The 230,877-nt window shown below is 46.0% G+C and overlaps 6 protein-coding genes and 1 pseudogene across 12 annotated transcripts; 4 read left to right on the top strand and 3 right to left on the bottom strand.

Annotated features, from left to right (window-relative positions):
* Nucleotides 1–2,839: 2,839 nt before the first annotated feature.
* LOC119036273 (ferritin light chain 1-like) lies at nt 2,840–3,857 on the top strand. Its single transcript, XM_037127969.2, has 2 exons — nt 2,840–2,859; nt 3,428–3,857. Exons 1-2 carry the CDS (start codon nt 2,840–2,842, stop codon nt 3,855–3,857), a joined length of 450 nt encoding a protein of 149 aa, XP_036983864.2.
* Nucleotides 3,858–17,025: 13,168 nt separating this feature from the next.
* Nucleotides 17,026–48,759, top strand: WIPI1 (WD repeat domain, phosphoinositide interacting 1). Its single transcript, XM_037128097.2, has 13 exons — nt 17,026–17,203; nt 21,305–21,387; nt 22,718–22,887; nt 28,998–29,094; nt 37,086–37,183; nt 37,862–37,954; nt 38,565–38,635; nt 39,255–39,362; nt 43,386–43,550; nt 44,322–44,429; nt 45,082–45,197; nt 45,579–45,679; nt 48,401–48,759. The coding sequence occupies exons 1-13, from the start codon at nt 17,124–17,126 to the stop codon at nt 48,446–48,448; spliced, it is 1,338 nt and encodes a 445-aa protein (XP_036983992.1). The 5' UTR covers nt 17,026–17,123; the 3' UTR covers nt 48,449–48,759.
* On the bottom strand, nt 24,968–145,222 carry ARSG (arylsulfatase G). 5 transcript variants are annotated; one of them, XR_008389737.1, is made up of 13 exons: nt 145,011–145,222; nt 105,314–106,058; nt 91,041–91,228; nt 89,272–89,319; nt 88,063–88,174; nt 85,417–85,554; nt 79,821–80,017; nt 78,866–78,946; nt 68,698–68,806; nt 62,635–62,797; nt 58,398–58,488; nt 49,334–49,956; nt 24,968–25,342 (listed from the first exon to the last, which is right to left on the bottom strand). XR_008389737.1 is itself a non-coding variant. In XM_053655566.1 (12 exons), exons 2-12 carry the CDS (start codon nt 105,529–105,531, stop codon nt 49,622–49,624), a joined length of 1,680 nt encoding a protein of 559 aa, XP_053511541.1. In that variant the 5' UTR covers nt 105,532–106,058; nt 145,011–145,222; the 3' UTR covers nt 48,144–49,621. The 5 variants fall into 5 exon arrangements, 4 of the variants coding, with proteins under 4 accessions (XP_053511541.1, XP_053511558.1, XP_053511556.1 ...); XM_053655566.1 differs by lacking the exon at nt 24,968–25,342 and having other exon boundaries at nt 48,144–49,956; XM_053655583.1 differs by lacking the exon at nt 24,968–25,342 and having other exon boundaries at nt 48,144–49,956; nt 62,635–62,755.
* SLC16A6 (solute carrier family 16 member 6) lies at nt 123,305–138,977 on the top strand. The gene is made up of 6 exons (XM_037128095.2): nt 123,305–123,488; nt 130,217–130,455; nt 132,064–132,207; nt 132,754–132,882; nt 134,841–135,656; nt 136,763–138,977. Exons 2-6 carry the CDS (start codon nt 130,224–130,226, stop codon nt 137,011–137,013), a joined length of 1,572 nt encoding a protein of 523 aa, XP_036983990.1. The 5' UTR covers nt 123,305–123,488; nt 130,217–130,223; the 3' UTR covers nt 137,014–138,977.
* A 5,402-nt stretch (nt 145,223–150,624) lies between the features above and the next one.
* LOC119052912 (retinol dehydrogenase 14-like) lies at nt 150,625–151,343 on the top strand (annotated as a pseudogene).
* An 8,415-nt stretch (nt 151,344–159,758) lies between these two features.
* Nucleotides 159,759–167,323, bottom strand: AMZ2 (archaelysin family metallopeptidase 2). 3 transcript variants are annotated; one of them, XM_037128138.2, is made up of 7 exons: nt 167,234–167,323; nt 165,467–165,749; nt 165,008–165,181; nt 164,797–164,925; nt 162,710–162,873; nt 161,097–161,273; nt 159,759–160,161 (listed from the first exon to the last, which is right to left on the bottom strand). In XM_037128138.2, exons 2-7 carry the CDS (start codon nt 165,747–165,749, stop codon nt 160,006–160,008), a joined length of 1,083 nt encoding a protein of 360 aa, XP_036984033.2. In that variant the 5' UTR covers nt 167,234–167,323; the 3' UTR covers nt 159,759–160,005. The 3 variants fall into 3 exon arrangements, with proteins under 3 accessions (XP_036984033.2, XP_036984032.2, XP_036984034.2); XM_037128137.2 differs by having other exon boundaries at nt 167,105–167,311; XM_037128139.2 differs by lacking the exon at nt 167,234–167,323 and having other exon boundaries at nt 165,439–165,637.
* A 26,162-nt stretch (nt 167,324–193,485) lies between these two features.
* Nucleotides 193,486–225,395, bottom strand: GNA13 (G protein subunit alpha 13). Its single transcript, XM_037127962.2, has 4 exons — nt 224,879–225,395; nt 222,165–222,391; nt 206,241–206,291; nt 193,486–199,123 (listed from the first exon to the last, which is right to left on the bottom strand). The coding sequence occupies exons 1-4, from the start codon at nt 225,159–225,161 to the stop codon at nt 198,551–198,553; spliced, it is 1,134 nt and encodes a 377-aa protein (XP_036983857.1). The 5' UTR covers nt 225,162–225,395; the 3' UTR covers nt 193,486–198,550.
* Between the last annotated feature and the right edge of the window lie 5,482 nt (nt 225,396–230,877).

The following is a 230,877-nucleotide window of genomic DNA, read 5'->3' as shown; positions in this document are numbered from 1 at the left end:
ATACATTTATTTATTTATTTATTTATTTATTTATTTATTTATTTATTTTAGATTGTATTTACTTATTTATTTATCTTTAGAGAGAGAGAGAAACATCAATGTGTGGTTGCCCCTCGCATGCCCCCCACTGGGGACCTGGCCTGCAACCCAAGCACGTGTCCTCACTGGAAATCGAACCAGCGACCCCTTGCTTCGCAGTCCGGTGCTCAGTCCACTGAACCACACCAGCCAGGACGGGTAGAAAATACATTTAAAGTAAATGGAGCAAATATAACTCTGACTTGAACAATGAAAGTTAACACTGTCCAGTGAATCGCCACATTGATTTTCGTGACAAATACAGGAACATAGTCTTAATTCGGATGGTCCCCAGGACCTGAGACGTCCCCTGGGCTCTGCTCGCTTTCTGCATCATGAAGAAGGACACTGTTCTGTTTTATCAGCCCTTTCTGCCTAAGCTGATGGACCGTCACAACTGACCTCCATCTGATAAAGGGTATCTGTGAAAAACCTACAGCTGGTTCAGAGTAAATGTTCAATAAACATCAACCATGATTACTTTTATACAGAAGTTCTAAGTTAGATGCCACTAAAACTGTCAGCCTCTTTCCTTACGATGCCGTCTTGCTAACTTCCACTCATCTTTCAACATTCGACTCAGACTCACCTTCCTTGAAGACGTCTCTCTGTGCCCCGTGCAACCTGCTCCTCACCCACTGGAGCACACAGCCTCACCACAAACCACTCCCTAGTCTGTCTCTGCTCTCCCCACGGACTTGTAAACTCTAGAGGTAGCGTTTTCCTTCCACTTTGAGCCTTGGCATGCAGAGTGATGCCCAGAACATTTTTTTTAATATTTTATTATTTATTTATCTTTAGAGGGGAAGGGGGGGAAGGAGAGAGGGAGAGAAACATCAATGTATGGTTGCCTTTTGTGCGTCCCCTGCTGGGAACTGGCCTGCAGGGAACCGGCCTGCAACCCAGGCATGTGCCCTGACTGGGAATCGGACCGCGATCATGTGGTTCGCAGGCCCACGCTCAATCCACTGAGCTACACCAGCCAGGGCTGCCCAGAACATTCTTAGCACCCAATATACCTCACTCTCCTTTCCCTTCATCTTCATGGCTCAGCACAAGTTCTACCCCATCCAAGAAGTTTTTCTTGTTTTTTAAAAAATGTTTTAAAAGATTTTATTTATTTATCTTTAGAGGGGAAGGGAAGAAGAGAGGGAGACAAATATCAATGTATCGTTGCCTCCCATGTGTCCCCTGCTGGGAACTGGCCTGCAACCCAGGCATGTGCCCTGACCGGCAATCGAACCTCATACTGTGGTTCATAGGCCCGAGCTCAATCCACTGAGCTACACCAGCAAGGGCAGAAGTTTTTCTTGTCAACTCAACTTCCCACTGTCTCTCCTCACCCCAGCTTTATTGAGATATAATTGACAAATTAAAAATTGTATATATTTAGGGTGCACGGTGTGGCATTTTGATATAAGGACGCCTTAGGTAACGATTACCACAGTCAAGCGAATTAACATATCTGTCACCTCACAAAGCTACCATCCGTGTGTGCGTGCTAGCCCGGTACCACTGGTTTCTATATATTCCAGAAAAATTCCCGTCTCTCATCACCTAGAAGTTTTAGATTAAATATAAGGATGTTTTTAGTGCATATCTAAGCTCAAGGAGGACAGGGAAACCTCAGGAACCAAAAACACAGCACCGGTGCCCTGGCTGGGGGTGGGGAGGATGGGGGTGGGGGTGGGGCTCAGCACGCCAGAGGCAACCAATCGATGTTCGCTCTCTCTCTTTTACCCTCCCTTCCCCCTCTCTAAAATAATAGTAATAATAACAACAACTGCTACTGCGACAATAATGCCATAGGCAGATGCAGCAGATAGAAAGTGTTGAAGGAAGAGTGTTGAAGCTGAGCCTTTGCAAGCAGGTGAGCCGATGCTGTGACTGGCTAGGGAGCGATGCGGCCCTTAGCCCCCGTGAGTGGCAGGTTCCGGGTTCCCAGCCCACAGAGACGCTGGAGCTGAAGCCTTGGACCCACATGAGGCAGGGAGTTGAAAACAAGACCCCACATAAAATTGTGGTCTTTGAAACTCCACCACCACAGCAAAAGAGCAGGAAACTATTCAGTAACTCAGGAAGACAAAGACGCTTTTCTTCATCTTCTGAGTCCCGGGTAAAAGGAAAACTCTCCCCAGAGAAACTGCGGCCTGCAGCCTGCATTGCAAGTGGGTTTAGACTTCAGGTGTGTGGGAGCTGGGTCGTCTGGGAACCTTGAACCAATAAATTAACAGTTTTTTTTTTTTCAAAGCCCGGGATGATGGTATCTCTGGGGAATATGCTGGTGCAGCCACTGTGGGAAAAAGTGTTGAGGTTCCTTAAAAAATTAAAAATAAAACTGTCATGTAACCACTTCTGAGTATTTATCTAAAGAAAACAAAATCACTAACTCAAAAAAAGATACCCGCGTGTTTGTGTTTATTGCAACATTATGTACAATAGCCAGGGCATGAAAGCAAGTTTAGTGTCCGTCCATGGATGAGTAGATTAAAAAAAATGTCACACACACACACAACGGAATATTATTCAGCCATAAAAAGGAAATCCTGTCATTTGCAGCAATACAGATGGATCTTGAGAGCAGGATGCTAAGTGAAATAAGTCGGACAGCAAAAGACAAATACCACAAAAGCCTCACTTTTATATGGAATCTCACTTATATATGGAATCTTAAAAAAAAAGAAAGAAAAAACCCAACAATCTCATAAACACTGAGAAGAGATTGGGGGTTGCCAGAGGCAGAGGGTGGGGGCTGGGCAAAATGGGTGCAGGGGTCAAAAGGTACAAACTTCCAGGTATAAACTAATGAGTCCTGGGGGCTGATACACAGCATGGTGGCCACAGTTAGCAATGCTGTGTTGCATATTTGAGAGTAGCCTAGAGATTAGATCTTAAAAGTTCTCATCACACATGGATAGTGTAGGGTGTTAACTAGACTTATCGTGGTGGTCATTTTGCAATATACACAAATAACAAATCATTATATTGTTGTATACCCAAAACTAATGTAACATGATTTTCCCATTATATCTCAAGAAAATAAATAAGAGGTATACCCAAAATGACACTGGGAAGTTGAAAGCAAAAAATGGGAGATGTGTTGGGTAAAACCAGCGGAAAGCAAGCTCTAGCTGAGCAGCGCCCCCTGCAGTTCCCTCCGCAGGTCCCAGGCCGGTTATACATCAACAGTGCTTGGACGGAGCAGACCCGGGGACGCCCCTTTTCCAGCCTTCCACCTCCCTCCAGCCCCTTTTTCCACTGGCCGCCTTCAGAACCACTTCAGCCATCCTCAGCCTCTGAGCCCGCGGACACTGTTTTTGACCACAGGGTCTCATTGCCAAACACCCAGGAGCGCCCAGGCGCTTCAGAATGACTCCACCCTGGTGGAGGCTGCTAACCACCGCCTGGTCACCCTTCCTCTGGGGGCTTCCCACACCCACCTCTCTCTGGGCTTCTATTTCTCTTGCGACAATGTGGTTCTGGAGGGCGTGGGCCACAGCTTCCGTGAGCTGGCCCAGGAGAAGTGCGAGGGCGCTGAGCACCTGCAGGAAATGCAAAACCAGCGCGGTGGCCTCGTGCTCTTCCAGGAGGCATGGATGCCGGCCCACGGTGAGTGGGATGGAACTCAGGTCGCCATGGAGACCGCCAAGGCCGTGGAGAAGAACCCGACCCAGGCCCTTTTGGAGCTGCGTGCTCTGGGTTCACCTGGCACAGAGCCCCTTCTCGGTGACATCCTGCAGAACCACTTCCTGGAGGAGCAAGTGAAACTCATCAAGTGAAGGGCGACCACCTCTGAGGGCTGGCGGGCCCCAGGCCGGGCTGGGCAACGGTCTCTTCCAAACACTCACCCGCAAGCACGACTCTGAGCCTCAGGAGCCCAGAGGCCTTTGAGGGGTCTCTCGGGGTCCCCCTGGTGTCCTGCTTCTGCCTGAGCCTCTCCCGGCAGCCCTTGAACCACCCTAGAGCCCTTGCCCATGCACTGGACCAAATGCAAACAAACTATAAAGCTTTTTGCAGCAAAAAAAGAGAGAAAGCTAAAGCAGTATTAATATTGGAAATAAAACAGAACTGAAGATGAAAGAGTATTAGGAATAAAGAGTGACAATGTATAATGATAAAAGAGTAATATCCTGGGAAGAAGGACTGTACTGAAAATAGACGTAGCAGCGTGACAAAGACCCAAATAAATAGACTTAACAAGGAAAATGCCAGATTCACATCGAGAAACCAGAAACACCCTGAAGGACCCAAGACAAGACTGGAACAAACAGAAAGGCGTATCGTTATTCAGGGACACCCCAACAGTGCTGCCATCCCCTCAATAAATCTATACATTTAACTTGAAAAAGATGCAAAGGTTTATATATTTTTAGATTTGGTTGTGCGAGGAAGCAAAGTGTTTGCACCTATGCCTCCATCTTGGCGGAAGTCCTTCTGTCCTGGTTTATATTTTTGTTTTGTGCTTTGTCTGAGTTTGTTCTTGCCACATTTCTGTAATCAGTATGCTATTTGCTAGGAGTTTTGAGTAGATACCTCCAATCAGGTTAAGGAACTTCCTTTCTCTCTCCAGCTGGCTGAGGATTTTTATCATGAATGAATTTGAAATTCATCAGCCCATTAATATGTTAAAATTGCATTAAATGTATTAATTTGCAAATGTTAAACCATCCTTTCATTATGGAAATAAATCCAATTTAGATCTCATCATTTCTAAAAGACTTTTTAAAATGTTTTAGTTACTTACTTAAGCAATAGGAAAACGGGTGTTTGATTTCAAACGTTGCTGTTCTGTGGCTTTTATCTGATGAGCCGATTGAGAAACCCTGATGGGGCATTACCAGCGAGCAAGCAGCCACCTGACTTCCTGCCCCGCTGACCGCTCATCACAGGACCGGAGGCAGCCCTGCCCTCTGCCAGCCTTCTCGCTATGTGTGACATCAGGCAGCCAGAGATCAGGCCAGCGCCCGGGGCACTGCTGTCCTGGTGGCCGGCTCTGAGTCCTCCCTGCACTCACATGGGATGTCCAGCGCTGGAACTAACCTCCTGTCGGCACCCTCGTCACTCCTTAGGGAGCACACCTCATCTTTTTAAAAACAGCCACGGAAATGACAGCTGACACCCTGCCTTTCCAAAGGCTCAGCCCAGGAAAAAACAGAGCCGATCTGACTTCACACTCGAAGTCTGGAGATTTTCCAGGCTTAACATTTGGTGGCTGAGTTGAAGATGCTGGACTGTATAGAGCTATGTATCATATAAAATAAATGTAAAAATATGTTTAATGGCATTAGAAAGATGAGCAAGAATCAGAACATTATCAGTGGACAACTGACAGCTAAGATTTTCAGGCAGCAGGCGATTTTCTCCAAGTGGTCCTTTTCTTGTTAACACTTTTCTAAATTGAACAAGTAATACATGCCCGTGCTCCAAACACCAAACAGGGGCAAATTAGACAAATAAAGAGCAAGCTGCCTCCCACCCCCCCCCCTCATCTCCAAGTCTTTGTGAATGGCAGTGAACCTGGGAATGACTGTTTGCAGCTTCTCCCCATCATCCCAGAAATCAACAATGAACATTCAGAAGACACAGGGCACTTGATTGGTCGATCGGCAGGGAGGCTGGCAGCTAGATCAATAGTTCTGTCTCTTCATGCTAATCAGTTCTGTGTAAGTCTGAATTTAAGTTTAAATGTAAGTTTGTATAGTGGAATCTTCAAAATCATCCTTCTCAAAATTAAGAATGATTTACCACACCACGTTTGCCAAGAGCAGCTGACAGTTTCCATTACACTGATTAAATCCAAAGTTCCTAAGAGGATAAAATGAATGACTCCATAAATAAATTTACAGAAAGGTGAACCAGAAAAACCCAATGATCAGTCAAGATGTCACATTAACAAATTATTGTGTTATATAAAGTATGACCTCATAATGTTTTTTTTGTTTTTGTTTTTTGTAATGTGTAAATTTATGTTGGTACTTGTGGATCTCTCTTATCTCCATTAGGTTTTATAGTAATAAAATATTTTTAAATAAAATAGCTTTAAAAAAACTCACAGACACAGCCAACAATGATCACCAGGTGAAAGGGTAGGGGGAGGTTGAAGAGGGTAAAGGGGGAAAAATGGTGATGGAAGGACATTTGACTTGGGGTAGGGAACACACAGTACAATATATAGATAATGTATTATAGAATTGTACACCTGACACCTATATAATTTTATTAACCAATGTCACTCCAATAAATTCAATTTTTAGAAAATTAATAGAGACAAGGGAAAAATAGCTTTACATTTTTTAGTGCCTTTAACAGCACTTTTTCCTGCTTTTTTTTAATGAAGAGCCCTGCATTTCCAGTTTGCACCGGATCCTGCTTTTCCATTTTTACCTGCAAATTATGTCCCTGGCCCTGGTTGGAAGCTTGGCTGGGCTGTAAAGGGTTGCAGGCTCCCCGCAATGTGCCTGGACAGAGGCAGCTGGAAAGTTCTCGGGAGTTTGGCTGTGTCCCCTAGAAGGTGGGCCAGAAAGACATGAACTCAGAGCCTAGTGCCCTCTTACGGGACAGAGGCTGCAGGAGTCACCAGGTGAGTCTGGAGCCATCTTAAAGGAGCCACTGCCACCTCCAGTGACGCAGAAGACAGAGGCTGTGGAAGGGCGTGGGGGTGGGGTGGGGGAGAAGTTGGAAAGGAGCCCCAAGAGGTCACTCACCTCAGGTAGGCATGATGGAGGGTCTGGTGAGAGGCCTCTGAGTGGCCACAAATGGGACCCACGAGAGAGACGGACTTTGGGAGACATCTGGAGAGCTGCCCAGATGGAAAGTGTGAGGCAGGACAGAACCACATGGCCGTCGTGGTGGAGACGTCTCCCCTCTCCTGCTGATCCCATCTCCAGACTCCAACCCAGGAGAAGACGGAGGGAGAAAGAGGAGGTGGGGAAAGAGGAAAAGAAGAGCTCAGAGGGGTTGAATTCGCTTTGAGAGGGACATTTTCTCCTCTCCTGAAGGTCTTGAAAACAGGGGACCTGCCCACACCATAATTTCTGTAATTATGATTACAGAACAACAGTCTCCTTGAATCCCTGCACTGAGTTCATGTAAGAAACCAGTTACATGTGCACACCCATACACACATTTTCTAATAGAAATAGACCTTATGCTACCTTATTTCTTTCTATAGCAACACATGTCAGTGGTGGTTCTGTGCCGGTACCAGCAGGACGACTGTCTCATTCTTTCAGTGACTACACAGAATTGCACCTACAGGTGTGCCGCAATTAACGTGACCTGTCTTCTATCAACGGCATTTTGTTCTTCTTCAACCTTTTGCTGCAGGTGTGCAACTTTTCAAATCAGACAAAAATTCATTGACTTTTTTTAATATACACATCACTGAGAGAAAACAGAAAGGAACCCCATTTCTTGATTCCTTGATTTGTTTGTGAAAAATAACAAGGTTACTTTGCGTAGTGAACTCTTCACTGTTCCTAGTCTCTCCCCCTGCAACGTGTTGTGGTAATCTACCAACTGAGGGTAAGAGACACATGTCTTTGGGGTAACAGAGACTGGAGCCTGGTAGTCACCTCTCCATCACTGATTAACCTGGTGACCTTGGATACACCGTGTTAAGTTTCCTGAGCTTCCATTTCTTTGTCTATGAAATAAGGTTAATAATTCCTCCCTGGACGTGATCTAAAGAATAGAAATAATCTTTGGAGAATATGGAGCATGTAGTACATACTCAGGAACCACTTTTATTATCGATGGTTTCGTTTGCATTTGGATGCATCTGACTGCAACAAATTGTTAATTTGGGGGTTGCTTCTCTGTGGCTCATCACTCAGTATGCATCTTGGCTACCTTTGGCAATGACACAGTCATGAGGAATACAAATGTATTTTAATATTGAGCTAAGAAAGGATGTCGAAGAGGAAGATACAGTGTTTAAAGGCAATGTAGTTCAAAGGCAAGAAAGGTATTCTTCTCTATTACTATCGATCATTTGTTCTCAAATTGTGCTTCAAGGATGCCTGGGGCTACCCAAGAATCTCTTGGGGCATCGCTGAAGACAAAGCTATTTTCAAAATAATGCCAAGACGTTATTTGCCATTTTCACTCCCACTCACAGATGCACAGTGGGGATTTCTGAAGCCTGCGTGGCGTGTGATAGCAACACAGACTGAATGCACAACCAGCTGTGAGAATACAGCTGTTTTCTATTCAGCCAGACATTGAGCAGATTTGAAAAAGTGTAAAACAAACAGCCATTAGTACTGCATAGTTCATGGACACTTGGTGAGAATACTAATTCAGTTTGGACAACATTATTTGTGAAGCGAGGCAAAAGGAATAACACGTATGAGAAGTTAATGGAAAGATCATGGTGGTGCGATTTTTTTAAGTGATGGTTTCTGTGTGAGTCAATCAGTCGGCAAATATTTCCTGAGCCCCTGTTATGTGCCCGAGCACTGTGCTGGATGCTGGGAGAAGACACAGGAGACCTTGACCTTGTTGAGCTTACTTGCTGGATGGAGGAGACAGGCAGGGAACACACCGACAAGGAAAAGAACAAGGTGGTTTCAGGTGGGGGGAACTGCACTGAAGGAAATACACAGGCTACTGAGACAGGAATGTGGCTGTAGGATCACGGGAAATTGCATGCCCAGCTCGAGAGGCCCGAAGGGTCTATACTGCGCTCATGGATTCCAGTGAAAGAAGAATGGAGGGTAACCAACCTGCCACTCAAACAGTGAACGCATAAAACGGTGCAAAACAGGCGATTTCTGTCCTTGGTGGGGGACAAATCTCCTTCTCAAAAGCAACCTTTCCCACCATGCCCTGCGAGTTGCCCGGGCAGGATTCTTTCAAGAGCTCACGAAAAAGAGATTCCATCAGAACCGCCAGCAGAAGTGTTGACGTGCCCTGGGATGGAAGTCAGAGGCAGGCGGAACATTCCGGAGAGTGGGGTCAGGCTCAGGGCATCTGGAGATAGAGACTGACGGGAAGGCCCCCGTGTGGGGGGACAGATCCCCGGGCGGAAGGCGGAGGGAAGATACGTCTGGGCCTCTTGCTATCATCTTTCCTAAAGGCTCCAAAAGAGCTTCTGGAACCAAATTTCCATTAAAAACCAGAAACCCTCCAAAGGGCATCTGCGACCTCAGAGAAATAATGAAACGTCTAAAGCACGCCCGCTTCAGACGCGCAGCAGTGAAAACTCGCAGCTGCGTTTGGGGAAAACACGCGAGCTTTTTATCCCTCTCACGGGCTCGCGATGGGTGGGGAAGTCGGAGATGGCGGAGAGGAGGCGCCCTCTCCGGGATCACACAAAGGGGCGCCCTCAGTTTAACCCGTGAGCGATGGCCGGTTCACCTTTTGGGTTGTAACAGCTTTGCACTCGGGAGCTGCCTCGCACGGCCCGCTAGCACCCAGCCCGCACACACCCGCCTCCTTTCTGACCGCGTTCCTGAAATCATAGGAAAACTCCAAACGCCAAGCAAGACGTTTTGTTCCAGTTCTTCAGCAACTGACGCATCCCCTGTGACCCCTTGCCACGTCTCAGGGCTTCGGCTACTGCCTCTGCACAATGTCTTTCTCAACCCCACGTCCGCCTGCCCCCGGGATATAGATGTCTATCAACGCCCACGTTAGCACAGATGGGAGGAAACAAGAATGATCATTTCCACACAAGCAAGAAAAGCAGGGGACAAAAAACTTTGGTGTTGTCACAATGGGCCGCAGTCCTGAGAGTAGAGAGGCACCATCCTCAATGGCCTTTATCACCGGGACAAACCAGCACATGATCACACCCAATACAGCAGGTCCCTGTGTTTGAGACGTTTCCAGGGACTTCAGCAATCACTGGGGACGGCTTTGAAGGGAGAGGCAAGAGCTAGTGAGATATGAGTAACCCGTGGCACAACCTCATTTCATGCCAGAGAAAGCCCAGCTTACCCTGGCAGCCAGTCTACATGCTGACCCGTCTCTCCTTAATCTCGTGTCCAATAGGCCACCAAGGCCCATAGCCTCCACCTCCGCCCCCCAGCTGTCACTGGAGTTCAAGTCTAATTATCTCCAACCCGGGCGGAGGCACCAGCCTGCCGCCTGGTCTCTACCTCTGCTTCCCTGTCCTTTCTCTGCAGCCTGCACTTCCGCTGCTGAGTGAGCTTTCAAAGACGCAAGCCTGCCTTTGGGGTCGCCCTCGCTTACACATTCACACATCTTGGGTGTGACGAGGAAGAGTACACAGCTGAGCCTGCAACCAGTTTGGTCTCTCCCCGGTCATCTGTGTGTGGCCTAAGAAAGTCCAGGGAGGCCCAGGGCAGGAGGGAAGGGTATGGAGCCCTGTTCAAGCCAAGAGCACCCACAGCACAAGTGTTCAGCCAGAAATGTTAACATCAGGAGGCACCGGCCAGATGAGAGGCAACTTATAAAAATAACACACACTAACTATTTTTAAAAGATTTCACAATACAGTCCTCACCCCTTCCACTTATCACGCACTGTTTTCCAATTGGCGCACAAGACATTTTCAGCGGGGTGCAGCGTTGCCACTATAAACTGCCAGAATTTTGTAGCAGGGAGTGGTCGTGAAACCCTGGGAGCTGATTGCACCTGCTGGTAAAGACCACTAGGCTCACTCAGTCAGCATTGGTTTTATTAACTTACTGCAGCAAAGAACTGTGTACAGCAAACTAGGGGGCATTTCCGTAAGAGCCTGGGGGCAGGGGCTTTGCGTACAGTTTGGGTCCATGTCCAGTGATTCTAAGGAGGGTTGGGGAGGAGAAACAGAAATCAGGTCAGGTCAGATCTGGCCTGGAAGCAGGCGCTTCATGTCCCGAATCTTTGTTTAGGAGGTGGGAGGAATGCAGTGAGTTTGGGGAAGGCATCGATATGAAAGCACTAGTCATTCAGTGTTAGCCCTTCTGCAGCTGTGGTGTGGCCTCGAGAACAACACTGTTTTCTGGGCTTATTTGTGCCCGCCCATCGTCCGTCGGTGGCGTCACGGATTAAGCTGATTTCCACCTTCTCGGGTCCCACAAGAAGTTAGTGGGTGTTCCGGGAAGAAGGAGACTTAATTAAGCCTGGGAAGTGCTCATTAAACGATGTTAAACGAAGGCCATGCTGGGCCTTCTGGCACTTCTAACGTGCTAAAGTGAATTGGGAATTTCCCAGGACACCTGCCATTTACTTTCAACACAGCTGCCCGAGGGAGCCTGTTCCAATACAAGTCAAAATGTCCGGGGGGTTGGCAGCCCTCCCCGCCTCCCCCAGCATTATCATTCTGACCTCTTTTCCTATCCATCGTGCCTCCTCCTCCAGCCACCCTGGAGGCGGTAAAGGAGGCAGGCCTCTGGGTTTCCCATGTGTGGACAGCAAAGAAGTTGTGGAAGAACATGGGAGCCTCGAAGGCTCTTCTTCCAGGGTTTGTAATCAATCAGCCGCTTCTCACTCAAGCCAGTCCCTTCAAGGTCCGCCCACCAGCCTGGAACTGAACACTATAGGTCACTAGATGGCGCTGTTCACCAAGAATCCTGGGATTCTTAGCCCAGTCCCTGTCCCCCAGAGGCTTTTTCAGTCACCTCCTCCCTAGGGGTGAAGGGTTCTGAGAAACGGAAATTACGCTTCATCATTTCTATGGACTAAGAAGAAACCCAGAATCATACAGAACCACTTACCAAGTAGCCGAACCCGCTATGAGTGTAGGTTAACCCTTCTCTGGGGAACAAAAGATGTTTTGAAATACTAGTAATATCCCTGGCAAACGTAAGAAAAGCGTCAGTCGCCTTTGAAAGCTGCAGGACTCCATAGCCACCCCCTTGCACTTGACCTGTGGCTGGCCCTCTTAGCACAGTGCTCTCTCTTTCTCTCCACCCCTGGACTCTCTGTCCCAGTATAGGATGAAGTGCAAGATGCTGATTCTCCTTCTAGCCTTGAGCCACAGCAGTATGAGAGGCATCATGGAAGGGTGACGTGGGAGGCCAGTGAACGGGACTGGGTACAAACTACAGCTCCATCACAAACTGCCCCGGACCTTTACCAAATGCCCCAACATCTCTCAGACTTGGTGTATGCAGCTCTGTGGTGGGAATAAAATATGCAGAACAGGGCAGAGGTACCGAGCATTAAATGAAAGGTGTATGAGGCTTCAGGCCATGCTTTCTGTTTTCCATGTTCAGATATTTAAGTCACAGTGATGGGCTGACCTGATGAATCCTTTTCTGTAACCTCAGCTGGTATCCCCATGTCCCAGAGAACCAAAACTCCATGAGTGAGCCGCTCTGTGTTGTCTCAAATAATAAATAGATCCTTAGCGCAAGCTACGTCTGCAAATGCACAGGTCGAAAGCTACTGTCTTCACGAATACCAGCTGATCGGCAAGTATTTATGGAGAACTTATGACCTGCCTTGGGGGTTTAGGAAGATTGTTCTGGAAGCAAAAATAAGACAGATGTGGGAAGAAAATGCAGACAAATACACCAGCTCACTCTTCAATGAAATGCCATTTTCTTGCCCTTGAAAGGAAAAGTACTGGACGAGGAATATTTGAATGCTTGTTGGTTTGGCTCTGTGTCCCCCCACCCTCAAATCAGTGAGACCAGAAATAATGGTTCCATTCTTTGTACATAAGACTCTTCCTTCCCTGCAGCCACGCCCTCCCACAAGGACTGTGCCTGGGATTGGAAATGAAAAAGTTCCAAGGTGCCTGCTGCTTGGCCATTCTTCCGGCAGGGGACTTGCTGTTTGCCAACCCGACAGGATTGTGTCCTTTCCCAGAAATCACCCTACTGTCAACCTCCCCCTCTTACCCTGGAACGGTGTGACTGGCCCCTTAAGCTTCCCTCACCTGTCCCCCAGCCCCAACACCTGCCTGTTCTGTACTGTCCCCAGGCCCTTCCTCCCTGTGCTTTTCTCTCCAAGTCCTATGATACTTTTGTCCATTATGGTTTGCCTCTCTTTCAGCATGAGTTCTGAGTGCTGAAAGACAACAGAAAAGCAAAAGGAGATTATTTCCTGTGACCTGATTTTATAAAAATAGATGTCATAAAAAGAAGACCAGGCCAGGAGTGGTGTTTGCTCACCTAGTAGTTACTCTAATTATAGACAGTTGGGTGTGATGGGCAGCTGTACCGCGGGGCCTGAGGGTTGCGTCAGACAGGATGTCTCATTCCCTGCTTCCCCTGTGAAGGCCCTGCTTGCTCCCCAGTCAACATTTTAAAATTGCAACCTGAATGTATGCAAATAGGAAGTCTTCCCATTGGCTGAAGTGGGGCCTCTACAATTTCTTAGGCCAAGGGTGTTTGAGTCACAAAGCCCAGCTTTACTCTCCCAAGATTTTGCTGACTTACTGTTTCCTGGGGGGAAAATGGACATTTTTGTCTGGGAAAAGATAGACAGTTAGGAATTTTCTATTGGAAAAAAAAGGAAAAAGTCTTGTTCTCATTGCAGTAAAGTGTTGTGTTCACCTTCCCCTCCCCCAATATCTTTTGCTTTTGTTATTTAGCAGTGAAATTTCTGTTCCAAGAATGTGGAAGAATTAAGATACCATAAATATGCTCAACATTCAAATTAGGAGTTTCCACTCCCACGGAAGTTATAGAACAAGGACTAGGACTTAAAAAGTAAAACAAAACTCACCCGGACATTAACTGAATTCAGCACCTCTCAATTTATTTATAACTCTTTCCTTGGCTTTTTATGTGAATGGCCATCTGGGAATGTTTTGCAAAGGAGGAGTCCCTCAGAGAGCTTCTCACCTCTAACGGAGGTCACACCCTGGGCCTCCACAAACCACATCCAGCCAGCTGAGGTGTTCAGTTTGGCCACATGGTGCTGTTTTTCTTTTTTTAAATAAGAATTAGTTGTCAGCGTTTTAAATTTTTACATAAAACGATAGGCCTATATAAAGTAAACATAGATTTACATAAATATAGTCATATAAATTAAATATAGATTTATAGAAGTATACATTTACATTAAAATTCAGATTCCTGTTATTGTCTTGGGGAAAAAAAGCAAAGCAGACGAGGCGGCCCTGAGATGTTATTCCCACTCGGGTGGCGGTGCACGGAGGACCAGGAACCGCTGGGGCGGGACTCGTACAGGCGGATCATTCACAGGAAGGGTTGGGCTGGGAAGATGACCTGTTTTGTTCTGTATCTACATCTCTAGACCTGAACCTCAGTTCCAATGAACACTCAGTTCTGCTCCCTCAACACGTCTGAAACTAAATGTGTCTTCCCGACGCCCGCCCATGCACCTGAAAGCAGCACAGCGGGCTGCCCCTTTCCTAGCCACGGAATCGGCTGTAGCTCTTCCCTCTGCTTGCCCGCCACTCCCTCTTCCCCAGCGTCACCCTGCCCTGTGGTTTACGCTCTCCAAACTCCACTGAGCACTGAGACAGCTACTAGCCACGTGAGCACTTACAACCTTGCTAGTGTGAGTTGAGATAGGCTGCAATTGAAAAAGACACACTGGATTGTAAATACTTATACAGTCATAATAATTTAAACTGGCTGATTAATAATTTTATATTGATTACCTATTAAAATGATATTTTTGACATATTGGGTTAAATTTTGAGATATTAAATAAGTTGACTTGCCCATTTCTTTGTACCCTTAAAAAGATTTTATTTATTTATTTATTTTTACAGAGTAGGGAAGAGGCTGAGAAAGAGAGGGAGGGAAACATTGATGGGTTGCTCTCAGGGACCTGGTCCGCAACCTGGGCAAGTGCACTCAGCAGGAATGGAACTGGTGTCCTGTGATTTGCAGGATGGCACCCAACCCACTGAGCCACACCAGTCAGGGCCTTTTTAGCTTTTTTTTTAAAAGATTTTATTTATTTATTTTTACAGAAAGGGAAAGGGAAGGAGAAAGAGAGGGAGAGAAACATCAATGTATGGTTTCCTCTTGCATGCCCCCCTACCAGGGACCCAGCCTGCAATCCAGGAATGCGCCTTGACTGGGAATCAAACTGGTGACTCTTTGGTTGGCAGGCTGGCACTACACCAGCCAGGGCCCTTTTCACCCTTTGTACTGTAACTTCTAGAAAATGTAAAATTACATGTGAAGTTCACATCAGTGATTCACATTATCTTTCTATCGGACAGCACTATCTCAAAATATCTCTTGGTGTAGTGGTGCTAATTCTTGCTACACGGCAATCATATTACAATATAGAAATGTATCGAATCAACATGTAATATACCTTAAATTTATACAATGTTACATGTCATATATATTTCAATTAGAAAAGACTCTCAGGTTTGTCCTAACCTGTGTGACCTTGCTGCCGTCCAATAGCATAGTAGTCTCTCACATTCTTTCACTCCTAGAAGTTCACATTCATGTAGGCTCCTCCTCCCTCCCCCTCCCCTTCTAATCTGTTTTGCACACCCTGGCTGAGTTTATCTGCCTAAAACACTGCTTTTATCATGAAGCACTCCTGTTCAAAAACTAACACCAGCTCCCAATCCTACCCCATAAAGCCCAAACTCCTGGTAATAACTTCCACTTTAAAAGTCTACTGGGCACTTCCTGTAATTGTCCCAGCAACCTAGCACCTAACATGCCATACCCTTGGTATTCTAAATAGAATAGAAAGAACTGAAGCAGTTGACTGAGCTGGGAGAGAGGAGGAAAGCACCTTTGATCTGCGAGGTCACAAAGATGTTGCAGTTAAGACATCCAGACAGAGCTCTTTTCACTTAGGATGTTGTACGACACCTCACAACCAACTAAAGAGCAACCACACACATTGTGGATCTATGAGATGAACTATTTTTACATCATCTGAGAGAAGAAACTTATATTTGCATTTCAAACCAAAACCGAAAACCCAACCAGAAAATCTTAGGTCAAAACGGTGCTCTTCTCTCATTCTATGTCCAAATTTATATATGTCACAAAATAGATAAATTTGAATTATACCAATTTGAAGCGCTGTGATATAACAATAATGAAAATACCACTTCATCTTAAAAGTTGAAAAGCATGAATTAAAAATTCATCAGGAATTAAACCCAAAGCCAGTAGAACTAATAGAGCTAATGATTCATAAACTGCGCCAGTAATTCCACATGGTAACATGTATTTAGCTTATGAGTAGAGACCCTTTGTCATCTTGAATTACATGTTTTGAATTGTGTATTCAAGACATCATACCTTTCATAAAATACACCTATACACATAAAATCCTATACACATCTTCTTTCATTTTTTTCTTCAGCTACAGACCAAAAAGGTTTTGTCAAATACTGTCTAGCAGAGTTGTTTGGTGCATGGCTCTTGAAATCAGACAAACCCACATACTGATTGTTCAGCAGTTCCGGGCTTCAGTTGCCGCTTCTTTAAATTGGGCACAATTACCCTTTCCTCACAAAGTTTTCTCGAATTCAACGAGTTAATACAGTGTTGGCATGTAGTCATTCTCAACGGTAGTGCAATGGGTAAGATAACTTATCTGCCTGACCTTGGCATCCTCATTTTAGAAACATTTTCAAAGCAGCTTGATGACTCTACAAAAGGGTGGGGCTTTGGCGTCTAACGCTCTCTACTAAGCTCTGTACGTTTAATAGACGAAGAGTTACATACGACGGGGCATTGGGTGGGGTAGGATCCAGAGCGTCCGCATATCCACTGGACCCAGCTGGTCCCGCCCCAGCTGCACACGTTCGACTTTCTCCCTTCTTGCTAGAGGCTCTGGCAATGAAAACACCACCACGTGCCCTGCAAGCTCTGCATCACTACCCTTTGCCCAATGGCGAGCCGCGTCACGGATGGGGGGGCGGGTTTCAAACTAGGCGGGTCCGCCCACAACCATCGCCAATTGGTCAAGAGTGCTCCGCGGCGAGGACTCGTGGCCAATAGCAGCCGGAACCGCGGCAACACCAGGGGGGCCGGGCCGAAGCAAGGAGGGGCGGAGCGAAGCGGAATTGGGGTGGGGCTAGGGAGGAGAGGGGCTGGCCACCCGGCCCCTAGAGCCGGCGCCAGCGGGCTGCTGAGGTGGCTGTCCCCCGCTCGGACCTGCGGCTTACCCGGGTCGAGCCCCTGATGGAGGCCGAGGCCGCCGACGGCCCCCCGGGCGGGGTCGAAGCGGCGCTCAGCTGCTTCTCTTTCAACCAGGACTGCACGTAAGCGGCGGAGTCTGCCTGGCCGGGAAGTGGGGGACAGAAAGTGGCAGCCGGAGGTGTTGTCTTGTCCACAACTTGTAGCAACAGGCTCTGGCCTGTGCCCCAAGAGGCCGACAGCGGGACGGCGGCGGCTGTCCGCGTCTGGTTTGGGTCTAGGTATCCATCTCCTCCACTTTCCTCCGCCGCCAGCAGGGGATTTGGGTGCCCACGACCCTTCCTTGCTCAGGCCGAGAGCCAGGAGGGGCTGATCGAGATAAAAGGGGAAAGTTAGCGAGCGAAGTAGAGCTGAAGAAAACTAAGGAACAGGGGCTGTGGGTGGTGACCGATGTGGGGATCTGGGAAGGAGGGGCAGAGGCCAAAACAAAGAGATGGGAGGGGAGGGGCAGGTTGGAAGTTGACCCAAGGCGTGGTGGTTGGGGCCCAGGAAGCTGGGAGTCCAGGAAAAACTTTCCCATTTGTCCTTGAGCATCTCAACGTGGCATCTGGGCAGGGCCTCCGACCTAGAGGCAGCCTATCCCTGCGGGCAGGCCAGCCTCCGTCCCAGCCCCAGCGCTGGCATCTAGTCTGCTTCCTCTGGATGTCAGAAACCTTTCCGTTCATCTCCCTGTGTTTCCACGCAGCCCACTCGGCGGAGGCCGAACCGCTCTCTCCGAGCCCATGAGCCCAGTCTCGGCCCCGGGATGCTTTCCCCCAGGAACATGAACTCCTCTTGCTTTTTTAGTAGATTTTTAATGTTTCACCCTGATGGTCACGTTTGGACTGTGGCCAGAGAGCTGGGATTCCCTGGACTGGTTTTCAGGCATCTGGAGGGGTCCGTCCCTTGGACGCAGATGTCCTTTTCCTTCCCTTTTTTCACGGAATTGGACCCTCTGGAACATCTCTTTGGAATGTGCACTCAGTGCATCAGGCAGGAATGGCCTCTTCCCTGTTTCCCACTTCCTGCTGTACCAGTTTCTGCTATGTTCCTTGTTTGGAGTCTGCTTCGGGCTTGTGCTTTTGGCCTGTGACTGGGTTATGCTAATATTGATCATTCAGTGGGGGTAATTAAGGCTCCCAGTTACCGTCCTCAGCAACTCTGGCTTCCATTCCCTTTGCATTTCTGTTTAAATACACCCCATGCCAAACAGTATGCCTTTGTTCAAAAAAAACTATGAGTAATCGGGTAATCTGGTTATATCTTGGTTAGTTAGGTGCGTGACTTTGAAGCTTTCCTCCACCACAGCCCACAATAAGAAATATATATTACAACATCACCCAATCCCCATGTACAAATAATATCACCAAAAAGTGATTCACAGAATGGCATTTGCCCTTCTGATGGGTGATACCCTCTGGTATTTTCTATTTCCTTTTTTTAAAAGCCATTTGTGACTCACTGACTTGTTTTTAGGATTCACTCACAGTTGAGACCCACAGTTCACAAAAATGGCAGTCTAGATAAAATTCTGATGTTTCATAAGAAACATTTTGCAAGAGGGGATGGCTGTTGAAATGTCTGGGTATTTTCCTTCCCAAATGAACACAGGTTAAGGGAGGGAGTTAGTTTGCTTATTCGTGAATGTTCCAATTTCTGCTTTGTAGCCTTGTTTATTAGATTATTTTCATCTTTATTCTGGTTAAGCCCAAGCTTTCATAGCAGTTGGATAAGAATGTTATTTGCAAAACCGTAGGGTGCTGGGGAAATTAATTTCCTTGGTCCCTGCAGTTCATTCTATTTTGTTGGACGAAGGCTCTGCTGGGCAGCTCTGTCTCACCTATAAGTAAAAGTTTTTGTCACGGTCAGTTGTTTTGAGCCACACAGGGTATGACATTGAATTTTAAAACAAGTCAAGACCCTTACCAAATATATTCAGGAGTATCAGTGTGACTTTTTCTGTAAGTATAGTCTGTGTAGAAGATCTAGTATTTCTGGAGAAGGGGGGTGAAGATGACCCACCTTTACCAACCTCTTTTACTTACACATCATGCTTGCCACTGTGCTAGTCACTTTGGGTGCTTTTTTTTTTTCATTTGATTGGTGATGTATGTTTATCCCAAACACTGTGCCCATGAGAAATGAGGAGAATTTTCCTACAAAAAAAAAAAACTCTATGGATAAAATAAGGTTTTTGTCTGAATTCCTTGATTTGGAGTTAGGTAGCCATTGATTAACCATTGAAAACATACACAGTGACCACACCACCATTTTCTCATACATAAAATTCGTCTGTTCCAGGAGCAGGGCAGACGTTTGGAAATTATTTTAAATTGCCAGGTGTATTGGTTAATATTATAAGACTCTAGTTACAACATTTTTTTCATTACTCACAAGTTTTAGAAACCTCTGTTTACAACTAAGTGCGTCTGCATGTGGAAAAGTTTATATGAAAAGAATTTAAAACAGTAACTACAGAGTGTACTTGGGAGGTTTTAAGATGCGGCTAGCTTGTCTTTCCAGTTGCTGCTTGTCATCATTAAGGCAACTGTTTCTCCCAAGCCAAGGTCTAACACACCAGTTTAGACACTGGGCAGCCAGGAGACCTAAGGAACCCGAGCCACTGTCTCGCTGATTACAAGTTGACTGCAGTCACTCATCCGCATGTCCCAAGGAAGGACAAATGATTGGGTAGGAAAATAGTCCAGGGAAAATCACGTGACCTTCTCTTTTTTAGGCTAGTGAAACAAGACCTGTGGCATCAGGCTTGCTGCAGGAAGCTGCTTATTTTAGTACATGCTTCTCTGTGAAGAGCAAATCTCGCCTTTTCATGTATTTGTTTTCAATGAGGAAGGTGGACTCATTTGTAGGTCCACTGAGGACCACGGTAAGGTCCCTTGCGGTGGGACATCCCACTTCCCCAGGATGGAGGTGCCCGGGGTCAGACTGGTGTTCTCACCATCGTCTGTCTGTGTCAGGTTCGGGCCCTCACTCGGGGAAAAGCTGACGGGGATTCCCAGCTGCTGAACAAAACAGACTCATTTGCTTTCATCCTGAGGCCAAAAAAAAACAACCCAAAAACAAAAACCTGGGTTCACACTCTGTCGTTATCTGTGGATTGAGAAGTGAAAAATTTAAAAATCAGGGTTTGTTTTTTTTTAGTTCACATTGTCCCAAATAAGTGTTTAGTTTTTGTTTTGTTGGTTGGTATAAAGCAGTGTTCTCAATGCCTGGCTGCACGTTAGAGCTCTTGAACTAAAATATAAATAAATAGATTAGTTAAAAATTCAATGAATGAGCTCTGGCTGGTGTAGCTCAGGGGATTGAGCTCAGGCCTGCGAACCAGAGGATCGTGGTTCAAGTCCCAGTCAGGGCACATACCTGGGTTGCAGGCCATTTCCCAGCAGGGGACGCACAAGAGGCAACCATACCTTGATGTTTCTCTCCCTCTCTCCTTCTCTTCCCCTCTAAAGATAAATAAATAAACTCTTTTTAAAATTCAATGAATGAGAAAATATCAGGGTTGGGAGAATAGGGGCAGACAGTCATCAATATTTTTGTTCTTGTTGTGAATTTCCCAAGTGAGTTTGACGCCCACCCAGGGATGAGAGCTACTGGTATAAAGTGTCTGGGAATGTTTCATGGGAAAAAAATGAAAGAAAGCATCTATGAAGTTTTGCCTACTAATGACCTATATGACCTATTATGTCTACTAAGAACTTGTATTTCCTTTTTAAGCCAAAAAAAAAAAAAGGGTCATCAAGGGAATAAAAAATGATTTACCTCTTGGTAAAGTACCTCTCAAACAACTAGGAGCCCCCTCATTGTGTAGGGAGTGGGAACTATGGCGAATATCCTTCAACATTCCATTTTTCCTACTTCTGCTCAGCTGGGAAAACATGGTCTCTTGCAGGTTCGACATTTCACTTGATGTCACAGCCCATGGACTGTCTCTCAGCCACTGCGCATTTTCCTGTGTAGTCGTCTTTGACCTCGTCCTTTTACCTTGCCCGCCCACCTGACAAGGTGTGCCTTGTCGGTTAGAAAGTTGTCCAGTATCCAAGCACCTGAGGATGTGTGTTTATCTGTCCCCAGTGAAGTGAGAGGGAAAGGGGCCCTGTCTCCAGGCAGGTCTGAGTTGGAGCACAATACCTGTGGTCATTCCCGGCTGTCGTTCTCTCCCACAGATCCCTAGCAATTGGAACCAAAGCTGGGTATAAGCTGTTTTCTCTGAGTTCTGTGGAGCAACTGGACCAAGTCCACGGAAGCAGTAAGTGTGGTGTGGGTGTGTGTGTGTGTGTGTGTGTGAGAGAGAGAGAGAGAGAGAGAGAGAGACCCCAGGGCATCAGATCTTCCCTCCGGACTTTAACCCCTGGTGCCCCTGAGCTTTCTGCATTTCCCTCCCTTAGCCATCAAACTGGAGTCAGGATCTTTCAGATTGAAATACAAATCATTGTCGCCTCTTGCTTTGGAAAAAACCATGATGAAGCACTTAGATGTAGCAATAGCTTAGGTAATATTTTATATTAAGAAATCCTTTTTTTGAGCTATGTTGCTGATGGCTTTTCATGTACACATATTAACAGTCATCAGTTTCTATAGTTGTCACAATAAGAGATCAGTTTGGATTTTTCCCATTATATTGGCACTGTAGAATATTGGTGACATTCATTTGGTTGTGGAAGTGTGTTCTTTGCTCTAATAAAACAATACATCCCATTTACACAGTCCATATTGAAGGCATTAGAGTACTTCTAGTGAATATTTTTCAAAAGTTCACTTTAGAAATGTGACTCTAATTGTCCCAGAGTAAGCAATGGTCTATGTCATCAAAATAGGGAAGGATATACAGTCTTTGGATTTCTCAAAAAGTAAGTCATTTGGCAAATAATATATTGGGCTCCTCATTTGTTTATAGGATGTCACTTTTATTATGCCATTTTCATGAATATTTTGCTGTCTCTCTCCTGTCCCTGTGGGACTTGCCCAAGAACAAGAAAGGCATGAAAGAACATTCTCTCCCTGCGGGTGCTCAGGAGGCTTACTGATGTACTTTCTTCCAGCATGCAGAAGTACTTCCCTGGTCATAAAACGAAGTCCAGATTGTTTACATTGGGAAAGGGATTCCAGACCGCGTCCTGGAGGGCAGCACGATGGGGAAGGAGTCCAGACTTTTCTGTTACTGCCCCCCATGGCGGTCCCCATCTTAGCAGCAGAGACAAAAAAGAATCCTGAAAGCAGAGGCTGTGACAGAGTAGTCACTTCTTTGAAACCTCTTGATGAGAAAAGGGTAGATGGAGCTTGCTCGATCCCCTCAAATATGTTTCCTAGAGCAAACAGTGGCATCAGAGGGCCCTGGAATGGGAGCTCGGGAAGTCCTGACTTTGTGTCTGGTCACTGGTATTTTCTTTAGATATTTGATAGGGCTTTGGAACTGTTACACTTGGAAATGGTTAAAGCCTCACCATGAGGAAAAATCATTGCAAATGCGTGCTGATGGAGGGTGCCCGGAGACTCAGCAGGACCCAGGGACTGCTGGGAGCCTGGCCTAGTCAAGGGAGCACTGAAACCCAGGTAACTTCCACCGCCCTCCCTTCCAGATGAAATCCCAGATGTCTACATTGTGGAGCGCCTCTTCTCCAGCAGCCTGGTGGTGGTGGTCAGTCGCACAAAGCCACGGCAAATGAACGTCTATCACTTCAAGAAAGGCACGGAGATCTGTAATTACAGCTATTCCAACAACATCTTGTCCATAAGGCTGAACCGGCAGGTAAGTGGGGAGATCCATCCAGATTGCAAGGCTTCTGTTCATTGGGACCAAAGAGAAAGATGGATATCTTTCAAAATGAATGTTTCTAGAACAAGCATCAAATTCCAAAGGGGGTTTTCATACTCAGGCCTCACTTAATGAGGCTGCGGTAAAGAGAGTCGACTCCATGCATGTGTTTCAGTGGTGGGTCCTCCCTGGTTCTTCTGCCTCTTGTTCTTTCTCGGATGTCGGCCATTGGTTAGGAGAACCCTCCTGCGGATGCAGGCTGGCCACACCTCAGGCTCTGAAACTCTCCCCTGAGCTACTGCAGGGACACCTTCAGCAGAGGGATGCCTGTCTGATTCGGGTCCCTTTTGGTGGCACTCGCTGCAGATTGGTGGTAGTGCCGCTCAGAACACAGCTCCTGAGGATCGAGCGTGGTCCTCCTGCGTTGGTTCTGGAGCCAGTCAGTAAAAGTGCCCAGGGGACCAGGTGCTGGGTCTCAGGCTTCCACTGCCACCCAGAGAATACTTGAAGATTGTTCTTGTAGTGTTTTCTTTGTTGAAGGAAGGATTATTCTTATCTCAAATATGCTGCACCTTCTCTTGAAAAATATCAGACCTTGTGAAGTGAGTGTTTGAGTTATTAACAGAGTTTCCGTCGAATTACTAGATTTTAAATCCTATGAGGACAGCGGGGGTGTTTTGTTCACTGCTGTAAGACCTGGTAGAAAAATGCTCCATAAATATCTGTTTCCTGACCGCCTATTAAATAAACAAACCGACAGATCTCTGTATGGCCTTGCGGTTCTATCTATTCACGTAAACATTCCCAGGATGACGGAGGTCGTTTCATTCACTGAGGACAGTGTTTCCTTCTGTCTTTGTGCCTAAACTATTAAGTGATGATTAAATTTTTAAATAAGTAAGACAAAGTGCTTTCTTAAATTTATGGTAAGGAACAGATTATTTATTGGAGTTGATAAAATATTTTGACTGACTATCCAGTTAAGCCTGTGTAAAGCAGAGAATAGCCTGAGAAATAGGATATTGGGGGGGGAGCAGTAAGCAAAGAGGAGCCAGAGTAAAAAAAAGAAAATATACCCAGGTGCTTAGCAAGGGAGAAAAGACAGTTTGAGAGTTTTCAATTTGAACGATTCTAAGCACAATCCTTGGCGCAAAGGGCTCCCTCTGAATTCTGTTGGGAGCATGTGAAATCTCCTTACAGAACTGTATTTTTATTTTTGCATATAGCAGTAGCCAGTATAGGAATAGTAACTGTCCCTTCTGGTAGCTGATTGTATTTTTAAGATTGATCAGGCAAATTCCCTGTGGAGATCAGAGCCCTCACACAGTGCCCATGGTATTTATTTGTGTAACTTCTCTCTTACTTGCTCTCTGATGTTTTCTTTAGCAGATGGGACAAGACAGGATTATTCAAGTGTCCTGTTAGCCTTTAGCTGTCACTGTGACGTAACACTCATTAACACTCCTTGTAACGCTCGTTAACTTTAAGGCTCCCCGCCCCCCCACACCCCCGCCATCTTCCAAAGGACATTGATGCACCTGGGGCTCCTTGGCTGTTCACGGCCAAGCTCATAGGAACCCAGGTTGAACAGGTCTCTTCCTTTGACGCTTCTGTGCCTAGGAAGCTGATTCGGAACAGCTCTGGGAAATGTTTGGGGTTTGCTGGTCTTAACATTCACGTTTGGGTCTCAACAGCTTCTGCTTTAGGCAAGTCCTGCAGCCCCTCCCTGCCACATGGTGGAGGGCATCCCTCAGATACTCAGAGAGGAAGACTATTTAGTAATCGTGATATTTTGCCTTTTCCGTCGATGTGATTCCCCCGGTGCTTAATTGAGGAAATGTGTTCAGTGGAATAAAGACGGTCAACCAGAGGCTTTTCAATACGCAGCGTTTACAGGTCTCTGGTCCTCTGCTGTCACCGTCCACGTGGGTGACAGGGGCCCCTCAGAACAGATGTGGCATCCACAGCCAGCCTCTGAGGCTAAGTCTCCATCGGTGGTGCTTGAGGGCAGACACTGTAAATATTTTTTAACTGATAAAAGGAATTATTAAATGATAAAACTGAGGAAAGTCGGGGAGACCCACAGGGACAGGGCTGAGCTGAGTCGAAGGCCGGCAGCCCGTGGTGCTGCTGAGACTGAAGAGGGATTGTCAGACGGAGCAAGTGAGCAGGGCCCGGCCCAACCCAGAAGCGTGCTGTCATGTGAACCGAAGACAAAGTACCTCCTCTTTCCCTCTGAATGCTTTCTGTTTTCCTCCTGCTTAATTCTTGACTGCAGCCAACATGGGGGCGGCCTGAAATTTGGCCAAAGGGGCCCCAGAGCTGCAGGGAACGACGCGGACGAGGTCAGACAAGCTAGCAGTAGATGCTGATTCCGCAAGTGCTGAGGCTCCAGGAGGCTGGGGATTGGGTGTGGGGCTGGAGGGGGCTCTGAGAGAATATCAGAAACCTAAGAATATAACAAGCATAGAGTAATGAGAGTCCAAACCACAGTAAGTGCTGGCAAAGGGCAAAGGGATCGGGTTGACCAGAGAATGTGTGTTCTGTGGAGAAACACTAATTTGTCATCAGTTTTGAGACCCGGTTAGAATTTTGTTGCTCCTTAGCGCCCAGCCACAGAGCTGTGGCCACGGTGCTTTCATTAACATTAAGATATTTACATCTTATTTTTCTGCTTGGTTCAAGTGCCGGTCTCTGTTGTTCTGAGCTTTGGGGAGTCTTGCTGGGAAACAATGGAGCAGGCTTTTCCTAGGAGGAAAGCCTGCTGCTCTTTGCAGTGTTTTAGGTGCCTGCCTGTCCAAGTTTTGTTCCCTGGAATAAAAGGGTCTGGCCCAAGAACAGTGGTTCTTAAACACAGGTTGCGTCAGCATCACCTGGGGCACTTGGTGAACCACCTCCCAGACCAGAATCTCTGGGAGAGTCCAGCCCATGTTCCTTGGGTGCTCAGATTCGTGTCCAAGCCTGAGATCCACCAGCCTGGAGGGCAGTCAAGTAAGGCATGTGCCGGGGTAGGAGGCAGCTGCCCCAAGTGAGGTCGGAGATACTGGGCCCCAAATTCCTTCCCAACAGCTCCCCCAGCACCCGACATCTGTTTACCTGCCCTGAGCCATAGCTCCTGTTCCCTTACACACAACACGTTAACCCCGTGGCCTGCTCTACCTGGTAGAGCGCACCGCCATTGGGAAGGCCTCCAAACCCGACGAGTCTCATTAAAGAGGAAGAGAAGGGTCTCCCAGCACTGGGGAGGGGGACCCCCAGGGGGAGGAGCCGAGTGTGGGAGGGGGACCGGGTGTTCACGTGAGGGCTGAAGGGCTTCTCCATGTTTTCTACCAGGGATGGGGAAAGTGCTGGAGGAGACTTTAGTGAGATTAAAATCTGACCATTCATTGAGGGGTAAAACAGAAGGTTGGGACATCCAGGGAGAGCAATGAAACCCTCCTCTGTACAGGGGGGAGACTCGTTATGAACATTAAAAGGGAGACAGACTGTCTCTATATAGGACAAACCCACAGCCAGCATCCTACTCAATGGACAAAAACTACAAACATTTTCCTTAAGATCGGGAACAAGACAGGTGTGTCTGCTTTCACCACTCTTAAGCAACATAGTGCCAAAAGTTCTAGACAGAGCAATCAGACAAGAAGGAGTAACAGGCATCCAAATTGGAAAGGAAGAAGTAAAGCTATCATTATTTGCAGATGACGTGATACTATATAGAGAGAACCCTAAAGACTCCACCAAAAACTACTACAACTGATCGATAAATTCAGTAAAGTAGTAGGATACAAAGTAAATATCCAGAAACCAGTTGTATTTTTGTACGCCAATAGAACTATCAGGAAGTGAAACTAAGAAAACAATCCCATTTACAATCGCATCAAAAAATACCTAGGAATAAGTTGAACCAAGGATAAAAGACCTGTACTTAGAGAATTATAAGACACTGAAGAAAGAAATTGAAGAAGATACAAATATGTGGAAGCATATACCACTTCATAGATAGGAAGAATTAAGATTAAAATGTCCATAGTACCCAAAGCAAACTATAGATTCAATATCGTTCCTATTAAAATACCAATAAAATACCAATATATTTCACAGAACTAGAACAAACATTCCAAAAATGTATATGGAATCACAAAAGAACCCAAATAGCTATAAACAATTTTGAGAAAGACTAACAAAGTTGGGAGAATCACACTACCTGATATCAAACTATACTATAAGCCCATAGTAATCAAAGCAGCACAGTATTGGCATAAAAACAGACATATAGATCAATAGAACAAAATAGAGAACCCCAAAATAAATCCACGCCTTTATGGTCAATTAATATTTGACAAAGGAGACAAGGACATACATGGGGTAGAGAGAGTCTATTCAATAAGTGGTTTGGGGGAAACTGGGCAGACAGGTGCAAAACTAGACCACCTTCTTATGCTATACACAAGAATAAACTCAAAATGGATTAAAGACTTAAATGTTAGAATCAAAACCACAAAAGTCCTAGAAGAAAACATAGGTAGTAAAATCTCGGACATTTCTCATAGCACTATTTTTTCTGATATGTCTCCTCAGGGAAGAAAAACAAAAGAAAAAATAAACAAATAGGACATCAAACTAAAAAGATTTTTCAAACCAAAGGAAACCAACAAAATGAAAAGACAGTCCACTAAATGGGAGAACACATTCGCCAATGATACATCTGATAAGGAGTTAATATCTAAAATTTATAAAGAACTTATGAAACATCAAACAAATAAACAAACAATCCAATTAAAAAACAAGCAGAGGACCTGAATAGACACTTCTCCAAAGAGGACATACAAATGGCCAACAGACACATGAAGAGATGCTCATTGTCACTCATCATCAGAGAAATGCAAATTAAAACCACAGTGAGATGTCACCTCACACCTGTTAGAAGGGTCGTCACCAACAAACAACAAGTGTTGGCAAAGATGTGGAGAAAAGGGGACCCTCGTGCACTGTTGGTGGGAATGCAGCCTGGTGCAGCCACTGTGGAAACCAGTACGGTGTTACCTCAAAACAAAAAAATGAAACTGCCTTTCAACCCAGCAATTCCACTTCTAGGATTATATCTGAAGAGACCCGAGACACTAATTTGAAAGAATATACACACCCCTATGTTCATTGCAGCACTATTTACAATCGCCAAGATTTGAAGCAGCCAAAGTGTCCATCAGTAGATGAGTGGATAAAAAAGCCACGGGACATGTACACAGTGGAATACCACTTGGGTGCAAAAAAACAAGGAAATCTTCCCTTTTGCTACAGCACAGATGGACCTGCAAATATTATGCTGAGTGAAATAAGCCAGTCAGAGAAAGACAAATACCATATGATTTCACTCATGTGGAATATAATGAACAAAATAAACTGAAAAAAAAAAAAAAAAGAGACTCATAGATAGAGAACAGACAGCTGTCAGAGGGGAGGGTTGCGGGGCTGGGTGAAAAAGGTGAAGGGATTAAGCAAAAATTTAAAAAAGCAACCTCACAGACACAGACAACAGTGTGGTGATTACCAGATGGAAAGGGGGTGGGGGCGGAAGAGGGTAAAGGGGGGATAAACGGTGGTGAAGGAGACTTGACTTGGGGTGGTGAACACAATACAATATACAAACGATCTATTATAGAATTATATAGAACCAAAACCTATATAATATTATTAACCAATGTCACCCCAATAAATTCAATTTTAAAAAGAGGAGCCTGTCTGATGGACATAAGAATACAAAAACTTACCCAAAATTGCCTTAAACAGCAAAGGGAGTCTGGTCAGGAAGTGTTCAGACATCCTCATTTTAAGGAGAGGGGAAAGTACAAGGGAGGGAGGGAGGGAAATATCACTTAGAAATTTCTAAGTGTCTTGTATTTTAAGTTTCTGTTCAGGTGGCTGATGATGTACATGGGTGTGTGCGCGTGTGCGTACATAAACATCATCCTCAAATCCATCATCCAACTTCTTCCTCTCAGGCTTAGAATCCGGTTAGGACGTAGAGGAAAGATGAGTGATTTTGATCTGCTCAGTCCCTTTTGGCAGAACCCATCCAGTAGACTGATGAGTCTGTGTGGTTACAGAGGCTGCTGGTGTGCCTGGAGGAGTCCATTTACATTCACAACATTAAGGACATGAAGCTGTTGAAGACCATCCTGGACATCCCTGCAAACCCAACAGGTGAGCTTCCCGAACAAGGTCGGTGCCGCCCTCACCTCACGCCCGGGGGGCTCTTTTCATGAGCTGCATTTCCAGCTGTCTTGCAAACCCGCAGCACTGTTTCTGCTTTATAAGTCTTCGTGTTGTTTACTTCGAGGCTGTGTTTTAATGGTGGCAGGTTTAATAATGTTAAGGTCACATGTCCTGCAAGAGGCTGTGTGGCCACCATGGCCACCAGACAGAAACTCCTTTCATCTGGGACCCGTATTCAGCAAACGTGTCAAGGCATTTAAGGTAGATGCGTGGGAGGTTTCATGCCTCTGATACTGAAAGGTGTTTACTCCTAATTATTTTCTGTGGTTGCTCAGGATGGCGTAGGTGTAATAATTAAAAGCAGGTTTTGACTTGGTGTGTCTACGTGACTAGGAGAAAGACAAGCCGAACTGTAAAGAATACATTCTATTACACCTGGCTGGTATGGCTCAGTGGATTGAGTGCTGACCTGTAAACCAAAGGGTCGCTGGTTTGATTCCTAGTCAGGGCACATGCCTGGGTTGCATGTGGTCCCTCGTTGAAGTGTGCAAGAGGCAACCACACATTGATGTTTCTCTCCCTCTCTTTCTCCCTCCCTTCCCCTCTCTCTAAAAATAATTAAATAAATAAAATCTTTTTAAAAAAAGAATGCATTCTATTATACTACAAAAGAAACCTCTCCTTGGGTGACCTTCAGGGCTCATGGACTTCACAAACTTCTCCGGATGGAACACTGTTCAATAAGTTTCTCAGCTAAGAGTGGAAATAGTTTGGATTTGCTAGTTTGAAGCAGCAGATGATGACATTTTAGGAAGTCACTGAGCGAGGAGTCAACGAGAGAGAGGCCCTTTACGGGGCGGCAGGGCAGGGAGTCACCACGTGAGAACGATTTGTGTACCTAACGCTTCGGGTACGAGGTATAAATTATATTCCACTTTAGGGTCATGAAGTGGCTGCTTCAGTTCACTATAGTGTCCCAGCTCTGTGTCACTGAATTTCAAAGTCTGCTGGGACCAACCCAAGATACGTAGGCTCTGAGCCTCAGTTTCCTTCTCTGTAAAATGGGGTCATGATGCCCATCTCACAGTGTCAGCTGAGAACGAAGTGAGGCTGAGTTTGTGAAGGCGGCCAGCCCGCGGGCAGCACACACCTCTCCTGTGCCTTTGCTCCGCTCATCTCATCGCCACATCCGGCCCTTTACCGTTGACGTCAGTGCTGAAAAATCTTAGCCTTGACGAAATGTTTTTAAAAGACCGAAGCTGTGGAGGCCATCTAAAGTTCTGTGAAATGACTTTAAAGCCTATTTCACAAACTGGAGGGTGGTCAGTGCAAGAGCCGTGGGCGTTAAGTTTGATGTTTTAGGAATGAGAGGCTGAACTCATCTGCAAGAGTAATTCCTGAAGACATACTGTGTGCCTGGGACCGCACTAGGTCCTGTCAAGTACCTATAGGCCGATCACGGGAAGCCCACCTCCAGCCACATTGTTCCCAGAGCCCATCTGCTCTGCGTGACACACAGGCGCAGGACAAGTAGGCGTAGGACCCAGGGTATGATGAGTGCAGGCTGTCGATAAGATGTGCTCTCTGGTCCAGGAGGAGAGGTGGGCAGAATCTGAGCAGAACTCCCAGAAGGCGTGGGCCCGGGCTGGACCTTGGCAGATTTTGGCAGGGGACAGTTGGGGACAGAAAGCTCAAAGCATGCGTGGCTCTCTGTTCCTTAGAAGAGTGGGCCACTGGGCTCAGTGAGTGGCATCTCCAGCACAGGGGCCTGTGGGCCGCCCAGCAGTTGGCTTCCTTCCCCCACTGCACCCTCCACTCTCAGGCTGCATGGGCCAGGGGACCGTGCGGCCTGTCCTCGGGCCGGGCCTGTTCCTCTTGCAAAAGCAAAGTTCCTCCCCATCTACTCTTCAGTTTTAGCAACTACAGCTGTTTTTCTTAGCTCAAAAACTCATTGGTTACCTTGCTTTTTTTTCAGTTTAAACAAGGAGGAAAGAAGTTTTTGAAAGTGTGGGGCTATTTTAAAAGAATGTGTGTGTATTTGTAAAGGAACAATTCTGTCTCAAGAAAAATTAGAAGCAATGGTGGGTGTTTTCTCTGTTGCAGGGAAACATCGGGAGTAGATTCAGGGACAGATTTAGCATTTCCTTCTGAAAGACCAGGGTCAGGTCGAGAGACCGAAATGTGTCTTATCACACCTGAGCCATCCTTTGGAGAGAATGTCCGGGAGTTTTTCAGACCCTGAAATTTGTAATTATCATCTCCACAACCACTGAACTCCCTTTCTACTTCAGTAAAATGGAGATGGCTTCTTTTACCCCCCAGAACTGTGGGGAGGACTGAGGGCCTGGGGTGACCGCTAGGGCGTGTGGGCTCTGCACTTGCAGGTGGCCCGCCAGGGTCACAGACTGGCCCAGCGCCAGCCGGCGGGCAGCCCGACAGCGGCCAGAGTTGCACTCCAGTGACGTGACCAGCTCCTCACTCAAGAGCCCCCAGCTGCCTCTGCACTGTCAAAACCACAAACATAAAACCCTGAGGCCAGTGGTCTCCTTTATTTGGTCTCATTCTCTAATATGTTTTCTGAACAAGGATAAGGATGGAAACTCCGGCTTTGATTTAAAAGCCCTTAACGAGTACACGAGGGAGACAGAATCACTTGTCTCACTGTCTCGAGCACACAAACTCTGTACTCGCTTGGCCCGCGCGAACTACAAAGAAACGATATACACGGAGTCCTCCCGCTGCATTGCGCTCAGTATCCCACGTGGCTGTAAATTTCCTTCCTCTTTGTCTCTGTTTGTGCCATGCCTGTTCCTGTTGTGACAAAGATTGCAGGCCGTTTCCTCTGAAGAGTTTGGCCAGAGGGGACTCGAAGCTAATTTCCTGCCAGCGCAGCAGTCTGTGCGCTGAGCGGTGGAGGGTAGAAACTTCCGTGCGGCCACAGGCGCGCCACAGAGCTCGCAGCATTTTACGGAAGGCGGCGGGGGCGGTCTGTACCACACCTGAGCGTGCATCGCAGAACGAAGGAGCGGTTTATTGTGCGGTGAGGGCTCCCTGAGGACCGGCAGCACAGGTGGGGAAATGGCTCTCCCTTGCAGAGGCACAGTGCATTTGCAAGCACAGAGATTCCTTTCTATTTTTGAAAACTGGAGAGCACATTCTGAGCCATGAATCAGCCCGGAGGGAACAGCATATAATAAATCACCATTAACTTGCTTTAAGTTTGACATGTCGTACTCTGAATACCAAGATGACAATGACTTAGAATCACAAGACCTCCTTCTAATGCAGCTGCCAGTACCATCGGTTCTTTGGCAGATAGGAGGGCCACCTCTCCCAGCTGCAGGAGTTACAGCCAAACAATTTCAGTGAAGTTACGGTTGACAATGATTTATGAAAATGCGTGTCAAATCTCAGACACGTCCAAAAGCCACATCAAAACCAAGTTCCTACGGAAGGAAATGTGCTCAAATATTGAGAATAGTGAAAAGTCTCCAGGTTTTAAAATGATGGTGATTTTTTGTTCTCTTCATGTGTTCTGGACTCTTGAAATTATTTACATTATCACTTTTCTGTTATAAAATAATATCGAAGGACCCCAGCCAGTGTGGCTCAGTGGTTGGAGCATCGTCCTGTAAACCAGAAGGTTGCAGGTTCAGTTCCCAGTCAGGGCACGTGCCTGGGTTGCAGGTTTAGTCCCTATTAGGGGTGCATACAACAGGCCACCAGTTGATGTTTTTCTCTCACATAGGTGTTCTCTCCCCCTCTCTCCCTCCCTTCCCCTCTCTCTGAAATAACATGTCCTTGGGTGGAAATAAAAAATAAGATAATATCAAAGAAAAAGCTCGTTTTCTTCCTCAGAAGGCTTTGTGTGGCATCTGGGACAGAAACGAAGATTCTCCATGCTTTCCTTGGGGACTCAGCAAGAAGTAAAGGTGCATTCTTATCGCCGGTTGGATTTGTCTGAGAATTAGACCCTAGGAAATTGAAGGAACTCATGTTCAACGTGTCTTGGCACCTTTGTTAAGTCTGTGAGGGTCGGTGTGTAGGACCCCTTGGCTACATTCAAATGGCCAGCAGAGGTGCGAGCCCAAGGTCAAGGCTGCCAAGTAAGTGGTTGCATGTCAGAGTGCACCTGCCTAAGCCACTCCCCGCTGCCCCTTTCTTGTTAGAATCGAGGGTCATCTCATTCTCCACTAGTTCCATGTCAGCTGGAGAAGTGGGAGCCTTCCTTTCTGAGATATTTACATTTTAACATAAAACTCTGAAGGGCACCTCAGACCTGCTGGGAGGGGCTTTACCAAAAAGACAAGAAGTAGCAAGTGTGGTGGAGGACTCGGAGAAAGGGGGACGCTTGCACCCTGTTGGTGAGAATGTAAATTGGTGCAGCCACTATGAGAAAGAGTCAGAGGTTCCTCCAAAAACTAAAATTAAAATGACAGCATGATCCAGCTACTCCACTCCTGGGACTGTACCCGAAGAAAATGAAATCACTCTCCCAGAGAGATGGCTGTGCCCTCATGTCTATGCTAAGCATTCCCCAGGACGGTCGGGATACGGAGCCAGCCCGAGTGTCCCACGGTGGGGGGATGGGTAGAGAAAACTCGGGGTGTGTGCACAACGGAACCTGCTCAGCCATAAAAGGAATGAAATAGTACCCTGAAAACAACGCAGGTGGACCCGGAGGGCATTCTGCTGCTTGAAATATGTCAGAGGACAAATACCACAAATACCGTATGATGTCTTATATGTGGAATATTTTAAAAGTGTGATCACGGATACAAAGGACAGATGAGTGGTTGCCGGAGGAGGAAAGTGGGGGCTGGGCAGGACGGAGGAAGGCGGTCGAAAGGCACAGACTTCCGGCTGTAAGGCAGGTCTGTCCTGAGAAGGTCATGTGCAGCATGGTGATTACATGGCTTGCATAACTGGAAGTTGCTGAGATTAAGTCTTTCACGTTCTGCTCCCAAGAAAAAAATTCTAAGTAGGTATGGCGATAGATGTTAACTAGATTTACGTGTGATGGATACTTCACAATTCACACAAATATTGAATCGTTATGTGGTACAGGTGAAACTCATATGTCATGTGGCGATCATACCGCAGTTAAACAAAGAAACCTCTGCAAGGCAGCTGGAACTATCTGCTCAGACGTTCTGTTCCGAGACCTAGCATTCCCCTGCCACAGAAATGGGCCCTGCCGATGTTTCAGACGGAGGAAGTAAATAAAGACTTGGCATCTTGGAGTGTCAAGCTGGAAAGGACCCTAGATTACCGAAATCCCCTCATTTCACAGACGGGACACAGGCCTGAAAGGGCCACCAGGAACGCAGCCAGTTTCCCAGTAGGTGGCAGACCTGGGTCTTTGACTCAGGTCCTCAGCCTGGCTCTGCCACATCTTAAAACACTGCCCATTTTTTTTCCTACCAGCTTTACTGAGATATCATTGACATGCCATATGATTCCCCCATTTATAGTACACAATTCAACAGCTTTTGGTGTATTCAAGAGTTGTGGGACCACCACCACAGTCAGTTTTAGAACATTTCATCTCCCCCCCCAAAAATGCCATATATCTGAGTCACCACGCCCCCTGCCCCATAACTTCAGGCCTAAGCACCCTGATCTACTTCCTGTCTCTAGATTTATCCATTCTGGACCTGTCCTGTCAGTGGAATCATAGTACCGATGTATAATGCAGTATGGAGGAACACGGAAAATATTATTTAATATTGGATATCACATGGAACTTTCTGTGATACCTAGTGGAGAATGAGATGACCCTCGATGCTAACGAGAAAGGGGCAACAGGGAGTGGCTTAGGCAGGTGCACTCTGACGTGCAACCACTTACTTGGCAGCCTTGACCTTGGGCTCACACCTCTGTTGGAAACCCATTTAACAGACCATTAATGAAAATGTCAGTTCCCTATTTTATTTAAAAAGATGCCTCTCTTGCCTGATCTCAGAGTTCCTATTCCGATCGTGCTTCTGGTTCTGGCAATTTCCTGAACTCACAACCTGGTGTCTTTTGTGACAGCCCTCTCTCACTAAGCATAACATTTTCCCTGTTCTTCCACACTGCATTATACATCGGTACTTCGTTCCTCTTTAGTGTCTAATAATATTCCATTGTAAGGACAGACCATGTTGTATCTACCGTTCATTGGTTGGTAGATGTTTGGGTTCTTTCTACTTTTTGGCTATTATGAATAATGGTTCTGTGAACATTTACTATGAGTTTCCATGTGGCCGTATGCTTTAATTTCCTTGGGTGCGCATCTAGGAGTGGGGTTCGGGGTGACAGTGACTCTGTGTTGAGCCTTTGGAGGAACTGCCGGCTGCGCTCCCAGCAGCCGTGATCAGGGTTCCAATTACCTGCCTTCTTGATAATAGCTGTCCTAGAGGGTGTGAAGCAGAGTTAATCAAAACCTCATTGTAGTTTTGATTAACTCTGCTTTTTTTAAACTCAGAAAGCTTCAGTACTTCCTGGCCGCATTTACAAGAACTTAACACTTCGGTTTGGTACTCAAGTCCTTCTCTGGTCGCCACATTCGGTCTTAACCTCCTTTCCGCCGTCCACCACTGTGGGGACCCACCTGCCAGCCATCCTGACGTCCTGATTGACTTCCCTCCCCGGTTGCACAAGACCAGCATTCCTTCTGCTGGGCTAGCTGTTCTTCAAAATGCATTCTGGATCACAAAGCACCGGATGAGACAGGCATTTGGGATTCCCGGGGCAAAGCTGGGAAGGTACGAGTGGTGTCTTGTAAGGCTGGGACCAAGAGTGACCTTGTGCACAAGGAGTCTGCTGGCAGCCAGAGCGTGCAGGTGACGGTGCCAGGCGTGATCTCGGTCCTCCCACAGTTCCTGGCTGTGTCCTTGGCAAAGCCAGGGCAGGAGATAAGAGCCTTGGTTCCAGTTCTCCACATTGGATTTTTTCCCCCTCTGCTCTCTGCTGCAGCAGATTAGGCAGGGTACATTTGACCCTGATCTGAAGTTTCCCTTGTACTTGTATAGGAAACCCATTTAACAGACCAACCAGTAATGAAAATGTCAGTTACCTATTTTATTTAAAAAGATGCCTCTCTTGCCTGATCTCAGAGTTCCTATTCCAATCGTGCTTCTGGTTCTGGCAATTTCCTGAACTCACATTTATCACCTACACCTCTATCAGTCTCAACCCTTGTTGTGAAAAACCTGCCCTGAAATGCTATCGGAGTCAACTTTGTCATTGAAAAATAAAAGATTATTTAAAGTAAAAAATGCTATTAGGATTCCCCCACACACACATAGACCTTAACCCCCTTGAAAACAGAAATGGCTTATATTGGTTTGATGGTTCGGCTGGATGTTTACTCTTCCAGAATATTGTTGAAACATCGTAAGTACAAAATGCCCTTCCCTTAGCTTGTTTCAATGGCACACACACCACCTCCACCGCAGGTGCTGTCCTCAGATGAACTTCCACCTCTGGGGTGCCCAGTTCCCTTAGCAAGGCTGGACATTTGGTTCCAAAATGAGCCATTTCTAACTAGGTCCTGTCCCTCCACACCTCCCATTCTCCAACTTGAAATGACTGGCCAGGTGTATTTAATCACCTGCAGGAAAGCTAGCACATTCTGTGCTTTTGCAGTAGGAAGTCTTATTTCAGTTATGAGTAAGTTCTCTTGTAGACCTAGAGGGTAATGGGATAGGACGAGAAGTCGAAGCAGTTTCAGAGCCCTGGCGTAAAATGTGAAGAACAACATTTTAAGTCATCTAAATCCTGTAGCCAGGGAAGAGGACACGCCAGTGTCTAACTGGAGGTCTTCCCTTGGGAATTTACCATATTGGGTTAGATTAGAATCATCAACTGGAAAGTCAGTGTCTGCAGAGCCATTCCCTCCCTCACCAGTAGGCGGCGCTGTAGGCGCACTGTTTTCAGGTGCCCTGTCTGGGTTAGGTTCACTGGCTTTTCATCAGCTGTTTATTCTCTGTCAGGTCTGTGTGCCCTCTCTATCAACCATTCCAATTCTTACGTGGCCTATCCTGGAAGTCTGACAACAGGCGAGATCGTGCTTTATGATGGACACTCCTTGGTAAGTTGACAGTGACCTGGGCTGCCCCGGCTCACCTGCCTGGCTCTGTGGCCAGTGGCAGGTGTGAGCAGGCACTGCCGCAGTAGCTGAGGTGCAGGGGTGGAAGCACCGCTGGGGGAGTTTGTTCTGGCCACAGCGTTGGGTGTGGAAGAGAAGGTAATGTTATTTGCCCGCGTGCCATCAGTCAACACAGCCAGGGGGCAGCGTGCCAGGCCAAGGCAGACATCTGCAGCGTCACGGGGACCACGTGCCAGCTGGAGGCCCGCCGTGGGCTTGAAGCTGTCACACCGCAGTGTGGCACAGTCCGTGACAGTGTGTGGCTCTTTCACGTTTCCTGCCCGCTGCTCTCCAAGCTCCATGGGGAGGGGCGGGATTGCTGTGGGAAGCCCCCTGAAGAGGCACCCCAGGAGGGCCTGTGACTACGATGTCACTCGCAGCAGGCACCGTTGGTTGTCCATCTTCCTGAAGGCAGGAAAAGAGATAGAAGTGGAGTGGCCCCTGAAGCAGAATCTGGACACACCAGAAAATGATTGACGCCTTACATGTAAAAGTTCTGCTGGAAAGAGAGACAGGGAATCCAGCAAATGAGAGAGTGTCTCAGAAAAGAAAAGAGGAAGGAGAGGAGTGTGAAACCCCTCTTTGCCAGCATCGATGTCCATTTTTCCTTTTCACCGACAGAAAACGGTCGGCACTGTTGCTGCCCACGAGGGGACGCTGGCGGCCGTCGCCTTTAACGCCTCTGGCTCCAAACTGGCGAGCGCTTCTGAAAAGGTGAGTGCACGCTCGTCCTCACAGGCCCTCCTGCTGGGGGTTTGCTGGATGGCCTTCTGATGAGACTCGCCTGCTGACATGAAGACCGACTGGCTCTGGGCCCGCGCGGAATTCATTTCCGAAGAATAATGTCTGGCCTGCTGCAGTATATTGATGCATCTATTAACTCAACAGACCAAAGGCCTGTGCTGTGCAAGACGCAAGATAAAAACTTGCCATCTGTTGAGAAGTGTGCGTGCCCCTTGTGGCAGACACGGATAGGTGCGATGCTGCCTTTCCTCGATGTGGTTGTAAACAAAGTGCTGGAAGAGTGATTTTCAAATGCCATGAAAAACAGGTCCATTCTGACAGGCAGAGACTGACTTCTAGAAAGCCAGAGCCATTTGAGCAAACACACACAGAGCCGTGGGCCAGGGTGGGAGGGACAAGGGAGGCAGACGCCAGCCGAGAGTTACTTACAGGGCGCAGACACAAAAAAGCCTCCGTGCCCCACACGCGCTTCTTCTTCGGAGACAGATGTTCAGAGCCAACGAAACAAGTTCCTCTCTGAAGGGACCTGTCTGTGTGAAGCCATTAATGGTATGAAACGTCCCCCTGCTTTCTTTTCCAGGGCACGGTCATCCGGGTGTTCTCTGTACCTGAGGGGCAAAAGCTCTATGAGTTTCGGAGAGGAATGAAAAGGTGTGTGTTCACTGTAAAACCCAGTTTAAAGTACCCACAGAGGTTCTGCAGTGGACGGCTGGCAGCCATCTAGGGAGAGGCGGGAGGGCGGCTGTGTGCCCTCCCCTCTGAGCCCCAGAGTGGGTAGAGCTATACTTTCTCAGGTAACCTTCTAGAGGCACTGCTTGGTACACCTGAGAGTGGAGATGCCATTTTAACACAGTTCAGCCACAAGAGTCTTTTTTTTTTTTTTGACATGAATGGGTGGCCAGCAGAGGAGGAATGCAACAGCAAGGGAGTCCCAGTGCAAAAAATTCCGGGTCCCCTCTGTGGAAATGAGAGTGCAGTGGTATGGGATGCTTTTGGCTGCAGGGTTTGCAGCTGATCAGTGCACAGAGCAGCTGGAAAACCTCCAAGCTGACAGGAGGGAACAACGCCTTGTTTCTTCTTGCCTGAGACCGTGACCCTTTATGAAGCTTTTCACCATTAACTTCTAAGGAAGGACATGATGTGCAGGAGGTTCTGGAATACCCAGACTCTTCAGGGTACACATAGCTGTCTAATGAAGCAGGTTTTAGAACTCCCGGGCCGGAACCCTCGCTCGTTCCGGCTCACTGGTGCACGTGTTGCTGTGTCCTAGGTACGTGACAATCAGCTCCCTGGCCTTCAGCATGGACTCACAGTTCCTCTGTGCCTCCAGCAACACCGAGACCGTGCACATCTTCAAGCTGGAACACCCCACCAACAGGTAAGTATGGCGCCACATATAAAACACCCATTCGGCTGCAGGAGTCGGGCCCCGGTGACTCTGCTCTAGAGGCCACTGCCGGCACCATGGTTTCTTCTCTTCCTGAACGCCAGGCCTTGGCTTTCCTTGTCGGGCCTCCACCAGATGCCGAGTGCGTGTTAGCCAAGCCCTGCTAAAGAAATGCATGGAGGCACAAGTCTAGGGACACTCAGCTGGGGGCAGGTAACTCAATGTTTCTGGACTTACCTACAGACCAATCATAAACCCGCCTTTGACTTGTTGTAAGCATTAAAGGGGTCCTTTGACCTAATGCGTTGAGTGTAGTACCTGCATACAGTAGGCACTGATAGGATCAGCCAGTGTAGCTGTAAATGTAGGAATATAATCATCGCCACTACCCGACCACAGAGCGCTGGGCAAACACACTCAGTGCCCGTGAGCCTGGCTGTGGCAGGAGTCGGGCAGGCTCGCAGCACAAAGCCTGTGTTAAGAGTGCAGCCGGGGCCGTGCATATTTGTTTGCTGTTGTTGCTCTAACAAATTAGCACAGACTGAATGGCTTAAAACAGCAAACACGCATTATCTCATAGTTCTGTAGGTCAGTAGGCCAGGACAGCTGGATGCTCCTCCGCTCAGGGTCTCACGAGGCAGAAATGCCGGCGTCAGCCAGCTGCGTTTGCATCTGGAGCTTGAAGTCCTCTTCCAGCTCACGCACATGGATTCCCTCTCGTGCTTTGGATTTCTCCGGCTTTCCCTTCTGCTGTCCTTCTCTGCCTGCAGTCAGGGAGAACTCTCTGCTTTTAAGGGCTCACGTGACTGTATCAATCCCACCTGGATAATCTCCCTGCTACAGACAGCTGGGTCGTACAACAACAGTCACTGCTGTCTCCTCACCGTCATGTTCCAGGGGCTGGGGCATGAAATCTTGGGGCCCTTCTGAGAAATTCTGCCCACTGTCATGTGTAAGCATGAATTTACTGTGCTAAGTACATGTTACATGAGTGCCCATGTCCTCTCCTGAAAACACTTTACACTCAAAAGCTGTAAAGGCAGGATGAAGTCCCCTCCCACCCAGCCATCATTTGTGGCTGTGTCACTTTGCCCAGCCCTCCTCACAAGGTCAAGATCTCACCTGTAGTAGCACAGCAGATGGCTCACACCTTCCTCAGGGACTTCAGACACCCGGTGTCTCCTGCCACTTCTCTGTAGCGTCGTTATAGGAAGTTGAAACATGAAGAGTGGTGATTAGCCCAGTCCCGCTCAGTCCCACTCAGACAGCAGGTGGTGGGGCCAGCGATAACGATGCTCGTGCACTGAGAGCATCTCACGGTTTCTAGAGCCTTCTCACCCGCTCCTCCCTTGGTTCCCACAACCTTCCTAGAAGGCAGGCCAGGGAGTAGTTTCATAACTAAGGATACTGGGTCAGAGAAGCTCAATGTCTTGCTCAAAGTCTGCCTGTTTCCAAGTTCAGGGCCACGTAGAAGCACCACATTTCACATCCCTGCCAGGCTTCCAGGGCTTCTCCAGGGTGGGAACCCCCCACGTCTCGGACAAACGTCTCAAGTACATCATCCTGTGCTGGGTTTCGCGATGGTCCCGAGGGAGACCCGTCTTCTGAGATTGAAATTCTCCTCCTCACTTTGCAGTAGAACTTTCATGAGAAATGCACTCTCCCCGTAGCGAGTGCGATACCGTCCCTGGCCTCGGCGGTGTGCATATCCATCCGTGTGGGCCTTTGCAGCTCCAGCCAAGGGCGCCAGCAACCAAGCCACTGTGCTGTGGGTCAGTCCTGGTTCCCACTTCCATCTGCAGGCTGGCGTTCCACCCCTTCTCCAGAACCTTGTCCCCCACAGGTGTTCGAAACACTGGGGGCGGCTCCTTCTCACCCCCCAGACTTCCTGCGGCCTTGCAAATGTCCATCTGTTTATGTGCGTCCCAAGGCCCGCTGTTCGCCCTGTAGGTCTGACTCTGCACGTGTGTCACGAAGATTGCATCTATATTCTAGACTTCTCTCACTCTCTAAAATCCAAGCCCTGTTCTCTTCTGGAGGTGCAGCTCACTGCCCGCTGTAGCAGGCTGGAGCGCCAGAGTGCGGCGGAACAGTTAAGGTCCTCTTCAGTCCTGAGGGCCTGCGGATGAGTGACCCAGCCGCTGCTTTAGTCACGTCTTTACCTGAGGTCGTTACTGGTACTTAAGACGGGAAGTCACCATTGGAACTCAGCTCACTCTCCAGGCTCTTCTTGTTTCTGCCGCGACCTCAGGTCACGAGGACCAAAGCCCTCCCGTGGTGCCTGACTCCCCCCTCAGCCATCCATGTCCACGATGATGCGTTAACACGTCCTGTGTGCATGGCTCACACTCGCCCCCTCAGCCTCATTTCCCCAGCCGCTGCCCTCATCCACATCTTTAACATCTCGTCTGGGCCAGTTCATGACTCTTCTCTTTAGTCCCCCGCCTTCCAGGCTCTTCTGACCAGTCCCTCCCACGTGTCCTCAGAGGACTGACCTTCTGAGTGTGCTCCTGGGCACATGACCCTCCCCACAGACGCCTTCGTGACCCTTTGCCCTCGGGAACACAGTCCCAGCTCCTCCAGCTGGCACTCAAGGCTTCCCTTGGTGCTCCTTACCTGCTGCTGCAGCAGGGACAGCCTGGCTGGGACTCCCAGGTGCACTGCTCTGCGCCCACATCCAAGGGGCCCTCCTCTGGCCCCCACCCCACCCCACGCCACCCTGGGGTTCTGAGCCAGACCTGCCCCCCGAGCCAGGCCCAGAGGCCCCCACTGCCAGAAGCTCTTCAATCGCACCAGCCTCAAAGGAGCCGTCTTATAAAACAGCATTTGCCAGGTGCCAGGTGCTGTGTGAGGCCGGCCTGTGCGTATGCTACCTGGTTATCGTCACGGCGAGGTGACCATGACCATCCCTGTTTCGCAAAGGAGGAAAGTGGGGACTGACAGGGGAGGAACTCTATCCGCCTCTCTCCCCTGTGGTCCTGGAGTAGCTACCGCCTGTGCCTTTACGTGACATTAATTGTTCACGCCTTTTTCTTCTTTCTTTCCATGCACCATGGATGTAGGGCCTGGGTATTATCCCTCTTTGTGTGTTCCAACCCCGAGCACAGAGCTCCAGGACGAGCAGTGCAGGGATGTTCTGCGACGTGTGAGAGCGTCCTCGTAGAATGATAGCGGTGTGCCTAGGAGGGCCAGTCCCTTTCGAATGAGAACATGGAGGTCCGGGGGGTTTGTCCCAGAACCATCCAGCCAGAGGTGACAGAGTCAGAAATAAACTGCAGAGCGTCTGAGCCGCGCTGCGTGCGCCCACCAGACCTGGTGACACAGACCAGGACCTCTGAGCAGGTGTGGCCGCCCGGGTCCTCGGCGTGCTGCTCACTGTGCAGAGCAGAGGCGGGGCGTGCCTGTCCCCATGCCTGTCCCCATCCACACGCACAGCTCCCACCAACGGAGCAGTCGCCCCTTTGGCAGAGGCCCCGGGATGAAGTCTCATGACTGCAGGAGGTGCACCAGGTCTCTCTGAATTATCTCCACCCAGCAGTTGCTGGGTGCCTGGGTGCTTCAGGGCTGGAATCAGTGGGAGGCTTGCTTCCCACTCAGTCTGGCTCAGAGGCCTTGACGCTAAGATCTGACTGTTCTTTTCTGAAAACCGGAAAGGCGTGCGCTTCCTTTATAGAGTCCGGAGAGCGATGCCATCTCATTCTCCACCCCGACCCCCTTTTAGAAATTGAGAAACCAGACTGATCATCAGACACAACTTGGTTAATGTAGGAAAGCAGTAACATCGGGAACTTCTTAAGAGCTTCGCAGCGGCTCCCCTGAAGTGCAGACAGGCGCCTGCTGCCCTTCTGGCACTGCCAGAACAATGCGTCCTGAGCTGTGCTCGGTGGGTGGAACATCACGCCGAGGCAGGTCCTTCCTCCGGCGCTGAGTGCTGCTCAGAGCCTCTGGGCATGCGGGTTGCGGGGCGGGTGCCTGAAGCTCAGCCTCAGCCTCGCCTGTGCATTGCTCCCCCAGTCAACCCGAAGAGCCTTCGACCTGGAGTGGCTACATGGGAAAGATGTTCATGGCCGCTTCCAACTACCTCCCCGCCCAGGTGTCCGACATGATGAATCAGGACAGGGCGTTTGCCACCGGGCGTTTGAGTTTCTCTGGACAGAGGAACATCTGCACCCTCTCAACGTACGTATGGTGCTACCCACTCTCCATGCTGTTGTCACTAATTTATCTGCCCAAAGCACAAACTCCCCAAATGCATGCATAGACAAGAGGAAGGAAGAGAAGACGGCCAAGAGGGAGAGCGAGCAAAATCAAAACCCCACAGACTCCCGTCGGCTGCTGCTCCTGTCTGGTGACGTTCTCTCAGGTGGGAGGGGCAGCTGGACGCTGGCATGGGAATTCCCACCTCCAGTGGGAGCACAGTTGACAGTGACAATTGTCCAGTGACAGTGCCTTGAGCACAATTCTGGTTTTACGTCTTTATGTGGAAAGGCGCTCGTTCCCGTGCCTGTGTTCAGACATCTGTGGGGTTGGCAGATGTTTTAGCCAAGAGGCGAGAGGAGTTAAGACAGTTTTAAAATGTGTAACAGTAGCCAGCAGAGGTGGCGAGCCCAGTCTCCCACTTCTTCCCGTGCTGCCACTGTCGAAGGCAGGGGTGAGGCAGAAGCGACGTCCCGTTCAGGTAAGCTGATGTTTTTGTGGGCAGTAGCTTTTCAGGGAGTGTGTGGACGCATGTCATTTTGTCTCGTCAAAGACAAGAATTTGGTCCTCAAGGTAGATCACTAGGTCAGAATGCAAAGAAATAGCCAGAAGCCCAGAAGTTGGGGTCAGCGGGCTGAGGGTCTGTTGGTGGCAGAAGCTGGTGACGGGCAGGGTGAGCAAGGCTTTGTCACTTGAAGCTGGTCTGTGACCCATCTTTGTGGTAACCACGGCACCTGTTTCCCTGGCTCGTAGGATCCAGAAATTCCCGAGGCTGTTAGTTGCGTCATCCGATGGACACCTTTACATCTACAATTTGGACCCTCAGGACGGAGGAGAGTGTGTCTTAATAAAGACTCACAGGTGAAGTGACTAGTTTTCAAAAAGACAGCTTTGCAAGGGCCAGGTGTGTAGACCTGTCACCTGGCCGAGCGCGAGGACACGCCTCGGTGCTCTTGCTTTTCTTCTTTAGCCGTGACCCCGGTGGCAAGCCTCCAGCGGGCACCTGCTCTGGGTCGGGCTCACTGTCAGGCGTCCTCACCGTGCCATACGCTCCTGGGAAAGTGCCAGGATGAACCACCACCAAAGAGAAAGTCCACCTTGGCCTTTCCTCCTCAAACATAGCTCAGAAACGTTTACCGAGTTGAACTGAAAAGTTCTCTTCGCTACTGTGACCCAGCACTGTACGACCTCGTCTTGCTGTGCACAGGACACTGTGAGCTGCCTCTGCCCCTCACCCACAGAGCATCCTTTGCCTGTGTGTAGGGGTGCTTACCAGGATAAGCAAAGGGCCAATCTCCCTTTATTAAACGTACGAAAAAGGGGTCCCTGTGAAGTTGCGTGATTGACCCTGGCGATCTAAGGTCACCGCAGTTCACAGGGGCCCGGCAGGGCACTGAGAGGTCTGCCCTTGAAACCCAAGTGGCCGAGCGTGAGCTTCCTAGTGCCTGTTCTCTTGGAGGCGTCCTGGATACGTGATGATCTTTTTTCTTTTCCCTCTTATTGCTGCAATTAGGTTGCTTGGCTCAGGAACAGAAGAGAATAAAGAAAACGACCTCAGACCTCCATTACCTCAGTCTTACGCAGCAACTGTAGCCATACCGAGCACATCTTCCGCCTCCACGGTGCCAGGTGAGCAGATGTCGGGGCACATGTCCAGTGGTGACCCTCCCCCCACCCCGATTCACTGTTACCGGGGATGCGGGGGTCACGGGATGAGCCTGCAAACTCAGGTCCCTGAACCTGGCAGGCGTGGCGGCACATGCCCTGTTCCCTAACAAGGTGAGGACTGGCAAACTGGTGGGAAGCTTTAGGCGCCTGCGCGGAAGGTGGGTGCGCCCAGCCCTCCCATCTCTCAGAGGCCGAGAGACCACCGGTGCTGGGGACTGTGTCCTGGAAGGGAAAGTGGCCTCCGGCCTTTCCCAGAGTCTCTGTCTTCTGAGGCCCTGCCCCGGCGGCGTGGCACAGGAAGAGACCCTGCGGCTTCTCTCACGTCTCATTCTTGGTTTCCAGGTTACTCTGAGGACGGCGGGGCACTCCGAGGAGAGGTTATTCCTGAACACGAGTTTGCGACGGGACCAGTGTGTCTTGACGATGAGAATGAGTTTCCCCCTGTGAGCATTAGGAATCCTTAAAAGAACAGCACAGTCTAGACGCTTCGAGGGAAACCTGCTCGTGCACACAGGGCGCAGGCACTTCCCCTGTTAGCTAATCTAGAACAACTAACCCTCCTCTCTGACACTCGGAAAGCCATTGAGCGTTGGTTGTGCTGTGCGCTGCCAATTCCACAGACCAGCCATCAGGTCGTGCTCAACACGGCAGCGGTGGCATTGGAGTAACTGAATACTAGTCCCGGGGTCTCCGCAGCCTCACTTGCTACCTTTCAGGGCCTCAAATCCTTGACTTGGCTTCTTTAGCACTATCTCAGCCGCTCATAACGCAGGAACTTTTGTCTGTGTTCACTCTTATTTCTGTGAGGCTCCTGAGGGTGCTTTTGCAAACTGCTTTTGTCTTTGGACTAAAGATGAAAGTCTAACAACCCTAGGCCCTGTGCTCTGTGAACACGCCGCGCCCACCAGCTCTGGCCGGGCAGGCCCCAGCCTCTGCGTAGCTGCAGGCCCTCGTTCACTAACAAGCTGTGTGGAGAGCGCCTCTGGGCGGCAGCGTCTGGGTTTCCCAGCATCCTGCTTTGGCTGTGCTGGCAGCAAAGGCCCCAGGGTTGGCTGGACACGGGGCTTGGCTTCTTCCAGCATCCCTGTCGGAATGGAAGATTCTCTCCCTGGGTGGCTGCCACGGCCTCCTTAGCTTCTGACTCTTCAAGCTTCCATGTAGGGCACCATACGGATGCCCCTTGTGAGCTTCAGTTAGAGAACATCCCAGAGTCAACCTGAAGTCATTCAGAGACAGAAGCCGTGTTTGGGCTGGGACTTGGAGAGCCAACTGAGGGACCCTCCTGGAGGCAGAGACATAGCCATGTGGGCTTTGCTTCAATGCCCATTAGGTCTTGGTGTGTCCTGTTTTCCCCTGGTCCTTCCTTTGTATCCGTTGAGATCCCATTTGCCAAAGGACGGCGTGAAGGTCTGGTCTCTTGTACAAGACTGGAGGGCCATGTGGGTTCCCATGAGGGCCCTGCTGACTGCAGCTTGAGATTCACATTCTGGCTCTTAATAGGCAGATTGCCAAATGCTTTGCCAACGAGTAAAGTGTATGTTTTAGGGGTGGAGAGCAGTGGTTCTTAAAAGTACTGGTTATAAACTTAAAAACATCTGTCGGCTTGCTGGCTCCCAGAGTACCAGCTTGTTTCGCCTTTGGGTTCTCAGGCCCCAGCGAACCGTACAGGGGTTTTTTCTGTCACCCACAAGTTGGTGCTTATTGACCTAAAGGCGCATCTTCCAGAGGCCAGAAGAAGTCAGATGCAGTTGGGGATAAAAGAGACTATTAGGTTCCATCTCAGTAATTTTGGTAAAAGTCGGTGACTGCTCTAAAAGGTTATTATATTCTTAACTAGAATCAGAGCAGGCCTTACAACCTCTTATATTTATAGGATCTGGGTAGTTCAGACATCGGCATTCAGGAGGTAGTCTCTTGCCAAAGAAAACCTGCATAAAATGATAGGTAGGCTATGTAGAGCATTTGTCTGGAGTTTAAAAAAAAATGAAGATGCTTAAGACCAACTCCCACGGCCTGCTCGCCTGTGCACAGCCAGCAAGCTGCGCGCGAGCCAGCTGCCCTGTCTCCCTGTTGGACCAGAGGAGGGAAAGTTGGCTTAAATTATGTCAGGGGCTTTATTCACACACAAGGAAGGCTGCCTGCAGTGAGATCACCGAAAGTGGTTCCCTAGAACGACTGTCAGGCCCTGGTGAGTGTCGGGTAGCCCGTGTGCAGAGCCGGTGGTATGTGTCCCAGAGGTCACCAGACCCCAGCCTGAGCTCGAGCCTGCAGGTGACAGTGAGGAGGGGGCCGTGCCCCTGATACCGACACAGTAGCAGACAGGTTTCTCCATCTCGGCGTGCTGGGTTCAGAGACATGAGCGCTACTGGGATGTTCTCTCGCCCCAGTGGACCGTCTCGGTCACGCCCTTCCTGGCTATAATATCCAACTGGAGATGCTCGGCCAGCTTCCTCTCTGCCTTTGTTCTCCTGTACCTAGTATAGAAATATCTGTCCAGAATTCATGTCTCTGCCTGCATTCCTTAACAATGTCCAGCACTATGAGAATCTTGGAGCCTCAGCATGGTTAAAGTCACTTCTGCAGACACAAACGTGGGCTTCCCTGGGTCATCTGAGGGGCTCCAGGGGGCTTTACCTTAAGAACATGGGTCATCACTAGTGGTCTTTAAAAAAAAAAGGATACTGACACTTTCCATGGATACGGTCACTCTGACCTCCCTGGGATTTACTTTGCTCCGACAGCAATGAAAGGAAAGAGAACTAATCGTCTCTGGTATCTCAGAAAGATGCAGAATTCAGGAGGGTGGGCGACTTTTGTTTCAGTAATAAGCCAACCGTGACAAGTGGGTGTACTTTCTGACACTGGCCTTACTCTAGTGAGCAAGAGTAAGGGGACCGGGACCAGGGGTATTTACTGACTTTTTAATAGTGATTTAGTGGTCTGTGTTTACCAGACAAGCTTTTTTAAAAAATCCACACATACATATGAATACACACACAGATATTTTATATGTAGTCAGTGTCTTCTGAAACTCGGCCAGACTCGCCTACGCCTAAACAGGACGGGTGGATTTTCTGTGCCTGGGCGCAGGTCTGTTGATAATGCAGCCTGCGTAACAGCCTCTTCCTGGAAGGAGTAAGGCCATTCTGTTTTGATTTTGGTAGATAATCTTGTGCCGTGGAAGTCAGAAGGGCAAAACGAAGCAGTCATGATGAGAAGCACACCTCAGAAATCAGGACAGCCCCTGTGAGGTGCTTTTGGAGAAGACAAGGAAGGTGGAAGAATGGAGTGCGATTGTGGGCGCGGAAATGGGGGGCAGGAATCCCAGGTGCCGCCTACGTGAGCCACAGGACGTGGTTCACTGCTCAGCAAGCCCTCCTGAGCCCTGGCTGCCAGTGGGTACAGGAGACACGGCATACACATCCTGCTATTGAAAACATGTTACAGCCATTATGTCAATACTAACTAACCATATTGGTCTATATGGAATTTTATATTAAAAAGGGCATCCTTTTTAAATGTATGCTGTGTAAAAATGTACTTATAGGAAAATGTCTTCAGATTGTATTTCTTGTATATTATATACACAGAGGGAGAGACTGTTTTAGCCAAGCAAAGTATGGTTTGCAGTGACTGGGATAAATCACTTACTACCTTCGAGTCCCATTTAGGACACTAATAATAAAATCATGGCAATGCAGTTTCGAGGCTCTCAAAACGTATTTCTTTGTGGTTTTAGGAAGCAGGAAGAACTCCTAAGGCCTTTAAAATACAGCCATTTGGCCTTTAAAAGGGGGTGGGGGAGGTGGGGAGAGCCATGGACTTATCTGCTTAGAGACCTGGAAACATCTGACTTTGTCTAGTCAGCATCCACACTGCTCCTGCCCCCCCCCACGGGTGTCCTGGAAAGGGAGGCCCGCAGGCCGCAGCCCAGACCTACCAAGTCAGAAGATGTCCTTTCACAAGCTCCCAGGTGGTCTGTGTGCGTATTAAAGATGGAGAAGTGCCGCTCTAGGAGCCAGGTGAAACAAATCTCTGCTAAAATGACCAGTGAAACCAGATGCATTAAAAAAAGACTAAACATACTGAGTGCCTACCTCGAGGGTCAGGTAATAAACCAGAAATTTTCATGTGCCACCTGGTGGAATCCTCAAAAGCAGCTTGCAAGTGAGGTTAAGTAAGGGCCCAAGTTCAAAAGCTGGGCCTTGAACCTGGTCTGACTCAGAAGCCCGTGTGCTTCCCATTACAGCTCTTCGCAGTTGTCCTCTCAAGCTTTCAGCGCAGAAGGGAGGGTGGGGGATGCAAAGTGGTGGCTTCCAAACAAAATTCTGAAACTCATTTTTAAAGTGTAAATAACTGTAAAAAGGGTTACAGTTAGACTGAAGTTAGGGTGTGAACTTGCCCGTCTCACTCCTTACGTTTCTGCTTACAGCAACGTCGGTCCGGGAGGTGGTTCGGCAGCGGCAGGCAATTCGGTGGGGATTACAGCAGGGAGTTACCGAAGGGTCCTGCGTGTAGTCTGCTTTGGAGATGTGGTCATCAGCAATGTCCTGAAGGACGTCTGCAAGAACCTCTCTGACCCTGGGCAGCACGCTCTGGTATTCGGCACTGCCGGGTTCTAGAGGCACGGCTTCCGCACCGTCGTCTTCTAGATTAAAAATAAGCGGGGGCTCGTGCTGCTGCTCAGGCCCCACGCTCCCATCACAGGCTTTGGCTCCACCTGGAGAGAGGGCAACAACAAACCCCTGGTCAAACCCAACACTAGCCCTGCGCTGGAGAGGGCAGCCCTGCAACTGACTGGGAATGAATTCAAACACACCAGCACCGGACCGTCCTGGTGACTGCTCTGCCTGTCAGAGAAACCACCCTGAGAATCTAAGTGCCCGTTCCACGGGACCCCTGTTGTCCAGAGTCCTGTGGAACTTCTCCTTGGACTTGCCTTCAGAGCCAGCAGAACATTCATTCAAATACCCTTCACCTCTGCCCTTTGGCAGTAAGTGTTTGTTTGTTTTTTTTAATTGATTTCTTGGGTAGCAAATATATTCAATTTGGTGCACGAGGCAGGCAGACAAGTCAGCTGATTTCACTTTGGGTTGCAGTTGCGATTCTCGCACGAATCAGAGCCTGGCTGTTGAGGCAGTCCCGAGGAGGAGTGGCCGAGGTCTGGAGTGGGGGCAGCATCCCCCGTCCCTAATGATTCGGGTGACTCTCCTTTGTTGTTTGTTTGCCTTCTCCATGCAAAGGCGTAGTTAAGGTATCTGATGAAAACAAATATCATACAATTGAATCCACACAGGACAGCCCTTGGAAACACAGGACCTCCTAAAGACCTCCTCTGACTCTGAGCTCCTCAGCAGCCAAACATGAGTAAGTCAGAAACTGAAATGCAGTTGCTCAGGGCAAGCAGAGCGTTTTCTGGCACTGAGGTGGGGCAGGACTTTTTCCAACGGCTCCGCGTGCACTCTCATGAAAAGCACAGCTGTGCGGTTCGCAGGGTCCAGCGATGACTTCTTCCCATGCCCTTTAATAACAGGATGACAGCACCACATCAGATGCAGTTCAGGAAAAGCACATCCACAGGGCCAGAGCCCTGCTCCGGAGGATGCAGCTTTCATTCTGGTCCAGTCTGGGCAGGGGTAAAACGTTGAGTGACAAGAATGGGGAGATCCTTTCAGGACCGGGCCACAGTGGTTTTCCTCCCGTGATTGATTGAGATGCAGGTTGTTCAGCAGAGTGGGAAAGTTTATTGCCTTGGCCTAGCTGGGGGTCAAATTTAGCTCTTCTTCACTGACAACGAAGAGCAGTCATGTGAGGTCTGGCAGTCAGTCAAGCGAATGTTGGGAATGACTCCTCATAAAAGTCAAAGACCCAATTAAGGAAATAGTGGGGGTGGCTTGCATATAACTAACCCTATCAATAACGTTGCATATAACTAATCCTATCAATAACATTAACTATCGATAACGATTATGCATTCTAGGCAACATATTTAAAAAAAAAACTGAAGGCACTAGAAAGTAACCAACACAGGCGGAAACTGAAAGGCATTCAATCCTTGAAGGAAAGAAGCCACACTGGGTTGGGTCTGTCTTTTAAAGTTTTCTCCCCTGGTAAGGAGCCCCTGCTGCCCCTGCCCCCCCGAGTCTGCGTAGCACACAGAGCAGCTGCACCCCAGGAGGAAGCTGCCGTCTTTGTGACGTGAGGCGTCAGGGCTGCCACAACGGATGAAAACTGGTGAGCAAAATCCTAGGTAGGAGGGAGCCAGCAAGGGGTCGCGTCCCGATCTGCAAATAAACTCCTTCAAAATCCCTGGCCGAGCCCTGAACTCTGCATGCACGAGCTCTAGCAACAGCTACAAGTCTGAAGAGTTCAGCAGGCATTTCTGTGCTACCCACTACAGGGGAGACGGAGTTTGGAGTGTGAATCCTATGAAGTTAGAAAAGCTTCGTAAACATTTCGTATTTTCCACTGACGTCCCAAAAGGTCCATGCAAGGAATAAAAACCATGTCCCAGGACAGAGGCATTTACCTAAAGTTAGGGACCAAAGCTGGAAGAGCCAGTTCTAACAAAGCCTAAGGCCAAGCCTACACAAGTTTAAGGGGATCAGCTAGTAATTAACTGCCCATAACAACAAAAAAATAACACTCCTTAAATTACAGAAGTCAGAATCTCTGCCATCGGTTGCCCACAATGTCCAGTGTTGTTTTTTTTTAAACTACTAAGCAGGAAACTTCCAGTTTCTAGCCCAGCACATAAGGTACTTAGAAGTCATGACTCCACCTTAACAAGTGAAAATTACTGAAGGAACTAAAAAAAGCAACAACTCTTCTTAGACCTGTCAGAGAAGTGAGGTCACAGGGTAACTCAGCACCCTGAAAACTGCAGACACAGAGGAATAAGCAGGACTATAACACAACAGAGCAAACACCTCCAGGGACCAGTGCCCGGGGCAGGGAAACCTCAACTGTAACTGATGAACTGCTGGAGGCTTAGCTTGCACAATCTGAGAGTCAAACATGCCACGGGGCCCGTTATTTCTGAGATGGAAATTCTAAGGAAGAAGCAAAAAGAAATGCTAGTGATCAAAAACACTGGGACAGAAATTAGAATAAGAATGTCGTTGATGGCTCATCAGACTGAACACAGTTGAGAAAAAAAATCTCTGAGCTTGAGGATATCTCAAAAGAAGCTTCCAAAATAAATAGAAGCTTCCAAAGCAAAGAGAAAAAAAAAAAGACTGAAAAAAAAAAAACCCAGAACAGAATATCCGAGAACTGTGGGACAACTACAAAAATTATAACAAATGCATAATGGGAATACCAGAAGGGGGAGGAGATAAAGGAGCAAAAGAAATTTATGAAATAAGAATTACTGAGATTTTCTCCAAATCAGTGTCAGATACCAAACCTTGAATCAAGAAATCTCAGAGAACACCAAGCAGAATAAATTCCTGTAAAAGATAATGCCAACAGAATAAGATGACGAGCCATGGATGGGGAAAAAAATACTTGTAAAAGAACGAATCTGATAAAGGTCTGTTAAACAAAATGTACAAAGAACCCTTAAAAGTCAACAATGAGAACATTAACAACCCAATTAAAAAGTGTGCAAAAGACATGAATAGGCATCTCTCCAAAGTGGCTATATGATTCGTTAATAAGCCTGTGAAAGATCGTTCAACATTGTGTCCTTACGTAACTGCCAACTTAAACAACATTGAGATACCACTACATTCCTATGAGAATGGCCAAAATTGAAAACAGTAATAACACCAAATGCTGGTAAATATGCGGAGCAATAAAACATTCACTCACTGCTAATGGGAATCCAAAATCGTACAGTCACTTTGCAAGACAGTTTGGTGGTTTCTTACAAACTAAACAGATTCTTAACATATGACATAGCAATTGTATTCCTTGGTATTTACCCAAATGAGTTAAAAATGTATATCTACACAAAGATCTGCACACGGGTGTTTATAGCATAATTGTCAAAACAATTCATAATGGTGACAACTTGGAAGCAACCACGATGTCCTTTGGTAGGTGAATGGATAAATAAGCTGTAGAACATCCACACAATGGAATGTTATTTAGCACTAAAAACAAATGCTCTCAAGCCATGAAAAGACATGAAGAAGCCATAAATGCTGCATTAATCAGCATAGGTTGCCATAACAAAATATCATAGAAAACTACAAATCAATAGCCCTTATGGACACAGATGCTAAAAAATTAAAATTAAAAGAAAAATCTCAACAAATACTAACAAACTGAATCCAGCAGAATATTAAAAAAAAAAATTAAACACCATGATCAAGTGGGATTTATTCCTAGCATGCAAGGTTGTCTTAACATACAAAGATCAATGTAATACAGTGTATGATGCCCTCACTGGTGTGGCTCAGTGGGTTAAAACTGGCCCGTGAACCGAAGAAGAGTCATGGGTTCAATTCCCACTCAAGGCACATGCCTGGGTTGCAGGCTGGTTCCCCAGTCAGGGGTGCACAAGAGGCAGCCGATTCATCTCTCTCTCTCTCACATACTGATGTTTCTTTCTCTCTCTCTCTCTCTCTCTCTCTCTTTTTCCCTTCCTTCCTTTCTAAAAAAATAATTAAAATCTTTTAAAAAAACATTTAACAAAATCCAGCATCCTGTCACAATATAAACACTAGACAAACTAGGAATAGAAAGGAACTTCCTCAATCTAATAAAAGGTGTCTATGGAAACCCCACAGCTAACATCATACTAATTGGTAAAGAATGACAGCCCCCCGCCCAAGATCAGGAATAAGATAAAAATGTCCACTCTTAGCGCTTAAATTCAACATTGTGCTGAAGGTTGTAGCCAGAGAAATCAGACAAAAACAGAAAATAAAAGGGCATCCAGATTGAAAAGGAAAAAGGAAAACGATCTCTATTTGTATAAATGAATTATATAAGGAAAAGTAAATACACAAAAGTGTCCAATTAAAAAGCAGAGACTGTCAAACTGGATGAAACAAGAGTCTTCCCTATGCTTTCTACTACAGGTTTGTTCTAAGTATAAAGCAGATTAGTTGAATGTAAAAGGAGGAAAAGAGACACATCACAGAAACAGTAAGCACAAGAAACCAGAGTGGCTACGTTAGCATCAGACCAAATATACTCAAAACATGTAGTAATAAGATACACAGGGGCATTGCATTTTTAAGGAAGACAAAACTAAAGGAGAATGTAGACAAAGGAGAACTAAATCCAAATCCTTAATGGATATTTTAACACCCCTCTCTCAGTAACTGATAGTACTAGGCAAAAAAAAAAAAAATTAGAATACAGATGATCCGAACAACTACCACCTGCATTTCACTGACACTTATGAAACATGATACACAAGAACTACATTACTTGCTTCACTTTCACATGTTTACCCATGTTTACCCATGTGGAGCACATGCAAGGCCAGACTGGTCTCAGTAAATTTCCAAAGATTAAAACCTTCCCGGGTACTTTTTCTAACCATAATAGAACTAAATTAGAAAGCACAAAAATAAGATGGCTAGAATAGCCCCCAAATCTGGAAACTAGGCAACATACTTCCAAACGTGGGTTAAGGAAGAAATTAGGAAACACTTGCATCCAAACGATGATAAGAACAAAGCCCATCAGTGCCTGTGACGTACAGACAAGGTGGTGTTTAAAGGGAAGGGTGAGCCATGAACGCGTCTGTCTGAATCCAAGTTCGACATTAATTACCTATATATCCACTCTAGGAAACTAAAATATGGAGAGGAAATTAAACTCAAAATAAGCACAAGAAGAAATAATAGAAATAAAAGCAGAAATCATGACACAGAAGACAATAAAGGAAATTAACAAAGCCCAAAGCTGTTTTGTTTAAAAGGTTAACTTAAACAGATAAGGAGGAAATAATATGCAATTGTATGCTAATAAATTTTACAACTTAGATAAAATGAACAGATTATTTGAAAAACACAAGTTACCCAAGCTGATACAAAAAGTACAAAATCTGAATAGCCTTCTATCTTTAAAGACATTAACTTTATAACCAAGAACTTTTCCTTCAAGAAACCTCCAGGTACAAATAGACGGTGTAAATTTAATCAAACGTGAAAGAAATGCCTATCTTACACAGACTGTTCCAGAAAATAGAGAAGGGAACACTTCCCAACTGATTTTATGAGGTTAGCAAAACCCTGATACCAAACCCTGACACAGACATTATAAGAAAAATTACAGATAAAATCTTAGCAAATCAAACCCAAATATATATATATAACCATAAGTAAGTGGGGTCTACGCAGGAATTCCAAGTTAACATTTACAAAGTGGTGTGATTCAAAGCATTAAGAGGGCACTTACACAAGTGCACACATTATAAAAACTTAACAAATTGTACCATTGAGACCTGAGCCTTTCACTGTGTGTAACGTTGGCCTTGGTTACTTTTTACAACATGGAAGAACAGTGAGATACCTTAATTCTAGGTCACCCAGGCAGGTTGCCTTTTAAGGCCACTCCTAGTTCATGACCATAAACTCACAACCCCATCATAAAAGGACACACATCTTTCTCTAATCTAACGTTGTCGTTGATGTCACCCCATCTAGCTCAGCCAAAACCAGCAGTCGGTGACCGGTGACTGAGGGGCCGGTTTCCAGGGGCTGTGGCGGGGAGGAGTCAGAGCTTGTCCCTGTTTCCTGCTGTTCGGTGTCATCCCATCTGCTGAGACTTCGGCCCTCCCCACCCCGACTCTCCCGGGAGTTTGATGCTTCCCTCCTCTGAACAGATGTCTCCTGGGTGTTCTCATTCCTGTCTGATTGTGATCATTTTAAATGGTCCTATTACTTCACAGTAATGTTTATGATTCCAATACTGTGGTGCCAAAGGCTTTCTGGCAGGGATATTGCTTCTGAAATGAACTCAGCCTGGAGAAACCATACCTCTTAGATAATGTCATGTAAGGACTGTGATCTAGAAACTTTCCATCTGAAAGCATAACAGTTATCAGACTGGTTTGCGTTTTAGGGTTTGGAGAATCAAAGACTGTTGTGGCATTTTTAATATCCTCCAAGTTATGAACTCACAGGACTTGTTTTGTTTTTCTGCCACATTTTCTTTGGGGTCACTTCTTTACGCTCAGGGAAAATAATTTTCTGTTCTGTATTATATAATTCTTTTTGGCAAGCTCTCACATTAAATAACTGAATCAAATTGGAATCCGAAGCAGGTCCCAGATTCTGATGGGGTTAGGGGTTTTGTTTGTTTATCATTCATTAAAAAAAAAAAGTTGAAGTTCTTACTAGGTACAAGATATCATGCCATGCGCTTTGAGACAAAAAAAGATTAAACAGAGCTCTGAGTTTAGAGAGCTTAATAGAGGAAATAAAACATGGACCTTAATGACAGGCATGTATGTAAGAGAAGAGTGAAAATACAGAATATATAAAATGGAGTCACTTTAACCAAGCTGCTCAAATTAATGTTATGAAGGCTGAGCCACAAAGAAACAAGTCTACTCTTGTTGTCGGTAGCCTGGGAACGTAAATTTTTTGAACCTTCTGGTCCTGCACCAATCTGCCTGGCTGTGCATCTGGACATGTATGTTAGTCTTCCAGATAGCGATCACCCCCTGAAGGGCTCACGTATGTACCCACCAGACATCTGGCTGACTGCGCCCTTGGATGCATCCTAGGAATGTGGGATTGATGATTCTCAAGAATGTACTTTTCACTATAAGAGCTCCTAATTTTCCTTTCTTCTTTGGAACACTTCTCGGTTTAGACCTGTGTCCCTTCCCAGGATGCATGCAAACTCGAAGACCCTTAAGTAAATCTTTATCACGTATTTTGAACAAAGCCTCCAATTTCATTGAGTTCATTTGATTCCTGGCAGAATGTGATAAACATCAGATTTCTCCAGATCCTACAGAGCTGGGAAGGTGAGAGTTTTAGGATTGAGGACAATGACGAGGGCCTTGCTCTTGGAGAAAATGGAAAGGGAGAGGGACCCAGAGTGGAGGGAGCATGAACTCAGTTGGCAGAAAGGAGCCACCGGAAGATTCTAGTCCAGTTATCACCTTTCTAAAACGTACAGGTACATTTAAGATGGTCACTCAATGAACCCACAAGCAGAGGCTTCCGATGGTTTGCTAAATAGACCTCTCAACTCTGTTTTCTGAAACAGTTTATTGTCAAGTAAATTACACTTCCAACTATCTCTAAGCTTCCATTTAACATTCATCCAAGCTGGCATCTATAGCATAACAGTGAAATGTGTTCTAAAAAAAGAAAAGAAAACAGAAAAGAAAGATGGAAAGGAAGGAAGGAAGGAAGGAAGGAAGGAAGGAAGGAAGGAAGGAAGGAAGGAAGGAAGGAAGGAAGGAAGGAAGGAAGGAAGGAAGGAAGGAAGGAAGGAAGGAAGGAAGGAAGGAAGGAAGGAAGGAAGGAAGGAAGGGAGGAAAGAAACAACAAGCCAAAATGGAGTCACTTATGCTAAGCCAGATCACCAATCCAAAACCCACTAACCTAACTGCAGTTTCAGCCTCTCCCTGGAGTGGAATTTGAAGCCAATCAGTCTGTAATTCCCTGATCAATACTAGTGAGATTATCTGCAGGATTAAAGCCCTGCCACTTCTTTTCCCCCACAAGAAGATGACTACCCTAAAAATAATCCTTTCTTTTCTTTTGCTAATAACTCCCCTGCCACACCCTTCTGCCTATTAAAACATTCCATTCTGTACACCACTCCTGCAGAGCACCCTTCCAGTTGCTAGAGGGGTTGCTGCCCAGTCCATGAATCACTTAATAAAGCTGATTAGAGCTCCAAATTTACTCAGTTGCATTGTGTTAACAAATGAAATGTTCTTCAATTGAAACGGGACTGCACAAATGTGCTAAAGCAGTTCTGAGCTTGTTGGAAATTTAAGCAAACAGTAGGAAGGCCTTGCTGGCCGTGTATTGTGGGTGCGCAGGGCCTGTGCTGGGGCCTTGGGTGCTGGGACCTTCTGCTGGACCCAGGCTTTGGTGGGGAGCACTGTCAGAGGTGCCGAGGGCTCCCCAAAGAAGGGCCGCCCACGCTCATTCCTGCAGGTCTGAGTGAGAGTCCAGATGGGGCAGGGGCCCCTGTCCAGGCCTGCAGGCCTGCAGCTCACTAACTCACCAGTAACGAAGAAGGCCTTGTAACGCTCCAAGCGGACAGTCTGCAGGGCTCCATACTCTCCAGCTGCCCCACTGTTGGGGTGAAACAGCACCTGAGGAAGGGTGGCCGGGCTTACTAATAAGAAAACCGTGCTAGACGCCCCCGGGAAGCATCGCTTCCTTTGTCATGATCCCTTCTTCCCACCACCCCAACTATCCTCGCTCCCCCACCCTGCCCCCCACAACTCCAACCCTGCCGCAAACACAGACACACTCAGGAGTCCACCCCAGCCCACTCCTGGAAGCCTCTGTGAAGCAGCTGGAGAAGGCTACTGCTATGGTAAGACTCCTGGGCCCAGGATGAGCTACGTGATTTGCAGGGTCCTGTCCAGAGTAAGAATGAGAAGCCGGTCACAGGCCCAGGAGGCTGGCCCTGCCTGGGCTCCACCCTCCAGGTTCAAGAAGGGGCCTGGGAACCTGTGTGTTCCACAGGTTCCCAGGGATTCTGATGCAGGCGAACCTCAGATCTCCTTGCCAAATGGCTTCTTCAGCACCCAGTCGAGTTTTTAACCCTCACTTGAGCAAGGATGGCCTAGGGAGGGGGCAGGAGGAGAGGGCCTCTGAGTGTGACTTCTCCGGGAATGGGCACTGCCTAACCTCTGGGTGGGAAGTCCTGGCCTTTGACTCTGTCTCACCCCACTCAGACTGAGGGGCTCCTTCCTCAGCAAGTCACAGATGGAAGATGGAAGACCCCCTGCAGAATGGAAAGACCTAATTGGGGGTTCCCAAGGGCTGGATGTGGTACAAAATAAGTGACCAGTGTCCTTGCTAGGTTGGTGGGTTTGGGCTGGGAGCAGGAGACCGCCCTGGTATGAATCATGACCGATATATACCACTGGTAAGGCGCTTATGTGATTCACAGTTTCCATGGGGCTAAAACAAAAAAATGAGGAACGTCTGTTGGAGCAGTGAACAGCTGTCCCCTGAGTTTCCCAGCTCCGAGAGGACGCCAAGGGCAGGGCTCCTCACACACCTGCCTCTTCCGTGCTGTGCTCTCGTGACAGCCTCTGCAGTGCCCGGCCAGCAAGATGACAGCGGGCTCCTTCCAAACAGGAAAGGCAGGCGTAACTCAAAACCCTCACTTCTTCCAACCCTGCTTCAGGAAGCCAAGCCACTCACCGCAGGAGGCTGTTTGGTTTCCTTCTGGAGAACGCAGGAAGTGGAAGACTTGGAAAGCCTGTTGTCAACTGATCTATAATGCACTCGGGCATCCAGAAGATGGGGGTCAAGGTCTGCTGGTTCAAACCATTGACATAGCGTCTCAGTAACAGAAATTCCATAGTGTGGGCTGGAATATTTATGCAGCGTTACCAGAGGCAACTTCCACAGTCCAAGAGGAAGCTAATTGGGGGATGGCTCACTCTCGGAACAAGGATGGAGTGTGGAAAACTTGTATATGCCGTTCTCTTTCCTTTGCGCAGACTGATTACAGTGTTCGTGTTTATAACAACATAGGAAGGAGGCTGGCAAATTTACCATGAATCACAGCCGCAGATATTTCCTCCACAGGGGACGCCGGGTCCAAATGTCAAAGATGAAACTGTCTTCTGAAAACATGTTGCCCCTTCTTGGTTGCCTCTCTCACCTGTTTGCTTTCTTTGCATGCTATTTTGTGTTTCAGCACACAAGCATCTCCGTAACTTCGGTCCTAAAGGCTGGCACCTATGTCGCGTGCCCAGAAGGAGGCCCTCCCACCGCGCAGGGTGGGGGTGCACAGCTCCTCTTTTCCAGAAGTGGTCAGGCCTTCACCAGCCACGCGGGGCGGTGTCTTTCACCACTAGGGGCCTCCCTAAGAGAAGTGATGGGAGTTCAAGGAACCAAAATCCAGCTTCTGTCCCTTCCAACGTTGGTCTCCGGGGATGCGCCAAGCCTTTTAGGAGCCACGGCAGCCCCAGTCTGGTTTGGGCTGGGCAGTGGCAGAGCCATTAAACAAGCCTTCCCTTTTTGCACTTGTTCACAGCAACCTGGAGCTGAGATCTGACTTGACCAGTGGGGACGTTATGACCTCCCACTTCCATCTGGGAGATGGGTGAGTACAAAGTGGGAATTTGGTGCCAGGCTGCACCCCCTTTCCTGCCCCCCCCCCCACCGTGGTTGTCCTCTTTGCCAAGACACAGAGCTGTCAAGATCAGAAGCAGATGGGTCAGTAAATGCAAGAATATGCAGCATGACGTCGGCTGCTTTGGGTTTTGAATATCACATCACATGATGTCCCCAGCTGCCCAGGAAGCGACTACTGAGAAGACCATTCAGTAGGAAAGCCAGTAGCCCATTAATTTGCCTTTAAACCTCTCCACAAAAGACCTAAAAGGGTGCCAAAAAGCAAGTGCCTCTAGGTTACTTCATTTGCAAAATAGGGAAGAACCCACTTGCTGAAACATATTTGCATAGTGTATTGAGATGACTATCTGGGAGTTATTTTGAGCTTTCCAAAACCAAAATGGTTTCCTTCTAAGCCAAGCTATATCAGAATCCTTTTAAGCCCAGGATATAACTAAGGGTGACCACAGTTAAATTGTGTTTATTTAAAAACACGTGTACACATGTATATACATGTATGTATATGCATATAAATATATGTGTATACCTGTATAATCACTCAGTTTTACCTCTTGGCCTTCCTTCAGCAAATTACAGATGATTTAGTACGGCCTCTTTAGTAGTTGACCAGAAAAGTCCAAGGCCAAATTCAGACCAAGGCCAAATTCAGACCAAGGCCAACAGCTACCTATGTTGTCTTCAAGCTCCAAATAATCCTACAGCAACCGTCTTCGCTAACCCTGCCAGAACCTAGTGCTCTGGGAGGCTGGGAGGCCCACAGGTGGCTGCACCCACGTGCTTTTACTCTTGAACATCTCAGCAGTAGCTTCTAGCAAGAAGTAACCATGGGGACTTCCATCTGGGCTGTGGGGTGCGGCCGGCCCAACTCCAGCTGCATCACCACACATCATGCGTTCCCACGTCCCATAGGTTCCCACAAAAAGCCCAAACAGTGCTGCGGTTTGTATCGGGTCTTCATTCCTGACTCCTTGGCCGAGCCCCTCTGGGCACTAGACCAATAACTGCTGAGCCCTGCGGATGGGGGCTCCACGTGTCTGCAGACTTGAGAAGGAGCGAGCGGTCTCTACTCTGAGAATGGAAGTTGGTGCAGAGGAACTGGCTTCCACAAGCGACCAACAACAAGACCACAGTCATTGAATCACTTCCTGGTGACCCCGATTATTCTATCGTTAGCCATGGTGACAAACACTCAGGAGCACCTTCACTGATGTCCTGGATACCAACGTCACAGTCTGCAAACTTCCAGCCTGAAGGAGGAAACCCTCTTCCTGTGCTGCTGCCGCTCAGGAGGAGGGCCCGACCTGGGGGGTCTGCGGCTCTAGAGGACCAGATATTCCAGAGAGAAGCGTCCTTCTTCAGGGGACGTGCCAGGCATCATCTGACAACACCTAGAAACTAATGAGTGTTCAGAAGCATCGACGGCCTGCTCAGGCTTGCTGGGGTGGGCCGAGTGGGAAGGCCAGCTTCAGCGACTGCCCCGGTACATTTGAGTAGCATCTGAGTCACTTCCGTGTGAGCCCCTTGATAAAGACGTAAATATAAATAGACCCTTTGATGTGCGGGTCCCTGACGGAGGAGCCCTGTGCTCACAGAGCCTTACAAAGGGGGTTCCAGTTCCTCTGTCCTCCCTCCCTCCTCCCACTTCCTCTTCCCCTTTGTGCGAAAAGAGAACACGCAAAAATGGCAAGGAAAGGTCATCGGGTCTACCATTTCTCAGCTGGGCTTCAGAGCACCTGAAGAGAGGACACCGGGGAGCCGCGGGGGGGGGGGGGGGGGGGGGGGGGCACAGCCGAAAGCTAGTGTGGAGGCTGCAAGGCCTCATGCTGGGCTCTGCAGGGGCCCGTCCCAGCACCCAGAGGTCTCTCACAGGGAATAAGCACCATTGTGCACCGGCCCTCCACCAAGTAGCTAGACATAAATCTGGACTGGCAAACTGGGCTACTTATGGGGGAAGGAAAGGAAAGAGAGGTTCAGCTCCGCGGAGTCACCCTCGGGGCTCTGAAACTGGATCTTCGGCGGCCGCCTGCCTGCCTCTCCTGAGGATGACTCTGTCTGCACAAAGGCGAACAGGCCCCAGGCAAGAGGCGGCAGGCCCACCCCTCGACGAGCCCCGGACGGGACACAGGTCCTCCACTCACCCTGTGTCCAGTCTGCGAGCGGTCAAAGAGCACCTCAGAGGCATCCAGACCATCGAAGCGTCGGCCTCGGGGCAGGCGAGCCCCCGCCAGGGCGAGCACGGTGGGGAAGACGTCCAGCACACTGCGGGGAGAGCAGGACAGCCGTGGCCCGGGGTCCCAGGCTCTGCCCCGGACCACGCTGTGGTGAAGACCCACCCGAACCAGCCCAAACCCAGCCTCCACTGTGGCCCGCCCCCCAGCCTCCCTGCCCTTCCTTCAGGTCCCACCCTGATTTCTGCGCCTACAAGGGGCAGGATGGCCTGGGGGTCCGGCACCGGGCTCCCCGGCCAGGGTTGCCTGGGCTCACATCCCAGTGCCCCCACCTGTCTAGCTCCTCGGGGCTTCAGTTTTCTGTTCTCCGAAATGGGCACAATTATCTTAATAAAGGCACGGAGAAGAAGCTGGCACTCAGAAAGTGCTCTCTGAACGTCTGTCGTGACTGTTCACAGGGGCACCCCCGTGGACCCATCTAAGCCGTTCTGCCTGTCACCAACTGGGCCACAGCCACTCACTGAGAGGGAACAGTGTGTGACAGGTGTCTGCAAGGGAATGTGTACTTTGTTTTTCCTTCCCTGGGTCTCTGTGTCACACATCTCCAGTCTTTGTTCAGAAGCCCATGATGTGTGACACATTCCTTCTCCTTTACCTGAGCTCTTTTTCCGCATTACAAAACCTAAGTGTTTATGACGGACAAGGAGCACCTCCGGACACGAGCGGGACGAAACGATGCACACAGAGGCCACCCCTTGGGCAGCCGTGGGTAACACTTGGCTGGATTTTGTTAATCGGACTTTCTTTAACTCACATGGTACAATCTGACTCTACTCTAGGGCACGTCTCCGTCCAGCCTGCCGGAAAGAACTGACCGGCTGCCCTTTTGACAGAGCTGCTGATCTGAGGACTGGGCCAGCGAAGAGTCCGTGGGACTTGATGGAGCCCGGAGGGCAGGGCCTCCATGAGGGGGGACATCCCCAGGCAGGAAGCTCTGGTTGGGCCGGGGCTGGGCACCAGCAAACTTCAGACACACTCCCTGGGGCCCTGGAGGATCACACCTCCCCCTTTCCCCACTGGGCATCTGGCGGAGGGAGCGCTTCCCCCCACAAGGGGCTTCGGGTGGGACCTGCCACACACCTCCTCCTCCCTCCGCCAGCCTCCTTCTCCTCTCCAGGGCTCTACCTGCAGCCCCAGACGGAGGAGTCTCTCCTCTGACTACAGTACAGAGTGTTTCCAATTTGCCTTCCGCTTTCACAGTCTACGGAGCTGGCAACCTAGCCCTTGAGATACATGCTCCAGGAGCTGGCACCCCACACTGATGCAGCGGCGAGGAGTGCAAGGAAAGCAACTGCCAAGTGCAGCACAGGCCAGAAACCTGTCCAGAGTCCAAGGTTCCTGCCACAACTCGGGCAGCACGGAGGACTGCAGTGCAGTGGGAAAAGGCCCTGGCGTGTTTGGGGCAGTTCATCTGAGCTTTCTCTGATTCATGCCCCTCGGAGAGGTCTGTGTCCAGATGGGTCACATCAGTGAGCAAGAGAAACAGGGTCTGTGTTAGATTTTGGAAGGCATGGTGCACTTTCTTTTTCCGTCTTATTTTTTCCCCTGTGTCATGAGGCTTGGCCTCCTAATTATACGGCACTAAGTCTAATGTTCTCGGAATCCTGTGTCTCAGAGTTTACCGGGAAGCTTGTCCACCCAGAGCACACAGGAGACCTCTGGCCCACAAGAACAGCGCCAGTGCCTCCGGTGACTGGCTGGTCCCAGCACTGCTTGGCACGCTCAGGCTGTCCTGAGCCCTTGCTCATGTGAGGGAAGGAGCCAAGCCCCTGAGCCTCCCCTGCAAGAGGGAGATCCCCCTGGGCACAGACCAGTGCCTGCCCAGGCTGGGCGTGACCACGGAGAAACACCAGCCTACAAAGGCTACCAAACAACCCAGCGGTTCCAAACTTCAAACCGCACCTAAGAATTTGGTCCTGGGAGTCTTAAAACCTTGAAAAAAGACAAAGAGAGAGAGAGAGATCCAAACCTGACACTTTCAAGTGTCTGCAGTTCATTATGCTACTTGGGGTGGGGGCTCTGGACAGGGCCACAGCCTGACGTGCGCAGGGCCTGGCACCAGTGCCTTTGCCAGTCCTTCCCTCCACACAAAGTGCCAAAAGCACGTTTCGCAGCTGTGTGGACGTAAACACACATATACAGAGTGTGCGTAGAACCATTTTCTTCAACCTGAAAGGTTTTTTTCTCTTTCTTCTGGTAAAACTTTCATGTGCTCCCAAAGCCTCATTGGCCCCTGGCACTGGGCCTCCTGACCTGATGGAGAAATGTGCCCCAACTTTAGAAGGAAGAAAAGCCCATTTCCATGGTCCTTTGGTGGTGACAAGGGCAGCCAGGTGCCTGCCCACTGAAGGCGAGGCTGTGGTTGCTCTGCTCGATGACGTGAAAGGCTGCCATCAGAGTGGGCAGGGGCACCTTTGCAGGTTCACCTGCCCGTGTGAAAATATATTTCTTTTTTCTTACCATGGTTTCCACCAGCCCAAGGCACCGAAGGCTGTTCGGAGGAAGTGTGTGTATCAGTGTTCTTATCCAAGGAGCTGCCAAGGAGCCTGGGTGTGGAGACTGGGTGATAGAGAGAAGGATGTGGGAGGGCCCTGCCCCAGCAGACAGGGCGGGGAGGGGTGCCGCGGGGCTGCAGCGGAAGCACCTGGACCTCAGGACCCTCGCTGATGGGAACTGAGGCGCTGCGCTGTGTAGCCCTGGGTTGGAGTGCATCCTAGGGCAAAGGAGTGGGTGGGAAGGGACAGGGTTTCCTAGAGTATGGGGTCATTATATCTGGGAATCCGGGGGAAGATGGGAGGGGAGGACAGTGAGGGGCTGCTCGGGAAGGACTGGGGGTGTGTGGGACTGGACGTGGTAAGGGGGAGAGGGGAGGGCAGGACTTCCTCCAGGCCGTGGGACAGTGGGAAGAGTCCCTGGGACGTGAGGAGCAGTGTTTTTGGTGTTTAGTTTTAAGTTTCTTCCTGCACTGTAATGCCCTCTCGTTTCCCCTAGGAAAAACTAGGTACCCGCCCCTTCCTGGTGTAAGCTGGCTGCGGAGGTTTGAGGGGCCGCAGCTCCCCCAGAGCATCAGCAGAGCCGAACAGCAAAACGTGAACACTCGCTGCAGAGCCCACGCGGCTACATCCTTGCCTCCCCCACTGCTACTCGCTGCCCCGTAAGGGAGTGGGGGCGAGGGAGCCCTTTCTGGACATGTGGCTTGACCCTGCTCAGGGCTCACACTTCTCCTTGTAGCCCCTATTTCCGGACACGTTTCTGTAGCTCAAGACTGAACAGAGCCAGTCAAATCCTGCTCCCCATGACCGCCTTTCGGATGTCAGAGCAGAGCCGCAGGGTCCCCAGGGGATTATCCCATCTGCTGGCCAAACAGCAGCTTTCACTGTTTTTCGAATGAAATCGTTTCAGGTCTCATACCATGCTGGTCACCTTGTACTTGCCCCAGTAATCTCTGACAGAGAGGTCCTCAGCTCTGAACTGACGGGGGTCTCCCAGCTCGGATGCAGAGCAGACCCTTCACCTGTTTATGTGTAAAGATCTGGTTCTCAGCCAGCCTGAGCCTGTCCCGCCGGGGACGCTCGGAGCTGCCTGGAGACGTTCTGGTTGTCACAACTGGGGAGGGGATGTGACTGGCATCTAGTGGGCAGAGGCCAAGGATGCTACTAAACACCCTACAATGCACAGGGCAGACCCCACGACAGACAATGAGCCGGCCCCAAACACTGTGAGGTTGAGATACCCCGCCTTCAAGTTTCAGGTCCAGACCACCAGCAGGCCCGTCCACAGGTGCTGCCCGAAGCCGCCCCCCTGAAGGGGGGGGCCCGCTCCTCAGCGTCAGGAGCATCTGTCCCTGGAGCGGTGTCTGACCCACAGCTGGACACGGCAACAAACATTTGTTGAATAAACAAGTTCCCCCCCATCTCTACTTGTGTCACTGGGCTTTGGGGTCAGGGCACGTGCAGGCAGACCTCTCGTGGGTCTTACTGCATCACACGGGTGCACCCCCAGTGTGAGCACGGGTTATCTCCACAAGGACACCGATGCCTCCCTTCTCTCCTGCGTCCCCCTTCCAACACACTCTGTATTTTCCTGTATTCACATGAATACTTTTATCGACTCATCTGCTCTCTGGTGTTCATAATCCTTCAGGGCCAACAGAGTGCAGGCTAAGCGACACTGGCCGCATCTGGAAGGCCTGCGTCCTCGGAGCCGTGAAGCACTGGAACAGTGGTAAGAACGCCGGGTCAGGGAGCTGGGTCCCCAAGAGCAGGAAATGTTAGCAGAGGTTTCTCCTTGGAGCTGACCCCGAGGACCTCAGGGAAAAGGCAGCAGACATGCGGTGGCCTGTGCTGGCAGTGAGGACGCTCCACCCGAATCTGCATGGATTCACGTGGGAAAACAGCGAGAGGGTGGAGTCTACAGGGACAAACTGTCCTGCTGCAACCCAGGCTGATTTAACATCAGAAAATACCCTCGAAGGGGCTGATATACTATATTGGCACAGTCCTGGTAAAAATTCCAGGGGCCCTCCAGCAAATGTTACCCCGCACCAAGACTCACTTCCTCCGGTCCCCAAACTATCCCCTAAGTCCCCTCTGAGTCCCTAGGTGGCCAACGAGATGATGCAGCTTTATCACGCTGCCGTGGTTGACTCTCCGTGTAAACACTCTTCTCAGATGAGAAGCGCGTGCTTGGTTTCCAGTGATGTAACGTGAGAGGTGGCCGGGTTGTTTGTGTGTGTGCAGCCCAGCCTGGGAGCACTTGGCCTGCCTGCGTGCACCAAGTCAGCCCCACGAGAAGCAGCCCGCCTGGCCCTCTTCCCGGTCAGCCTGACATGACAAGACTCCAGCCCCTCCTGACTGCACAGGGCTGACCCAGTCCTGGGGCCCACGGGCTGCCAGGGCGGTGCCTTCCCACACCCTACTCTGTCCATCAGAGCTGTTTACCCTTCCTCTGCCCTGGGCTTCGGTTCCCCCCTCCCCGCACACCAGGTCTGGTGGTGCTCAAGGGAGCCCGTGAAGCTTGCTTTTTTCTATTAGGCTGTGTTCCTTAAGCCAGTACCCATTTGGTAGATGATGGAGATACGGTGGAAGTAGTAGATTTGCCTTTAAGCACACCAAAACCTCCAGGCACACGTGCAGACACCGACTTTTGCTAAGGGTCTGTGTCAGTGAACACAGGGCGGAACCAGGTTTGAATGAATAGAAAGTCCCCAATATGATTATGCAGCTACGTGGCACTACAGCACAGCTTTCGGAATGGCCCACCCACAGCCAAGTTCTGTGCCAAGGAGAGGGCCTCCTGGATCTGCCTAATGAGGAGTTGAGAGTGATGGGGAGGGGTCACACTTACAGGTGTCCTTCTGACACTGGGAGCACCCAGTGACCCGCCTCACTGCAGAGGCTTCACTGCCGGAGGCAGGAAGACTGTCCTCACCTAAGGGTTCATTCTCACCCCACCAGCCTGGTGGCGTCACCTTCTCCCTCCCCTACAGGGCAAGTGGGCATCACATTCCTCTCTTGGGGCCATGTGGTTACCCGTGAAATGCTGGCCTCACACAGCCACCCCCAGGACACCCGCCACCCCCCAAGGATGGAATCGTGATGGCTCAAGTGGTCTGTCCCTCCCGTCAGCTTGGGGCAGGGCAGAAGGAGAGGCCGCTACCCTCTCTGCTGCTGCCTTATCTTTGGCAGACACACCACTCAGCGCTGAAGGCCACAACACCCGCCCAGTCCCCTCTGCACCCAGACGTTAAGCCAGGTGGCTTGAAAAGATTCCACCGTGTATCGCTTTAACGAGCACACAGGATTGCCGACAGGCAGACCCATGCCGCCACCAGCTGAGCCTGGCACTGAGCAGACTCGGGAAAGGCAGGTGCTGGGCGAGGCGTCCCCTCCCCAGGTCTCTAACCACTCAGGCCTTCGTGATCTTTGTGCCGTCAGTAAACCCCAGCAAGTCCCGGTGGCTTGGGTCTCATACCTTAACAAAGCAGTGCTGGTGACATTGGTGGGGATTCTGCCAGGCCAGTACGCCACAGCCGGGACCCGGTGCCCTCCTTCCCAGGTGGTCTGCTTGGCTGGACTGCCCCCTGTGAAAGGAGGGGAGACGGTGGTTCTTTGACAGTGGTAACTCGGGTCTTCCCTTCATCTCAGAGCTCCATGTGGGACAACAGTCCCTCTCTAGGAGGACTCCCCGAGAGTGTCTGATCTTTACAACGAAGGAGTGACTTCTTTTAGTAACCAGCTACGTGCATTCAACTAGTTAGTTATCTTCAAATACGTGCATTTATTTTACTGGACTCAACATATGTAAGTAGTTGCCTCAGTCACTCGTAAAGTCACTTCACTGCCCTTTCTTCACCACACTTCACACTTCACTCTGTCTGGTTTACAGACTTGCTTCCCGCACGTCCCCACATCAAGAACAAGACTTCATCAGTCTTGGGTACCCAAGACACAGGTACTTAACAAATACTTGTTAAGTAAATGAATTTGTCTTCCTACCGATCATCATGTAATTTATCTCTTCAGGATGAAAACATACAATTGTTTGAAAAGAGAGAAAGGCAAAAAGTCCCCCGGCTATTTGATCTCCCTGAAGCCCAGAATCTGAGCTGGTGTGGGCTTTGTTGTTGTATTTTGCTTTGCTTTGTTTTTCCCTGAATTAAAGAGTTGTTCTGATGTTGTGGAGACAGCCTTAGTAATAGCTCCGACCTCTTGCCTCTCAGGGCGAGGCAAGAACAATCTATGTGCAATCTATGAATTTCCACTCTGGTAACTAGAGGAATTCCTTTCGTAACCACTAAGTCTCTTTGTGACCACCAGTATAATGATGACCAGCGGGCTGGAAGAGATGAGCTCATACTTGATGGAAACATCCTGAATACACGCTGCCTTGAATTAACCATGACCATCCCCACCACTCCCACACACACCCCACCCTCATCCCTGTTGAGCCAAGGATTCCACAAAGTTCGCGTGTAGAAAGCCCTGCCAAAGCAAACGTGTATGTGGCTCACACATACTGTGGTCATGCAACTCCCCAGCTTGGCTGGCGTGAATGTGAACGCGACAGAGATGGGGTGGGGGGGGCAACGTGCCTTCTGCGGTTCGGCTCTCACACTAAACCTTTGATGTCCCCGGCCGCACACCACACCGGAAATGCTCAGCATTCTTGCGATTTTCTCATGACCAGCTCTGGAGTCCCTCAAGTGTAGAAGTGGGAAACAAAACACAGAACAGCTCCCCTCCCAGGGACTGCTTGTGTTTAGGGGTGGGGGGCTCTCAAAACCAAGTGGAGTTGTGCCGGCTCAATGGGCAGCTCTTTGGCCGGGCCCCAGAGTTCTCAGACACAGTCTTCCCAGTGAGAGCCACACCTTCCACAAACACACGCAGTGCCCACTCCCCGGTACTGACGCACACGGAAAAGAGGACCCAGAACCACAGAAAGCACGAAAGGCGCTCCCACGCGGCTTCGGAGGGCATGACTTATGTCACGGCTTAAGGCCAAAGAGCAGGGAGACAGGAAGTGTCCACGCTTGTGCGTGCTAGGGGTCTGCAGATAATTCTACCCCCGTGAGGGGACTTTATGTGGAAGCCTGGGGTGGGGGTGGGGACAGGTGGGTGAAGTAAAGAACCTGCTTCTTTGCATGTCTATGGTGCACAAAATTCAATTGGTGTGCTTAGCCCTGGAGGCCAAGCTCTACAAAGTGAAGGCTTCCATCCCAAGAAATAAACCTTTAGTTCCGACAGTCAAACAGGAGGCAGGAGTGAGAGTCTGAGCAGTGGCAGGTGAGGGAGCACCAGAGTCAGCACCGGATGTGGTCTCTGCCTCCGGGATGTTTCCAGAACAGTACGCTGGCCCCTAATTAATGCATCTGCTAATTGGTCTTCACCATTGGAGGTTCTGCTGGTTTGCCACAAGCTTTTGCGTTGCTTCTTTTGGGCAATGGACTTCCCTAAGTTGTGTTTCAGAGAAAAACACTTCAATATGTTCGCCTTATTTCAGCGGAGGGCTGAAAGCTGGAGGGGTTAAAAGGAATTCAGCCAGTTATAAAACGTATATAATGTCAACCAAGTAAATTGTCCACAGGGCAAAGATTCAGGTTTAAGAGAAAGAGAGGAAGAGGTTGGCCGAGTAAAGCTCCTTGGTGTGTCCCGTGAGGGCCCATCCCCCTCTGTGTTGTGAACACCGGCCAGCAAGTGCTGCCTGCAGCTTGGGATCTGGCTGAGAGACAGATGGTATATCCCAGCCACACCCATAGACCTAGGACTGTAAAGCAACTTATCTGAAAGGTGTCCAGGGTGTGGGTAAGCAATTATAAAAATATACAACCCGCACAGTGTGGATAGTGTCTTACTTGGAACCCTAGTCTCTCAGTGGCCCTGCTGGGGACGAACAAACAAAAAATCTGACCAGCATTCCCTGTGGGTCCGTCTGCAGGGTGGTAGAGTCTGGTTATCTGAATACCAGTGCTCATTGTGGTTTATCTGCACTAGCAAAGGCTTGATCCCAGGAGAGCTGCCTCTGGTCCCCTGGTACTCTTCACTGATTATGTGTTCCTACAAATGGAAACTCATTTCCAGTTAAACACAATAATAACAGTGACAACATTCTCTCCTATTGACTGAGCCCTGGTTAAGCACCAAATTAAGCACTCCTAAGCATAATGCTGAGAGCTTCTCTGAATTATCTTGTATAATCCTTATCATGACCTTTGAGCCAGGTACTTATAAATCCATTTTTCAAATGAAGAAACTGAAGCTCAGAGAGGTTAAGTAATTTGCTCAAGGTCACACTGTGAGCAAAAGCTAAGAGCCAGGATTTGAATCCAGGTCTAACTACACGGCTGCACACTCACCCATTAAATCTTCTAGGACAGTAGCTCCCACCCACCCCTGAATGCATATTAGAATCACCAGGGGAACATAAAAAATACCCACGCCAAGGCCCCTTTCTGAGGAATAGTGATTTGATTGGCCTGGGATGTACTCTTGCTGATTTAAGATGAAGAACACCCATTCCAGAAGTAGGAGAGCAGGGGTAAGATCAGAGAGTGAACAGAATGTCTTTCAAAATTATATGTAGCCTACTGCCCACACCTTTATACTTTTAAGACACAGGATCATAAATACGAACCTATAAATCATAATAAGAACAATAGGTAAGAAGTCCACAGATTAACTTCCTATGCACTTTCTGATTCCAACAGCGGCTTTTCGGTTTGGATAAACCTCAATACTTCGATCAGCGGTACGGCACATAAGAAGCGTTAGCTGGATGTGGCTTTCTGTGGAGAACGCATTTCAAGGCACTTGTGGTTAGTTATGACTCTAATTAAGGCAGAACCTCTTACTTAAAGCAATAAATATTTAGCCTCAGCAACCAAAATATAAACAGAACCATGATTCATGAACTTGCTCCCTTGTTCTTCCCTGGCTGCGGAAGTGAAGCGGCGTCCCCTGATGCGTGGAGACAGTGCCAGCCAACGAAGACTCGCTTGGCCCATACTTGGGAATAGCAGTCTCTCCCAGAAAGGACAGAGTGCTGCGTGGCACTGACTCAGAGACACGGCGTTCACAACTTCTCAGTGAGGCAGAGCCACCAGCAGAATCCCGGAGATGCTGATTTACTAAGCGAGGTGGGACTCTGAGTCTAGGTAATTCTGTTCTCAGGGGTCCGAGGGCCAGAGTATGAAAAGTGTTAGCAAGACACTCAGGAGGCACCCTGGGAATCAGGCAGATGTCAGGTCTCGCTTCAGGGCCACCCCTCTTCATTGTGTGGCCTTGGACAGGGTTCTTAAGCTCCAGCGGACTTAATCCCCTCAGTCACGAAGGGAAGACGCCACGGTGCTTACTCTATGGGGTTGTGGGAAAAGTTACGTTGGAGAATGTGTGTAGAGTTCGAAGCAAGGTCCTTTGGCCTGGTGCCTGCTGTGGAAGGGCCAAACAGTCCCCACCCACCCACCCACCCAAACAAACAAACAAACAAGCAGAAAACTGCCTACAGACACAACATAGCAGAAGCTGCAACCTGGCAGCTCACACACTGAGCTTAGCCCTCTGACATTTGGTTTGGCGTGGATGGTTCTGTTGTCATTGTTGATGTTGTTGTTGTTTTTAATGAACTTTGAATGTCATTAGACCGGATCCTGTCTCCAGCCTCCTGCATCCCAGACACAGCCCACACTGATGAAGGAGGCGTGTTCCTTTCTATCACCTGCCCCGGGCCACAGAGGCATCTGTATTCGTGATTTGGGTGGAAGAACATGCCTGATCTGAGGAGTGCCCATTTTATAACCTTCTAAAGCAGCAGGCTTCATTTCTAAATATAAATATGAGCGCTTGCCAAGGATGCCTGTAGCATGCTGGTTTTCTAGAAACAAAAGGACATCAGGCCAATGACTCTGGCTGGCCTGGCGTGGACTTAAGTGTGATGAAGGGGACATTTTAAGCCTGGTGGCCAAAGGCCCGGAAGAACACACAATTCAACTTCCACTGGGTCCCTACCAGCTGGCTCTTTCCCCGACCAGGGCCAATAGCCAACATGCCTTGTCCCTTGCTCCCTCAGCCCTCCCCACCTCTGACCCTTCTGCACCCCTACCCGTACCCCATACTGGACAGAAGGCCCAGGATGCAGAGCCTGCTTCCCAGTGGGAAAGGTTATGCAACAACCTGATAGCATCAAATTACAAACAACCAAGGTCTCCTAGAAGCTGAGGATGCCAAATTCAACAGAATGTTTCCTCATCACCAAAGGGGAGGAAAAAACAATTCTGCTCTTCAAATAAAACACACACACACACATACACACGCACACACACAGTTTCCAGACAGAAGAGCAGCCTGTCAGGGACAAACAAGGTGCTGCTTCTGTCCTGGGTAGGAAGTAGGGCCGGGTGGGAAAGAGAGCAGTGGCTGCTCTGAGCCAGACCCAAGCTGGGGCCATGGGCTCAGGGTCAGCAGTCGGCAGGCACCTCGTGCCCTCTTTGGGAGAAGGCAGGGCCACCGTGGGTTGACCCCCACCCCCCAGTTTGGTTTCTCCTCACCCCTGCAGGGCGCAAGCCCAGGGGAGCACCCTCACTCCTGCACGGGGTGAAGAGATGACTCCAGGAGACGCTGCCTCATCCCATCAGCTGAGCACGGCAGCTGGGCCAGGAAAGGAAAGGGAAGACAAGGAGGGGGGCCCGGGAGCCTGAGAACAGGGACAAGGCAGCATGGGGCCTGACGTACGGGGCTGGCCGCAGGGCAGAAGACGCAGGGCTCCGGGTACTGTTTGTCCTGCTTCCCTGCAAAAACACTGACTGTCTTCTCGCTTTCATCTGCTCTGAAAACTGGCCCCCTTACAGCAGGATGTGCAGGCATCCCACTGACGAGGCTCCTGGGTGGGGAGGAGCAGGTGGTCAAGAAGGACCCCCAGCTAAGCTGACCTGAGCCCTGGGTAAATGCCCTTCCACACAGGGCTCTGCCTGCCTTCCCAGGCAGAGAGGAGGAGGAAGCCTGCAGAACAGTTGACAGAAAGCTGGTCTAGAGAATGGAGAAGACAGGGTTTTTACTACTAGGCAGTGTGCCTTCCGGATCCCCTGCGAAAAGAAGGAAATGGGCCCAGCCCCAGCCCCGCCACGAGCTCAGGTGCTGTGCCTGCTGCTTGGATACCACATGAAGCTAAAACATTTGGAAAGGCTCTTGCCCCAAAAGAGGGTTCTCCTGAGATAACTGAAAGCTGGCTTCTGAGAACAGTTTCCCAAGACAGAGACCCAGAACCCTTGGAAAAGTATCCATAAATTATTGACATAAATTATAGCTCAGTAGGAAATCTCTTTTAGGGCGCCTTTCCCTTTGTGGTTCCCCGCCCCCCAACACTTTGTTTCAGTTGGGAGTGAAGGAATTGAGTCTTGTGGGAGTTAGTGAAGGCAGAGCACAGAGGCTGAGTGCCCCCCGGGCAACAGTCCGGTGGACCCTCCAGTCACCCAGGGAGAAGGGTCTATCACCCGCAGCACGGAGGAAGAGATGGGCTGAAAGGGAACGGTGCGCCGCAGGCACCAGATCCTAAACTCAGTGGACAGTCAAGCCCAAGCTGGGCCTCCAAAGCCATTCATCCTCTCCACCCCTGCGGACTGCCTCCCAGGGGTTTAGAGAGACTCAGACTGCCACAGGGGCTCAACACATTGTCCTCGATTCCCACGGGGTCCAGGGAAGCAGGGCAGATTTTCCAGACAGCTGAGCCGTCAGTCCTGTAGAACAGGGCATGACTGTCCCCAGGACAATCACGGGGGTGTGGAATGAGCCACTGGGGCTAAACAATGTGACCTCCTTGATCAAAGGCCTTGGAAAGGGTCTCCACCTTGCTCAGCCTCAGTTTTCCTCATCTGGCCAACAGCGCCGCTGGAATAAAGATCACTGAGGTCTCCTCCGACCCTGGTGTTCTTCAAATGCAGGGATATTCCTGGAGACTGTCTCCTGCTTCTCTCATTTATCATATTGAGCTCAGTGGAAGCAAGTCAGTCCTTGCTGCTGTCTCTCGCTGACATTAGAGGGCTCTTTAAAAAACTGAGCGTGCCGGGAGGAATAGGAAACAAGGAGGTGTTTAATGTGCACGGGGTTTTCTCTGGGGATGATGGGAATGTTAGGGTCTCGGCAGAGGTGACAGTGGCACAGCCCTGTGAGCGTGCCAGATGCCACCGAATGCCATCAAATGGTACAGGTTAGAGTGGTTAATTTTATGTTACGTGAATTTCACCTCCATTTCAAAACTGAATGTCACTCTTGCTCTTAAAATCCTTGCATGATTCCTCATTTCTTTAGAAGGATGGCGAAGCGTTTGCATAAAAGGAAAGACCTTTGGACACTGGCCCCGGCCTTGTCTCTCTGCTCCCACGAGCTCCAGGCACAGACAGCTGGGCAGCTCCTACCACCTGGTCTTCCCGCCCCTGCCCAGGCAGCCCCGAGCCCCCTCCCTTGAAAATCCCTGGCCGTCTCCTACTTGTTCTTCAAAACTAACCACTCAGGGCAGCCTTCCTGTTCCCCGTCTGAGTCGGTGAGAGGCGCTGGTGCTCCCTGCCACCAAGGAGCTCTTACCCTGTAGCATAACGACCTGCTTATATGTTCACTCCCACACTGTCCAACAGAACTTCCTGCCACGGTGCAAATGTTTCATAGTCGCACTGCCTGGTATGGTAGCCACAGGCGGCTTCTGAGCTCTCCAAGTCCGGCCAAGGAACGTGTGGCCACTGCCTGGCGTGTGGGGCGGGGCGGCTCTAGACTGGTGGCTCTCAAACTTTAACCCACATCGCAATCATCTGAAGGACTTGTTAAGACACAGATTTCTGGGCCCATCCCAGAAGGTCTGGGGCGAGGCCCTAGAATTTCCGTGGCTAATGGTTTTCAGGTGCCACTAACGCTGCTGGTCCAGAGACCACCTTTGATAACTTCTGGCTCACGAGCGAAAGGTCCAGGCTTTGATGACTCTAGAATCAATAGGGTCTAGATGTAGATATTCTAGACTGGTTGTTCCCCCAGTGTGGTCCCTGGACTAGATGCATCAGCATCACTGAGGAGCTTACTGGGCAGGTAACATCTCCATCACCGTCCCAGATCCACTGAGTCAGTACGACATCTTAGCAGGATCCCAGGGGACTGTCTGCTCTTGAGAGTCCAAGAAACACTGCTCTAGACTGTCACTCCTTAAAGCCAGGGGCTTCGAGGGTCTTCGTGTTCCCAGCACTCAGTTCCTGGCTCATAGTCTGTGCTCCAGAAATGGAAGGAGGGAAGAGGTGGAGGTTGCCCGGGCCCAGCCAGCACACGTGTTTCTCCTAGGGCTAGATCCTTCCCTCAAAGAACAGACCCCAGTCCACACCCTTAAACTTGATTCGATATTTCCAAACTGCCCCATATGACGGGGAAGAGGCGAGATGCGGCAGGTCTTCAGATAGATCAGAGACCAACTTTGGGAAGACAGAGAGCTCCCCACACAGGCGCCACTTACTACAGGCCCTTCCCCCTCATCCTTGGTTTTCATGCCTTCTGGATTCTTACTGTCCAGAGACTTGTGACCCCAGGCTCTTCCAGGCTTTCCCACTGAACTGAAGTGGGCAGCCTGGCCTGAGGGTGTCCCGGGTACTAGAGGAAGAAATGTCACCAGCTAATGCAAATAACTACTCCCTACTTAACACTGTCTCCCCTGTGGTGTCTCTGGGCCACACTGGAGGAGTGGTCTTGGGCCACACATTAAATACACTAAAACACATAATCACACACAAAGAAAATCTGATAATGTTTTAAGCAAATTTACGATTTGGTGTTGGGCCGCATTCACAGCCAAGCTAGGATGCATGTGGCCCTCGGGCAGCATGTAGGACACCCCTGCCTAGGCTGCAGCTGTATGTATCGGACCTCCCTCCCACCTCCACTCCACTCCTGGAGTTCCACCCGCCTCCACTCCTGGGATCTTTTCCTGGCCCAGGTCTCCGGCAACCAGGACTGAATTACAGCACTCTGGAACTGGAGAGAACCAAAGAGCTCCACAGAGAGAGAGAGAAACAGCAGCAACTCCAACCCCGAACGATAAAGTGTCTGCTCACTGTGCAGAGGAAGGGAGGTGGTACCCCGTTCCCTGGCTCCTCACTCAGCTCCCCGACACAAGACGGGGCCACAGTCCTGGCAGCCACTCGATTGTAAAGTTCTCCAGGGATCTGAGCCAAGGAATACCACGTTAAAGACGAATAAAAAGGAATGATCAGCACGCCCATCTTGCCCCCAGCCATGAGGGACACAAGGATTCCAGTCCTAAGAAACTACAAATATTCTGCCAGACTAATAAGAAAGGGACTTTGTGTCATTTGACTTAGACAGCGGGGGCCACAGCTCAGGACTGAGCTGAACAGCAGGAAAACCCAGGCCCAGCGGGCAATGTCTCCAAGTCCACCTCCAAATCCCTCAGATACAAGCACCTTCTAAAGAACCTGATTTTTTCAGATATGTATTAATAATACCAGTTAATTGTGAGGGGAAAAAAAAATCACACTTAAACCCTCCCGCTGCTACCCATAAGTAATTACTGCTAATCTTTTGTTACCTTTTCTTGCCTCGTTTAATTTCCTGAGAATAACTGTCCTTATTTTTACATACTAAAATTATCTTTTACATATTGTTTTGTAACCTGCTTTATTCACTGAAAAGTATTTAATGTAACTGTGTCCAGGTCAATGATACGCAGCATTTCAGGGGATCCTTAGCATTTCTTTAAACGGATGTATCATAATTTCCTTAACACTCCCCTACTCCTGGATGCTTGGGTTACGTCCACTTGTTATTTAAAAAACCTACTGCAATAGCATCAGTTTACAAACCCCATTGGGTACTTGGCTATTTATTTCTTCAGGACAAATTCTTAGAGGAGGAACTGAAGCATCATCAGGCACGTGCCTTTTTCGGGGTTTGGCCCATACCACTGAGCTGTCCCCAGTATGGCTGCTCTCTCAGAAAAGTCAAAGCCTGGTGAGGAACATTTTCCAGAGCACGTGGCCGCTGAGCTGGGAGCCAAAGGATATTTCAATAGGGAAAGGAAGCGTGGTGTAGTGGGAAGATCACCAGCTTTAACTTGACAGCAAGCCTGGCCCCCTCCTCACATACTGTGTGACTATAGGCAGGTTGCCCGGCCTCTCTGAGCCTCTCTCTTTCTTCACCAATAAATGGTGATGAACCTACCACGATTGTGAGGTTTAGAGACAATGAGTACGGAAACCTTCAGTAGCTGTGCACTAAATATTTACTGAATGGATGAAATGAATTAATGGTTGGATAAATAGAGGGATGACTTTTTTAAAAAAAAAGAAAGAAAGAAGGGGAAGAGAACAAGGATGCACAGCAGGATGAAAGTAAAGGGAAAGCACAGTCGTGGGGAAGTCCATGGACCAGCTTGCAGGGAGCGGGCTGGCCCCCCAAGAGAGTCCCAGGGGAAAAGGAGGGAGAAGGATGCTCCAGGCTGAACAGAAACTCTCTCTGTCCCAGTTAGCTTCTTTTCTGGGACCTGGTGACTGGGGCGGACCTTGTTTCTGTTTCACAATGATGCCCTAAGGCCTGGCCCTTCCAGAGACGGAATCCCGTGCCCCACCCACAGTGGGACCCGCCAACTGCAGCTGACTCCCTACCTCGGCGAACTTGCCACGACCCAGTGAAGGGACCCACGCTGCCCGCCAGTTCACACTTCTGAGCCCACGGGCCGTTGTCTCCTAAAAAACAAAAGAAACAATATGTAAAGGTCCATAGGCTAGTGGACACTTCTGTCCATTCTCTCTCTCTCTTAGGCCCTACAGCCCTGGGCACAGCAGAGACCCGGACAGAAGGGAAACTTGTAAAATCTGCCTTATCCTTGAAGGGCTACCCTTCCAATGGAACTCTGTTGGGCTTTCAGAGAGCTGGGCTTTCCTTCCCCCAAGCTAGTCTGGTCTTGAGGGCCTTGCCTTGCAGACTTTTGCCTTTTCTATACTTTTAGCAATCTCATTACCATTGTCATCAGCCCAGCAACTACTTATTGAGCACCTGTGATGGGCCCTGTGCTTCACATACATTATCTCCCGATCCTCTCACATGCTATGGACTAGATTCCATTGGTAGCTTAATTTTGTAAATGAAGAAACAGAGGCTCAGGGATATGATGAATCTTCTCAACAGTAGCACAGAGACTCAGATCCAGGTGACACAGAGGCGGTGCTTTTAACCACTGCCCTCACGCAGACAGGGACCTGAGACCCACAAGTCCTGGCTGGTCCCTCTGACTGGCTCCCTAGTTCAACTCCTCTCAGCCAAAAGATGTGTGACCTGGTGATCTGGTGACCAGTAGCAACCAGAGTCTCTGAGGACTATATAGGTTCACAATATCAAAGTCATTCATTAACAGTTAAGAACAATATCCAGATGGCCCTGATCAATTCTTAACTGGCCAGCAGGTTACCTGCTCCTTCTGTGCAAACCCTTCCAGGGGCTCAGCCGTGGAGGCCCCAGTGGACGGGTGCTTAGCAGTCAAGCCAACAAACCCTAGTGACGGTGTGTGGGCAGAGTGAGCCATCAGCTCTCAGGGAGGCTGGCCGGGTTTTAGCACTTTACCTGTAAACCACACAAATGTATTTTCTTTTGCCGTGCGGTCAACTGTGTCTTTAATCTGGCCCATCAGGCTGTCCAGCTCCCGGAGGCCAGCAGCATACGGCCCGCGGCCCCGTGGGTCTGCTGACAGCTGGGTCTCGGGTAAGGGAACGTGCATGTGGGCCAGGCCCACGTAGAGCAGGAAAGGCCTTCCACTGGTGCTGGAAGGGAAAGCCGAGATGTCGCTCTCCAGAAGGCTCTCTGTTGTCTCTGCCTTGCCGCAGAGAAAACACTCAGAACACCTTCTGCCCCACGTGCACAAGACATACTTACCTGTCCGGAACCTTCCTAGAATATGTGGAGATACACGAGTTAGCCAATTAAAACCTGAAAGTCCTTGTAATAACAGTTACTGTCCTTTAAGATTTCCTGAGAGCTCATTAAATGGGACTCATGCTGTCTAAATTCATTCTCATAATCACCCCCGAGTTCCCTTTTTCAGATGAAGCATCAGAGGCTTAGGGAGACTAAAGAACTTGTCCGAATTCACGCATTAGTAAGTGGCAGAGTCTGGGTTCCAACTTACACCGGGCTGAGAGAAAAGCCCTTGCTCATAACTGCTGTACACTGAAGTCCAATGCAAACGTATTTTTAAATTTTATCTGTTTCTTGCAGCATCCAGGCCATCACATTCCTTCTCAGACTTGGCCCTGGCTAAGAAATGAATGGATAGCTCATGTTAGCCACAGGGAATGCTAAACAAAGCACATCACTACCCAGAGCCTCTAGATCAGGTTTTGTTACAGACCCAGGTGCCCAGCCGTCTCTATTCAAACCCTGAAGATTCCTACAAAAGGCATGTGGGGAGCCAGGATGGGCTCTTTCCCAGGCAAGGAGCAGGCAAGGGCAGCTGTAGGACCACAGCTCTGTTCCCAGGCAAGGGCAGCTATAGGACCACAACCCGTCCCCCTTGCTGCCGCAAAAACCGTCATGCAGCTCCCTGCCACCGGCCACACCTGCGGAGTAGTCTTTTAGAGGACACAGTGAAGGGAGGGTGCAGCTCAGTCAACTTCCCACCAAGTGCTGACAGACGCTGGCTCCTTTTACCCCAGTGCACCTAGAGATCTGACTTTCAAATTGGCCTCGGTGCTCTTAGTTTACCCTGATTTACATCACCCCACACCAAGTTCTCAAAGTACGCCCACCATCAGCTCCCCATCAGCTCAAGCCCTGCTTCTGACTCCAGGGGTCTCCTAACTGGGACTGTGCCTGCACTCAGTTCTCTTTTACAGACATAAAACCCAGCACACAAGCCCCGGTCATGGGCCTCTCCTTCCCCATTTTAATCAGCGATTTCTCTTCAACATTTCTAGAGTTGGGTTGTCCGATGCAGGAGTCCCAAGTCCCGTGTGGCCATTTAGATTTCCATTAATGAAAATGAAATGAAGCAGAATTCTGTGTCTCACTTGCTACAACACAGCAGACATCATGCCAACGGAAATAAGCCAGTCGCCAGAGGACAAATGTTGCATGATTTCACTGATATAGGTAGTACGTAGAGTGGTCAACTTCGTAGAGATGGAAAGTAGAAAGGTGCTGGGGGGGGGGGGGACAGGGACTAGAGGGAAGGGAAAATGGGAGGCTGGTGTTTGTTTGGTGAGTTTCGTGTGCAGAATTTCGTTTGGGATGGTGAAGAAAGTTCTGGAGATGGATGGTGGTGATGGGTGTAGAACATTGAGAATGTTCTTAAAGCCGCAGAACTGTACGCTTAAAAAGCTGAATTTGTATATGTATTTCACCACTATGTCTGTACAAATTCAGTGTCTCAGTTGCCCTACCCACATTTCAAATGCGCAGTAGCCACAGGTGGCTACCGACTGCCATCTTGGACAGCACAGATAGAGAACTTTTCATCCTCAGAGTTTTTCCTACTGGATAGTGCTGGCTTGGAGTATCTATTGCCTGCTCTCCCGAGGACCATCATGTGCAGCTCTGTACACTGTATCCTGCATGAGCACGTCCTGCTGGGTAAGTGAATGGGAGCTGAATACCAGCCCACGATCCACTGGTCCAGTAGGCCCTCGGACGCAGATCAACACCCACCCACAGGGGGCGCCTTTTTCTGATCTGCAGGTAGATGCCACATTGCAGTGGCGTGCTGGATACAGCTGGCTCAAATTTTAAAAATTTTGCAAGCCAGTGTTAAACATGACTGATGTGTAAAAGCAGATTAAATCAGCTTGCAATGAAATAAATTACATTATAAACGAAGGTGATAAATTTTCATGGTTTATCATGTCTGATTATTCTACTACATTTTACTACCATGCCCTTGAGGTTATTTTTCGTCCACTGTACCTGTGTGAGGGAAACACTGTACAATGGTGTGCCGGGCATGTCTTTTCAACGCCATAGTTGGCGACGGCGCATTGATAGCCTGAATTCAGCCAGGGTGAGAGTATGTGTAAGAGAGAAGTGGACAAATGCTGCAAATTAGGGCTTTTTCCTCCAAGTGCCAGGTGTTAAGTACCAGGGGGCTGGGAGGTTCCCACTGCCCGCTCTTTATCTCAGGCCTCATCATTATCCTCCAAACTGCCGCCCGTTATCGTCACCCTGTTAGCACCCTGGGCCAGAGACTGAAGGGGGCGTGCAATCATCAGGAGGCGGTGTGGACTGATGAAAAGAACAGGCTTTGGAGACCTGTATCCAAATTTCAAGAATTTTTATTTCATGGCTGTCTGACCCTGGGCGATTAGATTACCTTAACCTCTACGGTAGCCTTTTGACCATACACTGTGATTTTAAATATCCTTAGCTACTCCTCACACCTGTGCCCAATACCCTCATCCTTGTCACAACCTTACCCCTAATTAGCTTCAATGCCCAGTCCCAGCCCCTGTAAGGAGCAGAGTCCACACCATCTGCTTTCTCCGTCTTTTGTCAAGTCAGAGCTCTGCCTGCTGCTTTAAAAAAACCCAAAGCAAGGATTCGCTTTCAGCGCCGATGCTAGATGAAGGGCCTACATTCAAGTAAAGATCCGAGTAAAACTTTGAACAAATCCTAGGGCTGGCCCCGTGCTGAGGAGAGGAGGACCCCACGCCCTGGGGACCCGGTAGCTTTGACGCTCAGACCCAGGTGGAAGGAGACGAGGGGCGGGAGGAGGGACACAGAGAAGGAAGGAGCACAGGCCTGGGGGCCTTTTCTGCTGACTTTCTGAAAGTCAGGAATGAATTGGCAAGGCCGTCCTAAAGAAATCAGCATGCCTGAGGATTGTTTTCTGTTACATCGAAAACCAACAGGAGGCAGGTGACTTTTCCCTTCAGAGCTCATGAATAAATTAGCAAACTCTTTATCTTTTTCACATGATAAGTAGGGTGTTCATTGATTTGTTTATCTTTTAACTGATGAACGAACTGGTGAATGAACAGGATCACCGCTCTCTTCTGCTCTCTTCTCTTCCGAGCAAGTGCTAAACCATCTCTAGTCCCCAGCCGGTGGCCGCCCCTCCCTCTATGAAAGCTGTGCTATTTGGGGCTCCGGGAAAGCAGGAGAGGTCGTTCCCCAGCGCCCACGAAGCGCCCACTTGTCACACGCCTGAAACCACCTCAGAGCTCCAGGGAGCAGAGAAATGCTCAACCCTCCAGATGGAAGAGGGGTCTTTCCCCTTTTCCTATCAGCCATCTGAACAAAAGCCAGTGTTTCTCAAAAAGCCCGGAGAATCTGGTTTGAGGCAACCTCTGAATCACCAGTCTGGAGATTTAGGCCTGAGGTAGTTTTTATTATCAAGAAAACAAAATCGGATCTACTACGTTGCTGCCTCTACCCTCCCTCCTGCCCTTCTCTCAAGAAAAGTTCAATGTAGTTGAGTGAGGAGCTGGGGGGGGGGGTTCTCGCACATTCGGGGAGCTGGAGTCCTCAGTTTCCCTCAGGTGAAGTCCACTTTTAATTCTGCGCAAGTGCAGAGGCATGCAGCCCATTTTTCTTGCCCACTTAGCCTATGGCTGTTTGAAATACTAGAGAAGCTACTGGAAACCGCCCTAAGGGAGCTTGTAATCTGGGGTGACAGATGAGAGGAACACACATGGGGTCATCAGAGTTGTAGGGGGCAGCTGTAAGGTCAGGACACATGGGGAGGGGTGACTGTGTGTGCGCACACACACAGGCATGTGCTTGCACCCCTCTGGTCTACACGTGTGCACCCAAGGTGAGTGTGCGCTATTGGGAATCGTCTGTGGCTTCAGAATATCCACTCTCTGTGCTGCTCCGACAGGGGCTGCAAAGCAGCAGCCCTCACACATATACACAGCTCTTAGAGACACACTGTGGTGTGGCTCTGCTTTTTGCTCTCTGTTGTTTTTAATTAGTTGTTTCTAACATTCAAAGATCAGGAGATTTCACACAAGGGCCAGGTATCCCGTCTCTCTCGTGGAATGGAAAGCTCTGACCACCCAGGCTCCCATTCCCACAAAGAAGTGACGGGCGCCTGATCTGGGTAGTGACTGCCCCCTTAGATGGGGAATGTGCTTTCAAGGTCATGGCAGGCCCATCATTCCCCTAATGTCTCACAGTCAGCCTGCTTCCCTCTTGCAGTCTCCCTACCTGGGTCCTATAGTTGCTGAAATCTGTGAGTCCTGTGGGTTATACTGAATAGTGGCCCCAAAGATACCCAGGGTCTAATGGCACAAGGGACTTTGCAGAAGCAATTAAGTTAAAGATCTTGAGGCAGGGAGATTATCCTGGTAGACCCTAAACATAATCACAGGCATCCTTATAAAAGAGAGACAGATCCCTGACCAGTGTGGCTCAGTTCATTGGGCGTCACCCCACAAACGGAAAGGTCGCTGGTTTAATTCCTGGTCAGAATACATGCCTGGGTTGTGGGTTCAGGTTTGGTCCTTGGTCGGGTGCATGTGAGTGGCAACCAATCTGTATTTATCTCCCTCTCTTTCTCCCTCCCTTCCCCTCTCTAAAAATAAATAAATAAAATCTTTTTACAAAGAGAGAGAGCATTAGAGGGGTAGTTGACTACAGAGAAGGAGAAGGCAAAAACATGAGTGGAGATTAGGGTGCTGTGGCCACCAGCCGAGGAAGCCGGCAGCCACCAGCAGCTGCCAGAGGCCATCGACAATTCTGCCTTGGAGCCTCGAGAAGAAAACAGCAGGGCTGACGCCCTGATTTTAGCCCCTAGGACTTGTTTCAGATGTCTAGCCTCCAGATCTGTAGGAGAATAAACTGCTGTTATTTTAGCCATTACGTTGACGGTAAGTTTGCTACAGGAGCAACAAGAAAGGAACATACCCAAGAAAGGACTAACAGACTCATCGAATGCTTTGAGAGCCCAAACCACACTGGAGAGACACCGCCCTGGAAGGAGAGGACAAGTGAAACTTGTCCACAGGACAGCATGGTCTCAGCAGGAACATAAGGAAGCCCAGGAACTTCAAATCCAGGCGTGGGGACTCCAAGGAGGACTCCAGTTCTGTTCACAGGAGACAGGTGTGCATTCATCTCCGCTGGACAATGGGAGTAGGCCATGCGTGGCTTTGTGAGAGCTGCGTGGGGCCAGGGCCCTGGGTGGGCGGGAGCAGGGGGCAGGCGCCTGGACCACAGGACCCCTTACCTTGCGTGCTGGATGAACTGGGTGGCTTTCTCCGCGTACTCCCACGCCAGGCGGCTCAGGTTCACAGGCTGCTCCACGATGTTCAGGTTTTCATACAGGGGAAGGGCCACGTCAGTGTAACAGTCCCTGTCAGGGCTCCTGTGTGGGAACCACAGACAGCAGAGTACTCATTTCCATGACTTAAGTAGTTATAATGAGAACAAAATGCTTTGATGCAGCCATGTAGATAAATATAAAACACTTAACGGCCTGGTGATATAGAAGGCACTATAATGCCTTCTTCCATTCTGAGGAGATGCGTGTACTCGGACAAGCCCGGGCACTCAATAAAGCTCACAAAGACCTGTGTGAGCTGGAAACATTATTATTCCCATTTGGCCGGGAGAGCAACTGGCATCTCAACAGACTCCCTGACTCGAGCAGAGTCCCACAGCCCATCAGCAGCCCCATCCCTGGCTCTTTCCACCGTCCCCGCTAACCGATGACTTGTCCGTGAGATGCAACGCTTGTTGTTGACTTATTTTCCTACGTCATTAATTTCATGTGGCACAACATCTGACAGCAGAACAGTTGGCCAGGGGCAATTTTAAAATTTCAAACCATGTTTAGGGAATTTGGAGAAACTTTAGCAACTGGAAAAAATGGAGGTCGAACCAATCACTTCTCTCTCAGAAAAAAACAAACTCAGCCCTCTGTCATTCGGATCAAAATGAATCTGACACGGCAATGTTCCATCGCTGTGGCCGAGGAACCATCTGGCCATGACCTTGGGCAAGTTACCTAAGCTCTCAGAGCCTGACTTTGCTTCTCTGAAGCATGGGGTTGCCTGTGCCCTCTTACAGAGGTATTGGGAGGACTAAATGAAATAACGGATGGTTAGTGCTTTGCACACTGATTACCATTCCAGAAACTCGATAAAAACTCGAGTGCTCTGTCCTCATTACCACAAAGAACCAGGAGAGAAGCTGACAACAATGGAGAGAGAAGAGGGGAGCGTAGTACAGGGGAGCGGGGGGAGTAATGGGGGACTTCTCCAATACAGAAATGGTCCTGGTGGTACAGTAGAAGACTTGAGAAAAAAATAATTACATCTGCATGCAAACACACCCATGGAAGCTTAGCAGACAAGGTCAGACTCGGGTAGGTAATCTCCAAGGACCATAATTTTTTAAAAGGAGAAAAGAATTTATCATCATACCGGGCATCATAATGCTAATCTCAACATTTGTATTACAAATATGAGAGTGTATGACACTCTCACCCCCAGCCCCACCCCAATTCCGGTCTCCTTCCATCACCACTGATCCCTGCTTCACTCTCTTCCCCTCCTCCACCCCTCTCTGATTTAACATGGATTTAAAGGGGACTGGCTGGCATATGCCACGCCTCAATACGGCCACCTGGAGCCCCAGGCAGGGGGGGAGGCGAGCTGTTCTACAGCCTCACTTCTTGCACTGCAGTGAACACACGCATCCCCTGGCATCTTGTTAAAACGCGGGCCTCAGGGTGGGGTCTGAACTTCTGCATTCCTAACAGGTCCCCAGGTGACAGCCATGCTGCTGGTCCAGACAGCACAGTTTGAGGAGTAAGGACCAAGAAGAGGACGTGGGCTCAGCACTCAGAGACACCTGGACTGAGTCTCCGTCCTATAGCTCCAGGGTGACCTGGGCAACGAGGTTCACTGCCCTACCTGCAAAACCCAGGCAAATCCCTGCCTCACTCAGCAGACTGCGGATAAGTATACACAGTGTCTAGAGTGTAACGGTTTCTCAATAAGCACCCATTATTATATGATACTAACTATTGTGTTGTTAATGAGCCAGCTGAGACTGCTTTCCCCAAGCAGCTGCAACACCTGCAACCTTATAAACAACCCCAGTGCACATTCTGAACAAACGGACTACGTGGTTTGTGTTGCTTCATTACCTCAATGACGTTTACTACCTTTTCCTGCTAATTAATGTATTACATGCTATTACTGACTTCTGGAAAACAGCATGAGAAAGAAAAAAAAAATGAAAGCCCCTTAATCCCACAACTGGAGTGAATGGCCCATTGTTAATACTTGGGCATATTTCCTATGAGCCTCTCTTGACAGGGCCATAAAGGCATAAATACGGAGACAGTTAAAATCACACTGTTGATGATTTGTTTCTGCCTTGTTCACTTACTGTGATATCATGAGCATTTCCCCGTGTCGTTGAATATGTTTTTAAAGCTTCTTGTTTTGTGTCTGCGTGGCATTCCAATGGCAGAATGGCAGAAGGCTTCCTAGTAGGGGTGGGGAGTGGGGTGAAGCTCGTAAGGAGCCCTGAGCACTTTCTCTCTCTCTCTCTCTCTCTCTGTGTCCCTCCTTATGCCCGGTGACTGGCCCAGGTCAGTGGGCCAGGAGCAAAGCCAGCAGGCAGAGGAGAGAAGCCCCACCTGTGAGACCGTGGTGGTACCCAGCTCTACCCAGCAGAGCTCAACAGTCCAAGTAACCTGGCAAATGCCAATAAGGAAATGTCGTTGCCCTCGCCTTTGCAAAAAAGTTTTCTTTCACTCTTTTTGATGCCTTAACTGTGTGCCCTGTCAGCCTCTCTCATTTACTCCTCGTGGACCACACCCTCAGGGCTTCCCCTTGCTCTACATCCCATAGCCAGTTACCTTGATGGTCTGTCACCCCGTGGGCATGCGGGACAAGGAGGGTGGTTGTAGCCTGGGGTGTCTGTGCAGCCCATATCATGGCTGTATGGGATTCCAAAGTAGTAATCAAAGCCTGGAAGAGAAGCCGCCGGTTAGCACCCCCACTTGGCATCTGTTCTGTAAGCCTGCATTCTTACACCCAGGAAAAATTTAATTTTCCACCATTTAATACTGCAGTGCTGTGGAGTATGTAATTAAAAGAGGATTTGATGAATACCTTTTTGTAGCATGCAAAGAAAACACTTTGCTGGGTTCTGGCTAGAAGACCAGATTTGCAAACCATCTTGTGATTAGTTAGACCAAAGTGGGAGGAAGTAAAGAGAATTATTAAACACTGACCAACCCCAGTGCAATTACTGACACATTCGAAAGAATTTGAGGAAAATCTACCACATGCATGACACTTTAAGGGATAAAAGTATAAATTCTGCCCTCAGAAGACTTCTTGTCTGAAGAGAAAATAAGATACACAGATGAAGCTGTAGGAGGTGGATAATCAGTAAGCCAACAAGAGCCACCAGAGGAAGAAGTTAACCCCAGCTTCTGGGAGGGGGAAGGGACTGGGATGGAAGTCTCGGAGTGCTTCTAGGAAGAGATGGCCTTCCAGCTAGAATCCAGAAGGCTAGCGGGATTGGGGTACTGGGGCGAGGTGGGGGCGGGGGCGGAATGTGAGAGTTAAATTGAGACCTGAATACTGGGTGTTGACTTTTTTTCTGAGATCCGCCCTCATCCTGTCTCTTCTCCAACCCGAGCTTTAGTGAGAAGTTCCCCACAGCACTTCCCTACTCCTCCCCCAGGGCCCACACGGCCGAGATCCCGGCTTCGGGGAACCAATTGGATGGTTTTTGCTCCTTACCACACTAGATGTGTCTGGACCTCACAGCAGCCAAATGTTCCCCAAGATGGAGGAGTTTCTAGGTCACAGAGAACAATGGGGCTCACGGTGGGGAACTAAGGACAGGGAAGAGGAAAGGTGCTGGGAGGGAGAGATGTGAGATCAAGGGGAGCCCCAGACACCCCAAATGTGCCCAAGTGATGCTGTGAATGAAGATATTCTATCTTAGGAGAGATGTCCACAAGAGCAGGAAGGCTTAACATTACTGAAGTCTTTTTATATGGAGATCTTTATTTTCTATTTCCCAAGTAACAAATTCCCCAAAGAATTCTTACCACGGAAGTTGGGGTGATATGAGCTATGATGCCCAAGATGCCATTTGCCTGTAGAAAAACAAGAGGAAGAATTTTAGAGGAATCCCCATGGGGCTCCCAGCCCCTCTGGGCAGTTGATCATATACTCAAATCTCCATCAGTGTTGCCCTTTACTGAGGACAAGTAAAGAGAGGCTGTAAACACAGCATGAAAGCCAAGCCTTGCTCTGTGGGACCCCAAGGGAGTCCACAGGGAGACAGAAGGCAAGCAAGGATGACTCAGCAGCTACACAGGAGAATGCACAGGGAAAGGGGAAGACAAGCTACTACTGGGAGCCCAGAGAAGCTAGCGGGCTGAGCTTCTTCCCCTCCGGGAGGTTTCAGTGCCCACTGCACCCTCCCCACAGCACCCCCACTCTGCCTTCCTGGGCTGGGGCCCTGCAAAGGGCACAGGTGCACACCCCACCTAGTCTCAGAGATGCCCGGTTCCTGCCTGGTTTCATTGTCTTCTTCTCTGGCCAACGCAGCAGCCTGAAGACAATGAACAAGAAACTGCCTCCCCGCTGCAGCGCAAGTGCAGAGACACCCATCGGGCCACAAATGAGGAAGCTCAGACGCTCTGCCGCTCCTCACTCTGCAAATGCCCAGGGTTTGAGAGGAGTAACTGCTGATGTACACCAACAGCTTTGATAATGCTGGAACTCTCTGCCCTGTTGATTCCGCTCTGCATAAAGACCCCAGGGAAATGACCCACAAGGCAAAGGGGCAAAGAAATGGATATGGCACCGAGATCTGAAGAGTGGGACCCTCCCCTGCCTCCGCATGCACGGTGGCAGGAGGCTGGCCTCCCACAGGACCCAGCTCTTGCAGTCGGAATAACAAGCACAGGCAGCCTGAGGATTCCGTTCGGACGGCTGGGTTGCCATCTCCCCTGCAGGGAAGACCAGCAACGAGGCAAAGCATGAGAACATGTTGGGCCAGGCACACCTGTCGACGCCTATCAGCCCCAGGCCAGGTGACACTGAACAACTGTCTAAAACTCAGTTTTCGTGCTACCATGTCCTGGTGCAAATAAACACTCAGCCTGGCGCAAAACAAATACTAAGGAAGAGGTGCTGACTTAGAAAGAAAAGAAAGCCCTTGGGCCCTGTGGCAGATGCTGCTGTTTGCCTGCCCCTGCACCGGTGTGAGCACTCATTTTACTCACAGAACTGCGGTTCTGTTCGGGCAGCCGGAGACCTGTGCCTGAGGCCAAATAATCATGATCCTGGTTTCCCAGCCTTCCTTGCAACAAAGAGTGGCCGTGTGACCCAGCTCCCACCAATAAGACTTAAGTGCACTTCTGGGACAGAGAAAAGATTTGTTTTCCTGATAAAAGTCAACTGCCTTCCCTCCCTTTTTCCTTCCTTGAAGCCAAAATATGGTGAATGGTACCAAAGTGGCTCTACTACAGCCCGGGGGCAGCAAACGGAAGGATGAAAGCTAACACAGTACCGACAGCAGAGCAGAAAAGTACAATTTCTTTGAGTTGGCTGAGCCAGCGAAAGCAATCGCTAGCCTCTAAGTTTATTAGAATGAGAGGAAAACAGTTCATATCTGGTTTAGCCCACGGTTAAGTCTTAGCAATCACGTATAGCGGAATGCGTTTCTAACTTATATGGCAAGAAATCAGCAACGATGTAGACGTGAGCAGACCAGGCAGGAACATGTTAGGGGTACACAGACACGAAGCAGCCAGCCTAGGAAAAGCGGTGGCAGACGGGGGTCCGGGCTGCGGGGCGCCGGTGTTACCTATCATCCCAGTGACATAGCCGGCCTGCTGCAACACCTCGGCCAAGGTGGTCTCGTTGAGCGGAAGACCCCCCACAGAGGTGACCGCAAAGTTGTGTGTGACTCCATTGCGAAGGCCCAGACGGCCAGTGAGCAGCGAAGCCCGGGAGGGTGAGCAGGTGGAGGCAGCTGCGTGGAAATCCACAAACCTGCAGGGAAAAAGGAAAGCCGTCGAGATCTCTCCAACCACAGGAAGACAAACCAGGAGAAAAGTCCACTGTCACTCAGTTCCGGAGATTCCAGGGCTGGGAGAAAGCTCTCGCATGGTTCAGTAGCAAAACAGGTGAGCAGAATGAAGTCCAGAGAGGCAATGTGACGAACCCAAGGTCACACAGGTGATTCTCAGTGATATAATCCAACATATTCAATCAATCCTCATTATCCAAAGATTCCATATTTCCTAAGTTTATTGGTAACCCCCAAATCGATACTCAGTGGCTCTGAAGTGGTTATACAGACATACACGCAGATCTTTGAAAAAGGTGAGTCACCCAAGAACACGCGTGTTCTCAGCTGAGGTCGGCCCTCAAACGGTAAGAACGTGTCCTCCTCCTCACTGCCTGTTTACTGCCATGGTTTACATGTGTTATAGAAGCTTAACTCAGGAATGTGATATAGTGCTGTTGGCTGTGAGTTCAATGTTAATGAATCAAAAATGTGTAGTAAATAAGGTGCTTTTAAAAAGAAACATAAAACAAGGGTCTGTGCTGATTAGTTGATGAAAATGTGGCCAGAGGCTCACAGGAACCTAACCTTGTATTTCCCCTAGAAGCAGTGGCCCGGTCTTCCCTAATTCACTGTCCAGACACTTTATAGTGTGTAACTACTGCCAATAACAAGAACTGACTGTATCTGCTGCCCATTACCATAGACCCAGCTCTTTTTTCAGACACTATGGAGAAATATAAAAAAAGTTTAGCCATTTTCCTACCCTCGAGGAACATGATTGAACTTCATGTCACTAACAATGAGGCAACTTGACCTTGTGTGCCTCCTGATGGGATGCAATATGACGTTCATAACATCAGAGATTCTTGCCAGAAACTTTAACCTCAATGTAATCAGACCTCTGCACCTGATTTCCAGATTATAGAATATAGCTAAAAGAAGAACAAGCTGTTCGACACTACCAGGAAATAATTCACAAGCCAATCTCTAGACATTCTCAAGACAACTGGTCGATCTCTCTCAAAAGGTCACTATCTGAGGGAAAACTGGACAGAAAGGGGGATACCGTACATTCAAAAAGACTTAAGAGGCGTAACCAAATGGAATACATGATTCTGGACTGGATCCCAGTTCAAACAAGCTAACGTAACACATTCAGGGGTTAATTAGAAGAATTTAATATTGACTGAATATAAGATGCTGTTAGGGAATTACTGTTCATTTTCTTGATTATGGTCACGTGGAAAAATGTTTTTCTTCGTTTTCCATTTTTACTGAGATGTAATTGTATCCAGGTAAGGTACAGGATGTAATGATTTGACACGTGTCTATGTTGTGAAACGATCACAGTAAGTTAACATCCAGCCCCTCCCGTACAAATTTTTTTTCTCGTGATGAGAACTCTCAGATCCACTCTCTTTGCAAGTTTTAAATATAAAATACAGTGTTGTTAACTACAGTCTCCACGCTGTGCACTACACCCCCTTCACTCTCACACCCCCCTTCATGTCAGCCCGCTCACCAAGTTCTACTCGTTCTGCCTCCTTAAATGGCTCCCGGACCTGTCCCCTCTCTGTCACCCACTGTCACTGTCTTAATAGAGGTACTTAGGAACTAGAGTCAAAATTATTACAAGAGGTTGGTCTTCCTGCCACTGCAACCCCGTGCCCCACATGAATGCAGAGGTCTCTCTCCAGTGCAAATCTGACCACACAATTTCTTATTGTGGTCAGGGTCTCTGCCTGCCTGCTTCCTCGGGCTCATCTGCGTCCCCAGTCCTCCACACACTGTGCTCCCCTACCTCTGTGTCTGCGCCCATGGCGCTCCCCCTACTGGGAAGGCCTCCCTCATCCTGACTGACAAGTCCCAGCTGTCTTCATGACCTAACTGAAATGTCACCACCTCCACGTCCTCCACCCTGACTCTCTTCTCCCCCAAGCTATCTGTACTCCCTCTGCCCCCCACGCCTGCACAGAATCAGCACCCCTCTTCTCTATGTAATTATACTGCCTTTGGCAATAACCCTCTATAACGCTGACCCACAGTTCTTCATGTTGGTGTTCAGGGCAGTGTAGAGATGGCCACAGATTCTTCCGCAAGCCTCCCAATGACAGGTGAGGTGTGAGTCCCCTCCCCTTGGCTGGGTGACTGTTTTGACCACTAGGATAATGTAGAAGTGACACTGTGCTATTTTCTGGGCTCTGGCCTCACAGGATTGGCAGCTTCCACCTCTCCCCTTGAAATACTCTGTGAACTGCTATAGCGGGGAAGCTGGACTGCCCCAGACCGCCACGTTAGAGAGGACATCTGTAGGTGCTGTGGCCAATGACCCCATCTGGAGATCAGACACATGAGTGAAGCCACCTGGGACGCCCACCCATCTACTTGCTGAATTCCATGGACTGACCTTTGTCAAAACAATGAGAAAAAAAAAAGAATTGCCCAGCCAAGACATGCCTGCATTCCTCACCCACAAAATCGTGAGGTGTAATAAAATGGCTATTGATGGAAGCTACTAACGTTGGGAGGCGGTTTTGTAGTCTGTTACTTGGCAATACACAGCCGGAACGATGCCCCGCTCTGTTGTGGAGTGGGCACCACCCGGTGTGTGCTGAGTGGATAATGCCACTGTCCTCTTGGCTTCTGTACAACATCACAAGTCTTGCTAAACAGACCTGGGCCTCCGTCCCAGAACATGGTTATTTTCAAGGTGACAAATGGCAAGGAAGGGACAGCATCGGGAGCAATGACAGTGCACTGTGAGAGGCCAGCACTGCCTGTCTGGTTATGCTGGCCCCGAAGCCACGCTCCTGGAAGCAGGCTGCGTGATGTCTTCATCCGACAGAACGAGGACAGGGAAGGTGTGTGCGGCGATATGCACTGTTGACTTCACACGTGCCGGGCCGGGCCTCCCCCAGGCCTCAGGGGCACCCCGGCTCGCAGCTCTGGCCTTCTACCCCTGCCAGATGTGGGGTCACACAGGGAGGGCGGTGGTCAGACTCCTGGAACTGAAACCCAGGGCCCTCGCTGTTGCAGGTGGCTGGCAGCCGCCGCCCCGAGAGTTCCAAACCGAGCTCCCCCTCGGGGCTCACACTTTGCTCCCAGGAAAACGCCCGTCCCTGCCCTGCCTCTTCTGTTCTTTCCCTGAGATTAAAGCACAAGGCCCCTCCCACCTCCCGCTCCAAAATGGTCCTTATAATAACTCTTACTGCTCTCACAGCTGATGCTTGTAAAGCCCGTCTATCACCCAGGCACCTCTTGAAGCACTGTACATGCGTGAAGTCATGAACAACTACCGCCCCAGATTCACTCTGTGTGGAATCTGTCACTCTGTGTGAGCTCCCCAGGCTTGCTGCTGTCACCTCTCTACCCACCGCAGTCGGAGCGACTGCCCGATTTGCAGGGCCCAGTGCACAATGAAGACGTTCAGGCCTCTGTTCAAAAGTTACCAAGCATTTGAAGATGGCAACGGAAGAGCATTCAGCACCACTCACACTGCGGTCTGGAGCTAAACAGTGCCCATCTGTCCAGCTGGGTGCGCTGCCTCGCTCCCCACTTACAATTCCAATTCCCAGCTCCCCTTTCCCCTGCCACCTCCCATGGGTCACACAAAGTAACCTTAAGAACTCTTACCAGCTAACATTAATTCCTGGCTGGAAACCCTCTAATGGGTTCTCATGGCCATCTAAGTAAATCCAAATTCATTATTATCCTGATCTACAGGCCCTCCACCGGTGCCCTCCGGCCCAGGAGCTGGAACTCACAATGGGACCACGTGGGTTACAGGTGTATGGAGACCAGGTTCTTCTCAGCCTCAGGGAGGCCAGGTGGGGCCCTGGGCAATTGGCAGCTCCAGGGCAGTCTTGCCCTGGCTGTCTGTGCCCTGCATAACCCAAGGAAAGAGATCCCCTTAGGGCAGAATGTGCAGGGGGCCGTTGGGGAGGGGCACCAAGCATCCTGGTTGAAGCCCATGGCTGTCTACTTCCAACTGCCTCGGTGGAAAGGGGCACAGGTGTCATCATGGGACATGTGGGGACTCTCTGACCCAGGTGATTAGACCCCACCCAACACCTGCTGCCCACTCTCTCCCCCTAGCTACACTGTCCAGAATTGCTCTTCCTGGAACACCACAGGCTAGCTCCCGCCTCAGGCCCTTGTAATGTCCCATCTGCAAAGCTCTGCTCTAGTCTCCATGTGGCTGGCCCTTTTTGTCATCGGGGTCTCGGCTCTCCTTTCACCTTGGAAAGGCCTCTCCTGACCTGACCACTGTCTGCCACATCCCTGGCTCTGTTTTGTCCTTGGCCCTCATCATCTCTGACCTCTTCTTGTTCATGGACTTTGTCCCCGTGCTTGTTGCCCAGCCCCCCGTCTAGAAGGGAGTTCCGCAAGAGCACGGGTGTCTGCCTAGTCCCACCAACGACCCCGGGGTCCCGTTCCAGACCTCCGGAAGGCTGTTTCTCCACAGTCAGCAGTGGGGGTCCTGTGCTCTATTGGTGACACAGTTCTTCCTGTCTGGTGGGACAGCCTAGCCTGCGTGGACGCTGGCTTGCTCAGCCGGATTCTCAGCGGTCACCAAGATACTGTCTCTCCAGCGGCTGGTTATGCAGACACTGAAACCAGATTGGACATTCTTCCCTCACTCGTCTTTCTGCCTCCCAGCAGACAGATGTGCACGCCACCTGTCACCTCAAACCCGCCGCCTGTGAGCTGAGGCAGTCACCCACAGCAGAAGCAGCTACAGGAAAGAAGCCACAGCCTTTTGCATCAGGAAGCTAATACTTTGGCAAAAGTGTGAAGACATATCTGGATAAGGAAAAATAGGATGAGCCCTGTGCAAGAAATAGAAAGAAAGTGTTACAGGAAGCAGTTGCAGGGAGGCTGCAAGTGTGGGCAAAGAAGCTGGAGTCAAACCCAGCCCCAGCTCCCTGGAGTGTGAGACTAAACAGGTAACTTAACCTAAATCTCATTATCTCCCTCCACAAAGTGGGTATGACCATCACCAGGTTATTTCAGGGATTTAATGGGATGATGCATATGAAGCACTGAGCGGAGCTTGAGATACAGAGTAGGTTCTTTTAAAGTTCACAGTAGCCAACATGATTACTGCCATAACTAGCTACTGGGGAAAAGAAGAACATCCCAGGTACGGTAGGGGAGCAGTGGGCAGGGAATGAGTGGCTGGAATCCCAGGGGTGAGTTGCTATTGACATTACATGGGCATCAAATTCACTGCCACACCCACGCTGCAGGTTAACTTGGCCTTGACGTGCACGGAACCAAGCTGAGTCCTGCCTCCAAAAGCCTGCATCCACTCCCTTCCTGGTCACATGGGCTCAAGTCTGTCTTCTAGTGCCTGCGCCAGCCCCCGGAGTCCTTCAGATCCTGCCATTCCCAGGATGCCATCAACATGGTCATTGTCCCTCACCTAAATCACTTCTCGGGGACTTTCCATGACGCCAAGCTAACTCTCTCCAACCATGAGGGCACACTGATGAGGCATGCCATCCCTCAGCCCCGGTTTTCAGTGACTTCCTTCTGCTTGGCCACCACTACCTCCTCTGCTCTGGTGCACCCTGCCTCTCCAGCCTTCTGAGCCACTGCTGCCTGCTCTGAGCTGAACTGTGTCCCCCGAAAGGCTATGTTGCAGTCCTAACCCCCATATCTCAGAATGTGACCTTATCTAGAAATAGTCATTGCAGAGATGAGTGAGGCCGAGGTCATCCTGGAGCAGGGAGGGTCCTTAACCCAATGTAACTGGTGTGCTTACGAGAGAGACACAGAGAGGATGCCACGTGCAGACAGACACACAGAGGCAAGGACTGGAGTTACACTGCCTCGGACTGAGGAATGCCTGAGGCTGCTAGAGGCTGGAAGAGGCAGGGAAAAAGTCCACCAGAACTTCAGAGGGAGCACAACTCTGCCAACACCTTGATTTTTAACTTCTAGCCTCCAGAATCGTGAAAATAAACCTCTCACAGCCACTCGGTCTGTGGTCCTTTGTCACAGCAGCAGCAGGAAACTAATACAGCACCCTGTAGAGGCCCAGGGGTCAGCCCAACGGGACTCTTAATTCCAGGAAGATCTCACATCCCGCACCCAGCTCTCGGGCGCAACAGCTGGGCTCCGCCGGGCCTCGGCCCAGAGTGCTTGCCCCTCATCTTGCCCTTGTCCAAACTCCCCCATCCTTCAAACCCTACCACTGTCACGGAGCCTTTCCTCACCCTCTGGGAGGATGGGTCTTGACTTTGACTTCTAGAGCATGTGAATCTTCTGCAGCCTTTCTTTACATGCCTGAACGTAGCCGTCTGCCTGACAACATCGGAGCACTTACTAGAACCGTCCACCATCAGGGGTGTCTTCCTGTGGTGCCTCCGCCCATTCTCCCCGGCTCTTCCACGTGACTCCTGCGCCTGGTCCCTGCCCCACACTCACTGGTGTCACACTCACTTCCACGCAACCCTGTGAGCCAGACAGAGACACAAGGATGCCCATTTCCCAACCGACTTCCAGGGGCGGGCACAGGAACCAGTGTCAGTGGTCACAAATTACACAGGCAATCAGAATCTGAAGTTTGCCTTGGCGAGTGTGCAGTTAATTAAGACTAAGGGCACTGAAATGGAGCAAAGAAAAAGTCCTACAGTCGCTAAGCTTAAGAGACTTTTGTCCACTGTGGCTTGACTTTGCCAGTGGATCTGGGATGCTCAAAACTGATGACCATCATTTCCTCTCCCCGGTGCCACAGACCGAATGTTTGTGTCCCACAAAATTCGTATGCGGAAATACCAAAGGATGTATTAGGAGGCGGGGTCTTTGGGGTCATAGGTTTAGAGGAGGTCACGACAGTAAAGCTCCCACGATGAGATGAGTGACCTTTTAAGAAGGTGAGGAGACCAGAGCTCTCGCTCTACCCTCCACATGAGGACACAAGGAGAAGCTGGCCTTCCGCCATCCAGGAAGAAGGCCATTAGCAAAACCTGACCGTGGACTTCCCAGCCTCCTAAACTAAAAAAAATAAACGTATATTGTTCAAGCTACTACTCTGTTGTATTTGTTGCAGCAGCCCAAGCTAACACACCTAAGCAGTGCCCAAAATACGCGGCAACCCTGAGCCCACTGGCCCGCTTCTCCTGACTGTCCTGACTATGGTCTCTCCTTGGCCACGTCGGTGCCGTCACCCTGGAAACAGCTGCAGCACAATTCTACAGCGAGGTGTAGCTTTAAGCTCCTTCCCAGACTGGTGGTTCTGTGAGGATGGGGCTTGGAGTCGCAAAGCCAGTCCCAAGCACAGCGCCTTGCTGGGATGGAGCTGCTCCAGCAAAATCGGGTGGATGAACAAACCAAACTGGAAGAGAGAGAGGCCCATGTCGTTTGATTGGAAAAAACACGTTAGTCCACTTACCACATAATCGCTTGAGCCGATGTTTCTAGGGCTCGATTCATTCCCGGCTGTGTGATAAAGTTCATAGCTCAACTCTCAGAAACAATCTCACTTCCTTTATTCCCAAGTTTTTGGAGAGCTCTGACTGTACTCCTCTCAAAAAAAAAAAAACCACCCACCTGACCACATCCCACGCAGCCCTATGAACTGACCTGCATGTCACCTTTCCCCTGCACCCACCCCTGTCTCCATTTGGCAGGGACTAATTAATAAGTAATAAAATGGCCCTGCTATTTGGAAAGCGTCTTTTGTTTTTCTCCAGATCTATCTGGGCAGGCTCAGGCCAGTTCACCAACAGGGGTCCTAATTAAAGTCTGAAAATGCATTGTCAAGCAAAGCTGGAAACACACAGCCAGACATTACAGCAGCCTGTTAACAGGAAAATCAGCTTAAATTAAGACACAGCCAGACGGAAACCAAAGCAACTTGCCATTGCATAAATTACGTGTATTAGAATCAGGGAGCGTTAGCGCTGAAAACGCCACCCCGAGAGCCCTAGAGAGACATAACATTGCAAAGATAAGTGTGTCCAGCCTTCATTTATAAGGAATTTAAAATAGATGATGGGGCAACTCTCTAAATTGCTATGTGACTGGAATAAAAACTATCTTTGCTCCATTCATAATTTAAAGGGTTGGAGGTGGAACTAGGGTTTTAAAATCATTCGCTGTGGCCTTTGTGGATAGAAGAACAGGGGTGGGAAGTGAGAACTAGAAAAACGCTAACTTGGGGCTGAGACACACCAGCTCGACCCGAGCCCCCGTGTTTCCTTCTGTGAAATGGGAAGGCAGCCAAGGCCCCCCCTCGGGAGGTTATTAGGCAGGATAACTGAGGTATCCAGGATTAGGGCCCTTTGTGAATTACAAGCAAATGTGGCAACAAATAGCAAGGTTTGTGTGTTTTGTTTACTCATTCATTCATTTCATTCATTCATGCATCTACCCATACTCTTGATCTTGGCAAAGAAAAAAAAAAGATTCCTAACAGCTGACCTTGGCATGATGCTGGGCAATTTTTTCCTTTCCTCTTCACATTTTCCTTGTGAATATGTGCATGTTCACACTCTAGGAAGGACACACGCAAGGAACGTGAAAACGCGATGCACGCACAGGCATCTCAGTGCCTCCCGGATCGGACACTTCTCCCCACGGCCACAAGCCGGAGCCAAGCCACGCAGGAGGCACCTACGACATGCGCCTCCTGGCCTCCACGCCACCAGAGTGGACCACCCCGAGTAAGCTGGGACGATCTATCTCAAATGCAGCTGATGACGTCAGTGCTCAGGGGGCCCCACTGCCCTCAGGATCTAGTCCAAACACTTGAGTGCACATACGGTGCCCTTCGCCAGCTGCCTGTCTACGCGCTTAGTTTTACACTCCCTGTCCCAGCCACACCCGACCACCAGAATGCAAGCCAGCCCCAGGGGAGTGAGGGCTTTTTATTGTTTGGATCATATATATTCCCAGTACCTAAGACAGTACCTGGGGGGGGGCTCTAGGAGTACCTGCTGAGTGAATGGGTCACCGTTCAGTTCTGGGTCTTGGTTCATGCTTTTCCCTCTGCCTACAACACTCCTTCCCCCTCTGCATCTAGCCAATTCCTACTCATCTTTAAGGTCTCGGCATTCAGGTCCTAACAGATTAATTGGCTTCCCTCTGGAGAACTGGCCTTTCTTACTGTCCCACGGCACTATCTTTAACATGATTTTTACTCTGAGCTTTACCACCCAAAGGTGAGAAGCCCAGCGTGAAGCTTTCTTCATTCTTGACTGTGACCCATCTGTAAATAATGTGCTCATTCCAGCCCCTAGGATGTCGACTCAGGTTATTAAAGGTGGGACAAACGTCAGGAATCCCTACCCCGGCAGCCCATCGCCCTTCTGCATTCTAAATGCTTGTTTTCTGGTCTTTATTTGCCACCGGACTGTAAGCCTCTGAGGGGAAGAGCTGGCTGAGGTCTCGCGGCCTTAGCCTCATGATCTGCTCTTGGCAGAAATTCATTGTTGAATGAATGTAGTTGGGAGACTGGAACGGGGAATGAATGATATCCACTGGACAGGCTATTTTGAACATGCAGTTGTGAAGCAAGCTGGCACCAAGACCTCACTGGTTAATATTTCAGTTCCTTTTCTCTAAGATTAGCTGCCATCTAGATCATCGTGTTCCTCTGTGTCCCCATCTATTAAACAGAGCCACGAGGTGAAAGGCTGCAGTGCCATTTCTAAAGACTTCACCTTGGCCCAGGTGGGCATCACATGACGTTTATGTCTACCTGACCTCCTTACCCAAGAGCAAGGATGTAAAACTGTCCAGCCCATAATGCTGAGAGCCTACAAGGAAAAGATAGGCTGGGATCTCACAAATCACACATTTCAGAGTTAATGACAAAGGTCACAGGACAAGAGGATGTCTCCCTGATGAGGGCCCTCCACCCTGAATCTGAATTACTGTGGGGAGGGGGAGAAAGCTGGAAGGGGATTACATGGTGGGGGGCCTGCTCTCTCTCGCTCTCTCTCTCTCTCTTCCCCCCCCCAACATAAGTCTCTTTAAGAGGGTCCTTTCTGCTCTGACGCTCATGGCCTCCACCAGACTGCAAGACCGCATCACCGTTCCCTGCAGTTCCGAGTGCCAGCCTGGTTCTCACCTTCCTGTGGTTACTGTGGAATCCCAAGGGTAGCGGGATGGCTGAGGAAATCCTGAAAGGTGACAGGATGGGTGAATTTTTGCAAAAGCCAATGCCGAGAACAGAAATCAAATCAGGTGTTTGACCGAACTGACAGTTCAACTCCTTCCTTGCTGAGGCCCTTTTTAGAAACAGCCTCAAGTCCCTGAGAGCCTCTGACTTTCCAGTGTTCAATATTGAGCTTTGATTTCCAGCTAAGCCCCTGCCTATAACTCTTAGCAATAGCACTGACTTTACACAAAATTAAATTGCTGGCAGAGAAGAGGTGAAGCAGGAAGGAAGAGAATTCAAGGTGCAAAGTGAACACATTGCAAGCCAATTCACAAATCTGAGCCTCAGTTTCCCCTATGTGATATGCGAGGTGGATGCTCTAAGATACTGAGAATGAGCTCAAAGCCCTGAGGTCTTGGACCCCAATCCTATCCATCTCCACGTAGGTGGGGCTGAGGAACCCTGAGAGAGGACACCAAAACCGAGACAGTGGAAGTTCTCTTCTCCTCCCAAGGATTCCTTTGTTCTGCAACAGTGATGGCAGTGCTTGCGGTGTGAGCGGTACCTATGCGGTCCACACGTCTGGCAGATTGCATGGGTCATGGCCAGGTTGAAACAACAACAACGAAGAAACTAAGTATGCGTGATGGTGGGATCAAGCCGATTCTAAGAGGGCAGCCAAGTTCTACGGCCCAGTTTGAGAAGGGATGGGGATCAGGGCACAGAGAAGGGCCAGCGAGGGCAGGGGGACGTGGCGGAAAGCAGGGCAGCAGAGCCAGTGTCACGGGGGACGGTAAGAGTTAACAGCCACCAAGCACCGACATGTGCCGGGACTCTTCTACTGCCTTATATGACTTAACTCACTTCCTCCTCAAAATGACCCTATGAAGTAGGCCACTTTTGTCCCATTTTAAAGATGAGCAAACTGAGGCCCAGGAAAGTTCAGTATTATGTGTGAGCCAAGAGTCTCAGAGCTAGTGAGTGACAGAACTGGACAGACTGGTTCCAGACCCCATGCTGCAGTAAACTTATCTACGTATGTCCAGCAAGTTAGATCCAGGAGTCGAACAAACACGTTTGAGGTCCCACCAGAAGCCAGGCATTGTTTAAGCACTGGAGGCCATCGTTACCTCTGTCCCTAACCTAGCCTGCAGCATAGCAGGTGCCCAATAGATGTTTGCTGCTTTGAAGACTTTATAAAGTATATGTAGTATAGCTATTTGTACGGGGTTGAACAGTTCCTCTCTCCCCAAATTTCATGTTTATCCAGAACCTATGAATGTGACCTCATATGGAAAGAGGGTCTTTGCAGATGTAATCAAGTTGAGATGAGGTGGCAATGGATTAGGATGGGTCTTAAACCCAATGACTGGCATCCTTAAAAGAGAGAAGCTTAGACGTGCACATGCAGAGAGAATGCCATGTAACCACGGAGGCAGGCAATGGAGTGCTGTCTCTATACGCCAAGGCAGGCCAAAAATTGCCAGCAACCACCAGAAGACAGAGGAGAAGGGCAAGGAACGGATCCACCCTCAAAGCTTCCAGAAGGAATCAACCTGGCCAGACATCCTGATTTAGGACTTCCAGACTTTGGAATTCAGAGGGGATAAATTTGTGTCGCCTTAAGCCATCCAGTCCACAGCAATTTGTCGTGTGAGTCCTGCGACACGAAGATGCTCATTTTTTTTTAAAGACAAAAGATATGTTCCCAAGTCACCCTGTTTGGCAGGACGAGAGTTCTCTCTGAAGGTCACGATCCCCACTGGCTATGAGCAGGCAGGGGAGAAGCCAGGGAGAGATTAATCCGGGCCTCACAGGAAGTCCGCCTTCCTGTCAACAAAGTGCAGTGAGAAGCCTCAGGCCAGAGGGCTGTCTGCCGGGCTGTCACAAGGCTCACACGGAGAAAATATTCTCATTCATGGAAGAAAGAAATAGCAGAGCCCACCAGACTGTGTGTGGATCTGGTCCCTGAGAGGCCCCTTCTGCTCAGGGTGAGAGCACGCAGGTGGGACAGCTCCTAGAAAGGACAGGGCTTCCCAAAAGTCAGTGTAAATAATGGGCCTGCCATTTCCCCACTGACCCACTGGACACTGAAAGCAGAAGTTCCTAAGCACTTGGCAACCCATTTCCCTTTGACCATTTGGTAAGTGGTATGGGTTAACTTCTTCTCCAGTAAAAATCCCTATGTGTCAAATTGGAGGGGACATTTTGAGGCATCATGAACTCCTAAAACCCACTTATTGATGAACAAAGATCTACAAATTGCCTACTATGTGCAAGCGCTGTGCTATGGGCTGGGAAGAATAGAGAAGGCGTTTCTCTTCCTGAAGCCCAGAGCTAGAATTGAGGTGTATGAGTTTCCTGCAGCTGCAAACTAGGTATTTTAAAATGACAGAAATTGATTCTCTCCCAGTCCAGGAGGTGAGAATTCTGAAATCCAGATGTCTACAAGAGTGGTTCCTTCTGGAAGCTCAGATGGAGAACTGGGTCCATGTCTGTCTCCCAGCTTCCTGTGGTTGCCAGCCAGCCTTGGTACTCCTAGCGTGCCGACGCCTCCATCTCCATGTCACCTTCTCCTCTGTGTGTCTCCCTGTGTCCCCTCCTCTCCTTATAAGGAAACTAGTCATTATTTTGGGCCCACCCTAAATCCTATATGGCATTATCAAAATCCTTCAGGAATTACAGTTGCAAAGACCCTCTTATCAAATAAGGTCATGTTCTGAGGTTCTGGGTAAACATGAATTTGGGGAGGATGCTACTCAACCCAAGCCAGGTGGTCAGATGGTTAAATGATCACCATGGAGAGCAGCAAGGTGATGGGAGAGTCAACCTGAGACACCCGAGCAGGCCTTCCCGAGGACCTCATATGGAATCGGAACCCAAGGGCGAGTAGAAACGAATTAAATGGAGAAAGTGGACAGCGCTGGTACCAGGAAGGACTGATCACACGGGTGAGGCCCAGAAAGAGGAAGGCAAGCTGATTGATGGCAGCTGCAGGCCAGAGGGGCCGTGCAGAGACTGGTGTGGTGCACGGGCTGGTCTTGTGAGCTGCTGCTTGGAGTCTGGATTTTATCCTTAGGGACACAAAATGACTCTGAAGGCTTGGAAGCAGAGAAGCGTTTCTACAAAGTCTACCTTGGCTGAGATGAGGAGGACGGACTGGAAATTCAAGTGACCACATGCAGGGATCCCAAGGGCCTGCACCTCAGGGAAAAGCTCCAGGATACAAGATGCCCCAGCCTGGTCCTCCCTAGCCTGGAGTGACCCCACTGAGCCAGAAGGAGGAGTCAACCCAGGGCAGATGGGATCTGAGCCGGCCAGCGGGGTCAAGGTCAGCCCGAGAAGAAAACCCCAAGGGTTGAACACTGACACTTGTACTCTATTTATGTGGGGAGGGGGGCTATGCATTTGAACAAAAATTATTATGAACACTTCCATCCATTCACGTGCACACTCCTCACCTTTGCAGACCCTGTGTGGTAAGTGTGCCTCGTGAGTACTGTCACCTCAGTCACCTTGCCTTCTGTGCCTTCGTGATTCAGGTGTTCAAAGGTCTCCTTCTCCCCTGAACCCCCAGGCTGGGTTCCAAACCCTCCCAGGAACTCCAAAAATTCCTGATGCAGATCCTGTACTGGGTCCTAATCCTTACTTTCCACTGAACCTGTCTGCACACCAGACAGGACGTACCTGGAGGGCGAGGCTTTTTACCTCCTCGCTAACACATAGACTCTGAATGTTATCAGATGGCAGAACAAACGGATAGATGGATGGACCACAGACTCGTCCTGGATTTCTCTATAAGGCTGTACTGCCTTCACCCCAAACTAATCAATCATACAATTAAATCAACATGGACCAGTAAACTGCCTTTTAAATGCTCTGTGCCTCCCCCTCCCCTCAAAAGAGGCAGAGTAACACATCCAAAATGAAGGCGAGTTAGCATCCTCAGACTCACCTCATTCCCTCGGCAGCCATCTTATCAAGGTTGGCAGTGTCCTTCGTTTCTGCCCAGTTTGCTCCCAGGTCACCCCACCCCATGTCATCTGCCAAAATGATCATGAAATTTGGTTTCTGGCCTCTTGTTTCCTCATTGAAGCAAAAATTCACAAGAGGATAAAGACATCCCAAGAAAGTCACCCCCACCAATAAAACCTTTAGAAGCAGCCAGGCCATGGCGATATGGAATGATAGTGGGCCACCACTAGAGACTTCTCGTAGAGTCCCCTTCTGCTCACTTTCAATGCAGGGAGTTCCCGGAGATCAGTGTTTTTGCATGAAGATATTCCAACGCACTCACTGCAAAGATGAGCATGCTGAGGCCCAGGGTTCCGGAGGCGGTGGCGGTGCTGGGGGCTGTGGAAATGAGTCCCTGATCTAGAATCCTAAATTCAAGAGAGTCGGGAAACTTGCACCCCCGACTTTGACTTTCCCCACTACAGCTCCCTAAGATGACTGGCTGTGTGAAGCAAGCAGACATCAGTGTCAGCAACTGCCCTGTGGCCGATTAGAAAGTGACCCCTCGGTGCTCAGAGATGTCAGAGCCGAAGCACAAGCCTTGCATCTGGTCAGGACTCCAGCTGGTGAGTGCAGGGTCGGACCTCGCATCTGCAGAACACCTGGGCGTTCTCGACGCTGCAGTCAGCCCCCGATGAGTTTCTGAGTCCCAGGTGGTTGAGGGCTTCATGTTTCTGTAAGGTTTCCTGAAAGAACAAAAATTGACAAGAAAACAGAGTGAAAACTGCCAGTGCAGCTGTGTTGTACTCAGTAGCTTAGGAAATAAGCATTTTTCCGTGCCAGCACATGTTTTTCTAGTTATTCAACTATTTAACTGGTTCATCAGTTTCTCCACCTGAGAAATAGTGACGACAACAGCATTTGCAATGAGCCTATAATCGCAGGGTGGGAGCAACATCCCTCTCAAACCACTCGCTGGATACATGAGGATGCTGAGGCCCAGTGTTCTGGATGGGGCAAGGCCAGCACCCCACTCTGCCACCCACCATGCTCCCCTGCTTCACAAGAAGGTCTCCCACTGTGACATTATCAAACTCACTGAGGACGATCCTGATGGAATGACTCCTCCTCACTGAGGAGGGAGGGTGAGAACCCGATTACAAGATACGACCCTTTCGAACAGGCAGGCTGCAAACAAACATTTCTATACAAAATTTACAACCAAAACATGGGGGGGAGGGGAAATGTAAATAAATAAGTTCATGGTAGAATCTAAGTGGAGAGCCTATGGCGGCTCACTGTAGACTCTTCATTTTACCATGTCTTTGAACTGTTTCATAATAAAATGGTAGGAACCAATGTTTTATTTCTTGATGGAATTGTGTCCTTTTACATCTTGACAATGTAATTTTTAATAAGCAGATCTAAAGACACGCTCAGCCAGTGCCTCTCATGCTTTGAGGTACATAGAAATCAACCAGGGATTTTACCGAAATGCAGGCTCAGTGGGTGAGGCTGGTTTCTGGGCTCTGCATGTTTAACGAGCTCCCCAGAAAGTCCTACACTACTGGTCTCTGAATCACACTTTCATTACCAAGATGCTCAGAAAAGGAAAACATCCTGATTCTTGTTCCCGGACAAAACTAACCCAACTGGAGATGACAAACCTAACGGGTGCATAACCTAACCAGAGGTGACGCAGCTTCAGTGGGCAAGCCCAAAAGCAATAAATCAGGTTCGGATTTGAAAGGCAGAGTTGAAGGTTACGCTTTCAACACGGGTTGCAAATGGGAACCATACAATAAAATAAAATGATCACCTCAAGTTTACTTAAAAGCCCTAAATTTTCAGTTAGTAAGGAGAGAAAGGCTTGAAACTCTGGACCAGATAAAAAGCTCAGCTGAACACCCAAATGCTGGCGAAGGCTGGAGAACCAGGCTGTAACATGTGAAGGGGCAATGAGGGCTGGATTATGGCGGCTCTACCTCCAGTTGTGACCGCCACCTGGAGAAGGAGTACACGGCTGGCAAAGCCAGCCCCGTGGCTAATGTGCAAGGATGGGGCCCGTTGAGGGCATGTAAACTCGGGAAGACCTAGACACACTCAGAAAGATGGGCAGCTGCACACTTCACCATAAAAAGCAAGTCCAAGTAAACAGGCATGGTCATCTGGAGGCCAATGAATCAACTGTTCAGAAACGCAATTCTTTTTTTCTGTTTTCTAAAAGGAGAGGTACTATTTCAAAGTCAATTAGATTCAACTGGTATTTGTTGATCTTGAGGCCCCAGAGGCTCTTTCCTATCTGGAAGAAAGAGCTGGTGCACAAGGGGGGCGCCTCGCAAACCCTCGTGGGCCTGCTGGGTGAGTCCCAGCTTCATTCCACTGGCTTCTGACCACGAGCAACAACCACAGGAAGCTTCTCTTCTTACAGCTCCTTAGCTTGGAATACTGGATGGCCTCATTCTTGGTCACTAATCCATTTCCGAAAGATTCAACGCAGAAAAACCAAAAACCCAGTTCACTTAAGAAAGAAGCTAAAATTAAGGTGGAACGTCCAGGGTCCACTGAGTGTGGTGCATAGGGTACGTGAGTATCTCACATGAGATGGACATCAACTTGAACATGTCACCTAAAATGCCATATGGTGTGCTTGAGTGTGATATTGTTATGTTACAGAATGACATGCTTATGATCTTTATGTAGTAAAAAGGCGGTGTTATTTGTGCAGGACCCTGTAAATTGTTTTGCTTAAGGGTTCCATAATAAAACATTCCTTTGAGGATTTTTATTTTTATTTAATTTTTTATAAGATTTTATTTATTTTTAAAGAGAGGGGAAGGGAGGGAGAAAGAGAGGGAGAGAAACATCAATGTGTGGTTGCCTCTCACATACCCCACCCACACTGGGGACCTGGCCCGCAACCCAGGCATGTGCCCTGCCTGGGAATTGAACCAGTGACTCTTTGGTTCTCAGGTCTGTGCTCAATCCAATAAGCCACACCAGCCAGGGCCTTTTGAGGATTTTTAAAGTGAATTAAGTAGTGATATTTTCACAGAATAGAAATAAGCTAATTTATCCAGTGCTCCATTGCATTATCCTTCATGCCCACACTTCAAGAGAGACTTTTAATCCTTTCCCCATTTATTTTTTTAAAAACTACAACAAAAAGGCAAACCACACGTTCTCAGAATGAACTCCAAGCCTCAGACTTTGATTAAGATCCAGCTGGGAAAAAAAAAATAAAGATCCAAGCTGACATTATGGGAAACAGTATGGAGGTTCCTCAGAACATTAAAAATAGAATGGCCATATGATTCAGAAATCCCGCTTCTGAGCATTTAACCAAAGGACATGAAATAGTTACCCTGAAGAAGTACCTGCAGCCTGTGTTTATTGAAGCATTTTTTACAATAGCCAAGGTACAAAAATAACCTAAGTGTTCATCAGTAGATGAATGGATAAAGAAAATGTGCTGTATATATAATGCATGTAAACAATGGGATATTATTCAACTTTTAAAAAAAAAGAAATCCTGTCATTTACAACAACCTGGATGAACTTAGCAAACATTACGCCAAGTGAAATAAGCCAGGCGCACAAAGGCATGTGCCACCTGATTGCACTCATGTGTGGAACCTGAAAAGCTGAACTCACAGAAGCAGAGGGTAGAATGGTGCTTGCCAGGGGCGAGGGCCAGGGAGGAAATGGCGAGTGTTGATTGAAGGCACGAACTTTCAGTTACGCAGGATGAGTAACTTCTGGAGAGCTAATGTACAGCATGGCAACTGCAGTTAATAACACTGTACAGCAAACTTGAAATCTGCTCGGAGAGTAGACCTTAAAGGTTTCCACCACAAAAAAAATACAAATGGTAATACATGAGGGGACTGACGTGTGTGTTCATCAGCTTCATTGCAGTAATCATTTCGTAATCAAACCACCATAGTATACAGCATCAATACCTACACATTTTACTTGTCAACTATACCTCAGTGAAGATGGGGAGGGGGTTCTTTTTAACAGGTCCGAGAGACTTTGAGCTCAGAGCCTTATCTGGGGTGACTTCCCCAATTTTTTCTCTACCCACCACCTTCCCCCTCTCAGTAGAGAAAGTAGACACTAGCAAGGTATGCTCCTGTGAGCTAAGGAAAAAGGGGGGCACCTTTGGTAAAAGCATTCCCCCCTCCTCCCAGTGAGGTGGAAGGTGCTGGACCACCTGACTCCACAAACTCCATGAGGCAGGCCCATCTGCTCCATGGAGCAGAGCCGACTAGGACAGATCCTGGCTGAGCACAAATGAACCACTGCCCTCGTCCCATTGCTCCTCGGACAGCAGCACTGTGAACTTGAGCTGCCAATTAGCTTTGCAATGATCCCTGTTCTTTCTTATGACCCCCATCTTAAAGCAGAACTGCAGGGTCTGCTAAACTTTGGCTCCTCTTCAGGTTCCAGGCTTGTTTTTAGATAAAGGTGTTCACAGAAGTGGCATGAACGACACGCAGGCTGTTGCCCAGAAGGGCTGGGAAGCGAACAGGTTGAAGCAACCTGAAGATGTGCTTTACAGTGTCTGAACCAGAACCGGGAGTCCATCACCTGACCACCTGACCCTGGCTCCCTGGGGACCTCCCCGTAGCCAAGCCGCCTGCTAGAGAGCCTTGGAAACAGCTGAAATAACCAGAAGGTCCAGCCAACCTTTCTGGCATAGGGCTCTGTTAGTTTTCCAGTGACAAAGCTTCTGATGAGCCGAGGCCAAAAAAGACAAAGGCACTTGGGGAGTGTGTTCTCTGGGTGCGGAGCACTATTGTTTTGCCCATGGATCAAAACCTGGTCATTGTGCCTGCTGGGCCAGGAGTCACGTACGGGCTGGGGCACCAGCTGCCCAAGCGGAGTCTGAAATGGCTCCCCCATGCATTGTCACCTACCCCGCAAATGTCCAAATGTTGACTGAGTGACAGGTCTTGATCTAGGTGCTATGCATACAGCCTTGAATGAAACATGAAACCTGCTGCCCTCATGGCACTTCTTGGTTGGGGGCGGGGGGGGGAGGAAGTCAGTAAATAAATGGGGCAGGGAAAAAAATCAACGCAGAAGGAGGATCAAGAGTGTAGGGGTGAGCAGGTGCATAGTGAAAGAGGGGGGTCAGGGACAACCGCACTGAGAAGGTGATCTTTCTAAAAGGATCTGTAGAGGAGAAGGGAGGAAACTGTGATGCGGCGAGCACAAAGGGCTGGCACCTGTGAGGGGCAGCAAAGAAGCCACCGTTGAAACAGCAGCATGAGAATGGCAAGTGTTAGAGGAAGTCGGGAGGAAGACAGGCTTACTGAGCAGATGGCGAGGCTGGAAGGTTTGAGGCAGAGCAGCAAGTTCTGACTACATCCTAACAATAGACCACTGCCGGCTCCGCTGAGAGGGAGAGAATGTGTTGCAACAGGACAGGTGAGGGGAGAAGCTGAAGCGTCAGGAGTGTGCTGCCTCATCAAGGTGAGGCAGTGCTAGAAGCAAGCCGACTGCCCAGGGCACACAATTTAAGGGTGCAGTACTCCTTGTCCTTGCGTGACCCTTACAATGAGCTCCTGCTTAAGTCTGGCCTCACCCTAATCCAAGCGTAAGTGGAGTGGAAAATCTACTCGCCATGGTAGCCAGGACAAACAGTTAGTGAGGTGACTAATGCCTATATATAATCGACACCCTCGTGGCCCCTAACTGCCCTAGACCCTAACATGTCCTTTTGGGGCTGGCCCAACTCAGGAACATTGCTTTCTAAGAGAGTATCTGGGGGGCCTCAGTCTTAGATCAACAGAAAATACAAAGAAAATCTGTTTTTCCTGTTCTATTTTTTTCTTTCCATTTTACTGACATATGAGGTCTGTCTAGGAGGTATCCAGCCATGCAATATGAAAACCAGAGGCATTTATTGAAGAAGATACAAGATACAAGAAACACTGTACACAAGACAATGGTGCCTCAGTCCCCTTCAAAGTAGGCACATTGGGACCTCACATAGGTCTCCCAGTCACCATCAGCTGCCCTGTTGTATTTTCCTGAATCTCATCATGGTCTGAAATTCTTCTCTTTCAAAGGTGATTTTAGTTTTGGAAAAAGCCAGAAGTCACAGGGCACCAAATCTGGGCCATAAGAGGGATGAGTTACCTGGGTGAGCTGATGTTTTGCCAAAAAAATTCTGCACAAGACGTGATGTTTGAGTGGGCATGTTGTCCTGATGAAGCTGCCAATCACTGGCTGCCCATGGTTGCAGCCTTCTGAATCATCCAAACAGTTTTTGCAGAGGAACGTTCAAGCTTAATGCACAATTTGATGCAGATTCATCGCTCTAATCGCTCAGTCATTTTGAATGCAACAGCCACACAGTACACACGCTCACTCAATGACATCTACCACCCCCACTGACTAGTACAGTGAAGTCCTCATTGTTCACACATGTGCATTCCAGTCCACTCTCCTTGGCTGCCAGGTTACATTGATGGTTGTTGCATAAACCTTTCTCGTTATATTAACAATGGCTAGACTTTTTCTAGACAGACCTCATATAATTGACCCACAACACTGTCCAGGATAAGGGGTACAGTATAATGACTCAACTTACATATACTGTGAAATGAGTATCACAGTAAGTTTAATTAACATATATTATTTCATATAGATACAATTAAATTTTTTCCGCCTAATGAGAACATTTAGGATCTACTCTCTTATAAACTTTCAACTATACCCTATGGTAGTGTTAACTATAGCCATCATCTCCTACATTACATCCCCAGTACTTACTTATAACTAGACAAAGGAAATTAAAAGATTTTATTTATTTATTTTTAGAGAGAGAGGAAGGGAGAGAGAAAGAAAGGGAGAGAAACATCAATGTGTGGTTGCCTTTCAGGTACCCTCTACTGGGGACCTGGCCTGCAACCCAGGCATGTGCCCTGACTGGGAGTGGAACCAGCCACCCTTCGGTTTGCAGGCTGGCACTCATTCCACTGAACCACACCAGCCAAGGGCTGGGTGCTTTTTTTAAAGCTTGAAACTTCCAGACAGACCCTGTTGTTGGGAGTATCACTTCAGTGAACCCAAGGATGCAGGGAAACTCATCCACAGCGGGCATACGATGTACTGCCTGCCTCGATGCTAGAACCACCTGCTGGGACTGTCCCAGAAGGAAGCCATGTGGCAGGAACCAATTTGGGAAAGCAAAGGTGGCACCATACCATGCATCTACAAACCCAGTTGCCGTGCAGAAATTGTATCTGGGTCCTTGAAATCAGGTCACAAAAACAGAAAGAGCAGATGGGCCTCTGAACATCCTTTCTCTGAAATTCTATTCTCCCCTTGAGAAAGAACTCATGAGGTGTGGTCAAGAGGAAAGGGCTCAAGGTTAATTACCTGAAATCCATTCCCTGAAAGCCTGTTTCCGAAAATTTTAAGACTGTTAGCCCTGACTGCTATAGCTCAGTGGATTGAGCATTGGTCTGCAAACCAAAGGGTTGCTGGTTTGGTTCCCAGTCAGGGCTCATGCCTGGGTTTTGAGGGCCAGGTCCCCAATACAGGACGGGATGTTTGAGAGGCAACCACACATTGATGTTTCTTTCCCTCCCTCCTTCCCTTCCACTCTCTCTAAAAATAAACAAACAAAAATCTTTAAAAAAAACGACAAAATTTTAAGAATGTTTTACAAAGTAGTACTTACTTTTTATTAACATTCTATTATGGACAGCACCAAATATACAAAAGTTGAAAAACTCACACACACTCATCCAATACTGAGATTCGACAATGATCAACACATGGCCAGCCCGGTTGGTTTCTCTGTCTCCTCCCCTGCTTCTCCTTTCCCTCATCCTCCACAGGTACCTAAATTATTTTGAAGCGAACCCCAGATTATCATGTAATTTCATCTGTAAACATTTCTAAATGTCCTGTAAAAGACAAGGATTCTTTTAAAGTAGAACTACAATTCTATTAATAGTCCCTTTTGAAAATTAACAAAATTTTTAATATCAAAAGTCCAATCAGCGTTTCAAAGTCCTCCCTTGTCTCATCAATGATTATTTTAGTCGCTTTCTTTTAATCAGGATCCAAACAAAGCCCACCACACACTGCATTGGGTGCATGTGTCTCTTCTCTTTTAATTAATAAATTCCTCTTCTCTCATCCCTGCAATACACTTCTAAATAAATTTGTTTGCCCTATAAAATGTTTTAAAATATATTATATTGATTATACTATTACAGTTGTCCCATTTTTTTTCTCCCCTTTATTTCCTTCCACCCTGCACCCCACTTCCCACCCATATTCTCCCACTTTAGTTCATGTTCATGGGTCATACATATAAGTTCTTTGCCTTCTCCATTTCCCATACTATTCTTAACCTGCCCCTGTCTATTTTCTACCTACCATTTATGCTTCTTATTCCCTGTACCTTTCCCCCCCTTCTCCCCCCTCCCCATCCCTGCTGATAACCCTCCATGTGATCTCCATTTCTCTAGTTCTGTTCGTGTTCTAGTTGTTTGCTTAGTTTGTTTTTGTTTTTCTTAGGTTCAGCAGTTGATAGTTGTGAGTTTGTTGTCATTTCACTGTTCATATTTTTTATCTTCTTTTCCTTAGATAAGTTCCTTTAACATTTCATATGATAAGGGCTTGGTAATGATGAACTCCTTTAACTTGACCTTATCTGGGAAGCACTTTATCTGCCCTTCCATTCTAAATGAAAGCTTTGCTGGATAGAGCAATCTTGGATGTAGGTCTTTGGATTTCATAACTTGGAATACTTCTTTCCAGCCCCTTCTTGCCTGTAAGGTCTCTTTTGAGAAATCTGCTGACAGTCTTATGGGAACTCCTTGGTAGGTAACCCTCTCCTTTTTTCTTGCTGCTTTTAAGATTCTCTCATCTTTAATCTTGAGTAATGTAATTATGATGTGCCTTGATGTATGCTTCCTTGGGTCCAACTTTTTTGGGACTCTCTGAGCTTCCAGGACTTCCTTGAAATCTATTTTTTTTTTTTTTTGCCAGATTGGGGAAGTCCTCCATTATTTTTTGAAGTTTTGAACTTTTGCTCTTCTTCTTCTCCTTCTGGCACCCCATATGATTCAGATGTTGGAACGTTTCAAGTTGTCCCAAACATTCCAAAGCCTCCCATTTTTTTTGAATTCTTGTTTCTTCATTCTGTTCTGGTTGAATGTTTATTTCTTCCTTCTGCTCCAGATCATTGATTTCCTTCTGGTCACTGTTGCTTCCCCCAAAATTTTCCTTTATTTCACTTTTCATATCCTTCATTTTTTAATCTAATTTGCAACCAAATTCAACCGATTCTGACTGATGAATCCTGATTACCAGTGTTTTGAACAGTGCACCTCATAGGCTGGCTATCTCTTCATCGCTTATTTGTATTTTTCTGGAGCTTTGATATGTTCTTTCATTTGGGCCACATTTTTTCACCTCAGCTCACCTGTTACATAGTAAGGGGCAGAGCCTTAGGTGTTAACCAGGGTGGGACAACCCACATCACTGCAACGTGACACTGTAAGTGGGGGAGGGGTCAGAGAGGGAACAGTGCCGCTTGCTCAGCTCTCGGTCAGCTTTCAGTCACTTCCCTGGGTATCCACAAGCAAATTGGACCCTTCCAGTACTAATTCCCAGGTGGGTGGGTTTGTGTATGTTCTAGGACCCTGTGGGTCTCTCCCACGAACTCTTCTGGGAGGCTGGGAGTTTCTCCCGCCCCCCACAACCCCCACAGGTGTTTTCAGTCAAAGATTTGGACACTTTATTTCCTTGAGCTGGGACCCTGGGTTGTAGGGTCTGTCTCACTCCCGACTTGTTCCTCCCGGTTTATCTGCACACAAATGTGGGACCACACGGTCTGCCAGCTGCCGCCTTGTTGCACATCACCTCCACCCAGCTGCCTCTCTCCACCCTTCCTACCAGTCTGGATGTTTCTTTAATGCCTTGGTTGTTGGACTTCCATAGAGTTTGATTTTTTGACAGTTCTGGTTGTTTTTTGTTGTCCTTCTTTTGGTTGTGCGAGGAGGGACAATGTATCTACTTACACTTCCATCTTGGCCAGATGTCCTACAAAATTTCTTAAGTGTTGGATCTGGCTGACTGCACTTCAGATGTCATTTAAAATTTTCCCCATTCCTCTGTGTTTTTCTGTAAGCTAAGTTGAAAATCTAGAGGTAAGATCAGACTCAGGTTTGATTTTTTTTGGTCAGGTCCATCTTATATCTTTCTCCATGTCTTATTAACATTGATCAGTGGTTCACGTGCCAAAGTTTCATTTTTCATGAAGATGGGGAACTTACTCTTAAATGTTACATACGATCTCTTCTGTTTTTGCAGACTTACGCTTTCCCCAGATCTGTTCCACCTCTCCAATGAAGTATGTTGGATTCTGTTTTGGACTGAATGTCTGTGTACTCCTCAAGTGCATAAGTTCATTCCTAACCCCCAAAGTTATGGTGTCTGAGATGGAATCTCTGGGAGGTAATCACGGTTGGATGAGGTCATGAGGGTCAGGCCCTCACAATGGGATTAGTGCCCTTTTAAGAGACAGGAGAAAGCTTGCTGTCTCCAACAGGTGCGGACACAGTCAGAAGGCGGCTGTCTGAAGGCCAAAATGAGAGCTCTCGCCAGGATCCCAGCCAGCCAGCACCTTCACAGGAGACATCCAGAACCATGAGAAAGTAATGTCTGTTGTTTAATCCTGTTATGGTATTTTATCAGGCAGCCTTAGCAGACTAAGACAGATTCCAGGTAAGTTTTTATCTGAGAACACCTGAGGGTGAAGCAGGTGCAAACAGAGGGATGAGACCAAAAGGTGGAGAGGAAAATGCTCAATCCAATGAAGCAATTACTTGGAAAATCTGCCTTTTGGGGAAACTGATTTTTGTGGTGTGTTGGCCTGCCTGCAGAAGAACGTATGTCTAGGATTCAGCAGTCATTCATTAGCTGTGTGACCTGCGATAAGTTACTGAATCACTCTGAACCTCCGTTTCTCCCACTCACCCCAAAAACAAAGCCAAAGTAAATTCCCCCCCACGCGAAACAAAACACGAGAATGAAATTACCCAAGTGTCTGCTCTCAGCGAGTGCTCAGAAATGTTGGCTATATTCCATCTCTTGACTGTTTTCAGAATGAAGAGACAGCAAGTATGAGTTTGAAAAAGTACTATGCAAGCCCAAAGCATTAATAAAATTAATAATAAGTAAAATAACTGCTGAAATCTGGGCTCCCTGCAGCTATGGGCTGAGTCTTTTCCACAACTATTTGTCAGCATGCTCTGCTTGGGTTCTGAACCCAAAGAAGGTAGAAGCTCCAAACACCATGTGCATAAGCAAGTCCAAAGGGAAAGCAAAGAGTCATTCCAGTTTGCAGTCTCAAAGCTCCAAACTGTAGGTCCTTGCCACCCAATCCCACAGCTGGCCGTCCCAACTGGGGAAAACCTGAGCAGGGTCTCTATACCCAGGCAGACTCTGGGAATAGTGGGCATGGTCCTTAGGGCAGGCTGCCCACCAGCAAACCTGGTCTTGGACAATACAACAGGTCAAGTTGAGATGAAGGGCGAGCGTGATGAAAATCTCCCTTTGTTGAAGTGAACTGAAAATGGGTATTACATTTTAATATCAGAAACATGCAAAAGAACTATGTGTACATGATACCAGATGAAGTATTCTGGAAAAAAAAAAAAGTCCACAACTCTACAATGTAAATTCCCCTAAGGCAAGGATGTCTGGTTTATACACTGCATAAGACCGGCTCTGGGCACAGAGGCTGTTCAATCAAAATTTTCCAAATGAGAGCATCCACATGAACAACCATGGCCAAGGCCTGTTCCACCCCAACCTGAAAGCGCAGCTTCCTCTCATCACTTTCTAAACCTAAGGTGACCTTGCAAGTTCTCCTTTTTCTGAGATTCTCAGCTTGCAAAATTCACTTGCTGAAATGCTGTTTGGGGTCAGTATCACACACGTGTCCCGTCTTCTGGCCTAGACAGTCAACACTTCGAGAGGAGGGACCACATCTGCTGGGGTGTGGTTTTGTGGCCTGGGAGACGACGGAGTCCATCAGTCCAGCTCATGAGCAGACTCTGATGAGCAGACGCTGCCCGGATAGAGGAGCAATGGGGCAAGACAGAAGGATGGGCGCTTCCTATACCCAAGCCTGCCATCCACCCTTACTAAGCATTCACACTCACCTAGAGAGACCACAGCTTTCCATCAAGCATGGCAGGGCAGGGTCCCCCTGTGCCTCCCCTCCACACCACAGTCCTGGAACATCATCCTTCTAGCTTCTTCGTGTCATCATCCCCTACTCGTCTAGAAATGCCCAAGTGTACTGCTTCTGAAGAGTTAAAACAGAAACCTCACACTGCGTATTGTTCAGGGAACAGCAGGAGGAGCTGTTCATGTTTGGACAAGACGGGGGAAGCCAGCATCTCCCTTTAGGCAGGAAACATAGCAAGAGGGCAGGTTTTTATTCCTGGGGCCTTAAGGAGCTTGACGAGTGGGGCAACACCAAAAACGATCCAAAGAAAGCCTGGTTTAATCCGAGTGAAACCTACTGGTCCCAAACACAGCACTTTCCAATAGTTTCCAGTTAGATTTCATGACCCACAACTGTGACAGAAAAGTTTAAGACAGCTATTTATCCTAAAAGCAATGTAATTTAAACCCCTCGGTTTCGAGAATTTTGAGTTGTGTTGTTTTGAAGACTTCTGCCAAGAGGCTCGGGATGGCTTATGGCTGCCTCTTCAAGGCAGTGCTTTTTTTCTCTCTTTAGGCAGTGAGAGGAAGACAACACTACAACAGGAGCCGTAGGTGAACTCTGCATACCAAGGCGTCTGGGAACAAGCAGCAGTGTGGAAATCAAATAAAACTTACTCCGGAGATGCACCCAGAGATACGGCATCAACACTGCACCAAACGGCAAGGCGTGCTGGAAGTCAGACTGCCACCTCCCCCGTGCCATGGGCGAGGAGCTGACCTTGGCCTCAAACCCAGCATCTTCTCTCCTCCCTCCTGCCTGCCTCTCACACTAGTAGTTACCTCTCACCTCTCCCCCTTAGCACAATGCTAAGCTGCTAAACTCCGTAAACATACGAACACAGTTAACCAGCCACCCAGGGCTAAACTCCACCTGGCCCAGGAAGCAGGCATTATCCCTCACCACAGATGAGCAGACTGGGTTTAGAGAGGTGAACGGGTTTGCCCAAGGTGACATGGCCAGTGAGGGCAGAACTGGGATTCATGATCAGGTTCCAGAGCCTGTCCTCGCGTGCACCTTACATTTATAACACCTTACATGATAAATTACATAATTCCTACCTGGCCTCCCATGGTGCACTTTGGTGACTCTCAGGCTTATTTTATATTCCTGTGGAGAACCTACCCATGAAGGCGGGAAATATATCTTTCTTGTCCTAAAATTAATATGGACCACACTCAGTGATCTCCAAAGATTTTGCTCGAGTACCCTCTAAAACAGGGTGTTAAATTCATGTTCACTGGAAGCCACATTAGCCTGTGGTTGCCTTCGAAGGGCTGAAGGTAATTTTAGGACTGTATAAATGTAACTACTCCTTAACTGTCAAGGAGCTGAAATTACATTCAGCCCTTTGAAGGCAACCGAGGCTGATGTGGCCCCCAGTGCAAATAAGTTTGACACCCCTGCTCTAAAAGAACTGGAAAAACAATAAACGCTCTCTGTATTGGTCAGCTCAGGCTAACGTAATGAAGTAACACAGGCTAGGTGGCTTAAACAACAGAAATTTATTTTTTCACAGTTCTGAGGCTGGAAGTCTGAAATCAGGATGCCAGTATGGTTCGGTTCCAATGAGAACGCTCGGCCTGTGGACAGCTGTCTTCCCGCTCTATCCTCATATGACCTTTCCTGGGGGGTGTGTGAGGGGGGGTTCCAGAGAGAGATATTCTCTCTTCCTCTTCTGATAAAGGCACTAATCTAAGCCTGAGGGCCCCACCCTCATGACTTCATCTAACCTTCATTCCTCCCAAAGACCTCATTCCCAAATATTATCACATTGGCGGTTAGACTACTTAGTGATTTTGGAGATGGAGTGGGGGGAGGGGGCGGTTGTCACAAACATTCAGTCCACACCACTCAGTTTTACGTTATCTTCCATGTGTCATTGTAACTTTAAATAACTGCAAAAGATATCATTTCCGTTGTGTTTGTAAATGTTATTTTTATAGTAAAATTCTTAAACCACTCTTTTAAATGTATCAAGTGTAACATAAACACCAGAGCAATTTGAAAACCACCATCATTCATTTAGTAATTACATGAGCACATTTCCCACAGTGTGAAAATTTTATATAATTTTTTTCAAGACTGTATTTCCATTCTATCCCAATACACTTTTACACTCAAAAATATTTAATTACCTTATCCTATTTCTCTGAAAGAGATATTGTGAATAATTGAAATTTAATATTTTACACTTTACTCCAAGTATTTTAAAAATCCTTTCTGAATCATCACAATTATTGCTGTAATAATTTATACTAAAATATATTATAAAATTTGACAACAACTAAGAGTAATTTTATTGCAAATGCGTCTTTAAGAAGATGGACTGGAGGCGGGTACATATCGACTTGAGAGGCCATTTCCCTGACATGCTATTCCAACATTCCTCCCCCCCCCCCCCAGAGACCTTTGCGGATGGAACAGGTCACCCTAGTACATTCCTGGCTCTGGTTGAGCAGGGGAAGGCCGGCAGTGCAAGACTAATAGGGCACCAGGCCTGAGCCACAGTGGGTTCTCAGACAATCAAGTTTTGGAGGGATGATGTTCTGGGCAGTCAAGGACTCCTGCAGAAGGCCCCTCCAATGCTCCCCCTCTTCATTGGCTGCTCTGAAAACCGAGCCCTCAAAAGCAGGCTTGCTCCCCCTCTGCGCTCCAGACAAGATTCCTTTCAATATACTTACCCCAAGTTGAAGTTCTCACGGGCTGGTAAAAGCAGTGAGCTTATTTGCAAGCCAGGGTCATATCTGCCTGGCAACCCAACATGAAGACTAGAAGGACTATAAATGTTGACAGAGAACAGGCAGGCCAGCTTTGCACAAAAGAATCTGTTTTCATGCAAATGACCCTAAGCAAGATGCCTAGAAAAGAGAGCAATGGGGATGGTTCTCACAGCCGCTGATTTCCAGAGAAGATGCTGAAGGACTTTTTAAGGGCGTCACTACAGCCTTGCCTACTGTAAAAGAAGGGACCCAACAGGAGAGACTGAGAAGGAAGATGAAACCCTTTCCTTAACTTCCTAATTTTTCTGGTTCTGTACTCCCAACTCCAAAGGTTCCTTTGTTCGCCTTTCGAACTAAACAAGTTAGTTTTGTTTGGGGGTGAGGAGGGTGATCACCATGGCAATGCAGTGCTTTCCCCTTCTTTGGGTTCCCAGGAGTGAAGTAAGCAGGGTGTTCCTGCTTGGTCTCACTAGGACTGAGGGAACGGGGTGAAGGTGGCCTCTAACCAGACAGGCAAAAGTCACTGTTGTGCAGCTGGCAAGGCAGGGTTTCCCAGCCTACTCGCTGTTTTCCAGACACTAGTGGCAGATGTACTCTAGATGAACTCTGCTTGCGGAGCGGGCCAGTGTGTCTACCAGTGTGGCAACCCCGGGCAAATGCCTCCAGTGCTCTGTGCCTCAGCAGTTCTTGCCCATAAAATGGGGGTGAGTGTCAGCTGCCTGGGTCTGATGATGGGGTTAAAACTAAGTTGGGAACAGAGCAAACCTGTAAAAACTCTAATGAAAAGGACAGTGATACTGCGTTATTGTTGTTATATTATTACGGTTCTGTCACTCCAACAGCCAGCTGCTTCACATGGTAAAATTCTCAGAAGTGACTTTCCCCTCCAGGGGGGAGTCATTCATTCGCCTCTCGAGCTCTCAGCCATTTTTCCTCTAATATTTATAATCCAGAAACAGAGGCACCAAGACCTCTCTTCACCTGCTCGGACTCACTGGGTTCTCACTGCTGGTCCGCACTACCAGGTTCTTAAGCAACACTCAAATATACCAGTACTGTGCCATATTAAATATGGTGTTTCCATACTGAATGCAGTGATGGGTCCTAATGCTCTGTAAGATCCTAAATGTCGAAGATTACACTACAGTCTGTCCACTCGGGGTTTGCATTTTAGGGATTACAATCAGTTTCCACATATCATTATGTGTGGATTCTTCACAAAACAACTCGGGGGAAAAATATCGCTTTCAGGGTAAGTGAGGAGTCAGCCACAAATAATAAAACAGTAAGAACTAATGGGTACTGAGGGCTTGCTGTAGATACTTTGATCTGAACTGTACGAGCATCATAAATGAAACCTTTCCATTCTGGTAGCACCACCATTGTCCCCCTTTTACAGATTGGGAAGTTGGCGCTCTACAAAGTTGAATTACTCCCACCCATCTCGGAAGGCTGCGAAGCTAATCAGTGTCCCCTGGCTGTACGGGGCTGGCCTTGAGGCAGCACTTTACACCAGCATACCTGCCCCCACCTAGTCCACGCCGGACCTTAGTAACAGCTAAATTTAACCCAGTAGACACGACCCCCAAATCCTGAGGAAGATCGGGCAGCGAGCAAAGTGAGGTTTCTATTGAAATTCGGATTGCCCACTCCTCCCGGTGGCGACCTCCCCGTGCGTGCACTCGTAGAATGGGGTCTCTCCAGTTTGACATCAGAACAATATCCGAACCCCAATGAAGAGAGTAGCCCATGCCAAGTCGACAGGGGAATACGGAGAATAAGGTCTTTACCTCCGAGCAAGTCCCAAACGGACATGGGGTGGGCACTGGAAAACAGTCTGCGTCCCTGCAGGCTCCGAAACCCCCGGAATCGGACACACCGCTTTGTCCAAAGGACCGTTGGTAACTGAGGTTTCCCCCGTACATGATCTTCGGAATTCAAGGTGCCCTTGGGATCGAGAACTTCGGATGAGGGGCACGTACTCCCTAAACGACCGGGTCCCTCGTTACAAGAGGCTCCCTGTGGGCTAGGCAGCCACACACCTGTGTGGACTTCGGCTTCCGCCGGGGGAGGACGGTACGCGTGCGCCCCCGGCAGGGGATGCTGACTCAGCCCCGCCGCTCACATCCCTTCGCTCAACACGGATGCTGCAACTGCAGAAAAAAGGGGGGAAGCTGGACACCCTTAGCAGCCCGGCCGCCAGCTCCCTGGGGCCACTGCGACACTTGTTTCCGCCCTCCCGGAACGGGAACTGTAAGGGTGCACGAGTTAACGAAACTGGGGGGAAGTGGGCCCCGGAGGAGGAACTTGGGGACCGCGGCGCCGCGCGCGCAGCTCGCACTCAAACTGGAAAGAACCTGTTCTGTCCGCGGAGCCGCTACAGCCGCACGCGCTGCGAGGGACTATCCCCAGGGCCCCTCATCCACACCCCCAAATTCTCAGGATGCGGGTGGGACTGAGCGCGCTAGGGCTGCAAAAAGGAAGACAGGCAGAGGACCCTGCGCGGTTTCGTCTGGGAGTGTTCGGCGAAAGAGTGCAGACGCCCCCCAAACAAGTCCGCTTTCCCCACTTGCGGCAGAACGCCGGGGGTCTGACCGGGCCAGGCGCGCAAAGCCCCGCCGGGTTCCGGCGACGCGCCCAGGACCCGGGAAGCGTTGGCGGGAGCTGCTCCGCGCGGGACGGCGACGCTGTTACCTTCCGTGACCCCCAGCTTGGCTCAGAACGGGCGCGCGCCCGGTGCGGACCGGGTACACGTGGGCCAGCGCGCGCGCTCCTGGCAGGCCCCCTCCTCCGCGGCGCTCGCGGCGCTCGCAGCACATGGTCGGCGGCGGCGCGCCCCCGAGGCCGGCAGAGACCGGCTGCAGCCGGTATAGGATCAGAGAGAGGCAGCGACACGGGGCCGGGAGACGGGCAGCAGCACGCACGACCCGGGCGCAGGCGGGTGGGGGGCGGGGGGAGGGTGCGGCCGGGGTGCCCCAGGCGCGGGAATAGGTGGGGGGCCTGGGCGGGGCGCTGCAGGCGGGCGCCGGTGACACCCTCCTGAACCAACTTGCGATAGGCTCAGGCCCACGCCCTAAGGAGTTAAACCTTTCTCATGTTACCCAGCGGCTTATAAGGAGGGGAGGCCGAGCCTACGCCTTATTGGGAGCCTTTTGGGGTTTATTCTCTGCCCTTCTAACTTGGTGAGTTGGTTTTATTATTTTACGTGTTTCAAACTTTGATTATGGGGTGTGGGTTTTTATTTTAATGTGTGAGGAGCTTTTTTGCTTGGTGGGTTGTGGGAGGCGGAGGAGAGCACTTAACATTTTGGAGAGGTTATTCTGAAAAATATTCTCTGACAGTTGGGAACGCTCGGGGCCACTGGGATGAAGCGCTCTCGTCAGTGTGGGCAACTGAGAGTTGAATGATCTTGACCCTGGTACAGTTGTGTCCAGAAAATACCTAAAGTCAGGCTTGGCCTTTGAGTGTGTCTAGTTCGGGATTAGGTGCTCCAGACCCCGGGGCTAGTCGGGGACGCGGGGTTCGGCGCCTGCACGGATTTTCCGCCTGGAGTTGCCTGCGCGTCCCAAGTGCCAAACGTCAGAGGTACCTTCCCTAGGCTCGCGCGCACACGCGGGTTGGCCACTGAGGCTGTGAGAGGGAAAGTGGGGTTCCATGTATCTCTCACCCAGAGTTCGCAACCAGGGCGTCAGAGTGACCCCCCTCCCCCGGGGGAAAACAGGCATTTCCCTGCAGAGCGCAGGTCCTGCACCTTAATGGTCAGGGCTGTCAGCGGCTGAAGCCTGCTCCGCTCAACTTCTAAGGTTCCCCGAGCTGCCAACCGCAGGAAAGCGCCCCTGAAGCTGAGCAGTTCTGTATGTAGCAAGGAAGGATGATTTTACAGAGGAAATGGGTTGTTTCCTTCTCGGTTTTTTCTTCTAAAAAAAAAGAAAGAAAGAAAGAAAACAACTAACTAAACCTCCACCAACCCCAAGTTTGTGAGGTGGCTTTTTAAAAACTGTCACCAAATACAGGAGTGTTAGAAAAAAGCTCCCCAAAGCCAACTGGGGAAGAGCAATTGCAATTTATCAATCTGGAAGCTAGTTTTGTTTGCACTGCTAGGCGCTCCGTGTCGGCTCTTTCTCGAAAGAGATGGTTTCTGTCCTGGAGAAGGACATTTCTCAGCAATCTTACTGGTGTGCAAATCTTAATAAAAAAAAAAAGTGATTTGTTTGCAAAAAATACCAAGTGCTTATGCGGAAATCTCTAAGTGATGCATCTCCCCATGTCCCAAGCACAATTAAAAGGCATTTTGGGGGGGTCAACAGTACATTCTGCCTAGCGGATACAGAAATATCTCTTCTCATAATGAAGGGAAGGGGGGCCAAGGTAGAGAGTTACAGTACGTAAGGAAACAATGTAGCCAAGTGGGAAAGTTCCCCCTGCCTTAATGAGCACACTAACCCTGAGCTTTACTTCTGTGGTTTCCCAAGGAGGACTTTCCTCAGTGGAACTCCTGAGGAGGACACTCAAATTAGGGGCTCGGGTTTCAACATCATGGTCTGGTAAAATGGGCGAACCGGTTGTATCCAGTGATTCCAAGCTGCTGAGGCAGCTGTACAGGTTAGGTTTGGGGCGGGGTGGGGGCATTAAATAGAGAATTCAAATGAACTTCACTTAAATAGAGACTGATTTTGACAAATGGGGCCTGAAACAACTTGTAGAAAGCTTACCAGGCTACTACGCCTTTAAGAGGAATGGATACTGGCAATGAATTCATTGCCTAGGCTTTGCTTGTACCAGCAGCTACCAGCATTTCTGTCCAAAGCTTGCATTTTGAACTATACTCTGAACTGACCCTGGACTCACAGTCTGATGGTCTATAATAACCCAATATTTTATAATCTCCACGCCCCCAGGTCAAATATTTTCTCAACCAATCAAATCACAGTGAAATTCCCAGGCACAGCAGCTCAGCAAGCTTTGGCAGAATACGCATTTATTTTAGGTTAAGACAACCGAATGCTCATAGGATGTACTCCAAACTGCCGAGTGTTTTTGGTTATCCTTCCTTTGGAAGAGCATTAGGGTGAAGACAAGACGGCAGCTAGGAACCCACATTCAGAATCATAGAGTGTTCAAGAAACTGCCTGCCTGCCATGTCTAACCCTTGCTTCGCAGATGATGGGATTTAGGGACCAAGTGATTTCCTGGAGATTGTAAACAACTTTACAGATAATGCTGATCGGCTTCAGAAAGACAAACCCACGTGAGGGCTTTATGTCAGAGGACCCAACAGGGGTCAAAAAAATTAAAGGATAGCTTAGAGCAAGTCAGGGTCAAAGCATATGAGAATTACAGCTGCTGTGGGCAGAAAGAGATCTGAGGTCATCGGCATCTAGTCCATCTGCATTGTTTACCTATTGAGGACACTGACCATCCAGGAGCAAAGCGATTCACCCAAAACGAGTCACTCATTGGCCTCACCAGTTAGTTCCCCACATAGTAAACTGATACCCCTTTTCATCAGATAAGTTTACATGACTGTAAAAGCAAAATGGACAGATATTTCCTTATTCCAGACTCTATAGAGGCTTTTCTAAGTAACCAAGTTCAAAATTCAGACCTTAGTTTCTTGCTTTGTAGAATAGAGTCCAACAGTTTGAGCCAGGTGGCTTGCTTAATGAATAGAAAAAAGGAAAGGAGACCAGTCCAGAAAAGCATTTATTCTGCAGTCAGGGACTTCCTCACTCGACTCTTTTCTAAGCACAGAGCAGTGCATTGCGCAGGAGCACCCCAAGACTCATCATTTGCTTAGTGAACTTAGCAGGTGCCCAGCAGGTGCCACGTGTGCTGCCAAGGCAGTGGGTCTGGACAGAGCTGCTACCCACCCTGTAGGTGCCGGCCTTGTGTGGTCAGACACGCAAAGTATAGAAATTAGTTTCCAGTGTGTTTTGGAAACCAGGTGATCCTATTATCGTTCTATCCTGTGGTCTTATCTTCAAAGCTAAATTTAGTAGGACGTAAGATGCTTTCAGAAGATAAAGTCATAAGCTTTAAAGTAGGGCTGGGTTCGGCAGGGGGTTCATCTTTGCTTTATGGTATTCTCTGTAATAACAAGAAGATTTCTGTCCTCCAAAAACCTAAGAGTGCCGGTGAAAATTACATTTGGATCTAGCTTCAGGGGCATAACCCAGAGGCAAAGCAAAATTTTAAACAAAAGGAGTTGTATGCACTGGTGGGGGCCAGGAAGGAAACAAATAGAGCGATACAAAGGCTGCCATCTTCCGATTAGCTGATCGGGTCTCGCCAAGGTCCAGCTGCCTTTCACCCACCTTCCCAAGAACCATGTAGCATGTACACCTTCTTCCCAGCTCCCTGGTCTCCTTGGGCTGCCAGCTCTGGCCTGAGGAATCAGGTGAGCTATAAAACTCTGTGCCGAATACGGAATAGTCAGAGACAACCACTGTTAAAGGTGGGTGGAGCCTCAAAGATTCTCCAGAAAATCTGTGACTAATGACTAATGAGGAGCTCAGGCCCAGACAGGTGCAGTGACTTTCACAAGGTCACACAGGTAGCTGGAGAATCCGGTCATGGACCCCTCTCTTTATGTACAGAAGCCAAGAGAGCTTTTATTTTGAAGGAAAAAAATCTTTTTCTCACAATCGATATATAAAAGGTCCCCCTCCCTGGGGGCTGATAACAGCAGGGCCCGGGAGGCAGGAGATTCGGTTCTAGAACATTTTGGTCAAGTCCCTTCACCTTTATGGGGCTCAGTTTTCCCATTTTTCAGAATGAGCCGCATTGGACAAAGAAATGGACAAGATGAGGTCCAAATTCCCATTCAGCTCCAACATTCTGTAATTCCAAGTCCATTCTGGGGCTACAGGTGAACCCTAAGGCCACCGATTATGCACGTGAGAACCACTGTCAGGACAGGCAGAGGAGGAGGGATGGGCGCCCCTCACCAGAGCTGCACTGGTGGCCTGACTCTGAGCCTTCTGATGATGGGCAGATAGACACAGCCTCGTACAAAGAGCACGGTCTAGTCCTGCTCGTCACGGAAGGCTAGATGGGCGCCAACAAAAAGACTCTGTCTTCATCCTGCAGTGATTTTAGGCCAAAGAGAGATTCCATTTGTCTCTTTGGGACATCATGAATTTTATCCCAGTATTTTGTCTTTAGCCCAAAATGCTTATATTCAGGTTAGTCCTGAGCCCTCTGTTAAGACCCTGAGATCTTATGCACACCCTTCTAGGTTAGAATGATCATGGCAACATGGCCTTGGACAGTTCTGCTCGCCTGAGTGTGCTGAACTCTCGAAGGATGTGGCAGAACAGTTTTAAATAATGCATCTCAGTCTTCACATTTCTTATATCCGTCAACAAACATTGAAGTCCAAAAAGGCAGTGACCATCTCTGTCTTTTCATTATAGCATTCCCGAGGCCTAGCTTTGGGCCTGGCACCAAGAGGTACTTTTTTTTGGGGGGGGGGGGGAGAGTTACATGCAAGGTACTTGGGGTTGGGGTAGGACAGGGCATATAGAGAGATATAGACCCAGATTTTGTTTTCTGTGAGCTTAAAGTTTAATTGACCAAATAAGAGACTCATTAAAGTAAATAATACCTAATTATTACATGATACCTGTCACATGAAGAAAACCCCTTAGATGGAGTCGATCAAAGGAAGCATTATGGGAGATGGATTTTGATGGCACTGGGCCTTAAAGGGACTAGGTATCCAGGGCTCCCCCGCCTGGGGAGAGGGTCTGGCCACAGGCAAGGTGGTTAGACCCTGGAGGGCAAGGAGGAGTCCATTTTGGCCAAGGCAGGTGGGTCGTCTTAGAAAAGGAAGAAATAAGGGTTCAAAGATAAGTTGGGGTTCAGTTTGAAGGACATAGAAAGTCAGACAAATCAGTGGATTTTACCATCCCGAAAGAGGAAAGCCACTGCAAAACTCAGCAAAAAAAAGAAAAGTTGCAACAGTGCAGCATTTCAGATGACTCATGGGACACGAGGGACCAGTTAAGAGACTAGTAAAGGAGTGGTGGGCTTCACTGGCCTGGGAGGGGATGGAAGTGAAGGGCTAAGGGCCGAGGACCTGGGTTGTAAGCTGTCCACCCACTTCCCCTCCTTTCCTCCTGACCCCCTCTTTAGGGACAGGTGGAGGGGTGTTCTTCTGAATCTTAAGTCCAGTACTGTTGTCCCTCCTGCTCCTGCTGCCTCATCTTGGGAATGAATTTTGAAAGTCTGAGGAGGAAGTGGCCTGGTGAAAAGCTCATCTGCTGAAGGGCTCAGCTCAGGTCTTACATTGGTTGCTTTCCAGGATGGGAAACAGCAGTGACAGCTGCTCTGTAGCTGCTCAGCTAACATCCTGAGCTGTTTTGACTGCCCTTCCCACCTTCCCATTTGCTGTCAGGAATGACTCAGTACCACTTGTGGAACTGCAGAGGCCTTTGCTGCAGAGAACTTAGCATCTTATGCTCAAATTTATGCAACCACGTACTTGACAGTAACAGGTTAAAAAAGCAAGCATTTCATCCTTTCAGAGTAGTAGGCTACTGTGGAAATGGTGTTATCAGTAGAGTGAACCATATGCATTTGGGTCAGATTTGCTGCTTTTTAAGATTTATAGAGTAAATTCAAAATATCAGATCCTGATACCAGAAATTGGCAAGTCTACTGGAAAGATGAGGTTGTGTCCTGTTATTTTTTGATTACTCTGCACTTATCAATAAAACCTGCATTAGCACTTAAACATAACTTAATGGCTATGGAAAGGATATAGACACACCCTAAACACTCATGTGTATACAATTGTATAGTTGCAGAGAACTCTTAAACTCAAGATGGATTGCAATTAATACCTTAAAACCATGGATTCATTATTATAGATACTAATTTTTAGTTGGGCTAAAACCATACATCACTGTTTGGAAGTAGATGTAATTGCAGTCTCTGAAAACCAGTGTTCATGTGCTACAGCCCAATGCAGAAGACTTAAAGGACCTCCCCTTCCAGTGGTCCTTTAAGAGGACCACACAATGTTACCTCTTATTTAGTGGTGTTAAGGTACAAGTCAGCTTGTTCTGACATTTGTTTCAGTTTGAATGGAAAGCCTAGTGAGGTCAGGGGTAACTTGAGGTTAAGTTAACTGGCCGACTAGGCCTCACAAGTTGGCGGTGCCTTATTTGGTCACTATGTTCTAGAGTAGTACTTGCAGCGTGCATGGAAATTCAATTGCTAATGCATCAACAGGTGATCAATCTTGGCACTTCCTCATGCCAAACCCCTAGAAGACAATTTCCACGTTTAGATTTATAGTCCCGTTCTTATAGTTCATAGTTCGTGGCGGTCCAGCCACATGGGGCCTTGATCATAATCATAAAGTTGCCGCGTGGGAAATGGGATCCGAGAGAAGTAGCCGGATAATCTGAATGGTCAGAGGCATCAGGCACAGAGGCAAAGGGCGTCTCAGACACTTAGTCCTGTGGAAGGTGGTAGATGTGCCGCCAGTGTTTGCCTCCTAGCCTGACTTCTTCAAGGTTTCATTTCTGTTAACCTTCCTTTTGGTCACTTTAGTCTTTCTTTACCTCACTTGTCTTCAAGTTCAAGGTCATCGCTGATGCTTGGTCTGTTGGCCATTCTCTGTCCTTCAAACTGCATCTAAATACCTTCCCTGATGCCTTCTGTTTGTTTGTTTTCCCATTGAATTGTCACAGCTTGGAAGTCTTACTTCCAAATTCTTTGGGGGCTCCATTATATGCTTTATTCCCCCAAAGACTTTATATTAACTACATGTGATATAAATATTCATCAAACTAAGAAATGCAGTAAGTTGTTCCTATGTGTCATGTTGGCTAAAGAATGTTAGAATCAGCAGCCTTCGTGCTCTTACTGGTCTGATTTCCTTTTTCACCTTTTATTTCAGATTAAGAATGACCGAGAAGAAATCACAGCTGTGTTCCAGAGCCAATGTTTATACTCAAGTGCCTGATGGAGGGTGGGGCTGGGCAGTCGCTGTGTCTTTTTTCTTCATCGAAGTCTTTACCTATGGCGTCATCAAGTCATTTGGTGTCTTCTTCAATGACTTAATGGACAGTTTCGAGGAATCTAATAGCAGGATCTCATGGATAATATCAATATGTGTGTTTACTTTAACATTTACAGGTCAGTCTATCTTTCAGCTTAAACCCTATATTTTAATTTGCCTAACTACATAATGGCACTGAGGGTGTTTGTGATGTATGTCCTCTCTGACCTCTTGGCACTTTCAAGTCTCAAGTAATAGGATGTTCAAGGGGTTGAGGGGGAAAAAAAGGAGCTTTATTGGCCAGCCTTGACTGCCTTCAATTTAACACACATGTATTAGATACCTACTGTATGCAGACTCTTAGGATGCTGTACATTACTTGGAGGACAGCAGTAACCCCCAGTTCTGTGGGGTTATAACTGTTTTTAAAGAAGCAACATCAAAGGCACTTGGCCTACTAGGCCCTGGTTTCACAAAAACATGCTTATGTGGGAAACATGAAAATGTGGCTACATGAAGAAGAAAGATAGGAGCTTCATAAAGTACATGCATCGGCCACTTAGAATCATCTCTGTTCCTCTGTCTCATCACTATTCTCCATTTGGTGTGCAGAACTGAGAATTTACCGTGCTTTCATATCATTTTCATAAAAGTCAAGAGGAACTATGCTAGAATTTGACCCTAAGTGGAACTTGTTAAAAAGGAATCCAGAGCAGTAAGTATAGGAAATAAAATCATTTGAGCAATCATAGGAAAGCCCATTTTTTATTACAGAATAACAAATATAATGCATATCTTATTTTATAGACACTCACGGTAACTCAGGATCTTTCATTTAAAAATATAGAGATGAGCCCTGGCTGGTGTGGCTCAGTGGATTGAGTGCAGGCCTGTGAACCGAAGGGTCGCTGGTTCGATTCCCGCTCAGGGCACATGCCTGGGTTGCAGGCCGGGTCCCTGGTCAGGAGCGCATGAGAGGCAACCCTACACTGATGTTTCTCTCCCTCTCTTCCTTCCCATCTCTCTAAAAGTAAATACATACATACATACATAAAAATATAAGATGAGTTTTATACCATTACTCTGGTTTTCTCTTTAAGGAGCCCAAAGAGTCTATTGTCCAGTTTAACCAAATACTCAAATACAGTTGACCACTGCAAATGCAGGGGTTAAGGACTCCAACCCGCAGTCAAAAAATCAATGTATGACTTTTGACTCCCCCAAAACTTAACAGTCATCCCTTGGTACTTGCGGGGGATTGGTCCCGGGTCACCCACACATACCCAAGTCCATGGAGGCTCAAGTCCCTTATATAAAATGGCACAAATCAATGCAGTCAGCCCTCCACATCTGCGGACTCCCAAACACAGACTGAAAATACTGTTATTGATCCATGGTTACTTGAATCTGCAGGTGCAAAACCTGAGAATAAGGAGGACCGACTGTATATTTATTTTTAAAAATTTGAGCATAAGTGGACCCGCACAGCTCAAACCCACGGTGTTCCAGGACCACCTGTAATTCCTGAACTGACTTAAGTAACCATTGCATAAAATGTGTTACGTCATGTACATCCTCTCCCCATCTTCAAGACTTTTAATGAGAGAGAATCTTGTTAAAGCTAATGGCTTGTGTGTTACATAGGAAGCGTTGTCTTTCCATGATCAAGACTTTAAAGAAAAAGTTGTATTGAAGTTAACACGCCTCTGGAAGTTAAAATGTGACGCTGTGCTCTTTCAACGCAGCGCCGCTCTCCGCTGTCCTGAGCAACCGTTTCGGACACCGCCTGGTGGTGATGGCGGGAGGAGTGCTGGTTAGCACGGGGATGGTGGTGGCCTCCTTTTCCCGTGAGGTTTACCACATGTACATTGCGATCGGCATCGTCACCGGTGAGTGTTCCTCTCTGCTCAGAAGTTTCCCAGACACCTGGTTTGAAGGGCAAGGAGGGGAAGGAGGGACTCAACCCCGAAGTGTTATTTCTCTCTCTCTTTCCCTCCTTTCTTTAAAATTAAGTGTCCCAGGTCAACGGTTTTGAACAGGGCTGTGTAGATTCCAGGGGATATCAGAATCTGCTCTTGATGCCCAAGAATTTTTGCTTGATTTTTTAATATTTACCGATGAGAAAGAAAACCTCCTTAGTGATAGTTTACCAACAAAAGACATCATTTTCACAGAGTAAGATTTTAATTTCTTTATCCGGTATTTCCCAAAACAGATTCTGAGTATGCTAAGCTATAGGGGAAGGGTGCAGTGTACTGGGCTTATTCTCAAGGGTCTGAGAAAACTTTTTTCACCTTAAAAGGAGTCAGTGCTTGCTGACAGAGATACCCAGACAGATAGAGACGGGACATGTACGCATGGATACAGGTTGTATGCACATGTACGAATGCATCTTTTCAGTCAGTGTGTGGTTCTCACTGTTCTGACTTTCACAGGTTTGGGATACTGCTTCAGTTTTCTCCCCACTGTCACCATTCTATCACAGTACTTTGACAAGAGACGCTCCGTGGTCACTGCAGTCGCTTCCACCGGAGAGTGTTTTGCTATGTTTGCTTTTGCACCGGGTAGGTAGATCGCAATAGTCTGTGTGTTCGGGTGAAACGGTGGGGCAGGGGGAGCCCCTCAGCTATTCTTGTTGCACTGACTTGCCCTCAGTCAGCCGCTGGAGAACGGAGTCTGTGTGCAGAGTGAAAGGGTGTTTCCTTCTCCTCCCCAGCACACTTTGAGGATCTAACCTCCCTAACCCCCATGTTAGGAGTGGAAACATTTTAATCCTAGTCCAAGTTTACACAAGCAGGAAGATACACAGCGTATACACAGTAACAAGCCTTGAAACATCCATTAACAGTTTGGAATTTGCATACTGTTATTTCTCTCCTTTGTTAAAACAGCCATTTTCAACGTGCATTTAAATTGTGCTCATAAAATCGGCTTTATTGTCTGTGTGTGGGCGTGATCTCACAGTGAAATGCTTATCCCTGGTTTAATTTCGATCTTAAGGTTAACTTGCAACTTACACTAATGTAGACAGATTACTTGGAGACCCAGACTCATTTCCCACTCTGCCCTTTCTGACAAAGGTGTCAGTGGCCTGCATTTGTTCAAAGGGTACCCATGGAGAAGTGTTCCAGGGTGACAGTCATGGTGTCTGAAGCTTTTTGGGTGGTTTGGAAAAATGAAAATATGAGTGCATAAAAATGTACAGGGAGAGAAAAATGCTAATTGTTGAATTCAGGTAAAGTACAGGCAGGCATTTGGTATCATTCTTTTCACTTTTCTGCTGGTTTCCAACTTTTTGAAATCAAATGGAGGGGAGAATCCGTAGTCTGAGTGCTCAAAAAGTAGAAATTGCATTTTGGTGAGCTTTGTTCTCTAGCACCAGACATAACCCTGGCTCCTGACAGGACTCAAGAAATTATCAGAGGGAAAAAAAATTAGACCCATTATTGCCAAGTGTGTATAAAGCACCCAAAATATCCAAGCCTAAAATGTTTACAATTCTAGCTAATCCGTATGAGTAGGGGGACAACCGATGTGAGCAAAGCTACAAAAGTAAGTGGAGCCCCCCAGGAATGCAGGGCTTATATTCTGGGTATAACCAAAGTGCCGTATCTCTCGTACCTGACTGTCAGCGCTCAAGGAGCTAGAATGTGGTAAAATGAAGTTCCAGTGAACATCATTTACCTTCTGGGGTGATTCTAAGGGTACTGAAAGCTCTCACGAGGCCTGAATTTTCCTACTGTCACTGGACCTCTGGGCTTCCTTTGGTCCTTCCCCTCCCAACCTCACATTTGGGTACCCAGCCCACCCTCCAGGCTGCCTCTGGTCAGCAGTTGGGGACCCAGCTAACTGGCAGGAAGGAGGAGGACTCAGGTGCTTAAGGGCATTACACAAAGTAGAAACTGGAGAACTGTATCATTTCATTCTAAGATAATCACTGAGCTTTTAGACTCAGTTTATTTTGTAGTTAATGCATTACTACTAAGGACTGAATGACTGGATGTATTATGCTCTAGCTCAGAGGTTGGATATTCTATTTTTAAAAAGCCAGAGAGTAAATATTTTAGGCTTCATGTACTAGAAGTCTCATTCAGAACTACTCAGCTCTGCGGTTACATCCCCAGAGCAGCTGGAGATGAGCGTGGCTGTGTTCCAGTCCAGCTTTATTATCAAAAAGAGGCAGAGAATTGGATTTGACCTGCAGGCCACTGTGTGCTGAACTGTGATGTAGGTCAAAAACTTACTTCACTTCTTTTGCCTCTACCTGGCAAAATGCACCCCCTGAAACTCTTTTGAAGACCTGGGCTGAAATTTTTTGTTTTATATGTAATCATTATGCACATTCTCTCCATGTTGATTCCTAAAAGCACCCAAACCTAGAATAAAGGATAAATAGCACAGGTTGACTGCATGCACACTGCTGAGTAACTTGTTTAAAAAATTCATTCTAAATCTAAGTCCATATTCCTGACCACTGTCTGACCTTACCTTTTTATTTCGGCTTCCCTCCTGCCTCCCCAAGCATTCACGGCCCTAAAGGAAAACATCGGCTGGAGATACAGTCTCCTCCTCGTGGGCCTGCTACAGTTAAACATTGTCATCTGCGGGGCACTGCTGAGACCAATTATAATCAGAGGACCAGGGTCACCGAAAATAACTGGACACGAAAATCCGAAAGAAGTACAGTACATGCTTGAAAATGAGAAAACACGCACCTCAATAGATTCCATTGACTCAGGAGTAGAACTAACTACCTCACCTAAAAATGTGCCTAGTCATGCTAACACGGAACTGGAGCCAAAGGCCGATGTTCAGCAGGTCGCGGAGAAGACCAGCCCCAAGCACGGCGATGATAAAGCCCCCTTGCTGGACTTCTCAGTCTTGAGAGAGAAAAGCTTCATTTGTTATGCGTTATTTGGTCTCTTTGCGACATTGGGATTCTTTGCCCCCTCCTTATACATCATTCCCTTGGGCATCAGCCTGGATATTGAAGAGGACCGTGCTGCTTTTCTGTTGTCTACAATGGCAATTGCTGAAGTTTTTGGAAGAATTGGCGCTGGTCTGGTCCTCAACAGAGAGCCCATTCGTAAGATCTACATCGAGCTCATCTGCGTCATCTTACTGACTGTCTCTCTGTTTGCCTTTACTTTTGCTACTGAATTCTGGGGTTTAATGTCCTGTAGCATATTTTTTGGTGTTATGATCGGAACAGTAGCAGGTACCCACATTCCACTGCTGGCGGAAGATGATGTTGCAGGAATTGAGAAGATGTCTTCTGCTGCCGGGGTCTATGTCTTTCTTCAGAGTATAGCAGCGCTGGCTGGACCACCCCTTGCAGGTAACTTAAAAAATACACACAGTCCAAATCCTTGTCTACTATACTCTCCCCACTTTTTTTTTTAAATTTAGAGTTGGACAGGTCTGGACCTGAATCATATTAGTTCAGGATGACACTGTTTAGGGCAAAGAATATTATTAAGAAGGACTGGAGGTAGCTTCCTAGGCTGTAAATGGAGATCATATCATATTATAAAGTAGGTACCGTAATATAGATGATATAATCTATAATGTTTAATATTCCCTTATTAACTGTGGTAGCTTCCTGTTCAAGTCTAATTTAAAAATATACTGATTTTAATACTTTCATAGAATTATAGAGCTGGCAGAATTAGAGATGACCTGAGCAACTCTCTTGATTTAAATGTGAGGAAATTGAAGGTGAAAGACTGTGAGCCGATGGTCAAATGATAAATCGGTGACCAAGTCACTCTGCAGTGCAAGCTGCCCTGGCCATTCGTACCATCCTGCCTTAGAAAATACTGGAGGGAGACCCATGGATTATGACTCTTGTTGTCCTCTGGCTTAGAATAACCAGAACCTAGGGACTGAGAAGTCACCTTCCCTCCTTAGGTGTTAGGGAACTGAGCACAGAGCGGGACTCTCTGCATTTACTCAGCTGAGTACTACAGAATGTTTCCTTGTAGAAAGGTCATGGCTGTTTCACACCATAGACCTGAAAATGGGTCCTTGAAGTTACCATGACTGGAAATCGTAGTAAAAGATATTACTACGATAGACCCATGTTAAAAGATACCTGAAATGAGCCCAAGTGAAAATAATAGCGCTCTCCCCTCCCTGTCTGAAGGATATTGCCTTTTCAAAGAAGCATGTCTAGATTCTCTAGTAGGACAGATTAGCCCATGCAGACATTTCGGCAACAGGGTTTTCTCAGCTGCTAATAAACATGCTGCACGTTTGTCTGATTTAGTTCTTCCCCCAGCCCCCCACAGTCTAGAAAAGATTCCTACCTTCAGCACGTCTTTTCTTTAGAGAAACAAGATGAAACAAAGAAAGCAAAGAAGCAGAGAAGCCTCTGACCCTGGTGGGAGCCTGGGTGAGAAGGGTTTCTGTCCGTGCCGCTAACACGCGAATGTTTCCTCCCAGGTCTGCTGGTGGACCACAGTAAGATATACAGCAGAGCCTTCTACTCCTGCGCCGCTGGTATGTCCGTGGCCGCCGTGTGCCTCGCGCTTGTCAGACCGTGTAAAAAGGGACTGTGCCAGCACCACCGCGCAGGCGAAGCGAAGGCGGAGAGTTACCGTGGGAGAGCTTTACAAGACATACCTGAAGACTTTCTTGAAATGGACCTTGGGAAGAATGAGCATAAAGTTCCAGTGAAATTGGAGCCAGTATGATAAGCGCTCATACAGCAGCAGCCACCCTGTTGGCTGGTTGGCGGGGGGAGCGCTGTGCTGGGGGCGCGGTGGTGGAGAGGAGCCGGCCACTCCGCCCACTTTCGAAACAGCATTTTGAAGGGACTGTATACATGGGCACCACTACCAACATCCTTTTCTTTCTTTTTAAGTTTTTTTCTTTTTGCTTATTCTTTAAGCCAAAACAAAAACAACCAAACACTCTTCCATACGTAAATCTGGCTGTACTCTGTAGCGATACAGAGGTACATAGAAGTACTGTGGTTCACGTTCCAGTTGTAAAACAGTGACATCGATCGGCAAAGTGGTTTTAGGAGCTCGCCCACGTGACACACGGCTCTCGCGCCCAGGTCACTGCGATGAAATTGGCCGCGCAAAAAAAATCTTAAATCCGTTTTAACGTTTCTCATTTTCAGAAATATAAACAGATTGTTTAAAACCCTTTGAAAAATACTTGAGGTTTACACTGAAAACTTACAGCTTCTTAATAATCCAAATAGTCAATGGAAATGAAGTACACTTTAAGACCAAACATTTGGCTAATAAAGGCAAATTTATATATATAAATTTATATGTATTATATATATTATATATATAAACTTGAAACTCATGAATGTGAAGACTCCCACTTCTTTTTTATGGCCAGTCATTACCAGAAGTATTTCACACAGAATATACAGAATAACATTCAAAAATGCATTTCCCGTTGCTTTTAATTATTCAGAAGTATGTGATTGTAGTGTCTTTAATTTAAACCACTATTTATTATTAAGTTATTCTAGGATGAATAAAGTAATCAAAAGAAATATAATCTGGGACACAAGCAGCATTTTTACCTCCCTTCTGCAATCTTTTAAATGCCTCAAAGAATACTACTCTTGTAAGTTACTCCCTAAAGACCAAGTTGTAATGATTCTTCAATTTGATTAAAGGCAACATGTGCTACTTATAGGGGGGAAATAATGAAGAGCAAATTGCCTTAGCATTTTTAAATGATGTTTTATCACCTATGAATACTTGAGGATCTTCTTTGATCAGAATTCTATTTCATTGAATTGTTGAAGCATTTCTGATCTAAAAAAAGGAAACATCTAACTGCTGGAGCATCTCTGTATTTTACATGGGGCAGCAGGGACATTTATTTTACTGTCGTGAGTTACAAGCTGCAGTTCACATCGTACATAAATCTTGACTGCTCTAAGTTGCCAGAGTTTTCAGGTTCACTGGTCATTGTTGGTTTCTTGCAGTTACACTACCTGTATAGTATTTCGCATTTTAGCTACTTTTTGTAGAAGGCAAATGTGAGGATAACAGGTGGGTTCCTTACTCCTCCATACTGAATCTCACTACAGGTAACAGTCAATGCTTGCTGCTCCATCCTTATACATCTTTACTGTTAATTTATGACAACTCAGGGGGAAACAATATAACAAGCCTAGTCTGGTTACAGGTACACAAAGCTTGAATATTTCTCTGCACTGAAATGAAAGTGGCATAGTTCATCCCCACCTGCTATATTTTGTACAGCATTTTATCAGCCATAGAAATAGGACAATCTGTAAATATTTGGGGAGGATGGGACAGCAGGACATGATAAAGTGTCCGTCAAATGAAGACATGCCTAAAACAAGGTGGTTGTAGCAGATCTGTCACTGCTGGAGAAGGACTCTGAGCCTGTGGCAGTGTTGCAAACCTACATGACTTCAGCACTTTATAACAATTTTTACTATGAATGTTAAATACAGGTTAATATTTATAACTGATTTCTGAGCTGTGTGCTCTATGTCCATTCTGTTAACTGCATGAAAAAAATGTATGCCAATTTCAGTTTGTCAGTAATCAAGGTTTTAAATGTTTGGAAGAAAATTAAAACAGGATTGCTGATTTGTTCTATACTACAGACATTCTGGTACTTCTAGATTTGCAATAAATGTATGGCTTTTTTATTTAAAGAGACTGACTCATTTTTTTTATTGACTCCTCAGCATTCGTTGTTTGATCCCATGAAAGTTATAAAAACAACTTCTTCCCTGAAAAATCTTTTAACTCTACTAGAGACACATAAACATTTCCAAGAAATATTTGGAACTTATTTGAACTTACTTCTTGGATGAGAAATACATGAATGAAATAATACTATGGTAGCCACAGTAATAGCTCAGCCTCTCGACTGTATTGAGTGGAAATAGTTAAGACTATTCAGGTACAGAAAAATCCTAACAACTGTTCTAACCCCTAAGCAAATAGCCCAGACTCTCCAGTCCAGGGTTGGTGAACCTTCTCTGTGAAGATCCAGGTAGTAAATACTGGAGGCTCTGGGGGCCATGAGGGCTACGTCACAGCTCTTCAACTCTGCTGGCTGCAGTGGGGAAATTAGCCATAGATGATAGATCAATGAAGCATCTTGGCTGTTTCAATACAAGTTTATTCATGGATACTGAAATTTCATTTTCATAAAACTTGATTTATGGGAAACTTACTTGACTCAATGCCATGAACATGTAATAACCATTATTAGCTCACAGGCTGTGAAGAAATATAGGTAGTGGATTCAGACCAAGATGGCAGAGGAGGTAGAAGCTGCTTTTACCTCCTCCTGTGACCACACCAAAATTATAACTAAATTATGGAACAGTCAACCCAGATAAGCTGAAGACTAACTGAACAGAAGTCTTTATACTAAAGATAAACAGAAGAAGCTACTGGAGACTGGTGGGAGGGGCAGAGATGGGACCCTGTCTGGCTCTCCAAAGGGCTGCCTCCCGAGAGCACAGGGCACCTTTCCCTGGACCCCCTTCTTCCCCCAACATGTTGCCTTCACCTTTCTTTCTGAAGGCCCCTCCTTTGCCTCTGTAACTTTCTAAGTAAACCCTCTCTTATAGTTTGAAAAAGAAAGAATCTGGAGAGATATCCCAGCTGCAAAGGTCCCCACTGAGGAGTGAGGCGTCTCAGCACCACATGGGCTCCACAGCCTGGAGCCCCAGTGCTGAGAACAGAAAGCTCCCTGTGTGGCTGAGACAATCAGCCGGAGTGAGATGGAAGGCTGCTGTGCACAAACCCTCACCTGCAGGCACCCACCCTGGGCTCCAGTGGAGGACAGCGGCTCCGAGGGTGCCAGAGTCACACAGGGAGAGACTGGGCTGTGCAGCTGGTGGGTGGGGGGCAAGAAGGACAGCTGTGAATGTCCGTGTTGACCCCTCCCCCACACCACCCACAGATGCCATCTTTCCCGGGTAGAGCACTCCCCCCACCCCAACAGCGTGAGCCTCAGGAGCCACACTAACTCCATCCTGAGGACTCCCTGCGGTCTGCCCTACCAAACTCACATATGGCTGTAGGCTCTGCCAGTGACAGCCAGCCTCAGCCCGAACTGTAGCCTTGCTTTAGAAACTCTCAGAGAATATTGGGCGAGCTTGGAGGATTCCAGAGACACACAGAGAGAAACTGAGTTGTATGGCTTTAGGTTGAGGGCCATCTTCCCACAAGCCCAGCATGCACTGCCTTTCCTGTGGTAAGCCCACCCTCCACACTGTCAAATCTAAATCTGCTGTAGACTGATGAACTCTACTAGCTCCACTCTGACAACTGCTTGAGAATCTGCAAAGGTCCATAGGCCCCAGGCAGGTGGCAGCTGGCCTCAGTTTACTCTGAGACTTTTGCTCAGTGGCCTCAGACCCAGGACAGGCACCAAGTTTGAATCTGTATTAACCTGGTGAACACCATACCCCTTACTGCGAGTATCTGAGAACATGCTTCACCCAACTTGCATACTGCTCAAGACTCTTTCAGTGGCTGGGCCTAGCAGGCAGCCAGCAGGTGGCAGTGGGTGGCAGCCAGATACAGAGTTAAAAACAATGCTTATAAGGATATCAAAAGAACTTCAACAGCATAAAAAGGTACAGAAGGGAATAATACAATAACTGAAATGAAAAATGCACTAGATGGAATCAATAGCAGATTAGACAAAGCAGAGGCTCAAATCAGCAATATGTAAGACTAGGCAGCATAAAATACCCAACTGGAGCAGCAAAAAGAAAAAAACAATTTTAAAAAATGAGGATAGTTTAAGGGACCTCTGGGACAACATCAAGTGTAACAACATCCACATCATAGGGGTACAGGAAGGAGAAGAGAGAGCGCAAAGGATTGAGAACCTATTTGAAAAAATAATGACTGAAAACTTCACTAACCAGATGAAGGAGAAAGACACACATATTCAGGAAACGCAAAGAGTTCCAAGCAGCATGAACCCAAAGAGACACACACCAAGACACATCATAATTAAAATGCAAAAGGTTGAGGACAAAGAAAAAATCGTCCAAGCAGCGAGAGAATGGTTACATAGAAGGGAGCTCCTGTAAGTCTGTCAGCTGTTTTTTCAACAGAAACTTAACAGGCCAGAAGGGATTGGCAAGAAATATTCAAAGTGATGAAAAGCAAGGACCTTTCAAACAGCCAAGATTGCTTGACCCAGCAAAGCTATCATTTTGAATCCCGGGACAGATAAAGAGTTTCCCAGACAAGAAAAAGCTGAAGAAGTTTATCACCACCAAACTAGCATTACAAGACATGTTAAATGGTCTGCTTTAAGAAGAAAAAGATTTTAAAAAAATGTGAATGGCCCTGGCCAGTGTGGCTCAGTTGGCTGGAGCACTGTCCCATAAACCGAAAGGCCATGGGCTTGATTCCTGGACAGGGCACATGCCTAGGCTGCAGATTTGGTCCCCAGCTGGGGCCCATGCAAGAGGCAACCAATCAATGTCTTTCACGTCAATGTTTTTCTCCCTCTAACTCTCCTCCCCCCACTTAAAAATCAATAAGCATGCCCTTGGGTAAGGACCTAAAATTTATATATGAGCAATAAAATGGCAATAAATACATAACTATAAAAAACTGCATCTTCAAAAAAAGTAAACAAAGAAGCAGAACAGAAGAGACTCATAGATACAGAGAACATTTTGACAGTTGCCAGATGAGGGGGGTGTTGGAGGAATGAGTGAAAAAGGTGAAGGGAGTGAGACGTTCAGATTGGCAGTGACAGAACAGTCACAGGGATGTAAAGTGCAGCACAGGGAATATAGTCAGTGATATTGTAATAACTAACTAGGTGCAGGTGGGTACTTGAAATAATGGGGAGATCACTTTATTACATGATTATCTAACCACTATGCTGTATACCTGAAACTAATAAAAATAATATCGAATGTCAACTGTAATTGAAAAATAAAATTTAAAAAACCCCTAAGCAGTGGACTACTGGGTTTGGCCCATGGACCACAGCTTCTGGCCCCCACTCCACGTGTCTGGGACACTGCAGTGGACAGATACCAGCAGTGGTGCGACTCTGGACACTAGCAATCCTGGATAACAGAAAAGGATCGTTGGGGTCAAAGATTCTCAGATCACAGATGCCAAAGACAGGACAGATTAAATAGCACATGAATTATCAGGTTTCACTTCCTGTGACTAAAGAGATTCAGCTTTAATCTTGCTCAGTGAATAACGCTTGAGTATAAATGTACACGGTTTCCCTTCCAAAATGCAAAATCACTCCTGTTCTAAAAGTGAATTGCGATCATGTGCTCCTTTAAGACAGATGCCACCTGAACTAAAATCTTTCCAAAACTTTTAACAAAGTTATCAATGATATACTACAAAAGTGTATAATGCAGCTTTTGTGCATTTATTTACCTTTACTTTATCTTAATACCTGATGATAAAATAGAAAATTGTATTTAATTAAAGGTTCCCATAGCCCATTTACATTTCTTTACTCCATCTCAAATATTCTAAAATTCATAAATCAATTATCATGAGTCCTTATTTTTAAAAGCTCCCAGATATGAGGCTCACTAATAGGGATCTAGAAGTTAGAAGCCATTTCTTTACATTTTTAAATGGTTATGTAAATGACCAATTTAAAGTCACTTCAGGCATGTTACACACTTAAAGGTCACTCCTATAATAAGTATACATTGTATTGAGAAAATAGACCCTGTCTTTGTCTTTAGATTTATCTCTAATACAGATGTTAATAGAAGTGAGGGCTACAAATTTCAACAGGTGGGCCAGCCACCATCTTATAAGTAAGGAATCTAGTGCCCCCTAGTGTTCATTTTCAGTGTTGAGTGTCTCAGAGTACAGAAGAAGATAGTGACAAGAAACTTGCAACTTCACTTTTCATGTTAAATAACCGCTCATATTCAAATCAAGATCACTTCAGTGACTATGGATTTCCTAAGGGAAAATTAGATAGCAAAACTGATATCCTAAACCTCTATCTGTAAAGACTTTGTAATGTAGTTCACCAAAGATTATTGACAGAAAATACAAACTGTGGCCATGTAGCCAGCAATATATTACTTATATACATCTCCAGCAACTCAAGAAAAAAAGCAAACACACTAACTCTCCCAGCAACTTGTGCCCCCAGAATGCAGTCAAAGTTTTAAGCACCTTCTCCACATTGTCAACTCCCACACCAAGTCCAGACCATGTCACTGAGCTCTGGACTTGTACAGGCCCATGTGACAGCAGGCGGGTGCCACGCCAACGAGGCATTTCCACTTTAACAAGGCCTCCACAGAACTCTCGATCCTGCTCTCCAGACATGCTCATCCACAGACCCTGTTGGCTCTACCTCCTAAACATACCCAGGACCTGACTGCTCTTGTCAAACTACCAGTAGCCCTGATCCAAGCCAGTATCACCTTAGCTGGACTATTGCAATCAATGTCTAGCTGGCTTACCTGCTTCCATTCTTGCTATCTATCCAACCAGCACACCTTGGCCTTTATTTTCCAGATGGCAGCCTTATGATATCCTGTCAAGGCACAAGTCAGACTCAATCACATTTAAAACCCAGTCCTTAACAATGGGCCCTTCCTGCACGGCCTGATGGAGGCTATTCATCCCCCCTTGGTGCTGCTACTCTACCTGTACTGGCCTTCCTATTGCTCCTTGAAATCACAAGAATTAGGCCTTGGCATTTGTGGTTCCCTTTGCCCGGTGCGCCCTTCCCTTAATGTGTACATGATGTGACACTTCAGTTTAGTCCCCTACAAAGGTCACCCCTGAGGAGGCATTCCTGACTATCCTATTTGAAACAGCACTTGTTGCTATCCCTTTACTCTGACATTAGTTTATAAAAGTATCTGTTTACTCATTTTATCTGTCTCCTGGGGACTTGGGATGACGTCCCATTTCTGCCATTGGTGTCACTGCACACAGTTCACTTATTAGCTACTTCGGGCTTGTTTCCTCATCTATGGAATGGACTCCGTAACATTCATATTATTAACACTTTACAATTCTGCTTTTCAAAACTGAAATCGCATTAAAGGAAAAACCGAGCCCTTAGCCATAGGAAGAGAGGGTGAAAAACAACCTGCCATGGAGAACAACAGCGAGATCCCAAAGTGAATCAGCACCACCTCCAGAGGCCCTTTCGGGGCTCACACCTCACACTCAGAATGTCCAGAGTCACTGACAGAGGACCCGCATGGCCGTTCCCCCCTCTCCCATCGGTTCCACATCGTAGTTACACATTCCCACCTAGACTACACAATGGCACTGACCTAGAGCAGGGCTGTCCAGTGCAGCAGCCGCGAGTCAGGTGGAGCTGTGCACCTGACTATGCCCAGCCGGAACTGAGTTGCAATGCACAGGTTAAATACAGCCAGAATTTTAAGACTTAGTATGAAAGTAGAATGTAAAATATCGCAGTACTTTGTATACTCATTGAAATCGTATTTTGGACATATTGGATTAAATAAAATATATCATTGAAATTAACTTCATCTGCTTCCTTTTGCATTTGCTACTATGGCCACTAGAAACCTTTAAATTACGTTTGTGGCTCACATTGGTGTTGGACGGCTCTGCTCTAGACGACCAATCAGAACGAAGGAAGTGGCTACGATTCACACTTTTTAGAAAGCACTGTTTACATGCTCTGCCCATGACGCGATCCCACTTACTGCTCTGCTGCATCGCCATACTGATTTTCCAAGGCCTCCCTGTGCGGCCAACTCGAACAGGGACACGTGGGTATGGACAAGTGCTTTGCTCCCTGGTAGCACGGATCCCAGTGCCAGAGGAGGCGGAGTCACAAGCCTGCGCTCCGGGGTCCTGGGGAAGGACTTCCCTGGCTCTGGGCTTCGCGGAGTCAGAAGTAGAGTCAGAAGTAGGCGACGGCGGCTCACTGCGACCAGTCCGGGCTTCTGCTCGCCACTCTGGCACAGAACCGACAAATCCGACGCCGCTTCCTGAGGAGGAAGGGCCAGCGCGCAGGGCGGGCCAGAGGTGCAGAAGCCTGTTTGGATTTTAGCGCGCTAGCTCTCAAGACCGAACAACTCCGCTCCCGGGCCCTTTTAAGGTTAGATTTGAAAAACCGAGGATAAAGAGGGAGGTGGATCGATGGGCTTTTATAGTGCCCCGGCCCTCGCCTCTGATGAATGGCTTGGAAACATCTAATCAAAAGAAATGTTTGTCATAGAGAAGCTAAAGTAACACTGGGACAGTCCCTATACGCGGTTCTCATAGAGAAGAGCCCCCAGTGCTTACTCCTCACCCCCAGGCCCCCGAGGGACAACCACTCCCTTTAGTGCACCGGACGCTTTCCTCTCGAATGAGTCTCAGATCCTGGGCATGTGCGTGGACAATAAGGGGCAACACGAGGGTGTGGGGAGAACAGAAGTGAAGGCAAAAAAGCAAAAGTACGATCCTCTGCTGGGTTCATGCAGGGTTCCTAATAAGTCAAAGTTTATTATACTCAAATAAAAGATTTAAGTTCACTTTCCTAAAATAAAATATCGAAAGGTCATAAGACACAGGATAGGAAGCATATACTTATAAAGCAATCTACAGCTACTCCATCTAAGCAAGATGACTACCAAAAAAGGTGGAAAACAATTAGCAAGATAATCACTTAAGTTAACAACACTTCAGATTTCCTTAATTTATTTAATCCATCTTGTTACTGAATGACTTACATTTCCTATCTGTTATGCTGAATGTCTGTATACAAGTATGTGCCAGGCACATATACACAGTTCGGGTGTATTGGTACTTCTGTGTAAATTATCTCAATGTGAACCTTTGAAACAGGTATCACCAAGTTCAAAGGCATTTAAGATAGTGAATGGCCAACCTGGGAAGAAACCCAGATCATGGGAACCTCTCAGTAACACGCGTCTTGATACAGCTGGGTGCCACACCAGAAATACAGTTTTAAGTATGAAAATTATAATTGTTGGAATTTTTCCCTATTTCGACATCTAATATTCACAACTTGAGGAAGTGTCTCCCAACAATGTCAAAAAGGAATGCCATGTGTCAAAGAGGCCCGTACGAAGACAAAACACCAGGAGTCTTTGGGGTAAAGATCAATCATTGTTATTTTCCCAACACAAAAGGCATCTCCAGGTTTCTTCTGCCTTGGGAACTTCAGGATGTGCCCTATTTTTTTAAAAGTATATGTGATAATTATTCCTTACTTAATTCACACTATAAAAATGTTTAATTCACCGGCATATACTTGTATGTTTTGTTTGTTATCATAACCATTTGTGGTAACCATAAGAGCATGACCTGACTTCCAATTTGTCACTCGGGTACTAATAGGGATATTATGAATTGACTCATTAAGGCCACATGAGAAACACTCATCCTTCCCAATGTGACTCAAAGGTGTCCAAGACCAAACAGAGGACTAATGCAAGGACGCCTGGTTCTGTAACTTAACTGCAGGCTGAGGACACATCTCAGCCCCTGAAGTTTACCGTCTCCAGGTCTGGTCACCCTGGCGAAGACATCAGTGACTAGTTCCAAAGCCAGACTCACAGTGACAGGCCCCTTCCTTTCACTGCCTGGGTTTAGGTAGAGCTTTCCTCCTTCTGTCCGAATGGGCCAAACAGCTGTCCCATCACAAGGCTTTTTAGGTTGGAAAAGGGAAAACTGGACATTTGTCTGGAGCCTACCATAGTTACTAATTATCTAGACTTTTCCAGCTTAGGGATACATATTGCATGGGGAAATCCTGGTTGCATATCTGAATCCTGGGGGGTCCTGAGTGTGGGAGAATTCTGAAACTGAGGTCTCCATGGTCAAAGCTCTGATCCCAGAGCAGACTCATCCTCGCCCACCCCCAATGGACTGAAATTTGACTTCTACTGGACAAAGCATCAAGCCAGGGGGTGCCCTCCTTGTCTTCTTGCTTTTAGGAAGGAAGACTCCTGCTGAAGTTTTTACCTCACAAGGACCCGCATCTCAGGGTCTGGGCAGGAAGGTGTTATGTGGGGTGCCTTCGCCCTAACATTAAAAATAATGGCGTTTTAAAGCCTGATATTAAGAAGTCTCCCGGGTCTACTCTGGGTGGAGCCTGTGGAGCAGAACAGGGTCACCTCGGTGGGCTGCGGGCCTGCAATCCCGCCAAGCCCAAACCTGCACATCACGGGCAGCCAGGACAAGTTGGTCACTGGAGCTTGTTGCCTCTAGCAACTGGCACCTGGGGCTCGCCCCTGCGGGCTCCGCCAGCTCCCCAACTGGGGGTGGGAAGGATTCCCCCACTCCGCCCTCGCCTCATCTTCTCTCCGAGGTGCCTCCTTGCGGGCCGGGCCTCCTCCCCGAAGACACCACAGTGCCCGCTGTTCTACCTCCTTCTGCGTTCTACCTCCTTCTGCTGCAGCTGCACCCCCACATCCTCAACCCGGACCACCACTAGCCACGGTCCCCGCCCTCTACGACCGGGCAGCACCGCCCAGGAATCCCCACACAGAGCCACCCCCACACCGCCAATCCTCCAGTACCAGCTCCAGGGGTGGTCCGGGCGTGCGCGCCTCCATCCCCCCCCCCCCCCGCCCGCCCTTACCAAGATGTGTGGTACTTGCTCGTTTTGCGACTGATAGGGCTCTTCACTCCCCCATGAGGGTTGCCATGGAGCGTGAGACCCACCCCTCAATGACGTGGACACCGAAGCCCCTGAAAAGCCCAGATGCTAGCCACAAAGCCCCCACCCAGTGCGGCCAATAGCACTGCCACTGCACCGACTGCCATAGCGGCCTGCGAGGCATCACTTCCAGCGGTTCATGCTTTGGAGTACACGACCTCCAGAGCTGTCTCCCCCGTGACAGTGTGGATGTTCATAGCATAATTCGTACGTATTTAAACAGTTCTATGTGTAGTCCTTCCTACCAAAAAGAATACTTTGTTTAAATTCAGAGTTAGAATTTGAGTGCTAGTGAATATCTGAATTGCATACACAGTTAACATTTGGACTTTTTGGTGACAAGTCTCTCTAAATTTAGCAAGTAATTTTATGAAATGGCCAAACCATTAATTCCAAGAAGACTGAGGTAAGTTCCCCAGGTAAAGAGGAAACTGAGTCTATTTGTTATATTTGTTTAGTGATGTGAACCATAAATACTGCCGGACAAAGCAGAAATCACATTTCCCCGTGTTGACTAACACCAAGAAATGTTGAAACACCAAACAAGTATGTTATGACTTTGGGCACTTTGGATTTTCTTTCCTGATGTGTGTTTCCATTAACGTTTATGGTAAAGTCTAGAATATACTTGGAGGCAGTCATTTACTTATTTTGAATGACAGGCTTGATTAGACCATCAGTAAAACTGTAAAGTTCAATCTGAATGTTTTAGTTCACACTTTATATACTGCATTTTTAAACCATTTGAAAGAGTCATTATGCCTGTATCATGAAAACTAAATCCTTTATTTTATTTATTTATCTTTAGAGAGGAAGGGAAGGAGAGAGGGAGAGAAACATCAATGTGTGGTTGCCTCTCATGAGTCCCCTGCTGGGAACTGGCCTGCAACCCAGGCATGTGCCCTGACTGGGAATCAAACTGCAATCTTGTAGTTTGCAGGCCCGCACTCAATCCACTGAGCTACGCCAGACAGTGGTAAAAACCAAATCCTTTTGAAAGACCACTCTATGAAGGGGCAGATGAAATTTAGTGAACAAAATGGAGAGGGTGCTCAACAGTTTTTGCTCTGTCAATTTCCCCCTAATCTCTTATAAGTACCGCGCTAATCAATTGCACCACTGGAGCCCCTATTTCCCGCTAATCTCTAACAAAGTAATTTAAATGGCAAGTTCTTTCATGTGTTAGATTTCCTAAGTCTTTGATTTAGATTTTTGGTTATGATTTGGAATGAGATGTGCCTAATTCTCTTACATTCTGTTCTTAAATCTGAATATCTCCTTGTTTAATTCATACGAAATGTCACAAATGTCTTCATTGACCTTGAAATTTATAATACACAGAGTTGCCTTACAAATCAAAGACCACCACTAATTTGGGCCTTGATTTTATACAGGGAAAAGGCTGTGTCAGCTGTTTTCTGAAGGTCCAACGAATTCAAGGTGTGCCTCTGCCACTTAAATATTATTTTTAATAACCTGAATCATTGTTGTCCGCCAAATAGTGTATTAACTTCAAATCTTCATTTCAATCTTATTGTCTGGAAAAAGCACTTCATGGCTAGAGAGCAGCCACAACCCAAGAAGGCAACGTGGGGTGAAAAAGGTCATTTGTTTTTGTTCTGTCGTTGGCACGTACTGATATTTTACAAAGTGGGGAGCCTCTGGTACATCACTCAAGTGAGGTTGTTCCAGCAAATCTTTGTTCAGTTGGTGGCAGTGGTTGGTTTAAAGGAGAAGGAAGTAAGATGACCTTAATACCAGAAATGAGAAGTACTGATTCATATTTGACAGAAATCATATGCCCTTTAATTTTTTGTTAAAAGGAAAGAGTAAATCTTAATTGCTGATATATACCCAAACACTTGTATTTATGCTTTTAATAAATGTCTTTTCAGCATTAGTGCACATACCCAATTATGCCTTATTTATATGAAGAAAAAAGTCACCAAGTTATGTTGTGAAACTCAAATCACTGTTTGAGAAGCCCTCAAATTGGTGCTTTCATTATATAATGACACATTTAGACCAGGGGTGTCAAACTAGTTTCCACTGGGGGGTCACATCAGCCTTGAAGTTGCCTTCAAAGGGCTGGATGTAATTTCAGCTCCTTAACAGTTAAGAATTAGTTACATTTATACAGTCCTAAAATTATTTCAGTCCTTTGAAGGTAACTGTGAGGCTGATGTGAATCCTGGTGAAAATGAGTTTGACGCCCCTGATTTAGACAAAACCCCAAACCAAGCCATTTGAAACAAGATTCTCTCCATTGCAATTTGTAGCAATGCTATTTCTGTTTATGTAATGAGAAGAGTAAATATCAGTGTTGTCAATTTCTTGTATAAATCCATGAAGTCATACCTATAAAGTTCAGTCAAATATTTGTAACTCCCTAATAAATCTAGAGAAAGTCACTCTGTTATCTCTCAATGTCTTTTAGTTTTATTTGAGGAATTAGGACAGAAATGTTGCAAGTGTCTTCTTAGGCTGGAGATCTGACAGTGCTGGGTCCCTTTCCCTCTCCCGCACATCAGCAGGTTAAGTTCCATCAGTCAGGATGCAGGCCACATGCCAACAAGGTTGTGCTGATCAAGGGGCCAATGAGGCCTGGGCTGCTGCATGGCTGCAGAGCTACCTCGCATGGGGCCATGGGTGACCACGGGCTGCTAGGATCTGGCCCCAGTGATGCTATCAAGGAGCTGGGCCTAGCCACAGAGCACACCAAGTGCCCCTCCTGTCAGGAAATGCTCCAGAAAGAGCCTAGACTAGACGTCTGGATCAATAATGCAGGGATCTTCCAGTGCCCTATATGAAGAATGGAGATAGTTCTGAAATGCGGTTTGGAGTGAATCGTCTGGGTCACTTTCTACTCACCAATCTTCTCTTTGGACTACTCAAACATTCAGGTCCCAGCAGGATTATGGCAGTTTCTTCCAAACTCTATAAATATGGAGACATCCACTTTGAAGACTTGGGCAGAGAACAAAGCTATGATAAAAAGCTTTTGTTACAGTTGGAGCAAACTAGCTACCATCCTTTTTAACAGGGAACTAGCCCGCTGCTTAGATGGCACAAATGGCAGTCAATGCTTTACATCCTGGAGGTGTTTGGACTAATCTTAGGAGGCACATACACATTCCACAGTTGGGCAAACGACTTTTCAGGTTGGTGTCTTGGGTTTTTTTCCCAACTCCAGTTGAAGGTGCCCAGACTTCAATTTATTTAGCCTCTTCACCTGAGGTAGGAGGTGTGTCAAGAAAGTACTTTGGGGATTGTAGAGGAAGAACTACGGCCTAATGCCATGGATGAGTCTGTTGCAAGAAAACTCTGGGATATCAGTGAAGTAATGGTTGGCATATTAAAGTAAGAACAACAAGTATAAAGAGACATTTTTAAAAATGGACATCACTTACATCTGTGATCAGGAACGGTGTGGCTTGAGCATTTGCTACTTGAAAACACTTTTGGTTTTACAATAGCATCACTAAGAGGTACGTATGGATATTTTGAAGTAATGAAAAGTTATATTTTGAAGGACATAAAATTTCAGAAAAGATGCCATAAATATACTAAGCATAATGAATAAGGAATAACATAATTATATTTTCAAAATTATAATTAAATAAGCATAGATTATAAATATTAAAGAATTCAGTCACTTAACATAGATACCTTGAGAAGTTTTTTTTATCTTTGAGTTTCATGGCTAAAGTGTTCAATATTTTTATTACAATGCTGGCTTTTATGTGGAAAAATATGCCCAGTGTGTGAGTATAATTCTTACTTGTAATAAATTCACTGATGCAAGAAAAATAAAAGAAACTGGAAGTACCAATGTAAAGACAAATCAAATGTTACATGTTAAAAGGTCACTCCTATAAATATACATCGTACTGAGAAATGAGATGTTATCTTTGTCACCAAATTTGTTTTTGATACAGGGTTAAGACAAGTGAGGGTTCCAACAGGTGGCCCAGCCACTATTGCATAAGTAAGGAAACTCTCTCCCCCTTGTGTTCAGTTTCTGTAATGACTCCTTGAGGAACAGAACAAGAAAAACTTGGCTTTTCACGTAAGAAAACCTCTCACATCCAGATCAAAATTACTTCAGTGACTATGGACTAAGGGGAAATTAGATAGCAAAACTGATAACCCAAACCTCTATCTATAAAGGGCTTTTTTTTCCATCCTTACCCAAGGACCTGCCCACTGATTTTTTTAGAGAAAAGGCAAGGGAGGGAGAAAAACATGGATGTAAGAGAGAATCAACAATTGGCTGCCTCTCCTACACAGTCTCCAGAGACTGAATCCACACCATGTGCCCTAACTAGGAATCAAACCCACAACCATTCAGTCTACAGGACAATGACCCAAACAACTGAGCCACATAGGCCAGGGCGTTTTTTCAAATATAGCTCACCAAAGATTACTGACAGAAAATACAAACTGTGGCCATGTGGCCAGCAATATATTACTTATATACATCTCCAGCAACTCAAGAAAAAAAGCAAACACACTAACTCTCCCAGCAACTTGTGCCCCCAGAATGCAGTCAAAGCTTTAAGCACCTTCTCCACATTGTCAACTCCCACACCAAGTCCAGACCATGTCACTGAGCTCTGGACTTGTACAGGCCCATGTGACAGCAGGTGGGTGCCACGCCAACCAGGCATTTCCACTTTAACAAGGCCTCCACAGAACTCTCGATCCTGCTCTCCAGACATGCTCATCCACAGACCCTGTTGGCTCTACCTCCTAAACATACCCAGGACCTGACTGCTCTTGTCAAAGTACCAGTAGCCCTGATCCAAGCCAGGATCATCATAGCTGGACTATTGCAATCAATGTCTAGCTGGCTTACCTGCTTCCACTCTTGCTATCTATCCAACCAGCACACCTTGGCCTTTATGTTCCAGATGGCAGCCTTATGATATCCTGTCAAGGCACAAGTCAGACTCGATCACATTGAAAACCCAGTCCTTAACAATGGGCCCTTCCTGCACGGCCTGATGGAGGCTATTCATCCCCCCTTGGTGCTGCTACTCTACCTGTACTGGCCTTCCTATTGCTCCTTGAAATCACAAGAATTAGGCCTTGGCATTTGTGGTTCCCTTTGCCCAGTGCGCCCTTCCCTTAATGTGTACATGATGTGACACTTCAGTTTAGTCCCCTACAAAGGTCACCCCTGAGGAGGCATTCCTGACTATCCTATTTGAAACAGCACTTGTTGCTATCCCTTTACTCTAGTATTAGATTATAAAAGCATATGTTTACTCATTTCATTAATCTGTCTCTTCAATGAGCACATTAGGGAACCAGTTTTTTGTTCATTGCTACATTATACCCAAGGTGTTGAGTAGGGCCCGGCACATAGTAGGTGATGCTCCAAAAATATTGTCCAGTGAATAAATGAGTTCTTTATTTTTCATTGACTTTTGCTAGAGAAAAAAGTTGATTTCTGTTGGGAACCGTTCTGCCTGGTTTCAGGAGTTGTAGCTACCCCCCCTGGCTAAGGCTGAGTGAGTGACCTCTGGAATGGGAGTCACTAAGGAAACAAAGCTTGTCCCCTGCCCCCAGTGGTTGGCTGGTTAGTCTATGGTGAATACATCCGCTCAGAGGAGGGGCAACCTAGACCAGACATGATCACTTGGGAGGCCATCATGGAAGGAATGGTGGGGGGGGGGCTGCAACAAAGAGGGAGTGATGGATGCCCCCCTCGCCCCCGCTATTCTGACATAGACTGAGTCCCCATTTTCATCTGGGAGAAGTGCTTCCTGGCTCTAATCCACTTAAGCCAAAAAACCTATGACTGGGAAAGCAGTGCAGCTCTTTGCCATCTAGGGCAGGTTCCCTGGATGATCAGGCCTAAGAAAAAATATGTAAAAATCCTGTGAAACCTGCTTTGTTTAGAATGCTCTCATTTAAATGATAAGGGTCCAAGCAAGAAGTTAGTTCCTTACAGTTTTATGGCTCTTTAGCTATCTGACCCTGACTGGGAATAAGCCCTCATAGTTCTTTGAATGCTATCTATTGTTTGATCCTTACCTGGATTCTTGTGCAAACGAACCCAATAAAAGCCCCTTGAGGAAGGGGCTCTTGGCCCTTCTCCTTTGAGGGACTGGCCACCTTTCCTCCCCAAGCAGATCATGTCTTGGTAGTTTCACTTTCACCCATGGCAGACAGGGGGACTGTGCTGGCAAAGTTGCCCCCATAGATATCTATTCTTGATTACAGCTCAAGAGTGTCTGGTGCTGCTATGAAGCATTTAGACTGCCTGGGCACAGGACACAAAGCACTGTGCTCAAAGCCTGTTACAGGTCCAATGTCTGAGATGGGTCTCAAAGTGCCCAGCAATAACGTCCTCATACACAGGTCAGGTATAAGGAAGAAAACAGACCCATCAGAGACTAAACAGTGGGAAGAAATGACCACTAGGATGGAATGAGAACGCAGGCTCTGAGTTTTAACATACTGCTGGAGCAGCCTTTGTTTTTACTTAACCCATTTCTAGTAGACATTTTTCCATTATACTTTTTTTTAATGCCTCAACTACTAGCGAGTTCTTTGTGGATAGCGAACCTCTTTCTTGGTGCTAAGACAAAGTACTCTGATTTTTGCTGATCTCGATCAACCACAGATGGCCCCACTTGAAGAGAAAATAAATTGAAAAAGAGTTTAATCTTATAACCCCTTCTAAAACAATCTGTAAAAACATGGTAGGTTTCTGGCTTGTAATACTTCACTTCTTATGAGGTCATGCAGCACAGTGAAAATGAAATTAGGAAGACCTGGGATATGGTCCCATTTCTGCCTCTGGTGTCACTGCACACAGTTTACTTAGCTACTGCAGGCTTGTTTTCTCATCTTTGAAATGGACTCAGCAACATTCACGTTATTAATACTTTAAAATTTTGCTTTCCACAAATGAAAACACATTTAAAGGAAATACTAGGTCCTTGGCAATAACAGAAGAGTGTAAAAAACAACCCAACAGAGAAGTTAACAGCAAGATCCAAAAGTGTTCACACCCTCGCAGCTTGAATACCAGCCCTTACTGTGCTGCCAGAGGCCCTGCAAGACCTTCTCCTTTAAAAAGCATTTTCCCCTGTTAATTCAGTTTCATACGCCTTCCGCGCAGACTACACGAAGGCCCTGATCTAGAGCTGGGGCTGTCCGCACAGCAGCCACGAGTCACGTGGAGCTGTGGAGCACCCAAAACGGGCCAGTCAGAACTGAGTTGGGCCGCACGGGTACAAAACAGCCAGAGTTTGAAGCCTTAGTACGAAAACAGAATGTAAAATACCTTAATAATTTGTATATTCATTACATATATTGGATTAAATAAAATATATGACTGAATTAATTTCACCTGCTTCCTTTAGCATATACTAATGAAGCCATTTGAAAAAGTTATATTATGTATGTGGCTCATATTACATTTATTATATTAGCTGTTTCTGCTCTGGACCACCAAGCAGAACCAGAGAACTGACTAAGATCTAACTCTTGGAAAGCACTGCGTACATGCTTGCTCCCTGAGAAGTGTTTCCACTTACTGCTCTGCTGCACTGCCACACAGATTTCCCAAGGCCTCCCCGGGGGTGTGGCCCGCGTGAGGGTGAACACGTGTGTGGCATGGCAGGATGGTGGTCCCCTTAGGGGTACCTGGCGCTGGGGAAGGCAGAGTCACAATCCTCGGCTCTGGAGCGCCAAGGGTCTTCCTCGGGACAGAGACGGGGGCTGGCTTGGAGTGATGGCTTGCAGCTGCCTGTCTGAGGTCTGAGGCTCGCACTCTTGCACGGGGCTCTGCCAGGAACAGTGATACTGCTTCCTGAGAAGGAAAGGCCAGCGTGCAGGGCCGCCGGAGGTCCCACAGCTGCCTGCACGGATTTTATCATGCTTGCTCTGAGGAGGGAACAACTCAGACCCTGGGGTCCTCAAGTGTTAGACATTTACAAGTATTCGCATCCAGGGGACTTGCACTTAATAGAACAAGCTGGATAACAACCTAAGTAGAATCCTTGCCACATTCCTCTCTTTAACCCTCCCCATCAATAGTCTTGGAGAACTGAAATGTTAACACTTAATCCTTCCCTTGACTAATCCTATAGTGAATAGTCAAAGTGAACAGCACTTCAGAGTGACCTATTTCTAAAATAGTGTTTAGACAGTAGAAAATTATTAATGCTCTTTACTCTTAAAGATCTTGTTCATTCAACATGTTCAGAGCAAAATCTACATGGATTTCTGCTTGTTACTGAGTAAAAAATCATTTTTCTAAAGATAGAAAGATAGGACATAAAATTTAGTTGCAGTAATCATATTTTTAAACCTAACCCTAACAAATTGCCTAAAAGTGCATCAACCCAGTACTTATTCACAGCACTTAAGTGAATACCTGTCATATAAAACTTACGTGTGTCCCACTTTTGATTTGTTTTGAAACTGGATGATTTGGTTTTTAATAGCAGATTGTTTTCCTAATCTTACAGTGCAGAGCAGGTACAAATGGGCATTACATCTTGTCCAAGTAACTGTGACCCCACTTTACACACCTCACCAAATTTGACTTCTTAGGTTATAACTAATGCTAACCTATAGGACTAAACCTGCACTTACTTTGCAGGAAAATGAAAAACAATGGATGGAGCCTTGGCTGGTGTGGCCCAGTGGATTGAGCGCCAGTCAGAGAACCAAAGGGTGACCAGTTTGATTCCCAGTCAAGACACATTGCCTGGGTTTTGGACCAGGTCCTCAGTAGGGGGTGTGCGAGAGGCAACCACGCATTGATGTTTCTATACTTCTCTTTCTCCCTCCCTTCTCCTCTGTCTATACACTTTTTAATGGGTGGACTGAACAACGATTAAAAGTACGTTACTTGGGAAAAGACATCACTGGGGAAACAGAACCCATAACAGGACTCACAGGAGTCCGTGCTCCATGGGGTCTCTTCTCAGTACAGTACAAAGTGGCCAAGCGTCCACTCTCCAATTGGGTTTCCTGGCAAACCATCGGTTCCTAAATGACTTAGAGGCTTAATCAAGTAGGAGACTGAATGTAAGGGAAATCACCGATTCAGTTATTAAATGTTCTTTAAATCATACTGCATAAATAACAAAGGAAAAAATTGGGTTTCAAAGTTTGAAACAAAATTACCTTTAAGTTTCACCCTCGAGGTTAAGATGGGAAAGAAAGAAAGGCGCTCCACTCACCAGCACCCAGTCCGATGATCATTCTAACGTCTCGTCACCATTACCAGCACACACTGATCTAGCAGAAGCGGTTTGTTCTGTCTGAGGTTTTCAGCCTGTTCCCCAGCACGAAAATGAAGCTGATGTTCACGACCATCAGGCCATCCTGGTGCCTCCTGGTACAGCAACAGGCAATCCTATCACATTCTCTCCCCCAGTCAAGTAAGCACTGCAAAGAAGTGAGAGAGATAATATTGCAGGAAAAACCCCAGCAGCTGCTCTAAGCCCACAGAGAAAGCATAATACTCACAAACCTAAGGACCATTATAGCCAATTATTTGCAAAAATCCTCACAAATGACTGTGTTGATTAAAGCTGACAATTGCAAGGTAACCCCCATCACTACCAACACCAGCAGAGGTTGGTGTAGTACAAGTACCACTCTTATTTTCGCTTGCAGGTATTCTAGAAAGGAGGTACATTTTAAGCTGCTGAAACTGGAAACAAGTAGTCGTGTCTTTCAGATAGAAACTGACAACAAGCAGAGAAAAACTGATGTGAAGCAGCCCAGAGGGTAAAGAAAGTTCACAGAATAAGAGAAGGTATGTGAGTGGAGAAGGTGACCTGGTGGGTCTAACAGAGGGGAGCACCTCTTTTGAAAAACTGAAGCAGGACTTCTGGTCAAGATGGAGGCATAGGTAGACACAATTTGCCTCCTCACTCAGCCACAGAGGGACTTAAAACTATTTCTCAAAACAAATAACAATCAGAACCATCAGAAAATCAAGCTGTATGCAAGTCTGACAACCAAGGATTTAAAGAAGCCACATTCATCCAGACGGGAAGGAGGGGTAGAGTCGCAGAGATGGGTGGGAAAGTGTGGAGATGCAGCATGGCACCAGGAGGCAGTGGTGGTAGTGGTACAACATGCAGGCCCACGTTCACATGTGGTGGATAAAAAATTGGGAGGGATATCATGGGAGCAAGTAAACCCAGCCCCAGACCACACCACACAGCCCAGGGTTCTAGTACTGGGAAGATAAATCCCCATAACTTCTGGCTATAAAAACCAGTGGGGGTTGGGTCAGTGGAAGAAACTGCCAGATTTTTAAGAGTTCATTTAAATGGCCTGCATATACTCAGAACGTATTCAAACCCACCCACTCTGAGATTCGACAGCTGGAAGGGTGCCAGTTGCATGCGGGAAGTGGGTAAAGTGACTGGAAATGGGGGGAGTGCCAGGCAAACCTCCAGATGCCAGAGAGCAGCACTGTCCCCTCTCCAAGTCCTGCCAATCACACAGAGCCACAGAGTGGTGAAGTGCGTTGCCCAGTCCTGGCAATTATCTAAGGCTCCACCCCACACAATTTACAGGTACTTTTTAAAGAGAGTCAAAGTAGCTCTACCTAATACACAGAAACAAACACAGGGAGGCTGCCAAATTGAAGAGACAAAGAAATATGGCCCATATGAAAGAATAAAACAAAACCCCAGAAAAAGAACTAAATGAAACAGAGATAATCAACCTACCAGATGCAGAGTTCAAAACACTGGTGATCAGGACGCTCAAAGAACTCATTGAGTATGGCAAAAACATAAAGGCAGAAATGAAGGTTACACTAAGTGATATAAATAAAAATATACAAGGAACCAACAGTGGAGAGTAGGAAGCCAAAAATCAAACCTATGATTTGTAACACAAGGAAGGAAAAAGCATTCAACCAGAACAGAAGAAAAAAGAATTAAAAAAAAAAAAGGATAGGTCTTAGGAACCTCTGGGACAACTTTAAATATACCAACACCTGAATCATAGGGGTGCCAGAAGGAGAAGAGGGAGAGCAAGATATTGAAAATTTACTTGCAAAAATAATGAAAGAAAACATCCCCAATGTGGCAAAGGAAGTAAGACATACAGGTTCAAGAAGCACAGAGTCCCAAACAACTTGGACCCAAAAAGGACCACAGTAAGATATACCATGATAAAAATGACAGAGGTTACATCCTGGCTGGAGTGGTTCAGTGGGTTGAGCGCCAGCCTGCGAACCAAAGGGTCACCTGTTTGATTCCCAGTCAGGGCACATGCCTGGGTTGTGAGCCAGATTCCCAGTAGGGGGTGCATGAGAGGCAACCACACATTGGTGTGTGTGTGTGTGTGTCTCTCTCTCTCCTCCCTATAAAATAAATAAATATTTTAAAAGCAGCATAATTTATAGGTACAAAATAGGAGGATACCAAGAACAGTACAGGAAATGGAGAAGCCAAGGAACATATATGCATGACCCATGAACTAAGGAGGGGATTGCTGGAGGGAAGGGGGTAATGGGCAAAAGGGGAAAAAATTGGGATGACTGTAACAGCATTATCAATAAAATATATTTTAATAAATAAGAAAAACTGAACCAAATCACCCCCTGGAAATTAGGGTCCTTGAAAATCCTTTCTTGGGACATATATAGCTATGTTTACCCTATTTATTTACTTACTAATTACTGCTGATCTCAGCCTTCACAGGAGACATATAAAAATATAATAAACATATCTGAAGATTGGATACCATGTGCTTGCTATCACAGACCAGGCTACAAAGACAAAAGAGTTTAGAGTTTTTATGATTCAAAATGATACAAAAGAGTTTAGAGTTTTTATCATTCAAAAGAGTTTAGAGTTTTTATGATTCAAAATGAGCCTCATTTCAAATTCAAGTGCTTTAAAGGTGCTTCTCTTCTGTTACTTTGATACAGGGCAGGATCAGTAAACAGTTTATTCCAGAGAAGTACTTGATCCAAAAGAAAGCATAATGTACAAGTACTTATTTTAATTACTCCTATATGAAGGTTCTTATTTTTGGGCAACAGCAAGGCATTTCATTATCCACTCTTTGCACTCCTTAAAGGCTTCCACAGGTTTTGGCAAATTCACATTGTCCTCACGACTATGTTTTGGAGTGACTCGCGGTGTGTCAGCAGAGTCATCATCAATCCACCTCACCAGGGCCTTGGAAAGAAGAAAAGAGATGAGTATTTTAACAAAGCACAGCATTGGCTTCGAAATCAGATTCTCTAAATTGGTGACTTAGATTACCCCATGAAGATGTTCCATTTGATAAAGATCAATATCAATATGGAAAAAACACTTGTGCTGACATACTGAGCAAAAGAATATATACCAAAAATATGCAAACATACAAATTATAAATTACAGTCACAAGTATGCATAGGAGAAAAGATTAAAAAGAAATGCACTAATCCTTAGCTTTTTGGGGTGGGAAAATAATTCTTTTCTCAACTTGCTAAATGTTCCACAAGGCATTATACTGTGATTTTGTTTGATGTGACTGGGTATGCGTACATAGGTGTACCCACAGCTAAGGGAACACGAATGTATATGAAGATACGTTAGACATCTGTGCAGTCACCTGCAGTCACCTGATGGTTGTATCCATGAGTAGTTAACTGATGTCCACTGCTGTTTGTAGATACATGTGGACACATACATTCACATACTGAGATTATGTACTTTGCCTCTTCCTTCTTAAAAATCATCTTTTCCTCCAACGACTATCACATACCTCAGTCCCATATTTGGTGAGGTAAGTCACTCCACGAATTTACATAGTTTTTAAAAACAAACTTGGCCACACGTATATTTATTCTGTTCTGAAACTTCAGGTTCTCTTGCCCTAAGTGAATCACAAATATAGAAACCTCTTCCACCATTTCTCATTGCACTTTAAGTGTAAAACACTCAGAGGCAAGTCAAAGTTTTTAAGGATATTTCTCTGTATGTTTTTTTTCTAACCACAGCTTCCTGCTTATCTTTGCACTAATCTCCTCTGATAAATGAAAGTTCCAGAGAAGGGCCTAATAGAATATGTAGTTTGCTACCTATATAACCACTTCCCCCCTTTTGACTGCACCACCCCAAATTACTTTGTATCTTTCTATAATGTTGAAGCCAATAGCACACTGCAACTTGCGTAAACAGATAGGGCACAGATGTAGGGGGCGCCGGTCAGCTTCTTCCAGGTGGTTGGAGCCTTGCATCAGGCATGCGAGCCACTGGCAGTGTCGAAGTCCAAATATGTGTCCAATCTCGTGGGTTAAAGTCTGCAACACATTCACATTGAAGTTTTATAGTGCCACCATTATCAAATATCAGTTATGCACCCCTTCTTTTTCTTACTTTTCCAAAAAATACCCCAAACTTACAGCAATCAACTCCCTTACAGTCATCACCTAAACTATCTGCCCAAAGACTTAACCCTTCATTTCCTTCAATGTGTTACTGCTTTCATCACTATACCTAACTACTTACTTACCACTGCACCAGAGTTTCTCAATCTTGACAGCACTGATACCTTGGGATTATTGTTTGAAGGAAGGAGGCTATCCTGGCCCTGTAGGATGCTTAGCAGCATCCCTGGCCTCTACCTACTAGATGCCAGTAGCATCCACTCCACAACTGTGACAACCCAAAATCTCTCCCCATATTGCCAAATGATCTCTGGGTAGTGTACTGCTGCTAGGTGACTGACAGTGGCCTACAGCAGTGAGAAACTTGTACCATTTAAATTCTGGGGCCTTCCCCCAGAGATTCGGGGTCAGTAGGTCTAGTAGGTCTTGACCTGCATGTTAACAAGCATATGAGGTGATGCTGATGCAGGGAATGTACCTTGACACCATTGTTCTATACGGTGTAGTTCTCAAACCCCACAGACAGTAAAGGTGAAAGCAAAAAGCCTATGTCCCTGCCTATGAAAATGGATAAAATGAGGAGAAAGGTTCTCCAAAGAGCAGTGGTGGGGTAGACATCAGGAACTGTCAGTAGAACTAACTACAGCACAAGGCAGCCTGGAGACCAAGAGAAAGGCCATCCTCCTTGAGAGACTAGGGAACAGAAGCCCTCCAGGCCTCAGCCCAGCAAAGCAGCTTTGCTCGATGACCACAGCAGCCTGAAAGGGCAGGTTACCTACCCACACCAGAATTCTGGAATTAACAGAATGGTGAGGATATGGGTACAGCCAGGGCTGTGGGTAACTAACAGGACAAAAAACGGGCATAGATCCTCTAAATTTCAATATTAAGGTATCCATTTAAATTGTTTTTATTGATAAACTCAGTCAAGCAATAGCCACCAAAAGTATACAAATGACACAAACTCATTTATAACAAACATTACCTTCAGGAGTGTTCATGTAAAATCGAGAGGAATGAGAACTAAGATCTCTTTAAAGATAGCCCTGCCGGGCCCTGGCTGGTGTAGCTCAGTGGATTGAGCACGGGCCTGCGAACCAGACAATCGTGGTTCGATTCCCAGTCAGGGCACATACAGGGGTTGCAGGCCGGTTCCCTGCAGGCCAGTTCCCAGCAGGGGATGCATGAAAGGCAACCATACATTGATGTTTCTCTCCCTCTCTCCTTCCCTTCCCCTCTAAAGATAAATAAAATCTTAAAAAAAGAGTTATAAAAAAAATTCTACTCTGTATTATTAAAAAAAAAAAAAAAAAAAAAGATAGCCCTGCCGGATTTTATAAACAACTCACCTTACAGGACCGAAGCAGCAAAACGCTAGTCACCGCAGGAATGTAATAGTCGTCAAAGACAGAATAGTCACTTGAAGACTTTTTCTGCAACACCTTCCCTTTGCCTTCATAGCTTGAGCTGTAAAAATCACTGCCATACCTGGCAAAGCTGAATATCCCCACACCTACAGAGAAGGACAAGCAACAACAGAATGAGAGCTAAGATTTCAGAAGGGAAGACCAAAAGGGAGCCTGCTAGGGCATCGGGTCGGGGAGCGCACATCTGTACTCCGGTGTTCACAGAGGCCACCGTGCTTGAGGTTTCCCAAGACAAAGGGAGAGTTTGCCCCAGATTCCCTATCAAAACCTTCTTCTGTCCAATTTGCCCTGCCCTGCAAAACTCACTCATCTTGACGTCAAATTCTTGACAAATTAGAAGTTCCACAGGGGTTTTGTTTTCCCTCAAAAGAAGTCTTTTTCTCAAAGAATAGTCCAAATCAAGCACCCCAGGAAGAATAAAGAAAAGGATCCCATGAACGACCCGCCCTCAGGAGCTTTCTCTTTAAGGACACAACAAACAGATCTCTGTGACCTATGTCAGTGAGGGTGCCTGCACCCCCCTGGTGCCATGCTACTGAGGAAAGGAGCCCTGCCACTGCCCCGAAGCCTTGGACACCATGGTTTGACCATGGCTTTAGGGAGAAGCCAGAGCCTCTCCCCCTCCCCCTTCTGAAGCACAGCCCAACTCTGTGTGGCTGGGGTCGGGTGACCAGAATAAACCTTCTTGTGACTGACTTTCTGTGTTAGGTCTTAGGCTTGTCTAAACCATCTTCACACACATGGAGGACAGAGTATGATTTACAGCTCATTCTACAGGAGGTTGCTTCATAATTTGACTTGTTTATGTTGCCACTTTTATTTATGCCTTTCATTTGTTTATGGTAAGTCATAAGGATTTTTTGTTACAAAAATGATTTCATAGTAAATTTGTCCAATCCAACTAGATTCAAAAAGAATGCTCCTCACCAAACTCTTGGAAAGTGTCCACTGGTATTTGAAATTTAGGAAGAGAAAGCATTCTGAAAGTTAAAAAAAAAAAAAACAGAATCTACTCATGGGTCACAAGTAACCTCATCTGGCCAAAGTGTGGGCATATTTCACTACAATCCCTTTAGCATTAATTTTTTCTAATAATCTTATAAATAGATTATTTTCTTTATAACTAAATATTTCTCAATTTAAAAACAGGAATCTCTGTAAACTTAGAGAATAGTCACTTATAAGATATTGTCTCACTGCTTAGCAGATCAATGCTGCTAGCTTACTACTACTCATATATGATGCAATATATAAGAAACTTAAACAAGGTAGAAACATTTTATTTATTTATTTATTTTTAATTTTTAAAAATATTTTGGCCCTGGCTGGCGTAGCTCAGTGGATTGAGCGGGGGCCTGCGAACCAGAGTATCGCGGTTCGATTCCCAGTCAGGGCACATGCCTGGGTTGCAGGCCAGTTCCCAGCAGGGATCCTACTTAGTCAAAGCTCATTATATGCCAAATCAAAAACTGAAGTTCACTTTTTAAAATGAAATCTTTTCCTTTAGAATAACATGCGACACAGGTTAAGCATATGGTTATAAAGCAGTCTGTGGTTATTCTATCTATGCAAGATGACTATAAAAAGTTAAAAAACAATTAGCAAAATTTCACTTACATTAATGACAGTTCAAATACCTTCAATTTATTTAACTCAACTTACCAGATTACTTACATTTCCCATATGCTGCTCAGAATGCCTATATATGTGCCAGGCATATATATACTTTTTATGTACCAGCACTTCTCTGTAAATTATCTCAAAATGACCTTGTGAAACAGGTATTATTAACTTCAAGGTCATACAGATAGTGAACGGCTGACCTGGGGAGGAACCCAGATCATCGGAATCTATCAACTACACACCTTCCAATACAGCATGATGCCGCACCAGAAAAATACAGTTTTAAGTATCAAAATTATAATTGGTTGGAATTTTTTCCCTCTTTGAACATCTCCAAAGAGTCTCAAGTTGAAGGAGTTTCTATAAACAATGTCAAAAAGGAATACCATCTGTCAAAGAGGCCTGTCCAAAGACAAAATTCCAGGAGTCTCTTGGGTAAAGATCAATCATTGTTATTCCCACAATACAGAAGGCATCCTCAGGTTTCTTCTTCTTTAAGAACTTCAGGATGTGCCCTATTCAAAAAGAAATGTACATGTGCTTTAAATATATCTCCACATCCTCTACTCAATTACAATTTAAAGTCCTTTAACTCACCTGCATGTATTTGTAGGTTTTGTGTGTTATCATTGACTCTAAAGGAACACTTGGTTGCAGAGACAGGAACTGGTTCCAGGAGTTTCACTGTCAAACCATAGAAAAATGCTTCACAGTAGCCCTTGAGCCATTTAATATATTCTTCACTGATAACTCTGGTGTTTCCTAGAGATCCTATAAAAGAAAGAAAAATTAAAGACATACTTTAGGATGATTAAAATGTTCAATCTTTACCTCAGTCTATAATTGTAAACTTGGAATTAGAAATAAACCAACTCTAAATTTGCAATACACCTTTATGCTTCATTAATGTGAGTATGAATTAGAAACAAAGTGTCCTCTTTTAAGGCAGTCTGGCTACAACATTTGCAACATTACATGAGATCAACAGCCCAAACTATCTGTGGCAACAGCATCACTGTGTAACCAACCCAAATCCAGCATATTAACAATATGTACCAATACACTGTATATAAATACTGTGTTTCTCTGGAGAGGGTGTCTTTCTGGAAGGATCACTGAAAAACTCTTCAAAGTCTTGGGGAGGCTCAGGGTGGGAGGTGATCCAATCTGATTGAGAATGCAAAGTAATGGGTCCAAAGAGATCGCTGGCTGGTTGGAAGGCTTCATTCATCAAACGCCTTTCTGCAGCACCAAACTTCTCATACTGGGACACAAGCACTGGGTTCTTGGAGATGAGAGCTGCTCTAAGTGTCTGCTCCGAGTGACGTACTGTTTGCATCTACCAAGAAAACACAGCTAGTCAAATATGAAATGTACATCCAGACTCTAATCTATCCAACATCCACACACATCTCTAATTTCTACGGAAAGGGACGGATTGACTGCTAATGCCTTAGAGGGGTCACACCAATTACTGTTTCCTTTCCCCATTTCCAGTCAATTTCTTGGGGAAGATACCTAAAAAAGTGAAAAGAAAATCATGAGATTCATTCCTCCATCTCTTAATGGCACTTGATCCCATTTTTAAAAACTAGTGGTAATCCATAAAGGTATGGCCTGACTTCCAATTTCTGTCACTTGGCTACTAATAGGGATATTATGAATTGACTCATTAAGGCCACATGAGAAACACTCATCCTTCCCAATGTGACTCAAAGGTGTCCAAGACCAAACAGAGGACTAATGCAAGGACGCCTGGTTCTGTAACTTAACTGCAGGCTGAGGACACATCTCAACCTCTGAAGTTTACCGTCTCCAGGTCTGGTCACCCCGGCAAAGACATCAGTGACTAATTCCAAAGCCAGACTCACAGTGACAGGCCCCTTCCTTTCACAGCCTGGGTTTAGGTAGAGCTTTCCTCCTTCTGTCTGAATGGGCCAAACAGCTGTCCCATCACAAGGCTTTTTAGGTTGGAAAAGGGAAAACTGGACATTTGTCTGGAGCCTACCATAGTTACTAATTATCTAGACTTTTCCAGCTTAGGGATACATATTAGATGGGGAAATCCTGGTTGCATATCTGAATCCTGGGGGGTCCTGAGTGTGGGAGAATTCTGAAACTGAGGTCTCCATGGTCAAAGCTCTGATCCCAGAGCAGACTCATCCTCGCCGACCCCCAATGGGCTGAAATTTGACTTCTACTGGACAAAGCATCAAGCCAGGGGGTGCCCTCCTTGTCTTCTTGCCTTTAGGAAGGAAGACTCCTGCTGAAGTTTTCACCTCACAAGGACCCGCATCTCAGGGTCTGGGCAGGAAGGTGTTATGTGGGGTGCCTTCGCCCTAACATTAAAAATAATGGCGTTTTAAAGCCTGATATTAAGAAGTCTCCCGGGTCTACTCTGGGTGGAGCCTGTGGAGCAGAACAGGGTCACCTCCGTGGGCTGCGGGCCTGCAATCCCGCCAAGCCCAAACCTGCACATCACGGGCAGCCAGGACAAGTTGGTCACTGGAGGTTGTTGCCTCTAGCAACTGGCACCTGGGGCTCGCCCTTGCCGGCGCCACCCGCTCCCCAGCTGGGGGTGAGGTCGGGGTCCCCCCCCCCCCCCCCCGACTTTCGCTTCGTCTTCTCTCCCTGACGCGCCTCCTCGCGGGCCGGGCCTCCTCCCCGAAGACACCACAGTGCCCGCTGTTCTACCTCCTTCTGCTGTGGCTGCACCCCCACATCCTCAACACTGAATAGCAGTGGCCACGGTCCCCATTCTCCACGTCCCGGCAGCACATTCCAAGAATCCCCGGCCCAGCTATGACGTCTACAAAAAACTACCTTCACCCTCCAGGCTTAGACGAGGCCAGGACGCCTGCCCACAGTGGCCCCTGCGCGCTTGCGCCCGGCGGCCGGCGCTTTGCCACGCCCCTTCTGTGACGTCACGCACCGCCACGCCCAGCCCGGGTGAGCGCGCCACCGCCTTGCCACGCCCCGAAGCGTAGAACTGTCTGTTGTACGAAGAGTCCCAATTCTAGCAGCAGGCGCTGCCCTTGTGTCCCAGAGCAGAAGAGGGTCGCCAGGGGGCGACGAGGCGCCGCAGTCAGCCCCCGCGGTCGCCCTTCCTCCTCTGGCCCTCACGGGGGGCGCCGCCACTAGTCTCTCAAGGGATGCCCTTGGGCCGCAGGACCCAGGGGAAGCTGGAGCGAGGCCCCCTTCGCAGGAGGCCGGGTCATGCGGCAGTGGTTCCCCCTGGGGCAGCACCGGCGTCCCGGCTTTGCATGATTGTGAATGTGCTTGGTGAGCCGTGGGTTTGAAAAGTGACTAATTTAACCATCCTGGTCCAAATATAAGTCAGCCGCGGCCGGTGGCTGACGCACAGCCTCAGCACGCTCCCTGGTGCCGTCACCCACTGTACTTTCCCTCCTTTATTTGGTTGCTTCTTTATTTGGTGGCTGTGACTCCAACGGCCGGCCGGGGGCGCGAGGAAGCGCCAGCCACAACCGCGAACTGCAGGTGCAGCGCGTGGAGTCGCGGGCCGCGCAGAGGCGGTGTCCCAGCCAAAAGCCGCCGGCTGATTTTCTCCACCCACGACGTGCGTCCCTTGGTGTCTCACTGCGTCTGCCAGAGCTCGGCTGTGAAGTAGAACAGGTCCCCAGCGGATATCAGGACTGAAGTAGCTCTGTGGCCTTCAATAGGCCTCTTAACCTTTCTGGGCCTCGCGTTTCAAATGTGGATGGAAAAGGACAGGAGAGAGAACTCTCGTCCCAAAGGCCCCCTTCAGCTCTGGGAAATTGAGTGCATCAAAGTAGAGGATCCCCTAACCCACCCCCTCTACAGCCCCCTCATGCATCCCAATGCCCATCAAACACTAGGACCTGGATGGTCAGGCTGGCTAATGCCACTCAGTGCTGCCAAGGACAAATCGATACCTAATGAGCATCCCCTCTCCCTTTCAGCTGGCCTCCAAACAAGCTCACCCTCCCACATACCCTCCTTCTTCTTAAACTCGGTTCATCTCCAGTTTTGTCCCATGCTCTCCACTCAGTTCCTCCTAGCAACTTCCTGCAAAGGAACCCCACCAAACCCTATTCCATTATAAACCTGTTCCTCAAACCTCGGCCGTTTTCCACAGGGTCTCTTCCAAGACCTTCACCTTAAGGGACACCCAACCTCCCTCCCTGGTGGTCACTTCTTCCCTCTCAACCTTCACTCAAACGTACTTCCTAAGCCCTGTTTTTCATTTCTAAGCCATTGTCCTACAAAGTAATCTCTATTCTTTTGAAGCTCAGGACGTTTTACCATACTCCAGTATGTCTTCATCCAAATTCCTTTTCCCAAGCTCCAAAAAGGAAACACATACACACTCTTTCTCTTTCTTAATGAGCTCAGCACCTGTCTAATTGTTTCTTCTCCACCCTTAAGCACTTGTTGACTTCCCTTAGAGGAACTTTACTACGTAAATGTTTGATCTTTGAAACTCCGTTGATTGCCTCAGCCTCTCATTTGATCATCCTCCTGGATCCCCAAATCACAACATTCATTCGCTGAACAGAGTGTTCATATCCACCCTTTCCTGAATACTTTCTTCCATGAAACGTATTCATACCATGCCTATTCTCAAAGTTGCAAACTGTGGACACTGGTGCATCAGTCTTGCCATGCCTGAGAAGTAGTAGGCTTTCTTGGATGTTAAGGCTTTTGATTGAACGCCTATCTCCAGGTGTCCCAGGAGTCAGTGTAGCACAGGAGCTAAGATGATGGTCTGTGTTTGTACCCTAGAACCTTCACTTGTTAGCATGTGACCTGCATCGTTTAACCTCTCGTGAGTCTCTTCCCTGGCTTGTACAACAGAAATAATAATAGCATTGACCTTACAGAGTTTTAGGGATCAAATGAATAACTTTGGACTCTCTTTTAGTTGAATGGCCTGCCCTCCTGAGAGGCCCCTTTAGCTGAGTTACCACCTATTTTGGTAAGGCTCTCTCTAACCCAACTTCCCTCAAGACAAATCTCCCTTTTCTGCAAGGTTCACTGTCTTGTGTATATATGCTGTCATTATACTTCTCACAGTGAGTATAATCTAATTCTCCAAATGTCTCCCTTTCTAGGCTGTGAGATGGTTGAGGGCAAAGACTTTCACTCAAGGTGTCTGGAACGTCAAAGAGATTCATTAGGTTTTCATTCAGTTCATTGTATTCATCATCAGAAAACCTTCATTTTGCCTTTAAACTGCTTAAATCCATTTGTTTTTGCATAAAAATGTTGTGGTTGCTTGAAAATCTTAGAAAGATACCATATTTCTGCATAAAGTTTTTAAAAATAGTGCTGTGTGTTCTTTTAAGGTTTGGGTTTTGGAATTTTTTGTAGGGTTTTTTTTGTTTGTTTTTGTTGTTTAGAATTAAAAGATCTTTGCCATTACCCAGGACACCAGGATAATAGGTGGTTTGGAGGAAAAGTATACATAATGAGGGGTATAGGTAAGGAAGGCCTCACAATGCTGAGTCCAGGATGGGATTGTAATTAAGGTTTTGGGGTGGTTTTTTTTTTTGCCTATTAACTAATATTGCAGAGTGAACCACAGACTATCTACATTTCTAAGATAACTACAGATTCTGGTTTTTAGAAATAGATGTGTATGTCAGTTGTCCAGGGTTAAAAAAGAAAACTTTAACAAAATTAGAAGGCTATAGAAAGCAGGAAAGAAATGCCATATATATAAATGCCAGAGATATATGCACATATGTAAATATATATGTAAATGCCATATATATATATGCATATATAGTCTGCCAATATATATATATATTGGGCAGACAAAAGATTTTTAAGTGGCTTTACAAATCAATAGGAAAGTGAAAAGAACATAAGAGTAAAATGAGCAAAGGACATAAACAGATCATTTGAATGATCCATTAACATGTGTTCGATTTTACTAATAATTAAAATTAAAATCATTTAATACTTTTTCTTACCTATTAAATTGATAAAACTGTTTATTTTAAAATAATTTCAAGCTTACAGAAAAGTGGCATAAATAGTAGAAACAATTACTATCAACATAATCATTTTCACCCAGATTCCCCAGTTGTTAACATTTGACCTCATTTCCGTTCATTTTCTCCCTCCCCCTCTCCCCCTCTCTCTCTCTTCATACACAAATATATTTCCCCCAAACCGTTTGAGAGAAAGTTACAGATATGATGTCCCTTCACTCCTCCTTACTTTAGTGTTTATTTTGTGAAACCCAGTACATTTTCATAAATAACCACAGTACAATGGAAACATATCAGTATAAACTCATGTTTTAATGGTGCCCCTTCCACCTCCCCAATTCATTTTCTGTACAGTCTCTGAATATTACTCATCCTGTCATTCTACTAATTAGAGATTCATTTAGATTAATAACCAAACTATCGTTCATTTTCTTAGTTCTTTGGTTTTATTTAAAAATTACTAGATATATGAAAAAATTCCAAGTATATATTTTTAAAAGCTAAACAGTGCTAAAGGGGCTGTAATGAAAAGTAACAATCCCGTAACAATCCCCAAGAGGCCAACCTCCAAGAGGCTTCTGATGTCAGCTCCTCAACTGTTTCCCTGGTATTTATCTCTGTATTTCTAAACAAAGTATGTATAATGAGATTCCTTGATCTGTGGATTTAAGGTTAGTATCTATTGATTTATTGCCATAATAAATCCTCCCACTCTCCCCTTCTCATTCCTCTCAGGGTTCTTATATCACATATCTGTAACTGATTTATATTGCTGATTTTTTATTGTGGTTCAAGTTCACTTGTGTCCATTTTCCCACCACCATTTATCTCACATACTCTGATCAACTCTACAGTCAGTACATATATTACGATGGTCATCCAAACACTGTCCACTAGTACACTGTGACATTACCCTCTTTCTGGTAGAACTCTTCATTTTTGCCTGGAGCTCAAAATCATTCCATTCCTGTTATTTACTCTCTTTTTTAAATGATAACAGTTTCATTTGCTGTCTCATGACCTCCTCTCTCTTTGTTTAAATCCTTCATCATCTCTTATACAGACTTGTCAATAATACTTCCTACCTAGCCCAAGCACATTGGTTGCATTTTTTCTTTTTCTGGGAAACTTCATTCTGGAGCTCTCTGTCCCCCTGCTCCACTCAGAGCTGGCCCTGTCTGGGTCCGCTGCTGGGTGTCGCCCTGGGACTGTGATGACACTCTACTCCAGCAGATCCCCTGTTTCTTCAGTCTTGTGTCTTCTTCTTTCTTGGTTTTCACCTTTGACTGCAGTAGCACATCCCCCAGGACGTTTTGGAATATAGGTACATAGAGACAAATATTTTGGAATTTTGCATATCTGAAAACAGTTTTATTCTAGCCTCACACTCGACTGAGAGTTTTCCTGGGTTGGTGTGGAGTTTTAGGTTGATATTCATTTTCCTTCAGAATTGTGAAGAGTTTGTTTAATTTTCTTCTGACTTCCAATAATGCCAGTTTGATTCCTAATCCTTTGTCTGTTACTTGCTTTTTTTAGGAAGATCTTAGGGTCTTCCCTTTATCCTTAGAGTTCTGAAGAACTCTAGGTTTTTTAAGTTTATATGCTTTTTTTTCAAAGATGTGCCCTGGTCTGGGCCTTTTTCCCCATTCATTGTGTTGCTCACTCAGTGGGCCCTTGAGACTCTTATCCTTTCATTCTAAGAAATTTTCATATTATATTTTCTTACAATTTCTTCCCTTCCATTTTTTGCTGGGTGTGGGACTTCCCCCTAATTTTCTTATCCTTTTTTTTCCCATATTTTTCCATCTATTATTTTGTACTATTTTCTGAAGTTTGTATCAACTATCTTCTATCATTTCTTTTTGAATATTTATTTTAAAACATTGTATTCTATAATAGCCAAAAGCCCTTTCTTGTTCTGATTGTTTATTTTGCAACTTTTTTTCTTTCATGGGTAAGATATCTTATCTTTCTGTGGCTATTAATTATACTACTTTTAAAGTTTTGTTCTGCTACTTCCTCTTTTTTGCTTTTTAAAAAAATTTCCCATGTTAGAACTTTTCACAAACATCTGCTGATCCTTGGCTATCTGTTAAGATTTCATCATGGTGCATAGAAAAGTGGGTTGATGCTTCTGCAGGCCTGAAAGTGGCTGATGCCCGGAGACTTCTCAGAGGCAGCCAGAGAGCCAGCTCATTCACTGAGAGGAGATTGACTACCCAGTTTCTGAACCTGTGACCACCCTGTTGTTGTTTTTTTTTTCCAACAGAGGATTATTCCCCGACTGCCAGTGTCCTGGAGGCAGGGTGCAGTGCATAGCCCAGAGTCTCACTAAAGAGTGCGGATTCTGAACTTTTAACCCCTCTTTTTTCACCCCCTGTACCTTGCTGCCCACAGTGACTTTCAAGTGTCATAACCAAGCCATTGTAACACGAGAATACATTAAGAAGGTTTCAGTCCTGCTCACTTTGCCTTTTCTCTAGCCCTTAGCTAATATTTGCTGTTCTGAGGAAATGGTAGTCTGATTGGCCAGGAAGTGGGGACAGGTGGGTAATTTGTGGTCAAGAGTCCCTCAGTGGGAGAGCAGCTCAGAGATTGGGGAGGGTGCTGCACGATCTGGGGGGTGAGGGCCTAGGGACCTGGATGCCACATGGGATTGGGAAGATGGAAAAGAAAGTCAGTTTACATTTAAATTGTTCTCAGAGCAGGGCTATATACAGACAGTGAGAGTCAACTTGTTTTCTCCCTCCTGCGCTGCAGACAGCCTGGCCTCAAAGACCCAGCGCAGGTATGGTAGGGCTTAAACGGGGCTGTGCAAGTGAACCTGAGAACCTGTCACCCTGGAAAGAGAGTTTTTAGGGAAAACACGTTCAGCCTTCCAAACAACCACCTTACAAATGATCTTTTGGACCATGTCCTGCTTGCACGCTGGGGCTTGATTTGCCTGTAATGGGCCAGTTCTAGTAGTGCCAAGGGAGAGAGGCCATTAGCAGAACTACAAAACAAGAAATCGTTTAGTCCATTAGGCGAAAAGAGGGTTTTTCTGTCTTTTATTATTTATGATTTGTGACTTCAGTTACTGTTTCCGGGAACAGCTACAGTTTTACTTCGACTTACTGGTTGGTGCAAATAGATGCTTATCATCAATCATGCTATAAATTGCTAAGCAGTCACTCAGGCCTCTGGTGCTGTGGCCTCTTTTGCAGCTCTTTGATGCCTTGTCAGGCGAGTGATTTTCTGTGCCGACGCTTTCCAAAAGCTACCACAATCTGGGGGGTGTGTGTGTGTGCGCGCACGTGCACCTACATGTACATATGCACATCTCTATACTTATCTTGCAGATGAATACAATAAACTCAATCAAAGGAGCAAAAGCGTGTTTTTTACTTTAAGAATGCCACTCCCCGAAGAGTGGGAATTGGGATCCCAAGACGCTCCCGCAGCACTTGGGTGGGAGCTAAGAAAGTTGGCTTGAGGGGAGGAAGAAAGGGCAGGTCAAAGTGGCTCCTGTGACCACTGGAGGACGCTGTGATCCCCGGGGTGACGTCCCCAGGCACTGCTGGAGGACCTCGGCATGGTCTTCCGTGCTGTAGCTACATCTGAAAATTTGAGTCTTTCTTTCACCTTCCCCTTTCGCAGTCTTCAAGAAGGCGGGGGTGGGGAGGACTCGAATGAGACAGGAACGAAAGAGGAAGTGTCTCGGCACTAACCAAACATAATAGAGCCCACTCAGTCGGTGACCTCTGGAAAAACTGAAGCCATCCTCTGCGCGCTTTCAGACTTCCTGGGGGAGGGGACAGCTGCTGCCCCGAAGCAGCAAGCTTCCATCCTGCCAGGTCTCTGCTGGGACCTGAGGACAGGTGGCTGCCTGCACGCATGGGTTCCTGATGTGCCTGAGGCAGGACAGGCCTCCTTGTCCCTGTGTGACCCTCGAGGCTCCTTTCTCACAAGCTGGAAACTACTTTGCTCACCACACAGAGATGCCTGGGCTGTGTTACATGCAGGCGCCACCTGAGGGGGCTGCCCTGGGCCCATGAGCCATTAACACCCTGCCTCCAGTTCACCCTCCCCGTCAATCAGCAACCCCCACAGAAGACCTGTGGGGTCCAGCTGGTGCTCACCAAGGGGGGGAGGGAGGGGATCTGAGGACTTGACAGAGAGTGGCCAGTGAGGGAAGAAGGTGTGGGGCAGAGGAAACAGGAAAGAGAGGGTCGCCAGAGGTGACACCTGAGTGATTTTAAAAAACGTATTTCTTGTGCAGTGTAAAATACGTTTCTCCGTGGGTCAATGTAACGAAGACTGTAGTAAGACAGACTTATAAAAGAAGAATCTGGAAGGACAGAAGAGAAGACAAAAGAACAAAATCACTCCTGATCCTTCTGCCCAGAAATAACTTTTGTGAATGCTGGCCAAGCTTTTACACTTTTTTTGTGGGGCACATTTTTAAACAAAATTGGGATCACACAGGACCTTCAAAACGGCACATACTGATTTTCCCACCTGTTTTATTCCTTGTCCAGAAAGACTAGCCTTCGTATAAGGATGTTTATCACTGCATCATCTACAATCCTGAAGACCTGAAAATGGATGTTCATCATCAGCACTTTCGTCAAATAAAGCTGTAACCTCACAGTGACACAGTAGGCAATCGTTAAAGAGATTGATCCCATGCTATATTTATTAACATGCAAGGATGTCCCCAAGGCTGGATTGTTTTAAAAAGTTTTCAAAACAGTATATATATCATGTGAGCCTATTTATATAACAACATGGGCATATGTGTGTGCAAAGAAAGATGTTTGCCAAAACTGTCACAATGGTTTTCCCTAGAAGTAGGGCTTTTTGTGCTGTTTACTTTCTTCTTTATAATTTTTAGTGGTATTTAAATTATTTTGCAGTGAGCATTTATGATCTTTCTATTTTTAAACTTTATTTTTAAAAAATTATTTAAAGTTATCCTATTGCCATAAAAGATATCTTTTACACAGTGAGTGAAAATGAGAATTACCAAACCTATACATAATATTATATCATTTTGGCATTTTACATTATTATATGCAAATTTACATATTTTGTATATAAAATTGCAAATATAAAAATATATAAATTATAAGTGTTAGGTATAAAATTCACACATATGTATCTATAAAACTAGTTTAAAAACTTGTTATCTTGTATTTTTAATATAACGACTCCGTGTCATATTTTTAAACAACAGTGGTATTTCTATCGCAGGGGATAAACACAATGTTTGTGGCTGAGTGTTAGAGAAGTACGGACAGGCCAATACAGGACAATCCAGGCTGAGGGAACAGCACATACCAAAGGCACAAAGTCACAACAAAGCATGGCGTTTGTCAGCGGTATCACTCCTGGCATCTGACACCCTAGGGCACCACCCCCTTCTGAAACTTTCCCTCTTACCTTTCTGGGTCACGGTCTCTCCAAGGCCGCTCAGTGGCACCAGTTAGCCAAGCAGGCACTGCGGGACCCTGAGGGGACAAGGCACCAGCCGGCAACCGCGGTCTGTTGAGTGAGGGCCCGTAGAGATCGTTCGGATCAAACTGACCTAGGTCATATTTCAGAGGCTCAGGCACCGCAGGGTCTGTGGTCACCGGACCTGGGCTCAAGCCGAGACTCTAGCAACGCCCCTTCAGCAGTCAGTCTCAGACAAGATCCTTTACCCCCCTGAACGTCTGTGTTTTTACCCACAAAATGGGGCAATAGGAACCTCATAGGATTCTAAAGAGAAGTAAACAAGACTCAGGAAAACCCCCTTACAATTAACCATTTATTATCAGAAAAAGCTGACTACAGTCATAACAGCCAGGACAAACCCCAAAGGCGAAAACACAAAGTCCTGACATTTAACCGGGTCATTTTTTGCTAAAGAAACCAGCGCTCACGACAAGTACTTGTGACACAGCCTCGTGGTTGGATTTGTTGGTCACGAGTTCTAATTCTGGAAATAAATGTGCTCTGACAAAATGGCCTGTTGCTGTGAGTCACTGGGGTGGTTTGACTGTCCAGGCCAGGAGCTCTCCTTGGAATGGTTTTCATTCTAACGAAAAGAGAACCGTGGTTGGCAATCATTTTCACCCAGGAGGGCTCATTTTCTTTGCCGACAGCCACCAGCTTCTGGAACAACAGGTGATAAAGAAAACTTGCCAGGGTCTCCTCTTATATCTTTGCAGGCCCTTCTCTCGAATTTTCTCCTATATAAAGTCTTTTTTTGTACACACACACACCTGTGTTGTCGATTCAGGATCACCCACGCAAACTATTTTAAAAGGAAACTCAGATAACTTCAGTCTCCTCGTAAAACACAAATTCAAGAAGGTTCTACTTAATGTGGGTGGCCGTGAAGTGATTTCATTAGGCTTTTAGCAACACCGCTGAGTCTAAGAGAGGTGACGACGTTACTTTCCTTCAAGGGTGAAGAGCTCTTCCTCCTTAATATTTGGATTCCTTGTCTGAAGTCTTCTCGAGCTTATTTCCTGAATTGTCAAAGTGTTTGTTAACATTTAAAACCCTCCTTTGCATGATTTTATGGCATGGCAGTCAGAAGCAGATCCGTGGAAGGATGTCCCTAAGATCTTGAACTTTTAAAAAAAGTTTTCAAAACAGTACATATAGCTTGAGCCTATTTACATAAAAACAGAGGTGTATTTGTATGTAAAGATGTTTGCCAAAATGTTAACGAAGGGCAAAAATCAGGGAAGGAAGCCACTGGTTTGAGTCCCAGCTGTGCCCCGGAGGGGCGTGTGACCTGGGACGAGAAGGCTGTGTACAGGAACCTCTCCATGTGTATTTCTTTATCTCTGAAACTGGGATAGAGAGTGGTTATGAGGACTGCGTGAGACATAGGAAGCACTCAGTAGATGCTACTGACTATGATTCTGCACTCAGATCCTGAAGAAACAGCCTCTGCCATTTGCTGTAATAGACACCCAGACTCACAGTGCAGGGGTTGGTGTGAAACACACAGCTCACTGATGCTGGGTGTCACCTGGGGGGCACTCAGCCCAGCAAGAGTGGATCGGGCTCCTGTTACCCACATCCCCAGAGAGAATGGGGCAGCATAAACGCCAACGGTACTGAATTGTCCCCTTAGAATATGCGTGTTCCCAGATTGGCACATTCACCCCCAGGAGGCATGGGAAGCCAAATTCGAACACATTTTCCTGGTAAACAGGGGGAATTCGTGGGATGACCCCCAATGACCCCTGCCACTCCACGGGCTGGTTATGTCTCTCTCCACAGTGACATTGGAGTTGTCCCAGACATGCAAGTTTGGTGCAGGGCGTTAAAGAAAATGGCCGAAGTTTGTCTCCTCCACCCTCCCTTTGCTACTGTTGCCCAACCCCCTCCCGACTGGCACATTCTTAAGATATGTTACAAGATAAGGTTCCAAGTGTTTTTGTAAATACATTTTTCTTCCGTTATTCAATTCCAATCCGAATCTTGCTAAAGGACCCATTGTAACTTCTTAAATTGACTTTATGTTTTTTGTTCTAATCCATATGTATTAGTTTTATAGTTTAGCTCTCCAAGTAGGCTTGCCGGGTACAATAAGGGATGTTCGAACATACTTATACCAAAAAATTATTCATTGTTTATCTGAAATTCAAATGAACTGGGCATCCTGTCTTTTTATTTGCTTACATCTTGTTTCCCTATTTCCAGATTTGTGGAGGTACTGGTGGGTGACTCACGGTTGTTTGTATAACCTAGACAGTGTCTTGGAGCAGTAAGAAAGGTCATTTTTTTTACATAAATACACATTCCACACAAACAGCCAATATCTCCCCCTACAAGGCACAGTACTGGGAGACTCTGGGAGAGTCAAGGCTGATAAAACACAAGCCCTGCCCCCAGGGAGCTTACAATGCAGAACATACCAGTAACGCAGTACAGAGCAGAACCCAAGCGCCACGCTGCAGGTGCTCCGAGCACCCCAGGGTCGGAGGTGGAGATCACGCCTGCATGGAGGGGCCGGGGGAAGGAAGGCCCCTGGAGGGCTGGCGCTGAGATGCCTTCTAAAAATATCAGCAGGTGGAGACGGGATAGTCAGCCATTCCTGGCGGAGGGCAGGCCCGACTTGAACACATGTAAAGTAGGAGAAAGAGGCAGACTGGGTGTCTCCTTTGCATAAAGCTTAGAAGATACAAAGAGGCCATGAAGGGGTAAGGCTGGGAAAAGAAGATTAGATGAAGTCAATATGCAACTGAAACATAAGCCAAAAAAAGGAACCAGAGCCCTGGCTGCTATGGCTCAGAGGACTGTGCACTAGCCTGTGAACCAAAGGGTCATGGGTTCGATTCCCAGTCAGGGTACATGCCTGGATTGCAGGCCAGGTTGCCAGTGTGGACTGTGTGAGAGGCAACCACACACTGATGTTTTTCTCCCTCTCTTTCTCCCTCTCTTCCCCTCTGTCTACAAATAAATAAATAAAATCTTAAAAATAAAAAGAAACTGGAGTTATCAAAACTTTTTGTGATCATAATTTCAAATAATGAATGAAATGTTCCCAAATGCTGTCTTGGGAGAGGAGGTAGGGGGTTACCTTGTCCTCCAAGGAACTGGTTTTATTGCACCTTGAGTAAGTCGCATTCACAAATGGTTGCCATTGCCTTTTAACTCACTCTTGGGTTCAAGCAGAGGGTATGAGAAGTAGTCAGGCATGTTTGAGCAAAGCAGGCACGTCTGGGTGAAGGTGGCTCATGGAAGAAAATATGAATACCTCTAGCTCTGCAGATTAGATACAGTCCAGACAAGTTGGCCAAGGAATGAATTTCTGCAAAGTGCGTATATTTCCCTAGTTTTCAATAAAAACCGGAGTCCTGGGCTCTCAGGCCTCATCTGCCTACTTATTGTAGGGACTGTCAGCCATTATAAAGAGTGCTGAGGGGCAGGGCCATCTTCCGTCCCTTGAAGAATTAGATCGCTGGAAGGCTAGGACATGCAGAGAGGTTTGTTCCAGAGGTGGGGCACAAACATCCACACCTTCTGGTATCTGAGGTGTTCATCCTTGAATCCAGCTGCTTAGAACAATAGAATATGACAGAGGTGATCCTGTTCCAGCTACAGGCCTGGCTATAAGACAGCTTGGTGGCTTCTGCATGTGTACTTTTGGGAGCCCTGAGCTACCATGCACCTGTCAGACAGGCCCCGTGGAGAGGCCACATGGGGGGAGAGGCCCTGACACTTCATGGGGGTGGCGACATGAACTTGGAAGTTCCGCCCAGAGACCAGCAACCCTGCTGCTCCTTGCTTCAGTTCTGGACCAGCAGATTTGTGAGCCAACAGGTTCGCTGTTAAGCCACCAAATTTTGAGGTAGTCTGTTACACAGCAATAGTAGTTAACCCTCACACTCACAGAAAAGGCCAAATGCCCACAAAAATGTTCGGAATCCATTCCGTCTGGCTGGTCAGGTTTCTCCGGGTCGGAAGAAAGGACATGCCCAGTTTAATCACAGGCAGGGGCATTGCCTCTGGGGGGGCCAAACAGAAACCCCCGAGGTCCCCAGTTTTCTGGATTTGGGTGGCAATGGGTGACAGGCCCTGGGGGAATTTCTCAGCTGAGGGACCTGCTTGACTTTGTTCAGCCAAAGCTGTGCTTCTCCAGAAGGCAATGACAGAGAGAGCTGTCTTCAGGGGGATTTGGGGACATGGGGTCAGAGGTGCCTCTATTAGACAGACAGGTGTGCCCCCACCTTCCAGGCAGGATCGAAAACCAAAAGGGAGAGTAGTGGGGGGCAGCTGTGGAGGAAAAAACCACCCTGTGAAGCAGCAAAGGCAGCTGCCAGGGGCTCCTTCAGTCGGCCCAAGACAGGAAGCAAAACCAAAGGTCTCAGAAGGGCACACAGCGGAAGGGGGCTACATTCGGGGCACTGGACTGGTGTGCAGGCTTCCCAGGTGGGGACAGGAGCTAGGCTATGAAGGCTGCATGCTAGTGGGGGCAAAAGGGACAGGAAGTTCTGCACACAGGGGACAACCCCATGAACTTGCAGAGGCGGGAGTGCAGGCATCTCAGCTGCAGCAGAGATGGGCTGCTTGGGGTAGTGGAGGCTTCAGGGATGAGGGCAGGAGAGACAGGTAAGAAATGTGAATGCCAGACCAAGGCAGAGACAGACCAGACTGTGATTGAAGGCTGGGCCCGGGTCTGGTTCATCGTGGGCTGCTGTTCCCTGCAGCATCTAGCATGTAATAGATGCTCAATAAATATTTGCTGAATGGATGGACTTTGCTTCTAAGTGAAGGGGATACTTAAGTGAACGCAGTGAAATGGGTGCTGGGGTGACTGGCCGGAGGGGAGACTGGATGAAAAGGGCCCGTGAGGCTTCTGCAGTGTCCCTGGGAAAAGAGACAAGGGCAGGGCTGAGGAGGGGGCAGCAGAGACAGAGATAAGGGATGGGAGGCATCGTGCTCAAGAAGAATTTTACCACGATGGGCAGCCATGGCAGGAGTGGGTCTTGGGGCCCTGCCATTAAATCACCTAGGGGCTCCAATCCAGCCCTACCATTAAATCGCCATGTGAAATGGGCAAGTCACCGCCTTGCTCTAGGGCTCAGCTCCGAGTCTGTGAATAAAATGTGTTAAAGGAGAGGTTTCCCTTCTGCTGGGAGGCTTTGCGATTCTGAGATTGGGTGACTAATCTAAAGCATGGGTGTGGGGGTGTCGGGGAAGGGAAGGGACTGGGAAGGGTCAGAGACAGTTTTGAGGAGGGTCATGGAGAAAATGATGTGTCTGTGGCCAGAAACAGGAAGTCAGAATGGAGAGCTGGGCTGGGTGGGAAAAATGACGTTTCTGCAGTTAGGGAAGTTTAGAGGGGACAAGGGACATCTCCAGAGCAAAAAGACACAAAACCACAGCCTCCTGGAATAGGCCTTAGGTGCCTCCAAGTCTAATCCTTGGAACCTGTGGATGTTACCTTATTTGACAAAAAGATCTTGGCAGGTGTGACTAAATGAAGGTCTTGAGATGGGAAGATGGCCCTAAATGCCATCGTGTGTATCCTTACAAGAGGGAGGCAAAGGGGAGATTCGACACACGAGAGAGGGCCATGTGAAGACAGAGCAGAGGTGTGAATGCTGAGCGATGTGCCCACAAGCCAAGGTACGCTGGCAGCCCCAGAAGCCGGAAGAATCGAAGAACAGATTCTCCCCTGGAACTGCCAGAGGGATTGCAGCCAAGCAGTACTGTTTTCAGATATCTCGCCTCCCTAACTATGAGAAGAAAGATTTTGGTTGCTTTAAGCCAGCTAGGGTTTGTGGTCATTTATGACAGCAGCCACAGGAAATGAATACTGGCCATCCCCTAAAGCAGAGACTCTTAACTCACAGCCAGGTCACCTCACCGGGGTCCCAGGTGAGCATGGGTTATCTCGACCCCTGAAGAGCCTGTGAGGCAGAAACTTCCCAAAGGAGGAAAACGGGGTGCAGAGAGATCGGATAACCTTCTGGAAGGTCACAGAACTGGCCTGTTAACAGCTGACTCCTGCTGAGGTGGGTGTGACTCCTGTTAATCCTCTTAACCATCCCGCTAGCATACCTTCCAGTGAAACACATATTCCTAACATATGTTACCTTTGCAAGGTTCCAGGTTGCAGTAAGGACTCTCTCTGTACCCCGTCACAACATTATTATACATAATAGCCATGCTTCAAAATCCCAACCCAGTCACAGGGTTATTAGTCACAGCATGTTAATCATATAAAAGGCTTTTGAGATTTTATCTCCTGTGACCTGCTATGTCACAGGGGAACAAACTGGGACCCTAAGAGGGGTGGTTTGTTCATGGTCTTAAAACTGGTCCACTGATGTAAGCATCAGCATTACAAGCCAGTTCAGAATGTTCCTACCCAGCACAGAGAGTATATTTTAGGAGCAAATTAAGCAGCTTAAAAATGAAAAAAGACATGCTGGCTTGCTTACATGACCCTTGCTATTGAAGACAGTCCCAAGACCACTCTCCAGAATTAAAGTATGAAGTCAAACACACTTTCCACACACAAGAGCACTGGGCACGTCAGCTATTGTGCACCCAGCGCCAGAGGTGCACGGGGAAGCATGACTGGGCGCTTCCCAGGATTGGACCAGGGGATGTCGCGTGACCCAAACAGGCCCATCCATTGGCTCATTGAGGCTTAAAGGTTGCTCTCCTATGGGACAAGCTATTAGATTAATCAGACTAGTTCCCTGTTTGAATTGGAGAACGTGGAGAGAACTGACACAGAATCAGAGAAATAGTAGAAAGACAGAGATGAGGCACAGCAGCCTGTCCACAGAGCTACCTTGCACCCTGGGAGCTCCCTGGCCTGCACCTTGCAGGTCCCGGCTCTTCAACCTGCAGGAAGCCTCAAGGATTCTCCATTCTTCACGGTGGACATGAACCTCCTACAGGGCTTGCAGGGCACAAAGCAGAAGCAAACTTGCACAGTCAGCATGTTTTCTCCCCAACCCTTCTGCTTTGCCTCTTTGCAGTTGGATGTCTGCGTTTTAAATCCTCATTTATTTCTAAATGTCTCTTCCTGAATTTATGTTACTGTCCATGACACAGCTAGTCCACCTTGGGCAAGTCCGATCTGCAAGGAAGTCCTCTCTCCTGAGTCGGGCCCCAGGAGGGCGTCTTGCTGGACCAGCTTCAGGCAGAGGCCACGCTGTAACCCACTGCACATGCTGTGAGAGCCAAATGCACTGGGAGTGGGAGCCAGGCAACCTGGGACCCATTTTTCAGTGTCAACCTTGCCTGCATTAAAATGGCTTGAAAATGAATATCACAGCCTTCATCCACTGAGGAGTGTTTCGTTTCTGCCTCAGCACAATGCTAACTAACAACACCAGGAAAACTGGTTTTGTGTTTTCCCACAGTAAAAATAGGCTAGAGCTGAAGTGTGTTGGTCACTGGCCACTGATTCTTTAAATTTGCTTAAAGACCCTATCAATACAAGGCTGACCACGTCTAACTGTACTCACCCCCCAGCAGGTGCAAATACCAACACTTCTTTCTCAGGGAGCTCTGAGCTTAAGTGTCAGCTTAGGGTGGCTAGGGTGATATCTAGCCTGAGAATTTCTCACTCTGGTTTGTGGTTTCTTTGGGGGGAAATTGTCACGATAAAAAAAAAAAAACAAAGGAAACAGAGAGAAGGATGAGAGGGAAGAAGGAAAACAAAGAAAGCAATGGGATTGAGAAACAGTAAAAATTTTTAAAAGATAAAATAAAAATAAAAAGGATACAAATACCAGTAGCTTCCCCCAGATCCTGTCCCATGCCGGCACGGTAGCAGTTTCTGCATCTGATGTTTAATAAACTTACTGCACAGGGTGACAGATGAGGCCATCGATGCCCAGCAAGGCTGCTATTTGCCTAACGCCACACAGGTTAGTATGTAGAGAAGCTTGGATTTCAACCCAAGTTCATCTGCCTAGATAGCTCGTGTTTTCATTTATCAATCACAGAAGCATCCTGTAGTCATTCCTTAAAGAACCTTACAACATTAAAAAAAAAAAAAAAAAGGAGCACAGTCATTCTCTAGAAAAGTCATAATATAAAATGGAAAGCTTGGGTAAAAAAAAATGTGATGAGTTATGCTGGAATCGGCAGTTTGGGCCTCTTCTGTTATCGAGCAAAGAGGCCATTAAAGAAATGGATCGTGAAAAGCCCGGGAGAGAGTGCTGCCCCTGCAGCTTTATGGCCAAGAGGCCACACAAGGACTGTGGCTCAGATGAAAGCATCTTCATGTTGTGGATTTGGCACGACTCAGCCCTGCGTACTCCCAGAGTGGACCCCACTCCAGCTGAGGCTTTGAAGCTGTTTTAACACTTAAAATGCTACCCCCATGAGACCATGACCTCTTTATTTTTCCTTAACTATGAAAAATTTCAAGCCTACACACAATTTGAAAGAACAGCACAATGAGGGACGAATATTTTGCCGCTTGCTTTATCTCTGTGTCTATCTCTGACTCTCTCTCAGGCAGAGTTCTTGCTGCTACCCCTGCTTGTAAGCCCCACTATGCCACAGTGCCTTTGCACACACTGTACCCTCTGCCCCAACCTGTGTCGTAGTCACCCTTTGTGATAGCCTTCCATTACCTTTGTTTCCCCTGCTGGTGAGTGAACTTTTGGGGATGGTGACAAGGAAGCTGTTTCTCCTCTTTACTGCTAGTGCCTTTGCAGAAGGCCGCTCTATCAAATAAAGGTGCTTTCTCATTTCTATTCTGTTCTATCCAGCAGGCGTACAGCTTTAAGTCCAGGTATATTTAACTCATCTTCAAAGGCCCAGCCCACATACCCTCTCCACCACAAAAGTGTTTCTGACTCTTGACGGAGTAATCGCCTTTCTCCGAAGGCCTGTAGCACTTTATCTAGTCCTCTTGAGTGGTATTTATTACTGTGTATCTTGGGTTAATTATTTATGCACCTATGTCTTCTCCCCCACTAGACTGTGAGCATTTTAAATTCAGTTCCGTTAAGTGGATCATTTTCTCATCACCAGCCTCTGGCACACAGGTGACATAATTGACATTTTGTAAACTCAGTTACATTACACAAAAATTTCTGAGCGCCTACCTGTATCTCGCAAGCTACTAGACCAGGGGTGTCCAACCTTCTGGCGTCTCTAGGCCGCACTGAAGAAGAGTTGTTTGGGGCCACACATTAAATACAGAAACACTAACAAAAAAAAAAAAATCTCATGATGTTTTCAGTAAATCTACAATTTTGTGTTGGGCCACATTCATATCCCTCCTGGGCCACAGGTGGGGCACTCCTGGTCGACAGCAGGCCCAGAGAGGTGAGTGAGACGTTCTACACGCGGGAGCTCTGCCTTCCAGGAGGTCACGGTCTGTTCCAAAGTCAGGCTGGGAAATGCGCAGTAACCCACGGTGGCTGGGATGTCAGGCTGGAGGAGCAGCTTGGGAGGAAACACTGAGAGGCTTGTGTACTGGGCTGGCTCATGCAGAGCTGCTCTTTTGAGTTTAAATGTTGATTGATTTGTTTTCGTAATGTAAAAATAGCAGATGCTCTTCATAAAAAATTTAGAAAACAGAAAAGTGTAAAGAAGATAAAATGTCTTGTGATTACCACCACTCCAAAAAAAAGGTTAACATTTTGGTGTGTATTTTCAGTCTTTTTGCAAACTGTGTGGGGTGTGTGAAGGCTCGAGTTTTTTTTTTCAAAAACAGCACTATCATTTATATAATTCAAACACTGAAAAATCAACTCATTTGAAGGATGCAATTCGATGGCTTTTAGTGCAGTCACGGCGTCATGCACCCATGACTACAAGCTAATCTGAAAGTGGCATGATCGTCTCCCCGGACGCCCATCCCCATTGGCACTTCCTCCCCATTCCCCCCCCCCCCCTCCCCCCCCACCCCACCCCCGCCACCGGCCTCAGGCAGCCGCTCCATCTACATTCTGTGTCTGTAGCTTTACCTGCTCTGAACATTTCACACAAATGGAATCATGGATTGGTAAAGATGAAGGCTTTGTGGCTGGCTTCTTTCACTTAGCATAGTGTTTTGAGGCTTTATCAATATTATAGCGTAAATCAGGCCTTCATCATTTTTTATCGCTGAATAATATTTCACTGTACAAATAAAACACATTTTGTTTATCCATTCACAAGTTAACAACATTTGAGTTGTTTGCACTTTTTGGCTATTACGAATAATGCTGCTAGGGACATCCACGTACAAATTTGTGTAGAATGTGTTTCCAATTCTCTGGGGTTTATACCTAGGATTGAAATTGCTGGATCACATAACAACTCTGTTTGGCATTTTGAGGAACTGCCAAACATTCCCAAATGGGCTGTGCCACTTTACAATCTCATCAGCCATGGATGAGGTTTCCAATTTCTTCACTTCCTCACCGATACTTATTATTATGCACTTGTTTTTTGGCTGTAGACATCCTGTGAGGTGTGAAGTGGTACCTCACTGTGGTTTCGATTTGCATGGCCCTGATGGTTAATCAAGCTGAGCATCTTTTCTGTTTTTTCAATTGTTGCTGTATTACAGTTGTCCCCATTTCCGCCCCCCATTACTCTCCCCTGCCCTACCCACTCCCCCTTGTTGAGCATCTTTTCACGTGCTACAAAAAGCTCCGTACTTGCACATTGCTACAAGTCTTGGTAATTTGAGGACTCTGCTGAAGACAAGTATTAAGCCATAGTGGATAGAAAGGCCTGAGGTCTGGTGGCCAACTGCCCCTTCTGAGCGCTGCTCACAGACAGTTTTGTAAACAATTATGAGGACACCCTATGCTGCCAGGACACACGAAACGAACAAAAAAGGCCCCAAAATCTAGGTACAGAGGAGTAAAACTAAAATCAAGCTTAATCTTACAATGTAGAAATAAACTAATTTTTATTACTAAATGGGTAAAATTATTTACTATCAAATTTTGAGATATCTTCTGCAAACTGAGAATTACTCATTCAACACTAGCAACCCAGAAAACATAGGATCACTTTTTAAGTTTTTCTGTTCTGTTCTGTGGAGCCACAAGCAAGGTGTGGTTCAACTCCCATGAAAACATGGAAGGCCTTCCAGATACCCCAGTGTTCTCAGTGTTTCTGAGAACACAGGAGAAGTTCAGAAGCAAACTCATTAGTATCTTGCAGAAAAAGTCAGCCTCAGAAGTAATCTGATTTGCAGAAATTTGAAAACAAAGTAGATGTCATCATTTTTCTACTGTAAGAATAGGTCATCACATCACCAGTTTTGGCAAGAAGTTCAAGTGGAAAGATCTCAATAGGCACCAAGTGAAATATACAACGATTTAAAACAATTGTCATTGGGGCCCATGTTAAGGATACATGTAGGGAAAATGGACCCAAAACACCCAAGTTATTTATGGTGGTTTTGGTGGAGCGGAAAGATCAGGACTTTCCATTTCAGACAGCGTATGGAGAACATGGAGGAAACCTTCACTGAGGAAAAGAAGGTTCTTGGAGAAAGAGAGAGACAATCAAGCAGGATTCAAGTCAGTTCTGATGACGTTTCGGTGACTATTATGGACCAAATGTTTTCGTCCTCCCCACCCCCTGCCCCTGCATTTGTATGTTGAAGCCTCACTCCCAGTGTGGTGGGGCCTTTGGGAGTCATCAGGTCATGAGGGTGCAGCCCCCAGGAACAGTTCCCTTCGAAGAGACCAGCTAGCTCCTCTTCTGCCAAGTGAGGACACAGCGCGAAGCTGGCAGTCTGCAGACCGAAGGGGCCCCTTGTCAGATGCCTGTCATACTCACACCCTCCAGAAGGGCGAGAAATAAATTTCTGTTCTAAGCCACCCAGTCAGCGGTACCTTTTATAGCAGGCCCAACAGTGACCCTAAAACAAGTGAACCAGAAAGGCTCTCAGATCCTAACTTTCATAGCTCAGGAGACGAAGGTGACCTTGAATATTTATGGATTGATTAACAGGGAAATTCCCCATGAGAAAGAGTGAAGGAAAAAAAATAAAAACCACTGAGGTGAATTAAAAAAAGAACTATTGAATTACCTGTAGTGTCCTCAAAGATACTTATAATTTTCCCCATAAGTCCCTTCCTTTAATTTTTTTTTCCCCTCAGGAAAAAGTAAAGATCGTATCATAGGAGCTTCATATTACTGGCTACCATTCTATATTATGCTATAAACCATCTTTGTTACAAGTTGGAATATTCTAGAAGGCTTTCAAGAATCTGAATGTAGTCAAAAACACGGAAGTCATCTAGCTCAACCTCCTTATTTCTCAGATAACCAGTCTAGTCAGCCAGCCCTCAAGCTAGTTGACAGTCAGCCCCACACTGGGAAGGTAGGGTTCCTGCCCCCGGCCTCCTCTGTCCGCTTTAACTCCATCACAACTGTTGGGAGTCTTAGGCAGAGGCTGTGTTGGTTACTCTCAGGGACAGCCCGGTGTGTCAGACAGGCACTCAGGAGCTTAGGAACACCATCCGTGTGCCACTGTCAAGCTCAATGCACAGTCAAGTCGAGGATCTAGATTGCTCAAAGTAAGGCAGAACCTTTCAAGTGTTCAGAGAGGGGAATCAGATTAAACAGGTGCTTGAAGAAAACTGTTCCTGGCCTTGCAGTGGGTAGAGATGGAGAAATGGGGCGGGAGGGCTCGCAGGATGTGTAGGATTTACCGAGGCAAGAAGCCAGAGAGAAAAGGTATTGGGGGGGGGGTCATTTGTTTGGAGTGCTCGTTGGAAAGGGAGGTTGACACCCTGTGTCTTAAATGTTGTTCAGAGTTTGACACAACCAAGTTTAGAGACAATAAAATATTAGCAACAGAAAACACAGCCAGAACACAGAAAATTGAACTTTATGGAAGTCTGATAACAATGAATGCTTCAGCCTGACCGGTAAGAGGGGCGAAGCCAGCATCTGGTGGAGTGGGGTTGCACAGGAAAACTCGGTCAGACGGGCTCAGGCGTGCAGATCCCAGGCGTGGGGTTGTAACGGGCAGACCCAGTGAGAGACCCAGTGAGCGATCCAGTGAGCAACCAGCTGACCCAGTGAGGGCGCAGGGCGGTAGGTTGACTGTGGTCCCGCATCCGTGCGCAGATAGACCAGCGAGGGAGTGGGTGGTGAGACTGACCGAGCAGGCCCCTGTGGAGGTAAGCAGCAGAGGGGGCCACCATTTCCCTGCTCTGATCCCGCCCCCAAATACAGCGTCACAACTCACGACCTGGGCGGCCCCGCCCTGGTGAATATTTAAGGCTCCGCTCTTCATACTTAACAGGCACAAACAGACCAAATATGGCTCAAGATCTCAAAGCCCCAGAGCTCATAACTCTAAGCAACAAAGAAATAGCAAAACTTTCAGATGCACAGTTCAAAACACTGGTCATCAGGATGCTCACAGAATTGGTTGATTTTAGTCACAAATTCGAGGAACATATGAAGGCTAAACTAATTGAAATGCATGGAAATACACAGGAAACCAATAGTAATGGAAAGGAAACTGGGACTCAAATCAAAGGAGTGGATCAGAAGGAGGAAAAAAATGACCAACAGAAAAGGATGAAGAAACAAGAATTCAAAAAAATGAGGAGAGACTTAGGAACCTCCAGGACATCTTTAAATGTTCCAACATCCGAATTATAGGGGTACCAGAAGGGGAAGAGGAACAGCCACAAGTGGAAAACTTATTTGAACAAATAATAAAGGAGAACTTCCCCAATCTGGCAAAGGAAATAGACTTCCAGGAAATCCAGGAAGCTCAGAGAGTCCCAAAGAAGTTGGACCCAAGAAGAAACACACCAAGGCACATCATAATTATATTAGCCAAGATTAAAACGAAGGAGAGAATCCTAGAAGCAGCAAGAGATAACAATACAGTCACCTACAAAGGAGTTCCCATCAGACTGTCAGCTGATTTCTCAAAAGAGACCTTACAGGCAAGAAGGGGCTGGAAAGAGGTATTCCAAGTCATGAAATCCAAAGACCGACAACCAAGATTGCTCTATCCAGCAAAACTTTCATTTAGAATGGAAGGACAGATAAAGTGCTTCTCAAATAAGATCAAATTTAAGGAGTTCATTATCACCAAGCCCTTATTATATGAAATGTTAAAGGGACTTATCTAAGAAAAAGAAGATAAAAAATACGAAGAGTGAAAGGACAGCAAACTCACAGTTATTAAGAACCACACCTAAAACAAAAGCAAACTAAAAGAACAGCTAGGTCAGGAGCAGAAACATAGAAATGAAGATCTCATGGAGGGTTAGCAACAGGGGAGTGGGAGGAGGAGAAGGGGGGAGAAGGTACAGAAAATAAGTAGCATAGATGGTAGGTAGAAAATAGATAAGGGGGGCAAGAATAGTATGGGAAATATAGAATCTAAAGAACTTGAGACACATGGTCATAAACTAAAGGGGGGGAATGGTGGGGGTGGGGGTGCAGGGTGGAGGGGAATGAAGGGGGGGAATAGAACAACTGTAATGGCATAATCAATAAAAAAAAAAAAAAAAAAAAAAAGAAACCCAAGGCAGCATACAGGAAGGGCCAAGTGACTGGTACAGAAAATCAAGTACCCTTACGGGGCTTAGAGTGGGGAGAAAATCTGAGAGTTTGGAAAGCCAGGGCCATAGATGGACTTGAGCTGCTGAATCTTAAGGGTTGGGCAAAGCTTAGGCAAGAAGAGAGGAAGGAGAAATGGTGTGAGCAAAGGCAAGAAGATAGGCCTTGGGGGCCAACAAAGGGAAAGAGTCCTGCTATGAGATAGCAAATGTAGAGTGGCTCCAGATTATACAAATTAAACCCAAATTAAACCCTTTCCTATTGTCAAGGCCTTGACAACAGGAAAGGGTTTGGGGTTTATTTTGTAGACCAGTGATTTTCAACAGGTGTGCCGCAAACATTTTTAAACATGTGCCATACCTGACTATTTAGTCAGGAGCACTGACCTCTTTTCCTCTAGATTGTCAAATAAAAAGATGACAAAAGCCCCCCAAAATAAATAAATAAATAAATAAATAAATAAATAAATAAATAAAATAGCTTTGCTAATGTAAAAAAAAATGTTGTGCAGAGTTTGAAAGTCACTGTTATGGGCACATTAGAAAGGAATATGCTGTACATTAAATGTGTCTTAAGCTGAGGATACCCATTAATTCTGTAAGGTTGGGCATCCAGTCCTCATTCTGTATCTTTTATGGCTTATAGCAATTTTCTCCAAATTGGAACCTGCCACGTACATGCCAGGACTGCCTGTACAGTATTAGCTTTAAATATAATTTCATTTATTTTTAAGGTTTCATTCATTTATTCAAAGCTGGTGAACCATGGGTGCTGATTTTTTTTCAAAGTAAAGTTTCAATGAAACCAGCTAGCTTAATAAATCCCACAAAATTTATAAGAACTGGAATTTTTCACATAGAATAATAGGAATTTTTTAAAGAAAAAAACCCCATACTTCTCTCCCAAGGCCAGCAGTGTTTGGCCTTTAGTTTCATCTCATAAACTTGTTCCCTCTCTTCAACACTTGACAGCAAGCCTAAGTCTAAAGCTGCAGTGTTACAATGATGATCAACTTTTAAAAGCACTTCGTTCCTTGTGTTTTCTATCTCACACCTTTATGGAGAAAAGAAAAATCAACACGTTCCTCCACTGAGTATAAATACTCACTGTGGATACGACTCCCCTCAGTGTTCTTGCGGCCAACACAGCTAGTGAAACACATGGATGCCTGGAATTGTTAGTTTGTATGGAACACTTGTTTGAGCCTTTTGTCTTGACATACTTGAAAAAGGGGACGCCTGTGCAATATAGTTGTGGTGTTGTGACACTCGCCTCGCTCCAACTGTTCTCTATTCCGGGTACCCTGCTAATTTGAGGGAAATACACGGTATGTATTTTAAAACACTGCCCTAGGAGGACATGCCGAACTTCCCGTCATCAACACAAAACTCCAGTTTAACTGATAAACTCTTTGAGCTTCCTGCATTCTTGTGACCAAAGTCTCTTTTCTCTTCCAACAACCTGCTTGGGGGCAGTGGAATAGGTAATTCTGAGAGATGTTAATTCATCCGTGTTCATGATGTGATTGTGCCAAATGAACACTTTACTAGACAATAGTTTGGGTTCTAGTCATTCCTTTGACAATGATGAATATTTTTGTTCCAACATTAACATAAGACTTCTTGGTTTGTTTTGGGAATTCAAATACTCAAGAGTTTCGAGTCTACTTAAAAGATCTTAAATCTCTAGAAGCAAGCCTTAAATAACCTGGTTCCAATCTGCAGATTTGCAGGTATTTGTAGATTTGTAGATATTTCTAAGTCCAAACTTACCCATCTCAGTTTTTCTTGGGACCACCAGTGAAACTTAATGTTAATGGTGAGGCCTTGGAAAGGAAATTTTATTTGCCAGGAAGACAAGAAGCCAGCCAGTCTGGAGTACAGGCCTTGCCATTGAACATTTAACACACCTGCTTTGCAACTCATTGCGGGGGGGGGGGGGGGGGGGAAGCCCTTCATTCTGTTTGGGGGAAGAAAAGTACATGTTCAGCTTTCAGTAAATGCCAGTTGAGAAAAGGTATCCTAAACATGCCAAAATTTATTTAACACATTCTAATTCAGCTGAAGTTATAAAGGGAAAAGATGAGTATGTGCCTGATAGGATTTGAAGAGAATAGTACTTTACCTCTGTGGTCCCCAAACACATAACCCAGTCTAGTCATGAGAAAGGGAAAACAAAACAGATCCCAATAGACAAATAATCTAAAAAATACAGGCAAACCTCAGGGGTATTGTGGGTTCAGTTCCAGACCACCACAGCGAAGAGTGTCATCTTCTTGCTGGTGGAGGGTCTTGCCTGCCATCTGTGAAGTGCAGCAAAGATATGCCTGTACCTGATCAGTACTCCTCTTCCTCAAAACTGCCAAGGTCATCAAAACGAGGAAATTCTGAGAAGCTGTAATAGCCAAGAGGAGCTCGGAGACAGGACAGCTAAATGAAGTACGCTACCCTGGACGGGTTCTGGAACAAAGAGGGACATTAAGGAAAAACTAGACAAATCTGAATAAAGGATGGGCTTTAGTTAATATTACGGTATCAGTGTTGGTTCACGAAGTATGACCAACGTACCATATGAATGTGAGATGTTAATTGGGGAAACGACTACAAATGGAGTGGAGAATAGGGGAGGAGTTCTGGTACCTTTTGCAATTTTTCTTCAAGTCATATAAAATCAAATTTCTTGGAACATAAAGAGTGGTAAGTGGTGTTTTTAAAACACCATTTCAAGCACAATAGACATGAACAGCACTACTCCTGCGGGTGGACAAACTAGGAATCCAGAACCACCATAATACAATTTTAGTAATTTTAAGAGGAGCAGAGAAAAAGAGTGTTTCTTTTTTCCCCATTTCCACATCGAAACATATTCAAAATCTATGCACTTCCGTGGATGAAGTCCGCAAGCCCAACTGTTGTAAGGAAAAGTTTGTAGGGAAATATTAAGGCAAAGTTTTGTTAGGAGATCCGCCAAACTAGAGACTTCCATGCTTTAAGTCACTAGATGAAACTTTTGCTTTCAAATTTTAAACTAAGCATCTGCTTCACATGTTACATTTAGCAAACAGTTTAAATAACATCATAGTGCTGAAGTTTTAAAAATGTTTATTAAATGTCAGTAATCTTTACAAAGCAAATATAATAGCAAGAGGCAAAAATTTTGCAAAATATGTACAAAAGTAAAAAGCCTTAATGAACTAGCAACTCATAAAACCAAACTGTTCTTTCCACTTCCTTTAGAAATAATTTATTGCCAATCCTGAAGTAAAGCCAACAGAAAATAATTTACAATATCAGATAATGTGCTTAGTTCCTGGAAAGTTATAAAAAGATATACGTATAAAAAATCCTAAACCACAAATACTTTTATACAGAGCTAATACAAAGCATGTTTTGTTAGGTACAGTATCTATGAGGTTGTTAGAAAATATACTTTTTGATAAGGCTTCTTGTGGTAAATGAGCTCTCCCCACGGTCTAGGTCAGAAAGCCAGTGAAAACATTTTGCGCTTTTGCTTTCAAGTAAGAGGTAAAAAAAAAAAAAAAAAAAAAAAAAGGCATATGCTTTGTTGCATCATGTTTCCCCAAAAATCGGCTCTACCCGCCCCCGCCCCCTGCTTTCCCCCCCTGGTACCATCAAACAGGCATACTTGAGGACAAGCGCATCCCTTACTACACCAAGAAATATAATGAGCTTTCTAAATACAAACCCAAATCAGATACCAAGGAAGTAGCACGTTTCTCTGACGACATGCACTGACTGAAAATGTATGCATAGTGAGTCCTAGAATACTTCAATACAGCTGGAAATGTTCATCACTGACAGATTTGGATAGGTTGCAAAATCTCTATCAGCCCAGAAATTACTCCCCACCATTAGCGCTTTTTGGTCCATATAAGCTCTGGCATTTGAAATCCAATGGTTAGACCTGGATGATACAAGAATGAACATATGTATTTACATGCTAACTATACATTCAAGTACAGACATGAGAATGCTAGCAGTACGAACACTGTAAGATGTTAATAATCACTCACCAGCCTTCTAAGGCTGTTATCAACTTGCTGAAAAACCATGAAGTCCAACTTGTTTTAAATTTTGGGGTGTAGACTTACAATTCAATTTCTAGTATAAACTTATCAAGCCCTAGCCTTGTACCATAAAATAACGGGTATATACTATATCTTTTCCTTTATTTGGAACGTGGAGACAAAGACATACCCAGTCACATACGATCCCTCCCTTCCTATGTTTACTGAAGAAAAAGCCAACCTGTGTGCTACATTAAAAAAAATCAGTATTGTTAGTCAAGCAGCTCGACACGAGCACACCACCTATGACCGATGGAACTTAACCTGCTGATGTGCCGGGAGAGGGAAAGGGACCCAGCACTGTCAGATCTCCAGCCTAAGAAGACACTTGCAACATTTCTGTCCTGATTCAAGTAAAAGTGAAAGACATTAAGAGATAACAGAGTGACTTTCTCTAGATTTATTAGGGAGTTTGTTACAAATACTTGGCTGAACTTTACAGGCACGATTCCATGGAGTCACACAACAAATTGAGTTAACACTGATATTTAGTCTTCTCATTACATAAACAGAAATAGCATTGCTACAAATTGCAATGGAGAGAATCTTGTTTCAAATGGCTTGGTTTGGGGTTTTGGCTAAATGTGTCATTATATAATGAAAGCACCAATTTGAGGGCTTCTCAAACAGTGATTTGAGTTTCACAATATAACTTGGTGATTTTTCTTCATATAAATAAGGCATAATTGGGTATGTGCACTAATGCTGAAAAGACATTTATCAAAAGCATAAATACAAGTGTTTGGGTATACATTTGCAGTTGAGATTTACTCCTTCCTTTTAACAAAAATTAAAGGGCATATGATTTCGGTCAAATCTGAATCAGTACTTCTACTCATTTCTGGCATTAAGGTCATCTTATTTCCTTCTCTAAACCAACCACTGCCACCAACTGAACAAAGATTTGCTGGAACAACCTCACTTGAGTGATGTACCAGAGGCTCCCCACTTTGTAAAATATCAGTACGTGCCAACGACAGAACAAAAACAAATGACCTTTTTTTCACCCCACGTTGCCTTCTTGGGTTGCGGTTGCTCTCTAGCCATAAAGTGCCCCTTCTAGATAATAAGATTGAAATGAAGGCCCTGGCTGGTGTAGCTCAGTGGGTTGAGCACGAGCCTGCCAAAGAAAGAGTCACTGGTTCAATTCCCAGTCAGGGCACATGCCTGGGTTGCAGGCCAGGTCCCCAGTGGGGTGCGTGAGAAGCAACCACACATTGATATTTCTCTCCCTCTCCCTCTCCTTCCTTTCCCCCTCTGAAAATAAATAAAATCTTTAAGAAAAAAGATTGAAATGAAGATGTGAAATCAATACACTATTTGGCAGACAACAATTCAGGTTATTAAAAATAATATTTAAGTGGCAGAGGCACACCTTGAATTCGTTGGACCTTCAGAAAACAGCTAATGCAGCCTTTTCCCTGTATAAAATCAAGGCCCAAATTAGCGGTGGTCTTTGATTTGTAAGGCAACTCTGTGTATTATAAATTTCAAGGTCAACAAAGACACTTGTGACATTTCTTACAAATTAAACAAGAAGACATTGAGATTTAAGAACAGAATGTAAGAGAATTAGGCACATCTCATTCAAAATTATAATCACAAAGTCAGAAAATGTAACAGGTGAAAGAACTTGCCATTTCAATTACTTTGTTAGAGATCGGGAGAAAATGAGCATAGCAAAAACTATGAGCGCCCTCTCCGTTTTGTTCACTAAATTTCACCTGCCCCTTCATAGAGTGGTCTTTCAAAAGGATTTGGTTTTCAGGATACAGACATAACGACTCCATCAAATGGTTTAAAAATGCAGTATATAAAGTGTGGACTAATGCATTCAGATTGAACTTCACAGTTCTATATCTAATCAAGCCTGCCATTAAAAATAATTACTGCCTCAAAGTATATTCTAGACTTTACTATATGAGGATGTTGGCAGAGACACCACAACCATCAGGAAAGAAAATCACAAATGCCCAAAGTAATACCATATCTATTAAGTGTTTCAACATTTCTTGGTGTTAGTCAACACGGGGAAATGTGATTTCTGCTTTGTCAGGCAGTATTTATGGTTCACATCACTAAACATAAATATAGCACAAATAGACTCAGTTTCCTCTTTACACGGGGAACTTACCTCAGTCTCCGTGGAATTAATGGTTTGGCTGTTCCATAAAACTACTTGCTAAATGCACTGAGACTTTCTACCAAAAAGCCCAAATGCTACTGTGCACACATTCAGATATTCGCTAGCACTGAAATGATTCTAATTCTGTGAGTTTAAACAAAGTATTCTTTTGGCAAGAAGCACTAGATGAAAAACTATTTAAACATGCATGAACTATACTATGAACATCCGCACTATCACGTGGGAGACAGCTCTGGAGGTTGTGTACTCCAAAGCATGAAACACTGGAGGTGACTACGGACATCTTGATGAAGGATGAAACTCCAAATGCAAAATCAGGCATGTTAAGAGCAATCCCTGGTTAGCTCACTGAAAAGCCGTAGTCTCATACTAGACAGCAAGACAGACCAAGAGCCACTGTCTTAGAAAGCGTGGGTGCCCAATAATGTTGACCCATCTTTCAAGAACTTTCTAGCCAAGAAAATACCTGAGAACCTGGTGAGCTATACAGTAAAGTGATGGCTATCACAGTCTTAATCACAATTTTCAGGAAAAAGAGAAAAGCTGCCAGACTTTCCAAACCGCCTCAGCCTTGTACATCTGTTTCTCTCACCCAGTTCTAACACTGCACATAACCTGCAAGCCAGCATTTTCAGTCCCGCAAACCAGCCACTGTGAAGAGTTTGCCGTGAGTGTGCTGTAATCACAAAGCTACCTCGGGTACGTTTTCATTTGACAAGTGGAGGGAGGTCAGATGCAATTATATTTCGGTGTGAGTATCCTTAACATTCAAGCTGTATCTCAATAAAGCTGGGATTTCTTAAACAATGATATAAACATGCGTATACTGTGTTTTTAGTAATAAACAAGGATGAAAAGGAATCTGAAATAATACCGTTTTGAATAGTTTGACATGAAAATACTGCCATTGCCACAAATGAACAAAAAAATCTCATAAATGCCACTTGTCTGAGTTGATGGAAATAGGAGAGCAAAAGAAAGATGTTTGTGACGGTACAACAATGATTTCCTACAGCTAGGGCCACAAATCATCTGAGACAGGGTTTACAAGTCTAAGAGTAAAACACGTAACATTCTGGGAAGGGTGTTTTATGGAAAGTTCTGTTAAGTTGTTTGCAATTTTTAGTTACTGCTATGGCCACAATGTTTCACACATCCGGCACTTTTATTATGATATTTAAATATGAAAAGGATAAATTATATTCCACTCATAACTTTGATCAACATACTATACATGGCACTTGCTTGCCTTTTGCTCCCCCGTACCATTTGTGAACTTTCATTAGCATCACACCAGAAATCTCCATGTAAACTTTAAAACACTAGAACCACAGAAACTGAAAAAAAAAAAAAAAAATGTTGTGCACATAAGTAATTAAAGATACATGAAGCCTAAATCTGTGTAAATCTATAGAATATCATTACTCAGATCAAATTTTTTTCCAACAGCTACTTCAAAACAGACTGTCATAAAGCCAGGCACAGGTGTCGGTGCTTTGTGTTGGGCAGGCAGAAGGTGTCTTACTTGTTTCAGAACTGAATATTCTTAGCCTCATACCTACAAATATTTAAGGACACCTTCTCTACTTGGCACTACAGAATTCAGTTTGAAAGTAGAAGAATTTAAAGCCTGAAATATACCTCATTTGAGGTTTGGCAGGAAATTACAACTTCGCTCCAATGGAAGCCACAGCGAAACAGATCAAAGCCTGAACTTCAGCAGATACTAGCGATGTTTTATTCAGCAGCTTTCAGCCACAAACCCAAGTCCGCAGAAGGAGGACTAAGAGTTCCAAGAACTTAAACAGAGAATCAAAATTTTTCTAATTCTTGTTGTAAACTATTTAAAAAAAACAAAACAAACAGAAAACAATCAAAAAGACACAAAGCTATTAAAACAGCAAGTCTTTTGTACATCACTGTAGCATAAGCTGCTTGAGGTTGTCATGCAGAATAGTATCCTTCACGTCACGGAAAACCAGGCGGATGTTTTCCGTGTTGATAGCAGTGGTGAAGTGGTGGTACAAGGGCTTCTGCTGCTGGTCCCGGCGTTTGTTACGGAAACACTCCACCAGGAATTTTTGGACGTCTCTTAAGCAGTGGGGATCCCCTTCAAACTCTAAGAAATAGTCTTTGATGCTTACAATTTGCACTTTCTCCTCAAGCAAATCTGTCTTGTTCAAGAAGAGAATTATGGAGACATTGCTGAAAACCCGGTTATTGACGATTGTTTCAAAAATGTTCAGAGATTCTGTAAGGCGATTGGTCAGTCGGTCTTCCATAAGCACCTGGTCAAATTCACTTGAGGAAACAAGGAAAAGTATTGATGTTACACTGTCGAAGCATTCAAACCAACGTTTTCTTTCTGATCTTTGACCACCTACATCAACCATTTTAAAAGGAACATTTTTAATTTCAAAGTCGTACTCATGAATGCCTTTGGTGGGCCTTCTGGCAAGCAGAATATCTTGCTGTGATGGAATGTAATCCTGAAAGAGAAAAAATGTTCTGCACTGAGTAATCCAGAAGTAATTAAAATTTTTAATGTACTACTAAAGGGTCTAGTGAATGGATATGCAAAATTACTTTTTAAAACGACACCTCCCGATAACATTAAAGCACCAATACTATTATTATTTCCATTATAAAATGCCAAAAAATATTAAAATGTTAGTGTACAAAGACTGGCTCAAAATTCACTACAAATGAGCACTGTTTTTTCCCTCCGGCAGTACTATTCAAGCTGAGGCCTTACCTACCAGCTGTCCTCATACTCTGGCCTACCACTCTCAGCTTCAGCCCAAGTGGCCTCACTATTCACATACCCACCTGCTGACCTGAAATGTCAGTTCATGAGAATCACTTCCCAGCTCAAGGTTCTGCCTCTCTGTAGCCCATTCTAAACATTCCTTTACTGGCTTTATGACTAAAAACTTCTATACTGATTACTCCACGTTGTCATTGCTGCTATGCTATGTGCCTGGAAAACACCTCCTTTACTATAATTAACTGCATTTACTTTGGGCCACTTCCGAAGTTGGTTTCCAGGGTACTGTGAAGCCATGTTCCAGCTATCTCATCTATTGACACAAGTAGTCTTTTACTCTGTCAGCACGTTTGCCTGTGAAATGATGGTGACCATAGCAGGTCTACCTGCCTCTGAGGGACAGTTTACGCAAAGATCAAATGAGTCCTCTGTGAACAGGATCAGTCAACTAACTACTAGACCCTGAATAGACAGAAGCTGCTGGTCTCACGAGTCATGGGACAGCCCCTGACAGTGCACTTCATCATGTAGTCAAGCTGTCCTTTCTCTTCTCGGGCTAGTATTTTTCCACAACTTTGGGCAATACTGAAAAGAAGAGCTTTTAATCATGATGAGCTCATTAGAGAAGAGCTCATTATCAAGGTCAAAATATTTTAAAAATCAAGGCAAAATTTTAAAAGAATGCTGTTATCTGCAATGCTGCACTTTATGCCTTTCCAAATAGTATAATACGATTTTGAAATGTCATCTCAAGAATACTTATGTCTGAAAATGGTGCACTTTAGTTAAGGAAAAAGGAAGGCAGTTCTCAGCGATGGTGTATCTATAATCCACAGCCACTTACTAAGTAACTCTGGGACTCTAATAAATGTGTTGGCATTTCTATGTTTTCTTCTAGCTTTTGTTCACATACCTACCTACTTTACATCAAATGGATTAATATGACATGATTTACATAAACATTCTTCTACTAGTGGTCATTTTGGATGTTTCCAAATTTTTGCTTTAATTAAAAAAAGTTCAGCAATTAAATTCTTATGCAAACACTTTTTCTTTTCCTTTTAAACTATTTCCTGAGAGTAAATAACCAGAGATAAGCTTATGAAGTCAAAGGTTATAAACATTTTAACAACCCTGGACACTTAGTACCCAATTGCTTTCTAGAAAGGTGGTACCAATTCACAATGCCTGTGTGTCAGCTGCCTCGGAAACACGCCAACACTGAGCTGTTCTTTAAAAAAAAAAAACAACTTTTTCTTATTCCATAAAATAAAACCTTCTTTATCATTGCTTTAATTAGAAGCTAACAATCTAGTTCAAAGTAGGCTAATTCATATAAACCATAAAGCACAGGACAATGTAATCAAATACTAAATGATCTGGCAGTGATAGTGGTTAGGACTGGGAATTCTAGAGTCAGCTCTTTAATACTGGCTGTATGATCTTGGACAAGTCACTTAACCTCTGTCTCAATTTCCTCACTTGTAAAATACAGTAACATTCATAAGGGTGCTATGAGCACTAAATGAGTTAAATGGGTGAAGTGCTTAAGAGCTGTGTCTGGCACATATGTTACGTGTTACTGGTCTAGTGGTTCCTACTGTGTCCGCCAGCTCTCTACACACACTGCTGTAGAGAGGAAGAGGGAAAAGGCTGTGATGGGCAGGTAAACTTCCACTCAAGTCTCTCCAGTCTCATTTTTAAATGCTCACCATTCATTTACACTTGACGGGTTATTCACAAATAAAAGGCAGTCAATAAGAAAATTCCTTTTCTTCCTTACCAACTCCTCTAAGTCCAGCCAGTATGTTTTCCTTCCAACTTCCTGTCCCACCAATGCCTTCAGCGTTCTTGAAGCCTCTCAAGCACCCTAGCTCTTCTCCATTATCTCCTATCCTGCTGTTCCTTTTCTGAATCTGTCTTATACTTTCCCTTTCCTCATTTCCACTGTCCCACTTTTTCCCCCTCAGGCACAGAATTACCATCTTTTCACTGGTTTCTCTGTCTTGAATGGCTTCCACTTCTTGGCTCCATCTCTGAGCCCCTCCCAGACAGACCCCTCTGGCATCATGACTTCAGAACTTACAGGGCAGCTCCTGACTCCATCAGGCCCAGACTCTGCCTACTGGCTTTCGTGACCCTCCTTACTCATTTTCTAGAACTAGCAGACTGTTCTACATTGCCCAGAACCACCATGGAGCCTGACACCAAGACCTAAGCAAATCTTCATGTGTAATACCATTACCTGCCCAAAGACTTGCACTACAGTACAAGTGCAACGAACAATGCAGGCACACCCAAGTTCCTGCCTTCTAGAAATCTGTTTTCATGAGTCAGATCCAAGAACACCACACATCCTTTGTTGGACAGACGTGCCTCCTAAAACTAAACACACCTAGCTGTTTCCATCTCCGAAGGCTGCACCTCCACTCTCCATATCTAAATCCAACCCCTTTTTCACCTACTCTTTTGGGCTGGCTCCAACTTTTCTACCTGAAACATTTCTCTAGTCTTTGACTAGAACGAGTTTCTTAAATATACAGATCAAAGAACAAAACAGCTAACATTGAGCATTCATTACACACTATTCTGAGTGCATTACTGGGTGCAATGGACTGAATTGTGTATACCCCCTCGAATTCTTATGTTGAAGCCCTAACAGGTCATGTGATTATATTTGGGGATAAGGCTTTCTGAAAGTAACTAAGGCTTAAACGAGGTCATATGGGTGAGGTCCTTCTTAATCAGAGTATTTGCAGCCTTATAAGAATAATATTCCGCCAAGATGGAGGCACAGGTGGAGATACCGTGCTTTCTCACACAACCAAGTTTAGAGACAACAAAATATTAGCAACAGAAAACACAGCCAGAACACAAGAAATTAAACTTTTTGGAAGTCTGATAACAACGAATGCTTCAGCCTGACCGGTAAGAGGGGCGAAACCAGCAGCTGGCAGAGCGGGGTTGCACAGGAAAACTCGGTCAGACGGACTCAGGCGCACGAATCCCAGGCGTGGGGTTGCAGAGGACGTACCCAGTGAGTGACCCAGTGAGTGACTCGCGGATCCAGCGAGGGTGCTGGGCTGCGCGATGACTGTGGTGCCGCATTCATGTGCAGATAGACCGGTGAGGGAGTGGGCAGTGAGATGGGCCCCAGCGTCAGGCGGCAGCAGAGAGGACCGCCATTTCCCTGCTCTGACCCTGCCCCCACATACAGCGTCACAAACCAGGGACCTTGCCCTGGTGGCCCCTCCCCGCCCCTAAGGCTCCGCTCCTCATACTTAACAGGCACAAACAGACCAAATATGGCTCAAGAAGATCTCAAAGCCCCAGAGCCCATAACTCTAAGCAACAAAGAAATAACAAAACTTTCAGATGCACAGTTCAAAACACTGGTCATCAGGATGCTCACAGAACTGGTTGATTTTAGTCACAAATTAGAGGAACATATGAAGGCTAAACTAATTGAAATGAAGGGAATTGCACAGGAAACCAATAGTGATGGAAAGGAAACTGGGTCTCAAATCAAGGGAGTGAACCAGAAGGAAGGAAAAAATGACCAAACAGAAAACAAAGAAGAAACAAGAATTCAAAAAAATGAGGAGAGACTTAGGAACCTCCAGGACATCATTAAACGCTCCAACATCCAAATTATAGGGGTACCAGAAGGGGAAGAGGAACAGCTACCAGTGGAAACTTTATTTGAACAAGTAATAAAAGAGGACTTCCCCATTCTGGCAAAGGAAATAGACTTCCAGGAAATCCAGGAAGCTCAGAGAGTCCCAAAGAAGTTGGACCCAAGAAGGAACACACCAAGGCACATCATAATTATATTAGCCAAGATTAAAATGAAGGAGAGAATCCTAGAAGCAGCAAGAGATAAGGGGACAGTCACTTACAAAGGAGTTCCCATCAGACTGTCAGCTGATTTCTCAAAAGAGACCTTACAGGCAAGAAGGGGCTGGAAAGAAGTATTCCAAGTCATGAAATCCAAAGACCTACAACCAAGATTACTCTACCCAGCAAAATTTTCATTTAGAATGGAAGGAGAGATAAAGTGCTTCTCAGATAAGATCAAATTTAAGGAGTTCATCATCACCAAGCCCTTATTATATGAAATGTTAAAGGGACTTATCTAAGAAAAAGAAGATAAAAAAGATGAACAGTGAAAGGACAGGAAACTCAGTTATTAACAACCACATCTAAAACAAAAGCAAACTAAAAGGACAGCTACATCAGGAGTGGAAATATAGAAATGAAGATCTCATGGAGGGTTAGTAACAGGGGAGTGGGAGAAGGAGAAGGGGGGAGAAGGTACAGAGAATAAGTAGCATAGACGGTAGGTAGAAAATAGATAGGGGGGAGGGCAAGAATAGTATGGGAAATACAGAATCTAAAGAACTTGAGATACATGGACATGAACTAAAGGGGGGAATGGTGGGGGTGGGGTGTGCAGGATGGAGGGGAATGAAGGGGGGAATAGAACAACTGTAATGGCATAATCAATAAAATAAAAAAATAAATAAGTGAAACCGAAGTACAAAAAAAAAGAGTAACAATTTTTCTCTGTCTCTCTCCATGTGTGTGCGCTGAGCAAAAGCCATGTCAAGGGTGAGAAGGCCACATGTTCTGCAAGCCAGGAAGAGATACCTCATCAAGAAAAATCGACTGTGTTAGATAGCACCTTGATCTTGGACTTCAAGCCTCCAGTACTGTGAGAAACAAATGTCTGTTATTTAAGCCACCCAATCAGTGGTATTTTGTTACGGTAGCTTCAGCAGACTAAGACATGGGGTTTATTTTGTGTAATCATCCCATATCTCTATGAGGACAGTTCTCTTACTATGCCACCTATGATATTGATAAAAAATAATAAATAAAATAAAAACCAAGAGGTTTACAAATGCACAGGGGTATCCGAATCATGGCCCAGAATGGCTGTGAACAGCCCAACACAAAATCATAAACTTACTTAAAATGTTATGAAATTTTTTTGTGATTATATGTCACAATGTGTTTAACATGTGGTCCAAGACAACTCTTCTTCTTCCAGTGTGGCCCAGAGATGCCAAAAGGTCACAGGGCCAGGAACCCAAGTAGTCTGTCTGCAGAACCAATGTCCTCGCCCCACATGCTATTTCACCCAGCAGAGGGTCAGGGGGCCTGGCATGAAGAACTTCAACGGCCCTGGTACTTTGGCCAGAGATGCAGAAGCAAATGCAATCCTGTTAACTATCGAATATGCACAGAATGGGTGGCCAATGTATAGCATGCTCGGGTTTATTCTTCCCTCCTTTCTAACTGCCAAATGGTTATAGCACTTTTTCCTTTTTATTCCATTATGTGGCCTCAGAATTGTCCTCAACATAAGATACTAAGCAGCTAGTACAAAATTCACTGGAGCTGGCCTACTGTCATTCATTGAGACATTTGTTGTCTTGTATGTGTTAGGAACAATTAGGCATCAAGAACTCAACTCTCCACAATCAAGAGATGAGGACCTTGCCCTTATAGAAAGAGGTTGGTGAAGGACCTGTAAACATATAAATAAATAAACCAACTATAATAACAGCAATGAAGTTTGAAAAAAGCAAGGGTTAATACTGAAAACAAGAGGAAGGGACCTACTTTAAATGCTATGCTCAAAAGGCCTATATGAAAAGGCAAATTAGGAAGAGCAAGTCAGTGTCTGGATTAGAAAACATGAAATAACTTTAAAAAATCAGTTTACTTACTACGGCTTCCCTTAACTTATTTAAAGGCTTATAATCTGACCAGATGAGAAAGTGACAATGAAATAATCAGTCGTAATAAAAGCTTCACTGATGTGCATGCACTGAGTTAGATAAAGACCGAGATCCCAAATTCTGGAATGCCCGTGTATAGGAAACAGGCAGGAGAAAACCATTGGTTTGAAGGGCAGATACATGTAATTTAGCAAAACAGATAGAAAACAAGGGAAAATACAAAAATTATCCTGCTAGAGCAAAAAGAGGGTACTTTTTCACGTGTCCTAGATTTATTGGTATGTTACTTTCCTACTTGTAATGGGATTCATTTTGTGGTTTCCTTCAGTTATGTTTTTCAAGTTAAATATTTCATAGAACCCATGAGATCATATTAAAATTTATAACAGAAATTTGCTAAGAGGAAGCAAATGAAAATACACTAAATTGAGCAGCTAGCAAATGACTCTAGGGCTTAGGCTTCCAAACATTTTCCAGGCAGAAGAAACCTTTCTTCCAATGGCATTTTCTGCATGCGTTCAACACAGAAAGCAGCTGGTGCAGCTGCTCTGCCCACAGCAGGCTCAGGGAACCAGTACCAGCTGAGAGATGCTGGCTCTGAGGGATACACGGCACAAAAATCACAAACTTTCTTTCCGAGGACAACCCCTTCTTCTCCAGCACGGAATCCCTTCACCAGGCCTTCAGAATCTAGCCCTCCTACCCTGTATAACACAGAGGCCCCAAACTAGAAAAGACCGTTTTTTGAAAGGTTTGTAAATCAATTATCCACTGTGTTGTTTCTGTTTCTGCTTACATAAAACCCAAAAGACAGTGAAGTAGAACATATAATGTGCAATCTCATTTTCAAACATAAACTTCTTTCTCTAAACAATTTTACTTTCATTAAGCAGTGGATAGTGCATTCCTTAAAGAAATGTCAGAGATCTGGACAGTAGAGGGAGAAAAACTGGAGCAGGAATAGTCAGAATACTGCCACTAGGAGACAGAAAGAAGCAAACAGCTTGATATATAATTTTTCTAAATTCCTAACATCAATATCCTGACTATTGCTTTCAAATGGCACTAAATACTCAGTTAAAAAAAACTTACTGGTTCTCCAAGTTTATCCAAGTTATCCAGGAAATATTTTACAGATTCACCCTAAAAGCAAGAAGAAAACAAAGTTATTAAGGCTTAGAAATGGAAGCCTTTGTTACAACAGTTTACATTAAACTGTCTGGTTGTTCACTTAGTCCAAACATAGTTTGCTCCAGACTGAACAGCTCAGCCCCACTAAAAACGTATAAAATGTCTGCCTCTGCCGCAAAGTGCCACAGCCTGGTTAATTTCACAACTGCTTTAATAAGTGATACCCCCATGTGATCGTCTACTTGGACAGGATTACATTAATACTTTTGATAACAACTAAAATTTAAGTGGGATTCTTTTTGTCTACATTTTTCTACCTGAAGTTTATACCAATGGTGGTTATCTTCAGAGACGAGAACAAACCTGAGAGGAGGTGAGAACACTATATAAAAAGTCTACCAGGAACAGGCATGTGCCTGAAGACACAGCTTGCTAAGGCAGACATTGAATGATGCTACAGACTTCCCATCTCCAATGGGTCTTCTTTTCCTGAGTGACCGGCCTACTCTCTCTGAGGCCAGATCCTCCAACCTGGAGGCCCTCAGGTAATTTCCAACATCTAAACTGTATGAGAATACATTCCCAAAAGGCAATACTTGAGCAGAGGATACATAAGAGGAAACCATCTGTGGAATGAAGCCTCTAGGTCTTGGGTCTCCAAGTGCCCTCTTCCTGTTTTCACTTTCCTATTGGATTTCTACTATCATGCACTTCCCCTGCCTGAAACTGCTTCCACAAGGTTCCTGATGGCAGTCATTCCTTAGTACACGGGAGAAGCAGTTGAAGTGTGGAAGCGGTTTCAGGCAGCTTCTGGGGCCAACCACGCTTTCAGTCACAAGGCCTTAAATAAGTAGCAGTTCTCACAATGTTTTTCATGCTAATCTTCTCCATATTGTTCTGATTTTAGTATAGGTGCTGCCGAAACAAGCACAGTTCTCACAATCTCTGGTCTCAGGATCCCTTTTCACATCTTCAGGATCCCAAACCGACTTTGTTCATGAAGGTTATAGCTATTAATATTTACCATAGTCGAAAGTAAAATTGAGAAATTTAAATAACTATTTATTAATTCATTTAAAAATATCAATGGAAAACCAATTACCTGTGAACATACTTTAGTGTATCTTAATAAAAGACAGTGAAACACTCATCTGCTTCTGCATTTGAACTGCTACTTTAGCTTGCTTTGGTTGAAGTAAATGATGAAAACCTGGCCTTAAACAAAAATGTAGTTGGAAAAGAGAGAAGTGTTTTAAAAATTTAACAGCAAAATATTCCCTGAAGTACTAGCAAACTACTAGAGGTTTGTTTTCTAAAATGGCTAAGTTCAATAATTTAAAGTGGCTTACATACTTTCCATGCATATTAAGTCCTACCTGCAAGGTTGAAATATTTCAGTGAAAAAAATATCAAGAGACGGGAGAGAAAACTAGAAATCTGTTTACCCTAGAATTAATTATAATTGTGAACTGTACTGACATGTTGGACTGCATCTATTGTCATAAGGTATTTATCTGTCTGTAATATGCCTTTAATTTTCATCAGTTTTATAATCCCCCAAATAAGCCAGATCAAAGTGTTTTCTAAATACTCATTAAGCAAGCTTCATTCGGCCTGTTTGGAGAAATCTATTCAATAGGAAACTTACTAACTTGCCTTTAAAAGTGATCTATAAGTTTTTTTTAAATCAGTAATTCACATTTGCATACACTAGTCATTTAAGCCCTGCAAATATCTTCGTGAAGCCTTATCTAAATAAGGATCCTTTGGGGCAATATTTTATACATAGACTTTGTGTAGTGTAAGCTTTTCCATCTAGCATTCACTTATATAAGTTTTACAGAAAGAATCAAATGCCAAGTAGAAATAAGGTACAAAATGAAAAAAGTTTAGGGTTAAAATTGGTTAATGAATCAAGACTCTTCATTTCAATTTACGGAAGTAGCTGATAACCAAGGTAAATTGAAGACTCAATTTCCCTTCCTATTTGTCCTTTCTCTATTGTCTCTTCACATATTCACATGAAAATATGAAATACAACACAATACCATTGTGCTCACACTATCTGAAATCTAAGATTATAAAATCATACTTAATTCATTAAAGACAATAAAACCAGGCCTAATCATATTTAAAGAATTTGTTCATAGCTTTGAAAATGACTCTAAAGTGAAAAGATCTCGAAATCATCCTACTTCAAGTATTTGAAATACACCACCTCTATAATGGGTTCCATGTCTTTCTCCTCCCCTTAATTTTAACTTCAAAATAAAATATAACAGAGGCTGCTTACACGCAGGGTAGGCATCACACCCTCCTCCTGGCTCTCAGAGCCTGCCCCGGAGCTGTTTCACTGCTCCTTTCAGTCCCTGCCCTCCCAGCACTGCCTGGTCTTCACAAAGGACCTATTTTATTGTTTCTTATCTTTGAGATGACCTACTTTTTGTTTAATGATGTTCTCTATTAATTTTTACTTGGAAAAAGCACTGTAAAGTACTGATGTGACTCACATGCTTTTAATAAGGGTAATGTCACCGTCTTTACCACTAAAGCACACTTAAGGTGCTACCACTCACACCTTTTTGTCTAGTTCGCAAGGAGCAAGACAGCATTTACTTATACTCAGAGAAATAAGCTATTTTCCTTTGCTCTGTAGACAGGTCAAATTATGTAGACTCCAAACGAATGCAGAGTTTCAAATTTCTTGCTAACATTTTCTAAGTGCGTCACTTAAAACTTCCAAAAGAGCCAAAATTAGTTACAACAACATAAACCACCCCAATATTTAAAAACACTTTTTCAGATTAAATATCTATTCAGATTAATCTAAGATAATTTATAATAGCCTAAATCCAATGTCCAAAAGAACACCTGCCTAATTTAGACAATAAATGTTAACTCTTCCTTGCATATAAGCTATAAAAATAAACTAGTGCACAAAATTAGAAGAGATTTTTAAAAAAGAACTAAGTTATCACTTTATTTTATAAGCTGCCCTTTCTTGCCACTGCTCACAAATAAATTAATTTCTTTTTATATCAAGTTTTTCAATTAGACTTATCACCAAAATAATTTAAAGCTAGATCTTAGAAGTCATAAAAATAAACATTTTATTTAAATGCTTCATCCTAGAGATATGAGAAAAAAAACTTAGCCATATGTCCAATAAGCATTTTTGGATATATGTGTATCTTATACTTATGCATGTGCATATAATACTTATAAGCTATTCTGTTTTGTTATCTTAAGAAAGTATCCATCACTCTCAAAAGTCTGTATGAGAATTACAGCCCTTTCTTTAAAATAATACAGGTTTCAGAGTGGAGGCTAGCATTTCTTTTAAAAATCTTTTTTAATTAAAAATAATTAAAAATTTCTTCCCTTGCCCTGGCCAGTGTGGCTCAGTTGGCTGACGTGTTGTCCTGTAACCAAAAGGCTGTGGGTTCAGTCCCCAGTCCAGGCGCATATGATGCATCAGAACAAGTATGGGAGGCAACCAATCAATGCTCGTCTCTCGCTTTGATGTTTCTCTCTTTCCCCGTCTATCTAAACACAGTGAAGAAATGTCCTCAGATGAGAATAAAAAAAATTAAAACCTCTTCCCTTATAAAACAAATTGTAAATGTGAGGAAGAAGTTTAATATTCCAGACATGGGACAGCAATAACATGATACATAACACTGCTCAATGTGGCAACAACATGCTAGGATTCACCCATACTTGTTGCATTTACCATTCAGTACCACCACTTTTTCTGTTTATTAAAAAAATACACGCAAGAAAGAATCTTCTACTTAATTTTTAAAAATCAGATCCATTTTCTAGAACAAGACCTTGACAGTTCTCTGAGAAAATCACCTCCTCCAGGAAATGCTAATGTTGCAACAACACTGAATGAACAGGATATAAAACTGTACAGAAAGTACAAAAAAGTTTATCTCAACACCCGAGGTTGTACTGAAACACCAGAAGGAAATACACCAACTACCAACAAAGATGTCTTAGGGTAGTGGTATAAATGGCTAACCGGACGATTTTCCACAAGGGACATATGTTTTAAAATTTAAACTTAAAAAAAAAAAAAAAAGGCAATTTGGATTCTGGAGCCAAGAGGTAATTCCTCATAACAATTTTCCTACTTTTCAGTTTTCACATAACAATAAAAAGCTCAGAGTTTTAAGAAATTCCTCATAGTTAAAATAATTTTTGAAAAGGGTCAATTATATATAACCCTAACAGCATACAAAGAAATATTTTGTTCCACAACTAGAACTGTTTAGTAGTAAACTTCTTTTGATCTCAAAAAGAAATGAACTCAATTGTTAAAAAGAAAAAAAGTAGTAGTTTTTCAAAAATCATACTTCCCAAATATAGTTTCAATTTCCCTGATAACTCAAGAGGGGCCTATAAGAGCACTTCGTGATACCCAGAAGTCCTTGTGAATGCACACCAGATGGGAAGTTCTTCTTTATGATGTGCTACAACGAATCTTGAAATCCCCACGACTCAAACATTACATAATAATCATTAAATAACATTAACATTTATTAATTAGTGAAGTAATTCTATGCCTAAGATCACACAGCAGGTGAGAGGAAAACCCAGAGTACTTTATGCCCGCTTGAGTGCTCAATCCATCATGCCAACTCTTGCCAGGAGAGAAGCTCCCCACAGCCTATGCAAGCTTTAATTACCTTCCCTTGCCCACTCGCCAAGCAAACAATCATATCAGAGAGCAAAGCAGTACAACCTAATGAAGGTGGGAAATAGCCCAACTTTCTATTGGTGTATCAGTTCCTTTTCCAAGTCACTCTTTGGTTAATTGTGCTATTAAGGGATGCAGGAAAGCATGGTTGGAAGCGAGTACCAGACATGGGCTACAGAGTCCTCCCGAACTTTAAAAAGGCTTGAAAAAACACAACCTACTAAACCAGGTGGCTGAAAGCAATGCAAAGAGGAACGAGAACGGTTGGCCTGATTTCAAGTGGATCTTATCTACTTCCTCACCTCTCTTCCCTCTTCAGGCCCTTCTCGCCCGGCTTCTTCTTCACCATGTCTCTTGCCACAATCGGCAAAAACCTCCCTGTTGCCAAAAATCAATGGACATGCCAGTCTTCCTTTACCTTCCAAGACCTCTCAGTGGCATGTTTTTCTTCCATAAAACACTGCCCTAGCTTCCATGCCATTACACGTTCCTGAATGGCTCCTACCTTTCTGGCCATTTCTGTTAGCATCACCTCCTCTGAACACTTTCAAAAGGTTCAATGTTCCTTGAGACTCTATCCTCAACCCTAGTCTCTACACCCTTTCTCTGAGTAACTGTAAACATTTATAGATTTTAAATATCACCTAGATACACACAACTCCTAAATTTCCACCTCTAACCCAAAGCTCTAATCTGGATTCCAGACTCAAGTATCACACTGTCTACTTGATTCCACCTTCATGTCTCACAGAGATCTCAACCTAATATGCCCAAATTAAAGTCTTAATCGTCCCTCTCAAATTCTTTTCTTGCAGTCTTTACCCTTGAGCAAAAAAAGCACCATCCACCTGCTCGTTAAAACCAGAAACCTGAGTCACTCTTAAAACATGTCTCTCTACCTCACCTCCTACCTAAACTGTCAGAATCCCAATGACTTTCCCTACAAAGCATACGATGAATCCATCGTCTTCTCTACACCTCTACAGCTACCACCCAACTGTGGAACTGCTCAGCATCCAGAATGGCAGAAAGGTTCTCGATAATGTTTACTGAATGACTGCTCCCCTCACCTCTCTCCAATTTCCGTATTCCAGCAAGCTGTTTCCCACCTTAGGTCCTGCGCACATGGTACTCCTCCTGCCTGCCAAACTCCTCTCTCCCCTCACCTGGCTGCCCCTTTCTCACCCTTGGGTTCTTAATTTAAATGTCCACCTCTTCAAACCATTCTGTTTTGCCAACGTTTCCTTTTCTTTTCCTTCCAAGCATTTATCACCAGTGGGATTATTTGTTGGCCCATGTAATCTAAGTTCCTCCAACTACCATCTAAGATCATCAAGAATAGCGATTACTTACATCTGGTTCACTAGCAAATACCCAGCCTGCAGCAAAGTGCCTACTCATTCATAGGTGCTCAATCGATTGTCACTTAATGACTGCTAAAAGCTGCCAGTTGACTGTTATCTGACTTGTCAGAGAATGACTGACCCCATGAAATCTGCTCCCCAAGGCCTTCTTGCCCCCACTGCCTTGGACATTTGCTCTTCACTTTTCATGTGAGGAGAAAAGAATTGAGATGACAATAATGAAAATGCACAAAGTCATGCTCTAGACCCTGATACCAGCACATAACACAAAATATAAATATGTAGAAAACTATCAGTAGACACAGTCCTATCCAAAAAATGCATTTCTACAGAATGAACATTTGTCTTTTAAAAATATCCATTATTTAAAAGGAGCCTTTTTTCCCCAAAACGAAGGTATCTTATATTAAGGCCAGATGTACAAACTTCTAAATAACAGTGAGAACTTTAGTTTTTTTACTAAATTGTAACACCAACCTCAAAACTGGTTTAAACGTTTGATCATAATTTAAAAGATCAAGAAAAAAATAAGGAAAATAGAATTCTCCCTGCCTAGTCCAGAACTGAAATGTAGATCATCTATATGGTAACAATTTTAATCATTTTTGAAGCTATAGCTAGAAAAGACAGTTTTACTACAAATGTGGCGAGTTAGTAACAGTTAAAAAATAGCAAATCGTTTGCACTACAACATTGTAACTCAATAGGCTAAATCACATTACTCTTTTACAACTATTTCAATATGAATAAATAGTATTTACAGCTTTGTGAGTATGCAGCATTCAATTATTTATTAGGTTTTTAAAAAATCAATAAAAATTACTTTAGGGATCTTACATTTGAGTATCAATTTGTCTAAAGTATAATCATGTACATCTTCTCATTTATTAGGCCTTGTGTAGCAAAGAGTTGGCCAGGCTTGTAAGTAGCAACTCAGAAAATTTAGTACAGCGGCTCATTTCTAGCAGCTCCCATGAACTTTTCTTCTACTTACTATCAATAAATGGATACAACCGCACTTTACATCATGAAATGCACATGAAAACCACATGATGATATGACAAATCCTCTACACTTCTACTGAGACAGTGCATCCTGTTTAACAGAAATACGATTTTAAAAAACATTACCCAGGAATATGAAAACAGTAACCAGGATATTAAAAAGGAAAGTGAAAGTCTCTCACCCCAATTATTCATTATTCCAGCCCTTTTTCTTTAACCTTTCTAGAAGGGTTAAAAGAGAAACATTCTACTAAGATGCTAAATGCAGCTGCTCAGGCTCAAAGACACCAAAGACACTGTGAAACCATTGGGTGGAGGGCAGGTAGAAAAGTTTTGTTTATTAGCTAACACTGTTTTTAAATGCCAAAGTCAACACTTTTTTTCTTTAGAACAAATTTGAAATCTGTTTACTTTGCGCCATGAGAAAAAGTAGGAATTCTCTACTAGACTAAGGTTTCAGTTGGTTTTTATACAAAATGGTCAGAAATTCTAAAATCTCATAAAAAGTAACATGAGGTCTTAACAAATCACTTTGTATTTTATAAATATATGGAATCTTTTTTAACCTTGGAAAAAGAAACCGAAATACCCTCTGTGACCTGAGTACTCACAAAGCCTCTGCCCATCCCAGGCACAGGAAATGGGAAAAGGGAAAGACTCTGGGGGGCACCACCAGTGGAGGGGCGCCACAGAGAAAGAGGAGGAGGGAAAGGGAAAGAACAGCAGAGCACCTGTACTTTCCACCAAAGGTATCTCACCACACTTCCGGCAGGGCAGGCAAGGATTTGGCTAATTCAACCTACATATCAGACTGAAAATCAAGCAAAGCGACATGAGAAGGCAACAAGAACCAGTGTAGCAATGAAAACCTTAAATCTCTCTTAAGATGTGCTACCTTGCCCTGGTTGGTGTAGCTCAATGGATTGAGCGTGGGTTGCAAACCAAAGGGTCACAGGTTCAGCTCGCAGTCAGGGCACACAAAAGGAAACCACACATTAATATTTCTCTCCCTCTCTTTCTCCTTCCCTTCCCCTCTCTCAAAATAAAACAGTTTTATTTTAAAGTTTGTTTTTTAAAGATGTGCTACCTTTATTACAGATAATATACGGTCTAATGAGAATGTAAGCCACAGGTCCGCATTATTTAGAAAGAATTTTTTATATTGGTAATGGAGTTCAAAAAGTGGGTCAAATAAAAACTTAATAGTGCTTTATTTTTTTAAAGAGCTACATATGATTTATGCATACATGGCTAATGTTAATATGTGTCAGGCACTGTGCCAAAGACTTTTACATGGATTATCTCATGAGATCCCTGATGATGAATAACGGTAGGTGCTTGGATTGTCCCTGTTTCAGTTGCAGAAAGAGATTCAGAGACACCAATGGACTTGCTCAAAAGCACACAGTGAGTGGTACAACCAGGACACGAGTTCTGGTTGGCCATTGAGTCCTACTGTACCTATCTCACACCCAGTAGAATACCATATCAAATCTTCAGGTTGTCGCATTAAAGTCATTTCTGAATATGTTTTACAATATGCAAAATAAATCAGTAACTCTGAATATGGTTATGTTCTAATTTGTTTGGAGGATACAAAGTAAACTTTCCTGAAGTAAAACCGAGTATACAGGTCTTATGACTGAGACCAAAACCAAAATATATCAAGGAAGAGCAATTCTACTCAAGTATTTGGCATCTACTGTACAGTAGTTGGGGATGAAAAGGCACACCCACTACACTGATTAAAAAACATTTGTATTCGTTTTGCCAAAAGAACAGATTAAACTGGAAAGATTAGACAAACAACTACTATCAGTGCAGCAGATGGGAACTTTAGTCCAGTTCTCAAAACAAAATGATTTCCTTGATGTATTATCAGCCCATTCTTATAATGCTCCGCTAATGTGGATGTAACAAATTCTCTTGAAAAAAGGTATCTTGCGAACACACACACACACACCCCACAGAAAAAAGTGAACTTATTATGTAACTAGACAAAATATACTTTTAAAAGAAAATAAAAATCACTGTTTAATTTTCAGAAATATGCACTTAAAAATTCAGGTAGTATCTAACTGTAACAAAAATTTGCAACAAACTATAATCTGGAATGCTCAACAGTACTATGAAAACTATGACAATTACATGAGGAACACTGCAAAGGAGCTCATAAAAATAAAAAGTATTCTGATATCCCCTTCTTCAAAACAGGAGCAAATATGTATCCGAAATGTGCCAATTTCCAAAGGATACACTCCTAGAAAAAATATGGCTGCCTTTCAGATAACTGGTTACCATTAAACTTTTTTTTTTAAAGGAACATTATAAACTATGTTCACAAATAAATAAGTAAATAAATAGAAATTTAAAAACCATGTTCATTGATAAAACATCAGTTGAGGATCACTAGTAGTACATCCAAGGAATGTTTCAGGGATGAGGATTCAAACAGCCTTGACCATGAGGAAGGGTGGTCAGAATGAGCTGTAACACTCTAAGAAATCTGCCATTAAGTGGCATTTAAGTTTATGTATATCGTAACTATACTATAATCTAAGTTAATGCAGTAAAAAAGGAATGGTACAAGGGTATTATGGAACTCCAGAATACAACAGAACTGTGAATATCAGTGCAATGCTATGTATTCTTAAGAAAACACACATATTTAAAATAACTGTGCTAGAACTTGCAAGGGGATGATAATCTGTGAGTGTAGGGGCGTTGGTCAGAAGAGGCTAGGAATAAAAGAAAAGAATGTCCCATGGAAATATATTTGAGTGCTTGCAAAATAGTTTAGTAGCTAGTGCTGTGGGCCAGGAGTCAGTCTGGGTTCCGGCATCTACTCTGTGATCCGCGGCATCAAGGAACCTTTCTGCAGAGGAACTTTTTCATCTGTAAAATGGGGACAGTAACACATATTCTATTTGTTGTTTTTTTTTAAGGATTATATGAGAATGCGTGTGACAGAATTTTAATAAGTACAAAGGCATTCTGATAAAATATAAGGTATTAAAAAGTGATAATTATCAGCACTTGAATTAATTTTCTGGAGAAATAAATTAGCACATGTTTTAGGCTAATACGACTAGATACTTCAACTTGGTTGGGCTACTGCCTATTAGTGAGAGGTCAGCAGGGAATATTCAAGCCAGAGAGTCCTTCACCATTAAGGAAAGCATTTCCTTCAAAGCCAGCTCACAATCCTCACTCCTGGGGTTAGGTCCACACTGTAGCAAAGAATTCTGAAACTAAGGTCTAGTTTTCCTAACAAAACTATTTCCTTGCTTCATCCCTTAGTTTTTTAATAGATATTTTTCAGGGCAGCATAACTTACTGTATCACTAGCTTTGTTTAGCAATAGAAGGTAATACAGAAACCCGCCCAGTATTTTGCAGTCCCCCTTCAGCACAGAGCCAGGTATCCCGCAGCTAGTCAAGTTTCTACTCTGCCCACCCAAAAATGTAAGGTATAAATATGAATGTGCCAATATAACACAACACATCAAGACATATACTTATGTGTGCATGTATACATGAACACACACAATCTCAGAAAGTTGTGTAAGCACATGCTAAAACATCTCTTTGGTTTTAATGTAAACAGTACTACAGCTCTGGGCTTCCAAGGTTTGGACTGGCATTTGATCAGATTCACCCACTGGAAAACCTATCAATAGAGACTGAAATTTAAAAATCTCTACAACCTCTAATCTTATATATAATCCTTATCTTACATAGCCTGAAATATTTTACCTTAACCCTAGAATAAGTAGACAATAGGCATTTAGCAACTTGAAGTCAAAGTCCTGCTTTGCTTTTATTCATAGAGAAAACGAACCAAATCTTTCTACAACAGAAACAGTTTAAACTAAATGTAGTAACTGACTCACTTTTTAAGGAAAATCCAAATTACTGTTAAAGAATAAACCAACGCTTCTAACTCTGTAATATTTCAAATCCATGCTGCAGTGCAAATAAGTATTTACCCCAACCCGAAGTCCTTGGCACTCAGCTCTTCTTCAGCAGCCAATGCATGAAATTAAGTAGTTACTTTGTTACACAGACTGGGGGAAGTTCTGTCTTAATGAACAAACTAACCCATTGGCTTAAAGTGTAACTATGTCAAGTACAGACTGTACTACTTGAGTAAGGAAAATTAAGTCTAATTGAAGGTACCATGATAACAAAGAAAATAGTTTGGCTTCAGGGACTGCAAAGAAACACTGGTCATTACAGGAAGTTGTAGTAATGCTGACAATGTTAAAGTGATTCTAGAAACTAGAAGTTCTAGAGTATTCCTCCCAATGTCACACTTTCCTGTCCTATATAACCAGTTCTACAAATTTTGCTAGCACTTCTGAGTAACATTTAATGCCCATAAAATTTAACTGGCAGTGATTCCTAGTTATTTTGTTAGTTTTACTATATATCTTCAGTTGTATCATTTCCCAGCCAACCCTGGACTCCCATCTCTTTAATCATCTAATTTACCAAATTCCCTAGCTATCGCCATATAAGAGGGGTTTTTTCCCCCCCTGAGGAGAGGGTGTCTTCTTGGTGCAGCGGCAGGCTATGGTGTATTTACAGCCAAAGCTGAGCATTACAAATATTTCATTCAGTACTAAAAGAGGCCACTTCTTAAATGGGGATGGAGGGAGACTTGACTTGGGGTGGTAAACACACGATACAGTGTACAGATGCTGTACAACAGTGCACCCGAAACCTGTACAATTTTGTTACCCAGTGTCACCCCAATAAATTTAATAAAAAATAATAATGTAAACAAAAAAGACTACTTCTTAGGATATAGGTAATATCCTTAGTGTGCTAGTTAAGAACTAGAATAGTACCTTAAGCTATAACAACAACAGATTAGATTCTTTTTTCACAGTAAGCTATTTAGCTTACCCATGATGAAACTAACCGGAAAAAAAATGTTTCCTCCTTTGAGAACTTGGGGAGAAAAAAACACTCATGTTTGCCCCCAAAGTTATTACTAACAAACAAATGGACTGCTAAAAACCTAAGTTGTGATAAAACTATCCTATCTCTTGTCCCAAAGACTCATTACATGGCAGTTACTCATCTAGAGCAAAAAAGACAGAGAGGCTTAAAAACTGGCCTTTTTTTTCCTTTTTGCCTTTCAACTTGCATTAAGTTTAATAATTAATTATTAGTCAAAACAAAAATAATTAATTTTACCTGCTAACTCCCTCCAGTTCTCTGATGTTTACTTTTTCTATTCAACATTCAAGAATATACATTATCAAACACTGCGAAAAGAGAGACTATTATAGAGAAATACAAGGACTTCCCATCTCCTGTAAAATTAACAAATTAGCATAGAGAAATATTCCTAATTCCTGGAAGAAACTTGAAACTTAATGTGGGGTGTTTCTTTTTTTCTAGAATAATGTTGTAATTCAAATGTCTAAAAATAAGGAAATGAAATAAATGTCAAGCCCAATGCTAGTGAGAAAGCAAAAGACAAACAAAACATACCAAAGAAGCTTCTTCATTTGAGGGAGAACCAAACACAAATGCAAATCACTCAAACACACGTGACCAGACGAAGGCTGGAACACAAGCACACCATGAGAGCAAATAGCAGAGAGGCATTCCAGCTGACAAGACTGGAGAAAGCTTTGACCCTAAAGCGCACAGGCAATTCACCCAAATTGCCTATGGCTGTCTGCTAAAAATACAGATCACTGAGTTCCATCCCAGATCTCTGAAACAGATCCTCCTGTGATGAAGTCTCAGAATGCTTTTTTGTCTTGTATTAAACAATCACTCCAGTGAATCTGACTCAAGGGATCCATGGACTGCATTTAGTTACATTAAAATTTGGTGGGAGGGGATACTGGGGGGGGCGAGGAGAGGGAAGGGTTGTCAAGGAACATGTATAAAAGGCACATGAACAACGACAAAGGGGGATAGGATCAAGCATGGGAGGTGGGGATGGCTGGAGTAGGGGGAAAATGGAGATGACTGTATTTGAAGAAACAATTAAAAAAAGGGAAAAAAATTTGGATTACCACTGTTCTAAGAAAAGGGTAGGACCTAATGAACAGACTTAACAGAGGGACTTTGCGAAGACAGCCATAGAAACAGAACACCAGGGTATACAGGAATTGAAGGGTTATAGGGTACGTGCAATGGTGAAATAAAATATTTGCTGGAATCATAGGTAAGCCAGCTAGAGCCTTGACTCAATACATAAAGAGGCTGAACTCTCTTCTGGAGGAAGTAGAGAATGGGCAAAGCTTTCTAAGCAGCTTACCTGACCATGATTAACTGGGAATCCAAATAAGAGCTACAAGGACAATATGTGGAGGAGGAAAATAGGGAATGCATGAAAAGACATCACAGGTATAGAAAGACAGGACTTGGGGACTGGCTGCCTGTAGACAAAAGGCAGAAATGAATATGACTTTGAGGAAAATTTTAAATGAGTCAAGTGCCTTCTCAGTGTCTGATACCATGCCAAGTACCGGAGCATCCAAAAAGTATGAGAATCATTAATTCAACATAGCAGTTGAACACCAGGTGCCAGGTATCATGAACAATGCTGAGGATATACAGGGGGAAAAAAATCCCTGCTCCTCAGGAGTTTTAAAACTAGATCTTGCCCTCTTCCTCTTTATTTGTGCCTCTACTTTTTATCAGGAAAATAGTATTTCTGAGCTTGTCTCTCCTTCCCCAATGTCTGCTTCGCTCCTGAAGCATCGGCTAGCTCAACTCAAGAACATGCAGGTCCTCATCCTGAGTGGTCTTATACATTTGTTCTTAATGGCAAATACTCAGGAATGCTTTCTCAGCAATGATAACAAGGCAGTCTTGATAATGAGACTGTAAGATGTGAAGGTCCAAATTCAAGTGTCAGTGAAACCCATCATGTTCCATTAAATGGGCTTACAGAACTTGACCACACAGAACTTTAGAGCAGTCATTTATTCACGCAGTCAATGTGTACTGGATGCCATTACAGATGGTATTTTTTCCCTACCTGGAAAGTTGAGTAACATCCTAAAAAAAGTTAGAGTGGAAAGTGTGGTTTCTTGAGAAAATTAATTAAGAAAAAAAGGAGAATAAGCAGCACTTAAAAACAGGAGTGAAGGGAGATGAGAAGGGGTTGTATGGGGGAACTCATGCAAGACTACCAAAACTCAGAACAAACACTGACCAAAGGACAAAAGGTAACCACAAGTCTGAGAATTGGATGGAGGTCACTTGTTAAGTTATATTCCTAATTTTCAATATGTAATGCTGCCAGTTACTCAACTTTCACAATAATGTGAGATAAATCTCTGCTCTTCATTAATGGACAAATTACTTGACAAGAAACACACATCAAAGAACAGAACTATATAAGACAGCAATAATCAAGTGCTTGGTTATATGATGCAAATGACATCCATAATTCAGAGAAACAAAGATTTAAATACCAGTTTTATACAAAGTTACTCTGAACACTTTTCCAGAACTGTTAATAACTAAGACTATTAACATTACAGTTAATAGTACAAACTATTAACTGAGTACAAACTGTAATAGCAAAGACTACTGGCTGTACATCATTTTGTAGCCACACCCATAAATGTGGATCACTTTAATGTTGGTGACATCATCAAGTAACTTTCTATGCAGTTTTACTTGTAACTGTCACTTCATTTTGATCACAGTGCAGTAAAACATTTCAGATCCGAGCTCCAATTGTATACAGTCTAGATTGCTATCATTCCTGGGATCTTTCCTGTCTTTGGTAAATAAAACCCAGAATACAATCAAAGCATTCACAATTAAATTACAAAACACTTGATTTTTAAAAATCTATTTTAACTATTATTTTTGTATCTTTAATCTAGATCAGGTCCTTTCTCTTCCACTCTCTCTTCAATGCTTTGTAACAACTAAAGTTTTATGGGGTAGTCTTATGACAAAGCACAAAAAATAAATATAAAATAAAATCTAGGTGCTTCCCATGTGAAACAAGATGTCCAAAATTAACTAAGATTTTTTTTGTTGTTTAAGAAGAAACATTTCAGCCAAGTGAGGACACTGCAGGAAGATGGCCATTTATGAACCAGGAAGTGGGCCTTCTCTAGACACTGAATCTGCCAGCACAGTTCCAACCTCTAATATTATAAGAAATGCAGGCCTGCTGTCTGCGAGTCTATCACAGTCTGTTGTTCCAGCCCGAAGAGACTAGCACCCGAAGAGATTGTTTAGTTTATCCAGTAAAATTTTTGCTTGAGGGAAAAAAAAAAGATCTATTTTGTAAAATGTGCTTAGAGGCCTTAAAAAACACACATGTAAAACAGAATGCAAATATACAAAAAGCACAATGACTGTTAAAATATTATCAGGAATGTTATTCTGTCTTTCTCTACTACTCTGTATCATAAAAAAAAGTACCTCTAAAGACTAAATAGCACATTTAAACCTAGTTCAGCAACTGAACTCCTAGACCAAGAGTAAAAGGGTTTTTTTAAAGAAGGGTTAATATTATTGCTATAATTGGGAGGTAATTATTTTGAAAATAGTAAAATTGAAAGTGCCTACAAAAACCATTATAATTTTGCTTCCAAAAAGAAAAAAAATTACCAATTAATTATAACAGTTTCACTGACTCTAGGGTTTACCCTATTTTTACCTTGCTTAGTAAAAAGCTCATCTACATAGCAACCCCAATTTCTGAGGCTAAAATTCTGCATAGAGTATATTGTGTAAGTTGGCAACAAGGGTGTGTCAGACTCAGATAATAAATGTCATCAAAATAGAATCACAACATTTTAAAAGTCTCTTACCAGTTGAAATTCTCGACGTCGGTCATAGGCATTCTGTATGCCGCTGTCTGCCCACAATGCTCTTATAGCAGGAAGATATTGCAAAAAAACTTGAGTTTCCACCATTCCTTGGGCCGCCAAGGGGGAACGGGTATCAAACGACATCATCTTGTCTCCATTGAACTGGTTTGAGTTATCTCCCCAAGGAATATGAAGCTTCTCTCTTGCATCTACCAGCACCCTCATACCTTTGTTTAAAAAAAAAGAAAAGTGTGACGGGCGTTACTATATTTTCTCATAGATTCTATCCCAGAATAACTTTCATAAACTTCTTAACTACTCCAGGCCCATCTCCTCCAAAAATGGAGACCAACATCAAAAGGGCATGCATAACTTCTCAGAGTTTAAAAAAACAAAGTCACAATCATAAAATTAGAGCCTTGAAAAGCATAAAGTATTAAACAATAGCTCTAAAGGATTTTAACATGTTCTAATTTGTAAAATAACTTCTGAGGCAGAAGGTAGTCACAAGAGAACAAAGATGAGTAAAGAAAACAGAAATCATGCTGCATAGCCTGATGTCCAGGCTCAGAAGAAAACGGCTGCAACCAAGATTTTCTGAGCCCCCTCAAAAACACATTTACGAATGTCAAGTACCAAATGGTAATGGCTCTGGGTTCTGGTAGGTCCCTAAGCTTCCTGCTGACTCTACCACTGGTTTAGGAACACATTGAAAACTCAAACAACCTGTCCCATAGCAAGCTTCAAGTCAGTGTAAGTCACAGGATGGCAAAAGATTCTTCTAAAATGAAGACCAAATGCAAAAAAACATATAAAAAGAGATTTCAACTCAGAGATACTAGTCAAACCCACTATCTCTATCACTAAACTATTACCTTTGGGCCATTTTAAAGGTCACATGACTATCAAGAACTCATTTGTGTGGATAGTTGAAAAACTTTTTCCTGTCAATTTTCTAATCATGCCAACTCAGAAGAGTAGATGTCCACTCAGTGACATACCTCATCTCATAATCAATGCTCAAAGCAGGTCACACGTCGGACCATGCACAAATTTAAGAAACAGGTATTTACTTGGCTCACAATCAGTTAACATGCTGACTCTATTCATAGACATAATCCCTGAAGTTCTGCTGCATGAGGATACAAAGGTACCTTTAATTAAGGACTGGCAAGGCAGAGTCTGCGGCCTTGAAAAAGACCTTAATCACTTTTGTACTGAACATTAAAACACGATAAATACAACTGTTTTGTACACTTTAACTGCAGTGGGACTGGGGCTCCCGGCTCCTAGTGGTCTGTGAGCTCCCCACCTAGTGCTCTTCTTTGGTCATTACCCCCCTGCACAATGCACCCCTCCCCCCCCACAACTCCCAGACAGTTTTCCTCTCCTAAGTCCCGGGAGAAAAAAGTGACCCAAAGGAGTTGCTTAAGTACTTTCCAAACAAAAAAAATCCCACTTAAAAAAAAAACATGTCTGAAAAGACCTGAAATTTGTTGCAAACTCCTAGATAATTGCTACACAGATGAAATGAAGAGCATCTGGATGCACCTCAAGTGCCAAGCTCTGTCTCTCAATTTTGCTCAAATCGCCTTTTCTAAAGTAGAAAATATCTGACACTAAAAAAAAAATCAGTGCTACATATCGCCCAAATGACAAAATAAAAACCATCTTCTCGAATTCTCTGAAATCCCAGAAATACAATTCTTGTGTATTTTTCACTTAAGAATAAAGTATAACTTTGATTTTTAAAAAAAATAATGTCAAATAGCAGAGTTTACGATCCAAGCTGACATTGATTCATTGACTACCTATAACGGCTCCGCATAACTTTTAAGCCAAAGAGTCTGTATATCAATGCACAACTTCACTTATATAATACAATACAAGCAAGTTGTGGAGCACACAACCCCCCCCCCACCCCCCGCAACCGCGGCCTCCGCGGCCTTCAGTTAGGCAGAGAGGGGCAGAGAGGGAGAAACGTGTTGCATAGTGATTATAGGCAAACATCCTGCCCAGCCGTGGCACCAGGGCGAAAAACCACTGATGCTAATTTTTTCAGACTAACTATAACAGGTCTACAGCTCCATGATAACTGCACAGCAAACACAACACCCTCGAGTTTCATATCCTTGTCCAAAAGAGCGCAGGGACTGTCACCTTTTGCCCTTGACAAGTCTCGGGCAAAAGTCTCCTTACTGCGACGGTTCCAGAACTCCCTTCCTTGCTCAGGAGTCAGCCAAAGAAGCAAGGAGCTGGGAGCAGACCGACCCCATGTGACTCGGGTCACCCACCCGCGGAGGGAGGGGGGGGCGTTGGCACCGCCGGGGCCCAGGCTGGGGATGGAGGGTCTCGGGTTGGCTCCCGGGTCTTCCTGCCTCATCTGGAGGGAAGACAGAGCAGGTCACCCCGCACCCCGGCATTCCTCACTTCCCTCTAGAAGGGCGGGGTGGGGGACCATCCGTACTTCCTACCGGGGCACCAAGGAAGAAGGCGGGGAGCGGCGGGGAGCACCAGGGTACCCCCTCCCCTAGGAGGAGAGGGCACCCAGGGCAGCAGGACCAGTCTCCCCGGGCGCGCCCCCTTCCCGCCCGCCCGCTGGGCCGGGTCCTCCGCCAGTGACCAAGGGAACGAGGGCGGTGCCCGGCCCCGCGCCGGCCGCCGCCTCCCCGGGCTCCGGCCCCCGTCCCCGGGCTCCGACCCCCGCCCGGCACCTTTGATCACGTTGCTGTAGATGGTGGGGCGGAACTCCTCGCGCGCGCGCTGGTCGAAGTCCTGCCCGTGGATGATCCGCATCTGCTTCAGGAAGGTGGACTTGCCGCTCTCGCCCGCGCCCAGCAGCAGGATCTTCACGAGCCGCTTCACGTAGGTCTTCTCCCGAGAAAGGCATTTGTCGATCTCCTTGGACTTGCGCTGCTGCTCGGCCTCGCTGCTCGTCAGCACGCAGCCGGGGAAGCACACGGACAGCACGGACCGCGACGGCAGGAAGTCCGCCATCTTGCCGCCGCCGCCGCCGCCTCGGCGGGCCCCTCTGGCTCCCTCCACCTCCTCCTCGGGCGGCGGACGACTCCGGCACCAAGGCTCGAGGGCGGGGAGCGCTGCAGCGGCCGGAGCGCGCCGGGGGAGGGAGGGAACTAGCGAACTGACTCGCAGGGCGGGCCGGGCAGGGCGGGCCGGGAAAGCCAAGGAGGGAGGGAAGAAGGGCGGGCCCAGGAGGGGCGGTGGCCCCGAGGGCGCGCGCGGGCGCGCGCCCGCTGCCTCCCGGGGACCCGCACGCACGCAGCGGCCCCGCCCCTGCTTTCAGCGCCGCGCCGGCGAGGCTCGCTCTAGCCCCGGTGCGCGCGGCCGCCTTGGTCAGGTGATCTCCGGTAGGGCCGGGCGCGCGGCTGGGGCGCCTTTCTGTTTCTCTTTAATTAGTTGCGCCAGTTTCCCGGGACCCAATGTGCGACGACGCAGCTCTTGGACTCTCCGATCGCTCTTTCCCAGGTTTCATCCCCGAAGCCTGCTGTCACCGTTCGTGCGCCTTATTTCGAAGCCATTACCTACAAAGTTATTCAAACAGCGAGCGCGAGCCTGGAAGATCTTGGTACATTTTCTTAAGGTGGTTTTGTTGACATCCTGTTCTCCCAAGTCCTGAAAATAACCAAACGTCATCAATCCACCCACCGAGCTCTTTTTTTGGCATTTTCAGACCCCTGCAACCTTCCTTACTTTCCCCCACCCCCACACACACAATGAGAAGAACTAGTTAACTGAGATATGCTAGGAGGCGTTGGTTAATGTCACATTATTGTGGATTCCCTCCGGAACTGCGGCAGGCGGTGCAGAAATCAGTGGATGTTAACTGCGGCAGGGTGAGGTCATGGTGAAAATCCCCCTAAACCGGACACTGTGATGCTGACTCTTCCCTACAAGGAAGCAGATAAGCAAACAGACTCGAGGACTGGCGCAGGCAAACTTTAGGTTTCCTGCCAGGTTACGGAGGATATGATCAGCCAAGGGACTTTCTTCTGTGCTAACAGATTCAGGCCAGGACACCTGAAAGGGCTGCCAGGAGATGAGCAACCTGACAGCTGGGCTGGCAGACTGCTAGCAAAAACCCCGGAAACCAACTTCTTCATTCTTAGTGTTTAGTTTCAAGTGGAAAAGCCATTTTGGTCTCCCTCTGTTTTGGGCAGTAATGCTGCTTGATTTGGGCTTCTGTAGCTCAGAAACTACCTATGTGTTAGGCAGTTGAGGTAAGAGGTCAGCATTCTGAGAAGTTCATGAAACGGGTTGAAATTTTTAAAAAATCAGTGCTAATCAATTATTGTCTGAGTTGGGTTAAAGGCTGAGGAGCCTCATGACTCAGTAAATTGGCTGCAGTAAACAACGCTTGTAGTAGGACTATCTCCCATTGTCCTGGCCAAGCTCATAGGGCAGACAGCTTACAATATACTCACGCATAGTATAGGGTAGGACCAACTCTGGTATCTTGATGGGGTCAGAATCTCTTGGCTGTACTTTCAGGCAAAATGCCTGGTAAATAGTCTATGCTGGATGGAAGATCTGTGCCCCAACCATGAAAGGAATAACCACTGCCCAGTACAGGGGCCTATCATTGGCTGCCGAGTACCGTGTCTACATGGACTCCAGATTCTCCATGAGAGAAACCAGTAAGTTAGATAGTTAACTTTTTTTCCCCTATTTCTGAAAGTGTGTGCAATATAATGGAGAACCAAGGATGCCTAGGAGGCAGGAAGGTATTCCTGCCCAGCCAGTTCATGTTGTGACTGGTAGAACAGCAGAGAAAGCTGTTCAAAGCCCTGCCTGTAAGCTTGTGTTGGAACAAGCTTGGCTCAGTGTTTTTGAAAAAGAGACCTCTTTGAACCTGAGGTTTGGCTGCAGGAGTCCAACTGCTTCTAACTGTCTGGTAATTAAACCACCTTGAAATTGTAAGTGTAAAAATGAGTTAGAGGTTTGGTGGTTTCTCAAAGTTAAACATATAATTGCCACATGACCCAGAAATTCTAGAATTGAAAACAGGCATTCAAAGAAAAAATTGTACACCTGTGTTCATGGCAGCACTTTTCAGAATAACCAAAGTGTGAGAGCAACCCATCTTCCCACAGTGGATGAATGGATAGACACATGTATACAGTTACATCCATGCAATGCGATTATTCAGCCACAAAAGGGAATAAAGTACTGACACATGCTACGGCATGGATGAACCCTGAAAACACTATGCTAAGTCAAAGAAGCTATACCCAAAGGCCACATATTGTGAGGTTTCATTTATACAAAATGTCCAAAATAGACAAACCCATAGAAACAGCATATGAGTCTTTGCCAGGGGCTAGGGAGAGGGAAGAATGGGGAATGACTGCTTAATGGGTACAGGGTTTCCTTTGGGGTGATAAACATGGTTAGGAACTAGATAGGGGTGATGGTTGCAGAACATTGGGAATGTACTAAATATCACTGAATTGTTCACTTTAAAATGATCAAATGATTAGATGTGTGACTTTTATTACAAAAAAAAATGAGGTAGGGAAAATAATACGTTCCATAAGAAAGTTATTGTTATCATTTAGTGGCGAAGTACCCACAGTGTACAATATTCAGTGAATAAAAGTATGATTGTGGTTGTTTTAAAATAACACAATTTAAATTATTTGCACCAGAAGCAACACTCTAGCAGTTGTTTCAGGTTACATTGTAATGATATTAGTGATATTTTAATTTTTAGATAAATTTTTCATAGCTGAAAAAATTGCAACCTTTTAAAGGGAGCGGTCTGTTGGTTAGAATTGAATCTGATGGGTGTATATTTCCACTAGACCCAGTTGTTTTTTGTTTTTTTTTTTAAAGATTTTATTTATTTATCTTTAGAGGGGAAAGGAAGGAGAGAGGGAGAGAACTGGCCTGCAACCCAGGCATGTGCCCTGACTGGGAATCGAACCGTGGTTGCTTGGTTCCCAGGCCCACGCTCAATCCACTGAGCTACACCAGCCAGGGCCCAGTTGTTAATTCATTGGAAACATCGGTATGGCTAGACCGTTAATTCAAATGCAAATAAGGGATTCAGAAGCCCCAAGAAGCTGTGATAAAATGATCAAACAGTTGCTTAATTGCAATGTCCTTTTTTCTAGAAATGCAAAGTCTAATGCCAGTCTTGCAAGATAAATAATGGTATGGCTAAAAAAATGTAGAAATACATTTCCAAAGGGCTTTTCTCCTCTTGGGTGATCACCTTAGGATGGAGCAACCCCTTTCCAACAATACTGCCAATTCCTGAACCTACTATTTGTAACTCTTCTGTTGGAACTAAAAGTAAGATAGGCTTCCTATCTTATACTCACAACCTTTTTTCAATTTAAGTAAAAAAATGGCATTACTTAGCCCATTTACCAACCTTTGTGCCAAATAAGTTCATGCTGTTTACAAAGTCATTATCCTCCACAAATCTTTGTCACCCTAAGTCATTTTCAAAGAGTGTGCCAGAGGCACTAGGAACAATTCCAAAAGAGTTGTTCAGTTTTTTTGAGTCATGGGGAATATTATTTAAATAAGTGTGACTACTCACTCCTCGGGTTTGGACCATACCCATTTCGATATGTTTATTTAAAAATCAGTGATATTACTTAGTGGTTAAAGGTGGGGTTGATTTTTTAGAAAGGATGATAACCCATCCAGGTTCTTGTTACACAACTGTGTTCTGTCTTGTTGTCAATATAAAATAGGTGGATTCTATAGAGACAGGCTTTACCTTTCTTACGTATAAAATAAACGTGGACTTTCCCTACCTTCCTTGGCCTACAAAAAGAGAAAGGGAACTCTAGCCCCCCCCTCCCCCCATATACAAATCCCTTACATTTGTGTAATGTTTTAAACATCCAAAGTTCTTGGACCTACTCTACCTCACTCTCCACCCACAACAGCATGAGTAGGAACCCCCAGCGTGCGAAGAAGGGGAACAGAGTTTAAGTGACACACCCAAAGCCTCCCTCAGCTGGACCAGTTACAGAGCCAGGACTAGAAGATCCCTTTTTTGACTCTGAATCCAGTGCTCTTTCTTCTATGCCCAATTTGTCGTAGTGCCCCAAATGCCCAGGCGTGTGAAGTCCAAACTTTAGCAACAAGTAGCTACCTGTACTTACCCGTGCAGTGGCATGGAGTCCAGTGGTTCTGTTGGTCAGATGGACTGTTTTTCCAGTCCCCTTCAGGCTGACTGCCACTTGGAAGTTCACCAGCTCTTGGGGCTGATTCTGGTAAAATGTTCCATACTTTGAGCTCAGCTTCTGGTTTGTAAAATGTTCCAGGTGGTTGGTATAGAAATAAGAAAAGAGGAGCCAAGTATTTATAGGGTGCATGAGCCCCGGACGTCCCCTTAAGTGAGCTAGATATGAAAAGGCCACTGTTTCTGTAATGAAAATTAATAGTTCCCTTACCAGAATAAGCTTCTCATGTGGAAAGTTTTGTGTGAAACTAGACATGTGGCATTGCATTGTTGGTGGGTTTTTTGCTTGTTGTTATTAATGGAAAACATGGCTTTAATTACTGGTTATATTTTTCTCACCCTCCAAGAAAGATCCAGGAGCTGCTGTTGACCAGCTCTGACCTCTTTCAATTTATCCAAAGTCAGAAGTCTGTGCATCATAGTGCACCAGCATGTAAAGGAACTCTTACACCTTACTGATTGCATCACCCGCATACGGGCAGTCTATTTATATAACACTGAGCACAAGGCTTTGCCTGTAAATCTGAGATTCTTTCTGAGAAATTCAAAACATCCTGCTCATCCCTCTCTTTTATGTTCCCTTACAGAGCTTGAAGATGAGGGATACTTTCTATGTTTTACTGCCCGTAAATGGGCTGCTCCTTGTCGGAAATAGTGACTTTTTTTTTTTAAGATTTTATTTATTTATTTTAGAGGGAAAGGGAAGGAGAAAGGGAGAGAAACATCAATGTATGGTTGCCTTGTGCTCCCCTGCTGGGAACTGGCCTGCAGGGAACCAGCCTGCAACCCAGGCATGTGCCCTGACCGGGAATCGAACCGCAATTGTCTGGTTCGCAGGCCCGCGCTCAATGTAACTGTTTTTTTTTTTTTTTTTTAACATAAATTCTGTGTCTCCAGGGAAGTTTAAGTCTGCAGAGCCTTTTAGAATCCTCTGCTCCCAACCCAGTGGCAGGAGTTTTCTTTCCCTGGGAACACTGGATTGATTAGCAAGCTCGGACCTGCCGCTTCCAGGAACCACACTCCTGGCCAGGTAGCATCACATGTCACGGCACGCAGACCTGGCCTTTGCCTCGGTCCATACGCCAGGGTGTGTCCACTGGTCAAGTCCACCGTTAAGCAGTAAAGGTTCACCCAGTGGTACTGGGACATGGTCCATGTGGCTTTTGTCAGATTATGCCAGGCTGGCTCCTGGGGCAAATAATGTCATCAATGCATCTGTCGCCAGACTTCTGTGTCAGCTGCTAAGGAAATAAAGGACTAAGGATTGGGGCATGAGAGCGTTCAGGGAAAGGCAGCATCTGCTGAGTCAGAATCACAGAATTGGGTGTCTAGAAGATGGGCATTGTCACCGAGGTCCCTCTCTTGCTTCAGTTATTGGCTTTCTGCTGGCTGTGGGAGAACTGGGCCAGGCCCACACGTGAGAAGATGAGAGGAGGAAATGAAAGCAAGAGCAAGCCACTCCGAGTGCATCAAGCAAATGTTGCATGTGCA

Source organism: Artibeus jamaicensis, unplaced genomic scaffold (genome assembly GCF_021234435.1).
Source record: "Artibeus jamaicensis isolate MK-2021 breed Jamaican fruit bat unplaced genomic scaffold, CSHL_Jam_final contig_1998, whole genome shotgun sequence".
NCBI lineage: Eukaryota > Metazoa > Chordata > Mammalia > Chiroptera > Phyllostomidae > Artibeus > Artibeus jamaicensis.
The sequence above is the reverse complement of the archived record's forward strand: the minus strand, read 5'-3'. Positions and strand labels throughout refer to the sequence as shown.

Bases quoted from the DNA above. Each gene is read 5' to 3' on its own strand.
- LOC119036273 (XM_037127969.2), top strand. From the start codon at position 2,840: ATGGGTGCAGGGGTCAAAAG. The intron at 2,860-3,427 runs GTACAAACTTCC...CCAAACACCCAG, and splicing joins ATGGGTGCAGGGGTCAAAAG to GAGCGCCCAGGCGCTTCAGA.
- WIPI1 (XM_037128097.2), top strand. From the start codon at position 17,124: ATGGAGGCCGAGGCCGCCGACGGCCCCCCGGGCGGGGTCGAAGCGGCG. The intron at 44,430-45,081 runs GTGAAGTGACTA...TGCTGCAATTAG, and splicing joins GTCTTAATAAAGACTCACAG to GTTGCTTGGCTCAGGAACAG. The intron at 45,680-48,400 runs GTGAGCATTAGG...TGATTTTGGTAG, and splicing joins ATGAGAATGAGTTTCCCCCT to ATAATCTTGTGCCGTGGAAG.
- ARSG (XM_053655566.1), bottom strand. From the start codon at position 105,531: ATGGCCTGGCTGCTTCTAAAGGTTTTATTGGTGGGGGTGACTTTCTTG. The intron at 62,798-68,697 runs GTATGAGACCCA...GGTCCGGGGCAG, and splicing joins ACCAGCACTGCTTTGTTAAG to AGCCTGGGACCCCGGGCCAC. The intron at 58,489-62,634 runs GTGAGTGGAGGA...ACCCTTCCTCAG, and splicing joins GCTCGCAGACTGGACACAGG to GTGCTGTTTCACCCCAACAG.
- SLC16A6 (XM_037128095.2), top strand. From the start codon at position 130,224: ATGACCGAGAAGAAATCACAGCTGTGTTCCAGAGCCAATGTTTATACT. The intron at 130,456-132,063 runs GTCAGTCTATCT...CTTTCAACGCAG, and splicing joins GTTTACTTTAACATTTACAG to CGCCGCTCTCCGCTGTCCTG. The intron at 135,657-136,762 runs GTAACTTAAAAA...GTTTCCTCCCAG, and splicing joins GGCTGGACCACCCCTTGCAG to GTCTGCTGGTGGACCACAGT.
- AMZ2 (XM_037128138.2), bottom strand. From the start codon at position 165,749: ATGCAAACAGTACGTCACTCGGAGCAGACACTTAGAGCAGCTCTCATC. The intron at 161,274-162,709 runs GTGAGTTGTTTA...AATGTGTTGCAG, and splicing joins TGCTGCTTCGGTCCTGTAAG to ACTTTAACCCACGAGATTGG. The intron at 160,162-161,096 runs GTAATTTGGGGT...CTTCTTTCCAAG, and splicing joins ACATTATAGAAAGATACAAA to GCCCTGGTGAGGTGGATTGA.
- GNA13 (XM_037127962.2), bottom strand. From the start codon at position 225,161: ATGGCGGACTTCCTGCCGTCGCGGTCCGTGCTGTCCGTGTGCTTCCCC. The intron at 222,392-224,878 runs GTGCCGGGCGGG...TTTTAAACAAAG, and splicing joins CTACAGCAACGTGATCAAAG to GTATGAGGGTGCTGGTAGAT. The intron at 199,124-206,240 runs GTAAGTTTTTTT...TTTCTCTTTCAG, and splicing joins TGGATAAACTTGGAGAACCA to GATTACATTCCATCACAGCA.